The sequence below is a fragment of the Rattus norvegicus genome, chromosome 2 (genome assembly GCF_021556685.1).
Source record: "Rattus norvegicus strain SHRSP/BbbUtx chromosome 2, alternate assembly SHRSP_T2T, whole genome shotgun sequence".
Lineage (NCBI taxonomy): Eukaryota > Metazoa > Chordata > Mammalia > Rodentia > Muridae > Rattus > Rattus norvegicus.
The window spans coordinates 59,775,083-60,018,875 of NC_141535.1; the positions used below are offsets into that span (position 1 = coordinate 59,775,083).

Sequence of the window (243,793 nt, forward strand, 5' to 3'; positions counted from 1 at the left end):
AGTTTTAAATCTAGTTGAAGAACGTAAGCATATACGAAAAGGGAAGGTTCATGGTGCAATGGAGCAAGGGGCGGGGCCCAGAGGAATCCCGCTGTGCATGCCAAGAGGGGGAGATGGTAGAGGGCTCTGACGGAAGGAATATTGGCCACAGAGCCAGGTTTTTAGGCCAGGGACTTCTGCTTTGAAGGTAATGTTTTGAACATCAAATCATTACCAGGGCCGTGTACATTTTTAAGCACAGCCTCTAGACACAAGCCCCTCTCCTAGGTGTTTGTAATGGACATTTGTTAGATGGAACTGTTCCATATCAGTTTGTTTTCTGGGGTAGCAACCTGCTTTCCCTTTGCAAGGTGGCTCTTCCTAGTGGCTGATCACATTGGGAATTGCAATCACACCTTTTATTACATATATATTTTATAAAATAAAGTAATTTGTTATTATTATCATTATTATTATCATTAACTTGCCACCTTGCTTTTCAAGCTTCTTTCTCTGTCTACCTGACCCATCTAGATGAGATAAGGGGGCTTATTCCCTCTGGCTTTCACTTGGGTTTAGCTACTGGACCAGTGATTGGGAAAATAGTGAGGCAGGGGAATTTCTCGATGGTGACTTTACTGATGGCTGTGTTCTTCTGAAAGGTTTGGCTTCTATCCAGAGAGATTTCTGTTCCACTCCCTCTCCTCTTTACAGGACTCCTTTCACTGACCCTTCTGAATTCAGAATGGTAAGGACTTTCTATCCTTGTTTGCCTTAATAACCCATGGTTGGCTTCGTTAGTCGCTACCCTACATTAGTTGGTGTTCACATTTGTGGTTGTTTGAATATGTTCGGCCCAGGGAGTGTCCCTATTAGGAGGTGTGGCCATGTTGGAGGAAGTGTGTCACTGTAGGGATGGGCAATGAGACCCTCCTCCTAACCACAGTCTTCTGCTAACAGCTTTCAGATGAAGATGTAGAACTCTCAGCTCCTCCTGCACCATGCCTGCTTGGATGCTGCCATGCTCCTTCCTTGATGATAATGGACTGAACCTCTGAACCTGTAAGCCAGCCCCAACTAAATGTTGTTCTTGTAAGAGTTGCCTTGGTCATGGTTTCTCTTCACACAGTAAAACCCTAACTATGAAAACATTATTGCCCTTTTAGAAGTCTACCTCTGAGTACACACCATTTGTGAATTTGACTGACCCAAAAACCTATCTACAACCAGAAGAGTAGCCATCCTAATATTTCATGGAATCAGCTAGAAGAGTTGCTTAAGACTGGATGTTTGATGTATAACAGAACTATTTGGAACTCTCCCCTGTGTGTTTGGGGAAGATAGTAGATACAGAATCACTTCCCTCCTGGTCACCAATTGGAATGGATAAGCCTGTTTTGTCAATGCTAGTTCCTTACCACAGATTGAAAGCCCAAGTGTAACGGGATAGGACAGAAGATGAGACTAATCTAGACAGAATTGGACATAGAGACCTGAGAAGATCATCTGAATCCCTGGTTCAGTCACTCACAGTCTTTGTACTTAAATGGGTCAGTAAGGTTTGCTCATTTTGCTTTTTATCTGGATTTTTGGAATAATCGTAAATTTAGAAAGTGAGTCTGTAATGGGAGGAATTTGAGATACCTTGAAGATGGTGATGTGGTTGTAAGCGGGTGTTACTTCTTTTAGATGGAAAGAAGAGATCTGGGAAGGCCTCAGAAAGATAAATGACACAACCACTTACAAGTCCACAGATGTGAACATGGGGTGAGGTAGAAACATCATGGCTGAGGCTGAATGGCAGAAGTCTGTGTATGTCAAGAAAGGGAGGGAGAAAAGAGAGGAAAGAGAAAAGTGGAGAAAGGGGAAGAGGGAGAGGGAGAGGGAGAGGGGAGAGAGATCACCCTTCAAATATCTTCCCCCCCAGTGACTTACTTTCTGCAAACAACCCACGTCCTAGAAACCTATTTGGTTATGAGCTCATCAATATGCTAATACTCTAACAAAGTCCACACTCTTGAGATCTAACACTCTCAAGGTCTAGTCACCCCTCAACATTACCAGTGCAGGAACCAACTCTTCAAGACTTGAACACTTAGGGGGATGCTTCATCGCCAAACTGGAACAGCAACCATTGCTCAAACACAAGTGAGCATCCTGACCTGACATGAGGAAAGCACAAGAGCTGGCAGCTTCAGAAAGAATCTGTAACGATCTCTCAGGACCATCCCTGTGCAGATTACACTGGCAGCATGTGCTTCACTCTGGAACTGCACTCAATGTGCTACAAGGATGGCCCTAAGACCGCCTCCTCCCACCCATGGGCGCACATACTAGGAAAGCTTCTAATCTTCTCTCCTCAGGGATCTCCATGAGTAGAGCAACACAAAAAGGTCTGGATGATTTGTAACAGCTCACAGAAAAACAGTAGAAAGTCTGATGCTTGACAAAATGGCGGGGTCTGCCGAGCAAACAGGCGCTGTTTGGATTCTATTTCTGTGTCCCTTTAGACAAGCTTCCTTCCTACAGTTTTACCTCAGACGGTGTTGCCATTAGTCCTGGAACAGATTTCGCAGTGCCTAGATGCACTCTGTGATACCCACACAGCAATGGTACAGCTGTGACCCTCTCAGTGTCTTCAGTGTCCAAAGGAAAATGTAGGCAGGCAGGAGACATGATAACTCGTGTCCAAGCTTGCACAGAAATCTGCAACATTTGTTTTGGTGAGGCTGGCTCTCAAATAGAACTTCAACATGCAGTATTAGTACTTTTGTACCCTAAACACCACAGCCTAAGGGACAGGGTCCCTCAGCTACTTACGCCAAAGGCCATTACTGTAGCGGATCATCGCTGCTTCTATCGATGTGATTGACTACATGATCTTAGATGGAAAGACAAGCTTTTCAGTTAGTTTCGCAACTCCTCAGTTTTGTCATTCTGATAAAAGGTGAGGGTTAGCTTAAGTGCTACTTTGGGGTCCCTAAGGCTTTGAACTTCCAGCTTTCTCCAAGCACTGTCTAATTACTTGCATTAATATTTATTTTTGTTTATATAAGTCAATTTGTTTATTAGGCTTTTCTTAACAGCTCTTTCCTTAGCCATTATCATTAGTGATGTTTGGAATGGAGATACTAATGGGTCTGAGAGGAAATGGAGTCATGAACAGAGGATACATACAGTAATCAAGCCAAGAGAGGGCCTCTCGGTGACTACAGAGAACACTGGAAGATGAAGAAAGTTACAGGAAAACAATTATGATGCAGTATTTATGAAGGATCAATGAGGGGACATTACACATGCACACACACTCACTCACATGCACACACATGCATGTACACACACGCACACACATCCACACACATGCATGCACGCACTCACATACAGAGTTCTCGCATGTACAAAAACACTTGTGCTCACAGAGAGAGCCCTTTCCACTTCTTCCACAACAAAGCAAACAATGGAAATTTCCAGTGCAGCAAAAGTCACTTTCTACTTGTTAGCTCCCTGCTTCCTGAGCTTGAGCACTGCTTTATGGTAGCTGCAGTCTACCCACAAACTTCGCCTGAGGAACTGTAAATTTTCCATGCCCTTCTGTACCTGAGTGCTCCCTCTACTTGCTTCATGTGGGAAAACTTCCTCTCCTAATAATTAAGCTTAATTGCTATTGAGATTCTAGTGCGATAACTGGACAGAGTTTTTTTTTATTGCTTTTTAAGAACACCAGTGTGCAGCAGTACCAAACAGCAAGCTACAGACTGTCCCTTGATGCTTAGATCTGTGTCAACTTAGAAAAGAGAGCATTTTCTGAATCAGTGAAGAGACTAGACAGAACTTGCGACATGATCATTCAGCCTGCTTACCCAGCAGTACTCCAATGCTCATGAGGGAGGGCATCATCCGTGGCTTTTCAATTTCCCTCCTTCCAAACAGCAGCTCAGGAGTAGAAATGGTCTGAACTTTGATTCACAGAGCTCCTGGTTTCAACTGCTCGTGTCAAAGTTTCATAACCACACACGATAGCAACAGCCACCCCAAAGCAAACTGTCAGAGGCAGCAGCAGTTTATGGAGTATTTTATAAGATATAAACTATTGCCTTCAGCCTCGCTCTACATTTGAGAAAATGAAGTTTAGAGAGGGCAGATAGCTTGCTTGAGATCAGAGGAATACAAGTTCAGATCTTGGATTTGAGTTCAGGTCATGTAAAGGCCAAAAATGGAGTTCTCCCTCCCTCCCTCCCTCCCTCCCTCCCTCCCTCCCTCCCTCCCTCCCTCCCTCCCTTCCTTCCTTTATGTGTACTTGTGTATAAATGTAATGTATACGATGTATAGGTAATGTGTTTTTGTATATGATGTATATATGTATGTGCAATGTGTGTGTGAGTGCTTGTGAGTGCGTGCGTGCGTGTGTGTGTGTGTGTGTGTGTGTGTGTGTGTGTGTGTGCGCGCGCACACACGTGTGCACGGGCACGCAAGTTTTCCTAAAGGCCAAAAGAGAGTGTTGGATACCTAAAGCTGGGGTTATGTGGAGGTGCTGGGAACCAGACTTTTATCCTCTGGAAGAACAGCACACGTTCTTAACCTCTGAGCCATCTCTCCACCTCCAAAGATGGAGTTCTTTTTTTTTTTTTTTTTTTATTAACTTGAGTATTTCTTATATACATTTCGAGTGTTATTCCCTTTCCCGGTTTCCGGGCAAACATCCCCCTCCCCCCTCCCCTTCCTTATGGGTGTTCCCCTCTCAACCCTCCCCCCATTGCCGCCCTCCCCCCAACAGTCTAGTTCACTGGGGGTTCAGTCTTAGCAGGACCCAGGGCTTCCCCTTCCACTGGTGCTCTTACTAAGATGTTCATTGCTACCTATGAGGTCAGAGTCCAGGGTCAGTCCATGTATAGTCTTTAGGTAGTGGCTTAGTCCCTGGAAGCTCTGGTTGCTTAGCATTGTTGTACATATGGGGTCTCGAGCCCCTTCAAGATCTTCCAGTTCTTTCTCTGATTCCTTCAACAGGGGTCCTATTCTCTGTTCAGTGGTTTGCTGCTGGCATTCGCCTCTGTGTTTGCTGTATTTTGGCTGTGTCTCTCAGGAGAGATCTACATCCAGCTCCTGTCGGTCTGCACTTCTTTGCTTCATCCATCTTGTCTAATTGGGTGGCTGTATATGTATGGGCCACATGTGGGGCGGGCTCTGAATGGGTGTTCCTTCAGTCTCTGTTTTAATCTTTGCCTCTCTCTTCCCTGCCAACAAAGATGGAGTTCTTAACCACTACTTTGAAAGCTTCTTACTGGGATGAGGGTACTTACTAACTGAATGAACTTTTTCTATTATTCCTCCACTCCCCCAACAGCCTAAATCACCCAGTTACACTAACAATGAAGTTTACACCAGATAATCAATTCTGTCTTTGTTTATTGAGATCCCAAGATTGAGTATCCTCTCTGGCATCTCACTTTTCCAGGTCTTTCCCCCATCCCTACACAAGCAAATGCATTTCAGAAGGAAGTTTAAAGTGGGATGGAAAGGCCTCTGGGCCTCTGAGTGAAGGGACAGTCAGAAGAGACAAAGTATGCATGAGAGGGTTCCACTTGGCAGATCAACGGTACTGTTCTGAGAACAGTTATGTCCGACTCTTCTGGCAATAGAGCAGAAAAATGCTGTCTGTCATGGGGCATTACTGGGTGAAAGCCAGCACTGTGTTACTGCTCGGTGGTGGCTGGCATGGAGGTGGGGGGAGAAGGAAAAATGGACCTAGGACATCTCCTGTAAACAAGCCCTTCTTTTGAAAATCCGTGAATGTGAATGTGAATGTGATGTTTTCTGCAGAACTCATCAGTGAAGGAGGTGCTCTGATGAAGAGGTATCTGTGAGATGGGAGATCCTTAATACTCCAATAATGCTACATTGCTCACCCCCTCTTACTGCATTAGCGGAGCTGGGGGTATAGTGAGGGTCCTGCAGACTGTGCTATAGTGAGATGTGAAGATGGATGAAGACTGCAGTTCTTGTCGTGTATTACATTCATTACAAATCCTAGGATCTTCCACAGCCACCTCACCCTCTCAGGTTCCCACCCTCGCCTTTTCTCATGCCAGAGACACTTAGGCTCTGAGCACAGAAATGCATCCTCCTCCAAACCCCTGCTGTTCCCTCTTGAGACTGGCTATACCTGGGTGTCAGGAGGGCTGGAGAGCACAGCCCTCCTTGCTCAGACCCCTTTCAGAACAGCAGAGGCAATTGTTGTACCTACCTGAGACTGGGGCTTTCTGACATCAGCCCAAGACCTCTGGGTACAGCAGTGCTTTGGAAATCGTTAACTCATTTGTTTGTTTCTCCAAAGTCTGTGGGCATAATCGGGGGTGTCAGGTGAATCTGATATTGCAAAGATCACCTCGCTCTCAGAGAATAGTTAACAACTGGTGGGTGGGTAGGGTACCTCAGTCATATCCTTCTTCTCCATCATTTAGACTCTTGCTCGCCAGCATTTGGAGAAGAAAACCATTCGATCGGGTTGTCTTAGTCAGGGTTTCATTGCTGTGAATAGACACCATGACCACGGTAATGCTTATAAAAGAAAATATTTAATTGGTTCACAGTTTCAGAGGCTTAGTGCACTATCATCCTGGCAGGAAACATGGTAGTGTATGGGCAGACATGGTCCTGGAGGAGCTGAGAGTTCTACATCTTGATCTACAGGCAGCAAGGAGACTGTCACACTCGTCGTAGCTTGAACATATGAGACCTCAAAGCCTGCTTCCATAGTGACGCACTTTCTCCAACAAGGCCACACCTCCTAATAATGCTACTCCCCATTCCCTATGAGCCAAGCATTCAAACACATGAATCGGGGGTGGGAGGGGTGAGTGGGGGACAATACCTATTCAAACCACCACACAGACCCTCCTCCAAAATTGATTTATTTTTAAAAATGATTATTTTTATTTTATGTGCATTCGTGTTTTGCCTGCATGCATGTTGGTGTGAAGATGTCAGGTCCACTGGATCTGGAGCTACAGACAGTCCTGAACTGCCATGTAGCTGCTGAGAATCAAACCCTGGTCTTCTGGAAGAACTTCTGGTTCTCCTAACCACCAAGCCGTCTCTTCAGCCCCCAAGATTTATTTTTCTAATAGCATGAGCTTCCAAGTGTTTGCTCTGATTAGGCTGCTACTTCTAAACCTCCTCTTCCCTAAAATCACAAATATGACCATTTTATTCAATTTTGCTTCCCGCAATAATCCCTGGGTCTTGTGTATTTCCTTTAAAATGTATGTGTATAGTATATACGTTTACATATATATTCGTAAATTTTGGGAACACCTTCTTCCTCCTGAAGTGCTGCCTCATACTTGTTATGCCCATGCAGGGAAGGCACACTCTGGCTGCTGGGTAGAGAGGCGATGTCCAAGGGAGAAAGGAACAGGGTCCCTTCAGCTCTGGGTATCCCACATCCAGCCTGGAGAGGGGACAAAGGGAGTTTTGTTGTCATAGGAACAGACCTGACTTCAGGGTCAGGCTCTAGACTACTCTATGGACAAGTTCAGATGTGACTCGGACTGTCTTCCCAGCCCAAGTGCTATAGGTAACTACCAATGAAATTTAGAGGCCAGGTAGCACACTGTCAGAGTTGATTAAAGGACCATAGTAGGGGTGTGAAGGACTGACAGAGAGGCAGATGCTGGACTTTTGGGAATGTCTGGGGTTCAGGTCAGAGACCTGGCTCAGGAGGGAGACATGGAAGGGGACGGATGAGGGGAGGGGAGGTTACATGGAAGCTGGTGGACATTGTGAACTGTGTCACCAGAGGTGAAAGGCTGTGGCTCGGTCCTAAAATCCTGGCCCCCACAGCTTTCCCCAGGGACACCTGTGTGACACTGTATATTTAAAAGCCAGTCTCACCCCTGTTTGACCCCAGGAAAGGACCTCATTTTCTTATGAGAAACAATGTAAACTCGTTAAAACATTCCTCTCCCCAGATTTGCAAGTGTGTTAGATCATCTATAACCTGACTGCTGGCAGCACTGTAGGGAAGGTGCTATACAGCCAGTTCTGTGGGCACACATTTTTGTCCACCATCTTTTCCTGTTTTTTGCCTGAAAAGGAACAGCTATCTAGTGAATGTGAAGCCTACCAGGAAAGCAGTCTTCTTTGGTTGGTCAGCTATAGTTGTGGTTCTGTTTTATGCACACGAACCTGACCTTAACAGGCACATATCTTCGTGGCAGGAAGCTGTAAGGGTCAGATGTACATGGAGACTCAGAAGTTGGAGGAAAATCCAGGTGGAGCTAAGCTTCTAGATTCCTACCTTGGGGACTTTGTCCTGTCCTTAGGCCCTGTAAGGTAGGAGACGTGAGTCTGATACATTGTCCCCAACATAATAGCTCAAGACTTAGTGGGTGCGGAGGTAATCCTGGAAGCATGACACAGCTGTGACAATAAGTACAGTTGTAGGGAGGCTACTTGGGAAAACCAACTAAAAACCCAAAATGAGAAGTCATACAAAGGACAGCATAGTGGTCCCTGGGAACGCCAGCTGCACTTCTAGAGAAGAAAATCTATACTTATGCCCTATCAGTGGGTGGGGCCTTGGCCCCTTCACATTTAAAGTACATATTTTATTCATTTATCCATACATCCATTCATACATTTATCTAGGGAATCCTTTCTGAATGCCCATAGAGCATCAGGCACCGTACTGGGTGTTGGAGAAACATAGTGAGTGGAATACACAGCTACAAGTCAAGCATTTTTGTGTTCTAAATTCTTCAGGAAATCCTGGCTGAAATATGAAGGGTATATTAGGGTTATTCTGGGAAGGAGAAAAAGCTGTAATGCATTTGCCATCATTTTGCATCCTCTGACTGATCCTTCAAAAATAACATACACCAGGTCTGAGGAGATGAAGGGGTACATCCTATGTAGACTGAAGTGGAAAGTTACTGGTGTGCTTAGAAATGAGCTTACGTAATTATGGGCTGGGCTCAGACAAACTATAGTTGTTAATTTCTAGAGTTTCCTTGGGCCATGAGTAAACTACCATTTGACTCAGGTAAAATATGATGCCTACTTTAAGTGGAAAAATACACAGATGGTGGAAATTTTATATTATTTACCAGCAGGAAGCTGAGACCTCTTACACCATTTTCTGACCAGAAGGTTGCTCAGGCCACCATTTTTTCCCAATAGCTCCCAGCAGAGTGGCTTTAGGCTCAGAGTGCACAGATTATGGCTTGAAGTTCGGTCACTGGAGTCAAAAGACAGTTCTGAACTCTCTCTCTAGTCCTCACTAGCTTCTGAGAAGCCAAGAAGTATTGTGTGTCACTGAGTATCTGTCCCATCAATAGTGTATATAATAATACATTTCACACAGGATTGGGAGACTTCAAGATGTATTATGCAAAGGATGTTAAGTGCTTGGCACAGGGTTAGAATCCAGGTTAACTGTGGGGACCTGGAGTGGAAGTGGAGGGTAACAAATCCTTTCTCAGAGGGACTTCAGGGCTGAAGTCAGTTAACCTCACACGAAGTTAATATCTTCCTGTCCAGACATGCCTCATGCTCAATTGGAAATTCTACTTTCTCAGTCATCGGCAGGCTGGTTGGGATTATGCAGATCTTCAATTATTTAGCCAGAGCTCTGCCCAGTGGTAGAGTGTCCGTAGTTGAGGATAGGCTGGGGAAGGACAGTTGTCTGTAAAGTAAGCAGATCGAGCCTCGCCGGATAAATCTGCTATGTGAGGCCAAGAGGAGGTGGTTCCTGGAAGGCACCTGTAGCTAATGTCATCTTCTCTTCAGCATAAGTAACCATACTGACCTCATCTAGCACAGATGGGAATCAAAGCAGCCCACAGCACGCAGCAGGATTAAAGGGGAGGAAGCAGGAGCTCAATTGCATCATCCTTTGTTATGGCCCTGCCTTGACGACATGCTGCCTTAACCCAAAGGAGTTACACTGCCAATGTGTTCAATTGCATGGCAGAGAAACCTTGCAGAGGGTAGTAGAGTGACTTTTCTTTGTATGTGTGGCCACTGCTTGGCTGCCCCGCTGTATCCAGAAGACAGGTTTCCTTGTAGTCATCCTCTGTGTCTGGCTCTTCTACATAATCCCTAAGCCTTGGGAGAGGGATGTGATGCTCTGTTTAAGACCGAACCTTTTACTACCTTATTTGTAACAGTCAGGAGCTGGAAACAGCCCAGATGCCCCTCAACCGAAGAATGGGTAAAGAAAATGTGATTCATTTACATAATGGAATACTACTCAGATATTAAAAATGAGGACATCATGAATTTTGTAGGCAAATGGATGGAACAACAAATATCATCCTGAATGAGGTCACCCAGACCCAAAAGAACGTACATAGGATGTACTCACTGATAAGTGGATATTAGCCAAAAAGTTCAGAATACCCACGATACAACTCACACCCCCTACGAAGCTGAACAAGAAGGACGGCTGAAGTGTGGATGCTTCAGTTCCACTTAGAAGGGGGAACAAAATAATCACCAGAGGCAAAGGGAAGGAGGGACCTGAGTGGGAGATAGGAGGGGGTGTAAAAGGGGGGAGGATCAGGTATAGGGGGAGATAGGAGAGAAGCCCAGAGGGCCATGAGAACGAATAGACATATTCAGCAGTGTGGGCTGGGGAGCAGGGGAACCTCTAGAAAGTCCCAGATACCAGAGATACGAGAGGCTCTCAGGACCCAGTGGGGATGACCTTTAGACGAAATGCCCAGCAGTAGGGAGATGGAACCTAGAGACCACCCCCAGTGATAGACATGGCCCCAATTTAGACATGGGGCCACCTACCCATCTTCAAAATTCTTGACCCAGAATTGTTCCTGTCTAAAGGAAATGCAAGGACAAAAATGGAGCAGAAACTGAAGGAAAGGCCAACCAAAGGTCAGTCCCAACTTGGGATCATTCCATGGGTGGACACCAAACCCTGACACTATTACTGATGCCATGTTGTGCTTGCAGACAGGAGTCTAGCATGGCTGTCCTCTAAGGGACTCTACCAGCACCTGACTGAGACAGATACAGATAGTTCCAGCCAAGAATTGGACTGAGGTCGGGGACCCCTCTAAAATAGTTATAGGAAGGATTGAAGGAGCTGAGGGGATGGTAAACATAATTAAAACACATTGTGCATAACTCTCAGAGACTAAAATTTTCTTTAAAATACCTGTTGAGTATAAAGTGTGTAACAATTGAGCCCAAGTAGAGTCACCCCTTGGCCTGAGAGAAGGATTTAGGAGTCATAGTAGCTGTCAGTCATTAAAAATTATAATTTAAATCTATAAGAATGTACGCTATAGAAGAGTTAAAGTCAAACATGTGATACAACCATAATGAATAGTGAGCCAGAATGAATACTGAAAGAAAACAGTGTGCTCGGCAGAGTGGGCAGGGAGTAAAGGATTTAGAAGAGGAACTGAGGAACGATGACAGCTGAGGACCTTAAACTGGCCACTGGTTTGACAAGGGTTGGGTGAAATAGCTCAAATAGAACCCAGATTGCTGGAGACTCTGGAGTGACAAAGGGAGTGAGGAGATGTAGACAGGGCCAGCAGCTCATCTGCAGGGTCCCTAAGATGATGATCTATGTGGATGTTGTACGAAGCTTTTATATTTTGCTGAATTGCACAAGTATCATTGCGACTTGGGACAGGACATTGAGAAATGATCAAATCTAATCCTTTGATTTGAGAGATTGTTCAAATAGCAAAGCTTCCCTACCTAGATTCTTTAACCACTAAATGCATTGTGCCATCCTTTGAGAATAAAGTTTACAAAAACTTCCTCCATTGCAGTCCTGGCTGACAAGAATAAGTCGGCGTCCATGTCCTCTGCAAAGTAAGCTTGGAGCCTTCTCAGACATGGGTCTTCCAAAAAGCCATAGAAGTAGGGAAAGAGGCCAGATATGGAGTCTTACAATGCATAAACTGCAAAGACAGGGGAAATCTCTTGATCTATGTAGTGACATGTGTTGCTCTTTGGGTAAATGAGGAAGATAATTGAGCTTCAGTTCTACAACAGTGTCAGAGGCTTTGCATAAACAGAAAAGCACCCTGGTGATGTTGGAAGGCAGATCTTGCCTCCTAGTAAATAATTGCGGCTTCAAAGTTGTTCATGCAGATCAGCCATGCTAAAGCCAAGAGAAATATTTCCATGGTCAGTTGTTCTGTTTCACAAAGCCAAGAGACTTGGGTTATCACAACAACCTAATGTTTTCATACCTTGTTAGTATTAAAGTCTTTTTCTGTGACCTAACATAATCACTGTCCTCATGTATGTGTATGTGTACGTGTGTGTGTGTGTGTGTGTGTGTGTGTGTGAGTGCATGCGTGTGTGCATGTATGTGTGTATACATGGTATCTTTTTACAAACATGCCTACTGATTTTAGTTGCTGCCCTAAATTATCTCCATTTTACTAAATAAGACCTCCTATTTGTAATAAAATCCCCTTTGAACTAATGATTAGGAGAAACAGTGATGTTGTTTAATCAAACATGACTACACATTCTTGGCACTACTTTTACCAGAAGATAACATAAGTTTTCATTTCCCCCATGGACCTGGGCTGGCCTTGAGCCCTACTTTGACCAACAAGTGCAGTAAAAGTAATATCGTGCTAGTCACAGGCCTAGGCTTTAAGATGTCAGCATCTCTGCCTTTGTTCCCTCATAGAATTTAGTCATTTTAAGACGCTTTACTGTGGGGAACATAGGGAAAATGGTATTTATGGCTGTTCCAGCCATTCTAAAGACTATATACATATATGGACATAAACATATGTATGTATGTATATAACATATATGCAAGTTATGCCATTTTAAATGTATCTTTAAGACTATTGTAAAAGGAAGCTCATACTGGCTATTTGGAATAGAACTAAGGCATCATATTCTTGGATCACCTTCTGGTTGATTGCAAACTCATGACCCAGGAAGACTAGTACAAGACCCAGTCTGCTGCAGAATCATGAAGAAAGAACCTAGTTCTCACTTATGTCTTAAGTGAAATAAGCTTTAGAGATGTTTGTTACACAGCAAGTATAACTGAAATAGAAGAAGGAGATACAAAACCCATGCAGCTGGCTTTGCATGGTTTCTCTGAGGTCCCAAGAGTGGCACAGCCTGATTACCATGGAGGCAGAGAAAGCAGTGAAGGACTTGCTGATAGAAGGCCGAGGAAGCACAATTCCTACAGGGTAAAGCCAAACTATCAGACCACACTGTTGCCTGTGGTGATTTATTAACTGCTGTGTAGGTCAGGCCCAGGAAATGTTCAGTGGAAACACTGGAAATAAAGCTTGGCTTCCTGAGTGAACCATGCTAATGGAAGGGAGGACAGAAACTGGACACAGGAGAAGTCTTTTTTTTTTTTTGTTTGTTTGGTTTTTTGTTTTTGTTTGGTTTGGTTTATTTTGGTTTGTTTTTGTTTTTGTTTTTGCTTTTTCTTTTATTGGATTTTTTATTGGATTTTTAAATTTACATTTCAAATGTTATTACCTTTCGCAGTTTCCCAGACATAAGCCCCCTATCCCATCCCCTCGCCTTCTTCTCCATCCACCCCCTTTCTAACCACCCCCCCGACATTTCCCTACACTGGGGATCCAACCTTGGCAGGACCAAGGGCTTCTCCTCCCATTGGTGCCCAACAAGGCCATCCTCTGCTACATATGCAGCTGGAGCCATGGACCAGTCCATGTATAGTCTTTGGGTAGTAGTTTAGTCTCTGGGAATTCTGGTTGGTTGGTGTTGTTGCTCTTATGTGGTTGCAAGGCCCTTGAGCTCTTTAAATCCTTTCTCTAATTCTTCCAACAGGGGTCCAGTTCTCAATTCAATGGTTTGCTGCTAGCATTCACCTCTGTATTTAACATGCTCTGGCTGTGTCTCACAGGAGAGATCTATATCCAGTTCCTCTCAGCATGGAAAATAGAAAAATGAGCTAAAAAATGAAACAAGAAATGGGAGTTACTGAAGTGGGAGCTAATCTAGAAGTACCAAACGCTGGCACTTTTGCATTGGATTTAAGATCCCGTGTTCAAGGAAATTTGAAAATTTCTATGGGCCAGCAACCAACCAGCACTGCTGTTCCATTGCTTTTTGAATGAGAATGTGTGCTAGGGTTCATTATTCTTTGTGCCATCCTCCTAGGCAGAGCTTTGGGAAGGCACATAGATTGCCCTTTAAGTTCAAAGTCTGTTGGTAGCACAGTCTGTGGCTGTACCCAAGGAATGGTACTGCATTCAGATCTGGACCTGATTCAAATGACAAAATGCTGGCTATCAGTCCTGACCATTGGATGAGGCATTTCAGGGATCTTAGGAAAGGATGATATATTTTGCACTGGGAGTAATTTAGTTAGGGTTTCATTGCTGTGAAGAGACACCATGACCAAGGCAACTCTTATAAAGTACAACATTTAAGGGGCTGGCTTACAGGTTTTGAAGTCCAGTCCATTATCATCATGGTGGAAAGCATGGCAGTGACTAGGCAGGCATTGCGCTTGGAGGAGCTGAAAGTTCTACATTTTGTTCTGAAGGCAAACAGAACAACACTGACAGCTTTCAGGCAGCTAGGAGTAAAGTTTTTCAAAACCCACCACCTCGGTGGCACACTTCCTTCAACAAGACCACACCTCCTAATAGTGCCAGTCTCTGAGTTAACCACATTTAAACTACCACAGGGAAGATTATAAATAATTTAAAATCACAATGTATTAAAGGTAGGCACCAAGTCTTTACTTTCATTCGATTAAGAAATGGTGCTTATTTCTCACTCTGTTTAGTATGAGCTGACATGGTGAACTTATTTATCTAGTGGAATGTGGCGAGTGTGATAAAGCCCACTCTAGCCCAGTAATACACTTTAAGAATTAATAGTCTTTGTTTGATAAAAATGTTGGGACACCATGTAAGGAACCTAGCTATCTTAACAGAGAGACCATGCGGCCAGCTCCAAGATACTCCAGCCATTTTATCTAAAATACCAGGCATTCAATTAACTTTGTTGGGATGTTTGTCTTGAGTATTATTTTGTGAGGAAGCCAAGCTAGTCATACTGAGATGCCACATGGAGAAGAACACAGGCATTGCGTCTGAGGGATGATACCCGGATGTAGTTACAGGAATGACTTCAGACAAGATTATTAGAAGTCTGATTCATTCAACCCATAGATTCATTAGAAATATGAGGGTGTTCCCCCATCCAACCACCCACTCCCACCTCCTTGCCCTGACATTCTCCTACACTGGGGCATTGAGCCTTGGCAATACCAAGGGCCTCTCCTCACGTTGATCCCCGACAAGGCCATCCTCTGCTACTTATGCAGCAGGAGCCATGGGTCTGTCCATGTGCACTCTTTGGGTAGTGGTTTAGTCCCGGGGAGCTCTAGTTGGTTGATATTGTTGTTCTTATGGGGCTGCAAGTCCCTTCAGCTCCTTCAGTGCTTTCTCTAACTCCTCCATTGGGGACCCCATTCTCAGTTCAATGGTTGTCCGAGTATCTGTTTCTGTATTTGTCATGTTCTGGCAGAGCCTCTCAGAAGACAGCTATATCAAGCTCCTGTCAGCTTGCACTTCTTGGCCACAGCAGTATTGTCTGGGTTTGGTGGCTGTGTATAGGCTGGATCCCCAGGTGGAGCAGTCTCTGGATGGCCTTTCTTTCAGTCTCTGCTCCAAACTTTGTCTCCGTATTTCCTCCTGTGAATATTTTTTGTTACCTCTTCTAAGAAGGCCTAAAACATCTGCACTTTGGTTGTCCTTCTTCTTGAGTTTCATGTAGTCTGTGGATTGTATCTTGGGTAATCTGAGCTTTTGGGCTAATATCCCCTTATCAGTGAGTGCATACCATGTGTTCTTTTGTGATTGGGTTACCTTACTGAGGATGATATTTTCTAGTTCCATCCATTTGCCTATGAATTTCATGAAGTGTAAACATTCCCACTTGATGCTGGCATTTTGTCTAGCTTGTGCCTGCTGTCATACTACTGTGGGTTCGTATGTGTATCTGCCCTGCTGATGTAGAAAACACTGGTTCCTTATATTTATTCACCACCTCTGGCATTTACAATCTTTCTGCTCTCTCTTCCACAATAATATACAAGCCCAGGAAAAGGAATGTGATGCATGTATCGGGGAGCATTCCGGAGTCTCTTCTCTACACCTAACCAGTTGTAAGTCCCAGTGTTAATCACCATCTACTACAAAAGGAAGCTTCTCTGGGAGGGTCAAGGGAGGCATTAATTTTATGTATATAAAAAAGGCATTAGGAGTTAGTTTAATAATATGTCCATTTAACAGAAAAATAGTAGTATATTCTCCCCTAGAGTCTATGACCTGTCTGTCTAGCCACAGGTTCTTGGTCCAGTGATACTGTCAGAGATTAGGCCCATCCTGTGGAGTGGGTCTTAAATACAACCAGAAGGTGGCTGGTTCCTCCCATTACATCTATGTCATTATTGTACTAGTGGGCTTTCCATGTCATGCCAGTCATGGTTGTAGTATTCATAGCTCAGTAAGATCAATGGTTACCTTTTCCTCTGGTAGAATCAATAGCCCCTTCTAGGATTGTGAAAGCTGAACCATTGGGGATGAAGCTTCCAGCTGAATACCAGCTTCTTTTTTTATGTGTTCTGTGTCTCAAGCATGTGATGTCTTCTGTAAGAGCATCTTACTGTCAAGTTCTGGAAGGTAACAAGGAGCATTGGCAAAGGCCAGCAATTCCAAACAAGACTGATATTAAGCTTTGTATTAGTTTATATTATCTTTCAGGGCATTATTGCCTCATTATAGGATAAATCCATTTAATATCTCTCTGTATTTCTGTCTCTGTCTCTCTCTCTGACTTTGTTTCTCTCTCTGTGTCTTTGTTTCTCTCTCTCTCTCTCTTGTGCACGAGTGCGCACACACACACACACACACACACACACACACACACACACACACACACAATGAAGTTTCTATGGTAGGAGGAATCTACCTGACTTTAGAATGTTAGTTATTTCTCCTCATATTTTTCCTTTACCCTACCCACTATCCTGACCCCTATTCCATTGTAACTCTTCACAGAAATTTGAAAATATAATATTAAATTTCTTATTGAAGCACACAAAAGACCCAGGAATATCCTGAACTGTCCTGAACAAAGAAAGAATTCCTGGGGGAAGAATCACCATCTCTGATATATACCAGCTCAGAGCCAAAGCAATAGAAACAGCATAGAACTGGCACAAAAACAGACACACTACCCAGTGGGATAGACTTAAGGACCCACATATAAACCTTGCAAGAATACGCTCCTGAAGCCACCTTAGTTTTGATAGAGACAATACATAGATTTGTCTTGTGATAGAATACAAATACATGTTGAGAAAAAAAGAAAAATTTCAACAAATGGTTCCAGTCACACTGGTTAGCTGTGTGTAGATCAAACTTGATCCTCATCTCTCACTCTGCACAAAACTCAAATCCAAATGTCCTAAGACCTCGCCATAAAACAGCACTTTACATTTGATAGAGGGAAAAGCAGGGATGAGCTTAAACTCATTGGCACAAAAAGATTTTCTAAACAGAACCCTCATAGCACAAGCATTAAGGACAACAGTTCATAAATAAAATCCAGTTAAACAAAAGCCTTTGTATAGTAAAAGACACCATCATTCAAGAAAAGAGGTGCCTACAGAGTGGGAAAAGTACTTATTAGCTACACATTTAACAGAATATACAAAAACTCAAAAGATCCCACACATCTATAATACAAACAACCCAATTAAAAATGGATCATAGAACTAAACAAGGAGTCTTTGTCTTAGGTAAGGTTTCTATTGCTGTAATAAAACCCCATGATTGAAAGCGACTTGGTAAGGGAATGGTTTATTATATTTTACAACTTGTATGTTATCTAGCATCCTAGGAAGTGAGAGAAGGAACTCAAAGCAGAACTTGGTGGCATGACCTGACACAGAAACCATGGAGGGGTACGGCTTACTGGCTTGCACCTCATGGCTTCCTCAGCCTGCCTTCTTATTCACCCTTTGGACCACCTTCTCAGTGCCACTACAGTGGTCTGGGTTCTACCACATCAGCAATTTTGAAAATGCATCACACAGGTTTGCCCACTGACTCAACCTGGGGTGGGACGCATTTACTCAGTTGAGGGTCCTTCTTCTACAATGACTCTAGCCTGTGTCAGGCTGATGAAATCGAGCCAGTACAGTTCTCAAAGGAAGAAAGATGCATGACTAAGAAGTATTTTTAAGGGGTTGGGGATTTAGCTCAGTGGTAGAGCACTTGCCTAGGAAGCACAAGGCCCTGGGTTTGGTCCCCAGCTCCGAAAAAAAAAAGAACCAAAAAAAAAAAAAAGAAAAAAGAAAAAACGAATGACAATACATGTTGTGAGGATGTGAAAGAGGGTCCCTTAGTACTGTCAGAATGTAAATTGGTGAAGCCACTATGGAAATTAGTGTGGAAGTTCTTCAAGGGGCTAGAAATAGATGTATCCTATGATCCAGCTATTCTACCCCTGGGCATTTATCCAAGATGATCAATGGTGCTAGACAGATTCCTACTTATGTGCTTTCTTTGCTGGTCTGTTCACAATATCTAGGAAATAGAAACAACTGGAGGTGTATAATGAAAACATGTTACATTTACAATACAATACAATGCAGTATTATTCAGCTAAGGAAAATGAAGTCATGAAATTATAAGCAAGTGGATAAAAGACGAGTGTTGTGTGTGGGTCATCTCATTTGTGGATGACAGCTTCAATTTTCTATATATGTGTATTTAGTTTGAAATACCACAGAGGTTGGGACAGGGGCCATGGGAGAATTTCAGTAGAAGGGAGATAGGTAGGACACAGTGATACAAAGGGTCAAATGGGAATAGTGAAATCCAATCTTTGATTAATTGTTTTTCAATGTTTCGTTTTAAAATTTTGTATTGCATTCATTCGTTTTGTGCAGGTATATGTGCATTCCTGTCTGTATGTGTATTGGGGTGGGATCTATGTGCCATGGTTTCCACATATTGGGGCCAGAGGACACCATGCAGGGGTCAGTCCTCTTCCTTCACCAGGCGGGTCCCAGGGACTGGACTCAGGTCATCAGCTTGAGAGTAAAGAGCTCAACCCGCAGAGCATCTTGCTGGCTCCCTCTTCTTTTTCTGCTTTCAGTTTTACTGACCTATGCTCTTATTTCCTTCCTTCTGTTTGTCTGGGATATTTCAGTCTTATTTTTATAGTTCCTTTTTATTCTTCATAAGTATTATTTCAGCTAAGAATAAATATCTGTTTCACTAAATACACTACACATTAAATATTATCAATTTATTACTTAGTGAATGTGTATTTTCCCACAGTACACACAACATCCTTCCCACACATTCACAAGGAGCCATATGAGTATGTCCAAAAATAATAAGACTTACAAAATGTATGTGGGTGAAGAAAACTCAACCACGTTGGCTATTATATGTCTGGTGTGTTGGGAGATGTCAATCAACACGGCTCACACAGTATCAAGAGAAAGCCATCAATCTTTTCCCTACTGCTCTGAAATTTTCCCCTAGGCAGTAACCACACAGTGGAAAATCCCCAGCATGAAGGTTCATAGGTGGAGTGTGTAAACATACGCTGGTTGCTAGATTTGCCTGTCGATGGTGTTTCCAATAACGAACAGCATTCAGAACAAAGGATCTGAGTGCCCAGTGGTCAGCTACATAAAGAATCAATGAGCTTCAAAAGGAATGGCTGGCGTCTTTTCTTTTTATATTTGAATCCATGTGTACTTAAAATTATTTGTCAATGTTTTTAAGACAAAGAACACCCACTTGGTTGAATTTTTAAATTATAATTTCTTTTAGACATAGAGAACTTGAGAGGAAACTGGCATCCAGAACTTTAGATCCCAATCTTGCTCTATTAATTTTTAATAATTAATAAATAATAATATCAAATATTCATTAATAATAAATATTTATTGACCCTACAATATTCAAGGTACTAGGTTGCAGAAGAAAAATACCCTTGACCCATCAAACCAGAGTAGGGGGAAATAATAAATGAAGTATTAATGATGTGTGTTTTATCGAATGATGTGCATTAAGTGTGAAAGAGAAGGCAAAGCTGAGGGAAGGACTTGGGGTCTGGCAGGAGTGGGAAAACCCAGTATTCTAAATAGGGTGACCAGATGTCCCCTGGGTGCATGTGGATTGTGTTAGAGACAGTGTTCCTGAAATTTCTGAGATGCTCCTGTCTTGTTTGAGGAACAGATGTCACCTATGATACCTTTTGCAATATGTCATCCAAAATCACAGGAGGATAGATTTATATGGTGTTGAGAAAGCCTGAAACCTGCTAAGCCCGATTTCTTAGCTGAATGATGAGGGCTCAGCACAGAGCTCAGAGCATGGAGCAAGGAGCACGGAGAACAGAGCATGAAGCACGGAGCACAAAACACAGAGCACGGAGCACAGAGCACAGAGTATGGAGCACGGAGCACAGAGCAAGGAGCACGGAGCACAGAGCAAGGAGCACAAAGCACAGAGCATGGAGCACGGAGCACAGAGCAAGGAGCACAAAGCACAGAGCATGGAGCACGGAGCATAGAGCAAGGAGCACGGAGCACAGAGCATAGACCCACCTCTTAGCTGAAGTATGAGTTCTCAGCACAGAGCAGAGGCCACACTTACCCTGATTTTCAGTGAGTGTCCCTGGGTCCAGATCACAGTGCCTTATATAGCAGCTAAACCTTCCATCTTTAGTGTGCTACCCCTCGTAGCTCAACATTTCCATGGTGAGCACAAATCTGCCTCCTTCAGTCCCACCTTGTGACTCCGCCTCTACCCTTCGAAGCAACACAAAACTGTGTTGGAACATTGCCCATCATTCCTTTGGCCAGGGACATCTCTGAGATAGCTTGCACAAAGTTATGAATGGGACTGAAATTATATGGGACTGAATTCAGACATGTTTACATGTTATTCAGGATTGAGCAAGCTACTTAATCCCCTTGAATTTGGGGGAAATTCTCATCCCACAGCTGCTGGGAGCATCTGAGACCATGTCTGAGTTCAATAACTGTCAGTCACTGTATTTTTCATGTCAGGTAACAACCTTTCCTTGTAGTCTCTGTACTGTTGAAAGCCATTTTATCTATGGCTCCACAAGCAGAGCTAATTTAGATTCAGAAGCCTAGGGCTCTTCCTGTCTGTGCCCTTGATACAATGACCTCTTTGGTTTTATCTCTTGATTTCAGTCCTAAAGAAAATACCCACCAGCCCTGGCTAGCTGTTGTCTGGTTTTATGGGTTTTTCCATCATAGATCATCTGCTTCATTAATTGATTCTCTTTCCCAGAGAAAAGTAGTGAATAAAAAAGAGGCCCAGATGAAGGCCTCTGATGAGAAATGCACCAACCCTCTCTTCCAGAATGACAGGCCAATGCTCATTAGGTGGATTCCTTTAGTACTTCTAAGTCAAAGTTAGGGCTAAGGTTTCTGACACTGTGGAAAAAGCAAGTGGAGGAGACAAGGGTTTATTTGGCTAATACTTCCACATCACAGTCCATCACTGAAAAAAATCAAGCTAGGAATGCAAACAGGGCAGGATCCTGGAAGTAGGAGCTGATGCAGACACCATGGAAGAGTGCTGCTTACTGGCTTGCTACTCATGGTTTGCTCAGCCTGCTCTCTTACAGAACGGAAGATCACCAGCCCAGGGATAGCACCATCCACAGTGGGCCGGCCCCTCCCCCATCAATCACTAATTAAGAAAATGTCCTACAGCTGAATCTAATGATGGACTTTTCTCAGTTGAGGTTCCCTCCTTTCAGATGACCCTAGCTTGTGGCAAGTTGACATAAAATGAGCCAGGACAGCAGGCTTTGTGCCTGCCATTTTCTAAAATGCTGGAAGGCTCTACAATCTTTCACCTCTCCAGAAATAGCTAGTCTGACTTGTCATGCCTCTTTTTCAATATCCTGATGGCAGAAGTCATGAATAACACCCGTCGTTTTGTTCCATTGTTGTCTAACACCTGACAAGATCTTAACCGAGCTTGTCCCCTGATAGACTCGGCCTAGCTTCTTTCTTCCATAGTCATAATGAAAGAGGCTGGCAAGGATATGAAAGAACCTTGCTTTGGTACCTGGAGTCACTTCTATAGGAAGATACTTAGTAGCCCTCCCCTTACGTACCTGCTCTCTCCTTTCTACAGGACAGTCATAGACTTACCACCCCATGTACCTAAATTGTCTTAAGACATCATTCAAACCAGATCCCTTAGCTTACAAGAGAGAAGGTAAAAATGGGTTGGTCTCAAGCTCCCGAAACAAATAAACTTACATTTAAATATTTTTTTTCTTAATTCAGCTGTCAGAATTTTTTTTATCAGAAAATGTAGATGATCTTCAACTTATGATGGGTTCATGTACCAGCAAGCTTATTATTGGAACTATGACATTGTAAAACGAAAATGCATTTATTAAACCTAAGACATGAGCACCGTGTACTCTTGGCAGCACTGTACACAACAGGGTGCATCAGCTGTTCCCCTTGTGGTTGCAGGAGCCACCACAGCTGTGTCTCGTGTGGTGGTCCAGCATCACAGGGGAATGCTGTGCTGTATGTCACAGCTAAGAAGTACATCCCTTCTGAACCACCACAAAATAAATGACATTGTATTACCCTGTTATAAATTGGGAGGGGGTATACTTGGAAATCAGCTCTTTAGGAACACATCTACCCTTCTATGTGGAAATAAAAAAAAAAGTGGTCGTGTGTTTCATTAACACAGTGGCATGATTAATTTTATGTGCCAACTTGGTGTCTGTCTTTCTGGGAATGGATGGCTTTATTTAGTATGATTTGTTCCAGTCTGACCAATTCACCTTCAAAACTCTTTTCTTAGTTGAATAACAGCAGATTTTCATTACCCACACATCAATTGATGAACATCTAGGCTGTGTCCATTTCTAGCTACCATAAATAGAGAAGCAATGGACGGACATGAATGAGCAAATATTCCCATAGTACAATATAGGCTCCCTTGACTGTAGACATGCCCAGGAGTGGTAAAGCTAGTTCATAGAGCATTTCCATTTCTAGGTTTTTGAAGACCTTCCCCACTGACTCCCACAACAGCTGCAACAATTCACATCTCTATCACGAGTGAATGAAGGACCCTCTCTCTCCACATCCTCATCAACATGTGCTGACATTTGTTTTCTTAATCATAGTCCTTCTGACGGAAGTAAGATAAAATTTCACTTTTAATTTTCACATGCCTGATGGCTAAGGATATTGAACCCATTTAAAAGCATTTCTTAGCCTTTCACATTTCTTCTTTTGGGAACTCTCTGTTCAAATCCAAACCCTAATTTTCTTCTCATTTTCCTTTTATTGAATTTTTTAAATTTATATTTTAAATGTTATCCCCTTTCCCAGTTTCCCCTCCAGAAACCTGCTATCCCATCCCCTTCCCCCTGCTTCTATGAGGGTGCTCCCTCCCACCTTCCCACCCTGACATTCCCCTACACTGGGGCATCGAGCCTTGACAGGACCAAGGGTTTCTCTTCCCATTAATGCCCAACAAGGCCATCCTCTGCTAGATATGTAGCTGGAGTCATGGGTCTGTCCTTGTATACTCTTGGGATGGTGGTTTAGTCCCTGGGAGCTCTGGGTGGGAGGGGGTCCAGTTGGTTGATATTGTTGTTCTTCCTATGGGGATGCAAACCCCTTTAGCTCCTTCAATCCTTTTTCTAACTTCTCCATTGGGGACCCCGTTCCCAGTTCAATGGTTGGCTGCAAGCTTCTGCCTCTGTATTTGTCAGACTCTGGCAGAGCCTCTCAGGAGACAGCTATATCAGGCTCCTGTCAGCATGCACTTCTTAGCATCTGCAATATTGTTTGTCTGGGTTTGGTGTCTGTATGTGGGATGAGTCCCCCAGGTGGGGCAGTCTCTGGATGGCCTTTCCTTGAGTCTCTGTTCTACACATTGTCTTTACATTTCCTCCTGTGAGTATTTTTGTTCCCCCTTCTAAGAAAGTCTAAAGCATCCATACTTTGGTCTTTCTTCTTCTTGAGCTTCATGTCAAGACCTAATTTGTATTGTGTTGTTTTCTTGATATTTGTTTTATGAACTCTTCATACAGTCTAGACACTAGCCTTCTACTGGATGTATAGCTGGTGAAGAATTTTCCACTTTGTGGGCTTTCTCCTTCATTCAGTCTACTGCTTCCGATGGAAGATTTTTAGTTTCAAGAGGTCCCACCATGAGGTGTTAAGTATTGGCATTAACTCTTGAGAATCTTTAACAAACGGTTTTGTAGAAACTAGATTTTTGCATAAAAAGGAATGAAATTATTATCCTTACATCAAGGTAAAACATAAAACCCTGAAATCACCTCAGGGAAATGTAGGAGGTGCGCTGTAACCTGCAGGCATAGGGATGAATTCCTGAATAAGATACCCTTGGTAACAAAACAAAACAAACAAAGGAACAAAACCTGCAGGGCTATGGTAGCTCATGACTTTAATCTCAGCACTAGGGAGGCAGAAGGAGGCGGGTCTATGAGTTTGAGGCTAGCCTCCTCTACAGAGTGAGTTCCAGAACAGCCAGGGCTCTACTGGGAACCCCTGCCTAGAAAAATCAGAACCAAAACAAACAGAAAAATAGCTTTATCTTAGTCATATACATTTATACATTTATTTATACAGTTTATACATTTTAAAAGGTAATCAAAATCCAAGTTATTTACTTTTCTTTGTTTTTAGCAATTATATCTTCCTATAAAGAATTTACAAATAAATTTCAATATTCTGTTGAATTATTTCTCATATATACAAAATATGTGTCTAATCCGACTGAAATACCTGTTTCTATAGCCAAGGACTTTTCTAGGAAGGACAGCTATAATATGACATCGTATACAGCTCTCAGTTATTCTTCTGTTCATGTGCCTACATCTTCTCTTACAGTTGTTGTCTTCCTGAGGTGTGTGGGGAAAGGGAATAAATAAATCAATAAATCAGACTTCTGCTGTGGATCCTTTCTACAACTCTACAGTAGTCATAACTATTGTGACAATTGGCTTCACTGACAGAGTTGACTTGGAAAGAATACAATTCCATTTTTTGTTATACAATTAAAGTTTACTGAATATTTTTGGGTTAAGAATTTAAAGGGGAGAGAAATATCAGTCAAGCACAAAACAGGGAACAATTCTAAGTCATTTCGTTTAGACATTATTCTTATAAAACCAACAACTCACCAATTCGTAGGAATTTTACAAGCCTAGATTGATACTGTGTTTTTCCAAATCTGTCACTTTTCTGGTTGGTTTTCCACAGGCAAGGATTGATGTAGAGGGGAAAAAAAGGTGAAACACACTTAAAAAGACTGCCTAGGATCTATCTGTGAGAGTGAGAGCTCAGAATGCACTTAGTGGTGCCTTCCTCTTGCAGTGGAAGACCTTGTCGAAGGGATTGTTGAAGTGAGATAACATCCAAGCAGAGTACTTCTACCTGAGCTCTAAGAACCAAAGACCCTTAAACCTCTCTCTGCCCTTTTCCCTTCCTAATGAATGTGTGTCTATCCAAGATTCTTTTTCCCATTAATTAATTAATTAATTCATTAATTAATTAATTAATTCACTTTACACCCCCCCTTCACAGTCTCCCCTGACACAGTCCCTCCCCCATCCTACCATCCCCTTCTCTTCAGAGAGGGTTGGGGAACTCCCTGGATATCCCCTGACCCTAGTACATCAAGTTCCTGCAATGCTAGGAACATCCTTTTCCACTGAGGCCGGACAAGGCAGCCCAGTTAGGGTGACGGGTTCACAGTCAGGCTTTATGGATAGCCACTGCTCCAGTTGTTGGGAGGCCCACGTGAAGACTAAGCTGTACTTTTGTTACATATGTGTGGGGAAGCCTGCATCCAGCCCATGTGTGTTCTTTGGTTGGTGGTTCAGTCTCTGAGAATCCCCAAGGGTCCAGGTTAGTTGACTCTGTTGGTCTTCCTGTGGAGTCCCTCCAGGTCCCTCAGTCCTCCCCCAACTCTTATTCCCTGAGCTCCATCCAATACTTGGCTGTGGGACTCTGTATCTACTTCAGTCAGCTGCTGGATGGAGCCTCTGAAAGTACACTATGCTAGGCTCCTGTCTGCAAGCATAACAGAGTACCATTAGCCAAGGATTGTTGCTTGCCCTTGGGTTGGGTCTCAAGTGGGGCCAGTTATTGGTAGGCCCAACCCCAGTCTCTGCTCCATCTTGCCCCTGCATTTCTTGTAGACAGAACAAATTTGGGGTCAACAGTGGGTGTGTTGGTATTCTTATCCTTTCACTGGGATCCCTTCGTCTGGCTACTGGAGGTGGCCACTTCAGGGTCCATATGCCAATTGCTATGAGACTCAGCTGAAGTCACCCCTACAGACTCCTGGGAGCCTCCCCATCCTAGGACTTTGGCTTGTCTAGAGATGCCCTCTGGGCCCCCATGCCCACCAGCTGCAGATTTCCATTCATTCTCCTAGCCCTCTGGCCCTCTCTCCTGTCTCTCACCACACTTGGTCCTGAACTGCCCCATTCCCTTCCCCATCTCCTCTCCCACCCACTTCCCTCCCTCCATCTGCATCATATGACTATTTTATTCCCCCTTCTAAGTGAGATTCAAGCATCCTTGCTTGGGCCTTCCTTCTGGTTTAACTTCTTTGGACCTGTCCTCCAAGATTCTTAAGCAGGAGCCTGATCTCCAAGGTGCTGGCACATGAGAGTGGATGTTTTAGTAGATAATTAGGTCATGAAGCTAGATCCCTAACCTACCTTGAAAAGGAGAAGCATTAGAGAGACTGAATCTTCTTTCTGACACATGAAAACTGAGTGAGAACACAGGTATGAACACCATCCTCAGATCTGCTAGCACCTTGATGTTGGACTACTAGCCTTCAGAACTATAGGAAGTAGATGCTATTCTCCATGCCCAGCCTATGGTGTATCTGTTATAGCAGCTCAAACTGACTCATACATCTCCCACAAGCCGAAGGAATGAGCACTACTTCTCCCCACTACTCCAACATTTATACTTGTGCATCAACTCAAGATTTAATACAAAAGGCATGGGCTTTCTTTGATCTATCTATTCACTGCTGTAACCTCAGTTCTCCTAATAGCCTGAAAATGTATTTTTAAATACATTTGAATGCAAGATTACATAAGCAAACACCAAATCAAACGCCTCAGGATTTACTAACCAGGAAAGATGTTATTCCAAGCAACAGGCAGTGAGTTCTAAGAGAGACAGCTGTAAAAATATTACGAGGACCACGGCAAGGTTAGCACTGCTTTCTTATTTCTGGAATGAGCACAATTTGATAAACCCTTGATTTTCGTATCAAAGCATATCCCAAGGGAAACCAAAGCCAGAAAACAGCTTTGCTCGCACGCCTTCATGACTGAATTTGGTCAAAGTAAACATCCAAGTGATAATATTTGTTTGAAACGTGAACTTCATAGAGCACAGCAGCAAGTTATCCAAACACTGTGTCTTCAGAGATTTCTGTAATTGAGTTGCCTTTGCCTCTCATGGACTGACTCTCTAAGACTCCTTTGAGAAGGTATGTGAGAAACCTTCACCGGTGAAATAAGAGTTTATTCTGTAACATTTTTAATCCACTTCCCTTCATCACTAAAATTTGATATTTTTATTTATATTATTATCTATATACTTCCTGTTTCTGGTCAAGAGCGAACAAATGGAACAACAGGCTATTTTGTTGTTGTTGAGTATTTATTTGGCTTAAAAAAAATGGAGTCTGATATAGATCTTTCCTGAGAGGCTTTGCCAGACCATGACAAATCCAGAGGCGAATGCGATCAGCAAACCAATGAACTGAGAACAGGGTCCCTGTTGGAGGAGTTAGAGAAAGGATTGAAGGAGCCAAAGGGGCTTGCAACCCCATAAGAACAACAATACCAACCAACCAGAACTCTCAGGGACTAAACCACTACCCAAAGAGAACACATGGACAGGCCCATGGCTCCAGCTGCATATGTAGCAGAGGATGGCCTTGTTGGGCACCAATGGGAGGAGAAGCCCTGGACCTCCCAGTGTTGGGGAATGTCAGGGTGGGGAGGTAGGAAGGGGTGGGTGGTCGGATGGGGAACACCCTCATAGAAAACATGGGAGGGGTCATAGGATCGGGGGTTTATGGGCAGGAAACAGGAAAGGGGATAACGTTTGAAATGTAAATAAAAAAAAATCCAGTTTAAAAAAAAAGGAAAGAAAACCCTTATTCTTCTCTCATACATTACATCCCAACAGCAGGTTCTCCTCCCTCTACTTCTCCCAGTACTTTCTGTACCTCCCGTTTTCTCCCCCAGATCAACTCCTCTGTTTCTCTTATAAAGAAATAAAAAATAAAAAAGAGCAAGGCTTCCACCCAACACGATACAAGATTCAATAAGACTGGGCACAAACCCTCATATTAAGGCAGGACAAGGCACCCTAGGAGGAGGAAAAGGGCCCCAAGCACAGGCACAAGAGCCAGAGATAGCCCCATTTCTCCTGTTAGGAGTCTACAAGGTCACCAGGCTACGAAACCATAAGGTATAAGAGGACCCAACTCAGACTCAGATTCAGTTTCTGTGGGTTCCTAGGAGGCTGTCTTACTTGGTTCTGTGGCCTGGGTTCTTGTGGTCTCCACTCCTCTGACTCCTACAATCCTTCCTCTCCTTCTACGGGCTTCCCTGACTCTGCCTAGTGTTTGGCTGTGGGTCCCTGCATTTACTCCCATTGGTTGCTAGATGCTATTTTCTCCATGGAGAGCTGGCATTGCATTGTTTTTCCAAATCAATTGTGGACATGTGTATTAGTTTATTTCAGGATAGCTCGTTCCATTCTGTTTACCTGTATTGGTATTGGTCTTTTCCTGTTTGCCTTCCTATAACTATAATAAACTTCATCAAGTAGTATTAGTTCTCTGATCTTGTTCTTTCTCATAATAAATCTGGTTAGTTCATGTCCTTCTGATTTCCACTCATTAGTCAATTTGTACAGTTATATTTATTGAAATCACCAATTTCCCTCTGAAATCAGTCACTTTCCAGCTTAAATTAAACCTGGACAGACTGAGACCAGAGCAGTGTGGAGTCTTCTGTCTTATGAACACGGGGCATTTCTCCACTGCTCATGTCTTTGATTTTTAAGTCAAGATCTTTTCAGTTTTCAATGCCAGGATCGTTCACATGCCTTGTCAGGTCTTCCCCCTAGGATTTCATCCTTCCTGATACTGCTGCTAGTGATATTGTCTTGCTTCAGCTGGTGATTTCTGTGGCTACCACATAGAAGTACAGTCCAACTTCCATACCAATTTAACAAGCTACCACTATAGATTTTTATTCATGTGGAGATTGCACCTATTTTCTACACAGATGATTGTATCACCTGAAAAAAATTGTTTACTCCTCCTTTTTAAATCTGGGTGTTGTTATTTTATTTCTTCTTGCCTGTTTACACTGACCAGAACATATCATACAATTTTAAAAATAATGTTTATATTAGAAGAATTTATATATATATATATACTTATTTATACACACACACACACACACACACACACACACACACACACACACCTCTTCAGACACATCAGAAGAGGGCATCAGATCCCTTTATAGATGGTTAAGAGCCCCCATGTGGTTGCTGGGATTTGAACTCAGGACCTCTGGAACAGTAGCCGGTGCTCTTAACTGCTGAGCCATCTCTCTAACCCAAGGAAGTTCCTTCTATTTGTAATTTGTTGAAGATTTTAAAACCACCATGGCTGAGATTTGTCTTTTTACCTTCATTTTATTGCATAAAATTATTATAATTATTATTGTTCCTCTATATATGTGTCTTGACATTGTTTTCATTATGAATCTTGTGCTTAAAAAATTTTTGGGCTTATAATGGTATATATATATGTATATATATATATATGTATATAGTGTGTGTGTGTGTGTGTGTGTGTGTGTGTGTGTGTGTGTGTGTGTATCACCAGTGGAGTCATCTAAGAGTACACTGATGGTCTGTTTATTTTTAGAGTTAGGAATCATGAAGTTCCCCATTGTGAATTCTGGGTACAAGCACTACTCTAAACCTGTGTGATTGCCAGAATCCTAACTTCTCCCTGTTCCAAGTGATTGTATTTTTGGTTGAGGGTAATATCATGCTGTGCCTATCAGCTGAAGTCAGGTGTTCAGATAGATCTGTGTGCACAGCTCCTTCTTGACCAGTGTTGGTTCCTGTGGACTCCTGTAACCTTGCTCATTCTGGACGTTTAGCTCTATCATCCCAAGGTATTCCAAGATCTGCCTGGGTCCCCTCCCTTTTCTGTAGACCTGGACTGCTCTTATGACATTAACTAGAGTAATCTTAGTGCTGACCGCGTTTGCTTCCTGTCTTTCAGGAGCTAGTTATCTTTCTTGTATTGAAAACATCATTAAGTACATTTTCTTGTTGGTGGCTGAAGAGGCTTCTGTGGGGACAAATTTGGTTCTGCTTCTACATGTGGTCTACTAATGTGACTTGTAATGTGTACTAACATTTCTTTGGAGAGCAATACATATCCTGTGACTGAGATGCAGACAGATTACAATCTGATTTTAAATTTTAAGATTTTCAGCATTGTCCACAAAACCATTACTTAAAGGGTGATGCTTTGTGTGGTCTATGTGCTGATGTTTGTGTTAAGAGGACATTCCTTTGGTTGTGCAAAGTTGAAAAATTAGAAATTGGTAGCTCACTCAATAAAAAAAAATTACTGGGATATCAAATTTCAAAGTCTAAAAAGCAGTTGTTGAAATGTCAAAGCTATGAACTAGTATATTCCAGATGGCTAAGAAACCATTGCTTTCTTGGATGACAAAACAGAACAAAACAAGACAAACAAGGCAAAAACCCACAACACTGCGAAGCTTGGCATTATATCCATCATTTTTATTTCCAGATTCTAGAACCTACTTGGTGCCTAATATCCGTTCACTGAGTGAATAAGTGAAATTCGTACCAATCATAGAATAGCCTAAGGCCACCTCAGGAATTCTGCACTGGAGCCCTCCTCCCATGATTGATCTGCTTCGTTAAAATGGGAGCAGTGCAACTAATCGGCTTTGATACAGGTTATTTTCCCATGTCACTGATGTGACCGTCACACACTCCTTCGCAAAAGGAAAAAAGAATCTGTTGTGCAAAGCACTTGAGGCTAAAGACATAATTGGCAGAATAAAGTGTGAGAATATTCCCAAAGCTAAGACAAACCATCCAGATGCCTAGGAATACACCAAGAGTAAATTCATCCATGGCTGAATCCATGGATGCCCATTGGAGAATCACCCGAGATATTTTAAAACATCGATGCGAAGCCACCTGCCAGAGGTAGCTCGGTCTGAATGGGGTAAAGACTCTGATATTGTGAAGCTCTGGGGCAATACAGTCGTCCAGGAGTCATAGCTCCGTGCTTCAAGCTAATGAAATGTTAACCTCCGCCTTTCTTCCCTGGCTGATGCCCCATTCAGAGTGCCCTGATTTCTAGCGAAGTGTGGTCAAAATGTAGTGTACATCATAAAAACTCAAATAAGATTTGAATAAAAGGCCACGTCTTTACTTTGCTATGGATCTTTTTTTGGTTCTCTTTTACAAGTCCTGCTTTTGCTATCCAATATTAAATATTAAAGCACACTTTGGTTTGCATTGGTCTAATTCCATATATCTCTAGCCAAATTTAATGTTTTTATTTCAGAGACTATCCAGTTCAAAACTCCCTTCTCAAGTCTCACTGGATTTCAAGGGATGGAGTAGCACATTTGAGGAAAAAGTTAAGAGCAAGCAACCGAAGCATTGAGCAGAAGGGGAACACCTGGCTTTAGAAGCTTCTCTGAAGACTCCAGCTGTGGATGACATCCAGTCTGTGCTGTGGGTGTCTTCATTCCGGTCCAGAGTCCCTCTGATGTCTTAGGCATCTGGGGACAGCCTTCTGCTTTACCCATTTTCAGGGCAGTGGTTGTCTCTCCTGAGCCTCTGCCTGTGGGATTCCTTCCTGTTTATCCAAACTGTATGGGGTTCCAGACAATGGAGGCATATATCTCAGGTCTGTATATTAAGTGATTCTCCTAGCTCCACCCTCAAAGAGACTTGAAGTGCTGGGGTTGGGGGTGGGGGGATGTGCCCATGGGGAAACCCCCACTCACTCAGAGAAGAAGGAAATGGGGTATGGGGGAAGGATTGTGGGAGGAGGTGACTGCGAGGGGGTAGTGAGCAGGATGTAAAGTGAATAAGTAAAAAATTAATTAATTAATTAAGGAAAAGACTTCAATAAAGATAGACAAAATGTGCAGCTATGGGACATTAAAATCCCACTACATAGCAACCAGATTTCACCCACAGAAGGATGACCAGGAGCTTTCTCACTTCTGCAGATACAGACTGTAAACATCTCCTAAACTCCAGAACATTCGACTTGCAACCTGAGCCTCTCAGGTACCCTGAGGCTGAGGTGATTCAGCTCACTAACCTTGGGTTCTGCTGACCTCCAGAGGGAGCCCCGGAGCAGCCAGACATAGTACTCGCCAGCCAAAGAATAGACGTCACTCTGAACGACCATTGCCTTGACCATGAGATGAGGTTTTTCATACCCAAGACCGAAACGTCGATGGATCGGAGGTTTCTGAATAGTGAGCATCTTCCATGAGTAGGCAGTGCCAGGGAAGCCTCCTGTGCCCCTGGATAATAGGTATTCAGACAAAATGGTGTCTAGTAAAGCCGAGTTTGCACAGAGGATCACAGTGGGAATTCAGGCAGCTGTATTACTTAGGAAACTCTATGAGACAAACTTAGAGTAACTTGGAATACTATGACTCTGGGTAGACATATCCCTCTTTTATGGTTGGTTTATTATACATTATTTACCATTGTAGGATCTTATTATCCTCTTATTATAATCCATAATTATTTATGGTCAATTTATTAAGGATGAATGACCTGAGGGTAGGAACTACTACTGGCTTACATAAAGGAACAAGGGTTATGTTATTTGAAGTGAGCGGGAAGGCTAAAGTCTCAGCGATAATTCATTGTTCCTGAACTATAATAGCCTTTTAAACAGTCCATAGTTTGAGATAATATGGAGACTAGGCCAGGTTCTCCAGCTCTCATCCTTACAATCTGTTACCAGCCTTTTTATCCTGGCCTTTGAGGATGAAATGATAAAAGCCATGCTGTTGCTGGCAGTCCGTGTCACATAATTCACCAAAGACTCTAAGAGCCGGAGGTGGTGAATGGACACTAAGAGAGAATGTCTTCTTAACAGAACAGGTGCACATATGAGCTCACAGCAGAGGAGCCTCAAGCCAGACGACACTGATAGGGGAAGGTGGGCATGAAGACCCATTCCCGGAGAATGGACTACTGACTGCTGATGGCTGCCGGGAAAGAGAGAATCAATGTTTACCGAGTGTTGCCATTATTCAGTTGGTCATGCTGCATTGGGAAGCGACATATACAACAGTGTATACAGTAGTACAAACATGATTTCATGGGGTAAAAGGGAGGAGACAACAAGTTGGGTAGGTAGGGAAGGAATGGGTGTGAAAGAAGGTGGGAAGAGGGTGGAAATGGTTAAAACTCATTATATGGAGCTCTCAAAACTAAACTAAAACTAAAAATAGTAATTTATCCGTAGACTTGATATTGCAAATATGTTTTGAGACCAGGCAAGCTGTACATTAAACAAGTAACTTGCTTGAGGACTAATGTCAAGGGTAATGCATTTCTGCTTTGTGAATAGGTTTCAACTGAGAAGAGAGAATTCTCCAGTGAACTCAATACCATTTAGATTGTTCAACTGTCAACTCTAATCATAAGATACCAAATTTCTGAGTATCTCCCCTAAGAGTAGCAGCTGACAGGTCTTTTACTCTACATTTTGGAGAGCACAAAGATGCAGGTTTCCAGAAAGGAAGAAAGGACAGGATAGAGAAAGTCTGTGGGGGTCTGGGAGACTGCTCAGCAGGTAAAGTGCTTGGTGTACAAACATTTTATCTTGAGTTTGCTAGTCCTGCCCAGACACCTATAATGTCAGTCCTAGAGCTCTGTGGCTTGCTGGCCAGCTGGTCTGGCCAATGTGGTGAGCTAAAGTTTCAGTGAGAAACCCTGTCTCAAAATATGGGGTGGGCGTTGACGAGAGAAGATACTTGGCATCAAGCTCTGGCCTTCACACATGCATGTTTAGGCATGTGTACTCACATACCAGACACACACACATATGCATGCATATACCCAGACCCACATACTGGACACACATACTTCACACACACACACACACACACACACACACATGTGCATATACTGCACACGCATAGTCAGTATTATTCTTTGAAGTGAGGGAAAGTGACTTTTATGAGATTACAATATATTTTAATCAAATTATAAAAACAATGGAAATGGTCATTCACCTATTTCTTGAACTGAGCAACTTCACCTTTCCAGTGTCTTGCTTTCTTCATAACCAAAAAGTAGAGTAAAGCATGGTTACTCTGGAGTAACTTGGTGGGTGCTTCTAAAAGGTGAGGAAAAGAGGTGCCTGCGAAAGACATGGCCATTCTGGACCTTTGGTGTGCTTTATTCCGTTCGGTCACACGGAAGACTCAGCCAGGCTGGATCCACCCACTGGAACCTAGAACACCGACCCTAAATGAGCAGCTACAAGTGTAACTCAAAGCTCAGGGCAGTAACTCAGGTGCACCCTTGGTGCAGATTATAGGGCCACCGCCAACGACTGCACAGTGTTACCCAAAGGAGAACCATAAGAGTCCTGGGGCATCAGCCCAATTCTCTAACATTGTAGCACTTCAGACAGACCTACAGGAAAGCTGCTGTCTATCAAAGAAGGCAACACCAGCTCCGTGAAAGAAGGCTTTACTCTCTGTTTGGAACAGAGAATTAAGAAATACATGTGTGCTTATGCACACACATTTGGGTGTGCACATCTGTGGTTCTGTGAAGTTACACACATGCACACATGTGTGAATGGGAGTGCACACACAAAAATACCGGTATGTTTGTATGTAGATTCCACACTTAACTTTATGTCTCAGGTTGTGCCCAGGAACCCACTTCTTCAACTCTAAATCTTTGTGACAATTTTGTCAAATAAAACCCAAAATATAATAAAAAAATTCACTTTAATTAGTCACAGGAATTACAAAGGTGAGGTAATTTATGCATTTCATGAGTTTTCAGAAATGAAAATGTGCTTGGGAAATTGTGGATTGCCTTAGGGTAAAGAAGAAAACAACAAGAGACACAATCCCCCCTGCCCCAGGTTATCATGAGGAAGCCACTTTATTAGGCTATTTAATACCAATTTCCAAATATGAGCAGAAAGTCTCAGCCTGCAGACGGCTCCGGCTTCCTTAACTCTACCTCCATTGCGAATCTACAAGGAGTACTGCATGGTGCAAGGCAGGACCTACGATGTTCATTATGACTTCCTTGAATCTAAGGAGTCTGGGGGTTTGCTTTCCAACAGTAATGAAACGGCAAGCACGAGTGAACTCACAAGCTGCCTTGTTTTACAACCCAGAGGCTGCAGTGGAGACTGTGCGGGAAAGCAAAGGTAAGTTTCTGGGTAGTGTCTGTGTGTTTATTTCTCTTGCAGAACTCTAAATAGTTGCTTCCGCCCCATAACGGTCCTCTCAGGGAGCCTCCGAGCTGTTTACGGAATCCGAGAGTTCCTGCAGTACATTTCCATGAGCTCATGAGCAGCTCCAGCTGTACCTTTTCCATTTCACATGTGCCCGAGAATATCTGTGCTGCTCAAGCCCTGCTTTGGGCTTGTGCTTTAAAGACAACGCAGCAGAAGGAAGGTGGTTAATTACCGTGTCATCAGGACATCTTTACAATCCCTGCTTTGGTCACTTCGTTAAAGCAATCAGAATGCCATTTCTCGCCTGCCTCTCTATGCTAATCAGCTAGTTGAGACTCCTCCCCCTCCAGCCTCCCTTAAGAACTGTACACATCCAGCTGTCACAGGGGCGAACTCCAACCAGGCAGATTTAAACCTTGATTTAACCCTGCAGCACTCTCCCCATTTGCTTGTACGATTCTCTGGCAGTCCTCTCTATACTAGAGGGACTGAACGTCCTATCAGAGAAGGACTTGAAAACGGCTAAAACTGACCAAGAGAGCTAATTTCGCTGAGAGACATCTTTTCTTTTTGTACGTTCTTAAAGGAGAAAGTTTCAGGGCGCTTTGGAATAAACTAAGAATTAAGTCGTGTTTCCAGCCAAATAAGTTGGCATCTTGGTAGACAGGAGGTGCAACACTGGTAAATATTTACTGCAGAAATCTTAACCAGGAGAAACTCTGGCATGTTCTTCGAGGGGTAAATATTTTACATGCAAGGCAAGATCTGCGCGTGCCTCTGTGTTCTTTCCAAGTGACTTCTGAAGAAGACAGTTTTAGATATCTGGCTGAGACGAAATGCGCTAGCGGTCCCCGAGCCACAGCCAGATCGTTGGTGCCATGTCTACAACACCAAGGAAAGACGACAGCCACCTGTTCACCAGTGTGCGCCCTTGTCAGCTGAAGGTGCAGGAGGAGCAGCAACCACAAGGTGGGTCTAGAAAGCAAAGTCCAGCCTTTCTGACTGTTTGTGTGTCTGGGAAAGGGTGGGCTGGCGAAGGGCCTGGAATCTCTGGAAGGAAGAATGATAGCGAGGCTGGACAGTGGGCTCACATGGCCTCACTGTTGATTTAAAGGATTATCAATAGTTGAAAGACTTTCAAGAATATGTATTCCTTGGAAACATGTACTCAGACTTCTAGTCATTGTCTGTTGTGTAGAGTGTGTGTAACTGGAGCAAGGCTGACTTGGCTACTGAAGAAATTTACCCAGGAGCAGCTTTGTTAGCCTGACACTATTCTCATGTCCTACCACTGATAGGAGCTTTGCTTAAAAACTAGCTTGGTGAGGACCTCTGACTCATTCATTGTGGAAAATACATATTTTGATATTCATTTTTATAGTCCAAAGAGATCTGGGACAGACAGTGTGGCATTTTACTCGATGGACATCTAAACACCAGGTTTTCCATGAATAATCTTTAAAAGCATTGACTACCCAGGCGGATGATGGATGATGATTGATACAAATAGACCAAATATTACTCTAGTTAAGGACGACAGAACTGCAACTAGTGGGAAAGGCTGTGAACTGATGACATCAGCACCACCTCCCCCCTCCCCCCCAGTGGTTAAGAACTTTCCCAAGTGTCTAACTTCTTGCAGACTGCCATGGATCTAGGATATACGGTGCATGAGCTCCTCGTTTATCTTCTGTACACCCAGCTTTGGATTTCACTGTTGTGGTCGGTAGTCGCTAACGAACTGAAACCTCCCACGTTCAGGGTAGCATCAGTGTGCTAACATTTGGTCTATGTCTCAAGCCACCTCCCTGCAAGAATCCCGACCTGAACCGAGTGACCTCATGCCACACGGGGCTTAGCAGAGTAGGGACAGGAGATAATTCCTGTGAAATGAGTCCAGTGCAAACTTTTCAGAGAGTGCTGCACCACCTAGTTTAAAAGAAGTAGTTTTGAACCAATAGCCTTAGACACACACTGTCCACGTGGCTTGCGTGTGACTAGAAAACCTTCCTTTTGTCTGTGTTTCCCTTGCTGCTCTTTGTTTATTTAAAATGTGCAAGGCCTCAGCTCCCACAATTCAGATGTAATACTTACAATAGGAAATTTGGTGAGAGGAGCCTAGAAAAGTGAGTTTTAAAAAAGTCTTGTGAGTAACTTCCTAAAGATGCCTGCTGTGAATATTTCAATAGGCAGCCTGATCTCTTCTTCAATGTACGTGTTTGGACTGTTCTTTTGCTTGCTTTTGAAAACAAAAGGCTAGACTTATTTGGCACATAGTACTCTGTAAACTGCCCTTTAAATGCCAATACCTGACGGCCAAATTCTTACGTCATTATATAAGCTCTCTCCAGGATTATTTTAGTGGGCAATGTCAGACACTTTTCACTAAAATTAACCCAGTTCAGCATAAATTAATAGTTACAACTGCACAGACGATTAGTTTCATGGGGTAAATTCTTAGAGAATGATATGTTCTAAAGATTATGCAATTTTTAAACTCTTTTTTTTTTTTTCTGGCCAAGTGGTTTTCCACTCCCCAGTACTGAATGAAAGGGTATGATCCTGGTAAGACTGGGCATCAGTGTTAAAATTTGTTTCCAATTTTATAAGTAGAAAATAATATCCCTCTGTTGTTTTAATTTAAGGACAGCTGTCTTGATGGCTCCTCCTTTACTGACCATATCCAGAGGAGCCTGGAAATACCATTATGATGACATGATTCCCAAAATACCAAGACGACTGCTTCTCTTTTCCCAGCCTGAAGCTCTTTACTCAGAATGTTTTGAAAGCAACCACATTCCTCTGTAGCCAACCCTGAAAATATATGCCCACCAAAACCACAATCCCTGAAGTTGTGAGGCGTGCTAATGAAACCCAGATGAGCTATTGAGTGCCACAAGAAATGTCATCTAGAGGTCTGACATGTGACCTGCTAAGTGGCAGCCCAGTTCCTAGAACCCACACGTTTACGTCTATTGCAGTCTTGGGGTTTAAAGATGCTCATTCAGTGTGGCGGCAATGGTTTCCCCAAAGTTCTATTTGCACCTTGCTATTTTGCAAAGTTCAGCAAAGGTCCAAGGAGGCAATGCCATTCATTGCCTCCTGAGTGGATCCAGCCTGGATTTGTACACCAGCTTCATTTGCCAGCATCCATCCGTGCTCCGTCTCACCATGACAAGTTCCCTATTTTGTATGTTGCATGTATTGGTGGAGAACATACAGAAACACATAGGAACATGAGTCCTTTGGCCTCACTTTGCCAGGCCAATCTTCTAGCTCTCATCTACCTTGTGGGTTCTGATTCATTCATATGTAACTCTATGGAAGCGTGGCCAGATTTAGTATATGTTTATATTTATAGCCCTTCATACAGTCAGTGTGCTAATGTATTTTATTTTAATTTTGATATTTGAGTCTTCCTATTTGGTCGCTCATGAAAATATACCATTTTGGTTGATTGCATAGATAAAAGTTATTTACTCTTTGACGACTTGGGCAGCAACTGTGTAAAGCACCGTGTCACACGCTTGGTAGATAAATGAACTAAGCCAGTTAAGCTAAGGTTCCTGTCCACCCTGAGCTGACTCTCGATGACGGACACTAAATTTGTCCAGAACAGAAATTTAGCCCCTTACTCTTTCTACCTCCTCTTACCTTACAGCTTCTTCTTTGCTATTTCTCATCCATTTATCTGTAATATGGACAACACTGGTAAGTGTTAATGTTTACATCTGTGAAGTTCATTATGTTTTACGTATATCAAACCAGCAGCCAGCCTTGTGTTTTCTTGTGCTTTAAGATTTACACATGGCTTCATCTATGTTCTCACCTACTGCACTCGACAAATGTGATGATGATGATGACGATGATGATGATGATGATCAGATGCTGCCTGCTCTTTTTTGTTCAGTGGAGGGCAATCTTTTGTTTTATTCAGGCTTTAAGATGACTGGGGGAAGCCTGTGCACATTGTGGAGAACTACATCCTAAGTTAATACATTTTAATGTCACTCAAAGCACTTGTAGACATGTTGACTAACTGTTAAATTCGAACTATGGCCCAGCCAAATCGACACATAAAATGAGCTTCTAAAACTCAGGGTAAATACCTCATTCTAAAGATGTATAGAGAGACCCCCCCAAGCATAAATGACCTTCTTAAGATTACATCATAATTAAGGGCTATTTTGAATGCTAGTTATGTTTTGTGTAACTGTTTTCCAAAGTGTGTACCTTAGTGTTACAATATTTTGATTTTTTCATAGGTTCGTATCAAAGAAACTTTTCCACAAGCATTCAAAATGCCTTGGAATGGTTCTTTGTGTCTTTTGATTCTGACCTCGAGTCTTTGAGTATCCTGTGGTTCTATCCAATTCTGACATTACCAAGAGGTAGTAAAGACTCCACACGTTGATCACACAAGGTTGCCCCATTTCAGACACTCATCATTAGGAGTTTGCAAACTAATCGTGCCTCTGCAAGATCAGCCAGCAACAAATTCAAAACATCCCAGTCCTCCCCAAGACTTGATAACTCGCCAGGATGGGTGACAGAATTCTGTGTTACTCGATCACTATTCCACGACAGAGGATGCAGATTATTAACTGGGTAAGAGTTGCAAGACTGGGAGGATTATGAGCACAGAAGCTGGTCTCCAGGGTGTCAGTTTGTGCCCTGCTCCCATATGCTGATAGATTCATTAGCCTGCAGGATCCACTGGTCAGTGTCTGAAGTTTTCATATGAGTTGCATTGTGTCGCTGTGATTGATGATGTCGTTGATCATGTGATGGGGCTCAGCTATCATCCCTTTTCTAGATGCCTTCAGTGGGCAGGAGCTGAACAGTTCAGCCTCCAATAATAGGCCTAGTCTTCCAATGTGACCAGTGCTATCCTTAAAAATATCTAAGAGTCTAATTGCCATTTCATTCACAAAACAAAGACACATCTGCCACTCAGAAAATTCAAAGTTTGTGAAGCACTGTGAAAGAAATCGGGACAAAGTACACATATTTATTACATTTGGCAATTTTCTGTCTGTGATTTATGCTCATTCAAAGTTTTTCCCTAAAAGTCAAGAATTGAAAGACATCCTCCAATGCCTGTTTGTTTTTTAATGAGAAACAGAAAGGGTTGGTTTCCTTTGGAAGGGGTAGTATAGAGGAACTGGGATATCTTAGAGGAGAGGAAAACACGACCAGAGTATAGTGTTTGAAAAAAAATCTATTTTCAATAAAAATATACAAAAAAGAAAGAAATATAGGCCAATGCTCTTAGCCTTTCATCTGTAATCAACACATTTTAATGATACCTACCATCGTATAGATGAATGTCAGAGCCTGAGAAGGCAAACACGTTTTTTTCTCCCAAGGTTGATTTCAAATGTGGGTTTTCTGAGGAATTAAGTATTAAGAACTAAGCTTGGGGCTGGGGATTTAGCTCAGTGGTAGAACACTTAACTAAGAAGCGCAAGGCCCTGGGTTCGGTCCCCAGCTCCGAAAAAAAGAACCAAAAAAAAAAAAAAAAGAACTAAGCTAATATTCTTCAACCCTTTAGACAGGCTGTAAAGTACACATTACACTTGGATTGTTCTGAGTGCACTGTTTTCTTCAAATCTTCTATGGCTGGGTATGAATGCACTCCATTTGTTACCTAGGGGACTTAGGAAGTAAATGGAATAAACACACTGCACGAAGCGGTACTGTAGTCATTACTGCACAATTATAAATGTGCAGTTCCTTTAGATGAGGTTATCATGAAACCATGTGGTGGTTCTCCAAACAGATCTTTTGTGGCCCTAAAACAATGATGCTGTACAAACAGTGCAACATTGTATGAGTGATAAATAGTCAAAATGGATGCAGACTCGGGTGTGGACACTTATTTCTGTTTTTCTGCAACCAAAAGGGAGCCTTGAAGAGACTCAAGTGACTTTCGTTCGAGCTGTGAAGTATTACTGGTATTTATCTTCACTCATTAAGAGAGATGGATATGGATTACTTTTAAAGAGTTGGGGAAATGAGAAGCTTTCTGCCTGGAAACCGTTTGACTGGAGTTCATGCTTGTACCTAGTGTTGGAATCTTTACCTCAGTAAACTTCCCTGATAGATAGGGTAGTGGATGATGGCTTAACGATACAGTTTCAGTTTGTAAGGAAGAAAGAGGTCTGGAGGTGAGCTGAACCGATGCCATGACTTCTGAACTGAATGCTTGCCACAGAATAAACTTTGTAGCAAGTATATTTTACCACCTTTTAAAAAAGCCACAGTTGCTCAAGGCCACATTTCTTGCTATTTGAATGCATATTTAAGAAAATCAAAGAAACAAATGTTGCTTGTTTTTCTAGCCTAAGAATAAAGCTCTAAGGAAGTAATCTGTCTATCCTTGGTTCTCAGAAGCTAGTTCCTGGGAAACAATAAAATTGATAAACTTCTCAACAGTAATTGGCAAAATAAAGATCAAAATATTTAGAATAGAACTGAGCTTTCTTAACCTGATGAAAGCAGACCATTTATGAGATAAGCAACATTAATGTCATGGATAAGAGAAGACAAAAGACTTGCCTTGTGAAGACCTGAGGGTGCTCCTTGTTACCACTTCTAGTCAAAGTGATGTTGAAGATTCTAGCCAGTGAACTAAGTTTCCTTAGAAGAAATAAAAGGTTTACATATCAGAAAGAATTTAAAGTGATTTTACTAAGGGATGATAGAAAAACCCCAAAGATAATCGGGAGTAAGAAGTCAAAAAACAAACTAAATTTTTTTTTTCTGCTTTTTTTCTTTTTTTCTTTTTTTTTTTTTTATTAACTTGAGTATTTCTTATATACATTTCAAGTGTTATTCCCTTTCCCGGTTTCCGGGCAAACATCCCCCTCCCCCCTCCCCTTCCTTATGGGTGTTCCCCTCCCAACCCTCCCCCCATTGCCGCCCTCCCCCCATAGTCTAGTTCACTGGGGGTTCAGTCTTAGCAGGACCCAGGGCTTCCCCTTCCACTGGTGCTCTTACTAGGATATTCATTGCTACCTATGAGGTCAGAGTCCCGGGTCAGTCCATATATAGTCTTTAGGTAGTGGCTTAGTCCCTGGAAGCTCTGGTTGCTTGGCATTGTTGTACTTTTGGGGTCTCGAGCCCCTTCAAGCTCTTCCAGTTCTTTCTCTGATTCCTTCAACGGGGGACCTATTCTCAGTTCAGTGGTTTGCTGCTGGCATTCGCCTCTGTATTTGCTGTATTCTGGCTGTGTCTCTCAGGAGCGATCTACATCCCGCTCCTGTCGGTCTGCACTTCTTTGCTTCATCCATCTTGTCTAATTGGGTGGCTGTATATGTATGGGCCACATGTGGGGCAGGCTCTGAATGGGTGTTCCTTCAGTCTCTGTTTTAATCTTTGCCTCTCCCTTCCCTGCCAAGGGTATTCTTTTTCCTCATTTAAAGAAGGAGTGAAGCATTCACATTTTGATCATCCGTCTTGAGTTTCGTTTGTTCTAGGGATCTAGGGTAATTCAAGCATTTGGGCTAATAGCCACTTATCAATGAGTGCATACCATGTATGTCTTTCTGTGATTGGGTTAGCTCACTCAGGATGATATTTTCCAGTTCCAACCATTTGCCTACGAATTTCATAAACTCGTTGTTTTTGATAGCTGAGTAATATTCCATTGTGTAGATGTACCACATTTTCTGTATCCATTCCTCTGTTGAAGGGCATCTGGGTTCTTACCAGCTTCTGGGTACTATAAATAAGGCTGCGATGAACATAGTGGAGCACGTGTCTCTTTTATATGTTGAGGCATCTTTTGGGTATATGCCCAAGAGAGGTATAGCTGGATCCTCAGGCAGTTCAATGTCCAATTTTCTGAGGAACCTCCAGACTGATTTCCAGAATGGTTTTACCAGTCTGCAATCCCACCAACAATGGAGGAGTGTTCCTCTTTCTCCACATCCTCGCCAGCATCTGCTGTCACCTGAGTTTTTGATCTTAGCCAATCGCACTGGTGTGAGGTGAAATCTCAGGGTTGTTTTGATTTGCATTTCCCTTATGACTAAAGATGTTGAACATTTCTTTAGGTGTTTCTCAGCCATTTGGCATTCCTCAGCTGTGAATTCTTTGTTTAGCTCTGAACCCCATTTTTTAATAGGGTTATTTGTTTCCCTGCGGTCTAACTTCTTGAGTTCTTTGTATATTTTGGATATAAGGCCTCTATCTGTTGTAGGATTGGTAAAGATCTTTTCCCAATCTGTTGGTTGCCGTTTTGTCCTAACCACAGTGTCCTTTGCCTTACAGAAGCTTTGCAGTTTTATGAGATCCCATTTGTCGATTCTTGATCTTAGAGCATAAGCCATTGGTGTTTTGTTCAGGAAATTTTTTCCAGTGCCCATGTGTTCCAGATGCTTCCCTAGTTTTTCTTCTATTAGTTTGAGTGTGTCTGGTTTGATGTGGAGGTCCTTGATCCACTTGGACTTAAGCTTTGTACAGGGTGATAAGCGTGGATCGATCTGCATTCTTCTACATGTTGCCCTCCAGTTGAACCAGCACCATTTGCTGAAAATGCTATCTTTTTTCCATTGGATGGTTTTGGCTCCTTTGTCAAAAATCAAGTGACCATAGGTGTGTGGGTTCATTTCTGGGTCTTCAATTCTATTCCATTGGTCTATCTGTCTGTCTCTGTACCAATACCATGCAGTTTTTATCACTATTGCTCTGTAATACTGCTTGAGTTCAGGGATAGTGATTCCCCCTGAAGTCCTTTTATTGTTGAGGATAGCTTTAGCTATCCTGGGTTTTTTGTTATTCCAGATGAATTTGCAAATTGTTCTGTCTAACTCTTTGAAGAAATGGATTGGTATTTTGATGGGGATTGCATTGAATCTGTAGATTGCTTTTGGTAAAATGGCCATTTTTACTATATTAATCCTGCCAATCCATGAGCATGGGAGATCTTTCCATCTTCTGAGGTCTTCTTCAATTTCTTTCCTCAGTGTCTTGAAGTTCTTATTGTACAGATCTTTTACTTGCTTGGTTAAAGTCACACCGAGGTACTTTATATTATTTGGGTCTATTATGAAGGGTGTCGTTTCCCTAATTTCTCTCTCGGCTTGTTTCTCTTTTGTATAGAGGAAGGCAACTGATTTATTTGAGTTAACTTTATACCCAGCCACTTTGCTGAAGTTGTTTATCAGCTTTAGTAGTTCACTGGTGGAACTTTTGGGATCACTTAAATATACTATCATGTCATCTACAAATAGTGATATTTTGACCTCTTCTTTTCCGATCTGTATCCCCTTGATCTCCTTTTGTTGTCTGATTACTCTGGCTAGAACTTCAAGAACTATATTGAATAAGTAGGGAGAGAGTGGGCAGCCTTTTCTAGTCCCTGATTTTAGTGGGATTGCTTCAAGTTTCTCTCCATTTAGTTTAATGTTAGCAACTGGTTTGCTATATATGGCTTTTACTATGTTTAGGTATGGGCCTTGAATTCCTATTCTTTCCAGGACTTTTATCATGAAGGGGTGTTGAATTTTGTCAAATGCTTTCTCAGCATCTAATGAAATAATCATGTGGTTCTGTTCTTTCAGTTTGTTTATATAATGGATCACGTTGATGGTTTTCCGTATATTAAACCATCCCTGCATGCCTGGGATGAAGCCTACTTGATCATGGTGGATGATTGTTTTGATGTGCTCTTGAATTCGGTTTGCCAGAATTTTATTGAGTATTTTTGCGTCGATATTCATAAGGGAAATTGGTCTGAAGTTCTCTTTCTTTGTTGTGTCTTTGTGTGGTTTAGGTATAAGAGTAATTGTGGCTTCGTAGAAGGAATTCGGTAGTGCTCCATCTGTTTCAATTTTGTGGAATAGTTTGGATAATATTGGTATGAGGTCTTCAATGAAGGTTTGATAGAATTCTGCACTAAACCCGTCTGGACCTGGGCTCTTTTTGGTTGGGAGACCTTTAATGACTGCTTCTATTTCCTTAGGAGTTATGGGGTTGTTTAACTGGTTTATCTGTTCCTGATTTAACTTCGATACCTGGTATCTGTCTAGGAAATTGTCCATTTCCTGAAGATTTTCAAGTTTTGTTGAATATAGGCTTTTATAGTAAGATCTGATGATTTTTTGAATTTCCTCTGAATCTGTAGTTATGTCTCCCTTTTCATTTCTGATTTTGTTAATTTGGATACACTCTCTGTGTCCTCTCGTTAGTCTGGCTAAGGGTTTATCTATCTTGTTGATTTTCTCAAAGAACCAACTTTTGGTTCTGTTGATTCTTTCTATGGTCCTTTTTGTTTCTACTTGGTTGATTTCAGCTCTGAGTTTGATTATTTCCTGCCTTCTACTCCTCCTGGGTGTATTTGCTTCTTTTTGTTCTAGAGCTTTTAGGTGTGCTGTCAAGCTGCTGACATATGCTCTTTCCTGTTTCTTTCTGCAGGCACTCAGCGCTAATAGTTTTCCTCTTAGCACAGCTTTCATTGTGTCCCATAAGTTTGGGTATGTTGTATCTTCATTTTCATTAAATTCTAAAAAGTTTTTAATTTCTTTCTTTATTTCTTCCTTGACCAGGTTATCATTGAGTAGAGCATTGTTCAATTTCCACGTATATGTGGGCATTCTTCCCTTATTGTTATTGAAGACCAGTTTTAGGCCGTGGTGGTCCGATAGCACGCATGGGATTATTTCTATCTTTCTGTACCTGTTGAGACCCGGTTTTTGACCAATTATATGGTCAATTTTGGAGAAAGTACCATGAGGAGCTGAGTAGAAGGTATATCCTTTTGCTTTAGGATAGAATGTTCTATAAATATCCGTTAAGTCCATTTGGCTCATGACTTCTCTTAGTCTGTCGACATCACTGTTTAATTTCTGTTTCCATGATCTGTCCGTTGATGAGAGTGGGGTGTTGAAATCTCCCACTATTATTGTGTGAGGTGCAATGTGTGTTTTGAGCTTTAGTAAGGTTTCTTTTACGTATGTAGGTGCCCTTGTATTTGGGGCATAGATATTTAGGATTGAGAGTTCATCTTGGTGGATTTTTCCTTTGATGAATATGAAGTGTCCTTCCTTATCTTTTTTGATGACTTTTAGTTGGAAATTGATTTTATTTGATATTAGAATGGCTACTCCAGCTTGCTTCTTCTGACCATTTGCTTGGAAAGTTGTTTTCCAGCCTTTCACTCTGAGGTAGTGTCTGTCTTTGTGTCTGAGGTGTGTTTCCTGTTGGCAGCAGAATGCAGGGTCCTCGTTGCATATCCAGTTTGTTAATCTATGTCTTTTTATTGGGGAGTTGAGGCCATTGATAGTGAGAGATATTAAGGAATAGTGATTATTGCTTCCCGTTATATTCATATTTGGATGTGAGGTTATGTTTGTGTGCTTTCATTCTCTTTGTTTTGTTGCCAAGACGATTAGTTTCTTGCTTCTTCTAGGGTATAGCTTGCCTCCTTATGTTGGGCTTTACCATTTATTATCCATTGTAGTGCTGGATTTGTAGAAAGATATTGTGTAAATTTGGTTTTGTCATGGAATATCTTGGTTTCTCCATCAATGTTAATTGAGAGTTTTGCTGGATACAGTAACCTGGGCTGGCATTTGTGTTCTCTTAGGGTCTGTATGACATCAGTCCAGGATCTTCTGGCCTTCATAGTTTCTGGCGAGAAGTCTGGTGTGATTCTGATAGGTCTCCCTTTATATGTTACTTGACCTTTTTCCCTTACTGCTTTTAATATTCTTTCTTTATTTTGTGCGTTTGGTGTTTTGACAATTATGTGACGGGAGGTGTTTCTTTTCTGGTCCAATCTATTTGGAGTTCTGTAGGCTTCTTGTATGTCTATGGGTATCTCTTTTTTTAGGTTAGGGAAGTTTTCTTCTATGATTTTGTTGAAGATATTTACTGGTCCTTTGAGCTGGGAGTCTTCACTCTCTTCTATACCTATTATCCTTAGGTTTGATCTTCTCATTGAGTCCTGGATTTCCTGTATGTTTTGGACCAGTAGCTTTTTCTGCTTTACATTATCTTTGACAGTTGAGTCAATGATTTCTATGGAATCTTCTGCTCCTGAGATTCTCTCTTCCATCTCTTGTATTCTGTTGGTGAAGCTTGTATCTACAGCTCCTTTTCTCTTCTTTTGGTTTTCTATATCCAGGGTTGTTTCCATGTGTTCTTTCTTGATTGCTTCTATTTCCATTTTTAATTCCTTCAACTGTTTGATTGTGTTTTCCTGGAATTCTTTCAGGGATTTTTGTGTCTCCTCTCTATGGGCTTCTACTTGTTTATTTATGTTTTCCTGGAATTCTTTCAGGGATTTTTGTGTCTCCTCTCTATGGGCTTCTACTTGTTTATTTATGTTTTCCTGGAATTCTTTCAGGGATTTTTGCGATTCTTTCAGGCATTTTTGCGATTCCTCTCTGTAGGCTTCTACTTGTTCTCTAGGGGAGTTCTTCACGTCTTTCTTGAAGTCCTCCAGCATCATGATCAAAAATGATTTTGGAACTAGATCTTGCTTTTCTGGTGTGTTTGGATATTCCATGTTTGTTTTGATGGGAGAATTGGGCTCCGATGGTGCCATGTAGTCTTGGTTTCTGTTGCTTGGGTTCCTGCGCTTGCCTCTCGCCATCAGATTATCTCTAGTGTTACTTTGTTCTGCTATTTCTGACAGTGGCTAGACTGTCCTATAAGCCTGTGTGTCAGGAGTGCTGTAGACCTGTTTTTCCTCTCTTTCAGTCAGTTATGGGGACAGAGTGTTCTGCTTTCGGGCGTGTAGTTTTTCCTCTCTACAGGTCTTCAGCTGTTCCTGTGGGCCTGTGTCTTGAGTTCACCAGGCAGCTTTCTTGCAGCAGAAAAGTTGGTCTTACCTGTGGTCCTGAGGCTCAAGTTCGCTTGTGGGGTTCTGCCCACGGGCTCTCTGCAGCGGCAGCAACCAGGAAGACCTGTGCCGCCCCTTCCGGGAGCTTCAGTGCACCAGGGTTCCAGATGGTCTTTGGCTTTTTCCTCTGGCGTCTGAGATGTGTGTGCAGAGAGCAGTCTCTTCTGGTTTCCCAGGCTTGTCTGCCTCTCTGAAGGTTTAGCTCTCCCTCCCACGGGATTTGGGTGCAGAGAACTGTTTATCTGGTCTGTTTCCTTCAGGTTTCGGCAGTGTCTCAGGCAGGGGTCCTGCCGCTCCTGGGCCCTCCCCCATGGGAGCCCAGAGGCCTTATACAGTTTCCTCTTGGGCCAGGGATGTGGGCAGGGGTGAGCAGTGTTGGTGGTCTCTTCCGCTCTGCAGCCTTAGGAGTGCCCACCTGACCAGGCAGTTGGGTCTCTCTCTCACAGGGTCTGGGGGCAGAGAGCTGCTGCGGGCCGGGATCCGCGGGTGTGGCACAAACTAAATTTTAATGTGTATATTAAAACATCTATTTAAATCTTATAATGTATGTGTGAATTAAGCCAATAAAATATGTATAAAATCTGTGCACTTAAAGATAGACAAGAGGAACAGGAGGACACTGAAGTATAAAAGAAAACATCTATTCTTGGGGATTGGAGACATCTGAATGGTAAGAGTGCTTGCTGTGAAAATATGAGTACTAAGTTCAGACCTCAGCATCTATGTAAAAATCAGGGTGTGGCTTATAGATGTGTCTGTATACATATATATACACATGTATATATAGGTGCATTTATGGGTGTATATATGGGTATATATGCATATGTGGTGCATCTATAATATTATATATACATTTACATATTTTTAATATTATATGTATATATAAACCCTAGCACAGTGGTGGGCAAAGGAAGAAGTATACCTGGGCTTTCTGTCCACCAGCCTGACTCAGAAAGAGACCCTGGTTCAAGGGAGTAAGTGCTTTCTCTCCCCCAGTCCCTGTCCTCCTTTCCCCTTTCCCCTCCTCCCCCCTCTCTGTCTCTCTGTCTCTGTCTCTGTCTCTGTCTCTCTCTCTCATGAGGGGGAGGGGCGGAGGCATGCACGTGCCGAGGCTCACATCACGGTGGGTGTTAGTACCCTCCTTCCTCCATGTGGTTGGAATTGAACTCAAGTCATCAGGCTTGGCGGCAAGTGTCTTTACCTGCTGGGCCATCTACCAGCCCCGTACATGGTTTTCAACAAACATCCCAAATAACTCAATAGGACAGAAAATGACCGTAAAAGTTAGTTTGGGGTGGGTTGTGATATAAATATTAGTGTAGTATAAAAACTAAATGTATAAAGTTTCTAGATGAAAGTGTAAGAAAATGTCCCTACCGTTAGAATGACAGGCATGAAAAGCAGTGAGCTGGTGAAGTATGTAAAATAATTTTTCAGCATTATAACTGTCTTTTCTTTAAAAGATACCATGAAGGGGGGAGACCGGGAGAAAACGATTGTCCCACATGTACACACAATTTGCAGCCTCTTACAATGCAAGGAAAATAATGTGATTTAAAATGTGAACCAATCAATGGTCTGACACATACTTCTAAAATAAAATAGCCAGTAAGTACATTTAAAAGGCACAACATTGCTTTCTTAAAAGCAATGTGAAATAAAGCCACCACAGGGCTCAGTGTATCAGTGAATGCCATAGCTTGACTTTGGGATGTCACCCCAGGTTCTTGGGTTAAAGCCCACAGTGTGGTGCTACTGGAAGGCGCTGGAGCCCACTGGGAAGCCAAATGGTTGAAAAGCAAATGGCCCTGGAAAGGATAGGGAGTCTCTTGCCTTTTCCTCTTCTTTTTAAAATGTTTGATGGTGGAGTGAGTGGGTTGCTGCCCTATGTCCTCCCACACTGATGCACCAACACAGGCCCGGAATGACAGGATGAACTGACCATGGACTTAAACTTCTCAGACTGTAAGTCAGAATACATTTTTCCTCCTCCTAAATGGGTCATGGAAATATTTTTGTCACATGGAAATTATCATGGAAAGATAACCGATGTAACCACTGTGGTTAAAATTTAAACTACTGATGATATGACAATTGAAAGACATGGAGAATTCTCGTGTGTTGCTGGGAAGTGGTTTACCCAGTTTGAAAACCGGGTCAGCAGTTTGTTTAAACAGTTAACCCTATGAACCATCACTTCCATCGAGAAGTATGAAATTAATAAATGCATATAGAAGATTTTATTCATAAATGGGCCATACATAGATAAGCACATTGTGTCTATTCATAGGCTGGAGTATCATTCAGTAGAAAGAAATGAATCACTGAAATACACAACCATTAAGGTGAGTCTCAGGGAATCCCCAGAATGTATGATGTATTGTTCTAACTACATGAACTTCTAAAACAAAAGTAGATCACAGAGTCAACAAGGTAAGGAAAGTATTCATACAGGACGTGAGGGACCTTCTGGGGTAGTGAACATGTCTTACATCAGGACAGAGGTTTGATTACACAAGGACATAGATTTATCAAATCTTACCCACGTGTCTTACTGTATGTGATTTTCCTTCTATTTTTTTTTAAGTGTGAGGTGGTCTGGGAGGCTTTGCTTTCCAAAGCTGCCTGCAGACTTCTAATAGCAACTCCAGTGCATGATGAAGGGACAGAAGTGTCTTTGTGAATTTTAGCTGCTTGCCCAAGGAGCAAGAACATTATGGTGTCCTACTGGCAGGGGAGCCGCAGCTCAGCTCAGAAGTATCAGGTCTTCAGTATGAAGTGTGGGTCATTACGTAGGTGAGCTTAGCAATTACTACTACTTCATTGTTAAAATTATCCCTGAAGCTTAGAACGCCCACATTAATAACACAGTTACCTAAAATTAGCAAATTAACAAGATTAACACAGAACAAATGAAAGTATGGTAAAAATCACTGTGTCACAGCTTGGGCTGGGGGTGCAGATTAGTGGTGGATCATGTGATATGCATGAACAAAGTCTTCCAATTTGGTTCTCTGAATCCCCCAAAAGTAGTCAGGGAAAGACCTTAATAGTTTTTAGGTCTTGCATAGAACATTATTTAGAATCAATGGCTTCTCTGAAGTTTTGTTGTTGCTGTTGTTTTCATTAAATCCATGCATAAGTTTTCTTGAAGTAAACAGCCAAAAGGGACTACTTCATGAGCTTATTTTCCCCTCTCTCAACTTCTTCCTCTTGCTTAAACTCACAAAGTGCTTCATTCATTCTATTAAACAGGTATGTTCTGAACCTCGGCCATGGAAGTACTCTGTTGAGAGTCCAGAGAGCCAAGCATTCAGAACTTCCTGCCCACAAGGTGCCACTGTCTGACAGGCAGAAAGGCAGACAGTAAAGAAAAGAAATTTTAAAAAAGTTATACTGAAGACAGATAGAATAGAAAGGATAGAGCGTCATAGCAGAGTGTGCTCCATGCAGGCTTCTACGAGAGGACTGTGAAGAGGGAGCTGCAGGAGGTAGGAGGGAAACCTGTGCAGCAGTGCAGCCTGGCAGGCTCACGATTTACACTCTGCACGTGACTTTGGTTCCTGATTCGCTCGCTTTAGCACAATAGGACTGAGTCGCTGCCCTCATGTCCCAAGGGATGACTATCTTTGCACCTATGATACATTTTATTATAATTTTAGCCCAGTATGAAGGTTAAGAGATACAGAGCCAAACGGGACACTTATGAGAATATCTGAGCGTGCCTTGGGGCCCGTTCCATAACAGCTGTGTTGGTTGGTGGTTCCCAAACGTGGGGCTGCACTAGCACTGGAAAGCCAGTGGCAGAAGGATTGCAAGCTCCAGGCCAGCCTTGGCTACAAAGCAAGACTCTCAAAAACCTACCCAGCCCTCAAATGGGCACAGTTGCTGGAAGTAGCTGGGTTTTCCCATGACTTTCCAATTAGATTGTCTCAGGGAGGAGGAAGATGGGGCTAAAACGTTTCCTTTCAAACATGTTCTCATTGGCCGTTTGCAGCTTCTGTGGGTCACACTTTGGGTAGCAGAGCTTTGGAAGGACCAAAAGAGACCTGAGTGGTCTTAGGTGCATGTTAAGAAGATGGAAGGGCACTTACATAAGAGCTTTGGCTTTGACTGTGCGTGAAATGAGAGCGACTCCATACTGATTCGGGCTATTTGGTCATTTACAGCTTTTGCATTCTTGTAAAGAGCCAACTACCAAAAACTTAGAGGTGGGGTGAAAATTAAGTTATTCCTCGACAATTGTGTTGCCATGTTAAAATAAAATAAGTCTTGGGCTTTTGAATGGACAGAGAGTAATTAAGCTCACATTTATGTGCAAGCAGACGTGAAGTAGTTCACGTGCTGTTCCAGACTTTCTTCTCTTTAAGTAATCTGATTACGTTTTGCCTACCAAGTTTGCTCAGACGAAATAGCATTCCTCAGACAGTGTCCTGTGTAGTCAGTCAGTAGCCAGGAATTCTTCTGTTCATTAATGGAGACTGGACCTTTCAGTACAAACTACTGGACACCGAACTTGGGTACAGAGTGTGTGGCTTGCTAGAGCCTTCCATCCGTTCGTGCGAGACTGAGAGGGATTCCTGAAGTATTCAGATAAAATATTAGATAATCCAAGGTTCTTGAATGTCAATACCTTCAGTAAAAATTTCTTTCTGATGCTCACTGCAGTAACTGTCAACCATCTCTGATATGGAGACAGGTCATCGAAGAGGTAGCAGTGAGAGTTCCCCGGTGTTGGAAACAGCCCCTGGCATACAACTGCCCCAGCCTTGCAAATGTCTTCTGAAGCCAGCTGCAGCTGTCATAAGAAAAGTGCCTTCTCATGTGTTCTGCAATTAGAAGTGTGTGTGTGTGTGTGTGTGTGTGTGTGTGTGTGTGTGTGTGTGCATATATATGATAAAGTATTCTCAGTGCTCCCATGGGATAAAAAGGTAAGACCTTGGCATATGTACAGCCTACCCACCTGTGTACCATTACCAGTGTGTGAAGGAATATAGGAATCTAACTTTAATCTTTATTTTCTGTTCTGTGTAATGTGCGGATGACACTTTCCAACAGGGACACACAAGACCTCACTCAAAACTAAGATCCTGGTTTTTTTGTTTTTTGTTTTTTGTTTTTTTTTTTTTTTAGGAAACAACACAAACCCAAATAAAATAACCAATGTTGCACAACCTTTTTGAGAGCAGAAAAGTAGGTTTGTATCTTAGGCCATATCAGAGCATTAACGTGTTACTTATAAACAGGTCATGTATGGAACATTTGTTATATGCCAGACAACAGCAATCACGTCACGTACTTACTTCAGTACAAACGGTAGCTAAGTTAACCTTGACTTGGGCCTGGGTCTGGATTGACTGAGTCATGCTTGCTGCCTGGTAGATATTCTGGTTCACTTGTGACAGAGCTGGCTTGGTAGCTGGTGCCCTTGGTCAGTTTGTGGTTCGGTTGTTTCAGGAGAGGCTGTTATTGGGCTGCCAGTTAAATTCTGTATGGATTTTGAACCACATTCAGCTGATTTCAGGAGGGTGATTTTCAGTCCAAACAAAGTCGGTAAGAAGATGCAGCTGTGCTGGTACAAACACATGGTTCCCAAGCCAGCAGCTTGGCTGTGCTGGCCACACTGCTTGGTGCTGAGAGTCCCTGTCTTGTACATTTTATAAACCATTAAGCAAAGTAATATACCATTTAAAAAACTGGGGTGAAATGCCGTGAAAGAAATGGTTTGAGTTTTTGGTTAAACAAACTATCAATATCCAAAACTACAAATTTGAAAGAGCAAATCATGGCCACCACTGTAGTTCACCGTTTGTTTCTGACAGTGCAGAAGATGGAGACAAGTGTTCCACACCAGAGCTATAGCCCCAGGCCCAGCTTTCTCTTTAAACGTAAACAGGATGCTGTGTTTCAAATGTTCAGTCGGCTTTTGCATTAAATTGTTAACTTGATCTGAAATTTTAATCAACGTTTTGGCAAAGATTCACACCTAAGTGGCTTTTGAATTAAGTCAACAGGCAAATCTAGCAAAATATCTAAAAGTCAGGATTTAAAATGAACTAAAACTTTACTCGTTGTAAAGCCCCATTCCTTCTATGCGTTCATCAGACACTTCGCCTGCCAGGCATGGCCACAGACAGCCAAAGGTCATAGGAATATGATCTAGACTTTCAACCAAGGACCTGCTGAAGTAATTGACACCAAAACTTGTCTTCTTCTGATAGAATTTGTTAAAAAAAAAAAAGTTGGCATATACTAGGCATCCTAGCACATACTTATAATCCTAGCTGCTCCCAAGACTGAAGCAGAAGAGTAACCAAGCTCAAAGTGGGCCTCGCCTAAGAGCAAGATCTGTCAAGAGCAGCCTGGGCAACTACATGAGATCTCGTCTCAAAGTAGAAGAAGAAGAAGAAGAAGAAGAAGAAGAAGAAGAAGAAGAAGAAGAAGAAGAAGAAGAAGAAGAAGAAGAAGGGGAGGGGGAGGGGTAGGGGGAGGGGAGGGGAGGGGGAGGGGGGAAGAAAAGAAGAAGGAAAGAAGAGAAGAACAAGGAAGAAGAAGAAGAAGAAGAAGAAGAAGAAGAAGAAGAAGAAGAAGAAGAAGAAGAAGAAGAAGAAGAAGAAGAAAGTAAAGAGGGAAAAAGGACTGGAAACATAAGTGATAGAATACGTACTTACCCTGCAAGCATTAAGCCTCAAGCAAAAAAAAAAAAAATGCCTAAGTTTTAAGACGGGCAGGGACATGGCCATCTAAGGGCAAAGAGTAAAGTACCGAAAAGGTTGAAATGTTGCAAGTTGACCATTTCAGTGTGAGGTTGGCTGTGTTACCTTTAGTCCTCTGCAGAGAAATGTGATTGTAGATGAGGGGGAAGGGGTGGCAAGTCATAAACGAGCAGTACTGACTGACCTCTCTTTATTTAACAAGATAACTTGTTTTTTTAATAAGGTGCTTCCTTTCCAAACACGGGTAGAGTGTAGGTATGTTCACTGTTTTTCTTCTTGAGAACAGAATTAAGCTAAAATCAGTTAAGGAGCATTACTATTTTAATTGTGAAGAAACAACACAGGCTTGGAGGGTCTTTTAGAAAACAAATCTAGCTGCAACCTTCTTTCTACCTTTGTGAATAATCTTCACACTTTCACCATAAGCTTAAATTTTCGCTACTCTCTTTGATCGCAACAGGCAAAGTTAACCCTTAATAAATAAATAAATATATTTGCCTAATACTTCATTCAAGTTACTGGCATTCATAAATCATGGCAGGTCTAGGCTCCAAAGATCACCCAGGTCCACTGACATTACATAGCACAGGTCTGGAACAAGGATTGAGAACTGTGCTTGAAGTTGCGGTTAGGAAAATTATGACGTCAGTGTACTGCTATGTGAGAGCTGCCACCACAGACTGATAGAGAAGGAGGTAACTGGAAATGTATGTCCTTTGAAGAAAGCCAGAGTACTTAGGGACCAGTGTGTGGCTTGGTGGTTAAGCTAACCCAGGATGAAGAAAGCCATAGGTTCAGTCCCCAGGCCTGCATGCATAGAAGAAAATAAACTGGACAGATGATAATTCTAATATTGAGCATGTAGCATGAGTGTGTGAGAGGAGGGGGAAGAGGAAATGACAAGAAGGTGGGAGGTAACACATGGATGTTAGAAGTGTAGAGCCAAAGGCATCACAGAAATGAGGGGGAGGAAACCAGGAAGTCTTGGTTAAAATACCCACCAATGAACAAATGATTTAAAATGCAATTTGTGAATTGTATTATGTAATATAATGTGGTTAATCCCACATGCACTCCTAAAAGAAAGTTGTAAATGCTCTGTTATATGTACTTCACAACTGAGAGAAAAGTGGAGAGGGAGAGAGAGAGAGACAGAGACAGAGACAGAGAAACAGAGACAGAGAGGGAGAGAGAGACAGAGAGAGGAGAGAGAGAGAGAGAGAGAGAGAGAGAGAGAGAGAGAGAGAGAGAGAGAGAGAGAGAGAACTAAGCATTATTCAGCTTTTGCTACCATATGGATGAAGACATTATGCTACGTGAAATCAGTTAGATATAAAAAGACAAATATTGGGCCAGAGAGACAGTTCATCAGGTAAAGACGTTTGCCACCATGTCTGATAGTGACCTGAAATTCCCTTTCTGGAACCCACATGGTGGAAAAAGAAAAAACAAAAAACAACTAACTCCCCTAAGTTGTCCCCTGACCTCTATGTGCACTCTGTGCTATGTGCACACACCCACACGCACACGCACACCATCTAATTTTAAAAATAAAAATTTAAAGTCAAATATTGAATCTTCCACTTATATGAAGTATGTGGAACTTTCAAAGCCCAAAAGTAAATAATGGTTTCCAGAGCTGGGTGAGTCGGGCGTGGAACAAACAAGGTGTTGCTGTTAAGTAAATGCAAGGTCTCAGGAAAAGGCTGAAAGTGGGGCTCTGGGGCTCTGACTGTGGCGAAGGCTTTGAAAGGATGTGAGTGTAATTAATGCCATTTCGTATCCTTGAGATGCTAATGTGTTAAATGCTTTGGTATGAGCACTTTACCACTTAGACAAATGAAAAGGTCACCACGCAATTAGAATAACTTTTCCAGTCTTCAGACTTGATCTATTCTGAGACTCCAATGACCCTGAGACCTTACCATAAGGGTTATTTTCAACTTACCCGAGAAAACATCAGTTCGCATAAAAATTTAAGAGTGAAATTTGTTCTCGTACTTTCTATGTCGTGATGAACAAAGTGTTTGTAGTTATTTGTACAAATGGCTACCTTCCTTTTAAAGCCCATTTCACTCCTAGTGTACACATTATCTGCACAGAACAATCTAGACTTTAGCTTCTAAAACAAGCATAACTTTATCCATGCTTACTCCCAGCTCCTGGGGTTTTGGAGGGTGGGGGTCTTTACATCCAGGAGCAGACTTTGCCTGGTCCTGAGCTTTCTGTGTGTCCCAGAGAGGAAAGGGGCTCTAACTAGCCTGTAGGGTTTATGAGACTGAATAGCTGGTGAGCTTCCTTTTTGCTGGCTGGGCCTTCAAGGACCTGCCCCCAGTAGAGCACTTTGTTAACCCTGTAGGAATCAGGAAGCAGGAACTCTATTCCCCTTGTATACTCAGAGGTGGATGGATTTTAGAAATTGGAGAAAGTCACACTCACTATTTTCATCCTGATTGTGTTTTGCGAATCCATGAAGGCATTTAAAAAACTCCATCTCTCTGCTGAAATGGAAGAATCCGATATATGAATATATAGTAACCTATTGGTAATCCTTTAGAATAGTGATTTAATTGCTATGAAGAAGGTATTTTTGTATCAAAATTACCTGATGAATTTTAACAGTAAACACTGATGGATAATAAGTTGGAGATTAACTTTAAGAATAAGGTGCTTTGAACCTGTATACCTGCTCAGGACAGGTCTTCAATGTCCCATGAAACCTTAGACTGTATTTTTGCTCCTCTCCTCAGCATATGTGAGGATCCATTTCCAGCATATGGAAGCGTTTTCACATTGTGAGCTATTCCGAGGGGAAAATGTGTGACTTACAAATGCTGTCAAATGAAATATGCATTGCCAAATGGTACTGGTTGACCACACACATCCTGGGCCACATTCTACATCTCTATTAGGTCTCAAGCCCAAACAAGGGAAGGATGGAGAGAGGGAGAGAGGGAGAGAGGAGAGAGGGAGAGAGGGAGAGAGGGAGAAGGGGGAGGGAGGGAGGAAGGGAGAGAGAGAGAGAGAGAGAGAGAGAGAGAGAGAGAGAGAGAAAACGAGAGAACAAGAGAACAAGCTGATCACTGATCACTCTGAAATCATCGCTCCAGAAGCCCACATATGCTCTGACAAACATGTCTAAGACTACAGGTACCCTTCCCACAGAAGGCACAATGGTCTTATTAATAATAAAATACCACCTCCAAACTCTAGAAGCCCACATGGAGGCTAGACCGACACAAAAGCTAGGAGACTTGGAATCAGCTATGAGCTTAGGTACTCTTTGTATGATGTCTGCATATGATATGATTTTAAAGTCTGAATTCCTTTATGGATAAGGGGTATAACAAGTCACTCCTGAAGAGTCTGTCATTGTAGTAAGAACGGAAGCATTTCTTATAAGCCAGGTGCTGTGCTCAGTGGTTACCATAGTAACCTTCCTTAATCATTACTACTTGGTGAGGCATCATGATCCCGTTTCACAGATGAGGACGTCTGCTTAGAGGAGCTAATGAGCTTCCCGAAGTCACATAGCAAATTGAGGAAGGCGAACTTGGTCTCTATCTTCACAAAGCACAGCCTTCTAAAATCAGTACATTCTGGCTCCTAGGGATCATTTATTTGCCAAACAGAAATATATTTAAATATGTTTCCCAATAGCTAAAGTATGATGCAAATGTGTAAATCTTTGTATTATGCAGTGCATAAAAGCAGAACTCAGCAAGGTCTAATGTTCACAGTACTCGCTGGGGTCATCGCCAGTTAAACATTCCACAAGGCAAGTGGGTGGACACGAGTCAGGACTGGCATAAGCATTTCATATGTCAGTTACTGATTTGAAGAGGGAAGGGAGAAAGGAAATTATCCAAAGAGCAGTCTCTTGACATTGAAACATGCAATACAGTACCTAGTGATAGCCATGAAAAATAAAATTTATTGAAAATAAATATTTTTTAAATTATTAGGAATAAACTTAAAGAAATGAGGATCATTTTTCATTCTCGTTGGTTCATTGCTGGACATCTTGCTTTTTATTTTTTTAAATTGAAAACAGATACTTTGAAAATGCAAAATACAATATACTCTGATGGTTTTATCTTTCCATTCCTCCCAGATCTTCCCCACCCACCCAAATATTTCTTTCATCTTTCATTAGGACACAAAAAGGCATCTAAAAAATAATAACTATAAAATAAAAGTAGATAAAAGAAAACCAAACAAATCAGAATAGGAGAGAACAGACAGAAGGAAAAGAAAAACAAAGAAAAAGCTGAAGAAACACATACAGATCAGAGATGCACATTGAACATACACACAGAAATCCCATAAAGCACAGAACTAGAAACCATAATATAGGGGCTGGAGAGATGGCTCAGCGGTTAAGCGCACAAGCTGCTCTTCCAGAGGTCCTGAGTTCAAGTCCCAGCAACCACATGGTGGCTCACAACCATCTGTAAAGGGATCCGATGCCCTCTTCTGGTGTGTGTGTGTGTGTGTGTGTGTGTGTGTGTGTGTGTGTATTATGCGCACATACACATATATGCAAAGGATCTATAAGGGAAAAAATACAAAGCCCTGACTAGGCATTATGAGACAAAGAACCTCCAAAAATGTCAATGAGTTCCTTTTGTGCTGGTGAGTTACCGCTGGGCCTGTCGTCTGGCCTTAAGAATGGTTTGTATACCTAGTTTGTACATTCCATTGGAGAGAACTAATTTTTCATTTGCCAACAGTTATTGGTTGGAGATGGCAGCGTCTGGGTTAGGGAGGTGGGCTTATGTCCACTTCTCTTTCCCTGGACTTCATCAGGCCCAGACCTTGGCAGATTCCATGCAAGCTGCCACGGTGTCTGTGAGTTCATACATGTGCAGATCCTGCTGCTTTTAGATGGCCTTGTTTCCTTAGGATCCTCCAACCACTCCAGGTCTTAAAATCTTTTCCGCATGGTTCCCTGGGCCTTGAGGGGAGGGATTTAAGGGAGACTTTTCATATGAAACCAATATTCCAAGAGTTCCCATTCTGCATTTTGCCCCGTTGTATCTGTGGGTCTCTGTATTTGTTCCCATTGACAGCAAGATGACTGACCTAGGGATACATCAGAATGCTAGAGGTCTGGAAATGACTTAGTCAAAAAAAAAAAAAAAAAAAAGGGAAAACTGTTCTTCATTAGTACTCTCCTGTATATATTACTCAGAAATGAATTCAAACTAAGAAAGGCTAGGTTTCCAAGAGTTGGCAGCTGACAACTCCATTGGTAATAAAAACAGAAAGTGGGATTTAAAGTTGCAGAATTACACAGACAGGAGAAAGGGGTCCCCCCCTTTTCTTATTCAGCATACTCATACATGTCTGACAATCAGATGATATTTTTTTCTTTTTTTTTTTTTTTTTCGGAGCTGGGGACCGAACCCAGGGCCTTGAGCTTGCTAGGCAAGCGCTCTACCACTGAGCTAAATCCCCAACCCCAGATGATATTTTTAATACACGAATTGTTTATAATTTCAGCTGCTAGGGGGAGGGGAGCTACTCATTGAGCTGGCGCTTTGTGAGGCTGGCTGAAAACCTGCTGTGCAGATTGCCTGATTCCCTCTGGGGTCCTGTCATTCTTCCTTTGCGCCAGAGCAAAGCATCTCGGGAAAGAGTTCATCGTCCTAGTGAATCACAATGAGAGGAGACTCTGTGGTCCCACTGCCCTCACCTATGGGGGCGTGTCCTCAAACAGCATCATGGGAAATTTGCTGCTTGTGTCATTCTTCGTGCATTTTGCAGAGTCCCCCACTCATGGATGGAGACACCATCACACAGTCTCTCATGCTTGTGATTCGTGACTCATGTGTGAGTTGGCGCCGATTCCGTCTTCTGGGACAATGTTTTGTCAGTCTCAGAATATCTTCAGGAGATTTTTCTTTTTTTTTTTTTTTTCCCCGGAGCTGGGGACCGAACCCAGGGCCTTGAGCTTGCTAGGCAAGCGCTCTACCACTGAGCTAAATCCCCGATCCTCTTCAGGAGATTTTAATAAAGTTCCGGATTTTGTTCATTTTATTCTTTCTAAAAACAACAAACAAAACAAAACAACAACAAACCTTTCCGTGCAGTAACTGAAGTCACCTGCTATGATTTGTCTGCCCTCCCTAAAGATGTGACCCTTCTCACACTTGACACTTCCAATGCTGTGGATTCCTTTTGAGGAATCGTAGAACTGCCACAGATGCTTTTGGTGAAACGTGTGCTTCCAGGATAATTTTGCAGAAACACATTAATTAATGTTTAACAATTTCATGCAACGGCATTTAAGTTTTTATGAAAAATGGGCAGATTCCAGGCATATTCTTAAAACAGCAAACAAACTTCTGCATCTCAAAGGAAAGCAGGCAAATCTGAATGATTAGTTTCAATATTGAGAGCGACATTTCAATATCTTTAATGTAGACACTTCTTTTAAATTGATTAGAGTGGTCTGTGGATTACACTGGATCATAATCAGTCTTGGTGTATGGTTTGAATGACGTCATTTCACTCCTCACTAATTGCCAGCCTCAGCACGTCCCACAGAGTTCTGCACTGACTCCAGGAGTCTACCCTGATACCTTTATGAATTTGACCTTGGTGTGTGTAGTGTACAGATTTTTAACTCGAAGTCTGTGTCTAGCAGACTCGAGCTGATGCTGCCTGTTTATCTCGACCACATCTTTTTACACGTGTGCATGGGTATAGGATGCTTCCGTAGAGTGACATGTGTGTGCACATGGAGGTCAGAGACAGGCTCAAGCATTTGTCTTGTCGTCCACTGGGCCTTTTGTTGTTCGTTGGGACATCATCAGTTTAGCTTGCTACTTTTGAAGAGCAGCGAGTGACCTACTTCCATCAGAGCTACCACAAAGTAGCACAGCCCCTGCTGACAGCACAGGACCCAGAGGAAGGGGAAGGAGCCCAAGTTTTAATGAGTGTCTTCTCTGCAACCTGTAACCTCATGCATTGTTACATGTTCATGTAGAGAGAGATGTAACATAGCGGATAAAGCAGGCACATAAGAACTGAATGGTGTGTCTCAGTGGGACGGAAAAAGAAGTTACCTTTGATTCAACTGGTTCCTGGGGGAATAGCTAGAGTTAGTGTGGTGGAGTTTTAGACACTGTCTGACAGGACGTGATCATGGGGAATTTAGAAGATGTGACTGTGTGATAGTTTCTTAAAATTCTCCAGCGGGAGCTTTATTAGGCTCAGGGATCCAAATTAGTGCATCAGAGTACACCCCTGACAGTAATGTTAACAACGATTGCTCAAAGGAGAGAGTGTGAATTGATGTATTATCATCAGTTACTGTGGTGGTTTAAACATGAATGACCCTCATAGGTTCATAGATTTGGATGTTAGGAAGGAAGGAAGGAAGGGAGGAAGAAAGAAGGAAGGAAGGAAGGGAGGGAAGGAAGAGGGAAGGAAGAGCAGGAAGGGAGGGAGGAAGGAAGAGAGAGGGAGGAAGGAAGAAAGGGGTTTGGGAGAAGACTAAGAGGAGAGATGAATAAAACTTATGGGGTTTTATTTTGTCATATTATGTAAGACTAATCTTTAACCCAAATATTGGAAACACAGTTTAGTATAGGGCAACTCCAGTAAAGAAAACACGAGTTTGGGGATCATTGCATGGATGCCATGTAGTGCATGCCTGCCTCTTCTGCTCGTTGTCTGGTTGATTTGTTTTGAGGCAGGGTCCCATTGGGTGAAAAGTGCATGCTAAGACAATATGCTGACAATGACTTCCCAATGCTCTTACCTCTGCCTCCTATGAGCTGAGGTGGAGGCATGAAGCCCTGTGCCCAGCCATTTATACCCTGGGGTACAGTGCAATGAGAACTGTTCTCAGATGAGATTTCTTACCCATTGAAATTTTATTCTAAAAGATGCCCTAAGCATTGTCCCAGTGAGAGTCTAAAGATGGGCCATTATGTTTTGTTTTCTTTAAACTCTTACGGCATGGTTGTGTTGTGGTGGTGGTTTTACGGTATTTGGATTTGAACCTACAACCTGAGCATCTTCCTTTAAAGCAGTGATTCTCAACCTTCCTGATGCTGATCATTTAGTACAGTTTTTCATGTTATGGTGACTCTCCCCCAACCATAAAATTATTTTTGTTGTGACTTCGCAACTATAATTTTGCCACTGTTATGGATTGCAATGTAAGTATTTTTGAAGATAGAGGTTTGTCAAAGGGGTTGTGACACACGGGTTGAGAACCACTTCTTTAAAGAGATTATCTTTCTCCTTATATACACGCTGCTATCATCTGCCCCCAGTATTATTTCCATTATTAATTGTATCTATCAGCAATAGTTAGGATTTCACCCAAAGTTAAGTGCTGTAGATACTTTTCTGTTGCTGTGATAAAATACCACGATCAAGATAACTTATAAAGGAAAGCATTTAAGTTAGCTAATGGTTTCAGGTTAGAGTCCAGGATGGTAGAGCAAAGAAACACCTCAGAGTCCATACCCTGATCCACAACCACAAGACACAGAGGGAGGGAGGGAGGGAGGGAGGGAGGGAGGGAGGGAGGGAGGGAAAGGAAGTTGAGAAAGTTAAGAATAGCACCATTTTCTTGAATCCTCAAAGCCCACTGCCTGAGTCAGAGTTACTATTGCTCTGAAGAGATACTGTGTCTAAGGCAACTTATAAAGGAAGGCATTTAATTGAGGATTTGTTTACAGTTTCAGAGGGTTAGTGCATGATCATCATGGTAAGGAGCATGGCCACAGGCAGGCAAGCATCATGCTGGAGCAGTAGGTGAGAGCTCACGTCCTCACTGGCAGGTGGCAGGCAGAGAGGGAGGAACTGAAGGAGGGAGGGAGGGAGGGAGGAAGGGAGGGAGGGAGGGAGGGATGGAAGGAGGAAGGGGGGGAGGGAGGGAGAGAGAGAGAGAGAGAGAGAGAGAGAGAGAGAGAGAGAGAGGAGAGACTGAGCTGGCATGGGATTTTAAAACTTCAAAGCCCACCCCTAGTGACAGACCTTCTCTAACAAGTCCACCCCTAGTGACAGACCTTCTCTAACAAGTCCACACACCCTAATGCTTCAGAAACATTTCCACCAACTGGAACCAAATATTCAAACATATTCTTCTGAGGGGGCTATCATCATTCAGATCACCAAAAGAAAATTGCAAAACCAAAAAACTTTCTTGAAGTATTTTTTAGGTGGCATTAGAGATGTCAGTGTGCTTTGATTTCTTGACTATTCCTTTTTTTTTTTTTACAGAAAAATATGTCATTGCTCAACCAATATTTGTTTTTGAGAAAGGAGAACACAATTTTAAGGTAAGATCAAGATATTTTGTTTCTGATAAACAGCACTTTAAGGAGGCATTTATACCAAGATGTGGTAGCTGCATGAGTTTGTCTAGTTCTCCACAGAGTGTTCATGTAGCTGGGATTCGGGGACAGCAGTTTGGTTAAAATCTCTAGGCTGTGGGTAGAGTGCTTTATCAAAAACAATATGCTTATTTACAGTAATTTTAAAAGGTGGGGGGACAGAAAAAGGTTAGGATGGTTAAGACCTCCTTTGTCCCTCACTGCTAAAAGAGCCTAAAACTGGGTATTGAAAAGCCCCAGCATGCAACTCCGATTCTAGTTTGAAGGGCTTAAAGATTCTCTGTGATGTGAAAACATCACCCTGGGGCTGTGGGAGCCAGAGGATCAGCTCTACCCACCTTGTTACGGTTTTCGTTCTTACACGCAGTCGTTAGCAAACGACTCACATGACAAACTAAAGGCAGCTCGCCCTCACTCCACATCAGGCACTGCAGAATCCTGAGAGAGGGTGCCTCAAAAATGAAAAAAAAAAAATCTGCATTTAAAACAAGTGTTTGGAAGTGATTCCCTAGTCCTTGAAATCTGTAACCTTTGGGCTAGACATCTCTGTTGATGTGTTCTTGGTGAGGCTGTGGTGTGTTGCTTTGTCCTTGTGAGCTGAAGAGCTCTGGCTCCTGAGAATTCTCTTAATACAGAAGCAGGGTGGAAAATTGATGCAAAAACAGAAAATACTCAGCTCTCACTGGGAGTTTTATGTCTTTTCAGAGACCTGCAGAAGACAGCCTGGATGAAGCAGCAGAGCTTGGTAATGAATTACGTTCTGGTTTGCACAACACTAACCCCAATCTTTATTTAAAAAAAAAAAAAGAAAAAGAAAAGAAAAAAGGCAAGCAAGCGCAAGTGTTTGCACTTGTGACACAAATGCTATGAAACTTAATGGTCTGCCTTGCTTCTCCCCGCCACCCCCCGACCCGGAGCTCAGGACTGAACCCGGGACCTTGTGCTTGGCTAGGCAAGCACTCTACCACTAAGCTAAATCCCCAACCCCTTTCTTTCCTTAAGTACACACATGGATTGACCTTTGGTTTGAAAGATGGCAGGCAGATACCCGAGAACAGTGATGTGAGCGCATAGCCTCTGTGATTTTCTGCAGAACTTCAGAATGTGTATAGATCCCCACAGAAGACTCGTGTCTACCTGTTCTGTGCTAATACGGGGTACCTGTAGGCTTATAATCACCTTAACATCCCTAATACTTCTTTCTGGGCTTCAAGAGTCAGCACGTTGTAAAATGCTGACCTAAGCACGTTAAAAAACAAACAAACAAACAAACAAACAAAAAACGTTGATTATCCTCCCATACTGTGTGTTATTTTAAACAACGTTACCATTCCTATTGAATTTCTTTCAGAATTCACTGGCTTCTTGAGAAAGCGTGTAAGGTCTTCATCTGTTACGCTTCGTACTACAGATTCTCAGTCTCTAGGAGGTAGGTATAGTTTTGGCTGTTGTGCTGAATGTGAAATTATTTTAAAAAAAAAAACTTTCTAACTGGCCATTTAAAAGTAAGCACCTGCAAAAGAAGAACGTGCTGGCACTTTAAGAAGACCCTTATTACACAGTGTCTTCTGAGCCAGCTGAGAACACAGCTTGCCCATCCGTGCACCAACACAGCCCAGTGCTCCTCTGCCTAATGTCTTTAACAGCCTTTGGGCTTTGCAAAGCAGCTATTAACTAATTAATTATTAATTATTAATTATTAAATTTATGATATGGAATCAGCCTCTGTTTTGATTAATTAAAAATACAAAAAAATTTTTTTTGTTTAAATTGGAGATCTGAATTGTTCTCCAAACAACAGAGTTCCAGTCGAACTAGACAAAAGACCCAGTTCCTTAATGACCTGCATTTGCAATCTGCTTTTAGTGGCAGCCTTGTCTCAGGCACGCCTGAGGTCCTCGTCATTCACTGATGTCCCAACCTTCCCTCCCTCCAGGCCAGGTAAGGACAGACTCCTTAGAACCTCAATCCTGATTCTGATGCCTCAGAAACCTTTCTTATCACTCACTGATGAGTTTTCTTTCTTAGACATCATAAGATACTAATTGTTGAGCGACAAATGAGAGATAAGCCACAATTAAGCATGCAAGAGGGCTATCTTACAAATTTCACAGTTCCAGGCAATGTAGGTTATTTTTGGCCAAAAGTTTGAACTTGGCCTATTTTAGGACTTCATATATGAAATAAGCAGATGCCTGTATTTAAAGGAGAATTCTGTTATGCACTGCATGCTAAGTCAGTTGGGAATTTAGTTGGCCTTCTTTCTACATCACAAGTCTTCAGGAATCCTCTTCATAATAGGTCTTCAGACTTTGTGCCATAAGCATTCATTGCTTTATGGAAGGAAAATCTACAAAATAAAAATGGTTTTCTTTGCTTTATTCGATATTGTCTACAAATGCAGCTTTTGCGGTATTCAAAATATAACCCTGCTTTGGATTCATGTTCTAAGGCTTAGAATATGATTCTTAGAGTTTAGCTAAAGAAAATGTTATTTTTCCTTACTTGAAATCCACAGTGCTTTGCCAATTAAACAGTTTTATCATGGTGAAATGTTTAGCACAATCAAATGATTGGCACTATCTCCACGTTTAACGGTGACTTACATTCTCGGGAACTTTTATTTGTACTGAACAAAAAACTGCATTTTCCTGTGTTTATCACTATGAAATTTATTTGTTATCTATTATCTAGCTACCAATCATCTATCTATCTATCTATCTATCTATCTATCTATCTATCTATCTATCATCTATCTATATCTATTTATCAGCCAATCATCTATCTATCTAATATCTATCATCTATCTTCTTTCTTTTTGATTGATTATTCTCTACCTAAGAACTGTGATTTTCAAACCAATGAATCCATATTAATAACAATGATCACAATCATAGTTGTGCAACAGTGTATCAGACACTTTCCAGTCACAGAAGAGATTCGTCTGAGCTCAACTGACTTTCAGAACCCACAGGACAAGCTGTTTAAGAGAAATTAGGGGAGGCTAATCCCAAGGGCAAAACACTCTATTTTACTACATTTCTGTGCAAAGCTTTGCTTTATCTATGTAACTACTTCATCTTTAAAAATCAGATACACAAAGGATGGCCACACTGGAGGACACCAATCAGTAAACAGCATTTGTAATGTATGCTCTGCGGAATCATAAGTGCTGTTGGAAATGAGAATATGGTACAATTTATATGTCAAGTTTGTAATGCAGATAATAAAGACTACTAAATCCAGCTTTGGCTGGAGCAGCAATTCCTTTCCGACGTTCATGAGATGATAAGGTAAAGAATACCTTAAAGAAGTGCTTCTTATTCTCTTGTGGTCTCCGTTACTTAAATGCCTGGCCACTGTAGTATCAAGGAAATTGCCTCTCTTTGAAAAGCGCAGCAATCTGTACTGGTAGCCAACCAATCGTAACCCAGCAACAAGCTAGAGGAAAACAAACCGGCATCTTTGCTACCATAGTTTAATTTCTGTCACTGTGACAAAGCACTGAGAAGAAACAACTTAGAAGAGGAACGGGATTGTTTCACCTTAAAATTTATATAAAATGTATAGTTCACCATGGAGGGAAGTCAGAGCAGGAACCTTGGAGGCCTGCTGGAACTGAAGCAGAGAGACCAAGGAGTCGAGGGAGTGGGGTGGGGATGGAGGCGCTAAAGCTGCTTCCTGGTTTCTCTCTCGCATGTTCAGCTTGCTTCTTCAACAACCAGGACCTCTTGCCCAGGTGTGGCACTGCCCAGAGTGTGCTGGACCCTCCCATATCAATAACCAATCAGGAAAAGGTCCCCGCAGGCTTGCCTATAGACCTAATTTATGTAGGTATTTTTTCAATTGATATTCCCTCTTCCAAAACGGCTCTATCCTGTGTCAAGTTGATAAACAACAAACAAACAATCGGCATAGCTGCCATCTTTAATTCTCTCCTGAGTATCGTTTTTAAAAGATGCAAAGGGTTTATGTATAATCTTGTAGCACTCTATGAGAGGTATGCACACGCACACAGGATTCGTTATCACTTCGGGGTTTGTAATCTGCAAATTTCTTAAGGAACATTATTTAATTATTATAAATAAGATTACCCCTTCTGTCAAAGGTCTAATTTTAGACTTTTTGAGAGTTGAGCAGAAGTAGGTAGCAAATCTCCTCTGGCAGTCCCTTTTACTCGCGCTCCAATGAGCACTACTTTCTAGCGGCATTAGTGCCAATAGCGACATCTACTGGTGATTCCTGAGTAGGCCTTTTCTCTAAAGTGTAGACTTTTGACACAGACTTCAAAGGTTTTTTTAATGTTTTCTTTTTCTTACAGTGAGGAAAAACAATGTTTTTATGACATCACGTCTGCTGCAAAGGAATGATGATATGAACAACGTAGGGCAAGGTATGAGTCTTCAGTTTCAAGAATCCCGGAAATTCTACATTTCACCATCTATTATTTACTTATCCATCCATCCATCCATCCATCCATCCATCCATCCATCCATCCATCCATCCACTTACTTAGTTGAGGCACAAGGGAAATTGTGTTAAAATGTAGAAGAAGAACAACATGTCGGGCAAGCTACATAATCCCTGCAGCTGCCCGGAAGTGGGGAGGGGACAAAGCCATGCTATTGAGGCTGGCATAAAGGTCAGACACCTGGAGGTTGAGCCGCCACAAGGAGGAGAGGAAAGCTTTAGTGAAAGAGTAAGGAAGCTCAGAACATTGGTGGAAACCCAAGTTTCAAAGGGGGCATATTTGGAGAAGAGATATAAATAAACGTTAATTCATAAGTAATTTAGAAAAATAGGCAGACTTATGACCTTATATGGCTGCAGTCTATAGCTTCTGCTTACCATGCGTATTTTAATGTCTCTCTCTCCCCACCTCTGTGTATGCGTGCGTGCGTGCGTGCGTGCGTGCGTGTGTGTGTGTGTGTGTGGTGTGTGGTGTGTCTCCGAAATTTCGGTTGTGATTTTTTTTTTTTTGAGCACCATTTAAAAATAGAGGCAAAGGAGCATTTCACTCACAATGTATTGGTTGTTTCATTCTGCTCTCTCAAGGTCCCCCCGTGAGACCTTCGGACCATGTTCTACGACCCGCTGTTCTACAGCCATCTCGAACTCAGAGCTGTCAAAAAGGAGGCACAACACTTGGGCCTGGTGCATCGAAAACCTGCGAAACTAAGGAAAATACCGAGCACAAGGTAAGAAAATCCCCAGTGATAGAAGTGACACTGAAACGTTCTTGGTAATCATATAAAATGAAAGAGTGCTCCCCGGACCAGATTTTGTGGTTGCTGTCAGTCCCAAGTGGAAAAGCTGTGTAGCACGCAGTGGGAACTCGTGAGCATAGTAGGAAAGCCAGATTGATGATAGTATAAAACGCCGGGGAGCGATGAGATGGGCAGGGCGCGGTAGTCAAATAATGGAGTGGGGGGGGGGGTTTGCGATTCTGCATACCCAGCGGTCCAACATTGCAGTGAAGCTTTGCCAACTTAGTTCACACCAGACACGTCTTCACGGAGAGCAGCAGCAAAGGTTCCACACACAGAATAACCGTGGGTGGGGTAGGGGACCGTAAGAGCTTCCAGAGACAGGTAAGAACTCTCGCTTCTGAACACTGAATCCCTGATCAGCAAGTTTTCCTAAAATGAGAGCCTTTGTGTGGGGCATGCGGATGTGGGACTCCAGAATGTTCTGTGGCCGTGGCTCTGGCTCTGGTACTCAGGAGGAGTGGGACACAGCTTAGGTGGTTGGGATTTGGGTTCTTCCATCAGCCGTTTGTCTTCAAACACTTGAGGTTGTTCAACTGGTTTGGCTTTCCTAGAACACATTGATAGTAACACAGGAAGTGAAATATATCAGCCGTTTTGATGAAAGGAGAAATCAGACTGGAAGTAGTCTTGCCCAGAAATTACCTACAGTTATCCAAACCCAACACTCTATTTTCATCAGTGATAAGAGGGACTTGAATGTGGTCAGCAGTTTCCAAGTTTGTTATGCTTCCAAACCCTCTTCTTTGTAAGATATGATTTTGTGAGGCCCATTGTGATTTTTATATTTATCTATATGACTACACTGTAGCTATCTTCAGACACACCAAAAGAGGGCATCAGTTGCCATTACAGATCCGATGGTGGTAAGCCACCATGTGGTTGCTGGGAATTGAACTCAGGACCTCTGTTAGAGCAGTCAGTGCTCCTAACCAATGATCCATCTCTCCAGCCTCCAGCCCATTGTGATTTTTAATAATAATCTAATCAATAATCAATAATTTAATCAATAATCTAATCATGGCAGTTCATGAGTAGTTTATAAGGCAAAACATAATCTTAATTTCAGATTAATTTAGATTTAAATTTTAATTAATTTTATGTTTAGATTACTAAAAGTTTTCATTAACTATACTTTTGTAATTACTTTTGTCTAGTTAGGAATGCCAGGGAGAAAGGTGTTAAATTAGTCTTAAATTTTGTAAGAAAAATTTTGAAATATTACATACCATTTTGGAATGGTATATGCTGTAAGTATAGACCAAGTTTTTATTATGTTATTACATCCAAAGTGCAGTGATATTTGTTCCTCGTCATGACGTTTTTAAACCTCAACTGTGTGTGCATATGCATGTATGTGCATTTGCAGGGCAAAGAACTACCTTGAGTGTCATCTGACAGGAACCCTCAACCTTGCTTTTGAGACAGGGTCTCTCATTGGCCCAGAGTTTGACAATCAGGCTGCCTGGCCAGCAGCCCCAGAAATCTGCCTCCTTACTGCCCAGCTCTGGGCTTATAAATGTTTGCTACTGTACCTGACTTTCAGGGCACTGACCTTAGATTCTCAAAACTACAATTTATTATTTATTGCTTTTTTTCTGCCTAAATTATAAAACAGAAAGGTTCCAGTTCTGGTTTGCAAATATTTCTTCATAATTTAAAGATCCAATGAGTAGGGATTATCCCCAGTTTCTGAGAGGCCAACTGGATCTGCCTATTACTGAGTTTTCTGTTTTAAGATGGTCTTTGGAATGCCATAGACACATAATCTGTGAAATTCCATGGTTCCAACTTGACTATGAAAATTATCCCTAAGTGAATTTTACAGCTTATGTTCTTTATTGACATGTATCAAAACTTGATAAACCAGTGTCCACTCTGTTACTTTTTAGTAAAAATTTTCATGTCACCCATAATTGAACCAAAACAGGGCACCATTTACATAAAGAGTTGGCATGAAAATATAAACTTTGTATGCTGGCTGGTCTTGTGTGTCAACTTGATAGAAGCTGGAGTCATCAGAGAGGAGAGGGCCTGAGTTGAGGAAATGCCTCCATGAGATCCAGCTGTAACACATTTTCTCAATTAGTGATCAAGTGGGGAGGGCCCAGCCCATGGTGGATGGCCCTATCCCTAGGCTGGTGGTCCTGGGTTCTGTAAGAGAGCAGGCTGAGCAAGCCATGAGAGTAAGCCAGTAAGCAGCATCCCTCAGTGGCTCTGCATCGGCTCCTGCCTCCAGGATCCTGCCATGTTTGCTTCCTGTCCTGACTTCCTTCAATGCAGGGCTATGATCTGGAAGGCTAAGCCAAATAAACTGTAGTAAAATACATTAATATTGAATGGCGATGTCACCCACCTCAATGGTTTATGTTCCCAAATAACACACACACACACACACACACACACACACACACACACACACACACACGGCCTTTATAGTTTAATGTCTTTTTTTTTTCTTTTTTTCAGAGCTGGGGACTGAACCCAGGGCCTTGCGCTTGCTAGGCAAGCGCTCTACCACTGAGCTAAATCCCCAACCCTATAGTTTAATGTCTTAAGCAGCACAGTCGCTGGGCAGCTGCCTAGCCTCCATGTTGTTAGAATCTACCTCCGCCGATAACTAACTCCGAGTTACTACATACTAACTTCTAGGTTCCATCTTGGCTGCTCTTGAACCAACTGAGCAGCCCTCTGGGCCACATTCTCTTGGCCCCTTTACAGGTGACTCTGCTTCTCTGTCCTGTACACTCCTAAGACATGTTGTCTCCCCTCCCCCTCCCCCTCCTCCTCCCCCCCTCCCCCTCTTCTTCCTCCTCCCAAGTCTAGAAAACCTAAAACCTCTGCCTATGTCTCTCCTCCCAGCTATTGGCTGCTGATCTCTTTATTTACCAATCAACATTAATTGGGGACAGGTTCCCAAAAGCTACGCATAGATCTGCTGGCACAAACAGCTTTGTGTTTCAATTAACATTAGAATACAAGTAGCTACTCCCTAGTTTGATTTTTGGTCAGGGTGTTTTTCGTCGCAACAATAGAGGCCCTAACTAAGACATGTAGGTAACCCCACTTCTTTTTTTTTTTCTTCCTTTTTCTTTTTTTCAGAGCTGGGGACCGAACCCAGGGCCTTGCGTTTGCTAGGCAAGCGCTCTACCACTGAGCTAAATCCCCAACCCCAGTAACCCCACTTCTTATAGTCTTTAAAACGTTTCCTTTCGGTATTAGAGAACCAGTCGGTATGCTCTTCCTTAAGGAAGACTATTTCTCCTGCATGCCTTAGGTGCCTGTAGTTCTTTGTGTAGGGTTGAGGCCCCCTTACTTCCCCTGCCCTGGTCCACTTTAGTGTAGTTATTACTGTCATATTCTTTCAGCTCATGTTTAGGCAGTCCTGTTGGTGACTTTATGGAATGCTCAGTCCCGAAAACAGACACATGTAAGCAGCATTACACAAACTAAGCGTGTTGCGTTTGTGTATTTAGGAATTTGCACATATACACACATGCATGCGTGCATGTAACATGAGTTAGTGAAAAGAGGAGGCTGTGATTTTGAAAGAGCACAGGGAAGTATATGGGAAGATTTGAAGAGAGGAAAGGAAATGGAGAAATGAAGTAACTATATTATGATCTCGAAAAGTTAAAGAAATACTTAAAATTTTTCTCTTTATAAGGTTGAGGAATTGATTCAGTGGTAGAACACTTCTCCAGCAAGCACAAGGCGCTGAGCTTGATCATTAGCTCCTAAGGGAAATGCCTCTCATTTAGTGCACTCATAGCCTTTCCATGCACATAGAGCATCTTTCTTTGCCTTTCATCCCTCCTCCCCTGCTGGTCCTCTTCCTTCCCTCAAATAATGTCCCTAAACAGAGCTCTCTCTGCTTTCATATCACATATTTTTAAAAACTTGAATTCTGCAATGTCCATTTACTGTATATAAATCAAGACAAATATACCTAAAACTATTTTACACAACAGAGAGTGAAAACTATCATTTAGACTGAGGGATAGGGGACAGGTTACAAGGTTACCAGCCTATACCCTAAACTCAGATAACCAAAGTACATGCTCTCCTGTAGACATTTGACAGCTTTTAAGTTCCCATCATAAGAGAGAAACATTAATACTTTTATTGATTGGTATAAAAATTCAAGTGAAACAGACTGAACTCACTCCGGCTCTGAAATCCCTCATTCCCACATTTATGGTAGTAATGTGGGCGTGCACCTTATGTAGATGCTCAAAACCAGTCTCAGCCGGCTCAGTTACCCACGGAAAATGTCAGGATGAAGAGATGGGCAGAGTTTCTGCTTACACTGGGGGCTGTGGTAGTGAAGCTTTTAGGATATTTTCAGGGATTAAATAGTCCTGAAAAGTAATTCTACTGATCCAGAAAAATAATTAAGCGCAAGTGGGTAAAATATGTCCATGTGCTTTGTGAGTATTTGGAAAAACTTGTAGTTAACATCACTTCCATTTGGTTGTATGACATGGGTGAGTTCTCTTAGCTCTGTCCGTCGACTCCAATGTACACTATGGGCGGTAGAAGTACGGCATACACAGAGCTGTGAAGGCACCTCACCAGAGGTGAGGCACATAAAGGGCTGGGGGTGCAGCTGGACACAAGAAACGTTTAACACGCATGGCTGTAGACAGGGCAAATCTAATGAACTTTCAGATGGGCTTCTTTCTTTCTCCTTTCTGTTTCCAGATTTCTGAAGCGGACTCTAGTTTACTAAGTGAAAATTTATCAAATGCCAGAAGTTCAGTCCAGATGTCTACTGATCCATGCATCTCAGAGGCACCATCAGGGTAAAATAATCAATACGGCTCGTGCGTTCCTTCTTTAAAGTGTTTGGGACTAGAAGGGTTTCAAATTATTATTTTTTTTAGATTTTTGTGATATTTGGATGCACATATGGTAATTAATATCCTAGGAATGAGACCAACTTTAAGCATAAAATTCATACACACAAATTTACATACACCTCAGGCATGTAATCCGAAAGTGATTATACATAATACTTTTTAATGATTTTGACTCTGACCTATTATATGAGGCCAGGAATTATTTTGCTTATGATGTTATGTCATTGCTCAATATGGTTCAGACTTCGGAGAATTTTGCATTGCCAATTCTCTAAATAGGGATCTTCAATCTGATGAGAAAACCAAAATGTTTCCTTTCCCCGTTTGTTTTCTTTGACCATTTCAACTCTCCATATACTGTAATTTTCTGATATTGCATGAATAAATTGACAACATTCTTCTCGAAAGCATGTTTTTTATGTATTCGTCAGGGTTCTCTAGAATCACAGAACTTTATGCAGTGTCTCTCTATAGTAACGGAATTTATTGTAACAACTTAGTCTGTAGTCCAACTAACCCAACAATGGGCAGCTGTGAAAGGAAAGTCCAAGAAGCTGGTAGCTAGTAGTTAGTAGCTGGTCAGTCCCACGAGGCTGGGTGTTTCAGCTGGTCTTCTGTATAAGTTGGGATCCAACAGGTGTGCTAGCAAGTAAGTGCAAGCGAGCAAAGAAGAGAGAATCTTACTTCTTCCAGTGTTCTTATGTAGGCCTCCAACAGAAGGTGTGGCCCAAATTAAAGGTGTGCACCACCACACCACCCCTGGATCTGGAACTTGCTTTGTCCTAGGCTGACCTTGAACTCAGAGATCTGCTTGCCTCCATCTCCTAGGATTAAAGGTGTGTACCACCTTGCCTGGGCCTAAGCTTTTCATGGCCACTTTGCTTCAAGATCTCCATGTCAAGATCTAGGTCAATAGCTTGTGATCTTCCAGCCTCACGATCTGGGTCACAGGTGTGTCCTCCACTCATGGATTATAGTTCATTCCAGATGTAGTCAAGTTGACAACCAGGAACAGCCATCACATTTTATAAGAGTGTTAGCTTAGAGAGCTCTTCAGAATACCTCAGCTCTTTCACTATCGTCGTTGTCATCGTCATCATCGTCATCATCACCATCATATTGTATTGTATCATCATCATCATCATCATCATCATCATCATCATCATCATCATCATATTGTATTGCCTTCATTACCTCATGGACTCAGGTCAGAATATTTCAAAAAGATATGACCAAGTTTCAGATACAATTTGTCTTGCTATTAATCTTCCTTTTTCCTTGATGTCCTTTCCCCTCTATCTAATCAGTTGTGGTGCTATGATTAATGCCAATTCATTGTGCTGATAAAAGGAGTGAGAAGTTAATATTAATTAGTATTACTGGCGTTGATGGAAAGTTTTGCTGGAAAGGTCACTGAAACTGGCTGTGGACAAAATGCTGGCTCACATGAGTATGCGGAATCCAGGTAGAGAATGATGACGTCATAGGGATGCGCCGAGACCCTTCCGCACATCTGCCTACGAAGAGAGGGCTACACATTTGGCTTTTTTCATCGTGCAGAACAATTTTAATAGAAACTAAATTTTCTTGGAGGAGGAAAAGTAAGACAACACACACTCAAGAATAATTGATGAGACACTGAAGAGCTTGGAGTGCTAGAAGCATCGGTGGCCACTTGGGATACGGGATACTGATTAGAGATGCCTGGAGCACAGCCAGACAGCGGCTGGGCAGCCCTCCAGCTAAACATGCAACCCACATCGTGAATGAGCTCATCCATACAGGCCGACTCCAATCTTGTCACAGTCGGCAACAATATTCTGAATATTACCCTTGGGAGTCCGTAGCTCATGTTTGTTTCTCCTCTATGTCTCCTTCATTTGGAATGAATAAAGCAGTATGTTTATGTTGTCTGTAAACACATTAAACCACCTAATTATTTTGCCTGCTAAAGCTTAAAGTAGCCCCATCCACAAATTCAAGAGACCAAACGCTCATTTCTTTTTCGTAGAGGCCATCCAAAGGAAGACGAGTGTTCATTTACAAGCTGCAGCTCTGACTTCGTTTTTGGAGAAAACATGGTGGAAAGAGTTTTGGTAAGCTTTTGACAAACTACCTTAGGGGAACTGTTGTTCACATATCTGAAGGGCAAATTAATTAGCATTCAGTTCAAGCCCACTTCTCAGTTCTGGGTTAAAAGTCACAATTTCTTTATTTAACTCCAAAAGGCGTTGGGAAGCATGTCCCAGCTGTTTGAACAATAGCTATGAAGCCCACAGAGCAGTGTTTATTAACCTGCCTAAAGCTGCGACACTTTAATACAGTCCTTCAAGTTGTGCTGACCCCCCAACCATAAAATTATTCTGCTTAATAACTGTAATTTTGCCACTGTTGTGAGTTAAAATGTAAATACCTCATATGCATAATGGTCCCTATGAAAAGGTCATTTGAAGCCCACTCCCCAAAGGGGTCACCACCCATAGGTTGAGAAACCATGCCATAGGGTCCAACAGTTCTTTGACTTGTGTTAAGCCCAAAGTACCCTTGAAACTCTCAGAAACACGCAGCAGTTAAACTCAATTAGTAATGTTTTAATGTGGCATTTTCAGCAGCACTTTTTCTTTAAAAATCATTTGACTGCTTTATATGTTTATACTATGAACTTTAGCCATTCTCACACCTCTCTCCCACTCTCCTCTTCCTCTTTCTCCTGCTGGAGCTGTTCCCAAGTCTCCTGAGTTCATGTCTTCCTTTTCCGTGGGCCACTGAATTTAGAGTTCCTTGCCTGAGCATGAGAGAGAAGTTACTGGAGCGAGGGCAACTTCTCAGTGGTTACATTACTGAATAAATGTCCCCTGTTTACAGTAATGAGCCAATATGTTTTTAGTAACCACAGCTCAACGTTTACTTTGAAAAGCATATATATATATATATATATATATATATATATATATATATATATATAACCTTTTGCATTTGAAAAGAAAAGCCTGGGTACTTTACTTGTCTAGAAAATATATGTGTCAAGTGAAAACTCCAATTCATTTCTTGTTTGTTTGTTTCTTTTGTTTTGTTTCAAAACAAGGTCTCTCTGTGTAACAGCCCTGGCTGCCCTGGAACTCGCTCTGTGGGCCAGGCTGGTCTCAAACTCACAGAACTCTGCCTGCCTCTGCTTCCTGCATGCTGGAATTAGAGGCTCGTGCACACCATTGCCTGGATGTTGCTATCATTCTTATATAATCTCCCAGCTGCTGGGCCTTGCTCAAAACTTTGATTTCTAAGACAGCATCACTGAAAGCAAGGGGCAGCTTGTGGAGAAGCTGTAGCACACTTCCACACGTCCATGCCTCACAGGGTTTTCCAGTCTTTACTTAAATTAAGGTGATGTCTGAGCTGGGCCTAAGGGGGCTTGTCTTGGGGCTACTTTAAATGAGTCAGGTTAATGAAGTGGCAGAGATTTTTATGATCAAAGAACATGGTAAGTATGTATGAAAATGTCACACCATCCCCAGGGGCTGGGGAGATGGCTCAGTGGGTATGAGGACTTGCTGAGGAAGTATGAGCATCTGTTTGGATCTTCAGGATCTGTGTGAAAACTAGCCTAGCTAATGGCAAGCTTCTTGTTTTACAAGGGAATACGGTAATCTCATGGGACTAACATAGAGAGCCACAGAGGGGAACACCAATGACTTCCTCCTCTGCCCTCTGAACACCTGCACCCCACAGATGAGCACACTCACAGGTGCACCTGTACTACAAATGCATGATGCACACACATGCGCACACAGAGTGCCACAGCAAAATGCATTATTTTGTAAATTTGCATATGCTAATAAAAATGAAAAGAAAAACATTCTCAAATCTAGCCGATTCCAAGATTTTTAGGGCTTTCCTTTGGTCAGTTGGGGTTTGTATCTTGCTTGTTGTAGATATAACTAGGATTGTCCTCAATCGAAAGATAGTTCTGTGGCCTTTTAGCTTAAAGTACCCTGCTGTCATTCCCAAGAAGGCCATTTCTTTCTTTCTTTTTTTTTTAACAGACTTAATTCATTTATTTTTCTTGTATAAAAACCCTTATGTGGTAGCCACAGCTAGAGCCTGGGTCCTCTGAACAGAGACTCTGGTGTGGGTTTTCACAAGATGGTCAGTGAATTCCTGATAAGGAGACTTGGTGAACACAATCTGTTTCCAGAGGTCAGGGGTCAGGTAGCTGTAGGTCTTGGAGATGGCATCAAAGGTGGCCTTGGCAAAGTTGCCCAGGGTGGCAGTGCAGCCCCTGGCTGAAGTGTAGCAGTCGTCTATACCGGCCATCATCAGTAGCTTCTTGGGCACAGGAGCAGAGACAATGCCAGTGCCTCTGGAGGCAGGGATGAGACGCACCAGCACAGAGCCACAGCGGCCTGTGACCTTGCATGGCACAGTGTGGGGCTTGCCAATCTTGTTCCCCCAGTAGCCTCTCCGCACTGGGACGATCGAAAGCTTGGCCAGGATGATGGCCCCTCGGATGGCAGTGGCTACCTCCTTGGAGCACTTAACACCAAGACCAAGGTGGCCATTGTAGTCCCCAATAGCGACAAAGGCCTTGAACCTGGTCCGCTGGCCAGCCCGAGTCTGCTTCTGCACTGGCATGATTTTCAGAACTTCATCCTTTAGAGATGCACCCAGGAAAAAGTCAATAATCTCAGACTCCTTAATGGGCAGGGAGAACAGGTAGATCTCCTCCAAGGACTTGATCTTCATGTCCTTAACCAGGCGGCCCAGCTTGGTGACGGGGATCCACTCCTTGTCTTCAGCTTTACCTCCACGAGCCCCGCGGCCTCGACCACGGCCACGGCCTCCGCCACGACCGCGGCCCCTAAGGCCGCAGCCGAATCCTCCGCGGAAGCCGGAAGCCGCCGCGGCCTCCTAATCCTGGGCCCCCGGGTCCTCCGGGCCCTCCCGCTGCACCAGCGTCATCCGCCATTTGGTGTTTTCCTGAAGAAGAAGAAGAAGCAAGAAGGCCATTTCTAACTGGTGGTGCTGGTCCATGCCTCTCACCCTAGCACTGGCAGGCTGAGGTAAAAGGATAGATAGTCTGAGTCTAGCCTGTATTAAATAGTAAGACTATCTCAAACAGACAGAAAAGAAGGATGAGGAGGAGGAGGAGGAGGAAGAGGAGGAGGAGGAGGAGGAGGGGGAGGAGGAGGAGGAGGAGGAGGAGGGGGAGGAGGAGGAGGAGGAGGAGGAGGAGGAGGAGGAGGAGGAGGAGGAGGAATTCTATTAGTATCGGAGATATTGCTCACATCTTTGAATGAACCAAGCAAGCTTCAGATGAAAGTCCACTCAGTATTTAGGCAACTTGGTTCATTTTGCATTTTCTTTTTCCAGGTTTGAAGTCCACCTAAGTAGTTATTCAAAGCTAAAGCAGACTGTACTCTAGAGAGGCTTACAATGTAAGAAAGGAGACAGAGACACCTATGGGAACAAGCTACCACTGGGTCCACAGAGGTTGGGTCTGAGTGAACACTTGTCAGTATGTCACGTGGACATTTTGGATGTGGTTTATGAACGGACCAGAGTTTCCCATTTCTCTCAAAGAGAATGTCCTAAGGATGCTGGAGCAGTCCAGAGAGTTTGTGTTTTTCCTCTAATTAACCTCGTGAACCCATAGCCTTGTGATATGGGGGGGGGGTGTCAAGGTGCATTCCTGACTTGTTGGCTGACTGTGCTTTTTAAATTTGTCACTGATCTCTCTGAGCCTGAGCCGGCATTTCTATTTTCTAAAAGTGAAGGTGCTGACAGTTCATCATCATGTAGTTTCAGGGACTACACTGATTTCCTATTCAATAACATGGAAGAATCCCGAGTCCATAAAGGCAAGATTTAAAAGTGTACTTAGGTAGCACTGTTCCACATTCACTCTTCTGCAGGGGTTACCCAGAGCTCTGATTGGCACAGTTGTTAATCTTTTGTCACAGCAGATATACGGTGTGTTGCAAGTGACTGTCAGTGGGCTGGGGAGATGTCGCCGTGGTAAAGCTCTTGCCATGAAGCCTGGTGACCTGAGCTTGATCTGAGGAACCCACACAGTGGAAGAAGAAAACCAGTTCCAGCAAGTTGCTCTCTGATCTTCACACATGCGCCTTGGCACGTGCAGGCCTAACACACACACACACACACACACACACACACACACACACACACAATTGGCTACTGACAAACATTGTTAGAGGAAAACTTAGGGTTCCTGTTCTCTGAAACATCTAGTGGAGTGTTCATTCCTGGAAATAGACAACAGTGGTGACTCTCTGGGACCCCTGAAAAACACTGTAAGAGAAGCCAATGGTGCTTTGGCCAGCCTGGTGGGACACAGAAGGACAGCCCCCTGCTTCCTGCTTCCCGCTTCTCTTATTCCCTAAAACCAGACCCATCTGGACAGGCTAGGATAAGTGGGTTCTCAAACCAATGCTTCACGACAGTTACCCAGTTCTCTGTGCAGAGGGAGCCTGGAACAAAACCCAGTAGCTGTTTCTTGGGTGCTGAATTGAGAAAGAAAATCTATCTTTTGGCTTACTGCAAATATCTAGGTATAAGATTAAACAATGCATATTTCCCCCCACTTAGGGCACTCAAAAGCTTACCCAGCATCCACTTCAAAATCTTTCATATGCCAAGGAAAAATCATTCAAATCTCTTTTGAAGTTTCCTAATGTTGCTTCAAATTCAGGTAAGAACTGTTTCATTTATAAAATATTTAACTTCAATGTCTCCTATTGTTTTTGTTGTTGTTGTTGTTTTTGTCTTGTGCTTATTTTTCAATGTGTATGAGTGCTTTATATGCATGATGTGTGTACCCCAAAACACCAGATCCTTTGGGGCTGGTGTTATAATAGCCATCATGTGGGTGCTGGGAATAGAACAGCAGACAGCACTCTTAATCACTGAGCCATCTCTCCAGCCCCTTGTCTCTTATTAAGTAAATGGCATTTACTTAATGTCCACACAACTTAAAAGCCTATAATCCACTATTAAAATTGTTTTAGTAAGGATTAAAATATAATAAACTTTAAAATTACTGACTTAATACTAAGAGAAAGTAAATTAGGTGGCTTTAATCTCCTCAAATTTGACCTTTAAAATGTGAAGTAAGATATAACAAATTCTTTCCATGGCAGAGAAAACAGTCTTATATATTTTTCTTCCTGTATTTCTTTGAAGCAGAACCTATTAAAAACATATCCCTAATCGAATCAGCAGCTGCTTTTTCCTCCAAACCATCACAAAAATGCTTGCTTGAGAAGATCGATGTCATAACAGGAGAAGAAACAGAACATAATGTGTTAAAGGTTTGTATGCTACGTATTGCTTTTCCTCATCTTACGTAGACTAAAGCTAGGATCAGCAGAAACATCAAAAATAGCTAGGAATAGATAGAGATGGTTTCATGATGACTAAGTTGCTTGAATAAAAACTGTTTGAGGCTTGTAAACACCACTAAGATGCTGTAATCTTCTCTGTGTGTGCATATGCATGCATGAGTTCATGCTTGTGTCTGTGTGTGTGTTTGTGTGTGCATACATGTGCATGCATGTGTTTGCATATGTGTGTGTGTGTGTAGGTTTACAACCACTCACTCTAGTCCTCTAAGAAGAAAGAGGCAGGGATCCTAACTTTAGAATCCTTTTGCTTCAGTTCCCTGTGTTCGGGGTTACATGGTGGGCTAGGATCCCACTTCATATTTCTCTTGTCTGCTCTCACAACTGTGCCATTACTTTGAGTGAGTCTAATACTGAACGGTGAGTTGATTCTAGTTTGTTAAAGTGTAGACTTTTGTATAAATCAAGAACCTCACAGGCATACCACATATCTGATTCAGTGCTAAATGTTGTCAGGGTAGTCACTATAGCCTCACTGTTTGTTTAAAGGCACTAACCCCCTCTCCCCCTTTACCCTTCTCCATTTTCTCCTACGCTATCCACTCCCTGTCATTTCCACTGCGACCCAAGGATACTTTCAGTCTAAGTAAGCGCATCTCAAGGTATAGTTCTGGCCTAACTGACGTAACTACTAGGGCGCCCATCGCTGGTGCACTTTTCATCCGGATGTACTGATGACGTCATATGCATGGGAGTAGTTGAGAACTGGCAACCACTAAGTCACCACAAGGGACCCTGTGTTATCACGCCATATAGCTCTCCATGACTGTGTGCTGTGTTTGAAACATGTTAGCATGCAAATCACTCCATAATTCATTTCTTTCAAAAAGCATTATGTGGCCAAAATAATAACAAGTTTAACGCAGTTGTTGGCATATAGAGATATTAGATAAGAAAGCACAAGTATGCAAGGTATCCTACAGTTTTATAAAAAGATGTATGTATGTATGTATGTATGTATGTATGTATGTATGTAATACAACAGTCGCTGCTTCTTACAGTAGTGGAAAATGGAGAACAAGAGTTGGTAACTGTTTTATTCCTGTTTTATGATTTTGCAGTTTGAACTATTTAGAGATTGCGTGTTCTAGAAAGTTAAGTAAATCTCAACATCTAGTCTATTTATCATTAACAGAATAATTTAGTACAATATAAACCAGGTATAATAGTGTCAGGGCACAAAAAAATGTAATCTGGAAAAATTTAACATATTGGACTTTTATAAAAACTGTCATTTAGATCAACTGCAAGATCTTTGTATTCAACAAAGCCACACAGTCCTGGAGTGAAAGAGGCCAAGGGGTTTTGAGACTGAACGACACAGCCGGCAGTGAGTGCGGGACGCTGCAGTCAAGACTGAGTAAGGGACAGTCTGTAAGCCATGCTTTCTCAGGGCAAATCGTCTCATGTGGGTGCAACTGCTTTCTGTCGATGTGTTGTAAGACACAGCGATAGGTCCGAGGATGGACTACAGTATGTCTAATGTGCTAGAGCTCCCTTGTCAGGCAGCATGGGTCCCAGTTTTCATTCCATCACTGACTAGCGACCCCAAAGAAGTGGCGTTGACCTTATGAATTCAGAGTGTGAATAATTTAGTCTGTGGCTTCTTCCGTGTCTGTGAGATTTACGGAGACACTGCAATTCAAATCTTTTGGAGCTACTGTGGACGTTTGATGAGGGGCTGTGTGGAAAGCACCTGTGTCAAAGCTAAGCAGCCGCACACCTGAGCGGTGGTCCCGTTGGTATCGGAAGGGGCGTAAAGCAATCAGCTTTGCAAGGCGTAGAGTCTGGGGGAAAGACGTACCTGACACATCATGGACCATTGGCATCCTGACACAGCGTGGAGATGGGGTGAAGGGTCAGTTTCTGTGGAACTAAGTGTATGATGTTTAGTCCTGAACATGTGGGTGGACAGAGGCTGGGGAAAGATTGTATATGTCTTACATCCACTGGGCTTTGTTCCGAGGCCCCGGTTGCAAGTGAGCATGGGCAGAGGCTGGTGTGGTGGATTTTCTTGTCAGTCAATTCTGAGAAGTTAAAGTTTTGAAGGAAACGACAAGTAGGATCTGGACCTGTACATGAGGATTTGTTGCATTTCAAATGTCAAGCTCAAAGAATGGGAAGGAATAGAATTCAGATCAAAAGAATGGGAACCGGGGTCGTCAACCTTATAATGGACAAACAGGTTGCTGAGTAATGCAACTAAGTGACATTTGCCAGGCAGTACTGGCTGTTGTCTACTCTGGTTTATTTCTACTGCTTGCCAGAAACAAACAAACAAACAAACAAACAAACAACAAACAAATAAAACAACCAAACACCTTGTTGTTGGTGGTGATATTGTTGTTATGTGGGTAGTTTGGGTTCACTATTGGAAGCAGAAAATAAATCAACCAAAGAATAGATAAGACCATTTAAGGGCCTACCCTCTAGGAACAATCTGCTAACAATGCATTCTGTGGGTGTCATTCTCTGTACACTTCTATGTCACTGTCCAGTTTGTAGTTTATGGTGCTAGGTTGATCTGGCCTTTTCTACATAGTATTCCATGACCATCTTCCCACATGAGTATCTCTTCTCAGTATTTTTTTAAAGTTTTATTTATCTATCTATCTATCTATTCATTCATTCATTCATTCGCTTCTTTATTTATTCAACGTGGATTGGTGTTTTACCTGTATGCATGTCTGTGTGTGAGTGTAGGCTCCACAGGAACTGCAGTTACAGACAGTTGTGAGTTGCCACCTGGGTGCTGGGAATTGAACACTTCTCCTCTGGAAGAGCAGACAGCACTCCTGACTGCTGAGCCATCTCCAGCCCCTCTCCTTGGTACTGTCAATGGATTTGTAGTTTTCTCTCTAATGGCTGAGCTGTAAGTTATCTGATTCAATTTTTTTTTTATTAACTTGAGTATTTCTTATATACATTTCGAGTGTTATTCCCTTTCCCGGTTTCCGGGCAAACATCCCCCTCCCCCCTCCCCTTCCTTATGGGTGTTCCCCTCCCAACCCTCCCCCCATTGCCGCCCTCCCCCCATAGACTAGTTCACTGGGGGTTCAATCTTAGCAGGACCCAGGGCTTCCCCTTCCACTGGTGCTCTTACTAGGATATTCATTGCTACCTATGGGGTCAGAGTCCAGGGTCAGTCCATGTATAGTCTTTAGGTAGTGGCTTAGTCCCTGGAAGCTCTGGTTGCTTGGCATTGTTGTACTTTTGGGGTCTCGAGCCCCTTCAAGCTCTTCCAGTTCTTTCTCTGGTTCCTTCAATAGGGGACCTATTCTCAGTTCAGTGGTTTGCTGCTGGCATTCACCTCTATATTTGCTGTATTCTGGCTGTGTCTCTCAGGAGCGATCTACATCCGGCTCCTGTTGGTCTGCACTCCTTTGCTTCATCCATCTTGTCTAATTGGGTGGCTGTATATGTATGGGCCACATGTGGGGCAGGCTCTGAATGGGTGTTCCTTCAGTCTCTGTTTTAATCTTTGCCTCTCCCTTCCCTGCCAAGGGTATTCTTTTTCCTCATTTAAAGAAGGAGTGAAGCATTCACATTTTGATCATCCGTCTTGAGTTTCGTTTGTTCTAGGGATCTAGGGTAATTCAAGCATTTGGGCTAATAGCCAATTATCAATGAGTGCATACCATGTGTGTCTTTCTGTGATTGGGTTAGCTCACTCAGGATGATATTTTCCAGTTCCAACCATTTGCCTATGAATTTCATAAACTTGTTGTTTTTGATAGCTGAGTAATATTCCATTGTGTAGATGTACCACATTTTCTGTATCCATTCCTCTGTTGAAGGGCATCTGGGTTCTTTCCAGCTTCTGGCTATTATAAATAAGGCTGCGATGAACATAGTGGAGCACGTGTCTCTTTTATATGTTGAGGCATCTTTTGGGTATATGCCCAAGAGAGGTATAGCTGGATCCTCAGGCAGTTCAATGTCCAATTTTCTGAGGAACCTCCAGACTGATTTCCAGAATGGTTTTACCAGTCTGCAATCCCACCAACAATGGAGGAGTGTTCCTCTTTCTCCACATCCTCGCCAGCATCTGCTGTCACCTGAGTTTTTGATCTTAGCCAATCGCACTGGTGTGAGGTGAAATCTCAGGGTTGTTTTGATTTGCATTTCCCTTATGACTAAAGATGTTGAACATTTCTTTAGGTGTTTCTCAGCCATTCGGCATTCCTCAGCTGTGAATTCTTTGTTTAGCTCTGAACCCCATTTTTTAATAGGGTTATTTGTTTCCCTGCGGTCTAACTTCTTGAGTTCTTTGTATATTTTGGATATAAGGCCTCTATCTGTTGTAGGATTGGTAAAGATCTTTTCCCAATCTGTTGGTTGCCGTTTTGTCCTAACCACAGTGTCCTTTGCCTTACAGAAGCTTTGCAGTTTTATGAGATCCCATTTGTCGATTCTTGATCTTAGAGCATAAGCCATTGGTGTTTTGTTCAGGAAATTTTTTCCAGTGCCCATGTGTTCCAGATGCTTCCCTAGTTTTTCTTCTATTAGTTTGAGTGTGTCTGGTTTGATGTGGAGGTCCTTGATCCACTTGGACTTAAGCTTTGTACAGGGTGATAAGCATGGATCGATCTGCATTCTTCTACATGTTGCCCTCCAGTTGAACCAGCACCATTTGCTGAAAATGCTATCTTTTTTCCATTGGATGGTTTTGGCTCCTTTGTCAAAAATCAAGTGACCATAGGTGTGTGGGTTCATTTCTGGGTCTTCAATTCTATTCCATTGGTCTATCTGTCTGTCTCTGTACCAATACCATGCAGTTTTTATCACTATTGCTCTGTAATACTGCTTGAGTTCAGGGATAGTGATTCCCCCTGAAGTCCTTTTATTGTTGAGGATAGCTTTAGCTATCCTGGGTTTTTTGTTATTCCAGATGAATTTGCAAATTGTTCTGTCTAACTCTTTGAAGAAATGGATTGGTATTTTGATGGGGATTGCATTGAATCTGTAGATTGCTTTTGGTAAAATGGCCATTTTTACTATATTAATCCTGCCAATCCATGAGCATGGGAGATCTTTCCATCTTCTGAGGTCTTCTTCAATTTCTTTCCTCAGTGTCTTGAAGTTCTTATTGTACAGATCTTTTACTTGCTTGGTTAAAGTCACACCGAGGTACTTTATATTATTTGGGTCTATTATGAAGGGTGTCGTTTCCCTAATTTCTTTCTCGGCTTGTTTCTCTTTTGTATAGAGGAAGGCAACTGATTTATTTGAGTTAATTTTATACCCAGCAACTTTGCTGAAGTTGTTTATCAGCTTTAGTAGTTCTCTGGTGGAACTTTTGGGATCACTTAAATATACTATCATGTCATCTACAAATAGTGATATTTTGACCTCTTCTTTTCCGATCTGTATCCCCTTGATCTCCTTTTGTTGTCTGATTGCTCTGGCTAGAACTTCAAGAACTATATTGAATAAGTAGGGAGAGAGTGGGCAGCCTTGTCTAGTCCCTGATTTTAGTGGGATTGCTTCAAGTTTCTCTCCATTTAGTTTAATGTTAGCAACTGGTTTGCTGTATATGGCTTTTACTATGTTTAGGTATGGGCCTTGAATTCCTATTCTTTCCAGGACTTTTATCATGAAGGGGTGTTGAATTTTGTCAAATGCTTTCTCAGCATCTAATGAAATGATCATGTGGTTCTGTTCTTTCAGTTTGTTTATATGATGGATCACGTTGATGGTTTTCCGTATATTAAACCATCCCTGCATGCCTGGGATGAAGCCTACTTGATCATGGTGGATGATTGTTTTGATGTGCTCTTGAATTCGGTTTGCCAGAATTTTATTGAGTATTTTTGCGTCGATATTCATAAGGGAAATTGGTCTGAAGTTCTCTTTCTTTGTTGTGTCTTTGTGTGGTTTAGGTATAAGAGTAATTGTGGCTTCGTAGAAGGAATTCGGTAGGGCTCCATCTGTTTCAATTTTGTGGAATAGTTTGGATAATATTGGTATGAGGTCTTCTATGAAGGTCTGATAGAATTCTGCACTAAACCCGTCTGGACCTGGGCTCTTTTTGGTTGGGAGACCTTTAATGACTGCTTCTATTTCCTTAGGAGTTATGGGGTTGTTTAACTGGTTTATCTGTTCCTGATTTAACTTCGATACCTGGTATCTGTCTAGGAAATTGTCCATTTCCTGAAGATTTTCAAATTTTGTTGAATATAGGTTTTTATAGTAAGATCTGATGATTTTTTGAATTTCCTCCGAATCTGTAGTTATGTCTCCCTTTTCATTTCTGATTTTGTTAATTTGGACACACTCTCTGTGTCCTCTCGTTAGTCTGGCTAAGGGTTTATCTATCTTGTTGATTTTCTCAAAGAACCAACTTTTGGTTCTGTTGATTCTTTCTATGGTCCTTTTCGTTTCTACTTGGTTGATTTCAGCTCTGAGTTTGATTATTTCCTGCCTTCTACTCCTCCTGGGTGTATTTGCTTCTTTTTGTTCTAGAGCTTTTAGGTGTGCTGTCAAGCTGCTGACATATGCTCTTTCGTGTTTCTTTCTGCAGGCACTCAGCGCTATGAGTTTTCCTCTTAGCACAGCTTTCATTGTGTCCCATAAGTTTGAGTATGTTGTATCTTCATTTTCATTAAATTCTAAAAAGTTTTTAATTTCTTTCTTTATTTCTTCCTTGACCAGGTTATCATTGAGTAGAGCATTGTTCAATTTCCACGTATATGTGGGCATTCTTCCCTTATTGTTATTGAAGACCAGTTTTAGGCCGTGGTGGTCCGATAGCACGCATGGGATTATTTCTATCTTTCTGTACCTGTTGAGGCCCGTTTTTTGACCAATTATATGGTCAATTTTGGAGAAAGTACCATGAGGAGCTGAGAAGAAGGTATATCCTTTTGCTTTAGGATAGAATGTTCTATAAATATCCGTTAAGTCCATTTGGCTCATGACTTCTCTTAGTCTGTCTACATCACTGTTTAATTTCTGTTTCCATGATCTGTCCATTGATGAGAGTGGGGTGTTGAAATCTCCCACTATTATTGTGTGAGGTGCAATGTGTGTTTTGAGCTTTAGTAAGGTTTCTTTTACGTATGTAGGTGCCCTTGTATTTGGGGCATAGATATTTAGGATTGAGAGTTCATCTTGGTTGATTTTTCCTTTGATGAATATGAAGTGTCCTTCCTTATCTTTTTTGATGACTTTTAGTTGGAAATTGATTTTATTTGATATTAGAATGGCTACTCCAGCTTGCTTCTTCTGACCATTTGCTTGGAAAGTTGTTTTCTAGCCTTTCACTCTGAGGTAGTGTCTGTCTTTGTCTCTGAGGTGTGTTTCCTGTAGGCAGCAGAATGCAGGGTCCTCGTTGCGTATCCAGTTTGTTAATCTATGTCTTTTTATTGGGGAGTTGAGGCCATTGATATTGAGAGATATTAAGGAATAGTGATTATTGCTTCCCGTTATATTCATATTTGGATGTGAGGTTATGTTTGTGTGCTTTCATTCTCTTTGTTTTGTTGCCAAGACGATTAGTTTCTTGCTTCTTCTAGGGTATAGCTTGCCTCCTTATGTTGGGCTTTACCATTTATTATCCTTTGTAGTGCTGGATTTGTAGAAAGATATTGTGTAAATTTGGTTTTGTCATGGAATATCTTGGTTTCTCCATCAATGTTAATTGAGAGTTTTGCTGGATACAGTAACCTGGGCTGGCATTTGTGTTCTCTTAGGGTCTGTATAACATCAGTCCAGGATCTTCTGGCCTTCATAGTTTCTGGCGAGAAGTCTGGTGTGATTCTGATAGGTCTCCCTTTATATGTTACTTGACCTTTTTCCCTTACTGCTTTTAATATTCTTTCTTTATTTTGTGCGTTTGGTGTTTTGACAATTATGTGACGGGAGGTGTTTCTTTTCTGGTCCAATCTGTTTGGAGTTCTGTAGGCTTCTTGTATGTCTGTGGGTATCTCTTTTTTTAGGTTAGGGAAGTTTTCTTCTATGATTTTGTTGAAGATATTTACTGGTCCTTTGAGCTGGTAGTCTTCACTCTCTTCTATACCTATTATCCTTAGGTTTGATCTTCTCATTGAGTCCTGGATTTCCTGTATGTTTTGGACCAGTAGCTTTTTCTGCTTTACATTATCTTTGACAGTTGAGTCAATGATTTCTATGGAATCTTCTGCTCCTGAGATTCTCTCTTCCATCTCTTGTATTCTGTTGGTGAAGCTTGTATCTACAGCTCCTTGTCTCTTCTTTTGGTTTTCTATATCCAGGGTTGTTTCCATGTGTTCTTTCTTGATTGCTTCTATTTCCATTTTTAATTCCTTCAACTGTTTGATTGTGTTTTCCTGGAATTCTTTCAGGGATTTTTGCGATTCCTCGCTGTAGGCTTTTACTTGTTTATTAATGTTTTCCTGTGCTTCCCTAAGTGTGTTCATGTCTTTCTTGAAGTCCTCCAGCATCATGATCAAATATGATTTTGAAACTAGATCTTGCTTTTCTGGTGTGTTTGGATATTCCATGTTTGTTTTGGTGGGAGAATTGGGCTCCGATGATGGCATGTAGTCTTGGTTTCTGTTGCTTGGGTTCCTGCGCTTGCCTCTCGCCATCAGATTATCTCTAGTGTTACTTTGTTCTGCTATTTCTGACAGTGGCTAGACTGTCCTATAAGCCTGTGTGTCAGGAGTGCTGTAGACCTGTTTTCCTCTCTTTCAGTCAGTTATGGGGACAGAGTGCTCTGCTTTCGGGCGTGTAGTTTTTCCTCTCTACAGGTCTTCAGCTGTTCCTGTGGGCCTGTGTCTTGAGTTCACCAGGCAGCTTTCTTGCAGCAGAAAATTTGGTCTTACCTGTGGTCCCGAGGCTCAGGTTCGCTCCTGGGGTGCTGCCCAGGGGCTCTCTGCAGAGGCAGCAACCAGGAAGACCTGTGCCGCCCCTTCCGGGAGCTTCAGTGCACCAGGGTTCCAGATGGTCCTTGGCTTTTTCCTCTGGCGTCCGAGATGTGTGTGCAGAGAGCAGTCTCTTCTGGTTTCCCAGGCTTGTCTGCCTCTCTGAAGGTTCAGCTCTCCCTCCCACGGGATTTGGGTGCAGAGAACTGTTTATCCGGTCTGTTTCCTTCAGGGTCCGGCGGTGTCTCTGGCAGGTGTCCTGCTGCTCCTGGGCCCTCCCCCACGGGAGCCCAGAGGCCTTATACAGTTTCCTCTTGGGCCAGGGATGTGGGCAGGGGTGAGCAGTGTTGGTGGTCTCTTCCGCTCTGCAGCCTCAGGAGTGCCCACCTGACCAGGCGGTTGGGTCTCTCTCTCACCGGGTCTGGGAGCAGAGAGCTGCTGCGGGCCGGGATCCTGATTCAATGTTTTGACACTATGTTTTTCTTTTCATCATAAACATTTCTCAGATAATCTTCACATCACCAGATCTTAAAAAGAAGCACCTCAAATTTAATAATTTAAACATTCTAGAGAAAATACAATTCTAACACTGAAACTAAAGTAAGTAAACAAATAAACTTTCCCTGACTTAAGGCCTAATTTGAAAACCAAGTTTTAATCTAGTTGAATTACCACTCAGTAGTGAAAACGTGGCTTGAGAAACAGTTATAGGATTATCTTTTCCTTCAAAAAACCTTTTTTAAAGGTTAAGACACTGTGACCCCCGATTTGACTTGCTCTTCTTCCTCTCACAGTCATGCGCAACCAAGGCAGCCTGAGGCTGGTTCTCAATAGCAGACTCTGGGCTCAGATGAGGAATCAAAGAGCAAGTCATAAAAGCTTGCGAATAACCGCGACTGATTTAGAAGACGACCGCATAAAAATATTCTTAATTCAGGCAAGTTATAAATCTCAGTGATGATTGATTGTCCTGCTAATATAATAATTAGCCTGTTGCAGTCCCTAATTCATTTTGCTTATGATAATTTGCACGGCTGGCAAAGAAATCAGCCACTCATTATGGCTACTGACTGTCTAATATGGCCTAACGTCTATTCATCTTGACACCAAAGTCAAAATTCTTCAGTTGGCCCTTATTCTAAGACACCTGGATGTCTTTTCCCATCATTTCCTTTACTGTTAAAATTATGTTAACAAGTATTTATGCTTCCAAGTCACTACATTGTAAGAAGTGACCCCTTGGAGGTCGAAACCTGTCACTCGCCCAGAGAAGGGAGGCTTATGATCACAGACCAGGAGTCAGCGAGGAATGGAAGAGCACAGGACAGCACATTACTGCCAGGCCGACGGCAGATTCCAATTCTGGACATGAGTGAATCTCCAGGGTAACGGGATAGAAGCACAGTTGAGCTGTTCCCTGCGGCAGGAATGCCTGACCTCAAATACAAGCTACAGATCCAAGAGAGCTGCCAAGAACAAGGCCATCTTCCCCCACCCCCAGCTTCCACCCTCTAGCTGAGTTTTCCCCATAGCCTGAGACTGGGAAGACTTGAAAATATAGATTACCCAAATGATACCAGAGTAGGTGGTAATCTAACCGGTTAGGCTTCCACTAAATAACGGAGAAAAAATGGTATGCGATAATACCAAGAAAGAGAATGAGATAATGACTCCTGTTTATCACAGAAGTCATGAGACTCCTGCCCAGTGGTTTTCGGTGGGTAAAGCATTGTGGCGGGAACTGAAACTAAGTCTACCCACCCTCACCACAGCGCTGCCCAACGCTTGACCCACACTGGCTTTTAAAACTGTGGCACATTCACAGGAGAGAACCAAACCAAACCAAACACAATAAAAATCGTTGTTTTTTTTTTTTTTTTTTTTTTTTTGTGATCACTATCAACATTTTAGTATTCTATCAATAGGCTAAGCATCCTTGATTTAAAACATTGGAATCCAGAATGCTCCCAACTCCATCATTTCTGAACGTCAATGGAAGTTTCCACACCTGACCTTGTGTGTCAAAGACAACAAACAAGGCACACTAAAATATTGTAGAAAATTTCCTACAAGTTATGTATGCAAGGTGTGTATGAGCTGTAAATACATTCTATGGTTAGTCTTGGGCTCCATCCACAGAATAATCTCACCGTGTATGTGTAAAATGTATATTATAAAATCAGGAGAAAACCAGATACATACATACCCATACCAATGTGCCACATTGTATTAATTGTGTGACCTCCAGACAAGCTATTCAGCATTCAATAAACTGGCTAACTCACATGGGGAATGGAGGTAACAAAAGTATACTTTATAAAGCTGCTGAGATCAAACAGCTAAAATGACTACAAAATCCTAATTTTTCTTACTCGAAGTGAGGGCTTTAATGCCGTAACTTAGATAAGACTTTATTTTTTTTAGCCACAATTTTTTTTCATTCATAAAGGGAAGAGGGAGTATCTATCTGTATTCCTTGTTTTTGCTAATGTAAATGGGATAAGAACACAACAGCGAGCGCTGTGCCAATATCAAAGAGCTACTGCCTTCATTTTCTATTAATGACAACCAAAAATGAGCTTCAGGAGGTTTTTGAGAAGTATGATGTCTGAAGACGTCACCCGTTCCTCCGGAGCCCGGCTTCTCCACAAAGCCATGTGCGTTGGGTGGGTGAAGTGATGATGGAAAGAGTCCTTAAACGTACAGTGGTCTGCAGCGTAAGGCAGCAGAGGAAGAACTAACTTCAAGACTTAAATTCAAACAGGATTCTTAAGTGACAAAGCTGTATTTTCTCGATTTTAAATGTACGGATTGAGACCTCATCGCTTTACTCATGTTGGGATACAATGTGGTGTAAAACAAATCCACTTCACTTTTTTTTTAACATGTTGGGCTGTTGGTATTTATTTGCCTTCCAGATTTATGAACAGAATTCCTTCCTTTATAAACAGGGAGAGATCAAAACGATGTAAGCATGGCTATATTTATTCATTACTCACAGTCTTAACAACTTCATTTTTCTCTTGAAGGCTAGTGCCAAAGACATAGGCTTTCTGTATGCAGCAATACACCACCGTCTCGTTGCCCTTCGAAGCCTCGGTCAGCAGGGTGATGGTGGTCCAGCCGGAAAACAGGCGGATACAGTCCTGCCGCAGGTCAGCGGCGGGAGCTGTGATGAGGATGAGGATGACATCACACAAGTCACTAAAACTGGACCAGGTAAATAATTCTTGCTTCCTTGGGTCAAAGTCTAAGAGCAACCTAGCAAGCACAGGCCAGTTTATTGAAGAGGCTCTTCAGCTGTTCTGAGTGAGTGGTGGTTGGAGCCTGGCTGTTTGAATCCAGGAGTGGGTTGGAAAAAAAAATCTGTCTTTTAAGAGTGATCTTCAAGTCAGTATCTACATCTGCCTATCAATTCCAAAAAGACTGTTTTCACAATTGAACATAGTACATTGCTGCCTTGAAAGTAAGCACTACGCATACTCATTACCCACGGTCCAGTCAATGGCTTAGCTGGAGGAATTAGCAGTGTATGCAATGGGGATCCAGTAAATCTAGTTAAGTCCTGAAAATCCTATTTGTTCCTTTTTTGGAATTTGATTGCTTAGAGAAACACCTAAATTGTGTAAGTATTATTATCTGCAAGGTCCTCCTTTGACGAGGGCAAAAAAAGACGACTATTTAAACCTGGGTGAGAATTTACTAAGGCTGAAACTGAATCAGGAGCAAACAGGTTTTCAGAGTTGACTGTTTGTCCTGATGTGTGTGTTTAAAAGAACTATACATCATTGTTGGTGGGGGGCGGTGCCAAAGACCTCGTAAGTGCTGCTCTGTTCTATGGCTGTAGCTAATCTAAAGGAGTCATGCAGTCATTTTCAGTGACAATTTCACTTACCCTGAATTCCATCTACTGGGACTTAACAACATCAAATGATAATGCAATGAGCATTCCCAACTTTCAATCATTTTAAAACCTTAAAGCTGCTTTAATTATACATTATTTAAAAAATTATCAAAGAACATATAAAACAGGATGAAAGACTTTAATATTAAAATTATAATTAAAAGGAAAATTCTACCATAGGTGCAGATTAGGATCACATGTTGCTTGATTTAGTAAGCCTAAGAATTACAGGAGTATGATTTTCTACTTTAAACAAATCTATTGAGCAGAGGGTTTATGATTCTCTAAATTCTATAGAAGGGATAAGTAAATTATCTTTTATATGTTTATATTGTCCACAATACAATGAAGTCTGTTAGAAATGTCAACTTGAAATAGAGAGGAGACCACAAAACTTAATCAATGAGACACAGTCCTGAAACTTTCACTTTTGGGAGGGTTGATATGCAACTCTCTTACTGCTAAATCAATGGAAACAGTGTAAGGCAGCTGTCAATCGCCAGACCCTTTCCTCTGCCTTGTTTCCCCTTGCCCAATCTCTTCTTCAGGATGTCTCCCAAGCAGTGCTAGAATGTTACAGAAGCTATAAAATGTATGTTTGCCTATGAATTAAGTAACATTTTCCTTGTCAGAAAATGTCATCTTTAAGATTATTAGTAACATTGTTGGTGAGATGGTTCAGCATGCAAAGCTTGTGTCAGGCAAGCCTGACAACCGGAGTTTGAGCCCTGGAACATATGTGAAGTGGGAAGGAGAGAACCAACATCACTAACTTATCCTCCGGCCTCTGTGCATATGCCTTGCACACGTGTGCTCCCCCATCACACAAACACAAAATGATGATGATGATAAAGATTATGGTGATGATGGTGATGATGATGATATTAAATCCAAAAGCTTGAAAGAAGAGCACACCAACTACGTTTGCTATAGGGTGGGAGTAAAAATTATTAGCAATATTTTCTAATGTTAATTATAAAAACATTTTTATCTTTCATTTCTTTATCACTAAGCTACTTATGTTTATCTGCATTTGATATTAAGTCTAAATATAATACTGTGTAATAAGATATTTTAAATTTATCACAGATCCTTCAAGGTGGAACCACAGACAGTCAATTGTCTGTTTGTAAGCCTTCTCTGCTAAAAACGTGACATCTACAGAAAGAGTAGCCACTCCACTGAAACGCCAGACCATCCTGAGAAGACTCTACTCCCACCTTAAAGAGTTTTTTTTAATGAAAGAAACAAACACAATTATTGTAATTAAAAGTTTTATGTTTTACATTTTTATTATTGTGGACAGAATTTAAGAAATGAACTTCAGAATTTATCCTTTTGTGGATTACTCTAGAATAGGATTTGTTAATTAATTTGGACTATTCATCACATTGATGGATATATTAATTAAAAGTACAAATGTTGGCTTTGATAAACCTTTGATAAATATCTAAAGTATTTATTTTAAGCCATACATTGTCTGGCTATAGAACAAATATTTTACTAAATTTACAGTCATCTCTTTAAAAAAATATAACTGCAAGGCATTTCATTAAATCATATGAAATGTATATTTTCACGTATACTTTGAATCTCCTAATACATAGTTCAAGTAAGAATTCTTTTACAAGAGTGTCCATTTGAGGACTTTTATCCATTGCATCTTCCATATTTGACTCAAAATCAGCTCACAAGAGTTGATAAATAATGGAACAAAATGTAATGTATTACATATGTGTCACAAATATACAGAAGGCAAATATCAATGTGCTTTATTTATGTCTTAATAGTCTAGTCAGTGTAAGGCTATGCAGAAGCCATTTTATAACAAATGTATTGTATATGGCCAAATGAGTATCTCAACTCCCATCATTGTCATATGATTTCAATGATTTTACAGATGTTTTATGCCTTTTTCATATTTTAGAGATTCTTTATGAATCATGCATGAAAGATCCATGTCAGAATTTAGCCATATTCTATTTTATTAGTAGCCCTAAACCATCTCATTACAGAATAAAGATTCAAGATCCTAAATTGTTTTGAATGTGTGCTGAACCCTGATACCCTTGTAATAAGGGCGTAACTTTACAAACTGCTACGTCGAAGAAAATATCCTTTGGAAACATACATGTGAAAATATATTTTAGAAGTTGGCAGTGCTTTACTGCCTCCATACAGCCAAATATCCGCGTATGCATATTTGTTAACCAAATCTCAGCTCAAATCTGAAGGTTAGCATATAACGGCTGGACAAGGTCTTTTAGAGTGGGATTGAATTAATATGTTCGGAAGAAGAGAGAAAAGGTATAGAGAAGAAAGACTTACCATCAGGGGAAGGAGTAAACGCAGATAATTAAAATTCTGTCTCCCCCCCCACTCTGTGGTAGAAAGAAATCAGATACTTCTTACTAGAAACATAATCAGGGAGGCCTTTGAAGAAGATAAAGTATTGGCTCACCTGTAGGATGTTAGCTTTGTGCTTGTTAAAGTGAAGCAGAGAACAGAGACCTTTATCTCTTGGCATGTTTCTTCTTGTTACCACACTGGAATGGAAACGAAGTCATTTTTGTCTGTGTGTGTTCCAAATATTTTAATATAAGTTGAATTGACTGAATTTCTTTGGTCTTCCACACAGATGGCAAGTGAGAAACAGACTTACTTGTAACCTATGCAGAAATGCCAGGAGGTGCCCGAGTAGGTTAGAATGTCAGCAAGGCAGAGAGACAGTGCCAACCTCAGGGTCGTGAAACAGCGACACAGAGCAGAGACACAACATTCGGTGCAAGAGTCCTCCATCTTGATTAGAAGAAATATTTCCTAGTTTTTCTTTACCTTGTATTTTCATCTAGCCTTACCCTGCCACCACTTTTTGTGTTTTCTACTTTCCTTGTCTCCTTTCAGTGTGAAGCAATCAATTATACAATAATATTCACTTTCATAAGTTATTCAGACAGATGAGTGTGTATCTTACACTCTGGATTCCCATATAAGCTGTTTTTTTAAATTAAAATCTGATTAACTAATCTCCAAATATATTACATATGTATCTAATTTTATATTGAATTATGTATCTTATATAAAGAAAATCTAAATATTGCCTTTCAATAGTATTTGCCTTTCAATAGTTGTTTAGCATAATTATGAATCATTACAAATGTTTCCTGTTACAAAAGATTATTTTACATCCTTTTTGTTGCTGTGATAAAGTATCAGAACCAAGGATACTTACAGAAGGAAGTCTTGGTTTGAGTTCAGAGTTCCAGAGAAAGAATACATAGTGGTGGAGAAGCCTTGTAGTATGCAGGCAGTAAGGAAGCTAAGAGTTCACATCTGCAGCCACACACAGAAGCCAGAGTGGACTGGAAGAGGGACCAGGCTATAAACCTTCAAAGCCCAACGCCAGTGACATACTTCCTAAATCGTATCCCAGTGTCACCAACCAGAGCTAAGTGTTCACATACTTGAACCTATGGGGGGCATTTCTCAAACCACCACTCACATTTTTTATAGCCAGAGATGCCCTTCAACCACAGGGAAAATAACTGTCCAAGTCCTAGACTATATGACAATTGTGAAGAAGGGGTGTGCATCTCTCAGAGTTACATGTGCACGAGTGTGCACAAACCGGGAAGAGTACATTGAAGACCTGGAAACCTCCAAACCTCAGGTATCAGTGACAGACAGTGTGTTCAGAAAATGGTAGGAACAGTAGTGTCAGCTTAAGGTGTGGCTATCATTTGTTGCATGGATCATTTATTAGAAAACCACATTGGCTTTGCAATATTGTACCACTGGGATTAGAGTTTGAAATCTGGTATCTTTAAAATTTTCCTTTTTGTCTGAGAGTATGTGAAACTGATACCCTGTCAAAGGAGTTCCAGGAGTTTTGTGCTTTTGTATTGGTCAGATCATATTTACAGAATATACTCTACTATACTGATTAATTTTTTAAAATACCAGACACACTTATCAAACTGGATTATAGGAGTATAGTAGAACTTCTAAGACAGTATTTGTAAACCTTAGTAATGGTGGAATTATGGAAATGACAGATGAATGGTTTAGCCTAATAAGGTCTTGATGATTTGATAGTATTCTACTAGAATATTACTAGGATTTCTTAATTTCTATCTATCTATTGGATAAGAGTATTTCGCTATGAACTTAATTTGTATCTTTCTGATTTTTAATATGACTGAACATCTCTTCAGGGGTTTATTTACTGCATGCCCTTTAAGAAAAATTTTTAATGGTTTTGCAAAGCTAATTATGCTAATTATTGTCATTTTTTTGTGGCTTTCTAGTATATATAGCATAAAAACCAAGCTCCTTAGTGTCACTATAATACTTACTGTAAGCTTTCTCCATAGCTTCCCAGTGTTGTGTACTACTCATGATTTACAAGGAATTCAAATTGCTCCTCCACTGGGTTTCTACACATTTGTTTATGCTATTTCTCTTGCAGAAATTCCTTCTCATTCTTGATGGCACTACTATTTTACGACCTGTTACTTCAGGACATTCTTCCAAACATGCTCCTCTTAATTCTTATAAAGCACTCTGTAGAATTCTACCATTGTATGACCTCTGGCTCCTAAAGAACAGAGACTCTTTATCGTTCAGTTTCTAGCACCTGATAGGGTGTTCTAGTCAAATATAATTTAGTGTCCACTCACATGTTGTACATTTGAACCGAAGTGACATCATCCTATAGAAAGCTATGAGTAAGAATTTGAAATTTAGAGGAACCGTATGGGCTAATGATGTTGGTAATAGCTGAAGTCATTTAAGGCAAAGGGGACTAGTAGTTTAGGGTCTAATTCACAGCAGACATGGGGTCAGGTATTTATCCATTGATGTACAACTTTACAAGGTCGCTACTGTTTTATAAATGAGAAAATAGGCTCAGAAAGGTTACACAACCAGTTCAAGGTTCACAAAGTAAATACACACTAAAGTTGGGATTTGAGTCAGTCTTTCAAGGCCCAAACTCTTCATTACACAACAGCACATGGATTCACCAAGTAGAATGGAGTAGGGGTGGAAAATGATGAGGGAGAATGCTAGAAAAGAGACAGGCCTAGAAAGAGGGGGACTGAAAGGTGGAAGGAACACCCTTAGCGATTGTGTGCCAAGAAACAACAGCCAAATACTCCAGAAAGAACTGAGCCACCCCAGTGCTTTCACAAAAATGAGTGATTTAAGAACTAAATGGTATCTTCTGAACTTCCATCTGGTCATTTGGTAACTTTGGAAACAGTAGTGGTGAAGTAAGCACAGGGAGAAGTTAAAAAGGTTGGTAGTTCCCATAATCATGGATTAGAAAAGTAAGTCAACCAAACGCCCCCAACCTGCCCTGATCCCCGCCCCCCAAAAGGAAAGGTTGGCTGTAAGAATGCATTGGTAAGAATGTATTGATGACTGATGATTCTGTCCAGAACCTGCATCAGTGGTTTTCAACCTTCCTAATCCTGCCATCTTGTAATACAGTTCCTCATGTTGTGGTGACCTCCCCTCCCCAACCATAAAGTTATTTTGTTGTTACTTCATGATTATAAGTTTTCTACTGTGATGAAACATAATGTAAATATCTGGTATACAGGACATCTGATATATGACCTAGAGGTTGAGAACCACTGAATATGGGAGTTAGGGAACAGGTAAACAACTGGGGCCTAGACATGGGGATCTTTAAGAACTGAAGTGGAAAATCCAGCAAGGAGAATTCAAGATACATCTGAGAAGATGGCGTAGTAATTCAATACGTAATGTTTTGGAGAGGCAGAAGAAAGAATCCAAAATAAGGTTTGACAAGGATACCCCATTGAGATGTTTCCAGCTAGAAGTGGGAGTCAGGAATGTAGTTTTCTGTAACCTGAAGAGAAAATAGGTCCAGTATTACAGTGGCATCTGAGTCTCACAAACACGAAATAGCATGCCTGGAATCCAGAGGCCAGGACTGCAAAGGAAAGAGGCTTCCACAGCAAGGACCTCAGGGCAGGAGCCACCTACTAGGACACACACTGTCTTCTGACTTTTCCTCCAGAGTAACTTTCCCTTTTATTCTTAATCAGTTTAGATCTCTATGGTTGTGTAACTGTTCCTACAGACTCTGACAACTTCCCTTGCTCTAGCTTCCAAGACTACCCAACGTTCCAAAGCCAGATCAATAATCATCAAACACTGCTCTGAACTTGCCTACAGGATAGAGTGCAAAGTGCAAAACATTCTTAACCCTTCAGTTCGGCCCAAAGCAGCTTTCTGACCTTATCTCCCGGCTAGACAGACACACACGACTAGACAAAACTCCTTCCCTCATTATTCCCCCACGTTTCTCCCTGACAGCACTGTCTCTCTAGGCTAGTGTTTTTTGGCGGTCACAGGGACAAGAAGCTTAGGGCTCTGAGCTCGGGCTAATGCTCCGTGATCCTTCTCGGTAGCTGTAATTCCTCTCCCTAATAAAGGGCTCGGCATCTTCATCTGCCATTAGTCCCGGCAAAACGACGCCACCTGGAGCGAGGTCATCGCCCCCAGATCTTACTCCAGCGATGGACACATCAGCTATCCAGCAGACACTGGTTAAAATTTACCAAAGACAAGCATGGCAACCACCCAGAAAAGCTAGCAAAAATGAAACAACTGTGGGGAAGGTGCGCAAGAAACTTGCTTTCCCGCCAGGGGCTCAAAACTCCGCCTGCACCCCCTACGCCGCCCCAGACCGGTTCCAGCTGGATTTCTTCAGGCAGCTCAAACGTCAAATAGAATTCCTGCCGTTTCCCGACCACAGCCAATCCCCGCAGCCCCTCGGGCTCCCAAACCTTCCGGACCTCTGATTAGCTGACAGATCGGGCCTGGGGGCGGGTTCAAAGCGACCTCTGTGAAAGGGTGGAGCGGGAGGTGGGGCGGGACCGAGAGGCCATTGCGCAGGCGCCGAAGGAAACGAATAAACAAACAAACAAAACCCACCGCTCTCGGGCCAGCCCCGATCCCCGCCTCCCCCGTCCTCCCGGGGCTCCCCGCCCGCGCCTGCGTCTGGGCACGTCCCCTCTAGTGGCGCGTTCCACGCACGTCCCCGCACTTAACCTCTGCACGCCCGGCGTGGTGCTGGCGGCGGGGAGCGCGAGCCTGCAGCCGCAGCCCCGCGGACCATGACTTGCTACCGGGGCTTCCTGCTGGGCAGCTGCCGGCGCGTGGCGGGGGGCCGCGCGGCTCTGCGGGGCTCGGGCGCGGAGGGGCGGCGGCACTTGGGGCACGGGCAGCCGCGCGAGCTGGCGGGCGGTGGTAGCCCCGCCGACGGCGGCTTCCGCCCCTCGCGGGTGGTTGTGGTGGCGAAAACCACCCGCTATGAGTTCGAGCAGCAGCGGTACCGCTATGCGGAGCTCTCCGAGGAGGACCTGAAGCAGCTGGTGGGTCCTGGCGGGGGACGGCTGGTACTGGGGGTGGGGGCGGGGGTGCGACTGAGTCTTGCGGGCCACAGGACACCCTCAAAGCCCAACGGCCTGCCCCCGATTGCCTGTGGTCCCCCTGGAGCATGGGACTAGGGTGCTCTGAGTCTGCCTTAGAGGGGCCCCCCGGGACCGGGACTTGGGAAGCCACGTGTATCCTCGCCCCAGCCTCTGAAGTATGGACTCCGATCACTGAGAAGGTGAGGGTTGTTCGCCCTGTTTGCCCTGGGGACCTCTCCCCAGGCCACCGGGAGAAAGAAAATTATCCGGCACCGCCACTGACCGTGGAGAGAGGGCCGAGGTGCCGCGGTCACACCCCCTTCTCGTCTGGGGACGGAGGCCTGGCCAGGGAAAGAGCCCTGCTGCAATGTGGTGGCCGCTCCAGGGTCTCTGGCCGCTTGAGAAGCGCCTGAGACAGCGAGGCAGGCAAGCTGACCCGAGATATGTTTTTGTATAGGAAGGTCAGATAAGGAACAAGTAAAAGTAAGCAGGATAATAGGGGAAGGGATGTGCCCCTGCCTCTGAAGTAACAGGGCCTCCGCCATACACTGTCTTCGGTGTGTTTACTAATAGCTTTGCCAGGTATGCAAACCCATGTGTGTATGTGTGTGGGAGAATTGAACCCAGAGTTCGAGCTTCCCCATTTTTGAAAAAAATAAAAAGACTTTGTGCTACCCAGTAACTTTCAGGAAATGAGTTGTTAGCAATTTATCTAGAAAAACCTCCATTATGCGTTTAATTGTTGACTTCAGACACCTGAAGGCTTTAGAATCAATTGTACATAACCATTATTCAGTTATGTACAAGAATGATGTCTGTTACCGTCACACTTTTATTTTAGAGACAGGAGAAACAAATTGTAAATCTTTGCTTAGCTACTGAGTCTTGTCATTATTGTTTGGCAAATTGATGAGGGGCGTAGAAATCAGTGCGAATTTTCTCTTCCCCAAGTGTTTGAAAGTATTTCTAAAAAAACATTTGCAGTAAAATAGAGTATCGGCCGTTTGACTGGGGTAGTGTGTGAAGTTGAGTGAAATGAAGGCAATGAGGTGGGGGAATTGTGGGCTAGATGAAAGTACTTTGTTTCTATTTTGGAAAAAGAGGCGTGTCCCTTTGGTTATATGCCCGACTTTGCAAGGTTCACCTTTTAGAAATTGTGAAATATCATGTCTTGTATGCTTAGTCTCACACAATTTTATCTAAGCGTCTGTGGATTTAAAAATAGTACACTCAAGTGGGAAAAAAAAACACTCAACAGAAGTGAACCGGGACTCTCAAGTCTACCACACTGAGAGTGGGATTTGAACACCAGGAGTTCAAGGTTCTCCCTGGTTCGGTGTGACTGACATACTTTGCGGTTTTTAACTTCTCTGTCCCTCATGAGTGAAACAAAACTTTTGTAACTGTAATGTTAGCTTTCAAAAGTTCATTCACCTAGCTCCTCATGGGTTGGGCTAAATAGCTTCCAAGGTCCATTCTGGAACTGGCATTTTGAAATTATTTCAAGGATTCTGGAAACCGGGTGACATCTGAATTGAGATTAACTCTTGTATTTCTGAACGAGATGGCCGATAATAAAACTTCTTAAAAGTAGAGATGATCTACCGATCATCTTTAAAAGCTCGAACTCCCTCGGAGTAGAGAAAGCCTCTTAATGTTTGTCTGTCGTCACTGGGTGATGATGCAGTTAGAACAGGCCAGCTTTGAAGTAGAGCTGTTGGGCTCAACAGCAGTTTTGTGATCACCAAGAGACTGCGATTTTATTGTTTTCCTAACTTACCGATAGCGGTTGGTTTTGCATTGATGTCAAGGACAGTATTTGCAGTGAGAGTGCATTAGATGTACCCCAGATAAGAACAGCTCAGGGATACCAGGCTGTGTGAAGCTCTACCACTCTAAAGGTAGGATCAGAAAGAATTTTATGTTGTTTACTATACTGTTGGGGTCAAACTTACTCAGGTACATGAATTGGTTGTAAAAGAAAATGCCCAAGTGCTTTCGTCATGCCACTGCTACTCTGGCTACTGTTTCCATAAGCCATGGTAACATGATTTGCATGAAAGCATCTCATTCTGTTTTGTTAACTTGTTGAATAGTTCTCTATTTGGAGGTGCTTGTTAGAATGCAAACAATAGATTAATAGATGCTTGCCTAGAGGGCTCCTGTAGTTTGCTCTCAGGAAGCCTCTGGTTTTCTGACTTTGTTAAGGGAGTTACATGAAGTATCTTTTTAATGGATAGAGCCAGTAGAAGAATAGGATTATATCCTACAGCCTGGGGCAAATTTTGACTTTTCTATTAATTTCCCTGGTAGTATTGCATTATTTCAGACTCTTGCCTTCCTTCCTATGAGTGGTTAGTGACTTGTCTTGGGAGTGGAAGACTTTTAGTTAAGGGTTTTGCTTCCAGGTCCTGTGATCTTGCAAAGGCATAAACTACTCTCACAGACTGTGAGCGGTGACGCTGGAGGCAGAGCTCCTAACCAGACTCCTTGGCAGTCACACATCAGATGAAACAAAACGGATTCGGCTAGGGCGTTCTTGCCAAAACACACTTCGTTAGCCCAAGAAAAGGCTTTATTTAAAATACTTAGTTGTACAAATCACGTAAGAAACAGGCAGTTTTCACTTCCTTTTTTTCTCATTTTGTTGTAATCTCAGAGGACCCATCTTTCCTTCTTTTTTAGTTGGTGAACTTTCTTTCTTTTTTTTTTAAATCTTTTTTATCATTTTTTTATTGGAGATTTTTATGTATTTACATTTCAAATGTTATCCCCCACCCCCATAAGGATGCTCCCACTCCCACCCACCCACTCCCACCTCAACACCCTGGCATTCCCCTAGCCTGGGGAAATAAACCTTCACAAGACCAAGGGCTTCTCCTATTGATGCCAGACAAGGAAGCCATCCTCTGCTACAAATTCGGCTGGAGCCATGGGTCCCTCCATGTGTACGATTTGGTTGGTGGTTTAGTCCCTGGGAGATCAGAGGAACCATCTTTAATGGCTTTCTTTTTTAGATACAATAGGGTAAAGTAAGTTCACTTAATGACACTTCTTTTGGATTAAACTGTTTCTGTTTACTGACTCGGTAGCTGGTTCTTACGCCTTGTTTTTGTTCCTCTTGTTACACACACACACACACACACACACACACACACACACACACACACGCACAAACAATGTGGCTTAGGCTGTAGTACCAGGCAGATAACTCTTCTCTGCATGTATGCAGTCAGCTGTGTAAGTAGTTACCAAATTAAAGAACGTGACCTGGTGTGCTGCCAGGGCCTCCTAAGCGAACCCCGTTGCTAGCACATCTTTCAGCCTCAGGCACCAGCGTGATCTATCTCGGGGTGAACATCTGGACGCTTGGCTCCTCTGCCTGTCAGCACCCAGAGGCTCCCTTCAACCCCAAGAATGTACTGAAGTGCAGATTCCTGAACCTTCCCTCTCACGCTTGTGATGCAGTGTCGAGAATTCCTACACTTTGCTTCTCGGAACCACGTGCCTAAAATTACAGAGACCCACATTTAATGCTGTTTTCTGTCTTCTAGTTCTTGTTCATCCTTTGAGGGGAAGGTTCAGGCATAACCCTTCAGAAGTCCTCGATTCTTGCCTCTGCCTACCAGGGTCATGTTAAATGTGATGAGGACACGGTGAAAAGTGCCCGTCTGTGATTATTTCCTACTGAGGGGCAGTGTTCCATCTGGCTCATCTTCCTCCCTACCTCTCAGTGCTGAGGTCATGGGAAACGATTCTGATGTTGGTCCTCTTCTTCCCGAGGCTGGTGCCAGCTTTTTCACACCGGGCCTTATTACCATCTGTCGGTATTCCGTGTTATCTGGTAAGGCAGTGACCACCAACATGGGCTCTTTAAAGGAGTTTCAAGCTAAAATGCTTGAGAAGCAAATTAAACAAATGTTGATTTTGGTGTCAATTTGTCAGAAGAGATTTTAAGTTCTGTTTAACATAATTTGGAAAACAGAAGCGTATACCCCATTCCACAAATATTTGCATTCAGAAGAAAAAATTGACAAGCAAACAGTACAGTTTCTTCTTTTCTTCTCCATCCTCCTCCTCTGAGCAGCTGCCAGGATTTGCAGCTTGCCTGCCTGTTACATTTTCTTTTAAACTGAAATAAGATTGTCTCTGAGCTTTCAAGAAGAGGAAGATTGAGTGTCACTGTAGCTGAAATGCCCTGTTTTTTTTTTTTTTTTTTTTTGTTTGTTTGTTTTTTCCAGTCTTCACATTAGCAGTGTTGCCTGGGGGAGTGTTACGTGCAACTGTGTGGCCAGCCATGCAAGTGTCAGAGGCTTTACTTTCTAAACCCTGATCACTCTTCCTGTGATCCGAAGTGTGGGAAATAAGTTCTGTGTAGATTCAAGTCTTTTGTTTATTGATGCATGTTTAAGTGACCAGAAAAGTTTAAGTTGGCTTAATTTCACTTTTACTGATATGTAATAGAAGTATATAATTTTAAATACCAGCCACCGTGACAGTTATTTCATGCCTTAGAGGAGTTATTTATTTTTTATGATGAACCATTAGATATGGATCATGTAGGAAATTTGACCTATTTTTGCAACAATAGATTTGCATTCAAGCAAGGATGGGTCACCCAGCTGAAAGTTTTATATTTGAAGTGGTGTTGGTTTTGGTCATTCCAAAGCAGGTTGCTTTTCTAAGATCACCAATAAATGAACTAAAAACTTGGAGTTAACGCTTGCGACATGTAATTAGTCCATTTTTACGTTGCTGACATCAAACCCAGGGCCTTGTGCATGTGTGGAGTGGTCTGGCACTAAGCTACATCCCCAGCCACCGGGAATGGGTGTTTGTTTTCCTTTAACTCGGTTGCTTTGAAGCAGCTATGGTTCTGAAGCGCTGCCTCTTTCATGAAGCGTGTCTGTAATAGAGACTGTCACTTAAAGGTCCACGTTAGAAACACCTGCCAGGCCTTCCCAGGTGGCCCAGGGCGGAAAGCAAGACTGAGGGCAGGAGTGGAGTATCCAAGGCACACAGTGGGAGAAGAGAACCGACTTCTCAGGGTATCAGCTACTCCCACTGCATCAGTGGCACATATCCAGTAAATCAAAGTGAAGCCATTGTCTAAATAAAAACTCATTGGGTATAATTATACAGTACTATCGGCATCCAGAAAGATTTAACTTGACCTAACGTGTTTGCTCATTTGTTTTTATTTAGTGCATATTTAGTGTTTTTATTTAGTTAGTGGTCTAGCACAGGTGAGGACGCCTGGAAGAGGTGGGTCTCTCCTTTCATCCTATGGGGCCAGGGTATCAACCTCAAGTCATCAGGCCGAGTAGGGTGTCTTCACCCTCTGAGCCATCCCACCAGCCTGACCGAACCAGGGACCAAAGAATAGTACCTGTATTACACGGTATTTTAGCTCTGTAGATAAAGCGGTCCACGAGCACCCAGAAAAGGAAGAGGATACTTGGGAAGGGTAGAATTAAAGGAGGGAAAGACCCTTATTTATATTACTACCCTTACATAAAAGTTTTAGTGATGTGTTTGGATCTCCAGTTATGAAATACTTCAAGCCTGTAGAAAAGACTCACAGTAGCAGGATTTAATTACCTAGACTTGGCAGATACAGCTTTTCTGTATTTGTTTTAGACTGTTTAAAATGGATGTGTGTCCCACACACATGAAGAGTCGGGCCGGAAGATGATGTTGGGGATTAATCCCAGAAACATTTCCTAGCTCCTTCCCAGAGGAGGTCTTTCATTGGTTTGGCGGGCGCTAATGGATGTTGGTAAACCCAGGGATCCTCCAGTCTCTGCTCCCCAGCTCTGGGATTCTAAGTGAGGGCCAGCATGCTCAACTTTTGACTCTGGTGCTTGGCATTGAATCAGGTCCTCATGTTCATGTAGCAAGTGTGTTCCCAAATGATCTGTCTGTGTCCCTGCTTGCATGCATGTATGCATACACACATATATGTATGCATGTATACATGTCTGTATGTATACATGTCTGTATGTATATGATTACCATGCAGATGGTTTAATATTGATATGATTCTCCACAAATAGATTTTATTAAATTTTATGCATCTTTAAAAAGTTAGAGTAATGATGTAGGCTTTAGAACATGTGCCTAGTATTTACTACAAATTCACATTTCTTACTATTTTTCTTTTAAAGTTACCTATATTGATATAAATGAATTTACTATGTAGTACTTTCTATGTAGAATTTCTCTTTTGGAATAATTGTATGTGGTTTGCAGTTTTATTTTACTTAAAATTTAAAATTTATTTAAAAATGTGATTATTATTGTGTATGTGCCTGCATGCATATTGCATGTGGGTATACATGTCGTGGCACATAGGTGGAGGTCAGAGGACAACTTGATAGAGTTGGTTTTCCCCCTCCACCTTGTCCTGTGTTCCAGGAATGGAGCTCAGGGGACCAGGCTTGAGTGATTGCTGTCTTTACTTGTTCAAGTGTCTTCACTTGTCCAGCCATTTTGCTAGTACCAGTTTTCATTACTATTAAGGGCAATTCTCATATGCATTGAATGTGTCCCCTAATCTGAAAGTTATCACCAACACTTCACAAGATTTAATACTTTTGCCAGTATTATAGAGTGAAATTATAACCCTTTATTTTTGGGATGTTACTAAATACTGAAGGACGGAAGGATTTGGATGCGTGAACCAGGGATGGAGTTCATCTTATAGCTAACACACCAAGACTTTGAGATTTTGTACTAACGGGAATAAAATGCTACAGGAGACAGTTTAATCTAGTTAAATAGGGTATATTTTATTTTCTTTTAACTGAAATGTTCTATCTGACCATGTATAATGAACCGCAGGGGCATGGTCAGTGCTTGGCCGTGCATCTATTGCTGTCAGGTAGGCTGGACAAGATAGATGGATATTAACTGTAATTCTAAGAGTTTGCATTCTCTGCTAATGCTCTCCGGACTTTTTGGCAGTAGAGTCCAGTCATTGGCTGGTCTGCCTTCGTAGGAATAGGGTTAGTGGGGTGGATAAGGTTTTGATTTTGAGCATTTGGGGAATAGAGCAAAGATAACATTTCTGGTCTTGATTAGGTTGGGATGAGAATTGATCAGACTTTTAAGGAGTTAAGTTTAGGAAATCCAGAGGCAAGCTTTTACGTTCAGCTCTGAAAGAGCTGGTGTGGTCCAGAGCTGAAGACGGCCATTCGGCTGGCCGTGTAGAACTCGACACAGTTTGGAAGAAGCTTAGGTGGAGCAATAGGTAAGCTGAGGAGACTGAATGGGTGACAGCTGGGTCTACTCAATCATCTAAAGAAACGGACTCTTATCATATCAACAGGCACGTAACTCAGCACACAGAAGAGCGCGGCCATGTAGGTGTTTAGATATTTTAGGGTGAGACATTTGAAAACTAGAGTCTGCATCAAACGACTTTTGAGCTGCCAGGACAGATTTCTGTTACTAGTTCATACTCTGGAAGCCAAGTCCTGGGTTAGAGATACCTCAGAGTAAAGAAGTGAGCTCTGCTCAGAAGCCAGAGATGGAGCCTTGATCGTACTCACACACCGGGAGGACACACGGGGCGAACAAAACCAGCACTGGCCAAGGGAAGTGAATGACGCCTGTAAGGTAGAGGAGAGGAGAAATGATCCAGGCTCAGTGCGTTTTAGCCAGACAAGTCTGGTGGTGCTGCGGGTGAGAGGCAAGCAGTTGATTTTGTAGCTGCTGAAAGCCCCTCTGCCCCCCAACACACACACATACACACTCCCCAGGCAGTTCTGAGTAACAGCAAGCCACCTCGTTAAGCGTGTAAAAGGATGCTTGAACCATACCTAGTAAGTTTACATAGCAAACGTTCAGTATCTTACACAGCTGTGTATTTCATGTGCAGTAAGGAGGCTCTTTATTGACCTTTTCATGGAAATTAAAGAGTTCAACGTAGTAACACTTGACTGACTGGAAAAGCAAGTTTTAAAAATCTGTAATTGTAATGAGTTTAATTTAAGGCAAGTTAAGAAGTAAGAATGCTGAAGACCATTTAGAAAATTGCATATTTAAAACCTCTAAAATGTGGCAAATCTGCCCTCAGTTTTCATTCTCTCTGACCCTGCTGTGCACGTTAACACCGAGGCAGTGAGAGAGGGGCGTTGGGCTTTGGTGGTTTTTACAATGAGATACTCTGTCTGTAAATGTTCTTTTAGATTCTTTTACTTTTTCCAACTTGAATCATTCTAATTATTTCTTTAATGGAAATACGGCAGGCATTCTTGAAAAATACTATAAATGAATATGTTTTTGAATATGTAATATGGGACATTACAAAGTTGAGAATGAATTCTAAATTTCCTGAACTTTTAAATTGTCAACCATTTTTATAAGAATTCATACTTATTTATTTAATCTGCTTGAGGTGAGTTTTTAGGTGTTCGAGACCACATTATTTCCAGGGCTATAGCTGTCTGTTCTGCCTACCAGTTTGTGTTCTACCCTAGTGTGAGTGTCGCTTGCATGGTGGTTCAGGATATTCTAGTTGGTGTTTCTAAAGCGTTTCCTGAAATGTTTCGCCACTTAACTGCTTTCTGTGGCTAGTCCTTGTTAGTGAAATCAGCTCCTCCACCAGCTCCTCCATCTACATCAGCTACTCCAGCTGCACCAGCCTCCCTCAGCTCCTCCACCAGCTAGTATGTTAAAGAAAATACTAGAGGCAGTTGCATTCTCTGGGAGAACGCTGATGCTAAGAGAGTCTTTTCACAGGGAGAAATTTGAGATAAAGACTTTGCTGCACCTCGGCTAATCTTTATCTTAATTTCCTGCAACCTGCTGAGAACCAGGAAGTAAGAACGGAAGTTTCTTAGCCTGTTTATGTCTTTTGTTCCAGAGTGCATATTCATTCGATCCAAACCAAAAATTAGAACAAAAGAGCCGATATTTGGACAGATTATTGAAGTCTGGAGGCCAGAAACCCTAAAGTTTTACTTCTCGCAAGTGAGAAATGATAAATTTGATGACAGTATTCTGGAAAACTTATGGTCCCTTTAAAATACTTGTCATCATTCTGGACTATTTGTAGTTTCCATTTAATAAGTATAATGAGCTTAACTAATATTTAAATAAACAGTAGTCGGGTATTCAAATATTTGCACACATTACATTTTTACAGTCTTATTTTCTATCTTTGTAAGGTGTTTGCTCCTAAAGTTATGGGGTGTTACTGTAACAAAATAATATATTCCCTCCACTTCGTGGCCTCTGCTCAGGCCTGACCAGGTAGTGATGGCCAGCTTCCCAGGCCACATGTCACTCAGGTTGTCCTTGGAGTCTGTTTATGCACTGTTGTTGCTTTTCTGAGAGGTGGGTCCCTAGCAGTCTCCCTTCCCCAAAGCCAAACTGTGAATGAACAAATGAATGAATGAACGAATGAATGAATGAAAGAATTCACTCAACAAATTCTTACTCCGTAATCAGATCCTGAGGGTACACAGAACAAGAGAAGATCACTGTTGTATTAATTATATTCTAGTAAGGGGACATGAGCAGAGCAGGTTTTTAAAAAATACATTTAAAAAATAATTTTCCGTGTAGCAAATTCAGTGGAGGGAAGGAACAGACTTTGGGATGGAGTAACTGGCTTTGTGTGTGTGAGTGGTAGCACCCTCAGGGCCTCAGCTTTGTTCCTGGTCGGGCTGTCATTACACTGCAGGGCTGAGGAGAGCCAGGGTTCTGATGCAGCAGGGAGAGTTAAAAGAGTGCAGGGAGTTTCCAGGGTCTTCAGTGAGGGGGTCTGTGTGGAGAGATCTGGAGGGCCAGGAACTGACGGAGCTGAGCAGAGGCCTGTGCAGTGCACGCACTGCGGTCAAGATGAGCGTACAGGTGTGCCTTGATGGCACCTAGATTTGGTAATTGGATCGGGGATAAGGAAGGAGGTGGTCTCAGGTGTGACTCTAGCCTTGGCTTAAGCTGTAGGTGAGAGGTCCTTAGAGAAGAAAATTAAGACTTGGTACTGGACACAGTGAAAAGGGCCTGTGGGCACTTGTTCTGAGTCCCAACTCTTTAGAATCCTGAGCTTCTGTATACAGGCTTCTTTTTAGTTGTGGATCAGGGAGTCATGGAGGAGGGTAGAGAAGGAGGGCCTTTCGGCTCGTCCTCCTTGCGAGGTGGTTGATGTGGTTTTATGCCGGAGTGCTGAGGACACAGACCTAAAGGTGCTTGTCCTTGCTCAGGAGCCAACGCTTGTGTTCATGTGGCTGAGATCAGTGGAGGGTTTCTGGTTCCCGCTGCGCTCACTGCCCATTTGGGCTGGATGTCATGATTCTAATGGCGACAGTTCAGCTTGGATGGCCGTCTGGTCTAAGTATTCATCTGTTACTCTTCATGACAGCCAAATGTTGTCTTCACTCTTTTAAGGTTTGTACAGTTCTCTTAAATGTAGAAGAAAAAAATACTTTAAACAATTCTTAGTGCTACATTAGTAAAAAAAATTCTGGGAAGGAAGGCATGACAGTATTGGCAGTTAATCTTTCCTTTTTTTTTAAATTTTTTTTTAATATTTTATTTACTTATTATATATGAGTACACTGTAGCTGTCTTCAGACACACCAGAAGAGAGCATCAGATCTCATTACAGATGGTTGTGAGCCACCATGTGGTTGCTGGGATTTGAACTCAGGACCTCGGGAAGAACAGTCGGTGCTCTTAACTGCTGAGCCATCTCTCCAGCCGCAGTTAATCTTTCCTAAGAAATAAGACATTTTATTTCTTAAAATGCCTTCTACATTAGTGTAATCTTGGAAAAGCAAAATACAGTTGTCAAAAATAAATAAGTGTTCTTTCTTTTCTTTTCTTTCTTTCTTTTTTTTTTTTTTTTTTTTTTTTTTTTTACAAAGTAAAGCACAAGCCAGACATGGTGGCACAGGCTGGTATTAGAAATACTTGGGAGGCTGAGGGAAATGTAAGTTTGAGGCTGTAAGTGAGACTGTGATTCAGCCATTCCGCAAAGTAAAATACATACTAAATTACTTTCTAGAAGTCAGTCTACCCTGTAACTAAGTAGTGATACTATTTAGATTTTATACTGGACACATACTTCACATTTTACTGTTCAGATCACTTCTCTTTAGAGTATTAATGGTAAGAAGGCACACAACTCTTTGAACCGAGTAGGAAGAACAATAGGTGAAGGATATATTTCTGTATCTGGATGGTATCCTTCTCAAAGACATGCCCGGCTCATTGCTAGATGACGCAGGGCAAAATACAAACTGGGTTCGTAAATGTGAACTCAAGACAGCAAATCCAAGTGGGCCAAAGGTCAGCTCACTGCCTATGACAGTGATAACTTGTCTTTGGCCCACAGATAGCCAGTGGATCCTGGTAAAGGCATTTAAGAAGCCATGTAGAGTGTGCCTTTTGGAAGCTTTGACTGCATAATTCACGAGACCTGATCTGTATTTGGTTCTAAAGTTAGGATTTTTCTCAAGTCTGGTCTTTAGTAGAACTTTAACTTGTAGTTTCATAGACAGTTACTAACATGGGCCTTGAATTTTTTTGTGTAGGACTTTTAGATGACGTTGTACTATATGTCATGCTTTCATGTAATTATCATTTCTGTTCTTTGATAGCTTGCATTGAAAGGCTCGAGCTACAGTGGGCTACTTGAGCGACATCATATCCACACCAAAAATGTCGAACACATCATTGATAGCTTACGGTAAGTCCGGGCGGTGGTCTTACAGGGGTTTTACATTCAGGAGTTCTGATCCTGTTTGTACTAGCAGCTAATTCTTAGACTGTTGGTAAAACATGGCACATTTCCAGAAGATTAAGTTGAGATTAAAAGACCAGACTTTATCATTTTCCTAAGGACATTTTTCTCTTACTCTTAGAAGTCAAATATTTTCGGTAACTGTCTCCTAGGGAAGCTCGTTTTCCTGGGTTGCGCAGTACTCAGTGGGCTCCCACTGTGTGAGTCACAGATACGAGTGCTCACAAAAGTGTTCCTGGGGTGTAAACGTGACCACTGTAGGCTCTGCACTTGGACTTGCATCCGTTTAAGTGACTGTAAAAGAGGACCCCATGAACATGCCAACCATCAAATACTCCGAGTGTCTGCCACTCAATGAATATTTGTTGAACTTCAAGTAATAGTTTTTTTAAATGAGTATGTAAATTTTATGTAGTGAATATAAAGACACTTTTATGTTAAATCTCAGCATCAGAAACAGAGGAAAGTGCAGTTCTGATCTCGGTATTACTGTCAGTGGTTTTAAGCCCCATGGACATTTGGTTGTCAACGTTTATTAATTTGCTTCCTGACTTGTCATAGTTAATTGGCTGTATATGCTCACTTCACAAACCACACCTAGATTTGTTTCTACAGTAGAGATGATGATGATGGCGATGATTTTGGTAATACTTTGCCTCTTAGAAAATGCCTGTGACTTAGATATGTCACCAGAGGAAACTGTGCAACTTCTTGTCCTAGGGATGAAGGGATCGAGGTGCGCCTGGTAAAGCGGAGAGAGTACGACGAAGAGACTGTTCGATGGGCAGATGCTGTCATAGCCGCAGGAGGTAACTGCTTCCTAGAGTCAGGGTGCTGGGCCCGGGCTTCTCAGTGGGCGTTTCCAGGTTCCTGGAGACAGCTGCTTTGGCTTCTTCAAGTCTTGTGAGACAGGTTTTCTGTTGCTGTTGTTGTTGTTGTTTTGTTTGTTGTTACATTTTTTTATTAATGTTATGTATAATTCTTGATGTTGTGAGGTTCTCCATTTTCTTTAGTATTAATTTGAAGATCTCACCTGTAAATTCGAAAGATGATTTGTGAGTGTAATTTGATTTCATTATGGCAGCCTTAATAAAGAGCCAACGGTGAAAATTTATTGAAGTTATCATTATTTGGGCCCATCATACCAAAATGTACTTTTTCTTGAGTTTTGCAATCATTAGTGACCATTTTTCCAGCTTGAAATTGAAAGAAGTTATTGGAAAGAACATATTAAATTGGACATGGTTGGTATGTTTTTACTAAAATATCATAAATCTTTGAACTGGTTTAATAAGTCGGGGAAGGACATGTTTGGGATTAGAACCCAATCCTGGACAATGATATCCAGTTGGGTGACATTACTGTCATTTGATAAGTTGTTGAGGTGAGAAATTCTGCTAGCTGCCCTAAGGTGCAGGACAGCCTGTAGGACAGCATTCTAATGTAAACACTTTCTACCTATCTCAGCACTGTTGAGATCCTAAATCTGTGTAACAGGCTCAGCAGGCTCAGTGCTGTAAAACAGGCTCAGCACAGCACAGCACAGCACAGCACAGCACAGCAGGCTCAGCACAGCACAGCAGGCTCAGCACAGCATAGCAGGCTCAGCACAGCACAGCACAGCACAGCACAGCACAGCACAGCACAGCACAGCACAGCACAGCAGGCTCAGCACAGCACAGCACAGCACAGCACAGCATAGCAGGCTCAGCACAGCATAGCACAGCAGGCTCAGCACAGCACAGCACAGCAGGCTCAGCACAGCACAGCACAGCAGGCTCAGCACAGCACAGCACAACACAGCACAGCACAGCAGGCTCAGCACAGCACAGCACAGCACAGCACAGCACAGCACAGCACAGCACAGCACAGCACAGCACAGCACAGCACAGCACAGCAGGCTCAGCACAGCACAGCACAGCAGGCTCAGCACAGCAGGCATAGGTGGTGGGGAAGTTGATGCAATTCCCTGGGACAGTATATGGGTTGAAAAGAAGACTACTGGTTTTCAAAATGGTGCTACAACTGCTTTATAAGACAAGTCTGGTTGTGTCTTGCACCCTGTGCTAGGTGATGGCACGATGCTTCTGGCCGCCAGTAAAGTTCTGGACAGACTTAAACCTGTCATTGGGGTCAACACTGATCCGGAACGGTAAGCGAGGACATATTTATTTTGTAATAAGTCATTTTATAGGGTTAACTTTTTTTTTTTTTATTAACTTGAGTATTTCTTATTTACATTTCGAATGTTATTCCCTTTCCTGGTTTTCAGGCAAATATCCCCCTAATCCCTCCCCCTCCCCTTCTTTATGGGTGTTCCCCTCCCCACCCTCCCCCCATTGCCGCCCTCCCCCCAACAATCACGTTCACTGGGGGTTCAGGGTTAACTTTTTAAATGTTCTACATGCAGACATTTCTGCCCTGTGTTGTGTGTTGGCTGTTTTTATGGATCTTAAACTTTCAAAGCTATTTTGTATTTCCTCTGGGACTCATGACATGGGCTGCGTTGCTTCAAGGATTTACCATAGTGCATGATGTTTAAGTGCAGGCATTTTGGTTCCTGGCCACCATGACCATCAGAACACGTTCTAAACCATCTCGTAAAAACACAGATAGCTGACCAGGTGATTGCCGAGCCCCTGGACCGACTGATGCGCACCCTCCCTCACTCACACGGGGTTACAGCGGCCAGGCCTGGGCAGCTCTGTGCTGCTCTCATTGTCTGCAGACTTGTTTCTTTCCCAGAGTTACTGACATTCACTCTTTTCTTTATCCCAGCCTCTTAGAGCCATGACTATAACTGGAAAGTATACAATTTGTCGGGCGTTTCTCACCTCCCCAATCTCCTTTCTGGGAGCACACACACTGACCTCACTGGCAGTCTTGTCCCCTCATCCCGTAGACCTGCCCTTTAGTGTTCAGCACTCAGGTCTCCTCTATTTTCTTCATTTTATTTTCCTCTTTGATGGCTCCTTAAATATTTCTCAATCATTATCTTTCTCCTCAGCTCTGTATTATCTGGTCTTCCTTTCTATTTCTGTATCATGTTTGAAAGAAATAATTCAGGAAAAAACACCTTAGAACTTGGGCTCGCTTGCATTTCGAGCTCCAGAGTCCTAACTGCTCAGAGTCTCTTGCTTGGGATCTGACCTTGCCCACAGCCTTCTCACCCTCTCTTCTCTCCATTCTCCCCGCACTGCTCAGGGGGTGCTGCTGCATCCTGTCTCGCTTGAGTCAGCCCTCCCCATGCTCACAGAGGAAGTGGAGATGGGATCTCTTGTCACTTCCTTTCCTCTGTGGTCCCTCCCGGGCTGCGGGCTCTCTCAGGACCACATCTTTTCAGGATGGCTTTGTGCTTCCTTGCCATCTGCATCTTGGTTACTGTCCCTTTACCTTCCCATGAGTCTCAACATAGCTGTGTCCTCACCTCTCATGTCTAAACCTCTGAGACTTTTCTGCATTTGTCCTCAGCCAGTTCACTGATACTGTTAAGGAGACCAGTGACATCCTGAGCCGAGTGCACACTGTAGTTTCTGGGGACAGTGCAGTGGAGAACCCCATACTCACAAACATATGGACAGCACAAATTCAATTAAATAAGTTACATATATACGTTTATGTATATATGTATGTATATATGTATGTATGAGCAGAGCCTGCCATATCATGTCCAGAACACACTGCTGAGTTCATGTCTTAATGTTTTCACTGCATACATATATATATATATATATATATATATATATATACAGTATATATACACACACACATATATATATGTTTGTGTGTATGTATATATATTCTATAATATATATATTATATATATATGAGACAAGCATTGTTGAGAGGGTGGGGGTTTAAGCGTAGCTCTTCCTTATTCTCTGGCATTTAAAGGTTCTTCCTTCCTCTGTGATTTCTTCTTTGTGTTTATTTCTTTTAAAGGAGCTCAGTTTTGGTCCTTGGTCTGTAGTGCTGTTTTCACAGATTATGGTTGAGGTCATTTTGCCCTTCATTGTCTAGAGCTTCCTCTGCTTCTATCCTCCTCCCTAGTGTGCCCACTGCAGTCACTGTCATTTCATACCACCTCAAAGCCTTATAGACCCATCCCACCCGAGGAAGTCTGATTCTCCACTGTGAGCATGGCCGCCTCGGCCTGCCTTCCCTTGGATGGTTTTATTTTAGCATATAGATCCTTCATCGCAGGAAACTGGTCCATAGGTGGTCACCTTCACTGAGTCACAAGACTCATTATTTCCTGGTTCCTGACTATTTTCTGCCCTAATCCCTCTTTTCTTTTCTTTTCTTTTTTTTTTTTTTTAAGATTTATTCATTTATTATATATAAGTACACTATATCTGTCTTCAGATACACCAGAAGAGGGCATCGGACCTCTTTACAGATGGTTGTGAGCCACCATGTGGTTGCTGGGAATTGAACTCAGGACCTCTGGAAGAGCAGTCGGGGCTCTTAACTGCTGAGCCATCTCTCCAGCCCTAATCCCTCTTTTCTGTTTGTTGTTCTAGCAAACTGGCTTTTCATTAGATGTTCAAGCGACTGTGAACAGGCGGTCACTGCTTCCCTCTTCTGCCTCCTCCTTAGTCCTTCATCACAAGGGTAATACATTCTAGGAACCATCCATTGATTCTACCTCTCAAAATATTTTAAATTAATTCCTTGAGAATTTTATACTGTGGATTTTACCATATTTGCCTTAGCTCTTCCCAGATCTACCTCTACCTCCCCACCCTATCCTTTCACAACTGCTCATCTTTTTTTTTTTAATAACGTATTTAATTCAATCTGTGCTGTCCATATGCTTGAGTGTGGGCCTTTCCATTGCGGTGTGGTTGGCCTACCAGGAGCCACACACTGATTGAAAACGGTTCCTGCTTTCCCCAGAAGCCATCAGCGCTCCGGTGCTTTTGAGTTAGAGCTGGGGCTATGCACCCCTTCTGCTCCAAGCCCAGTAGAGTGGTTGCATCACGCTTGGTCACTGCCGCCAAACACTGCTGTTGTTGAAAATATTTCAGTGAACAAGTGTTCAGACGTAGAAGCCTGTGGGGGACCTTGTACACACAAGCTGTGATGTAACTCACGGTCTTTTTATAAAGTGCAAGTCTAATTATAGTTGCTCCTTAATTAAAATCTTTCCAGCTCCCCTCTGACCCTGAGGACGCACTGCGCACGTCTTAGTTAGCACGCGCTCGGCCATCTGTTCTTCCAGTCTCATCTGCCCTCATACATCCCCAGGAGCTAGATATTCTTCAGTTGGGAAAAAATGCATGTGTGGATTTAGAGTTCGCCCAGAATCTCTCAAGATTCGGCTCGGTGTGAACTGTGACTACTGACTACGGGAGCATCTGTTCACACCGTGGTGGTTGACTCACTCAGGGACACTTTGTTGACATAGGAGGCTGCGGGGGCTGCGAAGGAGTGAGTGAGCGAGCTCTCCAGAGGGCCCGCATGGTTTTCACGCTTTTCCTCTTCTGCCAAGCCTACCCATGGCTGTTCCCTCCAGATAGAGCATGAAATGTTCTGCTGCGCCCTACTGCGGCTGCCTTGGCTGCTTCCCTACACAGACAGCACTCAGCCAGCAGCTTCCTGCTCTCTTACACTGTTAAGTCTTTGGGTATAGGACCTTGTATCTTAATTTCACTAACATTCACATAGTTTTACACATAGTATTCAGGAAACTTTCAAACAATGAATGTAATTAAAAGATCTTAGGGAGTAGACCTAGGACTTCAACCTAGCTACATTAATGTTCTATGAGTACGTGAGATCATTAGTTTAGTAATTAACCTTCGACTTTAGTGTTGATGTGTGTGGGTTTTAGAAATTCTTAATAGCCTGTTTTTAATAGCATTAAGATAAGAGGCTGTTAAGTAATTTTATGGTTGAGTTATATTTTCTTTTAAAAAAAGTGGCTTTAAGTCATTAACCTGTCAGATTTTGAACTGTGAAGCCTTAGATCTGCCCATGGAGGCAAGATGACAAAACCAAGAACTTCTAAGATTTATTGTTTGAAAGAGAAAATAGAGAAAAAGGAAAGCTATATTTATACGTTGTCATGAGGTCAAAGAGGTCACCGAGGGCTGCTGGCATTTAAGGCCTTCATCTGTGGCAGAACGTCCACTTTAGGATGGCTCCCATGGGTGTATCTGAATTAAAAATATCTTTCAGTGGGTCTCTTCTGTCTTCTGCTCAGACTACTGAGCTTGGTAAATGATTAGACTTTGAATGCCACGTAGCATTGAATGCCTCCCTTAGCATCCTAATAGTCCCACCCTCTGTGGCTTTGTTCCTGCTCTCCACTTTCTCTCTGAGCTGTCCAGGGAGGCCAGTGAACTTGGTGAGACACTGAAAATTCTAAGCCCACATTGTAGCTTCTGTGTGGATTGCTCATTAGCTGGTCACTTACCATGATACTGAGATCACTGTAGTAAGTACCCTGTGAGGAAAGGCTCACATCAGAGAAACACAGATCTGCTTGTAGCTGGCATTAGCTTGTCAGCCGTAAGCATTCTTGGAAGTAGATCTCATCAGGCTTCCGATACCCAGAGCCCAAGCTGACGTCTGGGCGTATGACCTCATGAGAGAGGGTAAGCTTCTGTAGACAGTAGTTTACACTGGAGCTTGACCTAAGGGGACTGTGTTACCGTTTCTGTAGTAAACACTGTGTACAGTATTAGGGGCTATAGAAATGTTAAATGATCCAGGCTTGTGATCTTAGCACCTGGAGTTGTAAGCAGCCTGAGATACTTTGACAACAAAATTTTAAAAATGAGGTCTTATTCTGTTATTAATTCCTGTAGATGGAGAAATTTATTAACTGTTCTTGATAAAACTTTCTCTACTCATTGATTTACATTTTATAATTTATTAATTTATTATTCAGACTGCTCTCAGCCGTTCCTTCCTGACTAGAGCACCACAGGATTGACGACGATAGTGAAGTTTTCTGGGTAGCACTAGGAGTCGCATCTTGTCACTGTAGCAACTTAAAAGGAATCTTACCATTTGTAATTTTCAATAACTTTGATTTATAGGTTTTATTTACTTTCAATTATGTATATGTGACTGTGTGTCTGTGTGGGATAGATTCATGTGAATTGACGGCCATCCTAATCAGAAATGGGTATCAGGTCCCATGGAATGAGAATTACAGATGGTTATGAACCGTCGTGCGTGGGTGCGGGAACTGACCTAAGAGTGGTTACATACTCTGAACTGCAGGGCTGTCTCCACCTTTTGAAGTATTCATTTTAATTTGTCTTCTGCAGTAACCTGAGTTTCTTGAAGTTGATCTTTCCACTCTTTTTCCAAGGGCTTTCTCAAGTCTTTTGTTGACGGATACACTATGTGCTCCAGAGGGCTCTGGGTTGGATTTCACACATCTCACAGTTTGATTCTTCACTGGCTTCTCACACTTTGACAAATAAGGAAGCAATGCTGACGTGACTTACCTGACGTTAACAGCTAAGTGATCTAGAGGACCCCACTCTACCACTGGGGGAGCTGACAGGGTGATTGGCAGCAGAGTTTTGTTATTTTTAGTTTCATCACAGTGTGGAAAGATTGGTGTAATTCTGACGTATGAAGGCTGGTTGTGGAGTCTTTTTTATTGTTGTTACTGAAAGAACAGACAGTTCATGGCAGAAATGAACTGTAGGGTTGAAATGCAGAAGAACTGGACTCTGAAGTCTGGAGTTTAGTGATGCCTGACTCTTTTCTCCCATGCCCCTCTCCTCTGCCCATTGTGCTGCCTGAACGTCCCAGGTCTGAAGGTCACTTATGTCTGCCTGTGCGATACACACATTCCTTCCCCGAAGCCTTACAGAAGTTCTCTCGTGGTGAGTTCAGGTAGGACATTCTTATTCTTCGCATTTGAGTCTTTAATAAATTAATGTGCGCTGCTGACATTGTTCAAAGATCGGACAGGCAGGAAATGGGGCACTTCATAGTTAACAAACGCAGCTGTAAAAGTTCCAGGGGCAGTCACAGGCCTCTCCTTACCTTCGTTTTCCAGTTAAAACAAAGTAGAGAGAGGGTGACAAATGTTACTTGACCTATAATTGCAAATGAAGATTGTAGTCCTTCAGCGAGAGTGACCTTACCCCACTTTTCCTTAGTCTTAGTGCTCACACACACATGTTGTTAGCGTTTAGGAGAGATAGTAAAACTGCTTGGTAAAATTGAAGGGTCAGTTTCATATCTGTACTTTGATGTAGTAATGACTGGAGGATTGTGTGTTTAATCAAGCCAGGCCGAGTGTCTTTGTCTTCACTGTGAAGAGTTTAAGCAGCTTCTTAAACTCTTTTTTTTCTTCTTAAAAACACACCATTTTGAAATTTTGGGGGACTTTGATCTCATACCTTCACCGTAACGGGGTACTGTTTGCCTTCTCTAATAGATTCTGCTGAGCAAACACATGCTTATGTCTGGCTCTTATGCTTTAATCGTTACCATTAAGAGTTAATTCAGATTACCTTGTAGTTTTTATATAAGCTTATTAGACATTACCAACAACTGGAAAGAGATGTCGATATCCACACACGTCTTCAGCAGGGACCCGTGGGCTTTAGGCTTGTGCTGTAAGTCTCCGTGGAATAAGTAGCTCCTTTTGTTCTTTGGCAGGGTCTCACTATGTAGGTCTGGCTGTCCTGGAACTAGCTATGTAGACTAGGCCGGCTTCAAACTCACAGACTTCTGGCAGCCTCTGCCTCTCTAGTGCTGGTATTAAGGATGTAGAACCATTAATTAGCTTCTCATATACATCTTTCTGTTTGCTGAGACCATCATAGTGTCTAATCCTTCCCTCAGGGTGTTTGATTTAACTGTAACTTTTCTTCACTTTCAGGTGGTTATGGAGGCAGCGGATCAGGTTATATCTGGAAGGGACCGGCATCAACCCCAGTCCCGTGGACCTCCACGAACAGCAGCTGAGCTTGAATCAGCACAGCCGAGCCTTTAACATCGAAAGAGTGGACGATGAAAGTAGGTGGTCAGCCTGCAGTGGGCACTGCTTGATTTCTAAGTTTTGAAGCACTGATTTACATTTAATTTGCTTTTAGTGCCACTCATAACTCTTAAGAAGATACTTTTTGCTGGCTTAATTTTGTTGTGGTTATTGTTGTTGTTGTTCCTATAATCTAAAAAGTAGAACATGTTTTAAGAGGAACTGTCTGTAGGACAGGTTTGAGAACTGGTTGCTTAGGGATGGATTATCAGTCCCCGGCTGGACACTTAGGGAAAGACCTTTAAAGTCCACAGGGAAGCAGTAGAAACGGGATGAACTGGTCTGCAGGAGCTCTCATCAGTGTGTGCGTCTGCTGTTCTGTGTACTTCTCTCTTGCTCTCTGTGATTTAAGTGTATTTACTGTAGATGTCGAATAGAACTTTTCTTGGTGGAAAATTTTGCATCCCGTCTTTGAGGTTTCTGTTTGAAGTAGATTAAGGAGAATCCTGGCATATGGGAACTTGCAACATTTTCTGAGAGGGTTGAAACTTTGCTCTAATTTATTGTTTTCTTTTGTCATTTTTTTATTGCTTTCCGTAACTGTAAAGCTTACATGTTTATATATATGTATATATAAACACACACACATACATGTGCACTTGCACCTGCACACACACCTGCTCACCTGCATCAGAGATTCTTACACACTTGCAAGCACGCCACACCATGAAAAACATATGTATCTTCAAAAGATAGCGAACTGTCGCTTTCCATCAATAGTTACATCTTCACAGAGATGTGAAAAGCTGTACAGGGATCGTACTAGAAATGAACTATTCACACTTAGTCAGGCTCAGGATCCAGATGAACTTCTGACTGATGGTCCAACTGGGAATGGAAAGTAAAAATATAAGAAAATGTCTCAGAGTTTAGGGCCAGTAAATTTCTAAACAGAATGTGCATAAGTAGAGTGAGCAGGATTTCCAGAGAGGGCTGGGACGGCTGGTGCTGCTCTGGTGTGAAGGATGTGGAGTCAGCACTGTGTGTCAGCAGCAGCATCAGTCACTGCCATCACTACAGTCACTACCGTCATGGCTACATTTAACAGCACGGAGGGGACTGTCCAAGGGGCTGCTTTAGAGGGGTTTTGGATAGGACTTAGCTTTAGTAGGTGAGTTTCCAAGGATCCTGAGAGCCATTTCAAGGTGTTGTTTGATGTCTACCTTACATTCTCTTTATGTTAGCAGGAAATACTGCCTAGAAAACTTTCATTTGAGTTTTAAATACAGAAAGAGGCTTGAGATTCTATTTGATAAATGAGCTTTTCAGTTTAGAAGGAGACTAAAAGAAAGCCCTTTACATCTTTGAACTTCAATGGTGCAACTTTAAGCTACTGACATTTTTGCCGCATCTAGTGTAACCCGTCCTTGCCTAGGTTATTCTTGTTACATGTTTTAAAAAAGGATTTATTTTTATTACCAGTTCACCTTTAAAGGGGAAGGTAGCGGGGTTGGGGATTTAGCTCAGTGGTAGAGCGCTTGCCTAGCGAGCGCAAGGCCCTGGGTTCGGTCCCCAGTTCCGGGAAAAAAAAAATAAAGGGGAAGATACGCAGATTTGTTTTCTTTTTAAGTTTTAATTATATTTCTTAGTAATTATTATTTTCAAACACTTGGGAGGCAGAGGCAGTCGGATCTCTTTGAGTTTGAGTTTAAGATCTTCTACAAAGTGATTCCCAGGAATGCCAGAGCTGTATAAAAGAGAGACCCTGTGTCTGTCTTAGTTAGGGTTACTATTGCCAAGAAGACAATCACAACCAGAGCCACTCTTATAAAGGAAAGCAATTAATTAATTTCCATGCTGTGGAAATTAAGTTCTGGCCTGGGTTTTCTACCCAGCCTTGGTCATTGAATTCCCAATAAAAAAACACCCAGCCTTTATATTTTAATAAGCCTTAAGCAGCACAGGAGATGGGCAGATACCTACCCTCCATGCTGTTAGACTCTCCTTTCCTATTGATTCCTATTCCAATTATTACTTAGTAGTTATTATGTTTCATCTGGGCTGCTCTTAACTCCAGTCGGACAGCTCACAGGGCCACGTTTTCACTCCTAACCCACTTCTTCCACCCCAAACCTGTGAAACCTAAACCCCACCTCTGTCTCTTCTGCCCAGTTATTGGCTGTTGGCATCTTTATTTATTAATCAGAAATTATTTGGGGGCAGGGTCACTCAGCATCTACATGTGGACTCTCCTGTCTCTGGGGAACCTGACTTGGGACCCAAAATAAGTGTGAGAATACAAGCAGTGTTAGGCTAACCCACCACATTCCCCTCTTTGTCCAGTTAGGAACTCTTTTATTATAGTAACAAGAATGCATAGTAGGGGCTACTCTGAAACAATTAAGAAAATTATTATGAATTAACTTTAAAAGTCCAGTCTTTATTTTGTAACTTAGATGAGGTACTTATCTATTTTATCTCAATGAGTTTACAGTTCTGTACTTAAATCATTTTCTATTTTAACTTGTATTCCCATCCTAAAGCCAACTTTTCAAATCTAGAATATCTTTAATGCTAAACCATTTAGGTTTAATTATGAGACTATAACTGTCTTCAACCCCCATCAGAGATCTGAGAGGGAATTAAATATTACCTGAGTATGCAGGAAGCACAAAGACACAGCTACTAAAAGTACAGAAATGACAGAGACAGCTGACTGCCCGGACAGTCCCCAACATTTGTTACACCGTTGGAACACCTGTCTTACAGTTCAGTTAGTCCGTTATCATCGTGGCGGGAAACATGGCAGAATGGAGGCAGACTTGGTGCTGCACAAGGAGCTGAGGGCTCTACATCTTGATCCAAAGGCAGCAGAAGGAGACTGTGTGTCCACTGGGCACACCTTGAACATAGGAGACCTCAAAGCCGGCCCCCACAGTGATGCACTTCCTCCAACAAGGCCACAGATACTTATAGTACCACTCCCAGTGGGCCAACCATTCAAACTCATGAGTCAGTGGGGGCCATACCTGTTCAGACCACGCACCCTGTGTTCAAAACAGAACAAACTCCTAAAAAGCCCACATGCTATGGAATGGGGTCCATATAAAAGAAACTACCTGGATGGCAAGGGTTCATTTGCTAATAATATTTGTTGAGTATGTGCTGTTGAACATTTGTGGAGAATCCATGGGGATGAAGATTTTAAAAATCCCATTAATGATTTGTTTAAGGAAAATAAACAATACACTTTTACTGTTGTACATTTGTCAAACTGTCTGATATGAGATGTCTCAAAGCAAATTGGGATAGTGTTAAAGGTTAAAGTGAATTATAGCCTTGAATGCAAATGAAATTTAGTTTAACACAGAATCTTCTGAGTATGGCTCCTGGGCAGGTGCGGTGCTGTGGTCCCGTATTCCGGGACTTGGGCTGTCAAGCAGAATGGCACTGAGAAGTCACTTGCTGTTTCTCCTGTGGTATCGGAAGGCTTACCCCGCAGTGAGTGAGCTGAGGGGAGGGCAGACTCACACATAGCGAGATAGAAGTGCAATGTCTTTTGTAACCTAGGCTCAGGTTAGGTAGGTGCAGGATCAGCATCTGTGTTGCGGCCAAGCCATATAACCCTCTTCTGCTGTGACGTAGTGGGAGAGTGAATACTGGGTGGCAGGGTGACTAGAGCCTGGAGGCTGCCCACCATGACTGGGATGGACTCAGGAAGTGTTGACTCAGGGCAAGTGTGTAAGGAAGGGACAAGTAAGCTTTTGCTATTATGCTTACCCTATGGGAGACACTTGACTCCAGTCCTGCTGGTGACATGGGGGTAGGGGATGGGGCTGGCATTTCCAGTTGAAAAATGATAAAGGACAAAAAGTACAGGGACCTCTTTAAAGGTGACAAGATCATAATTTCCCTGATATTGAAAGTGCTTGCAGGGTTTTCTATTGCAGCGATGGAGAATATTACTTAATGGTGTAGGTTAAGATGGGATCTTTACAGATCTCAAAGGAAGGTGTCTAATGTTGACATTTCTAAAAATATTTTTGAGGTTTTTCCAATTAAAAAACCACTGCTATTTACCTACCTACCTACCTTCCTTCCTTCCTTCTTTCCTTCCTTCCTTCCTTCCTTCCTTCCTTCCTTCCTTCCTTCCTTCCTTCCTTCCTTCCTTCCTTCCTTCGTTCCTTCTCCCCTCCCCTTTCTTTTCTTTCCTTAAATTTTTTTCTGTTGGAGGATTAGAACAGTTTTCCTTTCCTTTCTCCACACCCTCATTTCTCCCCCTTCCTTGTTACCTTTCAAATTCATGGCTTCATTTTTCATCAGTGGTTGTTATGTGCATATATGTGTATATGTATATCAGTGCGAATGCCTGATATGACCTGCTCAGTCTGCATGCTACTGGCATGTGATTTTTGGCAGCTTCCTTGGCGTTGGATAGCCAGCTCTGTGCTCGTCCCTGGCTGAGTCCTTTGCTCTTAGCACCCTGGAGGCCTATAGTTCTCTGTGGAGGGTTGTGGCTTTGTGGGCTTTTCCTCATTCACCTTGGAGTGTCTGTAGTTGTCCCTGCTCAGTTCAGGTTCGCAGTCATGTTAGCGAGACTTTGTGGGTGTAGCTTCTGACATTCCCGGATCTTTCTTGGTGGGTCGCCAGCATGAGCCACGCAGGTGATTGTGAACTAAATGGGAGGTATGCTTCCTTTCAGGTGCTTAGTCTGCTCCTTCTCTAATGCTTTCCAGGTAAAACGTCGCAGTACTTTGAGAAGAATTAAAGTGTATTTTGGAGAAGTTTGATTTGTTGCTATAGGCTGGGTGACTTAGGTTTTCTCTCCCGAGCAATTCAAGATATTTGTGTTAGTTATAGTAAAGAATATAGTGGTTTTAAAGCGCTGGAGTTTTATGAACTTTTTATGAAATTCAAGGAAATCTCTCAGCTCTCTCACCTTCTACTGCAGGATCCGAGGCTTCAGGACCTCAGCTTCTGCCGGTGAGAGCGCTCAATGAAGTCTTCATTGGGGAGAGCCTGTCATCCAGGTACCTTGTAGCTCATGATATGAATGTGGAACTCAGTAATTTCTACAACCTGGCTTATAGAAGTAATGATATAAGTAGTAGGAATTGATTATTTAATAAATTATTTCCAAAGCCATAATACATACTGATAACTGTGGAAATAGGATGTTCTATGAGAAACGTTGGTGACACTTGAAATTCAACAGTTCCCCAGTCCTCACTGTACTGCTCTCCGGGGTCTTTATCAGAGTGATGAGTCGAAAGGCCCGGGAGCCTGACGCTAGGCATACGTTTGTAGTGATTCACACATATCCTGGGGAGTTTGTACTAAAATTTCTCTTCTAAAACTGAGTGTAGCTGTACATTCCTATACCCCAGCTGCTCAGGAGGCTCAGCAGTCTTGTTAGAACCCACGGCCATGGCTTGGGCCACAGTGAGAACCTGTCCTCCTCCTGGCTCTCTCCACCCTCCCTCTTCACTTTCTTGTCCTCTCCCCCTCACAACAGAGTGACAACCTCTCTTACATACATACATGTGCACATGCACATACTCTCTCTCACACACACATACATACACTCTCACACACACATATACACTCGTGCACATGCACACACTCTCTCACATACATACATACACTCACACACATACACACTCGTGCACATGCACACACACACATACACACATACTCGTGCACATGCACACTCGCACACATACACTCATATACATGTATACATACTTTCTCTCTCTCTTTCTCTCTCTCTCTCACACACACACACACAGACACACACACACACTCATACTTAAGACAAAATTTTGTCTTAGAACACATATATCTCTTCCCCTTTTCTCTCACATAAAGACACATGCACAAGAGGAGAAAAATGTCTCTACTTGTTGATGTTTTTAAAGCTAATTTGCTTTGCTCTTTTATCTATGGGATCCTATTATGAATCATATATTCCATTTCGCTGTTGTGCTTATACAATTAATATTCCTTAGTCTCACTCACTCTTGTCACTTGTGGCCTAATACTTTGGACTGGTCTGAGTGGGTTTGTTGCAGGACATCCCTTACCTTATGTCTGCGTGACGTTTACTGAACAAGCTTCAGCTAAGGTGTTTCTGACCCTGCTATGTAGTAGTTCCGTGTTTAATGTAACCATATGCACGTGTATTGACAGTTCAAGGTTAATGCCTTTATTAAGGGCTGGAGATAATCTCCGTGGCAGAGTGCTTGCCTTGCATGACTGAATCTCTAGGTTTAATTCACAGTAGTGCACGCACATGCACAAATAGAACTATTGCTAGCAAATTAATTTAATGTAAAAACATAGTGTATACTTTATTACTGATAAATGTGTTTTTTGAAATACCAGTATTTTCCCCAATCTTTAAAACACCCTGGTTACTGCCTGTAAAATAACCACCATGAAATAAAGTCAGTCCCACTGTAGTACATTACGCTTAGTTTTCCCATTTTATAGATTGTATAATTAGCTGTAGGCCGGAGTTGAGTTCACGACCTATCATGTTGCTACCAGAACCACACGACTCTATGAGAGCCATGTTATTGAGTCTTTAGTCATAACTTAGGGATCATGGCTTGTTCTCCAATCGCAAGTCATATCCTTGCATAAGAAGTTTATGACGAGAGAGATTCGCCTCTCTCGTCATAAAAGAGACCTCTACATTCCAGCTGGTACTAAGTAAATGGTTTTATTATAAATCTAGTTTATATTAAAATGGTGATGACTAATGAGGCAGAATTATTTGAACAGTGCTTTTGAATTATTGTGGTTGTTCTATTGTATATACTATTTATTCAGTGATAATACCATGTGCTGTGGGGGATGTGATCGGGATGTAAGGTGAATAAATTAACGGAAAGGAAAGAATATATTGTGAGTCTGTTATATACCATGAATAAGTGACTAGTGATACAAAGATATGTATGAAGAAGGTAATAAATAGTATGTTAACATTTTGGAGGTTAGTACAAACATTTAAAATTTTAGAATATTGTTTCAAGAAATAAAGTATTTACAGAGAATTTATAAAATACTGAAGTGAAAAACTATTTTAACATTAAGAAATGTGATCTGTCCATTCAGAAAGTTTAGTCTCATTCTGCATGTCAAATTTCACACAGCATGGAGATGATAATAGATTTTTGTGATTATAGGAGAGAGGAGAAGATGAGAAAGGCACCAGATGGCATCCGTTAAATTAAAAAGCTTTCTGAACCCGTGTTTCTATTGGAAGCCGTTTGTGGGTTACTTCACTGTGTTAGAGGAGGTGTGGCTAGCCGCAGAGAGCTGCTGTCTGTATGGCTGCACACTTGGTGCTTACTGTATAAGAGGAGGGCGATTGGGACCAGATGATGAGGGTCAGTGGGGTCTCCTAGGGCGATGTCTGCTGCTGCTGCTTTTCTGCTCTTAGGCTCTCCTTGGATCTTCAGTAAGATAAGCAAGCAGTGATTGACGCTGGAGGTGGTTGAACAGTGTGACGATTAGGGCTTATTTTTAAAGACTCTGACTTGAGCCTTAGGCAGAAAGGACATGAACACGGTAAGCGTCTGGTATTGGTCAGGCTGTGTCTTGATTTCTGTTACTTAGTGCTCACAGCAGCCGCTGGAGGAAGTGGCTGTGTTTATCAGTGAGAGCGGTGAGTTCCAGAAGGGTCAGGTAATTTGTGTAGATCTCATAATGATTTAGAAACAAAACTATTCCTCGAGCCTGTTATTCCCGATCCCAGAGCTGTGGCGAGGCTGTACTGTGCTCCGGAACCTTGTGCGCTTTGCTTGGAAGATTGGAGGGCAGCAATGGTTTTTCCTGCCTCAGTTTCCATGTTCTCAGACTGAAGAACATTTTAAAAGCCCATGTTTTTTCTTTTCTGTCTGTTCTAACCTAGAATGCCTTATTGTTGGGCTGTAGCAGTGGACAATTTAAGAAGAAATATACCCAATCTAAAGGGACTGTGAGTTTTTTTGCTGCCTTGAAAATAATTTCCCTTGAACAAAATCCTGTGAATTAACTAATCCCAATAGGCCTGCATGTAAAATGACACTAAATTTGCTCATCATTTGGGCTCCACGCCTCTGACCTGGCTATCATCCCCTCCCACTTACTTCTGATCCTCTCCGCTCTCACTCCTCACTTCTGCTTCGATCTAGCACAGTAGCAGACATGGCTGGGAATGTGGCTGCCTTGTCTGTGCATAACAGGCTTCTAATGTGCGTTCTCGAGGAAGCAAATAATTGACCAGTGAAATAGAGTAAAGGTGAATCGTAGGCCTGTTGTCCTTTATAAAGACAATGAAACTCACCAGGAACTTGGATAAGAAGTTGAAGGAGTCAGAATGAATTACTCTAGTGTTAGTGTACGCAGGTGCGTTTAATAACCTCTTTTGAAAACCTGTATCTTATTAAGATTTCCACTTCATAATTTGCTGAAGAAACAATCCGGTGTTAGTCAGTGACACAATTATTTTCAGATACAGTTTACACAGTCGGGTTTTTCATATATCAGAAGTTTTCTGTCACCCACTCTGTGTTTAAAGAATAGTGTCATGTTTGCTGGTGTCAAAAACCTCATTTGTTTTCATATTTATGGAATATTCTAAAACATGTCAATTGCTCAAGAAATTATACTTCTGACTTTTGTCTGCTGGTATAGAGTTGGTTAAGAATTTCATTCTAGTTTTATGTTAGCCCATTACCATTTAAAATGGTACACTAGCACATGGCTTAAATAAGAATTTAGCACAAAGAATTAGGTATAGAAGGAACAGGTGCCAAGAAGGTCACCCACCTAAGCATGAAGTTGTTTGAATTCTGAAATGAGGCACTGCGTTAGGTCTCATGAGAGCAGAAGCAACGCTGATTGAGAACTGTACGAGCCCTGTCTGGAGCACTCAGTTTGATAGGACGAGGGGTTTGTACATCAGGAAGCCATGCAGACAAGTAAACAGGATTCCTTCTCATGTTTTCATGCAATCAGGACTGGAATTAGCATGGTGATGTCTATGCCTGCCAAGTCAGATATGACTTGGTCAAGCTGATTTACTTAAATTTCATGAACTTTGAAGGCCTCACACAGCTCAGTGAACACAATTTTCTGTTTTCAATTCCTAGGGCTTCTTACTATGAAATTTCAGTTGATGATGGCCCATGGGAGAAGCAGAAGAGTTCAGGGCTCAATTTGTGTACTGGAACAGGATCGAAGGCCTGGTGAGTGTCTTGGAATGCTACCTGTCAAGGTGTGTGAACTTGTTTAAGCAACAAAATGTACTCTATACACTATGTGGGTGTGTCTGTGTCCTTCAGTGTGCAGGACAGCACTTCGGTGATCTGCACGCTCAAAGCTCATCTTCCTGTCTGCAGGCTTTTCCCTGTCTTCATGCACTGTTTGCCTCTGCCACTAACTGCCCAGCTCTGCCTCTAGAAGAAAAACATTACTCCCCATATCTCACTCTTCTTTTTGCTGTCCTCTGCTCTCTCCTCCCACACCATGCCAGGTCTTTGCCCTTCCCAAATCGCTGCCAGCTTTCTCAGCTTCTGCTGCTGCCACTCGGGTCTGGGCGTCATCATTTTTTGGTAGCGATTCTTTGAGCCTGGCCTCCTTTCCTCCTGGCTGTCAGCCAAACACTACCAACAGAGTAATTGTGGTAAACTGCAGAGTGCTGTGTCTGTACACACAGAGAGTGTGCATTTTCTTCCTTAACCATGGCCGGTGGTGTGTACAGACTGCCTGGTCTGACACGGACTCCCTGGAAAGTTTGGTCATGGCCGTCCTCCTCTCTTCCCCATGCCCAAGCCCTCACCGTACCTACCCATCAGCGCTCCAGACACCGCAGCCTGCTTGTCATTCTCAGCACACACCTTGTTCTCCTTTAGCCTTTTGTTTTTGTTCAATTCATCTTCTTGCTCTGGATTTCTGAATACTCTACTTTCCATCCAGGGTGAAAGCGTCCAGCCTTCAAGTGCTGTTCTCTGTAGGAAGTCATCATTAAGCTCGGGTTCTTTCCTAAGCACGATGAGTAGCTCCCCTTCATCCTACAGCGCCTTCTCTCAGTGCTGGCAGAGCACTGTTACTGGGCTAACATGCTGATGAAGGGTTTGAAAGGATGGCTTGTGTTTTTGTTTTCCTCTTGTTCAAGTTTTGTGTGTAGCAGGGTGTAGGGCCTAGTATATATTATTCAGATCTTTCTTAAATAAATGGGTGCTCTCACAAACACCATGTTAGTTTAGTTCTTAGCTGTATGCTGTGGCAAGCCTCAAATCCTAGCACTTGAGAGGCTGAGGTAAGAGGACAATAGTTTGAAGCCCTGGGGGTGACTTGGTAAGACTCCCTCACTCCTAAGTTGGCTTCTGTTGTCGTTTGTTTGCTGCGTTTTTATAGGCATTGTTTTATTTCGTTCATGAGCCAGGTTGGCGGTGTGGCTCAGTGGCTGAAGGTACTTGTGACCAAGCTCACCACAACCAGAGTTTAGTCCCCAGGGCTCACATGGTGGAAGACGGGAACTCCCGGAAGTTACTCCCTGACTTACATGTGCGTGGCAATATGTGCGCACTTCCTATCCCCCATCACATCCCCCAGATTAATAAATAATGGCAAAAATTATATCATCTGAGAAGTTGCAAAATTAGTTTTTAAGCATCTCATAAGTGTGATAATGAAGAGGTGTCACTGATCGTGGAAATACCTTTTCAACTGAAAATGGTAAGCACATCTGTTGATGTCCAAAGCGAGGATTAGAAATGGTTCCTCAAGTCTTTCCTTTTCTTCCACAGCATTCTCTGTAAGAAAGGGCACAATATTGTAACTTGAGTTCAGGTTGGGAGTTGGGCGAGCTTAATAAACCACTTAGTAGTTTCACCACGTGACCAGAAAGATAAAGATTCTGTTGCTTCATCTTGTCTTATGATTCTTGATGGAGAAAAAAAGTTTACCTGATCTTTGTTTTTGTTTTGAGTATGAATTGTGTAGAGATGTGAGACTCAGGGTATAAAAACCCCCAGGATAACAGAAGAAACCCCAGATTTAGTGTTGTCTAATATGTTAAAAACTTATCAAAGTCCAGTGTGGGCATTCCTAGTAGCTCTCCTTTAGTAGCTATTCAGGGAGGAAGGCTCCTGCCATTCTGTGGCTCTCTTGCTTTGACATGGTGACTGAGGTGATTGAGCTGCAGAAGGAGGGACACTATGGACTGTCCCCATGGGGGTGGGTGAGCCAGGCTTGACTGGCATGGTTATATAGTGAGGAGGGCTAAGATGTGAACTCTAACCATGTATATGGGCTGAAAAGTGTTTGAAGAAAGCTCGTCTTTGCACATCCAGAAATTTTCCCACTGGAGGATATAGGAATTGCAGTGCTTAGCAAGTGACTGTCCCTTCTCATCAGGCCTGCTAATGTGATACATTTGTACCCTGTAGACTGGCACCAGTTAGCTTCTTAAGACAGCTTCCAGCCTGGAGATGCCACACCTCAATTCTTACCTGGTTTATGAAATTAGGATTCTTTGTAGAAATGAGCAACATGTTAATTTCAAATCTTTGTTGTGTTTATTTTCTAGTTGCAACTTTTGTATTATCATGAATAAGGAGACTTTCCCCCTCACACCCACAGCAATATATTTTTTGTTTTTAACCATTAATTTGTAGTTGTCTCAGTTCTTTAAGAATTTTAAGAATTCTTTCTATGTTAAGTACGTCATACATTTCCCACTTTTAGTGTACTTTTAGGACAAAAACAAGATTTATGTGCTTGCTTTTTTCCAGGTCATTCAATATCAACAGGGTTGCAGCTCAGGCCGTTGAAGATGTTTTAAATATCGGTGAGTACTGGAGCAACTCGGATAGTGCGAGTTACTGTGTGCTATGTGTGCACTGCCATGTGTTCGTATCGTGTGATTTGCAATGAACTGAAGCTTCTCCCGTCTTTCCTGTCAACAGCCAGACGACAAGGAAATCTGACTCTTCCACTGAACAAAGAATTGGTAGAAAAAGGTTGGTATCACATGGTATTAGTTCCAGACAGCTTATTTCTGTCAGCTTTGAGAGAGAACGGTATATGGACAGCTGCCCAATTAGCTGTTGTGACACTGTCCTGTTAAATGTGGCTAAAAAAGATAAAGCAGGGCTTCCTTTTAGGTACATTTTTAGTTATTTTTTGTGAACACACACGTCTATGGTGCTTGTGGAAGTCAGAGCACAGCTTACAGGGTTTGGTTCTTTGATCTTTTGGAGGCAGGAGGATGGCTGCCTCCTGTAGCTTTGAATTCAAGTTACTAAGTTTAATGGGAAATATCTCTACCTGCGAGCCCTCTTGCCTCTCCTGAAGCTGGAGTTCTATACTGTTATTTGTGTTACCATGAAATACAGCCCATATGCCACGCTACTGCAACTGTAAGTTCTTCTGGGCAATAGGATCCATATGTGTTTTAAATAGGAAATGAATATTTAAGTTCATGCTGTCCCAGTAGGTTTTTCCTTAGGCATGGTCCTGATTTTCATGGTAGTAACACTGTCAAATGGATTCTGCTTGTTTTCAGTTTGAGACTTAAAGGATTTTGGTCACGGCTCGTCAGTTAGCATTAGCACTAAATCGGTACCAAGGAAAGGCAATTGGCACCTGCAGTTTCCTGTTCTATAACTTAGAGTGAACATCCTGAGAACTAAGTGGAGATAGATGTGGCGGGTGTTGAGTGTCCTGACCGCCCTCAGGGCACACAGGAATCGGATCATCACCTGGTTTGTGATGGTTTGTGTCTTACGTACACATCTGTACTAATGTTACGTCAAGGGCAGACCAGCCTAGCTGAAGTTGGACCCAGAAGACAGAGGTGGACTTTTATTTGATGTTGTATAAAGGTTTACTCAGTGGATACTTCTTTGCAGATTGAGCTGTCTACAGAAGCTAGCAGGTCCGTGGCAGTCGCTGTCACAACATTCCCAGAACCACTTTTTGGAAGTTTCTTTCATAGCTAGCACATTTTCTATTTTACTTCTGTTGTAGGTTAGATCTAAAAAAAAAAAAACAAAACCAAAACCCAAAACAAACAAACAAACAAACAAACAAAAACCCAACCAAATACGGATTTTTAACCTTAACAAGGATTTAAAAAATAATACTTTTAGTAGCAGCTGTGTACCTTAATTGTTGAGCTTTTTCCAGACTAGCATTGCTATGAAGTAATCCCGGGGCCCTGGCAGGGCCGGGCAGCAGGCACAGAACTCACAGAAGGCTCACAGCATTCAGGCCTCCTAGCGTGTGCTGCTGTGCTGCCCAAGAGGATGTCAGTACTAGGGAAAATGTTTCCAAATTATGATGGCTTTGTTTAGATAATGTCCTTACTGCAACTTCAGGAACGTACACATAAAATTCAAACAATAGTCCCACAAATAAGGCATATTATTGGACAGTCAGTCTTGCTGCTTTCTTTTAATGTGATACTCAGCTTAACTTTCCTGTGGAATTGTCCTTTTCTATTTTCTTTTTCTTTGAAGAGACAACAATCTTTGGTACACAGGCTTTACGTCATCCTCTTACCTTCCAGCAGCCAGGCTGTACCCACATGCTGCCCTGCCTGGCTTGTGTAGCTGGCTCTCACTAATGCATGCTCTGTGTGCCAAGCTTCAGGTGCTCGCTAGATAGAAAGTGGGTCCTGAACGTTTCCACAAACAGCCTGAGACACGGCAGATTCTTTGGAGAAAGTGTGCTATCATCGATGGTTTGAGGCTGTATTTTCTTTCCTTTTTTTTACTTTTTTGTTCATTTATATATTTATTATCAAAAATTAAAAGGACCAGAAGTATGGCTCAGTGTTGAAATACTTGTCTGGACACAGAGACCTTGGATTTAACCTCCAGAAGTATCAAAACTTTAAAGTGGTTTAATTTATAGCACACCATACAGTATTAATTCCTGTACATGTTGAATAATGTTTATACCAAGAATAGCATGATTGCATATTCTTTTTATAAATCATTTTATTTATTCATATTCCAAATGTTGCCCCCTTTCCCAGTCAACCTGCCAAGAGTTCTTCACTCCCTTTTACCTCTGAGAGGGTGCTCACACACCCACCCCCACCTCACCACCACCCCTATCCCCCTTCCTTGGAGCATCAATTCTCCACATCCTGTCCACTGAGGCCAGACAAGACAGTTCTCTGATATCTATCTATCTATCTATCTATCTATCTATCTATCTATCTATCTATCTATCTATCTATCTAAAATATTTATTTATTTCTGGGGGATGGGGGAGTTCACAGGCCAGCCCATGCATGCTCTTTGGTTAGTAGCTTAGTCTTTGAGAGCTCCCAGAGATCAGGGTTAATTGATACTGTTGGTTTTCCTATGGGTTGCCATCTCCTTCAGCCCCTTCAATTCTTCCCCTAACTTTTCCACTGGGGTCCCTGACCTCAGTCCAATGGTTGGCTTATCTGCATCTGTCTCTGCCAGTTGCTGGTAGAACCTCTCAGAGGACAGCCATGCTAGGCTCCTGTCAGCAAGCACAGTATGGCATTAGTAATAGTGTCAGAGTTTAGTGAGGCTGTATTTTCTTATTGTTGGCTTTGACATGATACTTGAGGAAACTTGTCATATGCCAGAATTGACATCCCAGGGTAAACCAAGGCAGGCAGCAAAGGGGTATTTACGGTGTCAGCACTACTGATGGGGAACAAAACTTAATTATCTGTGTTGGCGACAATGCCCAGTGATAACTCTGAACTCCTTTAACACTTTAAGTGTACATACATATAGACAGACAGGCATATAGACATATACACTTGATGGTTGGAGCAGAGCCCCAATGCCCTGCTTTATTTCTTCTCTCAGCCTTTTTAGACCTTCTTAGACAAAAGTTCTTTATAAAATTACCTCATAGATAAAATGCTACACAAAAGGGAATTAGTGAAGGATGTCGATAGTAAGTTCAAAGCAGTGTTTCATTCTGTAAGCTCAGTATACGTTCAAAGCAACAGTTTCACGTGGCCTTGTTTTATCATAGTGCACACCTGTGGCTTCATCCTTGGACCTGACATAGAATGGATGTTTTCCCTTGATCACAAATCTGTCCCAAGCCTATTCTCTTCTTAGTGGGGTTTATGACAGCTCCTTGTATTCCTTATTATGCAGCCTTAACTTACTGTTCTTTGAGGAGAGAGAGTACATTCTATTCTTGATTCTAACTTTATTACATCTTTCTGGCAAAACAACTAAAATCATTTCCTTAAACTTCCTTCCTATAATTATTTGAATTCTCTAGTCATTATTAACTCATGAAAATTCTTCTTCAGGTTGATCTGCAGTGAATTTGCCTAATAGGGTGGGCTGGTGCCTAGGAATCATTTGGCTATCGTCTTAGTCAGGGTTTCTAATCCTGTACAAACATCATGACCAAAAAGCAAGTTGGGGAGGAAAGGGTTTATTCAGCTTACACTTCCACATTGCTGTTCATCACCAAAGAAGTCAGGATTGGAACTCAAGCAGATCAGGAAGCAGGCGCTGATGCTGAGGCCATGGGGGATGTTACTTACTGACTTGCTTCCCCTGGCTTGCTCAGCTTGCTTTCTTATAGAACCCATGACTGCCAGCCCAGGGATGGCACCACCCACCGTGGGCTGGGCCCTCCCCCCTTGATCACTAACTGAGAAAATGCCTTAGAGCTGGTTCTCATGCAGGCATTTCCTCAAGGGAAGCTCCTTTCTCTTTGATAACTGCCGACTTCTGCTGCAACTAGGCTTCACCAAGAGCCTCTCATAGGCTCTCTTCATGGTGCCAAGCCTCAACCCCTTTGCATGATCCTTCAGTCCTGGGCCATCAGTTGCAACTGAGGCTGTACCTTCACCAATGGCCTTCCATGGCCTCTCACAGTGCCCAGCCTCAGCTGCTCTTCATGACCCCTTCATGCCTTCAAAACCAATACCACCTGGGTGACTCTTATACATTACCAAGTCCAGCCGCAACATGAGGAACAACCTTGGCTATCTCTGGAACACAGCCTCTTTGTGCTCTCAGAAAACACTTCCCAGAAGATTTCACTTCAGTGATGCTGGTCTCTTCTTAACCACCACTAATTTCTTGGCTCCAGCTGACAGCATCAATAGTCCCAGTGATGCAAAGGTTTTGCTTTAGTAGTTCTGGTATCTTGTTAATCCCAGCTGATTCTTCAGCTCCAGCTAACCAAAACTACACGATCGTCACAATCAAAACAGCAACGGCTCTAATATGAGTCTTTAATCTTCCCTCTGAAATTTCACAAGCCAGGCCTCCGTCTTCTGCACTGTTCTCAACATTATCCTCCAAGTTCCTACAGAACATCCCAATGGCTCTTCTAGCTCAAAAGGATTCTTCCAGAGTCCTTCCACAGTCCTCCCCAAAACATGGTCAGGTTGCCACAGGAATACCCCACTATGTTGGTACCAATTTGTCTTAGTCAGGGTTTCTATTCCCGCACAAACATACCAAGAAGCAAGGGTTTATTCAGGTTACACATTCACATTGTCGTTCATCACCAAAGGAAGTCAGGACTGGAACTCAAGCAGGTCAGGAAGCAGGCGCTGATGCTGAGGCCATGGAGGGATGTTACTTACTGACTTGCTTCCCCTGGCTTGCTCAGCTTGCTTTCTTATAGAACTTAAGACCACCAGCCCAGGGATGGCACCACCCACCGTGGGCTGGGCCCTCCCCCCTTGATCACTAGTTGAGAAAGTGCCTTAGAGCTGGTTCTCATGCAGGCATTTCCTCCAGGGAGGCTCCTTTCTCTGTGATAACTCCAGCTTGTGTCAAGTTGACATGCAGAACCAGCCAGTACAGCTATGTACTAGTGGCAGAAAAGGCACAGCATCGAGAAGCAATCCAGGGATGAAGTCTCCGGGGCTGTGCCTCTCCAGGGTGCACCCACTGCAGCCATGCAGAACAGTGGGCTATCTCTGGGAAACTCACTTGCCTTTCCTAGATGGCTTCTGCCAGGAACTTGACAACTCAGCTTTCAATTTTGAGTTTGTCTTACCGCTTAATTTCTCTGTGGTAGTAGTTATTTCTCGTTTTCCCAGTTGTACCTGTTTCTTCTGTTGTGGGTGATGAGTGCTTTTGTGGGTTAATAATTGAACCCAATAGTGATTTATCTCTAAGGCTTTTATGGTAGAGTGCATAATATGAGTTCCCAGGAGATAAGCACACCGAATGCTTTCAGTCTGAAACGCACGCTCCTAAATGCTTCAGATGTGGCCGTTCTTTAATGTCTGCTGTTCTTCCCTTACAGTAACAAACGAATATAACGAGTCACTGCTCTACAGTCCAGAAGAACCCAAAATACTCTTCAGTATCCGAGAGCCAATAGCAAACAGAGTTTTCTCAAGCAGCCGTCAGCGTTGTTTCTCCTCAAAGTAAGCAGCCTTAAGTCACTTCTTACACTACATTTAAAAGAGAAAAACACAGCAAGCAAAATCACCCCTTTCTTGTTGAAACCTTGTGACAAATGTATTTTTCTCTTAACATTGTAGCCTTTGCTTTACACAATTGAGTTAATTTAGATTTGCAACTCTCAGCTTGTTTGCATGCATTTATATTTAACTGTCTTATGTTAGAGTTAACTAACATGCATAGGAGAAGGCTTCGTGACAGGTGAGTGGAAAACATACCATGAAATGTACTTGAACAACTAAAAGTTGATAAAATCATTTGCAAAAGGTATCTGGTCTATCTCAAGGTACTTGAGGACGGTTTCTGAAATCACTGCCCCAGAAGCATAGACACAGGGCAGAGTGGAATTCTGTGATGTCATGCTCAAGTGTAGATGTGCTGGAGTGTGTTAAGTTCCCTGAGGTTATAATGAATAGACAGTATACATATACACATATTTCATTCCTAGACACCTTATTTTACACACACACACACACACCCCAATATCTAAAAGATTTCTATTTCTAGACATTTTGGTTAAGGGCTACTCAGCCTACATATAAAAATTCTAGTAAATCTGTAAAAGGCAGCCAGTACATTAGAAAAAGAAAGCCAAAGATACTTGGTATTTTGCAGAGGCATATTTAATAAACATCTAAAAGATGCTTAACCTTAGTCATTTGTGGAATGAAAACTCCCCACGCTGTGGGACCGAAACAGAGTTCAGTACTGGACATTACCTGCAGCGATGCAGAGTGGGTCTACTTGAAAGGAGGGGTGAGATTGGCAGCCGAGACAAAGTACTGTGCCGTGCTCATTGAACTGTATGTTAGAGACTTACTCTTCTCGGCTTACATTACATAATCCTTAGGAAAACGATACAGGAGAGTACCCTCTGCTCAGCACTTCACATCCTATAATGGAAATGACTCAGGAGCTCCATGAAGGTAACCAGGCTGCCCCACCACGAACCACTGAAGTGAATGCTTCCATCTGGAATCTTAAAATTGAGGCGTACATGTTTGCCCACGTTGTTTACAGTCACTGATTGTCCACTCAGAGAGCGGCCAGCTCTCAAAGCCAAGGCTGCTAGTTATGTTAATAAAAGCCAGAACTCACCATGGGTCAAGAGCTTTGTATTTATTTACTGAGTCCTCTTCTTCCACGCAGAGTTTGTGTTCGTTCTCGGTGTTGGGATGCCTGCATGGTTGTGGATGGAGGAACATCTTTTGAGTTTAACGACGGAGCAATTGCTTCAATGATGATCAATAAAGAAGATGAGCTTCGAACTGTGATTCTAGAACAGTGAAGAGTTTCCTCAGCTGATAGATTTGATTGGTAGACTTTTCTGCAGATACAGATGACCAGCCAGAGACCGACATTTTAATGGTTCTTATGAGGACCACCACTAGAGTCAAGGTGACAATGGGATGACGCGTGTGCTGTCCTGCTGATTCTGACAAGAGCTGTTCACTATGACAGACAGATGGACTGAATGGACTAGAATTATGTGAATCTGTATTATTTACAGTTGGTAACCAAGAGCATCGATACTCTTTAGAGAGGCAGGTTAAATAAAGGATTAAGTATTTAGGATTTGAAATTTAACTGTACAAGTGTTGTTTTCTTCCTAACTTTGTGGAATTGGCCACATGTATCAGTTGATTAGTACATTATTTTTATAGTACCTAAAAGTAAAGATTTTTAAAAATTTTGATGGAGAATTTTGATAAATCCTGATGTTGACTTAACTGAAGTTGGTAAATGTGTTTTATATAGCTAAGACTTTTCTAATTCTAGGAAACAGTCATGAGTGACTATTGATTGAAAAAAGTGGGATCATTTTAAGATTATCTGTAGACAAATTCTGACTTGTTTTGGGTAATGTCAACAATGTTAGATGAACCACATCTATGGGACAAATCATGACACTTTGTAAAGGTATTAATTTCCATAGTAATTGTTGTTCAGACAAGTAAAGGAGTCCAAAAGGCTCTTTCCTGTGTTTGAATTTCTATTACGAAAACAAGGATTAGTAGGATAACCAATGATTGTATTATGTTACAGGAGTTCAGTAAAATGTTCAAAAACCTTTAATATTGGGATGGGTTCTTTAGGAAACACCTAATACCCAGGACACAGTTTTGGAATTGCCTAAGTTAGTATTATATTCATTTACTGTATTCTAAAATACAACACATTCTAAAATTTAAACAATAGCTTTGAGGAATAAAACATCAGCGCTTCTCCATCCTCTAGTATGAAAACTACTTTTAGTTTTGGAGCAAGCTATTTTAATTCTTGCTTTTGTTTTCACAAAAATCTTCCATTGCTAAATAAGGGGTTGTCTTTTCATGCCATTTTTCAGACTTGTGTATTTTCACTTGGTGAAATTGTTTTTTTTTATTGCCAAAATGTTTATTGAAGACTCATTCTGTGCCATCATATGTTATAGCCATATATCTATATCATGTTATAGATATGTCACATATGATATAATGAAGTGTCGTACAGACATCGGAATAGACTATGGAACTTGAGCCTAGTGAGATCAGAAGTCAAAATCTAAAGCCAGGATGTATGATCAGACCATATGTTCTTAGCCTTGCCAAACAACATGCTGCTCTTAAAATGAAACAAATGGATGTCACTGTGAAGTAACTGAGATCTGTCTAGGTTTTGGTGTTTATTCAGAACACTTTCTTTGACTACATTAGGAAATAAGTGTTTTTGCTGAGCCAACTCTAATTTCTAGTTTAGCTTTTTAAAAAAGGATATATTTAAGATACCCCTTAATATGAAAGTTAAATTCTACACTATAGAAATTCCCCTAAAAGGCTTAAAATACCTTGATATGGAAAAAAAAATGCCACTCTCATCCTTACTATATCTAGATCTGGTTGTCCATGACCACCACAGATGTATTTCTATGCACCATTAACTGGTAACTAGCTGTGTGGAATTGTTCATAAGCTGCCTTTGGAAAGATATTAAAATTACTTACCATGCTGGGCTGACAGTCTAACTTCTGCTCTGTGGCAGGCAGGGATCTATTTGTAATAGACTCATGGCAGAGGATGTTGGAATATCAAAAATGTCTTTGAATGGGTTAACCTTTCATGACCACTTTATGCAAATAAAATTAAACCATTGTCTGTTCATTTTTACTTTGTTTTCTTATTTCCTAACTTTTCTGAAATCATTACCTAAAGGCCCACGTTTCCCCCTGAAGACTGTTTCTAGTCTTTACCTCACAGACGTGCCGTCTGTGCACTGTGGACTTTTTTCATTGCCATTACGTGACAGAATGATAATCTCACTCTACCTCTTCAGAGGGCAAAATGCTTAATTCAAAAATGCATTTTTCATGTAACTCAGTATTTCTGATGTTCCATTATGTTTTAATATTCTTGAATGGAGCTCCTGTGTAACCAAATTTCATTTTTTATGTAAGTAGAATAACAATTAATTATAAATATTCCTTTGAGCTAAAGGGTCAAGTAAAAAACTAAGGATACAGGGGCTGGGGAGATGGCTCAAGCATTTAAGACTCTTATTACACAAACAGAAAGACCTGAGTTCAAATCCCCAGCAGCCATCTAGAAAGCTGAGCGTGGTCAGCTTGCCCACATTAAGGAGGTACAGTACTGCCAGCTGACGGGAAGAACAGTGTGTGTGGCTGGGGCAGCAGAACCTAGTAGGTCTTTTTCCAAGGATGACATCATTAAAACCCAGACTCTGGAGCACAGAACAAATGATCTACCTTCAGGAAATATATTTCCAGGATGAAAGAAAAGCCAAGTCTTAACTCTTAAAAGAATCACTGAACGCAGGTGGAACCAGTTAGCACTGGTACAAGCCTGTCATCCCAGCAATACCTGGCAGGCAGAGACTGATGACCCCATGTTCAAAGCCAGCTGGGGCTACGCAGCCATCTTGAAGCCATCATGAGATACACAATAAGGTCTTATTTCAGAAAGCAGACAGAAAGCACACAAGGAAACAGTCGGGAGAGAGCACTTCAATCCCGTCCTGACATTAGGTGGTCACAATTAATCCATCTTTTACATATGCTGAGGTGTTTATGAACCCACAAGTCTGATTTTTGTTTTCAACTTACCATTGTATGAAGAAATGGATGAAACCCGAGTAATGAGCTGAAGCTGATAATGGGGCTCAATGTATTTCCTGTACATTGTCCATCATTAGAAACAAAAGCAGAACTCTGAACAGAACTGTAAGAACTAATCAGTAAGCCCGGGACGACCGGCCGGTGTTAAAGCGAAAGGTCAGATGAAGTATCGGAAGCTCTGGCGTGCGCTGTTGACACGGAAAACAACGTGGGCTGACACGGTGTCACATCCCAGCAGCAGGCGGAACTGAAGTCTTACTGTCACTGTTCTCGAGAGCACACGAAGGCCAATCGGCCTGGAACACTGTTCAGATGCACTGGGAACTCACTTTACCCACGAGGGGACGGGCTGCTGAAATCTATCTGACTCAAATGGCGACCCAAGCTGACGCTCTCTAAATGTAAGGACTGCAGAAAAGGACACAAGAAGTAGGTCAAGGACTTGTTCTTATAAAAATGTACTTTATTTTAAAATCAGTCTATAAAAGTAAAAATCACATACAAAAATACAGATTGCTGCGACATGTTGGCAAAATAGCTCCCAGCTGGACTTGCGTAAGGAAGAGCAGGTACTGACTGAGGGCACCTGGAGGGCAGGGTCCAACCAGAGTCCGCCATCAGCCCATCACTAATGTGTAAACAATAGTTTCAAGTAGTAGTTAGCACTCTTAACTACTAGGGAATTGAAGCATGACCATTCTTGTGTGACACTTAAAACGTTCTGTAGGTCTGAGCAGATGAGGCACTTCACGTGGTTAACTAACAGTTTTTGAAGAAGAGGTTAATAGAAATGGATTACAGCTCTGAAATACTCTAGAGGTAACTGCCTTAATTTTTTCTTTCATTTTCTAAGAAACACAATTTGATCCTTTTGCTTCTGTGTATCAAGTGCTAAAAAGACACATCTGTTATCCAAAGGTTTAATGCCCAGTGATTCTTCAGGACCCGTGTGAAGTGTAAGCCGTGCTACCCGCTCTGAGGCTGCACCTGCCCACGCTTCCTGTGCGTTTCTGATGGACAGAAATCTGCTCTACCTAACAACTTTAGGTCCAGTAACCTAATGGGCAGTTTCAAGCAATCACTGTAAAAGATCACTGAAAAGAATTTCAAGTCCTTGATTTCAGATTAATATAAAAATAACTGCAGCACCCAACGAACGATCAGCATGCCCGATCAGCTCAGAATTCTATCCGGCTTCTCAGAGTGCTGACTAGAATGTCGCATTCCTAAAACAAAGCAAGTCATTTAAAAAAGCTAAACAACCCACATAGATTGTAACATACATTGATTATAAAGTTTAAAAAGCACACGAGTAGGGTTTCCTTACCTAATTTAAGATCCTGCAAACATAGCATAGCTCCTAAAAACAGCAAAGGATACTTCATATTAACCCGGTTTTCGCGAACAGCCTTTGAGGTTTCAAATCCTGCACCAGTTCTAGTCTCCTGCTCTGGTTGTGTGTGTCTGTGTCTTTTCTCACTTAGAGTTTAAGGTACACCACGCAGGACTGCGCTCCTCTCTGTGAAGCTAACCTCCTACTGCACACGAAGCTGAAATGTGTTAATTCCCAGAAAAGACCACCTCCAACGCTACCAGCCTCTGTTGCTTTCTGTCCAGCTCACCATACATATAGCTTATTCTTCAAAGTCAAGTTTTATAAAATACTGAGTAATTAAATAGATAAAATGACAAACACCATGAAGTCTGTTAGCCAGGGGTACTTTAAAAACCTCGATTCTAAATAGACTTAATCAGAAGGGCACTTAGAAGAGTTGGCTCAAATTTTGCTTTAAAAAGCATTGTGAAATAATAGGCTCACCTAAAAATTTCCAAAGACCTAACGCTTAGGCCCTTAGGGCACAGCACTGCCAGAAACAGCTCTGTTTCTGAAAAAGTAACACTTGGTGGCTGTCCCTCTCTAATGGTTCCCTAACATACGTGTAATGTGAAGTCGAAGGCAGAACCAACAGGAAGAGTAACCAAGGTCTCCAGCACATGGATCTGCTGCCTGTGTCCTCCTTTCAGAGGAGGAGGAGACACAGCCTCGCGGTAAGCACTTCATAAACAACTGGGCTTTTGCAGGGTCAGTCGGCATTTGATACCCCAAATCTCCGGGTTCTTCTTGTTGTCCATAGTTGGCCTTGCAATGGAGGTGAAATAGGCACAATTAATCTGCAGGCGAGGAAGAGCTTCTCTCAGTAACTGAAGGGTCCCGTCTGGCACGATCCCAAAAACTTGTAGTGTTTTTAGTGTGGGGATTTCTCCGAGTTCACTGGAAAGGAAAAGCAAATCCTGGTGATTACAGCCCACTGTTGATCATTTGTATCAGTCTACAAAACACAGCCTAAAGACATAATCTGTAAGAAACGGTTAATGGAAATAACCCAGGGATAGGGACATGAGAGCTGGGAAATAAGGCAGCCTGACTGGCGTGGGTACTGCTTCATTCAGTGTGGCTCCTGTGGAACCATGAACTTTATTACGTATTTTTTAATTGAACTGAATTTGCCTCCTTTCTCCATTCCCAGTCTACACAGCTCTCTGGAGGGGACACTGTGACATGAGCTAGCCAGCCAGAAATGGTAAAAGCATGTTTCACTGTGATGTCAGCTGGAACCTCCCCAGTGTCACTTAGGAATCTGGACATGATCTTTATTTGAACTATGTTCTCTCAACAGAGGACACCAACAGCACTGTTGGCAGCTTAGCAATGGCCACCAGGGCCCTACTACACTGAAACCCACCAGCGGCTTCCATAAGGAGGTCTTTACATGGGATCATACAGGCTACACATAAAAAAAAATGGGATTCGAATTTACAGCAGACAATGACCTTTTCTAGACCTTTTTGTATATATTTCATGTTACTTGATATACATGTTACCAGTGAGATCTGAGGATCACACCAAGTGACCCTGCTTATCTAAAGAAAACACTCTCTGGTTTTGATGCGGATCCCTTTTAACAGGTCTGTTTGCCGAGCTTCATCTCTCTGGCATGTGCTTGCTCTAGGTTGGGACACAGTGCAAAGTCTCAGGACAGGGAGCATTTATTGTGGAAGTTCAGCAAACCTCCCTGGAGATCAGTGAGCACAGTGTGACCTTTATGTTGTCACAGTCAATACGTATCCAAACAAAGCAGGTTTGTATTGTCACTCGGCTGCCAATGGCTCAGCCTTCCAGCACATTCCATACAGTGTCCAGGACATCCTCCTGAAGGCGGTGAGTCCATGCCTCTTACCTGCTTCAAAACCACTAATGCCCCCAGAATGTTGAAACCAGAGGGAGGGTTCGTTAGGTCTGGGGCCCATGAGCCATCCCTCAATCTGCGAGTGGCACAGTCAGCACCATACTATTTACTGCATGTGGTGGAGTACAAGATGCAGAGTAAGTTGGCAGAAAAAGCATGGACTTTTATTAGGTAAAAAGGAAATGTGTTTGCTTATGAGGGGCAGCAAGGTCAGGAGGTCCTAAGAGATCAAAACAGAGGTCAATAGGAGCACAGTGCATCTTTGAACTTGTGGAATGGAGACACAAACATAAAGAACTGCTGTGCACTGTACACGGCGTCACGCTCACCACCACTGAAGAGGAGAGCAAGCCCTAGCACAACTCCTATGTGACATCTGAGCATCCGAGAATGGGTGGGGACACCCTGGGGAGAATTTAGGTTCTGGGATACCCAGGCAGCCAAGCTGTGAGTCATCTGCAATGGATAATATTTAAAAGAAGAAACTCGGTGGGAGTAAGGAAAAGTGTTGGCAGATGGCAGAGGGAGCTTTTGTGCAGCAGCTCTGGGGGGAAGCTGGTGAGGGAGTGTCACACGGCGCTCCTGGCCTCACATGCGAGAAGGGAGCTGCAAGACGAGACCCCACCACAGAGACCCACCACTGCCTCTTGTGTGCATTGGCCACAACACCAAAATACAGTATGAGCATCTGACTTTACCAGGGGAGAGAAAAGGGAACTGTTTACAGGATGTTCTTTAACTTGTGTAAGATAATAAGATAACACCTTTTAGGGCTCTTAGTTCAAGTTTAAATAAAAAGGTATTCATTATACAAGAGGCTGAGGCTAGACCATAGGCCAGCCTGGGGAAAAATACTGAGACTTGATTGCAAAAACAGTTAAAAAAAACCAAAAAAAAAAAAAAAAAAAAAAACCAAAAACCAACCAAACAAAAAAAAAAAACCAAAAAACCAACCAACCAAAAAAAAAAAAAAAAAAAAACCCAAAAAAACCAAACAAACAAAAAACAAAACAAAAAAAAAAAACACTTAGAAACGTCAAGGTTTGCTCCTCTCGTCTGTATAATCCTGCTTTTTCTATAACCCAAAATGCCTTATCTAATGAATTTTCAAATCTCTTAATTTCAAATCAGTTCTGTCTCCAACTTGGGTTTATAATGGAATGAGAAATCGGGAATACTTACAAGAAAATTCAGTGGGAGATAACACCAATTAAGGAGAAAAGTCAATGTAGCAGGGGTTTGTGAGGTGGGGAGCTTGAAGGTTTCTGAAATACTTTAGACACTCCAAAGACTCACATTTCACTTTCCCACACTGAGATAAGAAAGACATCGACTGTTTTTCAGTGTTTCAGGCTGTTGTGTGGACAGTGTCCTTGAGGCACACTGGTATTTCTACTAAGACCTTCAAACGTGTTAGTTGCCTGAAAGACTAATCTTAGGTATGGCACCAATGAATTCACCTTTGAGAATCACTAGTATTTACATGATGCACAGAGAACATGTTCAAGGACAGAATCATGGTGTTCTCATTTTCCTATACTGCTGTGACTGGAAACTACAGCCCCTGACGGCCTTATGTCTTCAAAGTTCAGACATTTAAAGCAGTAACTCTCCAGAGGGTCCCTAGATTGAGCCTCATGCTCTTCACTGATCATGTGGTGACAACTGTGCAGGAAAGGAGTGCTCCCACTGGATACAAGAAATTAAACTGTCAAGGACCACAGTCTTCCCCTTGCCTCTGCTAGATGGAAAGCAAGCATTTAAGTTCTGCATAGCTTCTTTTCACATGACCCTTCTGTAGGAAAAAGGGCGGCACCTGGCAAAGTGCAAGGCGCTAATCCCTGTGGAATTCCACATATAGAACTGGTGTAAGGAAGACTCTGGAATGGAATAAGTAAAGCCTGCAAGAGTCTTAACTTTCACAGACCTACATCATACCCTCTGTTCAGACAGCATCAGACGAGAATACATCAGTTCTTCTATGTCAGGTCTTCACCTTCTCTGGCCATCCGGGATGCCCATCAGAAGATTATACCCTGTAAGCTAAGAATGGGAGCCATCTCCCCCTCACATTGGGTCTGCCTTCCATGCTCTCGGTGGGTACCTCACAGGTAACAGCTTCCTTGTAAGTCCTTCATAGACACCAGGATAGCATTCTAATACCGTGAGCCTGTCAGCAAAATAGTAGCTGTTAATCCATTCAGGATTACCAGACATTTTAATCAAACGTTCTGTGAACTTTCGATATTCTTTCCTAGGCACTTTGTAGCAAATTACCATCAATGTTCATGTTCTGAACATGTATTCGTCCATCTAAAGATGGGTTTTACTACTGAGTTTTGGCCTTTGCTTTTGACTGGCACGAATGCCAGACATACTTACAGTAGCGTCTCAGGTATTATATCGTAGCACCGGCTGAGCGAGAGGTGTTGGAGGTAGTTGAGTTGAAAAAATTCTGGAAAGCAGTCATTCTTCAGCATGATACTGTCACTGCAACCGAAAGGGAAGAACGTCAAACCACGTGGATCGAGAGTACTACTGCTTAACCTCCCCTTCCCATCCTTCCCACACTCCACAACCAGCCAGCGGACTCCAAGTGTGGTCTAAATCGGTACCTTAAGTCGAGGCGGACGAGGTTGGGGCATCGTTTAATTAGGGTACAAAGATCTGGAAAAACCAAACAGATGTCATGATCACAGTCACTGTTAAATAAGGACGGGGAAAAGGGTGTGCTGGGCATTTGAGGCAAGACAGAAGTTTGACATTACAAAGGACTGTCCCCACATAGAAAGTCCAGAAGAACACCTGGGAATTTGCTGTAAATGTTAAAGGAGCTGTGGGAAACCCCTGGATAACAACTATTTACGTAGCAAAGCAATTGGCTGGAAAGGACAGGAAACCCCAATTCATAACAGCAAACTGAAGGACAACCCAAGAGAGCCAAAGGCCAGGATGCAAAGGCAGACACTGTGTCAAGAGGGGGATCATGGATTAAAAACTGATTAAAAACTGTTCTGCCGTCACTGCAAGGAGTTCTCAACTCCAATTACAACGAAAGAAATTCCATATATAGTCCAGGTTTTAAATGCAACTTTCAATGAATTATTCGTGGAATCTCGGGTTAGGTAAAGAGCACCTGAACGTACAGAAAAAAACACCTGTAAGCTCAGTACCAGGGAGGCAGAGGCTAAGAATTGCTGCATATCGCGGACCAGAACAGACTACATAGTCAGTTCTAGGCCAACCGGGGCTAGATAGTGACACTGCCTCAAAAGTAAAACAACTACAGTCCTGCCATGTTAAGCACACGGAAGTATGAGAAAACGGCGTGCTCCACAGAAGCTAACCAGAAACGGTCTCATGTAAGAGAAGGGTGAACAAAACATCAAGGCCTTAACATAGCTGCAGAAGGATTGAGCATGGGATCCTAGTGAAATGGCTTCTTGGGCTGGCAGGATGCTCGGAGGAGAAGCACTAGCCCTTAAGCCTCACAAATGTGGCCATTTCTGGAACCCACAGGGTGGAAGGAGAAACAGACTCTAGCAAGGCCTCTGATCATCATGAATTTGCCAAGATACCCTCCCCCAGTGCCTCTGCTCTCCAAAATAAAGGTAAAACAAATGCCAGGAAATGTTTTGCATGAAAAAGAAAACAAACTACAGATACACAGTGCACTGTAATCTCAATCTAATCAAAACATACAAACTCATACAAGGAGAGAAGGAGAGGCTTGAAGGAATAAACCAGGCTGCTACCTGCCTCTCCAGAGAACACCGATATATTATCTACTTTGCAGAATTTGTAGGAGGGTGACATCAACTGAGTTACTTTTTAACAAATTTTAAAATGTAACTTATTTAAAACAGATAACTCCAGGCAGTGTTTTGAGTGCTTACTCTCCTAGCTGCATCTGTAGCCACATTTCCCCTACGTTAGTTTTGTATTTTCAAATACTTTCTTAACATACTTATCTTGCCGTGCGGGTGGTCACCCAAATTTATATCCAAAACAGTCCGTTCTGCCCTGGATCTGTCCCTTTCCTAAGCTCCTTTCTGCACAGCACCTGGTCACCTCATAGGTCTTGGGAATCACAGCTACTGCATTACTCACATCTCATGTCCGCTCTGTCACCAAATCCTGTCATGCCAGCATCCCAAACGAGCCCAGATCTGATCCTTTCTTAGCACCTCAACCATTACCACTCTAGTTTCCTAACTGTCCTCACCATGCCTTTTCTCACTCTGAGGTACCAGAGGGAACAGTTTCAAGCGTAGGTCACGGCCCTGCCTTGCTCAGCATGTCTAGCTTCTTCCTTCTGGGTTGGCAGCCTTAACATTGCCACCTCAGTCATCCGTTAGCTCTCACCAAAGGCCTTTGTACTCGTGGTCCTTTGCTCCAGAATGTTCTCCCACAAACTCCTATGTATTTCTCATTTAAATAAGAGGTCGTCCTCTCTTTGATCATTACACCTAGTTCCAGAATGCTCTCCCATAGACTTTTACGTACTCAAGTCTTTACATGACCAGAGGCCCTCCCTGACCGTTCTCTATAGTCCCTCCTGCTACATGCGACCTATCCACTCTGCTTTACTCTCTTCCCCAGATTCTCAGCATTTAGGGAGTCCGCTCACAGTGCGTCTGTTTTGCTTTGTGTATTTTTATGTTATCTTGATTTCTGAGAATAATCGTATAATTCTATAATTAGAATTTAAAGGGTTTAAAGGAAAATGTTGAAGTTCTGCATAGTGAGAACGATAAGAAATGCAGACATGGCTGCAGCTTTTATGGATCTTCTGTGCCTCTCTGTTTGAAGACAGGCGTCTGCAACAGTAGACGGAGGCTCGGATAGGGATTGCCTTACGCAGGGAATGAATGTAGATCTCTGGCCACTCATGAAGACCAATTATGTCAGTCTGATAGATCTTACTTATTAAGCCCCAGGGAAATAGTTTCCAAATGCTACCTAAATGTTAAGAAGCATTTCAAGATGTCTGGTTCATATCTTTTTAAGCATAATAATTCAATAGGCAGTACCTATCCCCGGGATGGGCTAACACCACTCTCAGGATACCAGGTGTGGTTGATTTTAGTACCCAAATCAATTTGGCTTTGTGCAGCTGGATGGAATATTAGCCGGAGACTGGGCTATGGAGCTGCTAAACAAGAACAACAACAAACACCATTCCTTCACAGCACAAAGCACAACCACGTGTCAACTTTACCAACGCTGTGGCTGTTCCCTGCCTGTATTCACCCATAGTCTTTTAGATGAAATAAAAAGTTGAAAGTATAGATACTAACTTATTAACTGGTTTTTAGCAGGAGTTTTCGACCTTAACACTGTTGACTCCTGAGACCATTTTCTATGCTGTGCTGTTTAGCAGCAGTTCTAGATTCTGACCACTAGATGGCAGCAGCACACCTGCCAGCAAAGCTTGCTTCTAGACTTCTTACAGTCAAAGCCACTTCTTACAGTCAAGTCATCCTTTTGTATCCCTGGGGAATGATTCCAGGATCCCATTTGGATGCTTAGATCCAAGGACACTGAAGTCACTATGCACATCTTCTAATACCTAATATGATGTAAATGCTGTGTGAGGAGTCATTACACCCAATCAATCAGTGACCCATGCCAAGAAAAGTTCTTAGATGTTCAATACAGATGCAGGGGTTTTCCCCGAATATTTCTGATCTGTTCATGGTTGAACCTGGATGCAGAACCCATAGATACAGAGGGCTGACCTTATTGCATTCACCTATACTTACATTGGGGTCTACATAGTATAACTTTATTAAAACCAGTTCTGGGACTGGGGAGTTGGCTCAGTCAGTGAAGTGCTTGAGTTTGATATGTAGCATTCACCTCAGGACTGGGCAAACAGATACGAGAGGATCCCTCGGGCTTGCTTGCCAGGCAGTCTAGCAAAATCAATGAGCTTGGGGGTCACCGAGAGACCTGGTCTCAAAAACTAAGGTAGAAGGACTAGAAAGGTGGGTTGGTGGCTAAGAGCACTTGTGGCTCTTGCAAAGGGCAGGAGTTCGGTCCCTTGAAGCCACATGGCAACAAACGGTCTGTGACTCCAGTTGCAGAAGGCCTGATACCTGCTGCAGGCACTGCAGACATGTGGGATACAGGCATGAACACAGGCAGACATGTGGGATACAGGCATGAACATAGGCAGACATGTGGGATACAGGCATGAACACAGGCAGACATGTGGGGTACAGGCATGAACACAGGCAGAAGACCCACACATATAAAAAAACAGACATGTGGGATACAGGCATGAATACAGGCAGAAGACTCACACATATAAAAAAAAAAAAAAGTTAAAGGTAGAGAACCACTGGGGAGGTCAGTCACCCAATGTTGACCTGTGGTCTCCAAGTACCACGCACGCATATACTTATGTACTCACTCACACACACACACACACCACACATGCATGCACACATACCACACACATGCACACATACAGGCATACACATGCACTCACACACATACCTACACACACTACACACCACACATACCACATATACACACACGCGCGCACACTCACACACGCATGCACACACCACACACATGCACTCACACACACACACACCACACATACACACATGCACACACACACACATGCACACACCACACACATGCACTCACACACACATACACACACCACACATACACACATGCACACACACACCACTCATGCACACACATACCACACACATGCACTCACATACACACACAACACACACTACATACCCTATATACACATGCACACACACAACACACACTACACATACCCTATATACACATGCACACACAACACACACTACACATACCCTATATACACATGCACACACACACACACACACACTCACAGACAGACACACACATTGCTTTAATGGACTCTCCATCTAGGTCCTGAACTCACAGTGTGCTTTCAGGTCAGGAGCTGTTTTCCATTCCCTGACTCTTCTGACCAACAATCCCTCTGTTGAAGACCCAGACAACTCGCACACTGGACTAAGGGAGACAAGCAGGTAGCAGACACGTCCCAAGCCAGCCTGAAAGCTCGTGGCCCCGGCTTAGAGCTCTAACCTGTTTTCTGGAGGTTCTTTCGGTAGCCGCTGAGGTTCAGCTGGGTGAGCGTATCTGGTAAATGTGCCACGGCCGCTTGCACATGCTTCTCAGTGAAGTCAAAGCACCAGGAGAGGTTCAGTTCATCCAGTCTGCGTGAAGGAGGGAGAAAGAGGAAAGCATGAGCCCACCCAGAAGGACCAGGTGACCTAAGCTGGACACAGGAAGAAACAGGCAGCCAGACTGTTTGCCGCTTCATGCACAGCCTGCCTGCTCTGTGTTCCTCATTGGAAAAGGCATTCTCTCCCCAAAACAGCCTGCAAGGTTCCGGGGTGATCTGAGCAAAGGCCCTAGCAAACAGCCCTCCTTCTGGGAATGCAGGTTGAAAACTGTAGCCCATAGCTTTCTTTCTCAACCAGCTACATTGTTAAAAAGCACCAACAGCTATCAAGGCAAATGTCTTATAGACCCCACGGAGATGCTATGAAAATGCCTTTCTCCCAGTTCTCCCTGCTAGGAGAGTCAAGGTCAACGTCTGCCTCCCTTTTGCATCTTTGCTACCGAATGTGGTCATAGATTTTGTCTGCCTCATATTCTGATGCAAAGGGGACTCAGTGCTGACAGATCATCAAGGAGACATAGCTACAAACGGTGTTCCAGAAGGGCAAACAGATAGTTAAGGAACATAAACATGGGCTACTGTGCATCCTGGGGCCAGGCCTTCTCTCACTTAGCAGTGCATGTGTCAACATTTTTACAGAAGATGTAAACGGCGTCACCCATGTTAACTATGGTTTAGCTAGATATAAATAGACACCGATCACACTGATAAACATTCCTTCTCGTCCCTTTAACAGTGGCAGAGAGAAGGGAACAGTATCCAAGTACTCCTCCCTTACAAACAGACTGAGTTTAGCCTGAAAGTGTGTGACATACACACTGCACAGCTCAGGTCCCTCCTACCTGGAGCAGCTGCTCAGCAGGGTGGCCACGGCAGACTCAGAAAATCCAGAGCACCCACAAAGGTTCAGTCGCACCAAGTTTTCATTCTGCGCAAGAGTACTGGAAAAGAAAAATGTCAGAAGAATAAACTGCTGGGTCCTGGTGTGTGTGTGTGTGTGTGTGTGTGTGTGTGTGTGTGTGTGTGTGTGTGTAATTATAATGAAGTACACACGGTTTTGAGTCAGAAATGGGCTTAAAAATCTCCATTTCACTAGTTCTTGACACAGCTGAGTGACTTGCTTTGGCTATGCAAACTGGCAAGAGCATCTTCTTGCTGGGATTGGAAAGAAGGTTAAATCGTATAACGTACTGAAGGATCTGCAGAGTACTTGCAGTATAAACGCACAAGAAACACCAGTGCATCTTTTACATAAGAAGGCTTGCCTTCTCCTTTTAGGGAACCTCGGTGATGATGAGCTATTGTTCTGGAGTTAAACCTTGGTTTGGTTTGATTAACTGTGTGAACTTAGACAAGCTATCCAGCCTTTCCGTGCCTCAGTATTCACACACGGGGAAAGGACGAGAGCTTACCGCTTGCTCTCAGAATTAGCTTAGCACCTGCCACAGGCGCTGCCCTCTGCTCTGTCTTCCTATCAGGCTGCCTCTTTTCTCATCTGCATAGTGCAGTGGCCTAACGTGTATCTGACTAGCAAATTAATCAAATACGTTGCAATCTGACACAGCTCTTCCATTTCCGGAACCATGATGCACCATGCTTCATGGCCTCTTTGCAAACTACCAGAGACTCCGCAGAAGGCCACGATCCTCCTCATCTCCCTGATCTCTGTGCTTCAGCTCCAGAGGTGTTCAGAACAGCAGCCGTTTTACTGAGCTGCTACAGTAGTGTCCTATGGCTTTGGAGATCTCCTTCCTGAATATCGTCAATGGCCAGCCTACAAGTCGGTACTCTGAGAAGCCTGGCTCCTTACAGTCAATCAGTTCCCCGGTATGCTGCCGCATGACCAGCAATGCATTTAACAAACACTCTGCCCTGTAATTATCTGTCTTACCCATGAATAAGGCACTGACCACATAATGTTCGCCCTTTTCTCTCCACACCTAGAACAGCTCTGGCATATGGTCAGCATTCAAATGCCTGCTGTCCTGAGTATCCTGGACAGTTCTGGTTACTTGGTATGCCCTTCTGGGCACATGCAAGGACACTGTGATCATATACACATCCAAAGCAATGGCCTTCACGACATACTTCAGGCACCACTCACGTGACAATGGGATCTGAAAGCTGCAGGCCTTCCAGACTCAGATTCTGCAGCTTGGAGCACTCGGACAGAATCCCGTGGAGGTTTGACACATTTATAACTGAGTTCGACAGGTCCATGTGCTGTACACGGAAAGAGCTGTATATAGGAGAGAAAAGAGGCCCTGTAAGGTGACTCACGAGTACACTCAGATCTAACCCAACCCGTTCCAGTCCTCACACGAGGGTCAATCACAAACAAGACTAAATACACATTTTAAATACCGAATAAAGAGCTGGTCATAAAGTTGGGGATTTAGCTCAGTGGTAGAGTGCTTGCCTAGCAAGCGCAAGGCCCTGGGTTCGGTCCCCAGCTCGGGGGTGGTGGGGTGGGGGGGTGGTGGTGGTCATAAAACAAATTGCTTCGAGCTAATTCCCATCCCTCAAATCATTGTTAAAATTCAAGATGTGCCAAGTGCAGATGTTGCTGCCAACACGGTTGCACTCATAAAATTAAAAGGTGAGCATGAGAATGAGCAAGGCACACGTGCCCAGGGAGTGCAGTGAACCTCCCGGCTGCTGGGGGGAGGGGTAGAGGAGGGGTCTGAGTGGCTGAGCAACAATTGTTTGCTATGAGGACAGGGGAGGAACCAGTTTTAACAGGAGGCCTGGTTTACTTTTAGATATGCAAATATTGAAGTTCTCAGGCTCTGGAGTGGAAGCTTTTCAGTAATTAAAACTAAGAATTTCTCAAAGAGGCCCAGCCTAACACAAGGGTCTGAGAATCGGGAGTCGAAATGTGGATGTACAAGACGGAGCTCTGAGGACAGCATGTGGAGAAGAGGAAGGACACATCATGGACTGAATGTGAGGACAGGCTGAGGAGGGAACAGTGTGGCAGGAAATAAAAGCAGCAGGGACAGGAAATGGACCATGGAATTCGGGGGGCGGGGGAGAGGTGCTAGAATGGAGAAATGTTCTACTGTCTTTAGCTTGCTTTTCTCTTCCATATCTAGCTATTCCTCTGAGGCATCAGATAGCACGAAACCTTAGGCAGCACCAGACAAGCACTTTTTCAAAGCAGTCTACAAAACAAAAAAGAGGGCATTTTTTTTCCGGGTGGCAAATCTGTCCGTGGTAGGACAGAAAGCCCATGATGCACTTATGGAAATAACCCTGCTTTGTTAAGGATGGCCAGAGGGATAGAAGTAGCCATGAAGGAGGCACAGGTCACACACTGCCTGACAAAGAAGAAAGAGGGGCCTGAGCTGTTCCCGTCTCAACACTCAGTCATTTCTCTTTACCTGAAGCTTTCGCCCAGTGGCTGCTCCATAAACGACCGTGGGCAGCGGAAGGCCACGACTCCTCGAGAGAGCAGGCGCACTGTCACGTCTGGGTGCAGATTTTTGCCTGCGAGGTCTAGGGACTGCCAGAGAGACTCATCGAGCCTGAAACAGAGAGGGTGCTTCATTTCGTAAGTTGGCCAAAGCCAATTCTGAGGGCCATTAAAGGTCAGGACTACCATGGAAGACCTGGCCACTGGACTTCCTTACAGCAGATAAATCTGAAGAGCTTCTGTTTCCAGACTGACTATGCACTACTAAACATGTCTGGGTCACAGTAGCAATACACTCCCATCTTTCTTTCTGCATCTTCAATGGAGGCTGTTTAATGTGAACAGTCAATTCAGTCCCAAGGTTTGTTCTTGGGACACAAAATTCGCTAAGTTAGAAACGCCAATAACCTGGAACCAGAGAATAAAATCCTATCTCTAGGTGCAACTTGACAAGTTCAAAAAGATCTCTTTAAAATACTTCAGGTTCCAAACTTCCTAAACGACTGTCATTTCTAGTTCTGCGAAGCACTGACAGGATGCCACGATTACCAAAAGTTTCATAAAAACATAAATAGAAGAAAAAAATTGGTATTATTTTATGGGAAACATCAACCACACAGCCAGGAAAAAGTCACAGATTGACTTTGTTCTATATCCATACACATGCACAAGTATATATACATACTTATATTAATGTTAAAGGAAAGAAGGAAATACTAGATTATATGTATTTTCTAACACACATACATCTACACACACATTATAAATATAGATTGAACTTCAGTGTTTCTTTTTAAAGCTTTATTTTATTTTTGTTTACATGTTTATGTCTGTGCTAGCAAAGGCCGTGCGCACGTGTGTGTGCTGTATGTGTGTGTGTGTATGTGTGTGGTGTGTGTGTGTGGTGTGTGTATATGTGTGTGTGGTGTGTGTGTGGGGTGTATATGTGTGTGTGTGTGTGTGTATGTGTGTATGTGTGTGTGTGTGTGTGTCCTCCAAGGCCAGGTGGAGTTATAGGCTGTTTCGAGCTGCCTGACTGACTCATTAGGAGAGCAATAAGCACTCTCCACTGCTGAGCCATCTCTACAGCCCCTACAGAAGACTTTTAATGTCCACAGTTGAATTCAGGTAAGGAAGCAAGAGAAACCATGAAGTTCAAGCGCGAGGGAACATTCTAAATGCTTTAGTGCCCTAGAATCTTCTCTCTAACGCATTTGAAATAAACACTTGTTGGCCAGTTTTGAGTTAGTTTTTCTATGACACTTGGCTAATATGTGGTTTGGCTATGAAAAAGGTATTAGAAAGGCAGGCTATAGATCTTACTGTCCTTAAGCAAGTGACATAATTGTACCTTACTCTTGTCCACACTGACATCTGCTTTTAAAAACGTGATAGCAGTCATTCTCTGATTATCTCAGATCTCAATCTCTCTCCTTTCAAAGCAGTTAAACAACAGCTGTCTTACTCACAAGGACAAGTCCCAAAGCATTCCCTTTGCCCCAAATGACACAGTGTTACCCTGGAAAGGGAAGATGAATTCAGCAGCCACCCCAACCCTAAGCCAAACGTAACTAGTAATGGTTAAGGCTGGGGGCTAGCAAGACCTTAGTCTTATTTTAAGGTTCACTTCACCAACTAACGTTCTTGACCCTGTAGTTTCTTCAACTGATAAGCCAGACTAATACAAAATTATCATCTTAGCAATGGGAAAGATTAAATTACTATCCTAGCGCAATGGAGATTGTCGGGCCAAAGGGATGATGTAGGTCAAAGGCACTGGGTAGCCACAGACTCGCAGAATAGACAGGTCTTGAGAGTGAAGCTGCTCTGGACTGGGGAATTCATGCTGACGAATATGCGTTAGGCGCTTTAGCTGCATGCACCTGGAAAAGTACTGTGCACGGTTACGGTTACGTTAATTTGCTTGAGTACAGGAGTTACCCAGTGACCTACACCTATAGCAAAGCCTATAGACTGCATACAATAAGTACATGCAAGTTTTTATAATATAAAGGCTTGGCTTCTTTCCTTGGTTTAGAAAAATACACACCTGGTGGGAACAAAATAAGCCCCTTGGGTGTGAATGAAATGTAGCCAGTATTGTGGAAACCTACTCATCTGCTAGGACAACTGCCTGGGCTTAGGCCTGGGGGTGTATGTGGCTCAGCGATAAAAGCTCTTGCCTCATCTGAGGCACTGGGTATAATCCTCACCGCAGTACAGAACAACAACAAAATCATTCCTTACTTCATGCCTGTTCCTGCCTCCCTGGTTTACACCCTTTACATACACACTCTTTAAGTATAGCCAAGAACTAGCTAAGACTACCTCCCATGGCCCTTGTTCAGCACGCCCACGATCCAGGCAAGGTACTGGCACCTTTCATTTTACCCTTATGAGTATCCCGTGATGAAGTTCAATTATGGCTATCTTATATCCAGCGGAGTCAGGCTCAGAAGTGACAGGTAGCTTGCTCAGGTCATGCAGAGCATATGTTAAAGAGGCTGGGTTCACACCATCCAGGGCCAGAGACTTGTACCTTTCCTCTGTGCTCCCAGCCAGGTCCTCAGTACCGGGCCATTTTGCCACCCCCTAGACCTCCTTTGCTCTTAGCACACTACCTGGCCCAAACAGGTGCATCCCTGGCAAACAAGTGCAGAGCTGAACATAGGGAATAGGCAGGAACAGGGTAAGAATAACCTACAGGAGACTCCTCCATCTGACTGTGAACCTACAGGACACCCCTCCATCTGACTGGGAAACCATTTCACTGACTTCGAACAACAGTAAAAAGGTGTTGGATTTGCTTAGGGCAGCTCTGTTCTATGGTGTGGTTGTTGGTTTCACCAGACTCAAATGAGTACATAACCCTCTTCCTTCCCTCCTCCCTTTATGCCCAAAAGAGTGAACAGTACTCACGAGAGGCGGTACCACCTCTTGCAAACTCCAGAGACTCTCAAAAGCTCAGGGAGGCACAGACAGGAAAAGATTCCCAGGAGCAGCTCATCTGGAAGGGAGTCCCAGGAAACACCTGCAAAGAAGCAAACCAGGGTTTCCGTCTCTGAATCCTCCCGTCAAAGTCATGAAGTCCTGTCAAGCATTTATCATGCATGAGCGTTTATCAAGCACACGACACTTAGCTAAGAGGAAGTTTCAACCAAAGTGAATCCTCCAAGCTCCTGTTTATTTTTCTGTACTACACACTGACTTACACTATGGGGGTTTGAATGAGATTGTCTCCTACAGTCTTGGACATTTGACTTCTTGGTTCCAAGTTGGTGCCGCTGTCTGAGTAGGTTTAGGAGGTGGGACTTGGCTGGAAGTACCTCACTGAGGTGGACTTTGAGCTTTCTCTGCTTACTGCTTGAGAACAAGGTGTGAGTTTGCAGCCTTTCCTGTTGCTGTATCTGCTACTTGCTCTCAGGACTCCATGCTATCCCTGTCATTATGGACCCCTTTCCCTCTGAACTTTAAGCCCAAACAAACTCCTTCTTCCGTAAATTGTCTCAGTCATGAAATTTATCACAGAAACAGAAAAAGTCCCTAAGACAAGCACTGCTGTGATCGTCCCATTTTCTCAGCAGTGAGGATCAAGAATATTTTCCCCTTGGTACCAGCTGGCCAAACACTGGTAGAGACAACCTGACTAGCCCTGGCACAGAGCAAGTCCCCAGCCACCCAATATATTGTGATGCCTGAACCACAAAGGAAGATCTCCTTTCTTGGACTTCTATAACAGGCAAATGACCCTTCTTCCCTCTTGGAGTGTAGAAAGTACGTTCCAGTGAAAGGATATTCTCTCCTCCTTCCTCTTTCTCCTCCTTTTTTGGGGGTGGAGTGGGGGAGTGGAACAGGGTTTTTCTTTGTAGTCTTGGCTGTCCTGGAATTCAATCTGTATATCAGTTTGGCCCCAAACTCAGAGATCCTTCTGTCTCTGCCTCCTGAAGGCTGGGATTAAAGGCTTTCGCCACTACTACCTGGCTTTCATTTCTTAATTCAACAAGTATTTCAAGATTCTCTACTACACATGGTGCCAAGTATCACTTCAGGTGTTAAGGAAAGATCAGCAGAAAAAATAAGGACAATGAAAGACTTTACCTTCATACAGCAGATGTGTCATGGATGAAACGGACAGCTATACGCAAAGCAAGTACATTATCTGATACCTTAAAAAGGATGCCAATTAGGAAGAAAAATTCAGCCAGGAAGAGAAACTCAGGCACAGCCATGATGTTTGAACAGTGGTGGGCGAAGGGTGATGGGTGTACCTGGGGCAGTGATCACTGAGTCAGAATAGACCTAGGGAATGGAGCAAGCCCTGGATCTGTGTTCTAAACATGCGACAGGCATGCTTGCTTTGAAGAACAGAGCTAAGAAGGGTAGTGGTGGAAAATGGAATGAGAAGCAGGGGACAGGGGAGCTATAGAGAAAGACCTTTGGCTTCCATTTAACAAGGAATTACTAGATGATTGTGAGCACAGAATTGCTAGGGGTTCATTTAAGTTCTGGAAAGATCAGAGGCTGTGATCACAGCAGACAGGAGTGGGAGAAAGGTTAATAAATCTTTGTCTTAGAGAATGGTTTCTAGGTGGTTCGTCCACAATCCTATCTACAGCTGATCTAATTCTACCTTCCTGTCCCCAAGAGTAGAAAGGGACCTGTACTTGTTAAGATCTATGGAGCTTGTATAGCACGTACGTGAAGCAGGTACTGTCAACAGGGAACTGAGGAGAAGGGCACTGAGGGCGGCCCCTGGCAGCTGCCCCTGGCAGTCTTCCTGGACTGTCTCTCTGAGGCAGTCCTGCCTGTCTTTCAACTGGACTCTTTCAACAGAGCCAGGCACTCAGCTTGTGTCCACATTACCTGCGATGTGCTCCACCTGTAATGGCTCAACTCATTCTTTTATCTGTTGCTTATTTACAAGTGTGTTCCTGCATCAGAGCCTACTGTAATTCTCAGGATAAGTCATTCTGGGTTGCACCTGGATGCTATTCATTTAAAATAAAATTGCTACTAATGGCCTCCTCCTAGGGGAAGCCTCATGACCAATGAAGGTCACTTGTGTACATGATTTCATTACTGACTCATCTGTTTAGGCCTTCCATGTCCATAAGACCTTACAAAGGAAAATCTGATTTGTTTTACAGACTAGGACACTTGATCCACTCCTATATTTACTGAACAATCAATTCAATCCCAAGGTTTGTTCTCGGGACACAAAATTCGCTAAGCACGCCCAGATCCTTTTTCTGTCTAGAAGCTGAGAGATAAAGACATTCAACTATCATGTTCAGCTACAGGTCTCACAATTCTAGGCAGCATCTAGGGCAGAAGGGCCTTCAGGGAAGGCTTTATTGCCACTGTGTCAGTTTCCTTTGTTCTTTGCCCATGTTCAGTGTGTGAGATGGGGTCCTGTGTACTCTGCTAGTCTTGAATCCACTATGTACCTGAGCTCTGCTCCAGCGTGAATTCCCGATCCTCTTAGCTGGAAGTTAAGATTGCATTCCGATCTACAAAGACCCTCCCACCCTGTACTGAAGGAATCCCAGTATTGGAATCCCAGCTGTATTGCCCCCTAGTTTATGATGCCGAGTAACTGAGTCTCTCTAGGTCTGTTTTCTATTTGTAGGGATGAGAATAAACAGATTGGCCTTACAAAGCTGTTCAGTGTGGAGATGAGGTGATGTAGAAGATTTAAAACAATGCAGTTGCAGAGGCAATCTTTCCTGCCCAGACTCCCCTGCTCTCTCTTGTCACTGAATCAGCACATTTTCCTTCTCTAAGTTTTTTCTTCCCTTTTCATACTAGGAAGTACGCTGGTTTGAACTTTCATGAACAGGCAAAAACCCATGATCAGAGGACAGCCTGATCACGCGGCAAGGGATTTACCCAAGCCCAAACCCCACATCTCCCTCTATCTGAGCTGACGATCTCCAGAAGCAGATCCAGGTCTGACTTCAAGGAGTTTATCTGGCACATAACGACAGGAAGCACTGGAAGAGTGGGGAAGACAGACCCCGAGTGGAGGGAGGCCAGCTCTGGCATGTTAATAGGCAGGCTGTCGCCATGGATAGCTGGCTTAAACCTTTGGAGGTTCCAGGAGACCATCCGGAACCTGCCTGAGCTGTTCTACCAGAGGGTGTGTGAGCTGCAGCATGAGTCCACCAAGAGCTGTTGATTGTTAACTCTGGCCTCAATGTTAGCTCTTAGCACTCCTGCCCTAAGAAAGCCCTCAAGCACAGCTGCATCTATGTTCAGGAGAAAGCTTTGGGCACTGTGGAAAAGGTGAGTTGCAAGGGACTATGGGCCTGCCAACAACAGTGTCCAGCGAAGATGACTTGGGGAGGGAAATTGGAGAAGCAAGCCCAGAAATATAAGAAGACTGTATGACCTCATTCAATGTGTGCTAAGAAAGCAGAGAAACAAAACAAAACAAAAAACAAACAAACAAAAGGAACAGTAAGAAATGATCATGTGACAGGAGCAAAGTGTGACATAGTGTTGAAGGCAGCAGACCCAGGCACCAAAGCCTTGTAAGAAAACAGTCCAACGTAAGGAAGAACTTGTAGTACAGCTCGTCCCAGATTTAGCTTAAAAGACGCTTGCTCTGAGAAGTAATTTCATGTCGCCACCAAAGACCTACCACATCCATGTTTGGGCATCCAGAAACCTGCAATGGCTAGCATGTAACTGGTATTGTGATACATATATTTGCTAAGTGCACCAGACCTTTGATTTCTGTTAATTCTTAATGTGACTGGCTGACCTTCTTTAACCAACTAATTACAATGTCAGTTTTGAGAGCAGAACCTGAAACTGACTGTTAGAAAGAGCCTGACTGATACCTCATGGAGGAAAAACTAACACTCCAGAGAAGAATGCTGGCTTTATTTTAAATACAGGCAAGACTGTCGGCCTCATAAGACTAGTTTCCTCATTTGAACAATAATACATGGGCTTGTAAAAAACATGTTAGGAGTGGTTTTTGATTAATGGACTAGTTTCTGGGAGCTGGGTATGTGATACGGCTCATGTCCAGTAGCCTTAGTGGCAAATGGACCATTAAATAAATATATAACGTAACAGTGAAAACTGCCATCTACTAGAAGCCCTAAAACCTCTCGAATTGTTAAAGTCCACTGACTTTGCTGCTACACACACACACACACACACACACACACACACACACACACACAGTATTATTACTCTCATTTTTATGTATGAGGACATTTATTTTGATGAAGCCAAATGATTTCACGAAGGTGACATTAATTGTTAGGAAATGGGCAGAACCAAGAGGCAAACTCGGTTTTCTAAATTCCCATGCCCCAAAGTGGAACTACAAGGTCACGAGAGGCAGAAGCTTGATGCTGTTTCTGGTGGCAGAGAACACTGCTAAATGCTTCAAGATACCAATGAGTCTACCGTCAACGGGAGGAGCAGAAGTCCAGGAAATTATACAGCCTTAGCTGAGAGTAAGGTACCCAGTGCTCCAATCAGTTGACTATACACGATAGCCCAGTTCTGGGGCCCCGGGTGGAAGTGGATGGACCTGGAATTGGCCGCTATCCCAGCAGATGAATGAGGCAGAAATTTGTCTCCAGTAGCTGTGCTGGTGGCTGAAATCCAGGCGGTGATACACTTAATCTAATTTTATTTGCCATATTTAATTCTCAAAACATCAGCCATCTGTTTCCTGGATTCTTGACAACACGGCTGCCTAGTGTGTTTGGAAGCACAAGAGTGGACTATCCAGAGGTCTTTTCTCCACTTGGGTCTGCAAAACCCACCAAGGCTTCCTACCAGCAGCACAGAAAGGTAGCTAACCAGCACTGCCACCAATTTCTTCTCAGGTGCAAACACAGCTTCCCCATCACTAACCCACTCCCCCATGCCCTTCAGCCTCCTTGGGAAAGGGGGGTGTGGAGGAGTTCTAAGCACTTGATCCCTATGGTATGGCTAACTTCTCTTTATCTGCCAGTTCTTAGAAGATCACTGACATTCAAGATTCAGATTGCATATCCAAAATGATTCTAATGACATCCAAAATTCTGATTAAAAAAAGTAACGTTTTAATTATATCATACATGCATGTGTATGTTTATGAGCATGTATGACTAAGGGAGGGGCCCACAGAGGCCAGAGGTGTTGGATCTGGTGGAACTAGAGTTGCTATTGGGAACCCGATTTGTAGCTTCTTGGAGAGCAGTAGACACACATCACTGCTAAGCCATATGTAGCCTCTCAAATCCTGACTTTTAAGATTGCTTTTCAGCTGGACTTTGTGTACACACCTAAAATTCCAGTACTCAAGAGGCAGGAATAATGAGGTTCAAGGAAAGCAGCCCTGCAGTCTCAAACAAACTAACACATATACACACTTAGGAACATACATATACACAATGTCCCTCTAGCCTTATATAATCCAACTGTATTATAGCAGAAGGCACTGAGACCCCAATACTAATGTCTTTTTTTTTTAATACTTAATTTTATTGAGGGTGCTCACATTTTGACCACTTTTATTGGCTTAATTTTGGTGGCACATTATATTCTGTGCTTTCTCCCTAGGGAACTAACTGCATAGATTTCTGCCACCCTACATGAATGTTCCCTCACTTTCTCACGCCATGGAGTTGTTAATATATTTGTATTTTAGGTACAGTGAGCCAGACAGAAAAAAAAAATTACACACAGAAAAATTAATGATTATACCACTCAGCCCCATACCCCTTATTTTTACGACTTTCTTACCCTTGTGGGAGTCTAGAAACAATAAGGAAGGACAAGCAAGCTGTGAGTCGGGCTTTTTGTTCATTGTTACTACTATATTCCCAACACCTAGTACTATGTTTGCTACACTAGAACTGGTGGTGCCCGTCCATAATCTTAGCATTTTTTTTTTAATTTAAAGATTTATTTTATTTGAGTGCTCTTATCTGCACGTATACCTGCATGCCAGAAGAGGGCGTCAGATCCCATTTCTGATGGTTGTGAGCCACCACGTGGTTGCTGGGAATTGAACTCAGGACCTCTGAAGAGCAACCAACGCTCTTAACCGCTGAGCCATCGTCTCTCCAGCCCCCATACTCTCAGCATTTGGCAGGAAGAGTCAGGAAGACTGTGCAATGTGTGAAGCCAACCAAATAGTGAGTTTTAGCCATGGTCATACAGGGAGGGATAGCTAGTCTCAAAGTGACCTCGAGGGAACTAGACAGCAAATGGGTCATGCCATCCATTTAGGAGGCCTACTACTACTACTACTGCTACTACTACTACTACTACTATCTTGCTTAGAACGAAACGTTTCTTTTCTTTTGGGTAAGCAAGGGTAGGGGTGTGGAGGCTGTTATAGCAGTTGGCTATCTCCTACCTTGTGGGTTCAAGAGAAGGGAGGCAGAAGTTCAGGATTGACGGCAAATGCCTTCATGTGTGGGGCCAGCTTGCCACCCTCACTATTATTGTTACTACCTTAAGAATGGAGATTAGGACAGATAATATCCTAGGGAAAGGGGAATGATAATTCTGTGAAACTCTTGTTTCAAATTCTCCTACTCCAATAGAAAATATATTTCTCACTAGCTAAAGAAGTATGTTTGCTTTGGGGTACTAAAACACAGATTCTCAGGCTAAAAAAAAAATTCTTGGACCTTTGGAACTCAGTGCTTTGAACAAGATTCCTGGTAGATTTTGATACATTCTAAACTTTGGAGTTTTAATCTGAGAGAGAACCTTTGCTGGGTCTGGAATTTGAAGCAGCTTAACAGCCATGGAAGAGCTGATCGACACATTAGTTCGAGCACATTTTCATGGTGCTCACCTATTTAAAAGACAAGGAACAGGCATTTAATGACCTTAAATAAAATGTGATTGCCCTCTTTCCGCTGCTGGTTCCACGGTTGGGCTGTTTCCTGTTTCCTCCCAATTCCTTCCATACACTGGCCTGGCCCCCAAGAGCCAGCCAGAACTGCTGTTATATGATGGTCACATAGCTTTAATCATTCCACATAAACAGATGCAGAGGAATTTAGTTGCTGGAATGCAGCCTGTGGTGAAAGCTTGCTTAGCAAAGGACCAACAAAAGCCCTGGGCCACTCACCAGATCTGTGTACAGCAGGTGTAGCCTGTCCTGCCCTAATCCTGGCAGAGTTATTAGCCACCTGTCCTGACAACTGCACGCAAAACTCCCTGGGATAAGAATCCAGCTACACTGGAGGCCTATGCTTGCTTCCGGGATCTTGGTGGCACTCTTCTGTAGCAGCTGTCTCTCAGCTTACAGCATGGGCCTACTTCTCATCCACAGCAATGGACAAGAGGATGCTCATGAAAGTCAATCCATGTGTAAGTGTGTGCCACTGCCTTCTCTGTCTCCTAGGTCACAGAAACCCTAAAAGCCGTGACTTTTTCTTCTTGGTCCAGATATTCATTTTAAACATCAGCCGTAAAGTCTAGGCTCATTTCTGTGTTCACTGTCTGTAATCCAAGCACTAGGGGAAGCTAAAGGCAGGGTCACCATGAGTTCAAGGTCAACCTGGACTATACAATGAGAGTATATTAAAAAAGAGGGAGGGAGGTCAGGTATGATACCTCACAAGCTGTCAGCACTTGTAATGTAGGCTGGAACAGGAGAAATGCTGAAATTTCAAGACTACATAGCGAATGCCAGATTAACTAGAGGAATACAACATCTGTCTTTAAAAAAAAGCCTGGGTCGTGGTACACACCTTTAATCCCAGCACTTGGGAGGCAGAGGCAGGAGGATCTCTGAGAGTTCAAGGCCAGCCTAATTTACAAAGTCTAGGACAGCCAGAGCTACCCAGAGAAACCCTGTCTGGAAAAAAAAAACAAACAAAACAAGAAAAAAGAAATGTAGACCCATCAATTGGACCAAGTTCAGTTCCTCTCTCCCCCATACCTTCACTTTTGCTAAGTGGATTCCACACATCCACTGGGTTGGGAAGTGAGTCACTTTTGCATGAGGGGCTCCTTCCCTCCTTCCAGCCCCGAGGACACTCAGGGTCTGAGCTTCTAACACCTCTCTTCCTGGTAGGCATATGGCTGTGTGGGAACTGCTATACACTTTGTCCTTCCTCCCCAACTCCACTTTGAAACTCTTAGGAGACAGCAACCCTTCCTTATCTTCAAAGATGGCTTCTGACTTCCACTTGTGGACATGTGGATGTATAGAGAGGAGTCATATTTTATAACCAAATCTATGCACAATGGGCAATTTAATCAAAATCTGTTCATCTCAGTAGGCTCTATCTCTCACCACATTTGGTTGGTCAAACAACAAATTGCTATTGTTAAAAACTCAGGCTCTAAAAATAAGTCACGTTAAGTTTGAAAAAAAAAAAAGAGTTCTATATGCGCAGAGTCAAATCAACATTATGGACAGAAGATGTAAGTCAATTGGCTTCTCAAGCCAGTGTCAGAAGTTGTGTGGACCATTATACGCCACTATCATCCTATGAGCTTTACGGTGTTATTCAATGTTCACACAAACCTTTTTGTTCCATTTCACAGATAAGGAAACTAAGGCCCAGAAAGCTCAGGTAACTTCCCAAGGTAGCTCCCAATGGCAGCATCAAGATTTAAATGCAGATTTGTCTGAACTTGTCCCACACTCCTCTAGTTAATCTCATTTATCATTATTTATTCAGTGATTTTTTTCCAATTTTGAGACAGCCATACTGCGAAGCTCATGCTTTCCAGAAATCCCCATCCTCTGACTTCAGCCTCCAAGCTGGGGCTAGAGATACCTGCCACCATACCCGGCATCAATGTGGACTCACATGCTACAACTTGAGGATGACTCCCTCTCCTACAAAAGTACTAAGAAGCCCCAACAGATTTTGTCTTTTGGGACAGTGTCTCACTGTACAGCCCTGGCTGTCCTGGAGCTTACTGGTTAGGCCAGCTTCCAATTCGCAGACATCAGTCTGCTCCAGCTACCTGAGTGTTGGGTTCAAAGGCTTGTGACACCACATGAGACTACAAAATAGGTATTTTAAAGCAAGCCACTGATCAGCTCACCTGCAGACAGCGCCAGAAGGAAGGACCGAAGACTACCTTTCTTCCCAATGGCAAGACTTCACCCTGATGCTTTCTTCAATCTGTTTTTCTATTCCTCACCCACTTTCAGTTCTGACTCAGTTTTTACCTCTTCCACTGCTCTCATCCTATTGTCTCTAAACTTAGACTATATCCAGCATCATTTATCACATTCCCACAAGTCTAAATAAATCTCTAGGGGTCTGTTGTCCGTCCTCTACCCGATACAGTTCAACCTCAGCTAACCAATGTGTCCCTTCAAAGGCTTCAATGAGCCAGGGCGGTGATGGTCTATTCTTTTAATCCCAGCACTTGAGTTAGGTACATCTCTGAGTTTGAGGCCAGCCTGGTGTATAGAGTGCGTTATATGACAAACAGAGAAACCCTGACTCCACAAAACAAAACAGAACAAGGGAAGGGGAGTGAATGGCTTCAACGAGGTATGATCAGCTTCACCAGTGGCCATACTTCTTCCTACTCTGTCCACGCCTACTCTGATTTTTCCGGTAGGGTCCATCCTTTTCTCCAGGATTTTTAATGGCCGTTCCCTTTGTGTTGGGTTCCTTAGACCAAGGGACATTTCCATGCCTTACTCCTGCACTCTCCCCTCCTAGTCTTTGCTTAAAGGTCACGGCCCAATTAAGGGTTTCAGCTGATACCCAGTTTGCAATCTATCTTCAGATTCCAGGACTTCCATTCTTCCCCAGCTTGACACCCTTTTGTTTTTAGCCCCTGTGGCCTAACACATTACATAAGGTACCATATCCACTGTCCTGAGAGTATCTCTTCACTAGAAAGGAAGCTCTAAGATGTGTTCACTGCTGTTCTTCTTAGCACCATACTGTAGAGGACAGTGTGCTCTCAGCAACTCTTGCTGAGTCACTCTTTTAAATGACTAGGGGGCAGGGCGAAACTCTGACAGTGCCTCAGGTCAATCCACTCTATTTACCCTAAGGCCCCAGGAGTCCTTGAGACGTGATCTACTTGGGAGGAACTTACTTAAATTAAAAATGGTTGGGAAATCAGGGAATGGGAATCACTAGCAAGAGAATAATTTCAGGTAAATTCTGTTTTCATCAATCCGCTCTGCCTTCTGGAGACAGAATTGAGAAGAAAGCTGAAAGTATAAACCCATTACAATAATTCAGGAAGAGATGATGAAAGCTTGAGGCAGTTGCCATACAAGAGTGAAAGACACAGTGACAAGTTGGATATAAAGGGCAGTGGACAGTGGGAGTGACAGTGGTACAGTAATGGAAGCACGACATCCCCAAGGGCCTGTTTGCAAGTGGAGCAGTCTAAGTCTCCTCTACTTAGATTAACATTTATATTACTAATGTGCCCACAAATAACCTAGTGATTAAGACACAAAGCTTGCTCAGATATAAAGAATATTAGAGACAAAAGGGGACCCTCTAAGATCCCTGCTTCTGTTCCCATTTATCAATGTGCTGAGCTGGACTTTGAGCAGGGAGATTCCCTTCCAAGGGAAAGGGCAGGAATGCTGCCTCGTGGGCTAAAAGTTTCAAGTCAATCCTTGACCACAAGATAAAGACCAAGCAAGATTCCTGGAGACTTGATGAATGGGATCCATTTCACTGTGACACTTCCAAACTAGGAAATTTTAGGTACTGATCCCCAAGATTCCCCAAGTTAATAGCTAAAACAAAAATAGTTTAATCCACTTCTTACATAATTTGAATCTTAGTGTCATGCCTTACCTGGAAAGTTCTCTCGATTGAGCTTAGGCCGACGAATGATCACAAAGTCTTTGTCACTCCCTTTGCTCTTTAGCCTTTTCCTTGGAGGGCTCTGGGGGTGGCCGAGGTTTGAGAGCAGTCCATGTGGGATGTTCTCACTGTCCACCTCCTCCTTCTCCAAGGCAGAGACACCCATGCCTGACAGCAGTTCAGAAGTCTTGCTGGAATCCCATCCCCACGTGAAGCTGGTGGTGACGTTGCTACTCTGGTCCGGAATCTCCTGAAGGTGCTTCCTGCAGAAGGGCACACATTCCCTATTCCTTTTGAAAGCACACCTCTAAATAATTCCAAGGTAGGAATGCAAGAACCGTCAAGTATGCAGTGTCGAAAAGTCACAGCAAGTCACAGAACTGCATTTTTTTTTAACGTGCCTACAGCGGCGAGAGAAATCCAGGAATGAAAGAGAAAATCGGAAACACATACACTTGGAAAGGCTTTGGGATTTATGGTCACGCAGAAGGCCTCAATAATTTCTTCCCGTGGAGGGAAAAAGAGGGACGGCATTCATACCGTGATTCAAAGAAGTGGAAGGAAAACCTAATTAGGAAGCCAAATTAAACCGCATATTGATATTCGTGCTAAAGCATCCATCCATCCACCCATCCATTTTCTTCCAAAAAGGAACTAAGCAACCATTCACATAAGATTATTTGAGCAAGAAGCGACATTCGCGGCCTAAAAGAATTCAAACGATTCATTCATGCTTTGCCCGGTTTTTTGCAATCGGTTTACCTATGCATGGCGTCCACTGATTAAGGAGTTTTGAATGCTTCAATTAATTGAAGAGCTGCCTGCCTTCCAGACTCCCGTTCTAGGGCGCTGCTTACAATGATCCCCGGGGCCCCAGCAGCTGGACCCGCGAACTAGCAACGTTCCATCACCAACGCGCGCGCGGAGTTCTGCATCCCGCTCTCCAGCAGCCGCCTTCTGGCGCCTCGTTGCCTGCTGGGAATTGTAGTTCCGGGCCTGGCTCGTAGTCCGTCTCTATCTCTCCTTATTTCCTCCACTCTTATTTTGGACGAACCCTCCAAATACCCACAACTCCCCGCGGCTAAGGGCGGGAGTGAAGAAGGAGGACAGGCAGGCGGAAGTGGGTGGAGCTCCGACTGACTGGGAAATGTCAGTCGATTGACTGGGAGCGGGTTTTCCTTTTCCCGGAGCCCACAGGCCTTCGGGTGACCACCGCCACGGTCGCCCGAGACTGAAGGATCCCTGACCCCGGCAGACTACGGCGGACGCGAAGCTTCCGAGTTCCTTCCAGACGCTGTCTGGCGAGGTCTGACGGTGAGCGTGAGGGGGGCGGGGACGCGTGAGGTGCGTCAGGGTCTGGGGTCCCGGCCCAGTCTGGCGGAGATAGACTTGGGGGTTCCAGATTCCGAGTGGCCGCCTCCGCCAGGCCCATCTCCCCGGTCTCGGCCGCCCGCCAGGTGAGAGATTGCGGGTGGCACGCCTGCCAGCCGGCCATTCGCCTTCCTCCACCTGGCAGTGGGCGGCCCTTAGGACTGGGTCTGTGGACGCGATCCCTGCCTCACGTATAAAGTAGGCTTGAGGACGACGCACACCCCACGGGCTTGGACTGAAGATCAAGTCAGACAGTGCGAGTGAAAGCCTTTTTAAGCTAAAGCGCAGTTCCAAGAGAAGCGGTGGTTTATTTTTAAGGCAGCAGGAGCCAGCAGTGGTTCCCGTGTGTATCCTCTTGGATCCTTGACGGGTCTCTCCAATGCAATAGGAAAAAGAGAGGCGCTGCTTGCAAGGAGAGACCACCCTGAAAGCTGTGTAGGTGCCTCTGACTCAACCCACAGCCTCTCTATGAATCTCTCCCTGCTGAAAACTATGCTAATTTAGCCTCTGAAGGGGTCGGGGGCTATTAGATTAGAATGACCATGCAAAATTCAAGTGTGCAAACTGCAATGTTGATGATGATGATGATGATGGTGATGATGTGATGATGATGATAATGTGACTTCGGAGCAACAGGGGAGAGGGTAGGGGAATGCATTTCAAGTCCAAAATGAAGAGGATTTATAGAGTTGAGAACAAAGCAGGCTACCTTCATCAAAAACATTAGAATATTGGTTTAGTATGTTAGATTGCATACCCTTGTGTTTCTTTGTGGGGAGGGCAGGATTTGTTTTATAATGGAATTAAGCCCTTCACGCTCAGTTACGCCTTTGTTTCTACCATAATCTTTGCATTAGTTACTTCTTGACAGGAAGAAATTCATAAACCCTTAGTTCCTGAAATTGAGATTGGTGTTTTTTTGTTTGTTTGTTTGTTTGTTTTTTTAAAGACCTGTTCTCAAATTAGTTTTAATTGAAAAGAAGCAAGACTATGAGACTTGAGTATTCACAGTTTTGTTATGGAAAGTATCTTAAAATGAGACCTTATGAAATAGTTTATAAAGTTATCTTTTGTTATTTTGAAAAACTCATTTGCCTTCTCTTGAACTTTGTCCTTTCTCTTAGGATGTAACTCATTCAAGAAAAAAAAATTGTAGTAAACATAAAATAACACCTTGTTCAGCTCCGAATTTAGCTAAGTGTTACCAGAGAACATAGAATATTTAAATTAGTGGGCGGGCACAAGGTTCTCTAGGAAAGGAGAGCCTATTAACTTTGAAATTAGGAACCCCTTGATTTGCCTAGATAGTGAAACTGTTTTTCTTTTGCATTTCTTCTAATCACAGCTGTTTCCTTAATATACTGAAGAGGTTTATATTGGCACACATGATTCTTTTTGATAGAGGAATTGTGTCCATTGAAGATTTGAGGTTATTAACTGTATAGAAACTCCATGTAGTGATTATAAGAGTCTGGTCTCTAAAACATTACATTGTGATTGCTGCTAATGTAAAATACTGTATTTCCTGATTAATCTTATTTAATCTTAGTACATATTGTATTTCATTTCAATAAGTCTTTTAAAACATAGTTTTAGCATTAGAATTAATCTGAGTCCAGGATAAAAAAATCATTTTATTTTATTTATTTTTTTTTAATTTTTTTTTATCTTTATTAACTTGAGTATTTCTTATTTACATTTCGATTGTTATTCCCCTTCCCGGTTTCCGGGGCAACATCCCCCTCCCCCTCCCCTTCTATATGGGTGTTCCCCTCCCCATCCTCCCCCCATTACCACCCTCCCCCCAACAATTACGTTCACTAGGTGTTCAGTCTGAAAATGTCTTTAGGTTGAATAATATCTAATGTCTTTCAGAAGCTTAAGATAGAACACAAAGTGACATTATAAATTGAGAAAGGGGATATTTAGGAAAGGCAACAGCAGTGTCATTTACACAACTAAAAACATATAGTTACAAGGCAATCAATGTTTTCAGGGCCTTGGAGAGTCTAGAAAAGACTGGCCATTATAACTGACATATATGGTATATGTATATATGCATGTATGTGTACAACTATGGGTTCCATTTTTGAAAATAAAATACAACCAGTGCAATACAATTAAGCATAAAGGCAACATTGTATCATAGAGAAGTATAAAGATTCCTTTGGCTCCTTCTGTTGTTTAACTTAGAGGAATGAGATGCTAGAGACAGTTATAGCAAAAATGTTTCTAGTTGCCTGTCAAATTCCATAACTATCTCCTTTTCTTCCTCAATTTGAAAGTGATCTTCAGGTTTTTTTGATTTAATGATCTGTGATGGGCAGATTAGATCAATAACAAAAATATTCTTTTTTTTTTAAAAGATTTATTTATTTTATGTACAGCATTCTGCCTGCATATGTGACTGCAGGCCAGAAGAGGGCACCAGATCTCATTACAGATGGTTGTGAGCCACCATGTGGTTGCTGGGAATTGAACTCATGACCTCTGGAAGAGCAGTCAGTGCTCTTAACCACTGAGCCATCTCTCCAGCCCAACAAAAATATTCTTATTTGTTCTAGGTTACTTTGTAGTTCTCTGATGAAAATTAGAAAATAAATAAAAAAAAAAACTACTGTAGTCTAAATGAAATAATTACCCACAAAACAAAAAGTTAAATTTTATATTAAACATGACTTTTTAAACATTGTTTCTTGATTCATCTTGAAGTATAATAGAATATTTTAAAATTATTCTTTATGAAAATGGAACCATAGAAATTACTTAAAACAAATTGTATTTTAAAAGGATGTCTGGATTGGAGAGGAGACATGAAATTGAAATCTATTCTTTGTGGTCAGGATGCCATAGTTTAGATCTGTTTTACCACATGCTGGTGTGAGAACTTGGGTAAATTACGTATCCACTTGGCCATTTTCTCCTTTATTAAGCAAAAATTCTAGCAATCTTTTGTCATTAGATTGTGGGAACTAACTCAACAAAACAGTGTACAGTATAATATCCTAAACATATATTAAATCTTCAAGTTCCTTTGTAAAAACAATACTTTGTGAGAAAGATGCCTCTGGATACCAAAGTAATTCTTACAGTTCCTACAACTGAAATCCTCAAGGGTCTGCTGGGAAGTTTAGAGTTCTCCTTACCCACTGACTTGGTTGCCAACTTTCAAGTTTTGCCAAGATGAGTCATCCGCTCCTGCCTCTTGCCACACTTGGACTCTTAGTCACCTGGTCTGTCAGTTCCTCTCTTAGATGGACCAAAACAAAAACAAAACCATTCTGACTGTTCATCATTTTTAAAGCAAATAATCTCTTGTCCTATTATGTTAACTAAAGTTCTAGCTGTGAAATCTTTAACCATGGGAATAATGAGTGTATTTAAGACCTTTCTTATTAGAGTAGGGAATTGCTTTCTTTTACTCTTTCATTCACTTCTGTTCATTTTAGTTCTTTGTAGGCTCTTGAGTTACCTAATCATTATGTCACGTGGATGAGTTAAAATACTTAACTTACATTAGCACTGCAGCTGGGGCGAGCTTAGTAGTAGAGAGTTTGTATTCAGGCGTCTGAAGGTCCTGAATAAAGGAAAAATTAAAACCAACTTTGATGAATCCTTAGATCTTGATGGCCAAATTTCTTACTGGTTTCAGAATTTGGGGGTCTGACACATTTTTGTCAGTTTTGTTGTTGTTTGTCTTGTTTGTGTTCTCATCAGTTGCTTTAGTGTCTTGCTCTTTTTCTTATTCTCTTTTGCTTAGGCTCCTCCTCTCTCCTGTCCTCTCTGTTTTTGAACATTTGGAATTCCTCAAATTCCAAAATTATTTTAACCTTTAAATTTTTTTCACAGTGAGTTTAGCATGTAGAACTTTTAACAACCACAACATACATAGAAGACAGTACTCCTGAACCATTAATTTTAGCAAGATGGTTATAAAGGTATTTTGAAATAATTGCTAATAGTATCTTGATAATTGGAAAATGATGGAGTTGGGTTTTAAATATTTAAGGCTTTTGGACCTGATATTTTAAAGGGTACAAACTGACTATTTGTACACTAAAGTTGGACCAGTTAAGTCAGTTGGCATTTGATTTTGAGTAAAATCAACTTTACTACTATGGCCAACTCATGAAAACTAGGATGCTTCCAAATACTAATTATCATCTTCCTAAACCTATTATTTTAATGTTTGAAAAATATGTCAACTTTGGTTGTGATTAATGGCACATTTTTCCTTTCGCTCTTGAAATCTTTTTGCAGAATTTACACATAGTTACAGTTCAGTAATGTTCTACAGTAATTAGCCCATTCTTATTATGTGCCAAAATGATTGACATCTTCCTGTCAGGCTTTGGGGTGCTGGATGTACCTTCTTGACATGGATCTGAATTGTGCTTATTCTCTTGCTAGCAAACAGATGAAGAACTATTTAGCTGCCTTTCAAACGGAAGGAAATAATGCTAATTTGTTGCAAGGGAGCAATAATTTTTGTGAGCCTGACTCATTTCTTAGGAAGGGATATGGAAAGAAAGGGATAACTTTTGGGGGGTTAGGGTATTGAGATATTGAGAAGTAAAATGCAGTTGCACACACACACACACACACACACACACACACACACACACACACACACACACACTTTTTGAGGAAAGCTGTTTATTGAGGGTAAAACCAATACCTTGCGACCATTGGAGCAAGTAGATATTTCCTAGAAGACAAAGGCAAGCAGCTATCGTGTTATTTTAGTAAGGTTGCATTGCTGTGAAGAGACACTATGACCAAGGCAAGTTTTATAAGAGAAAACATTTACCTGGGGCTGGCTTACGGTTGTAGAGGTCTCGTTGTTATCCTCATGGCAGGAAGCATGGCAGCTTGCAGACAAGGTGTTGTAGAAGGAGCTGAACGAGTTCTATATGTTGATCCAAAGAAGACCAGAAGATTGTTTTCTGTAGATATCCAGGAGACTAGAATTCTACACTGGGTGGAGCTTAAGCATAGGAAACCTCAAAACCCACCCCCACAGTGACATTCTTCTTCCAACAAGGGCACCCCTCCTAATAGTGCCACTCTCTATATAGGCCAGCATTCAAACACAGGAGTGTATGGCAGCCAAACCTATTCAAACTACTTTTTTTGAGGTGGGATCTCTTCCCTGAGCTTGCTGATTAGGCAGCAGTCAGCCGGATCCTCCTCTTCTTCCTCCCCTTCCTCCTCTTCTTCCTCCTCCTCCTCCTCTTCTTCTTCCTCCTTCTCCTCCTCTTCTTCCCCTTCCTCCTCTTAACCCCCCTTCTCCTCTTCCTCCTCAACACTGGAATTGTGTGTACTCCCACACTGAGCTTTGTGCTTTGGTTAAACTGAGAATGAGTTATTCAAAAAGGAATTGCTGCCACAAAGGTACATTTTTTAAAAAGTGATTTTAAAAAGTAAAATTGATATGTATTGCCAAATTGCTGTTCCATTATTAACATGACCAGATTTTGTTAAGTTGACAATTACTTTTATGAAGTACAATATATAAATACCTAACTTGAGTAGAATATGATACCCTTATTCAGTTGTATTCAGTTGCAGCAACCAAAACAAGCTATAGGAATTCATAGGAGTCATAGAAAGTACTATCATTTTATATTTAAAAAGTAAATAATTCCTCATTTGAATCTAGCTTCAAGATTAAAGATACAGACTGTAAACACATGCTTTCAGATTAGGGGGACCCAATGAATCTCCAATTTCATTGAATTTCATCTGTCATACTGACACAAAAAGAAAGTTAAAAGATGTGGTAAATAGAATACTGGACACATAAAGATAGCCCTTCCTTCATAGCTTTATTTGGACATAGAGTAAGAGTATCCAGTGCCTGAACTCCATGTGCCACCTTACCCTTGAGAGTAGAACTAAATTTTGCCCACAGTAAATTCTTAGGTTCTTCAGAGATGACTGTACACCTACTGATACCTTGAGAGCCTAAGCAGAGAACTCTGTTGAGCTCCTTTGTGCTGACCTATTTGACCCAGAAACTATGACAATAAGCAGTTGTTCCCCATTCCTGCAGTGAAAGAATAATACCCTGACTGTGAGGACAGGATACAGCCAAACATTTCTTGTGCTGAGATGAAAGACCCATAATTGAGTTTTAATCTATAACATTTAATGTACTGAGAATGAGAAATTGAAATGCATAATAGAAATATTAATATGGCAGGTTAGTAACTGATTTTGTCTTTGCTTCTGCCCTTCATAAAACCACTTATTTGACATCTTTACATATTTTACTGTTGTCTTAACTTTTTCTGCAGATCATATAAGGTGTATCTTAATTTTAGGTTTATGTGGGCATATCCTTTTGCTATCTTAAATATTATTTATTTTACTTTGATAATATTTGACCATTGGGTACTTCTAAATATTTAGGATTTGGAAGGTAATGTCTTTTTTTGTTGCTTCATTTGTGTCTCCCTGTCCCCCAACTCACTCTGTGGACCAGGCTGGTCTGCAATTCACAGAGGTTGTCCTGCCTCTGCCTTCTGAATGTTGGGACTAAAGATGCGCACTATCACCCCGACTGCGACACCCTCCTTCTACTCACTCTTGTTTTTGTACTCTTATAATATTCCTGGCACTGGAAAATTACAGATAAGTAAATAGGTAGATAGAAGTATACAGAAAGTTTCTGTTATACTTAGATTCATACTGAATAACATTTTTTTTATCATACTTAAAAAGTGTTTTTATACAATAAATTTTGATCATGTTTTTTCCCTTCCAAATCCCAGACCCTCCCATATCCCCAGCCACCCAACTTTAAAATGTTCTCCCCCGCTTCTTCCCTCCCTTCCTCTGCACCTCTCTTTTTTACATGTCTATCTGTCTGTCTCTCTGTGTGTGTATGCACCTTTTGGTATTTCTATCTTATAGTTTTTTATTTTGATATTTGGTTTTTGTTTTATGTTCTTTGCAGAGAGAGAAAATTTCATCTTATTCAAACACCAATGGAAAGTTATATGACAGTTTTCCAAAGAGTTTGTTAATACATTAATTAGCTAATTATAAAATTTCAAAATTATTGTTTTCTGTGTTAATGTTATATGCTTCTTTCTTTTCTTTTTTCAGTGAACAGATATGGTCCAGAACTCTCCATGAATCCGCTTGGTTGGAGATTGTGAACATTCAATAATGAGCGGTGCAGCTTTAGGACTGGAGATTGTTTTTGTCTTTTTTCTGGCATTGTTCCTCCTTCATCGATATGGGGACTTTAAGAAGCAGCATAGACTTGTAATCGTCGGAACACTGCTTGCTTGGTATCTCTGCTTTCTTATTGTCTTCATACTGCCGCTGGATGTTAGTACGGTAAGAGGCGAGACTGAGATACAACTTAAAAGACACTTATAATCAGATAATCTGGAATATGTTTTGAATATTGCTTTCTTAAAGTGACTAAATTATATGAGGTTATCCTTACATTTTGAATTTAAATGCTGTTTTAAGAATTTAACTGTTAAACAGAATTTTATTGTATAGTCAGGAAAATAGGTAGATTATGAAATATCCTTTAAGTACTTGGTGAATTCTTGGTTCTCATTATAAACCCTATATTCATTGTTTTAGACAATATATAACCGATGCAGGCATGCTGCTGCAAATTCCAGCCCTCCTGAAAATAGCAATGTTACGGGAGTGTATGCATCTGTCACTCCAGCTCAAAGGTATTTCCTTGTTTCTACTTTCCTGTTCAACAGAAACATGGCAGTATTGTAGTTGATAGTTTTACCACTTGTATTTTATATTCATAAAGTTTCCTTTATTCCTTATTTTTAATCCTTTTCTTCTTTCTAGTATATTTATTATATTGCATTGTTAATTATACATTTTAAATATACATCAGTACACAGTATAGTACTTAATGAGAAACTTAAGAGGACAGAAGTTTTAGTTTGTTTCTACATCTTACTAAAATCTAAAACTTGTTATTTCTCTCAATCTTTTTTTTTTTTTTTTAAATCATAGACCTTCTCAACTTTCAGCACCATGAATAAATCTATAAAGGAGGGGGCATTTCCATTTCATCTGAATTACAAGAGTTAACAGAAGTGGAGTTTGGCATGGTGGTACACACTTGAAATCTCAGCACATCAAAAGTTCAAGGCCAGCCTCACCTACATAGGAAGTTCACAGCTAGCCTGGGAGAAACCTTGCTTGTAAAATCCCCCAAACAGAAACAAACTAAAGCAAGATTATTGTGAATATAGGATATTTCTCTCGTATTACACATTCTTAAAAAACATCATAGGGACTTGAGAGATGACTGGGCAATTGGGAGCACTTGCTCTTCTTGTAGAGGACCCAAATTCAATTCCCTGCACGAGTGTTGGGCAGTTCGCAACTGGTGCGTGCGCGTGTGCGTGTGCACACATCCCCCCCCCCCCACATAGACACAGACAGAGGGGGAGGGAGAGGGAGAGAGACACACTCATAGTTAAACATAATGTTTAAAAGAAACATAATTTCACATGAGGAATAAACAATTTGAAAAGGTTATATTGAATTCCTACCAAATTTCCATGTAAGAAACATTCTTGTTGACAAGAAGCTTTTGTTAGTACTTTGAGTAGTATTTATATGCTTCTTTATATAGTTTTTAAAAGAAAATCTAGAGCCTATTGAGATAGCTCAGTAAATATAGTACTTGGCTAACAATCATAAGACCTGAGTTTGGTTCTTAGAGTCCACATAAAAATGCTGAGCGTAGTGACATGCAGGAGTGAGCTCATGCCCGGCACACTGGGTAACCAGTGCAGCCAAATTGATGAGCTTCAGCCAGTCAGAAAACTGTCTCAAGGAGTGGAAGAGTGTTCCACTGGCCTCTGACCTTCTCACACACATAAACATGCATGTACACATGCAAAAACCATCTAACTTGAGTAAAGGTAATGTGCTCATCTTTGAATCACTAAAATGTTCATCACCATTCAAAACTATATAGATCAGTAACAGTTTAGAAGTTCTTGAATTAAAAGGATAACCTCATATTCTAGAGAACTTTGATATAGAAGTTGTCATCAGAGGCTCTTCATTAGACAGTCTGAACAGAGCTGTGTATAGTTGCTGGTGCTAACTCTGCCAAAGCAGTAAGTGTCTAATTGGATAGCATCAGGGATGATAACTCTTCTTATATTGAATTCCTGTTCAGTTCCTATTCCAACTTTCACTGCTATATAGCAATAAAAGACAAAGTATAGTGAGCCCTAAAAATGGGACAAGTATAATTTTAAAATGTAAAAATTTAATGTAAAAAATAATTTTAAAATTTTAAGTGTAATCATTAAGTTTGATTCCATAAATCCCTTTGTTTTTTAAAGATTTTCACACTATCAGTCAGTTCATTAAATACTATGTCTTCCTTTCATTAAATACCTAAGAATACATTGGGAATCAGAAATGTGAGTGACATTCCTCTTTAGAGTGGATGGTTTTCTTCTTTCATGTACAATGTTTGGTTAGGCAGCTTTGATTTTTAAATTTTCTGTGAGAAATGATTTGATCAATAATTACTAATTTGATGCATATGAACGTTACTACTTACAAATATATACTTTCTTTTAAGAAGTTATTACTTATGATTAATTGATTTTAAATTGTTATTGAACAGACAGCATCCATGTTTCAAGCCATGGAGTTACATTCCAGATGGAATCATGCCAATTTTCTGGAGGGTAGTTTATTGGACATCACAGTTTTTAACGTGGTAAGTGGCAGTGAAGGCTGCATTATTGGCCAAGGTGATTCATTTTTAATGAACCTTAATACTTTGAGATGTAGTATCCCATTTTTACAAGAAAGGAAAGAGGGGGGGAAAGTACACAAAAATAGAAAACAGAAATGAAAATTTTTCTCGTGACTGTTTCCTTTCTTGATATCTTTCTCATTTGACCTACAATCTGGTCCTCGTTTAGCTTTGTTCTTCATGAAAGTGCTTTTATGAAGGTCACCACTCTCTCTTGGTTTCCTTCAATTTTTGTAAAATATGTGTTATATTGAAATAGAATTACATAACTTCTTCTTGCTTTCCTCCCTCCAGCCTATCCCATACCCATCCCATACACCCCACTGTCAAGTTCATAGCCTCTACTAACTTGATTATTACTGTTACAGACAGCAAATGTTTACAGACAGTAAACAAAAGATGTTTTGTTGTTTGTGTGTATATGGATTCAGGGCTGACCACTCTGCATTGAACAACCAATAAGGGTACTCTCTCATCCCTGGAGAGGCTATCTCTCCCTCTCCCAGTCATTAGTGACCCGTGGTTCTTAGTCTAGAGTAGCAGTTTTCAACTGTGGGTCATGATGAACAATCTTTTCACAGGGGTCACATATCAGATATCCTGCATATCATATATTTATAGTGTATAACACAAGCAAAATTGCGATTATGAAGTAGCAATGAAATAATTTTATGGTTGGGGGTCATCAAAGCATGAGGAACTGTGTTAAAGGGTCACAGTATTAGGAAGGTTGAGAACCACTGCTGTAGAGGTAGGACCCCACTAAGTTTTCCCCTTTCTATGTTTATTGCCTATTAATATTGCTGTTGATCCAGTTTTATTCATGCAGCTATTGCTAGGAGAGATTGTTTCATCACAGACTACCTGGCATTCTGCTTCTTCCTCTCTCTCCTCTTCCACAGTGACCCTGAGATGTAGATGCAAGAACTGTGATGTACTGTGCTGGGGCTGCACCCCCAACAGTCTCTTGATCTGCATGGTGCCCTCTTGTGTTTTCTGGGATGGTCTCCGTTTGCTGTAAATGGAGGCTTTTTCATGAGGCCTGGTAGCCACACTGACCTATGGGTACAAGGACAAGATTTAGAATATAGTAAGGAGCTATGCTGGTTTAGCAACATGGCAAAAGTAGATTCTTCTCTGATGTAAATGTCCTCACTTGTCCTAGGGAGCTGCAAAGGTTGTCAGTACCAGACAGAATTTCCTTCCTCAGGAGTGGGCCTTAAGTCCAATGAGATAATTGCTAGTTACCATTAACAAATGTGAGTGCCATTTTCTGCACTATCACAGATCGTGCCACGCTGGTTACTGCTGTGGGTCATAGGTGTTCATGCTGGTTACTGTTGTGGGTCATAGGTGTTCATGCTGGTTACTGCTGTGGGTCATAGGTGTCCACGCTGGTTACTGCTGTGGGTCATAGGTGTTCACGCTGGTTACTGCTGTGGGTCATAAGTGTTCACGCTGGTTACTGCTGTGGGTCATAAGTGTTCACGCTGGTTACTGCTGTGGGTCATAGGTGTCCACGCTGGTTACTGCTGTGGGTCATAGGTGTTCACGCTGGTTACTGCTGTGGGTCATAGGTGTCCACGCTGGTTACTGCTGTGGGTCATAGGTGTTCACGCTGGTTACTGCTGTGGGTCATAGGTGTCCACGCTGGTTACTGCTGTGGGTCATAGGTGTCCACGCTGGTTACTGCTGTGGGTCATAGGTGTTCACGCTGGTTACTGCTGTGGGTCATAGGTGTCCACGCTGGTTACTGCTGTGGGTCATAGGTGTCCACGCTGGTTACTGCTGTGGGTCATAGGTGTCCACGCTGGTTACTGCTGTGGGTCATAAGTGTCCACGCTGGTTACTGCTGTGGGTCATAGGTGTTCACGCTGGTTACTGCTGTGGGTCATAGGTGTTCACGCTGGTTACTGCTGTGGGTCATAGGTGTTCACGCTGGTTACTGCTGTGGGTCATAGGTGTCCACGCTGGTTACTGCTGTGGGTCATAGGTGTCCACGCTGGTTACTGTTGTGGGTCATAGGTGTTCACGCTGGTTACTGCTGTGGGTCATAGGTGTTCATGCTGGTTATTGTTGTGGGTCATAAGTGTCCACGCTGGTTACTGCTGTGGGTCATAGGTGTCCACGCTGGTTACTGCTGTGGGTCATAGGTGTCCACGCTGGTTACTGCTGTGGGTCATAGGTGTCCACGCTGGTTACTGTTGTGGGTCATAAGTGTCCACGCTGGTTACTGCTGTGGGTCATAAGTGTTCATGCTGGTTATTGTTGTGGGTCATAAGTGTCCACGCTGGTTACTGCTGTGGGTCATAGGTGTTAGTTGCAGCTGAATAGGACGATTTAATTGCCTCCCTCTCTCATCAGCTTGTGTGGACTTTTCTTCAGCATGCTAGACTGAAGGAAAGAAGTTTTCAGAGTGTATCCAGCTCGAATAATCAACTGGGTGGTGTATGTAGTAATAGAGGTCCACCTCTCTCTCATTTCCCGCATGGATATTTCGTTTATTTCTGTGACCGCGTTCCTAATGCTGCTCCCCTTGATCCTTATGTTCTGTCATATCTCCTGCCTGTTCTCACATACCATCAGGTACAATTGTACAATTTCAATAACCAGGATTGTATTCCAAGTCTGTTTCTCTACCCATTTAACTTTGTCGTCCTTCTCTGCTCTAGACTCCCAGTTACCCTTGCCCTCTCATCTGCCCTTAAATACTCTGCAGGAAACTAAGCTCTCAAGCTGACTAGAGCAAGTACTGCAAGGGAAGAATACAAAACAAAAAGAATGTTTCCTTTGGAAGTTTATTCTTAAAAACCTTACCCATGCCTTCAAAATTGCCAGGTTTTTGTTTGTCTTCTTTCTCTTCAGTTTCTAACCTTAAGTCTTTTGTAACCTTTTTCTAGTTCTTCTGTAATGCCACCTTTACTCTTGGAACATGACTTTACTGTTTGCTGTACAGAAGTTGTCACATGGTAGTTCTTTCAGTATCTGTCTTATCAACACACGTTACGAGTCCTTTTCTCCCTTGTCTCCGGGGTTGGAAGAGTCATTCTTACTATGCTACCCCAACTTCCTAAACCTATCTCCTTAAGCTTTTGTTACTAGCTTATAGTTTTGACAACCTAATCATGTAAAACAGTACCCCTGTGCACATAAATAAATCTGTCATGTACAAGCAAATATTTAAAATCTCTCTCAATTCAAACTCCTTCCCAGTCTCAATCTCACTAATATTATTATGACCACTGTTTTTGAAGACTTTTTAAAAAAAGACTAAAGTATGAAATCTTACAAAAAATTGGACTCATTGTGTTAAGTTCATTTTGAAGTGGATGAATCCATATATCAGCACTCAATGATGCAGGCATTACAGTGCTCCTGAAGTTTTCCTAATGTTCGTCTCTAGACATTCCTTATCCTTAAGAGAAACCACAATTTTTACTTCCATCACTATAGTTTGATTTGTTGTGCTTAGATTTTTTTTTTTTATTAACTTGAGTATTTCTTATATACATTTCAAGTGTTATTCCCTTTCCCGGTTTCCGGGCAAACATCCCCCTCCCCCCTCCCCTTCCTTATGGGTGTTCCCCTCCCCATCCTCCCCCCATCGCCGCCCTCCCCCCAACAATCACGTTCACTGGGGGTTCAGTCTTAGCAGGACCCAGGGCTTCCCCTTCCACTGGTGCTCTTACTAGGATATTTATTGCTACCTATGAGGTCAGAGTCCTGGGTCAGTCCATGTATAGTCTTTAGGTAGTGGCTTAGTCCCTGGAAGCTCTGGTTGCTTGACATTGTTGTACATATGGGGTCTCGAGCCCCTTCAAGCTCTTCCAGTTCTTTCTCTGATTCCTTCAACGGGGGACCTATTCTCAGTTCAGTGGTTTGCTGCTGGCATTCGCCTCTGTATTTGCTGTATTCTGGCTGTCTCTCTCAGGAGCGATCTACATCCGGCTCCTGTCGGTCTGCACTTCTTTGCTTCATCCATCTTGTCTAATTGGGTGGCTGTATATGTATGGGCCACATGTGGGGCAGGCTCTGAATGGGTGTTCCTTCAGTCTCTGTTTTAATCTTTGCCTCTCCCTTCCCTGCCAAGGGTATTCTTTTTCCTCATTTAAAGAAGGAGTGAAGCATTCACATTTTGATCATCCGTCTTGAGTTTCGTTTGTTCTAGGGATCTAGGGTAATTCAAGCATTTGGGCTAATAGCCACTTATCAATGAGTGCATACCATGTATGTCTTTCTGTGATTGGGTTAGCTCACTCAGGATGATATTTTCCAGTTCCAACCATTTGCCTACGAATTTCATAAACTCGTTGTTTTTGATAGCTGAGTAATATTCCATTGTGTAGATGTACCACATTTTCTGTATCCATTCCTCTGTTGAAGGGCATCTGGGTTCTTTCCATTTTCTGGCTATTATAAATAAGGCTGCGATGAACATAATGGAGCACGTGTCTCTTTTATATGTTGAGGCATCTTTTGGGTATATGCCCAAGAGAGGTATAGCTGGATCCTCAGGCAGTTCAATGTCCAATTTTCTGAGGAACCTCCAGACTGATTTCCAGAATGGTTTTACCAGTCTGCAACCCCACCAACAATGGAGGAGTGTTCCTCTTTCTCCACATCCTCGCCAGCATCTGTTGTCACCTGAGTTTTTGATCTTAGCCAATCGCACTGGTGTGAGGTGAAATCTCAGGGTTGTTTTGATTTGCATTTCCCTTATGACTAAAGATGTTGAACATTTCTTTTTTTTTTTTTTTTTTTTTTTTTATTAACTTGAGTATTTCTTATATACATTTCGAGTGTTATTCCCTTTCCCGGTTTCCGGGCAAACATCCCCCTCCCCCCTCCCCTTCCTTATGGGTGTTCCCCTCCCAACCCTCCCCCCATTGCCGCCCTCCCCCCATAGACTAGTTCACTGTGGGTTCAGTCTTAGCAGGACCCAGGGCTTCCCCTTCCACTGGTGCTCTTACTAGGATATTCATTGCTACCTATGGGGTCAGAGTCCAGGGTCAGTCCATGTATAGTCTTTAGGTAGTGGCTTAGTCCCTGGAAGCTCTGGTTGCTTGGCATTGTTGTACTTTTGGGGTCTCGAGCCCCTTCAAGCTCTTCCAGTTCTTTCTCTGATTCCTTCAATAGGGGACCTATTCTCAGTTCAGTGGTTTGCTGCTGGCATTCGCCTCTATATTTGCTGTATTCTGGCTGTGTCTCTCAGGAGCGATCTACATCCGGCTCCTGTCGGTCTGCACTTCTTTGCTTCATCCATCTTGTCTAATTGGGTGGCTGTATATGTATGGGCCACATGTGGGGCAGGCTCTGAATGGGTGTTCCTTCAGTCTCTGTTTTAATCTTTGCCTCTCCCTTCCCTGCCAAGGGTATTCTTTTTCCTCATTTAAAGAAGGAGTGAAGCATTCACATTTTGATCATCCGTCTTGAGTTTCGTTTGTTCTAGGGATCTAGGGTAATTCAAGCATTTGGGCTAATAGCCACTTATCAATGAGTGCATACCATGTATGTCTTTCTGTGATTGGGTTAGCTCACTCAGGATGATATTTTCCAGTTCCAACCATTTGCCTACGAATTTCATAAACTCGTTGTTTTTGATAGCTGAGTAATATTCCATTGTGTAGATGTACCACATTTTCCGTATCCATTCCTCTGTTGAAGGGCATCTGGGTTCTTTCCATTTTCTGGCTATTATAAATAAGGCTGCGATGAACATAATGGAGCACGTGTCTCTTTTATATGTTGAGGCATCTTTTGGGTATATGCCCAAGAGAGGTATAGCTGGATCCTCAGGCAGTTCAATGTCCAATTTTCTGAGGAACCTCCAGACTGATTTCCAGAATGGTTTTACCAGTCTGCAACCCCACCAACAATGGAGGAGTGTTCCTCTTTCTCCACATCCTCGCCAGCATCTGTTGTCACCTGAGTTTTTGATCTTAGCCAATCGCACTGGTGTGAGGTGAAATCTCAGGGTTGTTTTGATTTGCATTTCCCTTATGACTAAAGATGTTGAACATTTCTTTAGGTGTTTCTCAGCCATTCGGCATTCCTCAGCTGTGAATTCTTTGTTTAGCTCTGAACCCCATTTTTTAATAGGGTTATTTGTTTCCCTGCGGTCTAACTTCTTGAGTTCTTTGTATATTTTGGAAATAAGGCCTCTATCTGTTGTAGGATTGGTAAAGATCTTTTCCCAATCTGTTGGTTGCCGTTTTGTCCTAACCACAGTGTCCTTTGCCTTACAGAAGCTTTGCAGTTTTATGAGATCCCATTTGTCGATTCTTGATCTTAGAGCATAAGCCATTGGTGTTTTGTTCAGGAAATTTTTTCCAGTGCCCATGTGTTCCAGATGCTTCCCTAGTTTTTCTTCTATTAGTTTGAGTGTGTCTGGTTTGATGTGGAGGTCCTTGATCCACTTGGACTTAAGCTTTGTACAGGGTGATAAGGATGGATCGATCTGCATTCTTCTACATGTTGCCCTCCAGTTGAACCAGCACCATTTGCTGAAAATGCTATCTTTTTTCCATTGGATGGTTTTGGCTCCTTTGTCAAAAATCAAGTGACCATAGGTGTGTGGGTTCATTTCTGGGTCTTCAATTCTATTCCATTGGTCTATCTGTCTGTCTCTGTACCAATACCATGCAGTTTTTATCACTATTGCTCTGTAATACTGCTTGAGTTCAGGGATAGTGATTCCCCCTGAAGTCCTTTTATTGTTGAGGATAGCTTTAGCTATCCTGGGTTTTTTGTTATTCCAGATGAATTTGCAAATTGTTCTGTCTAACTCTTTGAAGAATTGGATTGGTATTTTGATGGGGATTGCATTGAATCTGTAGATTGCTTTTGGTAAAATGGCCATTTTTACTATATTAATCCTGCCAATCCATGAGCATGGGAGGTCTTTCCATCTTCTGAGGTCTTCTTCAATTTCTTTCCTCAGTGTCTTGAAGTTCTTATTGTACAGATCTTTTACTTGCTTGGTTAAAGTCACACCGAGGTACTTTATATTATTTGGGTCTATTATGAAGGGTGTCGTTTCCCTAATTTCTTTCTCGGCTTGTTTCTCTTTTGTATAGAGGAAGGCAACTGATTTATTTGAGTTAATTTTATACCCAGCCACTTTGCTGAAGTTGTTTATCAGCTTTAGTAGTTCTCTGGTGGAACTTTTGGGATCACTTAAATATACTATCATGTCATCTGCAAATAGTGATATTTTGACCTCTTCTTTTCCGATCTGTATCCCCTTGATCTCCTTTTGTTGTCTGATTGCTCTGGCTAGAACTTCAAGAACTATATTGAATAAGTAGGGAGAGAGTGGGCAGCCTTGTCTAGTCCCTGATTTTAGTGGGATTGCTTCAAGTTTCTCTCCATTTAGTTTAATGTTAGCAACTGGTTTGCTGTATATGGCTTTTACTATGTTTAGGTATGGGCCTTGAATTCCTATTCTTTCCAGGACTTTTATCATGAAGGGGTGTTGAATTTTGTCAAATGCTTTCTCAGCATCTAATGAAATGATCATGTGGTTCTGTTCTTTCAGTTTGTTTATATAATGGATCACATTGATGGTTTTCCGTATATTAAACCATCCCTGCATGCCTGGGATGAAGCCTACTTGATCATGGTGGATGATTGTTTTGATGTGCTCTTGAATTCGGTTTGCCAGAATTTTATTGAGTATTTTTGCGTCGATATTCATAAGGGAAATTGGTCTGAAGTTCTCTTTCTTTGTTGTGTCTTTGTGTGGTTTAGGTATAAGAGTAATTGTGGCTTCGTAGAAGGAATTCGGTAGGGCTCCATCTGTTTCAATTTTGTGGAATAGTTTGGATAATATTGGTATGAGGTCTTCTATGAAGGTTTGATAGAATTCTGCACTAAACCCGTCTGGACCTGGGCTCTTTTTGGTTGGGAGACCTTTAATGACTGCTTCTATTTCCTTAGGAGTTATGGGGTTGTTTAACTGGTTTATCTGTTCCTGATTTAACTTCGATACCTGGTATCTGTCTAGGAAATTGTCCATTTCCTGAAGATTTTCAAGTTTTGTTGAATATAGGTTTTTATAGTAAGATCTGATGATTTTTTGAATTTCCTCTGAATCTGTAGTTATGTCTCCCTTTTCATTTCTGATTTTGTTAATTTGGACGCACTCTCTGTGTCCTCTAGTTAGTCTGGCTAAGGGTTTATCTTGTTGATTTTCTCAAAGAACCAACTTTTGGTTCTGTTGATTCTTTCTATGGTCCTTTTTGTTTCTATTTGGTTGATTTCAGGTCTGAGTTTGATTATTTCCTGCCTTCTACTCCTCCTGGGTGTATTTGCTTCTTTTTGTTCTAGAGCTTTTAGGTGTGCTGTCAAGCTGCTGACATATGCTCTTTCCTGTTTCTTTCTGCAGGCACTCAGCGCTATGAGTTTTCCTCTTAGCACAGCTTTCATTGTGTCCCATAAGTTTGGGTATGTTGTACCTTCATTTTCATTAAATTCTAAAAAGTTTTTAATTTCTTTCTTTATTTCTTCCTTGACCAGGTTATCATTGAGTAGAGCATTGTTCAATTTCCAAGTATATGTGGGCATTCTTCCCTTATTGTTATTGAAGACCAGTTTTAGGCCGTGGTGGTCCGATAGTACGCATGGGATGATTTCTATCTTTCTGTACCTGTTGAGGCCCGTTTTTTGACCAATTATATGGTCAATTTTGGAGAAAGTACCATGAGGAGCTGAGAAGAAGGTGTATCCTTTTGCTTTAGGATAGAATGTTCTATAAATATCCGTTAAGTCCATTTGGCTCATGACTTCTCTTAGTCTGTCGACATCACTGTTTAATTTCTGTTTCCATGATCTGTCCATTGATGAGAGTGGGGTGTTGAAATCTCCCACTATTATTGTGTGAGGTGCAATGTGTGTTTTGAGCTTTAGTAAGGTTTCTTTTACGTATGTAGGTGCCCTTGTATTTGGGGCATAGATATTTAGGATTGAGAGTTCATCTTGGTGGATTTTTCCTTTGATGAATATGAAGTGTCCTTCCTTATATTTTTTGATGAATTTTAGTTGAAAATTGATTTTATTTGATATTAGAATGGCTACTCCAGCTTGCTTCTTCTGACTATTTGCTTGGAAAGTTGTTTTCCAGCCTTTCACTCTGAGGTAGTGTCTGTCTTTGTCTCTGAGGTGTGTTTCCTGTAGGCAGCAGAATGCAGGGTCCTTGTTGCGTATCCAGTTTGTTAATCTATGTCTTTTTATTGGGGAGTTGGGGCCATTGATATTGAGAGATATTAAGGAATAGTGATTATTGCTTCCCGTTATATTCATATTTGGATGTGAGGTTATGTTTGTGTGCTTTCATTCTCTTTGTTTTGTTGCCAAGACGATTAGTTTCTTGCTTCTTCTAGGGTATAGCTTGCCTCCTTATGTTGGGCCTTACCATTTATTATCCTTTGTAGTCCTGGATTTGTAGAAAGATATTGTGTAGATTTGGTTTTGTCATGGAATATCTTGGTTTCTCCATCAATGTTAATTGAGATTTTTGCTGGATACAGTAACTTGGGCTGGCATTTGTGTTCTCTTAGCGTCTGTATGACATCAGTCCAGGATCTTCTGGCCTTCATAGTTTCTGGCGAGAAGTCTGGTGTGATTCTGATAGGTCTGCCTTTATATGTTACTTGACCTTTTTCCCTTACTGCTTTTAATATTCTTTCTTTATTTTGTGCGTTTGGTGTTTTGACAATTATGTGGCGGGAGGTGTATCTTTTCTGGTCCAATCTATTTGGAGTTCTGTAGGCTTCTTGTATGTCTATGGGTATCTCTTTTTTTAGGTTAGGGAAGTTTTCTTCTATGATTTTGTTGAAGATATTTACTGGTCCTTTGAGCTGGGAGTCTTCACTCTCTTCTATACCTATAATCCTTAGGTTTGATCTTCTCATTGAGTCCTGGATTTCCTGTATGTTTTGGACCAGTAGCTTTTTCCACTTTCCATTATCTTTGACAGTTGAGTCAATGATTTCTATGGAATCTTCTGCTCCTGAGATTCTCTCTTCCATCTCTTGTATTCTGTTGGTGAAGCTTGTATCTACAGCTCCTTGTCTCTTCTTTTGGTTTTCTATATCCAGGGTTGTTTCCATGTGTTCTTTCTTGATTGCTTCTATTTCCATTTTTAATTCCTTCAACTGTTTGATTGTGTTTTCCTGGTTTCTTTCAGGGATTTTTGTGTCTCCTCTCTATGGGCTTCTACTTGTTCATTTATGTTTTCCTGGAATTCTTTCAGGGATTTTTGTGTCTCCTCTCTATGGGCTTCTACTTGTTTATTTATGTTTTCCTGGAATTCTTTCAGGCATTTTTGCGATTCCTCTCTGTAGGCTTCCACTTGTTCTCTAAGGGAGTTCTTCACGTCTTTCTTGAAATCCTCCAGCATCATGATCAAATATGATTTTGAAACTAGATCTTGCTTTTCTGGTGTGTTTGGATATTCCATGTTTGTTTTGATGGGAGAATTGGGCTCCGATGGTGCCATGTAGTCTTGGTTTCTGTTGCTTGGGTTCCTGCGCTTGCCTCTCGCCATCAGATTATCTCTAGTGTTACTTTGTTCTGCTATTTCTGACAGTGGCTAGACTGTCCTATAAGCCTGTGTGTCAGGAGTGCTGTAGACCTGTTTTCCTCTCTTTCAGTCAGTTATGGGGACAGAGTGTTCTGCTTTCGGGCGTGTAGTTTTTCCTCTCTACAGGTCTTCAGGTGTTCCTGTGGGCCTGTGTCTTGAGTTCACCAGGCAGCTTTCTTGCAGCAGAAAAGTTGGTCTTACCTGTGGTCCCGAGGCTCATGTTCGCTCGTGGGGTGCCGCCCACGGGCTCTCTGCAGTGGCAGCAACCAGGAAGACCTGTGCCGCCCCTTCTGGGAGCTTCAGTGCACCAGGGTTCCAGATGGTCTTTGGCTTTTTCCTCTGGCGTCTGAGATGTGTGTGCAGAGAGCAGTCTCTTCTGGTTTCCCAGGCTTGTCTGCCTCTCTGAAGGTTTAGCTCTTCCTCCCACGGGATTTGGGTGCAGAGAACTGTTTATCTGGTCTGTTTCCTTCAGGTTTCGGTGGTGTCTCAGGCAGGGGTCCTGCCGCTCCTGGGCCCTCCCCCACGGGAGCCCAGAGGCCTTATACAGTTTCCTCTTGGGCCAGGGATGTGGGCAGGGGTGGGCAGTGTTGGTGGTCACTTCCGCTCTGCCTGTGCTTAGATTTATAAACATAGACTTATGCAGCGTGATTCATTCTCTCCCCCCCCACCTCCCTCCCTCCCTCCCTTCCTCTCTTTCTCTATTCATACACTTGGGAGACTTAATCTATACAATTTTGTACATATCCTTGTTTTGTTACTGTTTTTCATTTCTGAGAGACATCTACTTCATGTATTTACCATAGTTTATAATACACCTCTTAAATAAACTCCATTTGTGATCTTCATTTACTCAGTTAATTTGTTCCTTCCTTAGTCCATAGTACCATTTTCCAGAACACTCCAGCATCCACTCACACATACAAACCCTTCATGTGCTTGACTCTGACAGCATTTATTTTACGGTTTTCTGTCCTCCACTGTCAAACACTTTCTTCTTGTCTCTGCTCTGTACACTCCTTGGTTTTCTCCATGCGTCTTTACTGCTCTGTCTTACTCTCCTTCACTGGTTTTGCCTCCTCTTTCCCTGCGTCTCCCTAAAAGTTGATGTTTCTCAGAGGCCAGTCTCAGTTGCCTTCTTTGTACTTGATGTACTTGCTTCTCCAGATCTAATCTAGTGATGTTATTTTATTGCTGTTGACATCCTGATAGCTCCAGAGTCAATGGTCTCTCTAGTCCATTCTCAACTCTGAAGCTTGTAAGCAACTACTCAGTCCTCTTGTTGCTATTTCGTGTGATCTCTTATGTACTTTAAGTCATCACCTTGACAGTCAGTCTTCTTTTGTTGTCTTAGTCAGTGCTTTACTGCTGTGAAGATACTCCCAAGACCACAGCAACTCTTATGGGAGAAAGCCTTTAATTAGGGCTAGCTTGCAGGTTCAGAGTAAAGTTTAGTTCATTTCCACCATGGTGGGGAGTGTGGCAGCAGGCAGGCAGACATGGTGATGGAGAAGTAGTTGATAGTTCTACACTTCGACCCTCGTTGGCAGGAAGAGAGTAAGCCACTAAGCCTGACTTGGGCTTTTGAAACCTCAAAGCCCACCCCCTAGTGACACAATTCCTCCAACCGGACTACCTACTCCAAGAAGGCCACACCTCTTAATCCTTTTAAATAGTGCCACTCCCTTATGACAAAGTATTCAAATATATGAGCCTACTGGGGACATTCTTATTCAAACCACCACACTTGCCCTGCTTTCAACTGGACCACTACCTTTAACCTTCCCAAATATTTGCATTTTTGTTTGCTTTCAGTTTTCTAGGCCGAAGCCTTAGGAAACCAGACATTGCAAGGTGACCTGAGCCTTTAGCTGGCATTTGAAGCTGGGGCAGGAAGAGTATAAGTGTGCTCTTGAAATCCTGTGCTTTTTAAAAACAAAATCAATGTTTTCTTATTCTCTGTATCTAGTCCAAAGTCACCCTAAAGGAGTAATGTTGTTATTTATGTCTTTGTTTTTGAATCTGGGTCTATGTAGCCAAGGCTGCCCTCAGAGTCAGCAGTCTTCCTGCCTCAGTCTTCCAAGTGCTAAGATTACAATTGTACCACAGCTCCGGCCTCTCATGTGCCTCTAAGGCCTATTTTTAGACCTGTTAGAGGATGTGAAGTCACTCTGCTGTTCAGGTCTGCGTGTCACTGCAGTCTCCTTTGCTGTCTCCTGCTTTAGGATCTCTGAATTTTCCCAAAACTAAGTATTAAAAACTGATCATTTATCATAGTTATTATCATGTACTTACTCATAAAACATTTGTTGGAGAGAATTATACATTGAGATTTGTTTTTTTTTTTTTTTTGGTATTTTAGATTAAACAGTTACACAATTGAGTTTTTGATCATATATTTTTCATTCAACCAGGATTCTGTTACCTTTCATGCAATCATATGCAAGATCTGGAGGTTTTTCCATCACCGGAAAGATAAAAACAGCCCTGATTGAGAATGCAATCTACTATGGCACTTACTTACTGATATTTGGAGCATTTCTAATTTATGTAGCTGTAAACCCACGTTTGCATTTAGAATGGTAAGAAAAACAGTCTTTGTAACATTGCTGTATGTGTTTGTACTGTTTCAACTGATACAAGTAAGCAAACATATACCACATTGTATGTCTTACAGATACCCTCAAAGAGTATCTGAATAGTGCACATTATTGAGAAAGAAAATCCAAGCTGACATCTTTACATATAACTATTAGGTGGTGGGTTAATGTTTTGACTAATAATGATATAGTGAACAACAGTTTTTTATAGCATTTTAAATTTTATAAATGATTAAAAATGAATTTTCCTCCACTAGAACTTACAATTTTTTTCTTTTTGCTTTGTTTTAGTTTGAGAGCATAGTTTTCCTTAATACTACTTTAAACTCAAGTATTTCAATAAATTAAAATTCATTTTGTGTTTATAATTTCTAATATATGTATATTACTCCCAAATTTATGTATAGAATAGTAGAGTTAGGTCTCATTGTTAGTGTAGGTAAACCATAACACAAGTTAGTTTAACTGTTTACCGGGGTCTCATAGTTAATCTTGATTAAGGAAGTACCTAGTGAAAAGTGTGTTCTGTGGAGGAAATATATGAGTGTTTTCTATGAATTATCCTATGTTCTAGTTTTAACCATAATAGAAACAGTGTTTCCCATATTGAAGTCTATTTTTACGGTCATACTCTGTCTTTCCATTCAAATGTATAGATTATCTGCTGTGTCTGGAAAGAGGTGAAAATTTCTTCATATAAAATCCTGCTTATCCTGACAGTTTTCTGAAATTTTATTTACTACTAGTTAGTCTTATATTTTTATATGAAACCATATTGACATCAGCTATCTGTTTATATTTTCTATTTCTTAGGAACCAACTTCAGACTATTGGAATAGCTGCTGCCAACACATGGGGTCTGTTTCTCCTCGTGTTATTATTGGGGTATGGCTTGGTGGAAATTCCTAGGTCATACTGGAATGGAGCCAAAAGGGGTTATCTTCTTATGAAGACTTATTTTAAGGCAGCCAAACTGATGACAGAGAAAGCAGACGCAGAAGAAAATTTGGAGGATGTAATGGAGGTAAGTTTAATCCTACAAAAGCAGTTCTGATTTATAACTGTCTCTGTTGACTGTTCTCTCATGTGCCATGTTCTGTCAGTGAGTTTTGTTCCATTTTACTTTTTGTGATAGATGTCTATTTTATGATAATAAATTCTAAAATAGGCCATCATTTACATATCTTTTATTCATCAATAACACCTAATTTGAAAGTTGTTCAACATTTCTATGTTGTAATGATCCTTTGTGAGTTTTGGAGATCTCAAAAAATGCATATAAGTTGACTTACACAGTTCAAACTAATTTCTCAAGACTCAACTTTATTTAATTCTTACAACCTTACAAAAGAGATTTTTTTAAATTCCCATTTTATAATGAAGAAAATGAAGTATTGGTAGTTTAAATAACTTGCTTATGTACACACAGCTAATAAGGAGAACCAGGGAATTTAATTTTAGTTCACACTTTAACAGCAACCATGACCCTTTTAAAACTATGAAGCTCCAGATGGTAAATGTCTGAGGCTTTGTTGCCATGTGGCCTCTGTTATGCTTGCTTGGCCATTGTGGTCTGAAGGCAGCTGTAGACTCTACATGAATGAGTGAGAGCAAGCTTGTGTGTCAGTCTGAGAACAGGTGGTAGGATACTGGATTTCCTTTAATTTGGTGACCCCCAATTCTTAACTATTATCCTTTTGTCTTTTCTGTCCCTGAACCTTTTGTTCTCAACTCACTCCATTTTCAGGCCTTAAGAAATTAGCATTCCTCTGGAAGCCTGTTACATTAGCCACATGGGGCTGCTATAATAAAAGTACAACAAACTGGGTGGCTCATGCAGCTGTATTGCCTCATAGATTTAGAAGCTAAAAATCTGAGAACAAAGCATCAACGTTTCTATCTTCTGTGAGCCATAATGAAAACTTTTATATTTATTTGGTAGACTCATAATTTGAAACTTCTGAAAAAAACTTTAACTTTTGAAGATTTATACTTGATTAAACATTTGCATTTGATGAAAGTAATTTTTATTTGTTAGTGTTCTGCCCAAAAGTTGGCATTAAATTAAATTTTTACAGAATTGAAGAATTTGGTTTTGCTAGTTCATTTACTGTTTCTGCAACAAATAGATGTCAGATGTATTTGCTTTCTTACAGTACTAGGGATTGAAGTGAGTATATCACATACACTTGGTTGCATACCTGTGTACTATATCCCCAGCCTCTTCATTACTTTTTGTCTGTCTGTCTGTTTGGTTGCATACCCATGTACTATATCCCCAGCCTCTTCATTACTTTTTGTATGTCCATCCATCCATTTGTCCATCCATCTGTCCATCTATCTATCCGTCCATCCATCCATGTTCTATCTACTTATCTGAGATAGTGACAGGTCTCTCGAAGGTGCCTAGACTGTGATCTCCCTTTATATTTGTGATCTAGCTGCCTCAGCCTCCTGAGTAGCTGTGGGATTACAGGCTTGATGCACTGGGCCAGCCCAGATGAACCAAGAATGTCTGAATGAAATAGAGAGATGCTCTGTTATTGGATATGAACCCTTAGGAATAAGACATGAAAATTGAAACTTGATATTTGTACCTTGTGTAGTACTACAGCATTCTATTCATATGTTGAAAGTGGTAGAATTTAAACATTTCTTTATGAAAAAAGTCACATATAAAAAAGAAGGCATCCTTTTCCCCTTCCTCCCTTTCCTTTCATTCCCTTCTCCTCACCTTATTCCTTCCTATTTCCCCTTTTCCTCCCCTTCCCTCCCTGCTTCCCTCCCTCCTCCTCTTCCTCCCTCCTCCTCTTCTTCTTCCCCCTCCTCCTCCTCCTCCTCTCCCTCCTTCTCCAACCCCCTTATGTTTTCATTTGAGACAGGATCTTGCTATTTCCCTCTATAGTCCAGTATAAGATAACAGGCCTGAACCACCATGTCTGGTTGACAGCACTCTTTTTTAATGGATGTTGTGAAAAATTAACTATCTTACATAGCTAGCAGAATGCTCATGTCTGTCTTAACTGTCTAGAATAGAAGACCATAATTCCCTTATGGTATATGATAAAAATGGGTGATATTCTTGAAGTGCTGGATATGGAGAAGCTTCAAAATATCTGGAGAGCGATCAGAAAAATACAATTGAATAGGGATTTGAAGAATTGCTAGACTGTTGATAGCTAACAAGATCCTAATCAAATACCAGTTTAGTAGTAAAACATTGACCTCCTAAACAAGCTAATACTTTAGCTCCTCCCAAACTATAAAAATTAACTGTTGAGTAAACCATGAATTTATAACAGATATATATAGCAAATATAAAAAGTTAACTGTTTCAGTTCATGCTTTTATTTAATGTAGCTAAATAATTTTAAGAAAAACATTTTATATATGGTCAGATTATATAGTTAATTTTTGAAGTAAATAAATGTATGCCAATTACAAACATTAAAGCAACTTATAAATGGAAGAATTACAATGTAATGGCATCCAGAGTGACCTTTGAAAACACAAGTGTGATCAAGCCAGCCTGAGCTATGTAGCAAATTCAAGTCCAGCTTGAACTATATAGGGAAATCTGCCTCAAAAATTAAAAAAATAAAGTAAGTCAAAACTCTAAAAAGGAAAACAAAATGAAGTTTTGCCAGTCATGGTTTTAGAGTGAACATAGCTGAGAATTAATTGCTAGTTAGATTTCTGAGAGGTTTTGAGTATTATCTCTTAGATCACATGAGAACTAGGCTTTTATTGTAATTTTTTTCTGTAGTCATGCAGTTCTTTTTCTCTAACACAGTGTGTTCATCTCTGTCTGGAGACTTGTACTCACTGTCCTTGTCCCTCTTTGGAATATTCTTGTTTTTCTTTCAGCTGACTGAGTCTTACTCATTTTATTTTGTTTCACTTAAATGACCAGTTCATCAGAAAGACTCCTAAACTAAACTGTAGTCATCCAGAATGTCCTGTGCTTTGCTTTTATAGCATTTCTATATCTTTTTTCTTTAATTGTCTGTTTTCCTCAATAAGCTGAGTCTCTTACAAGAACAGTGTTATTGGTATCAATTTTTCAAAGTATGCAGATACTAGATTTTCATGGTTACCGGAAAGTTACTCTCCAAATAGATCACTTTTTATTGTATATGATGTTGGTTTTGCTATGATCTTACTTTATTAATAATATAAATATTTTTAATTTTATAAAACTCATTTGAAATTCACAATATTTGTAGGCCAGTTCTATTTTAAATTCTTATTTTTTCTGTTTGCTAACAAGAAAGTTTCACATATTAAAGTGACTGGTATATACATTTTTCATTTTTTTTTATTATATCATATAGTTTCTCTATCACTTCAAGCTATTCTTTAACACTCCAAATGTTCTTTTAAAATTCCTTTTGTTCTCTTTATTCTCAGAGTGTGGCATGCAGGGCCTTCTCCTTCTCTTTCTCCCTCTCTTCCTCCTTCTTCTTCCTTTTCTTCCTCCTACTGCTGCTTATAGAACAGTGACTCCACCATTTTAATTCACAGATATTTTAGGATATTGTGATTCCTGGGAAATACTAATTCTAAGACTTTGTTCTTAACCCACTCTTGTCTTTTCCCTCCCCTTTCTCTGTGTGGTTTACTTGGTACTGCATATTCTTTGTTGATTGATGTCACCTTTATGATGTCAACCTTTATTCTTAGAGATAGAGTCTCTCTCTGAACCTGAAGCATGGCTGGCCAGTGAGCTTCAGGGTGTCCCCCTTCTCCACTTCTCTAGTTCTAGGATTACAAGAACCTTTCTCCCTGGCTTTCTTCCTGGGTTCTGGGGATATGAACTGAGATCCTCATGTTTTTTACCCACTGGGCTTTCCTTATCCCTCTTTATGCCTTGTAGTAGTCATTAAAACACTTACTATTACCAGACCTTCGTCAGTGAAGTTAACAATACCTTGTTACGTTGCTTACTGTTTTTATTGCTGTGACAAAACAACTGACAAAAACAGCTTACAGAAAGATGAGATTATCTGGGATTACAGTTTGAAGGGATAGTGGATCATGGCAAGGGAGCCATGGTAACAGGAGTGTTAGGGTGCTAGGTCTACTGTTGGGAGACAAAGCAAGAATTATTGCTGCTCAGCCTACTTTCTCCTGTTTGTTCAGATAAAGTTAATAGTATGGAAAATCCTTCACAGACACGCTCAAAGATCTGTCTACAAGGTCATTCTCACAGATCTGTCTCCAAAGTCATACAGATCTTATCAAGTTGACAATCAATATAAGTTTACCCATCACGAATCTACCCTTGTCAATGTGATTCCAGACATACCACTTTTAAGCTATAACCTTCTGCTCCTCATCCCCATGAGTTCATGATCATCTCATAATGCAAAATGCATTGTCTTTATAGTCTTTATATTTAAACATAAATACTTCATATATAAAATATAAAATAAATATATAAAGATGTAGAGTCTTTAACAGTTCCAGCATTGTTCAAAATGGTAACTTCAGAGTCTCTTCTGAGTCTTGAGCAATCTCTTAAATGTGAGTCCCTGTACAGCCTAAAAGAAGTATATACTTCTAACACATGATGGCGCAGACTAAACAGTCATACCCCAAAAGGACATAGTAAGGAAAGTTTATATTAAAGCAATACATAACCCAGCAGGAACATACTAAATCCTGTAATTCTATGTCAGGCATCTGGGGTTCATAATAGAATTATCTGGGCCCCAAAGATATTGTGTAACCTCTCTCTTTCAGCTCTGTCATTTGTAACATACTTGGAGTTATCTGGTATATGCTAATGCTAGACCTCCCATGGCCCTAGCATCTCCAACATCCTTGAGTCTCCATTTCAACTTAGGCTTCACCTTTACTGTTTTATACGAGTGGCCCCGCAGGGCCTTCTTACAGAGAATCTGACCCTGCTGTATACTGCCTGTCCTCAGTAGCCTTCTGGAAGCTATGCACAAGCTTCTGGGACTCCCTCACTCTCTCATCCTTCATGCCTATAAAACCTTTACCATGAGGATGGGACAGGCACCTTCTGCTGCCAGGTCAAGATGGACCATAGCTGATGTGGTTTCTGTCTGTAGACTATTCTTCTGGAGTAGGAAACCCCTTTAGTAGCATTCATAGTTCACACTCTATTTTCAAATGATTTTGCATTTTCACAGAACCTTCAGTGGAGGGATTCTTGTCTCAGATCGTCTTTCCTAGTTTCTCTAACTTTATAGTTCACATACTTGTTTTCACCAAACCCAATCCATATCTTTTTAATCTCTCAGTATAGAACTGAATTAAACAGTGAGCAATGGTCATGACATAACATGAATGCTATGCTGTTTTGAAATTTCCAACATCAAAGAAATTAGTCCACATGGATTCCCAGCAGCTGCGATTACATGTATAAGATCAAGCTGACCTGAACCCCAGCATGAATGGGAGAGGGGCCATCAAGTCCCACCCATAGCCAAGGAGCTGTTTTGATAATTCATGGCAACTGGGATAAAGGGAGTCTTGTTTGCTTCAAAGATATGATCCCTGAACGGCTACATATACTCCCACAGATATTTCTATTTCCCTGTACATACAGAAGTACTAAGTGTGCTCAGTCGGTTAAAAAACCAAAAGACCTATGAAGTTGGGGGTGAGGGGGTGGGGGGTGGAAAGCATAAGGGAGAGGTAGTTGAATAAAGGATGAATTTGACCAAAACACATTATATACACATGTGAAAGGAAGTTTCATATGAAACCAAAGCCTTGCCTAAGTTCACACATATTGTGTTTATAATAAATAATTAAAGCCATCTGTTACGTTTTAGTTCAGTCTTTTCAAGCTTCTCAGGACATGGTGGGATGCCAGAATGACGCAAGTATGGCTGCTGTTCTAGATCTGGTAGTGCCCTTGATCCCTTCGGAAACCTCACGAGTTGACCCTACACATCTTCATTGCTCCTGTATTCTTGTCTCTGAACGCCCACCAGAATAGTCCGTTAAGCTTTGCCTAGAGCAATAACAGGTCTTCTCTAGGCCATAGTTCAAAGAGCTATGGTCAGCTTTATTGTGATGTCTGTCCCGCTTCTATTACATTTTTCTGTTAGTTACTTTTCTTGTTGGCATGATAAATACCTGTGAAAGCAGTTTAAGGAGGAAAAATTTACTCTGGCTCACAGCTTTGTCAGAGTGTAGTGCGTCACTGCAGGGAAGGCATGGCACGAGGACCATGAGACAACTGTTTACATTGTGTCCACGGTCAGCCCGAGTGGCAAGTGCTTCCTTCATTCAGCTGGCTTTCTCCATTGAGTGCACACCACAGCATCAACCCATGGAATGGGGCAGCATGTATTTAGATTCTCCTACCTCAGAAAGCACAGCGTAGAGAATTCCTCACAGATATGCCCAGAGATTTGTTTCTAAGATGATTCTTGATGCAGAGGAATTGACATTGGATCTTTTCATTCTCCGTGGTTATCTTTTAGCCAACACTCTGCCAACAGGTAGAATGGCTCAATAAACAAGGCATAAATCAGTAAGTGTAAGCACTCTAGAATACTCTTATTTGAAAGCAGTGGGCACTTTGTGACAAGTTAAGTCTTTTCTGCTTTCTATGCTAATTGATAATGGTAATTGATAATGGGACAATTGATTTTGACCAACAAAGCAGAATAATTTAATCCTGTTCTTTTAGAAATATAATGCTTGACAGATCGTTTGTGAATTCTTTTTATTTTATTTTTTGAGATTATAATTTCATCATTCACTCCTTCCCTCTCTTATTTCCAGTCACTCACGTTGTTCCTTCTTTCTCTCTTTCAAATCATGGCTTCTTCTTTAAATTGTTTTTATGTACATGCGTTTTATATATATATATATATATATGTGTGTGTGTGTAAACATCTATGTTCTAAATACAAGCTGCTCAGTCTGAATAATGTTATTTGTATTTAGGTATTGGATAAGCAATTGGTAATGGTCTTTCTTCCCTGGGAAGACTTATTTAGCCCACTCTCTGCATTCCTTAGTTGCCTGTAGTTGTTTGTGAAGTGTGGAGGCCTCCTGGGTGTTCCTCATCCACATTAGCATGCTATTATTGCTGTCCTTGTTCAGCTCATGTTTATGCAGACATGTTAGTGATGTGGGTGTAGCTTGTGACAATCCTAGAGGCACATTCTCACAGCAAGCCCCTGATCCTCTGTCAGGGATCCTCGGCCCTGGCCCCCCTCGCACAGTGATCCCTTAGCCTTAGTTGAGAGAGTTTTATTATAGATTTATTGCTTCAGACTGCGCTCTAAAACTGTGCATTCGATTCACTGTGGTTTTCTGTTGCAAAGAGAAGTTTCTTTGAGGAGGGTGGGGACTACCCCTGTCTGTGGGTAAAAGGCAGGTGGTTATCTTGCCATGCTGTCCATTGTTATGGTTCATAAGCATCATAGCTGCGTTGACAGTTGGTCACTTCCCTCCTTTGGGAGCTGTCATGGCATCTTCTGGTACTATGAAAGCTAGTCCCCAAGGATGAGGCTGGGGTTTCTGGGCCCTCTGTCTTAGATGCAGTATCTCCAGCAATGGAGATTTTAAGGTAATAACAACAGGCTAGCCCTGACCAACAACTCAAAAAGGGACTTCTCATACCTGTGTTGTTAGATGTTATTTGGCTCGTGAAGTGAACATAGTCAGCCCAGATGGGAAAATTTAATTTAAACTATATATGTTCATTTATATGTGCTAAGCCCAAGTTGTAGGTACTCCAAAGACCACTGAGGAGCCAATTCTGATGTAAATACATAAGGGTCTTTATTAGGAGCTCTAGAGCAAGGTCTCATCTTCCCTGTTGAGTACATCAGAGTGAGAGCCCCAAGTTTAGGGATGCAGGATATTATTGTAGTTACAGCAAGCTTGGTGAATTTCCATATGGGTCAGCAAGTTAGTATTTTAAAAACTGCATTTCTGGTATTACTCTGCAGGAACTGAACAGGGGACAAAACCACCTGATGAACAAGTTGGCTAAGTTATCTGTTCTCTGCAGGATGTCTTAAATTATCCTTATGAACCTTAACCCTGCTATTGTAGCCTGACTGGCTGTTGCTGGGGGGAGGGGGAAGGGAGTTGCTATAGGATGCTTGCTCAGAAGGACTCTATCTAATTTTCTTTCTGGAATTGAAGTTAAGCCCCTGTCCTTGCTCAAAATGGAATTTCTTCAAAAACAGGGTTGGACTTTACATACATACACACATGTATCATAAATTTTTGAGCTGTTAACTAATGCTTAACTACTGTGATATATGAAGTAAGCAAACAGTGGAGGAATAAATGTAGAAATCCATAGAACAGTGAGAATGTAAAGACAGCTATTTGAATATTTTATAACTGTTCTTAATACATTTTATTCCATGAAAAGGGCTTCTTATAATGCTAAATAATTTGAGCTGAAATGAAAATCTGGGACTTAATATGAACTCTATTTTAAAATGTCTGATTTATAGAAGTTAAGTATTTTTATTTTACTGTTTTATAGGAGGTTCGTAAAGTAAATGAGAGCATCAAGTATAACCACCCATTGAGGAAATGTGTTGATACAATACTTAAAAAGGTAATTACATTTTACTGTTTCCTCTCTTTCTTGTGAAGTAAATTTTTATATACCACTGTAAATTAATGTTTCATATAGGAAAGTATGATTAAAGCATATGTGGTTAAGTTTTTCCAGATGGATTTTTATGTAAGTCTTTACGATAAACAAAAAGTAATTTGTATATAGAATTGTTTTTTGCAGTTGTAAGTGTAGTAGTAATTATTGGCAGCATTTTACTTTGAAATGTGAAGCATTTCATTGGCGTACCATGCAGTAATTGCCATGGCATAGTGATGTAGGTAGGTCTTTACAAAACCATTGTGTATTATCATTAAAAGCATATCTCCCATAGGAAAATAAGCTAGGTCTCAGGAATTGTTTTTAATTAATTAATTTGCTTACATTCCAAATGCTGCTTCCCCTCCTGGTTCCTCCCTCAAAGAGTCTGTTCCCCTAACCTTCTCCCCCTCTCCTCTTGAGGGGTGGGATCCTCTTAGCTTACCATTCACTCTCTTGGCCCACTGGGCCTATCACCTGTCTCCTCCCCAATCCGATCCTGCCTTTGCATTCTCCATTCCCTCCCCCCATCCCCGAGTTCCCTCCTTCTCTCTGACTCCTATGATTGCTTTGTTTCCCCTTCTACATCTGATTCAGATATCCTCACTTGGGCCTTTCTTGTTTATTTCTTTGGGTTTTGGGGTGTATCATGGGTATTCTATACTTTATGGTTAATATCCACTTATCAGTGAGTACATACCACGCATGTCCTTTTGGGTCTGAGTTACCTCACTCAGCATGATATTTTCTAGTTTCATCCCTTTGCCTGCAAAATTCATGATGTCTTTGTTTTTAAATAACTGTATAGTATCCCATTGTGTAAATGAACCACATTTTCCATATCTATTTTTTGGTTGAGGAGCATCTGAGTTGTTTCTAGTTTCTGGCTATTATGAATAAAACTGCTATGAACATAGTGGAACATGTGTCCTTGGTCTCAATAATTCTTGAAACCATCTTCTCACATGTAATCTTGCTATGTCTTATGTATTATAGAATAAATTACATGAATATTTAATAAGCCATATTGTTATGATTTTGATGGAGCTATCTTGAATTGCAAGTATATTTGTATGCCTCTAAAAGAATTATTTGAAAAATCCCACAATTACCTTTAACATACTGTCTTAGTTTGGATTTTACTGTTGTGAACAGACACCATGACCAAGGCAACTCTTATAATGGATACCATTTAATTGGGTTTGGCTTACAGGTTCAGAGGTTCAGTCTATTATCATCAAGGTAGGAGCATGGCAGCATCCAGACAGACATGGAGCTGGAGGAGCTGAGAGCTTTTAGGCAGCTAGGACGAGGGTATTAAACCCCACACCCACAGTGACACACTTAATCCAGCAAGGCCACATCTCCTAAGAGTGCTACTCACTGGACCAAGCCTAAGAACAATCACATTCCGCTCCCTAGCCCCCATAGGCTTGTTCAAACACATGAGTCTAGAGGGCCATACCTAGTCATAGCATATTTTAGTCTAACTCCCAAAGTCCTCATAGTCTATAGCAGTCTCAACAATGTTAAAAGTCCAGAGTTCAAAGTCTCTTCTGAGATTCATCTAATCACTTAACTGTAATCCCCAAAGCAGGTCAGGAAACCAGCTGGGCAAACTCCAAACTCTGCATGTCATGTCTGATGTCTAAGCCGTCTTCAGATCTCCACTCCTTTTTCATCTGTGTTGACTGCAACAAAGTTCTTTCTCCTGCGCTGGTTCCACTCCCTGTTAGCAGCTTTCCTCAGCAGATATTCCAGGACTCTGGCATCTCAAACATCTTGATCTCCAAGGCAACCTCAGCTTCACAGCTTCTTGTTCCAATACCTAGGAGCCATACCTGATCTTCTAGGCTCCTCCAAAGAGCTGTGTCACTTCTAAAGCTCTGTCCTCTGTAGCACTCTAGGCTCTGGTTGGCTCCACTTGACTGCTGCTGCTGTTCTTAGTGATCATCCCATGGTACTGGCATCTCCAATATACTGGATATTCTGCTGCAACTAGGCTTTACCAATAGCTCCTCATAGGCTCTCTTCATGGTGCCAAGCATCAACTCCTTTGCATGACCCCTTCAGTCCTGGGCCATCAACTGCAACTGAGGCTGCACCTTCACCATTGGCCTTCCATGGCCTCTCACAGTGCCAAGCCTCAGCTGCTCTTCATGACCCCTTCATGCTTCAAAACCAGTACCACCTGGGTGACACTTACACATTACACATTACCAAGTACAGCTGCAGCATGAGGCTATCTCTGGAACACAGCTTCTCTGTGCTCTCAGAAAACACTTTTTAGAAGATTTCTCAGTAGACCACCTCAGTGATGCTGGTCACTTCTTAACCAGCAACTTCTTAGTTCCAGCTAACCAGCATCAATTGTCCCAGTAATCTCCCATATTCTTAATTCTATCGTCAGAGCCACATGGCCAAGCCGCAGAGTTCTGTTGCTTGCTGTGGGCTGGAAAGTGCTCCCTTGTTTTATTATCACTAGCTTTCTGTTTTCAAACTAGTTCACTGCCTAAGTTTGGCTGTCCTGGAACTTGCTCTGTAGATTGACCTTGAACTCAGAGATCTGTATGCCTGTCTTCTAAATGCTGGGATTAAGGAAAGGTGTGGTCTTCCACACCTGGATTTAAGCCTTTTTGCACTTAGGACTTGCAGTGACCCAGGCTGGCCTTGAACTTAGAAATCTGCTTACCTCTGTCTCCTGGAATTAAAGTTGTGTACTACCTGGTAAGTCTAACCAGTTCATGGCCTCTGTGCCTCAAGATCCAGATCAAAAGCCTGTGTCTCTCCTTTCTGGATTTTACTTCATTCCAGATTAAAAATCCAAACTATTCCTTGTTCAACTGCAAATACAAACAGTAAGCTTAGCTGGGTGGAATCTTGCCTGAATTCACTACTCCCTTAATCTCTTTATCTCCTTGAACACAAGACTCAGCTCCATTTCATTTCCTAGACCCCCTTTATTACTTGACCCATTCATTTTAATATTTTTCTTTTCTAAGCTTGCAATAGGTGTTCAAAACGCACTTCTTGAGACCTTACCAGAGAACAAAGTATCTGCTGGGCTTCTTTGAAAGTTCCTTTGTCAATGCAATTAATACAAATCTCTTTACCTTAGCCTCAGGTAGAATAGACTCTTCAGACACAGGCAAAATGCAGCCATATTCTTTACCAAAGTACCACAAAAACAGTCTCTAGGCCACATACTGAAATTCTTCCTGGGCCATGTCTGAACAGTTCAAATCACTCTCAGCAACAAAGTCTTCCTTATTTCTACTAAGATGGTCTATTAAGCCCCACATAAAGCATTCTACTGCTTTCCAAATCCAAAGTCCCCAAATCCACATTCTTCTGAACAAAAACACATGGTCAAGCTTATCACAGCAGTACCCCAGTCCCTGCTACCAACTTCTGTCTTAGCGTTTTACTGCTATGAACAGACACTATGACCAAGGCAACTCTTATAAGGACAACATTTAATTGGGGCTGGCTTACAGGTTCAGAGGTTCAGTTCATTATTATCAAGGAAGGTGCAGGAGGAGCTGAGAGTTCTGCATCTCCATCTGAACGCTACCAGGAGAAGACTGGCTTCCAGGCAGCTATGATGAGGGTCTTAAAGGGTACACCCCGCTGTGACACACCTACTCCAACAAGGCCACACCTCCTAATAGTGTCATTCCGGGCCAAGCATCACATGTACTGAAGTTACCAATGAAATTTTCCTTATGTATTCTAAATCTGTTCTGCTGGTTATTATTATCTACTGTTTCTTTAGTCATGGTCATAGCAAACTTTCTAACCATTTCTCTTATAGTTGCTGTTTTTGAGGCCTATTTAGAAAAGTAGAGTTGTAAAACCCCACATATGAAATAAGTAACTAGTATTAGGGCGATAACCCTAATTATATATTCCTTTCTGCTCACTATGACTTTTAGAACATAAGTATGTTAGATTTTTTTCATGATTCTCTTTTTATTATTTAGGAAAATAATTGAAGTTTTATCAGGTGCCTATCATTAGAATAAACTTCTCAAATAGTTATTTCATGTAGATAAGCTCCACTTTACTAGTCTCATGCTAGTATATTTGAGCATAAAGAAAAATATTAGACGTGAGAAGAAAGTCAACATATCTATGAAATATTTCCTTGAAAATGATAGTGAAAACTTAACCAGTTAGATATGTCAATAAAAGAAGAAAATTTAAAATTTTTAGAATGAAAGGTATTTAGTAAAAATAAATTTTTATATCATTAAAATATTATAAAATGTTTTTTTGTTTAGTGCCCTACAGATTATCAGGAAAAGATGGGTAGGAATATGGATGATTATGAAGATTTTGACGAAAAGCGTAATACCTACCCAAGTGAAAAAAGTTTGGTAAAATTGCACAAACAGGTAACTTTAATTATTAATTTTAGCTGTTTTACATACAATTAGAGGATGTCAGTTAGATTATAACTGTTGCCCTTTGTTAAAGGCTTTCTCCAAGTTGGCTCAGTAGTTAAACTGCTGGAAACTCAAGTTTGAGGTACTGAGCTCAATCTTCTGCACCTATGTAAAAAGCCAGGCACCTGTGGTTCCAGTGATTGGGAGGCAGAGATGAGAGGACACTGGCCAGGCAGGTCAGCCAAATCTGTGAGAGTCAGGTTCAGTGAGGGACCTTGTGTCAGAATGGAAGAATGCCTGCAGAAGATGCCTGACAGGGGCTTGTGGTTTCCACATGCCCACAGCCACACGTGCAGGCACCCACCTCCCCAAACGTGTGTGTGCAAGTGAAATGTATATCTAAAACTTTTGACTTGGTCTTTTTATTGTTGAAATGTTTTAACTTTGTGTTTCTGGATAGGGATACTCTTGGCAATTGTATATAAGAATTATACCTGTTCTATTAATAGGAAGTATTTGTCATTTATATCCTTGGTCACATTTAGAAAACCCATTAGTACTATTTTATAAGACAAAGAAAAGCAAACCCTGTTCTCTTGCAGAAAGTTGACCTACTGTTCAGGCTCATTAACAGGCTTATTCCTCTTCTGTGTTCAGGTGATTTACTCAGTTCAAAGGCACCGTCGGACTCAAGTGCAGTGGCAGATTCTTTTGGAACAGGCATTCTATCTAGAAGATGTAGCAAAAAATGAAACTAGCGCAACTCACCAATTCGTTCACACTTTTCAGTCACCTGAGCCAGAAAATCGATTTATCCAATATTTTTATAATCCTACAGTTGGTATGTAATTTAACAGAAATTTCGAAGTTAGTAATTTTTGTACAAGGAAAATGTATGTTTCATCAATGCAATGCTTTTTTCCTTGTATATTAATTTGTTTCATAGTGTAATAATAGATATCTGATAAACTTAGCTTAAAATAATTATTTTAGTTCTAATTCTCATTCTCCCAGAAATCATTGGTTGCCTGTAGTTCTTTGTCTAGGGCAGGACCCTATGCAGTTTTCTCTCTTTTAAGTTAACATGTGCGTTGATGTTGCCCTTGTTCCAGTCTTGTTTATACAGGCAGTTAGGAAAGATTGTTTCACCACAGACTTCCAGGTGTTCTGGCTTTTACAGTCTTTCTGCTCGCTCTTTCCTGATACTCCTAAGCCATAGATACAGGAGCTGTGATATATTAAAAAAAATACAAATAAAATATTTGATTACAAACAGGTTACATAAAATGTATTTTATAATTTTTATGGAAGCTGTTTGAAATATCCATTCTCACTATCACTCTCACCATAAATGTGTATCGTGGCTTTGACTCTTAATAGTATAAAACCATATGAACTAGCTAAACTTTAAAAGCTAAGCATTCGGGCTGGAGAGGTGGCTCAGCAGTTAAGAGTACTGACTGCTCTTCAATTCCCAGCAACCACATGGTGGCTCACAACCATCTGTAGTGGGACCCGATGTCCTCTTCTGGTGTTTTTGAAGACAGCTACAGTATACTCATATACATAAAATAAATCTTTAAAAACAAACAAACAAACAGACAAAAACCACAAAAAACCCCTAAGCATTGTACATATTGACAGAAATCCCTACAAATTCATCAACAGTGTATAAAATATTGCCTCCATATTTGGTAGCATTTCTTGCAACATAATGATTATTTTAAAATTTTTTGAAAGTTCTTAATATATTTATGCCTATGATTTTAAAATAGGAGATGAAGGCAATGAGAGAAGAAAGAATTATCTGCATGGATGTTTAAATAGGATATTATGAGGAGGCAGTAGGCCTGGATTATAGCTTTTCAATAACTAAAGTGAAAATGTAGGCTCCTTGCAAGCTATAACTCAGTGGTAGATGATGTGTTTATCCTACACTAACCCTGGGTTCAGTCTTGAATTAGATGGATGGATGAATGGATGGATGGATGGATGGATGGGAGGGAGGGAGGGATTCAGACTTAATAGAACCAGAATTTCACCAACTATTCTCATAAACCCAGGTACTTTATTAACTCCCTTTTTCTTTCTCTACATGCATTTTTTTCCCTTGATCTTTCAGAGATTTCCATATATGAGGCATTTTGTCCCTTGGTAATTTCAGTCTATACTTTCTAAATATTCAGCTACTCAAATGTAACGCTAAAATAATTAGAAAAGTATCATTAATAATTTGCTCTTACATACCTTATGTATTATGTCATAATTATACTTAATTATGACAGGGATATTCTTTGGAAAAAGAAGTAAAGCACATGTAGCATATCAGTTGTTATATTTCCTAGTGTTTTTAAATTGTGCTTTATTCTTTGTGTCTTTTATAACATTGATGTTTATGGACAGCTAGGTCTTTGCCGAATGTCCCCAAATTGGAGTTTGTTGTATCCTTGTGATTAGATTCAGCTTATGTGTCATTTGCAGGAATACCACAAAAGTGATTTCATGCTCTCCTCAGTGCATCAGAGCAGGAAGGGCATGAGTATCAGTTTCTACACTGCTGTTTATCTCTCCCTAGGGTCATGCCTGTTTTTCCACTGTGAAGTTGCATTTTTTTCTTTGTATTGTCTGAAGACTATAAATACTTTATACTAATTTAGTTTTCCTAATTGTGTTTTTCTTGTCTTTTCCAGAATGGTACTGGGAATGCCTTTTACGTCCATGGTTTCACAGGATACTTGCTGTGGTTTTGTCTATCTTCTCTGTGATTGTTGTGTGGTCAGAGTGTACCTTCTTTAGCACAACTCCTGTCTTATCCCTTTTTGCGGTATTTATACAGCTGGCAGAAAAAACATACAATTATATTTATATTGAGGTCAGTTATTTTCATATCAGTCATAAATATATGTTTGTTTAAGCAGATGCTTTAGCTGCAGTATCTTATGTTAATCTAGTAAGCATGAAAGGAGTGGTTTCCACATGTTATTATAATGCAGGCTTCCAAAACTGTGTGACAAAGTACAGGACAGTGACAGCCATTCTCTGAGGTTGCTTTGGCCCTCTGTTATCAGGGAAACTACCTCACCTGTCTTCATTAGAATTGTCAGGGAATAGTTAAAGAGCATCTAGGATGTTGAACTGGTTGAAATGTACACTTTTGTTTTCATAATTTCCTTTTGCTTCTTTATTTAAAAAAACACACTATATTGTTATATTTATATTTTAGAACATCAGTAAATGTAGCTGAGGATGAATGTTAATTCTATTGACAGTAAATAAAGTAATAAAGTCCTAAATCAAGTTTTAACTATTTTTTTTTCCAGATTGCTTGCTTCCTTTCCATTTTCTTTTTAAGTATCTGTGTTTATTCTACTGTGTTCAGGATTCGCGTATTTAACTACTACTACTTGGCTTCACATCATCAGACCGATGCTTACAGTCTTCTTTTCAGCGGCATGTAAGTAGACCTGAGCTTGGGAAAAAGTATCTCCATTTTACATGCTAATTATAGATCTCTTCTTTCTTGTTCATGGATGTTGCATGAACATATATTTCTATGAGCTAACTGTTCTTTCGATATATTTTTACACACACACACACACACACACACACACACACACACACACGGTGGATATTTACTATTTACCAGCTAATTTCTGCTTTTAAGTTTATAGTTCAATTAAAAATGATATGTTAGGAGTGAAAAAGACACAGTAAGCCTAAATTTACCAGTTTGAGACTTGGTATATGAACGGCTGAGAATGTAGAGGCTAAGTTACATTTAAAGAGTCTTCAGAAGTCAGCAGTCTGCCAAAGACTGAAAGTTCTGAGGACACTAAGAAACATTTTTTCCTAGAAAACTGTAAAGGGCTGGCTTCAGCTCCAGCAGCCAGACTACTCGGGCTATTTAATACTATTCAGATATAGTAGGTATTCACAGTATATATAATAGGTTACATTCAGGGACACTCAAAGTAATATCTGGTGTCAAAATTTTGTCTTATAAAAGTATCAAAACCACCACTGTGTTAGTTTTTTGTGGCTGTTACAAAATATCTGATACAAATAACTTAGGGGAAGAAATATTTATTATGTCTAATGGTTTCAGACACTTTAGTCTAGTGTTACTTGATATTGTTTTGGGCAAGAAGTGAGGTTACACATGGCAAGAAGAGTATATTGGAGTAGAGGTATCTACTTCATGGTACCTAGGAAGCACAGACAGACTGACAGGACCCCAAACATGCTAGCTTTTGTTCACACCTTCTAGAGGTGGGACTTGCTTCTTCTAGCTCGGCCCTACCTCCTAAAAGTTACACCAGCTCCTAAAATAGAACCACCCACTGCAGATGAACTCTTCAACACATATAAACCTATGGAGGTTGTTTCATGTATGAGGTATATTTAAACTATAATAAGAGTTTTCAGAAAGTTACAGATAACACCATATAACCCTCCTCAAGCTTCTCATCATAGTGACATTGTCTGTAGTTGCTAAACAATATCAAATCTAGGAGCTATATTACCAGCACTGTAGACTTGTGTTAGTTCTTAGAGTTTTGACTGTTTGATGTGCAGACTGCTAAAGCTATCACCACCAATGTAGAAGTTGCCTCTTACCACAAAATCTCTTATCCATATCTCCTCCTTATATTTAAACCATTTTGTTCTCCCGGCCCCTAGTTCTCTAGCCCTAATAATGAGGAGCTAAAAGATCCTCATTTTATGCTTGATGTTAGCCAGAATGCTGAGATCAGGCATCCTGAGGCCAGAGATAGCTATATAAGCACTCGTGTCATTAAGGGTAATGTGATTAATACGATTTCGGAATATGTCCCCAGTAAGGGCAGTTTACATGGAGATTTGGCTTGAGTGAATATAATTGAATATATATATATACATATATATACACACATATACACATATATATGCAAATAGATGAAAATTGTAGTTACAATGATCTGAAATGTTTTAATACATTTCACTCTAATGTAAATTCTTGCTTTGAAATGTGTATTATAGGTTATTTTGCCGTCTGACTCCTCCTTTGTGTCTTAACTTCTTGGGATTGACCCATATGGACGCATCCATCTCTCACCAGAATACCCAGCCAACTGCATATACATCTGTAAGTATGTTCTTTCAGATTCCTTGGCTCTGTAAGATGTTGTTATGAGTCATCTTCTATTGTCAATAGAAGATCTGTATAGCACATTGAACTCCTTTTTATCACTAAAGCCTTCTCTTAAAGCTTATATGTGTAATTAGTAATGATAGGGTTAAATAATTTTTGTTTATTTAGATTACTTAACTGAGCAGCATCTAAAACCTGCTTCGCAGTAGCATTAGCATTTATATGTATAATCTTAATGCATATGGTTTTGTAGTAGTTATAGAATATTAGATTTCTTTAGAAGAAAGCCTAAACAGGAAGAAAGTTTATGAAGTTCATGCCACTTAGTACTTTGTTTCTAAATTTTGAGAAGTCTAATTTGTTGACAGAACTTCCTGTGGGTAAGTTTTCTAGTGATGGGAAGGAAGGAATGGCAATATGGACCTCTGCTGACTTAACTCTTCTCTTGCTTTTCAGATCATGGGTTCCATGAAAGTTTTATCCTTTATTGCAGATGGATTCTATATATATTATCCTATGTTGGTAGTAATTCTCTGCATTGCTACCTATTTTAGGTAAGAAATTTAACATTACCTTTTTCTCATACTCTTAGTTGGATATAGATACCCCTTTCCCTTAAAACTCATGCGTATTTACTGGTTTAGTTTTAGTTCTTTGAGTTTTAGTAGGTCTGGGAGCTAGGAGAGTTTGAAGGGCCTTTTTGAGTCAGGTTCTCTGTCTGGAGGCAGTTCAAAGAGGAGAGAAGTGGAATTAGACTGTTACACTAATATCAGCTATACAGTGATAAGATTAGCTGTAGGATGGCAGCCCCACCGTCTTGGGCCGTGACACTGACAAGCATGTCTAGCTTCTTTCCAGGAATGTAAGTTAGTCTTTGGGCTTATTCTAAATCCTGCAGATGCTAGCCAACACAAGGGGTCAGGCGAGGAGCACTTACAATCAAGGCATGTACATAAAATTGAAGGTAAATAGTTCTCCATGTTTAGAATTACACAGTCTGCTCTTTTTTGGGCTTAGAGAAGATTATAGAATTTTGGCAAAGGTCAGATTCAAAAGGGTTAAAGCTGTTAACAGGAATGAGCTCATTCCAGCCATGGTTACCTATATAAGACTTATTATACAAAATTAAGCCAGAGATGGTTCCTGCAGAGATGGGAGTTAGTCTCTAGGCCCCACCCCTTCCTGAGGAGCAATTGGTAGTTGAGAGGTACTCTGGAAGGGAGACGTTTTTCTTAGAGGCTAAGGAAAGTTTCCTGTGTTCCAGGGCTGACCCTACACCCATGCAAGTATAGAAAGCACTCCCTGAACTTAGTGGGTCTTTCTTAGAAAAGTTACAGTTAGGGGGCAGTTATGGGGATAGTTGGTAGGGAAATAGGGATTATATATAATCATAGTCATTGTACACATGTATGAAATTCTCAATTAAAACAAAAGGATACCCTTGTCCTCGCACCTTGTTATCTCTCTCTCTCATTCCTCTACTATCATATACCTTGTGTCCTTGCTGACTGCCTCAGTGTCCCAAGACATGTCCCCAAATAGCACTTTTATAAAAACAAAAATATTTCATTAGTATAAATTAACTTGCTTTTCTAATAAAAGTAAATTTTATTAACTTTTATTTAACTCTTGTATTTTCTGTGCATAAGTATAAATAACATGTTAGTATACTATGTTATTGTTTAAATAAATTCTCCACCAAGTTAGTTTTTTTACTTTTTGATAAACAACTAAAAGATTATAATTTAGAATAAGACTATTAGATAAACATGATGACACATGTCTATAGTCCCAGGGTTTTGTAGGCTAAGACAGAGGATTCCAAGTTCAAAGTCAGCATCGACTGTATAGCAGTAATATGCTTCAAGAGAAAAACACATATAAAGTAAAATATAATAAGATAAAAATTAACATGAATTGACACTAAAACTATTGTTTTGAGTTTTTCCTTTAAGGTACAAAAAGCAGCTGTGTTGATTGTGTGTTTACTCATTTAACAATTTAATAAACTTGACTCGTGGAACCATATTGGAACATCCTGAACTTATCTTTTATAAGTACACCTTTTCATGTTAGTTTTCGTATTGGCAGTATTAAGATTTTGAGATGAAATGGCTTGGTGACTCAAAATAATATAAATTAGAATAATGTTTATCAAATATAAAATCCTAAATATAAGAAATCAGAAAAATGATTATAAAAGAAAAATCATTGTAGGGCTAGAGATGTAGCTTAATAGTGTGGTGTGCCTCGAATGCCTAGTACAGTACATTTGATCTTCAGCTGCACACACACACACATAGTCAGACAAACAGGCACACACGTACACATTCCCAAAAGGAAGACAGGCAGCATTAAAGGATCCTCTCAAAGCTGGGAATGCTGTGTGCTGTCACTGGGCAGCAGGAAGAATCTGCCTTCTGAGAGTAGCCTGGGCTACATGGTGAACTTAGGTTCTAATGTGAGTCTGTCTCAAAGAAAGGAGGAGCTTTACTCAAAGCCATACACAGTCTTCTTACTTAACAACAAATACCGAGTTAGCCAGACATTTACACATTTCTTAATGTAAATCAGAGATTTTAATTTTAACTGCTGTTTTTCTTGACACACACACATACACACACACCCTGCCTCTTTCTCCAGTCCTTCAGATGCATTTCTGTACACATAAAGTGATAAATATATGTATTCCTTAGGACTATATAAAAATTAAATATGAGTCAATTGTCTGATCCATGTAGGATCTTTTTTTGGGGGGGGGTACGGGGATATTCAAGACAGTGTTTCTGTATTTATCCCTGTCTGTCCTGGAACCCAGTCTGTAGACCAGGCTGGCCTTCATCTCAGAGATCCGCTTGCCTCTGCCTCCCAAGTGCTGGAATTAAGGGTGTGCGCCACCACTGCCCAGAACCACAGTAGGATCTTAACAGTATAAATTGTGCCTGTCCATATATTGCTTCCTCCCTTGTGTACCATGTTTTTAAGGTATTCTTGTCCTTTATGACAATCAGATTAAAATGCCTAATAAGATTTCAAATAATTACCCTCCAGATAAGATAGAATCATTTACAATGTATAATAGAAAAATGTCAATTCTTGAGTGAAAAACACCCATGACGTTAAAATTAACATAATTAAGATTTTTTGTTAGCCAAGCAGGGTGCCCCAAGCTTGAAATCCCAGACCTCAGGCAGCTGAGGGAGGAGGGTCACTATGAGTATGAGGCCAGCCCATTCAAAGTAGTGAGTTCTAGGACAGCCTGACCTTCGGAGTGACACTATGCCTTAGACAAAAGACTATAAACACCAAATCTCTACATATATACATGCTGATTTTATTCGTTAGTTTATTTACTTTTATTCATTTATTGTTTTTAAGAAAGAGTGCCACTGTGTAACCGTGGCTATCCTGGAACAAGTTCCGGAAGTCACAGAAATCTGCCTGCCTCTGCCTCTAAAGTGCTGGGATTAAAGGCAGGCACCACTGCCCACGAAAATGCTGCTTTAATATGCATACTTCAGTATTAAAACTACTCTTTGAATAGTCAAAAAGAACACGTTGATTTTGTTACAGCCATTGTGTAGCAATACAGGAAGCCTCACTCTACTGAGTAAGAAATGCAACATAACATTTGATTTGTTTTGTTTCGTTTTCACACAGAGTTTCACTGTAACCTCAGCTGGCCTCCAACTCATGACAATCCTGCCTCAGTCTCCCAGATATTGGGATGATAGGCATGAAGCATCATATACATCTGGACATAAGCATTGTAAAACGAAAGAGAATAAGGACCTTGTGAAGAGTGGCTAGCTGCACTGCTGTGCAGTCTGCCACGATAGTTACTAACAAGTCATGGTTTCTCTGGGGTGGACAATGCTAAAGAGCAGTTTATCAATATTTACAAAATGAAATAATACTCGCTGTTTTGAAATCTACTTTTTTAGTTTGGGCACCCGCTGTTTGAATCTGCTTGGTTTCCAGCAGTTCATGGGAGATAATGATATGACATCAGATCTAGTTGATGAAGGAAAAGAATTAATCAGACGAGGTAAGATTTGTTAAGATAAACAAAAGGGCAATTTTAAGTGCTAAGACTCAATTACAAAATAAATGATTGCAAAATTTGCATATGATTTTATTCTACTTTAGGTGGTTTAACCTAAAAACTATATGTCTGTTTTCTTCACAAAAATATTTGAAAATATAATGTAAGGTTTATTATGAAGAAATTCTGCTGCATAAATTAGTAGTGAATCTACAACTAGATAATAAGCATTTGATTCATTGTCTCGGACTTTGTGTTAATCAGCTTCTAACAATGTGACAAAATAACTGGGATGGGGAGGAAAGAAGCTTATTTTACCTCATCATTTCAGTGATTTCAGTCTATGGTTACTTGACTTTTGACCAGCATAATGTATCATGGCAGAGAGCAAGCCAGTTTATCACATAGAATCAATGAGAGACAGAGGGAGAGGCTGTGGTCTCAGTTGTATCTTCAGTCTACCCCAGTGATTTCACTTCCTTCCCCTTGGCCCTGCCTTCCCAGGCTCCAGCACCTGCCAAGAGAAGTACAGTCTGCACTGCCTCTTAACCAGAACCATTTTTAAGGAAAATCCAAGGTCCAAGCCATACTAGATTGCTTTTGCCTTTGTTTTGAGACCTATTTGCCAAGTTCTATGCAACGATAAAGCTCATTCATTAACTTAGAGTCATTATTTTGTTGCTATGTGCAAAATCATTCAAACTGTTTTTTCTCTCTTAGAATATAATGATCATTGATAGAGACTTGGAGTACTATTAAATACACAGAGCTTTCCTAAAGCCCACTCACAAAGAACACATATTACGTTTTCTTTTGTTCACGTGCTGGATGAGTGAAAGCCCTGATTTGGGGACATTGTTTCTTCCTCTCCAGAATCTAGCCTTCGAATACTCTCCAAAGAAGTAGTGCCCATTTGCTGTGATAATGCTGTATTTGGCATAGAAACCCCTTCCTAATATTGAGTAGAAGGTAAGCTGGAAGACACTGAGAGAACGGCTGCCACAGTCACCACTCTGTAGACTGTCTGAAGGGAAGCACTGCACACACAGTCCAAGAGTTTATGTGAGAGCAGACTTATACAGAAAGTATAAACTTAGAACAGTCCAAAAGAGAATAGAAGCTACAGAAAAACAAATCTCGAATCACGAAAAGGAAGAACATTTTTTTCACTAAAGGTAGAAGGACTTCAAAGCTCTTTAGCAAAACAGGAATTTGTAGTAGGTTAGATACTGTAGTCTGCTCTTGCTTCGGTTATTCTATTTCTAATGAAACCATGTTATACTAAATTTGAGACCATTTTTCTTGTCTTTAGAGAAAAGAAAAAGGCAAAGGCAAGAGGAAGGTGAAAATCGAAGAAGAGTAAGTACAACAGTTTATTAAATTGCTACTAACTGAAATATCTCGGAAACACTCTAAGAATCTCACTTGGAGTAAATGGCTAAAGATGAGAAACAATAGGTAAAGGGCATAGGATTTTCTTTTCCCTTTAGTGTGGATGAGTGTTTTGCCTGAGTGTATGTCTTTGTATCATGTGCATCCCTGGGTCCCAGAGTATGCAGAAGTGCATTTGGGTCTCCTAGAACTGAATTACAGATGCCCACTCTTTTTAAAAAAATATTTATTCATTTTGAGACAGAGCCTCTCACTAGAGGGCCTGGAACTAGCTTGTGTAGACCAGGATGGCCTAACATTTACTTGAGATCTACTTGACTCTGTGCTAGGCTTAGCTCCCCAATGATTGACACAGAGACCTGGTATTTTAATTAACAAGCTGCTAGCACTAAGCTGGGTATGTTCTGAGCTGTTGTAATCCAGTTATGCTGCCTACTTCCCTGTGGTCCTTTACCTGCATCTGAGTCTTGCCCTGGTTCACGTATGTCCATGTGTGTCCTCATGGCTGTTCTCCCATTGTGACCTCATGGCAAATCCTGGTCCGTCCACATGGTCTCTCTACCTTCCTTCTCTTCCTCTCTCTCCTCTCCTTCTTCTGCCCCTCTCTTCCCTGGGATCCTCAGACTGGGACTAGAAGTCCTGCTCTGTTCTCTTCTCTTCTGCCCAATTAATTGGCTGATAAAGCTATGTATTCACCAATCATTAGTGATGGGAAACAGTTTTTACATAACATTTAGACCAGAAATGCTTGACCATGCCAACATCCCGACTGTAACCAGATGTCTAGGCATAGAGATCAGCATCTGAATACACAGTGTACAAAACCATCCCCCAACAGATGTGTTTACCTTGAAAAGTACTTAAGAGGAGATGCTGTAGTTGTAGGTGTAGTTTACCATATGCCATGTAAAAAGGAGACTTGTATGTTTGATATGATGGAACATGCCTTTAATCCCAGCACAGAGACAAATTGATCTTAGTGAGTGCCTGGCTATTCTGGACTACATAGCAAGTTCCAAGCCCACTAGTGAGGCTCTTGTCTCAAAATAAATATTTTAAATGATAGAGTTGTTCGTTATTTCACAATTAGAACCAAAAGTTGACATTACTAGTAATAGATTTTCCCTTCTATTAGGACAGCTCTTCTCAACCTGTGGGGGTTGAACAGTTATTTCACAGGGGTTACATATCAGAAATTCTATATATCAGATATTTGCATAACAGTAGTAAAATTATAGTTTTGAAGTAGCAGTGAAAATAATTTTATGGTTGGGGATTACCATAACATGAGGAACTATGTTAAAGGGTCTCAGCATTAGGAAGGTTGAGAACCTGTATTAGAACTTCTAACTTCTATAATTTATCAGAATTGTAATAGACTTGACTACCTAAACATAAAAAATGTATTCAAAATTCCCAAAGTGTCTGGCATGAAAGAATGGCTTGTATAAAACATTGAATGGGTGCTCTCAAATGACCATTGCAATTAGATAAATATAAGGTATAGAATGTTAGTTAATGAGATCATACTGTCTTTCATGGGAACTGATAAATTTGTGTGTCACAGTCTTGCAAACAGCCTTAACTTGTTACCAAAAATGACTTACTAGATCTTCAGTATTTATTGCTTGCTCAAGAAAAAGAAGGTTTTTAACTTCTTAGAACTTTTATATGGTCAGGATAAGCTTGCTATTATTATTTTTTTGAAATTTTAGTTAGAATAATATGTTAATATAATCATAGCCAGTAAAATGTTTTTGTTAAAAATTAAAGAAGGTAAAAATTGATTTTAAAGACTATTAAAATTATGCTGACTTCTAATGAATTTCTGATGAAAAATGGTTATATTATTTTGCATCTAGACTGTTGATAGTATAACACTTGCTCTTTTTGATTGCGTTTCTGCTCTAGGAGTGGAAAGAACGATATGGACACAACAGAGAGGATTCCACTCGGAACAGAAATGTTCACTCTGACCCCAAAGAGTCCAATTTCTCAGACACTACTACCAATTGGTGTAAGTAGCTTGTTTGCTTAGAATGTTTTTTTTTTTTTTTAACATTTGTACTGTATAGAAACTGAAACCACACCATCTGGCATCATAAACATCTCTACACTGACTTCCCTTTATTATCATCTAGTGTGTTCAAGGAGGGGGAAATGGTACATCAGGTAAGTAGTTGTGTTATTTCCAAGTTGTGTTCTAGGGAGGTAATTATTTCTACTATTTACCTTGATGTTTTTCATCCTTTTCTACTAGTTGATGTAGGTTATTCATTTATCTTTATAAGAATTGACTAACTCATACTGAAGTGCTTTCTTTCCCATGTATATAGTGAAAGAAAAATGAACGTCTTGTTCCCAGGATGTTCATAATTTAGAGAAATACTACAGTTAGATACAAGTAAGTTCTCCAGCAATGGCGTGAGTTAAGAAACCTGTGTGGTACTGACCCTGCACTGACATAAAGAGGAAACAAACCCATTGACCTGGGAAAGATGCCAGGAACCTTGTCTTTGCACAGGACTTTACACTGAGTAGCAGGCAAAGTTCTGTCTTTGGGGAAGGTGAGATATTGCTAAGGGAGCTGCACTACTGAGGCTTCTGTGAACAGAGCTGTGTCTGAGATTGAAAATTAAGCAGGAAATATGACCATCCTTCCCTACTACTCATTTATACAGTAACAGTGTGCTGTTAGAGAAGGAATAGAGCGCAGGGATCCTCCTAATGGTCAGAAAACAAGTACCAAAAATATTCCTTTGTATTGAGGCCCATCTAAACACAAGGAAAACTAAAATCTGTAGAGACTCAGGGGAACTAAGGCAGAGTCTAAACTCACACATTACATTAACTTGGTCCTCCAACATTGATGCCCTATAGAGAGACGTATGCCCAACTCCGAACATAACTGTTATTTCGCTTAACTTCTGTATCCTTTTAAATGAAATGTCTGGTCTTTAACAAAACGTTCTGAGGTATATAAGGAAATAAAGTATAAGTCATCTTCAGAATATGAAATAGTAAACATCCTTGGCCTAAAAGTGCCTTAAGTATTAGAATTATCAGGCAGATCATTGGTGAAATTAATTAGTAGTATGTTTAAAGATGTAGTAGGAAGGTTGGGTAATGTTCCTAGAATGTAGGGAACTTCACCAGGCAGCTGGAAATTATATAAAGGAGCTAAATGGAAATATTAGAAATATTTTAATGGCAGACTCCAATGGTGTTGCAATCTTCTCATGTAAATTGTCACCACAGAGTGTACACCTGTACTGAAGGAAATTACCTTGGTGACTAGTAAAAGGGTTCTTAGGAATGTATTTTTATACAAATATTTCTTAATGAAAATTGAACTGACTATTCAGAAGTGAATGATAGTTACCCAAATGAAAGGGGTTTTATTAGAAAATGACTAAGATGTACTGATGTGAAAGGATGTTTGGGAATATATGCTCTCCCATGACTAGAGTTTAAACATGAGTAACCCGATAAGAGGGGCTCCAGAGACAGCTTAGAAACAGAAACTATCATGCTCAAAAGTATGGATTTTTATATTGTAGGTAAGGTTTTTAACTTGTGAAGAACACAGTATTTAAATTTTTACTTTTTATTATTTTTGAATATTCATACATATATTTTGATCATATTCTTACCACTTTCCCAACCCTTTCCAGATCATTCCCCTCTACCCACTCAACTTCATGTTTTTTCTTTGTCTTAAACAACATAAAAAGAAAAATAAAAACATAAAACCAATCAATGAAACAAACATCATAAAGTATGTTTTCTGTTGCTTAACCCAAGCATGTGGCCTGCCCTGGAGTGTGGTAGATAATATCAGTATCATTCCATTTGAAAGAAACTGATTTTCTCTCTCCCAGCAGCTATCAATTACAAATAGTATGTTGCTTACAGATAAGACTTTGTACCTACCTTAGCTTCCCCACGCTGGGACTTCATGAGTTTGAATATGTGCGCATTCTGTCATAGTTGTGTTAGTTAATGCATGCATCAGCCCCATTGTGTCTGAAAAATGTTTCCTTGAGAGAAGTTGAACAACTCTGGCTCTTAGAATCTGTCTGTCCCCTTTTATTTGAGGAGAGGGGAATGATATAAAGACATTGTGTTTAGGGATGAGTGCTTCAGGATCTTTCACTCTACAATTGTCCAGTTTTGGATCTCAGTGCTAATTACCTACCATAATAAGTAATTAATTTAGCTCCTCTGATCAGGTTTAAGCAATTCACTAATCTAGGGGTGTAGCAATATGACCAAAGATGTTGGATTTTTTTATTGGATATTTTATTTATTTACATTTCAAATGTTATCCCCTTTCCCAGTTTCCCCTCCTCAACACCCCTATCCCATTTCCCCTCTCCCCTGCTTCTGTGAGGGTGCTCCCCCAACCACTTAGCCACTCCTGCCTTCACGTCCTGGCATTTCCCTATACTGGGGCATTGAGCCTTCACAGGACCAAGGGCTTCCCCTCCCATTGATGCCAGACAAGGCCATTCTCTGCTACATATGCAGCTGGAGCCATGGGTCCCTCCATGTGTATTTGGTTGGTGGTTTAGTCCCTGGGAACTCTGGGGGTCTGGTTGGTTGATATTGTTGTTCTTCCTGTGGGGCTGCAAACCCCTTCAGCTCTTTCAAGCCCTTCTCTAACTCCTCTATTTGGCATCCCCGTGCTCAGTCCAGTGGTTGGCTGTGAGCATCTACTTCTGTATTTGTCAGGCTCTAGCAGAGCCTCTCAGGAGACAGCGATATCAGGCTCCTGTCAGCAACCACTTCTTGGCATCAGCAATAGTGTCTGGGTTTGGTGTCAGTGTATGGGATGGATCCCCAAGCCCAATCTTTGTTGTCAGAATATCCAGCAATCCAGCAAATGCAATCGCAAAAGCAGCCGTGGTAGGGGCGGCAACTGCCACAGGCCCTCTGAGGCTCTTGCATTTATACCCTTTCCTGAGTCCCCAGAATTAAACTACATGCAGCTGGCACAAATCATGCCCCCCCCCCAATAGAATACAAGGCAATCATAGGTAACAGCTGTGGAAAATCTGAAACAGCTCTATACCCCACACTTGGGATTAAAACAAAAACATATTCCTATAACTGGGTTTTCAAAGAAACCAAATCTCTCGCTACAGTGGTTGGTGACTCCCGTAACATACATGCCAGTATTGCATAAATGGGTATACTACAGGCTGGTTGCTATAGTAGCTTACGGGGTTCATAGTGGAATGAGATCAATGGTTTTTGTTCTCTCGTAGCATGAATAGTACCTTCCAACACTATGATGTTCGGCAGGAGGGATAAAGCTCTTCGTTTAGAACTGGCTCAGTTTCTCTCTGTTCAGTAACGTGGAGCATGATCTGATGCTGTTGTTTAGAAACATGAATTTATTGGCAGTGTAAAATACGGCTTTTAGAGAAATGAAGCTCAGAATCATTTTAATGTCCATTTTTGTAGTAAAGTAATATGGGCTTAAAGGAAGGCAATGGTACTTGAATCAAGACAGAAGATTGAAGGATATTTAGGATAGAATAAATAGTAAGGGGCTTTAGCTAAAACTCAGAAACAAGGAAGAATCTATAAAGGGATTTGGATGATTATCTTTGAATGGAAGTCTGCAGAATCAAAAGGTCTGAAAGTATGAGAGCACTGTTAAGCAGAGAGCAGACACAACGCTTTAGGTAGTGAGTTAGATAAGATGGCCGTTTTCACTATGTCACTTCCACCGATCCATGAGCATGGGACATCTTTCCATCTTCTGAGAGCTTCTACAGTTTCTTTCTTCAGGGACTTGAAGTTCTTGTCATACAGATCTTTCACTTGCTTAGTTAGAGTCACCCCCAAGGTATTTTATATTAATCATGGCTATTGTAAAGGGTTTTGTTTCTCTAATTTCTTTCTTGGCCCATTTATCGTTTGTATAAAGGAGGGCTGCTGGTTTGTTTGAGTTAATTTTGTATTCAGCCACTTTGCTGAAGTTGTTTATCAGCTGTAGGAGTTCTCTGATGGAACTTTTGGGATCACTTAAATAAACTATCATATCATCTGCAAATAGTGATGCCTTGACTTCTTCCTTTCCAACTGTATCCCCTTGATCTCCTTTAGTTGTTTTATTGTTGTTTATGGCTAGAACTTCAAGTACTATATTGAATAGATAGGGAGAGAGGGCAGCCTTGTCCTTGATTTTAGTGGAAAAGTTTCTCTCCATTTATGCTGGTTATTGACTTGCTGTATATTGGTTTGATTAGGATGGTATGTGGCCTGTATCCCTGATTTCTCTAATACCTTTAATATGAAGGAGTGTTGGATTTTATCAAAGGCTCTTTAATGAGATAATTGTGTGATTTTTTTCCTTCAGTTTGTTTATATGGTGGACTACATTGATGGGTTTTTGTATATTGAATCTTCTCTGAATCCCTGGGATGAGTTAGAGAACCATTGTTTGCTGAATGGATAAAAGCATGAGAGAAGCAAGGAACAAACTTAACAGAATGGTTTAAGCACATTCATGATTAACTCCAAGTCACCAATAATGTATCAATGCCACATTAAGGAAAAAAAATACAAACACTTGCCCTTGGACTCATTTAACCCAGGATGATTCCAGATTTGAATTTTGTACTTCATGCTTCCTGTCTTTCATCCTCTATCTATCTATGGTTTGAATGAATCTGTGCCTGCCTGAAGGCTGCCTTGTGAATTTGTCCGTGTGTGTGTGTGTGTGTGTGTGTGTGTGTGTGTGTGTGTGTGTGTGTAACAACAGCTTTCACTGTCTTTGTTGGGGAAAGAATGGAGTACTTTACAGAAATCTTTTTGGTTTTATTTTTCAAGATGGGTTTCTCTGTGTAGCCTTGGCTGCTCTAGAACTAGCTCTGTACTCAGGCTGGCCTCAGACTCACCGAGGTTACCAGCCTCGGCCTCCTGAGTGCTGGATCAAAGGTGCGCTGCTGCCACCACTGCCCAGGTATTTTACATCTTCAACAAGAGGGCTCCAACTGATCCCCACAGAACCAAATAACACACAGCATTCAAACACCATTATTTAACAACCAGTATCCATGAGTAGATACTCATTTTGGAAGATGTCTTTCAAACTTTGTATTTATTGCTTTTAGCACTTACATTGTTCCAGGTCAAGGACATGGATGAGTATATGACTTAAATTACAGCTATTCAATATCTTTGGTTGTAAAAATTGATTACATGAGAAATCAATTTAGATATCAAAGTTAGATAGATTGTTATTGCTTTCTTAAAGGCAGGTGGAATGAATGGGCTGAGTATACATAGGATAGCTGTATTAAGTGACCTCAAGGTGCAGTATTGACTCTGGCTTTGAGGTCCAGCCAGTGCACCAGTCTTTTAAAGTGTCACAGTTTTGTCATAATAGTGCATCACCACATTAGGAGACGGGCTGTGGAGACAGAGACGACACAAACACCTTGTCTAAGTCTTCCAAAAGACCTCTCTCATACAGTTGAGTCTTTTAATCTGTTTATACTTGTGGGTGCAGTACATACAGAGGCCAGAAAAGAGCAGCAGATCCCCTGAAGCTGGTCTTACAGGCATTTGTGTTAGAAACTGAGCTCCGGTTCTTCTCAAGAGCACAAATGCCCATGACAGCTGAGTCATCTTTCCAGCCCCCGTTTTCTCTTTTTGAGATATTTGATCTGCCTAAATCCAGGCTATGATAGTGTAAATTGTTTATGAGAACCCTATTCGTGTGGAGAAGGGACATTATTGGGACTGTAATGTCCTACATGTCACACATACGGGGCCACTGCATACTTGCAGGGCGGATGTCTCTGTGTTAGCAGTATTTTTGGATAACTTAATTTCAGCTGTGTTTTTATAATTTTTAATATGGTAGCTAGAAAAATTCAAAGTAGTCATAGACTTTTATTTATTCATTTATGTATTTATTTGGCCAGTATTGCCCTTATTCCTGCTTTACGGGATAGATATTCTTTTCTTCAAGAGTTGAAGTTGAACTACCATATACCTCAACTTTCTAGCCAAAATAAATAAATGAAGGTTCACTGTAAAACCAAATGAAGTTTGATTCAAAGATAAACAACTTCACTGTGGTGACAACCATAATTAAACATAGATTCTAATTTTTATTTTCTAAATTGTCACACTACCTGCTTTGAGCTAGCTAGATGACTCAATAAATTATCCTTATTTTGAATTACACTCATAATTTGAATCTGATTTTCTTTTTTTTTTTATAATTTTTTTTTTATTAACTTGAGTATTTCTTATATACATTTCGAGTGTTATTCCCTTTCCCGGTTTCCGGGCAAACATCCCCCTCCCCCCTCCCCTTCCTTATGGGTGTTCCCCTCCCAACCCTCCCCCCATTGCCGCCCTCCCCCCATAGACTAGTTCACTGTGGGTTCAGTCTTAGCAGGACCCAGGGCTTCCCCTTCCACTGGTGCTCTTACTAGGATATTCATTGCTACCTATGGGGTCAGAGTCCAGGGTCAGTCCATGTATAGTCTTTAGGTAGTGGCTTAGTCCCTGGAAGCTCTGGTTGCTTGGCATTGTTGTACTTTTGGGGTCTCGAGCCCCTTCAAGCTCTTCCAGTTCTTTCTCTGATTCCTTCACTAGGGGACCTATTCTCAGTTCAGTGGTTTGCTGCTGGCATTCGCCTCTATATTTGCTGTATTCTGGCTGTGTCTCTCAGGAGCGATCTACATCCGGCTCCTGTCGGTCTGCACTTCTTTGCTTCATCCATCTTGTCTAATTGGGTGGCTGTATATGTATGGGCCACATGTGGGGCAGGCTCTGAATGGGTGTTCCTTCAGTCTCTGTTTTAATCTTTGCCTCTCCCTTCCCTGCCAAGGGTATTCTTTTTCCTCATTTAAAGAAGGAGTGAAGCATTCACATTTTGATCATCCGTCTTGAGTTTCGTTTGTTCTAGGGATCTAGGGTAATTCAAGCATTTGGGCTAATAGCCACTTATCAATGAGTGCATACCATGTATGTCTTTCTGTGATTGGGTTAGCTCACTCAGGATGATATTTTCCAGTTCCAACCATTTGCCTACGAATTTCATAAACTCGTTGTTTTTGATAGCTGAGTAATATTCCATTGTGTGGATGTACCACATTTTCTGTATCCATTCCTCTGTTGAAGGGCATCTGGGTTCTTTCCATTTTCTGGCTATTATAAATAAGGCTGCGATGAACATAGTGGAGCACGTGTCTCTTTTATATGTTGAGGCATCTTTTGGGTATATGCCCAAGAGAGGTATAGCTGGATCCTCAGGCAGTTCAATGTCCAATTTTCTGAGGAACCTCCAGACTGATTTCCAGAATGGTTTTACCAGTCTGCAATCCCACCAACAATGGAGGAGTGTTCCTCTTTCTCCACATCCTCGCCAGCATCTGCTGTCACCTGAGTTTTTGATCTTAGCCAATCGCACTGGTGTGAGGTGAAATCTCAGGGTTGTTTTGATTTGCATTTCCCTTATGACTAAAGATGTTGAACATTTCTTTAGGTGTTTCTCAGCCATTCGGCATTCCTCAGCTGTGAATTCTTTGTTTAGCTCTGAACCCCATTTTTTAATAGGGTTATTTGTTTCCCTGCGGTCTAACTTCTTGAGTTCTTTGTATATTTTGGAAATAAGGCCTCTATCTGTTGTAGGATTGGTAAAGATCTTTTCCCAATCTGTTGGTTGCCGTTTTGTCCTAACCACAGTGTCCTTTGCCTTACAGAAGCTTTGCAGTTTTATGAGATCCCATTTGTCGATTCTTGATCTTAGAGCATAAGCCATTGGTGTTTTGTTCAGGAAATTTTTTCCAGTGCCCATGTGTTCCAGATGCTTCCCTAGTTTTTCTTCTATTAGTTTGAGTGTGTCTGGTTTGATGTGGAGGTCCTTGATCCACTTGGACTTAAGCTTTGTACAGGGTGATAAGGATGGATCGATCTGCATTCTTCTACATGTTGCCCTCCAGTTGAACCAGCACCATTTGCTGAAAATGCTATCTTTTTTCCATTTGATGGTTTTGGCTCCTTTGTCAAAAATCAAGTGACCATAGGTGTGTGGGTTCATTTCTGGGTCTTCAATTCTATTCCATTGGTCTATCTGTCTGTCTCTGTACCAATACCATGCAGTTTTTATCACTATTGCTCTGTAATACTGCTTGAGTTCAGGGATAGTGATTCCCCCTGAAGTCCTTTTATTGTTGAGGATAGCTTTAGCTATCCTGGGTTTTTTGTTATTCCAGATGAATTTGCAAATTGTTCTGTCTAACTCTTTGAAGAATTGGATTGGTATTTTGATGGGGATTGCATTGAATCTGTAGATTGCTTTTGGTAAAATGGCCATTTTTACCATATTAATCCTGCCAATCCATGAGCATGGGAGATCTTTCCATCTTCTGAGGTCTTCTTCAATTTTTTTCCTCAGTGTCTTGAAGTTCTTATTGTACAGATCTTTTACTTGCTTGGTTAAAGTCACACCGAGGTACTTTATATTATTTGGGTCTATTATGAAGGGTGTCGTTTCCCTAATTTCTTTCTCGGCTTGTTTCTCTTTTGTATAGAGGAAGGCAACTGATTTATTTGAGTTAATTTTATACCCAGCCACTTTGCTGAAGTTGTTTATCAGCTTTAGTAGTTCTCTGGTGGAACTTTTGGGATCACTTAAATATACTATCATGTCATCTGCAAATAGTGATATTTTGACCTCTTCTTTTCCGATCTGTATCCCTTTGATCTCCTTTTGTTGTCTGATTGCTCTGGCTAGAACTTCAAGAACTATATTGAATAAGTAGGGAGAGAGTGGGCAGCCTTGTCTAGTCCCTGATTTTAGTGGGATTGCTTCAAGTTTCTCTCCATTTAGTTTAATGTTAGCAACTGGTTTGCTGTATATGGCTTTTACTATGTTTAGGTATGGGCCTTGAATTCCTATTCTTTCCAGGACTTTTATCATGAAGGGGTGTTGAATTTTGTCAAATGCTTTCTCAGCATCTAATGAAATGATCATGTGGTTCTGTTCTTTCAGTTTGTTTATATAATGGATCACGTTGATGGTTTTCCGTATATTAAACCATCCCTGCATGCCTGGGATGAAGCCTACTTGATCATGGTGGATGATTGTTTTGATGTGCTCTTGAATTCGGTTTGCCAGAATTTTATTGAGTATTTTTGCGTCGATATTCATAAGGGAAATTGGTCTGAAGTTCTCTTTCTTTGTTGTGTCTTTGTGTGGTTTAGGTATAAGAGTAATTGTGGCTTCATAGAAGGAATTCGGTAGGGCTCCATCTGTTTCAATTTTGTGGAATAGTTTGGATAATATTGGTATGAGGTCTTCTATGAAGGTTTGATAGAATTCTGCACTAAACCCGTCTGGACCTGGGCTCTTTTTGGTTGGGAGACCTTTAATGACTGCTTCTATTTCCTTAGGAGTTATGGGGTTGTTTAACTGGTTTATCTGTTCCTGATTTAACTTCGATACCTGGTATCTGTCTAGGAAATTGTCCATTTCCTGAAGATTTTCAAATTTTGTTGAATATAGGTTTTTATAGTAAGATCTGATGATTTTTTGAATTTCCTCCGAATCTGTAGTTATGTCTCCCTTTTCATTTCTGATTTTGTTAATCTGGACACACTCTCTGTGTCCTCTCGTTAGTCTGGCTAAGGGTTTATCTATCTTGTTGATTTTCTCAAAGAACCAACTTTTGGTTCTGTTGATTCTTTCTATGGTCCTTTTTGTTTCTACTTGGTTGATTTCAGCTCTGAGTTTGATTATTTCCTGCCTTCTACTCCTCCTGGGTGTATTTGCTTCTTTTTGTTCTAGAGCTTTTAGGTGTGCTGTCAAGCTGCTGACATATGCTCTTTCCTGTTTCTTTCTGCAGGCACTCAGCGCTATGAGTTTTCCTCTTAGCACAGCTTTCATTGTGTCCCATAAGTTTGAGTATGTTGTATCTTCATTTTCATTAAATTCTAAAAAGTTTTTAATTTCTTTCTTTATTTCTTCCTTGACCAGGTTATCATTGAGTAGAGCATTGTTCAATTTCCACGTATATGTGGGCATTCTTCCCTTATTGTTATTGAAGACCAGTTTTAGGCCGTGGTGGTCCGATAGCATGCATGGGATTATTTCTATCTTTCTGTACCTGTTGAGGCCCGTTTTTTGACCAATTATATGGTCAATTTTGGAGAAAGTACCATGAGGAGCTGAGAAGAAGGTATATCCTTTTGCTTTAGGATAGAATGTTCTATAAATATCCGTTAAGTCCATTTGGCTCATGACTTCTCTTAGTCTGTCTACATCACTGTTTAATTTCTGTTTCCATGATCTGTCCATTGATGAGAGTGGGGTGTTGAAATCTCCCACTATTATTGTGTGAGGTGCAATGTGTGTTTTGAGCTTTAGTAAGGTTTCTTTTACATATGTAGGTGCCCTTGTATTTGGGGCATAGATATTTAGGATTGAGAGTTCATCTTGGTTGATTTTTCCTTTGATGAATATGAAGTGTCCTTCCTTATCTTTTTTGATGACTTTTAGTTGGAAATTGATTTTATTTGATATTAGAATGGCTACTCCAGCTTGCTTCTTCTGACCATTTGCTTGGAAAGTTGTTTTCCAGCCTTTCACTCTGAGGTAGTGTCTGTCTTTGTCTCTGAGGTGTGTTTCCTGTAGGCAGCAGAATGCAGGGTCCTCGTTGCGTATCCAGTTTGTTAATCTATGTCTTTTTATTGGGGAGTTGAGGCCATTGATATTGAGAGATATTAAGGAATAGTGATTATTGCTTCCCGTTATATTCATATTTGATGTGAGGTTATGTTTGTGTGCTTTCATTCTCTTTGTTTTGTTGCCAAGACGATTAGTTTCTTGCTTCTTCTAGGGTATAGCTTGCCTCCTTATGTTGGGCTTTACCATTTATTATCCTTTGTAGTGCTGGATTTGTAGAAAGATATTGTGTAAATTTGGTTTTGTCATGGAATATCTTGGTTTCTCCATCAATGTTAATTGAGAGTTTTGCTGGATACAGTAATCTGGGCTGGCATTTGTGTTCTCTTAGGGTCTGTATAACATCAGTCCAGGATCTTCTGGCCTTCATAGTTTCTGGCGAGAAGTCTGGTGTGATTCTGATAGGTCTCCCTTTATATGTTACTTGACCTTTTTCCCTTACTGCTTTTAATATTCTTTCTTTATTTTGTGCGTTTGGTGTTTTGACAATTATGTGACGGGAGGTGTTTCTTTTCTGGTCCAATCTATTTGGAGTTCTGTAGGCTTCCTGTATGTCTATGGGTATCTCTTTTTTTAGGTTAGGGAAGTTTTCTTCTATGATTTTGTTGAAGATATTTACTGGTCCTTTGAGCTGGGAGTCTTCACTCTCTTCTATACCTATTATCCTTAGGTTTGATCTTCTCATTGAGTCCTGGATTTCCTTATGTTTTGGACCAGTAGCTTTTTCCGCTTTACATTATCTTTGACAGTTGAGTCAATGATTTCTATGGAATCTTCTGCTCCTGAGATTCTCTCTTCCATCTCTTGTATTCTGTTGGTGAAGCTTGTATCTACAGCTCCTTGTCTCTTCTTTTGGTTTTCTATATCCAGGGTTGTTTCCATGTGTTCTTTCTTGATTGCTTCTATTTCCATTTTTAATTCCTTCAACTGTTTGATTGTGTTTTCCTGGAATTCTTTCAGGGATTTTTGCGATTCCTCTCTGTAGGCTTTTACTTGTTTATTAATGTTTTCCTGTGCTTCCCTAAGTGTGTTCAGGTCTTTCCTGAAGTCCTCCAGCATCATGATCAAATATGATTTTGAAACTAGATCTTGCTTTTCTGGTGTGTTTGGATATTCCATGTTTGTTTTGGTGGGAGAATTGGGCTCCGATGATGGCATGTAGTCTTGGTTTCTGTTGCTTGGGTTCCTGCGCTTGCCTCTCGCCATCAGATTATCTCTAGTGTTACTTTGTTCTGCTATTTCTGACAGTGGCTAGACTGTCCTATAAGCCTGTGTGTCAGGAGTGCTGTAGACCTGTTTTCCTCTCTTTCAGTCAGTTATGGGGACAGAGTGTTCTGCTTTCTGGCGTGTAGTTTTTCCTCTCTACAGGTCTTCAGCTGTTCCTGTGGGCCTGTGTCTTGAGTTCACCAGGCAGGTCACTTTCAGCAGAAAATTTGGTCTTACCTGTGGTCCCGAGGCTCAGGTTTGCTCGTGGGGTGCTGTCCAGGGGCTCTCTGCAGCGGCAGCAACCAGGAAGACCTGTGCCGCCCCTTCCGGGAGCTTCAGTGCACCAGGGTTCCAGATGGTCTTTGGCTTTTTCCTCTGGCGTCCGAGATGTGTGTGCAGGGAGCAGTCTCTTCTGGTTTCCCAGGCCTGTCTGCCTCTCTGAAGGTTTAGCTCTCCCTCCCAGGGGATTTGGGTGCAGAGAACTGTTTATCCGGTCTGTTTCCTTCAGGGTCCGGCGGTGTCTCTGGCAGGGGTCCTGCCGCTCCTGGGCCCTCCCCCACGGGAGCCCAGAGGCCTTATACAGTTTCCTCTTGGGCCAGGGATGTGGGCAGGGGTGAGCAGTGTTGGTGGTCTCTTCCGCTCTGCAGCCTCAGGAGTGCCCACCTGACCAGGCGGTTGGGTCTCTCTCTCACCGGGTCTGGGAGCAGAGAGCTGCTGCGGGCCGGGATCCGCGGGTGTGGGACTTCCGGTAAACACAGAACGTGCCCGGTCCTAGAGAAATTCTGCTTTCCTGTGTCCCAAGCTCACCAGGCAGCTTTCTTGCAGCAGAAAATTTGGTCTTACCTGTGGTCCCGAGGCTCAGGTTCCTCTGATTTTCTAAGAACCAGACAACGTATGGTTATTATCTTCACAATCAGCATTTGCTGCAGTCTTGATTGTTTTCTGTGATTCATAAATTCAAAGACAATACAGAAGTAGCCATTGTTTTTCTCCTTTTGAACAGCATCCAAATACACCAGGGCTAATAACAGGACTGAAAGAGACCGAATAGAACTTCTCCAGGATGCAGAGCCTCTGGACTTTAATGCAGAAACCTTTACTGATGATTCTCTGGAACCTGAGTCAGGAAGGTAAGTGCTGGCCATGTCATCTGGCTCTAATGTGCTTCTGAAATTTTAATGACAAACTGACATACGGAGCTTGAAAACAAAAGATAATTAAGCATAAGAAAAGTATTGTGCTGAGGGAGTGTGCTTGCCTGGAGTGCACAAGGCCCCGGTTGGATACCCTGCATAGCAAGAGAAGAAAAAGATTTCCCTTTCATTATCAATTCAAACATATGAAGTAATATTTAATAGTTTTTTGGTTGGTTTTGCTTTTTGAGACCAAATCTCTATTGTTCTTTATTCATAGTATCAAAGATGGGGCCAGCCAAAATGTCCACCAACAGATGGAAGGTTATAAGAAAATGAGATCTCTGTATACAAAGGGGTTTTATCTAACCATAAAGAAAAATGTAAACATGACTGTCCAAGAAAATATTTGTAACTAAAAAGCCATGTCAAATGAAATAAACCAGTTCCAAAGTGTCACAAAAGTAAGAAGGGGACTGCGAGAAAAGAGAAAGCTCTAGGCAGAGTGGAAGAGAAGATCAGAGGGAGGACTGTGTGGAGAGGGAGGAGGAAGAGCAGAAGAGGAGCTGAGTGGGACACAACAGAAGGGAGTGAACATCATGGCATATGTGTGTGCATGCCCATTACTTTGTATGCTAACTTCAAAAATAAAAACAGAAAAATAATCACACTTACTAAAGGTGTTTACTATTGTTAATTATCTATAAATAGCCAAAATCCCTACAATATTCTGTATTTTAAAACTAAGCATGGTTATTTATACAGTCTGTAGAATGCTTCTTACAGTTACTATTTGGTTTACAATTAAGTTCTTTTAGATTGTAATTTTGGGAGATAGGGTTCTATTTTTAGCTAGTGTTAGATAAATGTTATAGTCTTTACAAATTGTGTAATCAGTTCCCTTTAATGTTTTTTTTTAACGTTTCTTTTTTATTTTTGATATTTTAGATAATTTTTCTATGTTTACATTTTAGGTATCAACCTGGTGGACGATATCTCTCTATGTCTTCCAGCATAATATTTGAAGATATCTAACGTCTGCAGTAATTCATGGATCAAGTAACCAAGGTCAACGCATCAGCTCAGCCTTTATGAACATCCTTGTGCCCTGCATTCCCTCTGTACTCTCTATAAACAGTGTGAAGATAGCAGAGACAGCATTGAACATCGATCCCATCCTTGTGCCCTGCATTCCCTCTGTACTCTGTATAAACAGTGTGAAGATAGCAGAGACAGCATTGAACATCGATCCCATCTTAGCAGTACCAGGCTGTGGTTTGTTGTTAGAGCGTCATCTTTTCTGATAGGCTTGATGGATACCATCTGAAGCGTCTGCCTTAGTGTAGTTACGTGGAAGGATCCAACTCATGATAAACGTGGAGCTCCCTTGGTTTCATGCTAATTTTTTTAGGAGAGTTATTTTAAAGTTCAATGAAGCCATAAGTCATACTAAATTCTAAATTTTATAAGTGTAATTTAAATTTTTACTGCTTCTTTAAAAATGTTCAACTTACATTTTCCAAAGAACTGAAAGTGAACTGAGACCTCAGATAACTACCATATCCACTAAACTCATGTCTTAAAACAAGGCTTATGTGTCACACATAACTGAATGTAAACAGTTCTTCTTCTGACCTGTATACTCTCCTGTGGGATTGCGCATGTATAATTAAGATGATTCTCCAGTTGATAGTGTTAGTGTCTTTAGCATGTGTATTCTAATTGGGTGATGTGTTACTCTTTTCTGTCTTTGTAATAACTGGATCTTTTTATGGTTTTGATATTATTGCTTTGTAAAAGATTTTCATTTCAGAGAAAAATATTCATCTTTAACATTTAGAATATTGACCTCATGCTAATCAGTCCATCCAAGAAAAATCCTAACTATCAATGATGAATAGATTTGTCTGTTTTATATAGCCAAGAGTTCCCCAAATTCTCTAATATTTACTTTTCTTTTTTTAAGATTTATTTTATTTATGAGTACACTGTAGCTGTCTTCAGATACACCAGAAGAGGGCATCAGATCCCATCACAGATGGTTGTGAGCCACCATGTGGTTGCTGGGAATTGAACTCAGGACCTCTGGAAGAGCATTCAGTGCTCTTTACCGCTGAGCCATCTCTCAATTCTCTAATATTTAAAAGGTGCCTGTTAATGTACCTTGTAAAGAAAACATCTGGCTGTTTTGGCTATCCAATGGTAAAAAGAAAAATGATCCATTTATGAGTGTTGCTAACCCTTAAATTGTAGCTTAGAAAAAAATGTATTAGAATGGATGTGTAGTAAGAACTTGTTTGTTAAACATGCTTACTATTTTAAATTGGTTGTTTCAACCTTTTCATTTAAGCCAGAGTTAGGTATTATGTTTTAAAGAGCCAGTGTTTTATTACAGAGTGAACATGGCTTAGCACGTGTTAGCAGGGATTGTTCTGTGGTCCTGAAGTATTTGTGTCTCTAATAGAATACGTTCTACATGGGGTGACTAGACTTGAACATGTGCAGGGCAGTTTCACACCTGCTTTCCTTGCAGTTATTACTAGTGCTCCAGTGCTACTCCCTCCTATGTTGAGGGCATAGTTCTATGTAGGTACTGAAAGGAAGTATGCGGTCATTATCTTTTTTTTAAATGGTTGCACTTTCTTATGACCTTCCACATAGATTCCGCCTTTAAATAATTACCAGTAGATAGATGTACTCTGCATTGAGGGTTGCGCAGCCTGCCAATCTTAGGACACATGTGCATGTAACCTTTGACTGTGACAGGCAGTCAGAGCAGTTGACCAGAGCAGCGACTAGGATTTCATGATTGGTTCCTGGAATACTGTGAGCGGATCATGGAACCTTTCAGTGCCTCAGTTTCTTCATCTTCAGAATGAAGGACTTATTTATTACTTACCTACTGATCTACCTCACGGAACTGTTGTGAGGGAATTAAATTGATGATTATATGCTGGGGTTTGGAAAGACAAAGCAAGTTGTTTGCTGTGCTGTGCTCAGGCGCGCTCTCTTCTCTCTTCTCTCTCTCTCTCTCTCTCTCTCTCTCTCTCTTCTCTCTTCTCTCTCTCGCTCTCTCTCTCTCTCTTCTCTCTTCTCTCTCTCTCTCTCTCTCTCTCTCTCTCTCTCTCTCTCTCTCTCTCTCTCTCTCTCTCTCCTTGTACTTAGAAGGGACAGGAATGATGATCACAGAAAGGGGTCTTTGAGAAGCTTCAGAGTCCCCAGAGCAAAATGACCTGGTTTATCTGAAGTTCCTGAAGTAGTGACTCATCATTTGTGTATGGATTTACTTTGAAATATTTTCCTTAAATATAATTTTTGTTATTTTTTTCCTTAATATTCAGATGCTATAGTCAGAGTACAAGGATAAAAAGGAATGAGTGTCCAATTGCACTATTAACTGTCATAATTGCTAAGACAGAGTGATAGGAAGTGCAGAGGAGTTCAGGTACTTCTCTTTAAGGTCACACCAACAGACATGTAAGTACATATGCAGATGCTTCACAAATACAGCATCCCTTTGTAGTCTTTTGAGTTATTTCCACAGTGAGTTTTGTTGTTGTGATGATCCAGAGTATTCAAATTTTTAAGGAGTTTTTCTTATAGGATTTTGTACACAACTGTATAGAAAAGGCACTTTGTTGAGTAAACTCAAGTTTAGAAGGCAGTGATTTCAAGCTGGAATCCTTGGCTTTGTTTCTGAGGAATTTTAATATTTATTAAGCTGCTCTGAGTACAGCGTTGATAGTGTGTACAGTATTCTTTTCAGACACCTATTAACCTGTAATGACACAGTCACAAAAATCTTACTACAAAATTCATATACTTTATGTGCAAAGTGGTTTCCTTAAAGAATTATTTCTGGTACTCTTTTTCTTACATGTTAACAAATATCATAGAATTATCTAAAATTTTTGTGTTTTGAGACAGGGTTTCATGTACCCCAGGCTAACCTCCAAGTCTGTGTATAACTGAGGGTGACCCTGCACTCCTCTCCTGATCTTCCTCCACCTCCCAAGGTCTACAATTACAGAAATGTGCCACAGCACCCAGATCATTATTCTTAAACAATTGCTAGTTAAGAATATTGAACAAGCTAATAACTCAAAATATGTATTATAGAAAAAAATATAAATTTCAAGAATCAGCTATATGTATTGTTAATTTACTTTTTAAAACTATATGACCCTTTTATTAATAACACACTTTTGTAAAAGAATTTTAAGAATTAAAATATAAATATAATTATCAATATTTCCTGTCAGATCACATGCATGTAAGAGTTTTAGAATAATCTCCTCCCAAAAAAGGATCTCATTTCACAAAACTGTTAAGAGTTAAATCAAAGCCTGAAAAGTTCCCATCGTAAAAACAGATCAGATTCAACAGTCTCTTGTCCAAAAAGAAAGGTTGCTTGTTGATATCTCTCTGGCCTTTACCATTTAAATTGTCCAATCTAACACATAAACATAAAATATGCACAAACTGAGTGTGGCTAGGAAAGTCACTGTTTTAAAAGTGTATTTAGCATGCTAATGGACAAATTTCACTTATGTTTATTTGCAGACCTCATTTTATTTCTTTAATAGGTCAAGGGGATGTTTTCAATAATATGTTGATTACAATATTACAGGAAAAATACAACCTATAATTACAGTTCAGGTTGTAAAGTAAAATTTATACTTAAAATTTGAATGGCCATACCTGAGAAATTCCAAGGACGATCCAAGAGACCAGATATGTCCCTGAAGACTTAGACACACTTGCATTTCAAAGTGCAATGGACTGTACAGTATTAACTGTAAAAGCTAAGAGGTAAAAGCTCTTAGGGTTTGCCTTTCTTTGTGCCTCCCACTCTCCCTCCCTCCCACCTCCCTTCACCACATGACTTTAGTGGGCTGACAGACTTTTCTCTTTTGTTTATGTGCACAGTTGTTTTTAATGAGCAGTACACTCAAAAGGAACTACTCTGACTTCACATCCCACCCTGAAATAGCAGTATTGTACCTGAAAACACGCATTGCTAAACTAGTGAACAGTGCCTAAATGGAAGCATGGTGCATACGAGCTCAGTGCATTTTCTTTGATGTTACTAAGGAGGGCACTGCAGTAAAAAATACTTTCCTGGTAAAATTTTGTATAAAGTAATTTAAAACATCCAACATTAAGAACTGTGAGATATTTCATCATAAAAATGAATTCATAAAAATGCATACGTTTAAAAGTGGAATAGACTACAAGGGTTGGTTACAAGGGGAGTGAAATCTGATTTCTTTTTGGATAGTATTTCCTAATCAGTGGCTTTTCTGGCTAGAGACTTGGAAGCCTAAGCGGGTTTAAGTCTCAGCTCCTGGATCTCCGCCCTGTGAGCCATCCTCCCAGTGGAGCAGGCACTGCCTTCCTCTCTACTGCCCAGGGAGCGCGCTCTCACCTCCAGTTCCTTCCATGATAGACACGGTAACACCAACAAAATTCTACTTTCAAATGACTTATGTGTCTAGATCAGGTAAGGTCTTGCTGTAATTTAAATTTTTCTTAATAAAGTAAGACTGCATAATTCTGTTATCATTAGCTTACAAGATGTTTTTGCTTCCTCCTAGAAAACCTTCCCTTTTATGGTTATATTGATTACTTGTAAAAGAATTTTGCTATGCTTGGTACAAAGGAGTATTAGGAGTGGCTGATTATGGCAGACATGTAAGGCCAATACGAACCTATTAAAGTGCACAGCATTTGGAGTTGGTATCATGATATAAGTCTTCTGTGTTTATTGAAAGAATACTGGCTAATGTCTTCCCTGTTACGCATGCCAAGTTGTAGGGGAGAGATTGTGTTATTTATTTATATTTTTTAAACAATCCAATGGATTTGGTTTTGTCTGTATTTTGGGAATAACTTGAAGGATTTTTTTTTTCTTTTTAGAAGATAGAGAGTATGTATATCTATCTTTTAAATACTATAACCTAATATATACATATAAATTATAACATTGAAAAGTACAAAAAGCTCTAATTATTGATGTTATTTTCCTGGTATTTAATTTTTATAAATGGTTTTGTAAGTGAATAATTGTAGTATTGCTTTTAAATAGTTTAAAATCATCCTTAAATAAGTTCTGAATCAATATACTACCTTAGTACGATATTCTCAAGTGAAGTACTCTGATGTGAATTTGAAACATGCCTGCATTTCCTAAGTTCCTTCATATGTGTATGTATGTACACCAGTACCCAGAAAAGCATACCAGAAGCCTGACTTCCATGTTGCATTGATAAAGAGCTTCATATAATTTTGCCTTCTATAATTCAATTGCCTAGGTGAAATAGAACATAAATCTCTTCAAATGTCTGTCCGATCGAAATTTTCAAAATGGTAACTTTTCATTTGGGGGTTGCATGATGCCAAGTTTATCTTTAATCAGCCTTTATTACTGGATGTAAAACAATGGATGTTTTCCTACTTGGTCAGTAGGTTGTAGTTTTGTTTTTTTTGTTTTTTTTCCACTAGATTCTCACTACATTTTTAAATCTGTATTTGGAAAAACCTGCAAAGTGCTATCAGTAAGTTAGTTAGCATCTTTGTCTTATCTATGCATAATGTTTCTTAATTTAACTTTGACAAACTCACTGACATACAATTCCTTTGTAGTATTGTAACTTACTGTGCTGTAATTAATTTTTTTAATGTTTATATGATTCGTTATTAAAATATAGGATATTGTATAGTTTTGCATGAAATAAATGCCATCTCTATAAGCTACAATTTTGTTGATTATTTATGCATCTTACTTCATTGAGGTTACGCTATTTTGAGTAGATCTAGGCATTCTTTTTTTTTTTTTTTTTTTTTTTTTTTTTTTTTTGGTTCTTTTTTTCGGAGCTGGGGACCGAACCCAGGGCCTTGCGCTTCCTAGGTAAGCGCTCTACCACTGAGCTAAATCCCCAGCCCCGATCTAGGCATTCTTTAGTCCTTACGATTCATTGTCAAACATTATTAAACTTTTAAAGATGAATACACAGGCACACCCTAGAATTAATAGGTGTAATCCTCTAGTACTCTGTCTTGTGTTTACAGTGATGAGAAGGTAGCAGGAGCTTGGCACACGTTCATTACAGTGAGAATGGAGACACAACAGGAAGCTAACTAAGCCACAGTTGACTGTTTAAAAAATATCAGTAAAAGTGATACAGCTCTAGCCAGCCAAGCCTAACCAGGAAAACCGAACAGGTTTCTTTCCGTGTGCCAAGTATAAACAAGTGGAGCTGCTGCAAACCCAGTTTCTGAAGGCCATACCTGGTTCATAGGACTTTGATTATACCATGGACAGGTTAAGGACCAACCCAGTAACCCTTCCTGCTTTCCAGGCTTCAGAAGGACACAGGGTTTGAGTGGGAAGGGGAAGAATAGAGGGGCCAAAAAGAGAAGCCTGGCAGAGCTCTGTCTGTTGCAGGCTTAGAGGGGCTCAGGGTCCCTTTGTGGGCTCGGGGGTGGTGTCTCAGTAGCTCCTCTTGCAGTGTGAGCACTTTCAGGCTCTTGGACAACAGCCAGAGCAGAGTGAATTTCTTCGAATTCACAGCACTAAGAATGAGAGTATG

The 243,793-nt window shown here is 41.5% G+C and overlaps 4 protein-coding genes, 1 long non-coding RNA gene and 1 pseudogene across 27 annotated transcripts; 3 read left to right on the forward strand and 3 right to left on the reverse strand.

The window, feature by feature from the left end:
- Positions 1–36,041: 36,041 nt before the first annotated feature.
- On the forward strand, positions 36,042–96,916 carry Ranbp3l (RAN binding protein 3-like). 12 transcript variants are annotated; one of them, XM_087639859.1, is made up of 16 exons: positions 36,042–36,626; positions 39,319–39,368; positions 64,473–64,531; positions 65,291–65,330; positions 65,937–66,014; positions 66,452–66,526; positions 68,907–68,978; positions 69,641–69,783; positions 74,557–74,657; positions 76,726–76,810; positions 81,318–81,420; positions 81,912–82,039; positions 83,369–83,489; positions 91,770–91,912; positions 94,005–94,194; positions 95,969–96,916. In XM_087639859.1, exons 2-16 carry the CDS (start codon positions 39,356–39,358, stop codon positions 96,010–96,012), a joined length of 1,395 nt encoding a protein of 464 aa, XP_087495985.1. In that variant the 5' UTR covers positions 36,042–36,626; positions 39,319–39,355; the 3' UTR covers positions 96,013–96,916. The 12 variants fall into 12 exon arrangements, with proteins under 12 accessions (XP_087495985.1, XP_087495993.1, XP_087495996.1 ...); XM_087639867.1 differs by having other exon boundaries at positions 81,915–82,039; XM_087639870.1 differs by lacking the exon at positions 66,452–66,526.
- Positions 78,533–79,524, reverse strand: Rps2-ps9 (ribosomal protein S2, pseudogene 9; annotated as a pseudogene). The gene has a single exon (XR_015674169.1). The product of XR_015674169.1 is annotated as a ribosomal protein S2, pseudogene 9 (transcript).
- A 5,040-nt stretch (positions 96,917–101,956) lies between the features above and the next one.
- On the forward strand, positions 101,957–143,619 carry Nadk2 (NAD kinase 2, mitochondrial). Of its 10 annotated transcripts, XM_087628395.1 has the most exons (14): positions 103,825–104,228; positions 112,539–112,722; positions 113,937–114,025; positions 114,800–114,888; positions 116,150–116,231; positions 121,859–121,942; positions 122,940–123,076; positions 127,990–128,068; positions 130,957–131,022; positions 132,179–132,274; positions 134,825–134,880; positions 134,999–135,052; positions 140,319–140,442; positions 141,629–143,619. In XM_087628395.1, the coding sequence occupies exons 2-14, from the start codon at positions 112,624–112,626 to the stop codon at positions 141,765–141,767; spliced, it is 1,194 nt and encodes a 397-aa protein (XP_087484521.1). In that variant the 5' UTR covers positions 103,825–104,228; positions 112,539–112,623; the 3' UTR covers positions 141,768–143,619.
- LOC147996112 (uncharacterized) lies at positions 138,464–141,806 on the reverse strand. Its single transcript, XR_015674170.1, has 2 exons — positions 141,578–141,806; positions 138,464–140,469 (listed from the first exon to the last, which is right to left on the reverse strand). It is a non-coding gene; the product is annotated as an uncharacterized LOC147996112 (long non-coding RNA).
- Positions 143,620–145,035: 1,416 nt separating the features above from the next.
- Skp2 (S-phase kinase associated protein 2) lies at positions 145,036–173,098 on the reverse strand. The gene is given in 10 exon segments (NM_001106416.2): positions 145,036–146,862; positions 150,221–150,328; positions 150,454–150,505; positions 154,943–155,073; positions 155,885–155,983; positions 157,147–157,281; positions 158,426–158,569; positions 161,377–161,488; positions 172,233–172,504; positions 173,004–173,098. Coding segments are annotated over 10 exon segments (1,275 nt in total). The 5' UTR covers positions 173,012–173,098; the 3' UTR covers positions 145,036–146,648.
- Positions 173,099–173,362: 264 nt separating this feature from the next.
- Positions 173,363–242,957, forward strand: Lmbrd2 (LMBR1 domain containing 2). Of its 2 annotated transcripts, none has more exon segments than NM_001109177.1 (18): positions 173,363–173,555; positions 180,726–180,962; positions 181,221–181,318; positions 183,262–183,357; positions 196,390–196,557; positions 197,389–197,599; positions 206,075–206,149; positions 210,472–210,585; positions 211,234–211,417; positions 213,267–213,448; positions 213,897–214,030; positions 215,596–215,701; positions 216,164–216,261; positions 219,652–219,755; positions 221,065–221,111; positions 223,056–223,161; positions 236,072–236,198; positions 237,176–238,466. In NM_001109177.1, coding segments are annotated over 17 exon segments (2,085 nt in total). In that variant the 5' UTR covers positions 173,363–173,555; positions 180,726–180,788; the 3' UTR covers positions 237,237–238,466.
- The last annotated feature ends 836 nt before the right edge of the window (positions 242,958–243,793 follow it).

Coding starts and splice junctions, on each gene's coding strand:
- Lmbrd2 (XM_087630216.1), top strand. CDS start 180,789: ATGAGCGGTGCAGCTTTAGGACTGGAGATTGTTTTTGTCTTTTTTCTG. Junction 215,702..216,163: donor AGCCAACTGCATATACATCT/GTAAGTATGTTC, acceptor CTTGCTTTTCAG/ATCATGGGTTCCATGAAAGT. Junction 216,262..219,651: donor TGCATTGCTACCTATTTTAG/GTAAGAAATTTA, acceptor CTACTTTTTTAG/TTTGGGCACCCGCTGTTTGA.
- Nadk2 (XM_087628395.1), top strand. CDS start 112,624: ATGATTCTAATGGCGACAGTTCAGCTTGGATGGCCGTCTGGTCTAAGT. Junction 112,723..113,936: donor GTTGTCTTCACTCTTTTAAG/GTTTGTACAGTT, acceptor GTTCTTTGATAG/CTTGCATTGAAAGGCTCGAG. Junction 132,275..134,824: donor GGAACAGGATCGAAGGCCTG/GTGAGTGTCTTG, acceptor GCTTTTTTCCAG/GTCATTCAATATCAACAGGG.
- Ranbp3l (XM_087639821.1), top strand. CDS start 36,536: ATGTCTACAACACCAAGGAAAGACGACAGCCACCTGTTCACCAGTGTG. Junction 36,627..64,472: donor GGAGGAGCAGCAACCACAAG/GTGGGTCTAGAA, acceptor TTTTTTTTACAG/AAAAATATGTCATTGCTCAA. Junction 66,527..68,906: donor CTTCCCTCCCTCCAGGCCAG/GTAAGGACAGAC, acceptor TTTTTCTTACAG/TGAGGAAAAACAATGTTTTT.